We start from the raw sequence: 244,777 nt of genomic DNA, 5'->3' as shown, positions 1-244,777 counted from the left end.
CTAGCAGGGGGCCTGCCCGCACACGAGTGCTGCCGCATCACAGGGCCCCGGCGCCGCGGCGCGCCGCGCTGCCCTCGCTCAGCCAGCGGCTCCATGCGAAAGGCGCCCTCCCCCTCCGCCGGCAGAGCGGGCAGCCCGCTGTGACACGCACATGTGTTCCGGGGGCTGTCTGCGGGGCCGGGCGGGCGGGCGCCCCGCGAGACGGGGGGGAAATTAAAGGAACAAAGAAACGAGGAGGAAAAACGCCGCCGTGACTGAATAAATGACACCGGAGTGAAAGCCGGCCCCGGCCTCAGCCCCCCTGCAAAGGCATGTCCTTCTGCCAGGTGTTTCGCTGAAACACACCAAAATCAATTTCTCCCGAGTACGGCCGCCCTGAGGGTACCCCTCATGCTGCGCCAAACCCGATTCCAAGTGTGTGTGTGTACAAATACAACTTTGTCATCCTCCATCCTGTAAACCAGAAAAATCCTACAGCTGGAAGACTCTCTCCCTATACAGTTTCTCCTGGTGTCGTGAAGTACTAACTTAGGGGGGGTTAGTTGACCTGAAATAAATTTAATATACCTCCAAATCTAGGTATAACTATTTAATTGCTGCTGGGGTCTTTATTTGCAACATCAGCCTCAAGTTCAACGTGGCTTAATAATCACTTGCAAGGCCCTTTAAAAGCAGCATTGTTACTTACTGTGTACTGCTGAAAGGGCGTCTGCTTTAATATTAACTCTGAAAAAAAAAATGGATTTGATACTTGGACCAATTTGCTTACTTTTATGTCACAGTAGATTTATTACATTATAATAGAAAGCAGTTATATTTAAGAAGCCCTTTTACAAATAACCCGTACCTTTCACACCGTGCTAGCACTGATATATTTTGATCTTTAACAGTAGAAAACTGTATCTAATTTCTGGTATTCAATGAGCAAAAGATTGAAATGTTTCACTTGAACAATTTCAGACATATTTAGATTCCCCTGATGCAAATGGCCTTGTCTAGACCAGGCATGCTTTTACCCAAATACAAGTAGTGATACTCTACATAGGTCTAAGGTTGCTGGTAGGGGACTTGCCGCAACAACAAAGCTGCAAAGGCTTTCAGCACGATATAGTTGTGACTTACCTCTTCGAAAAAAAATGAAACAAAACAAAAACCACCAAAACCCAGCTGTACTCAAGAAAACAGCAGGTTTGACTGGCATAAATTAGGCTGTGTTAGGGGCTTCAGAGAGCAAGCTGTTCCAGGCAGGGATCACACCTCTGATGCAGGCAGAATCTGCGTCATGGACCTGCCCTTTGGAAAGGACCCTTTTCAACTGCAGATAATTCATTCAAAGTAGCTTCACTACACTCATGTCCCTACCACTGTAGGCCTCCATGTGTAAGGAAAATCATGAAGAAAGGTACTAAAAAAAAACCAGGGCAGGATTTTAGTGCTTTCTGCGTATTTCGCTCTGGTTCCCTAAAACTGAACACAGACAAAGTAATAACTACAAAAATCACTATTTGTAGAAGTGAGGATCCACAGCTTCACAGGAAAATAACTATTCCTGCTCTCCCTTCTCATCTCTGCTGTAAAAAACCACAACCCTTTAGTTAAACACCAGTTAGGCGTTACGCAGTTTTCATATTAAATGAAATATTTTACTTTCACCTTGTCAATAACAGTGATTGCTGCTGATACATTTAGTGTTCAAATTGTAAACATAGTATTATGGGGCTTCGCTAACTTTACTAGTTCTGCTGCAATTAGAGCATTTATTCATGTGACTGTTCCCTTTTAAAGCATGAGTCAAAGGTGTGTTTAAATACACAAACAATGTTTATTAAACTTGCATTTCATAAGCTAATTTACAAAGAACAGTGAGGGTTTCACATTGTAGCTCTTGGGGTGGGGAGAAGCAAAACTGTGGATCAAATCTGTTCTCATTAACAGTACTGTTGCAAAATTTTAATGTTAAATTCGATGAAATGTTGCCCAATACTCTTTGGTTTCATAAAGTAGAAAGTTCAGTGTGGTACGAAACTAAGGAGCTGCTGCTACCCAGTGCTTAAAGATACACAGGAGCGTTCCCCCTCAGAGGGCATAGAAACAAAACCAATCTTTCAACAACCCTGTCCAGCCAACTTCATAAATTGTCACCTTTACACTCAAGAGCGATACTCTACTTCCTAGATAAAGCTCAAACAATAACCTACACACAGGGAAGGTTTTTTTTCGGCCGGCTCTAGCACCGTCCCGTCCCGTCCCGTCCCGTCCCAGCCCAGCTCAGCTCAGCTCAGCACGCCGCGCAGGCAGCAGCCGCACCGAGCGGAAGATATTTCTAGACTTGAAGAATTTGCCGGCAAAAGCCAATTAGCCGGTCGCCAAGCTCAGCCGTTGATGACCCTTCTTTCCCTCCCTCCTTCCTTCCCGCCCGCCCCGCTTTCCCGGCCTGCAGCCCCCGCGGTGCCCGCTGGGTACTGTAGTTTCGGCGGCGCGGCGGAGCATGTCTTCCCGCTCCTTAAAATCCTCCGGAAGGAAAGTAAGTTTTTCTTTCGCGCTGGAGAAGGGGGCGCTCCGCGGGCCGCTCCGTCCCGCTGTCGCTGCCCGTGGCCAGCCTCCTGCGGCCGGGATGTTCAGCGGCGGCGCGGGAGAGGCGAAGCGGCGGCGGCGGCGGCGGGGCCATGTGCTGCCCGCTGCAAACGCGGTAAAATGGCGGGGCGGCCCGCCGGCTCGCTGCGGGCCCTGCTGTACCCAGACCTCACCTGAAACCCGCGGGGCTCCTGCTCGGCCCCTGGCCATGGAGAGGCGCCAGGAGACCTGGTTGCTAACGGCTTGTTCGTTTGTGTATTTGTTTTATCTGCGTGTCTCCTGCCCAGATTCACTTTTGGGGAGCTTGGTGTGTAGCGTTTTTGAACGTACTGCGCTTTAAAGTATTTCAAAACGCGCACGGCTTTTATTTCTACGTTTGTTTGCGTGGGGTGCTTTTTTTTTTTCTCTGCTAGGTTTGGCTTTAAAGAAGTGGTGAAATATTTGCTTTGAAGTAAATATTAAACTTCTAAGCTCTTTTGTTTCGGACTTTGACTCTCTTGATTCTTTCCCAGCTGGTTGCAAAGTTTGGGGCTTACCAATTTTAACATTAGCCCTCTTTATATTACTTTTTTTAAAAAAAATCTATCCAGTGGATACTCGAAATTAACGAGCAGAGTTAATACTCATTTCACTATGCGGTGTGTATAACTGAAATAGTAACACAGAAAGGACATTTCTCCCCACCTCGTTCATTCTGATTCTCTCCGCGTAGCTTCTGCTGAGGCTTTGATGGTGAAAGACACTGAGCACTTCCAGCTTCCTACATGGAGCCTGGCGTGTCAAAATTTAGTACTTTGAGGAGGGCGATAAAATTTTTTAAGGTCCATTTATTTTTAGCAGTGAAACTTGAATTTTGCCTAGGAAACACACAATCCAGCCGTTTAGAGGATCACACTAGGAGGCAAGATGCTGCCTTGCGGATTCTCAGTTCAGGCCATGAAAGACATCTGTTTTATTCTCAGCTCTGATTTGAGCCTTCAGGGCTGAAGTGCAGACAGTAATTACTTTGCTTTTTTTTTTTGGTTTTATAAAGCTGTCTGATGCACCACACTATATGGCCAGGTGAGAGGCAGGAATTAGTCCTAAATAAAACACATGAGCAAAAGCAGCTTATTTAAACCCAAGCTATAACTAAAAACCATAATTGCCACCTGACTCTGGAGGCCTCTGAACTCCTTAAGCAACTCTTGAGCAACAATATTAAAAGCTGAGGAAATTAAAAGTTCTCTAAGGCTGTGCTGTTTTCCTTCAGGATAAGTGTAATGCTGCCCTAGCCTAAACTTGCAGTTCCATCGTCATATTTTGGCTCTTTTGCCAGTTTAGGTGCCATGGCTGTTTGTTTCTGCACCTCACGTTGCACCAGCAGAGCTGCCTGCACAGTTAATATGGTGAATTCCCTCAGGAAACTGATGCATATAGGAAAAAAACGTGAAGAGACAGGAGTCTCTTTCCTCTCCCCAGCCCTCGTTTGATTCTCTGATCCAACTCGCCCTGTGACCATAAACAGGCTGAGGCAAGAGGTGGGAACGAGCGGTTGAGTGAGAAGGTGAATGGCAAAGCAGCGTTTGCCGCCAGTTGCATGATGGTCTCAGTCGGTCCAGATGATGTGATGGTGCCGTGTCCAGGACAGCTGGGCTGAGCAGCAGTTTGCTCCAGCAAAACCAGCTCTATTCACCCTCTGCCTGCTGCCTTCTGCTGCTTCCCTTGTACTGGCTGTGGTGATGGCTTCATGCCTCAGTGAGTTAGTTTAGCTCACTGAACTAGCAGAAAAGTATTTCCTTTTTGTGTGCATATATATATGTATACATATTTATCTACTTTTCTGCATTGGTTACTGTTGCAGTTTTCCAGCATTATTGGCTGCCTGATTCAAGTGGCTGCGCACGCTTGACACACATGGGTGTCAGAGGGAAGGAGAGAGCGGAGGTGAAGTTGGTGGGACCAACGGGACACTGTGCATCAGCAAAGGGCAGCACGAGCCAGTTGTGAAACACCAGCGGGTGAACCTGCATCTTGGGCGTTTCAGCCTCCGGTTGGTCTCCGAGCTTGAACGGGATCCAGCAGTTGGCAGAGGTTCACCGCGAAGGCCAGGTCAGAGCTCACCTCCTGCGTACCGAGATCTGTGCGCAGTCATAACGTGAAGTGGGCTCTTAAGGAATGGCTCAGCCAGCTGATTGGAGCATTAATTCAGAAAGCAGAAGAGCAGGGTTCAGCCTGAGGGGGTTTGGGTCCATGCGCTATGGCTGCTGGCGAGTTCAGAAGCCAAGTGAAGGATGACAGGTTCCTGGGAGGGAGTACGGCAGCAGCCTAGCTGTTGAAGTTAGGAGGAGGAAGTCCTAGGTTTTGACTTCTTCTCCAAGCAGTTCTTTCAATATTTTATCCCATTACAGGTCTATGAAAAAAAACCACATAAATGGTCCTGACTGCTAGGGCTAGAAACTACTACTGCAGTTGGTGGGAACGCAGCTGAATTGCACAGCCTTCCCAATTTTGTGTTCTCGCTTTGTCCATGTCTTCATTTCTTTTCCTTCTCCTGCCTAGCTTTGAGAGGAAGAATTAACCTTCTCCTTTAGTCCAAAGCCAAATGACAAGAGCTTTTCTCCAGGGACTGGGAGGTGTGGGATTGAACCTTCTCGTTGACGCTGGGCTTGGTTTCTTTGTGTTTGGGGTAAATGCTGTCATTGCTGGGCCATTTTGTAGCCTCAGCTCTAGGAGAGGTAGGAGTTAAGGTGCTCTGGGCAAGAACCATACCTTTTGTATAAAGAAACTTGAATGTCTGCATCAGGTTTCCTGAATCCCAGTGTTGGGATACTAAGGTATCGCAGCTTTTAAATAGGCTGCAGCTAAGGTTAGATGTAACGCGTGCAGTGGTAAGAGGAGATTGCTGCTGCCTGAAAGGCACGTCTTGTCCTTGAGTTCTTCAGCTCAGCTCTGTTGTCCCATCCATTCGCTGTTAGTGTCTCTAGACCTTGGCTGATTGCACTTTAAGCCAGTTCAGCTTACAGAAATCTGTTTTGAGTTGGGATTTTTTTTTGCTCAGGTCAGTTTTATGAAATCCCAGTGAATTGACTATACTCAGGTGAGCACTGGAGCCAGTGGGAAGGAGAAAGTGTGTCTGGGTTCACAACATCCCCTTTCAATGACAACAAGGTGTATGAATGGGTCCAGCATCAATGCCTGTGTAAATTTTCACAGCAGACTGTAAACATGCTTGAACAGCAAATACCTTTTAGTGGAGGGCTGAAGCACTTTGGAGGCTGCACAGTGCAACATTTTAAATATATCTAAGTATTATGATGACACTCCACCCTCAGCTCAGATTTTGTTGAAACTAAGACACTAAAAAGTATCTTTTTAAACTACTTTGTTTTGTGGCACCTTTTCCACACAGGTTTTCGAGATTTGGTGTTATTTGGCTCACCAAAGCAAAACACGCTCCACCCAGGTTAGATGTCACGTGTCCTCAATCAAGGCGCACAGGGAAAGCTAGCAGCATTGGAGCTTAACTCAAAAAAAAAAAAAAAAAAAAAGTGTCTGAAGCAGTGAGCTGCCACCAGTCATGGCCTTTACTGTTGGTGCTATATTGCATAGATCTTATTTTGATTGCACCTTTTTACTGCTTTAGTTAGGGGTGAGGTAATAAGGCAGTGCCTTATTACGAGACTCCACCTAGTTGAGATAAAATATTTGGGCAACTTGCACCACACACTTCTGATACGAAACTGAAACTTGGGAAGAAATTGCTTAAGGAGTTTACGTTTCCTTATATAGTTACCTTCATAAATATTACCAAAGAGCTCAGTTTAACCCCCAAGTCTGTGCACAGGCTCAGTTCAAGGAAGAGTCAATGGCTCCTGTCCCTTCCCTGTTGATAGGGGAGGGGCAGCAACCAAGTTAGTAACCTCGTTTCACTTCTATCTGTATTTGAAATCTCACCGTGCCTTATGGAGGAGTCAAGATGGAGAAAGCCATCAGACACTGTTGGTTTTGCCTCCCTCACGTTATTTTCTCTGCTCCACAGGCCCTGACCTAGTGGAAGAGTTGCCCAGCTTCTTGGTGAGCCCTACCTTTTGTGGAGGATGAAGGTCCCTAGGCTGATGCTCGTCCTTGCTAACTTACTACTGGCAACCTCAGGGATAGGCTCTGGAAATGGACTTCTCTTCACTCTAGCCCTGTGTCCTCTCCTCTTGGATACGTGGAGTGATTAGCTTGTTTCTGCTTTCCTGTTTTTATTTCTTATAAGGACCTAGTAATAGACTCTTGCCTGAAATGTCACCTGTCTTTATTTTAAAGCACCTTTTAAACAAACATATCTTCCTTCTTTACAATAGCAGGAAATGGTTGCTTAAGATAATTACGTATCATGTTTTGGAATCTTTTTGGAGTTCAAGGGTTTTACGTATTGCTTCCAGAAAAACCTGAGTGCATATAATCCTCACAGAAGAAATACCTACCTTGTAAATTACTTTTAGCCCTTTGAGAACAAATTTTTGACTCCTGGTTTACTGACAAAATAAAAGAAATGCTGTCTCTTGGAATTTTCATTTTTAATGTAAGATATTGCTGGGCAGCAGAGGGCCTACCTGGCATCTTTTTATCACAGTGTGAAAAAGAAAGGCTTCAACTGTTAGATTTGAGCCTCCTAAACCGGGATTGCCACCAGAAGTTCTCCTCGAGCTACATCCCTAAATAAAAGTTGCCAGGGTACCACTTGTGAGATACACAAGTGATACTGAGTTTCAAAACAAATGACTCAAAACTCATTTTTTACTCACATTTTGTTATAAAATGGTTAAATTTTATTTGAATATATGATATACAGCTTCTTTACGTGCTCCCATATAAAACTTTATGCTGTATGTTATTATTTTTTTTTCAGCTGACAGTAGTATTAGGATATGTTACTTTTGGGGCAAAAAGGAAGTGATTATTTGACTGAGTCGCCGGCATGGTGAGTTACTTTAACTGGCAACAGTGTCACTGGATCTTCAAGCCTATCCTTGTAGTATTTTTAAGTAGTAGGCTTAACGGAGTGTCAATGTGCATTGTGCACCTTTTTCTTACATGCTGTTGATATGCATAGGACTATGCATGGCCTCATTTTTATGCATAGCAAAAACCTGTAGCCTCATTTTTAGATAAAAAGAGAATGTTTACCATCTGATTAGTAAACAGTTTTTAACTGCAAAAAATACCCAGGATGGGACAGAATTTATTTTGCGTGTTTAGAAACAACACGATCGGCTCCTGCTCTGCCAAGTTTTTGCTCCTCACTCCTCGATTTGGGTGAGAGTTTCTGTCCCCTCTCCCCAGGTGGAATGGCTGGACTATTCTGTTCATTGGCTAGTCGTCCAGTGTCGTCAATGGGGTGGTAATGTTGGGACAGGGGTACTATATTTGAACTGGAGGCTGTTTAACTCCTTTCTCTTTGTGTGTCCGAACTCTTGAGTACTACTTTCCTCAGCCTGGCGTCTCGTAGGATAGAGTAAGTATGTCCTCTGCGTTTGAATCTCTGCACTCAGTTCTGAGGTACTTGTAAGAAAATGCTGTAATGTGTATAGTTCAACTTATTATTGATAAAATTGGCCTTAAAAATTATTATTTAATGATCACTGTCTGGGGACAGCACTGGAAACATGCTTGTTTGATTTAAATTTAGTTTAGGAGATAGCCGCCTGCTACATGATAAATGTTTATTCTTTTATATTGCATTTGTTTGTCCTCGGTAACTGTCTTTATCTAAATTCATCCCTTTGTTGTAGCCAGCCCCTTTGATCTTTTCTTTTTGCTTGAATTGTAATATAAAAGAGGTTTAGCGTAACTTGACATCCCAAGTATGTATATCATAACTGATAATTTTTACCCCAACATGTTTTTTTTTGTTGTAAGTAATCCTGGAGTTTTGTAATTAAAACATCTCTGCAACATATATATTTTATCAAACACCAGTGATAGAAAACTATTGGTCTGCCCTCACCTGAAACTATAATTAAGTTTTAACTCTAGTGTCTTTAGTTCATAGTGAACAATTCAGTGTTAGTATTCTGTTTTATCATTCTATTCATGTTTATCTTGTCTTTATCCTGACCGAATGTTTTGCCTAAAAGTATCACTCTCTGAACAAATAATTCCTTCCTTAATGGATTAAAATACTTTAGCAAATGGCATAGGAATACCTTCTAAAACATGTGTGGGCTCTTCCTGCCTAAAGTTTCTTACAGAGGACTTGGATTTAAAAATCAGGCTCACCACAGGCATCGCGTAGTGCCCTGAGAGCAGAAGCCATTTCCTGTGTAGTCGAGGTCCTCGGGAAGGATGGGTTTCTCCAGGGTCAGAGCTTTCGGAGCAGCTTTATTCAAGTCAAGCTGTAGCCGCCAATGTGTGGGAGAGGTGCACCCCCCTGCCTTATCAGTTGGCTGAAAGTCTGCTTTCTGTCATGTCTTTTTGCTTTTCCCTTACAAACCTGTTGGGTTCTTTTCTTTTAAGATGTGCTTTTTGCTAGTCATCCTCTCTTGTCCTCCTGCAAAGGAGGGGACCGCAGAGGAGTGCTGACTGTTCTGACTTTTTGCTGCCCTTGGAAACGAAGCTGTCACCTGTGTGTCTTCCAGCTGCACTGGGGTTTTTCTCTGAGCTCGCCTTGGGAAGCACGGTACACATTGACAAGCGCAGGTCAATGACCAGCTGCTTAATGGAAGAGGCACAGGGAGCGACCAAGGGTTGCGTGTTACATGCACCAGGATTACAACAGGGAGACTGGTTGTTCCTTTTGACTGAAACTCTTATCTGGGCTGTGTTCCTCCCCCAGATGAAGGTGGGGGGGATTCATGCAGCAAAGGGACACATTACTTCAAATGCTTTAAGCCATTTTGTATAGGTTTAGACTGATTTTTCATAACATATGATTGGCTTTTAAATCATGTTATGATTTAAAGCTTTCAGATTGTTTTATGAAAGTAATGCATGCTGCATTTGGGCTTAGGACCACCTGCCAGTTTGTAGCTGCTCGCTTTTTGCTCTGCTGAATAACTTCTTCAGGAACCATTTGACTTCTGTGAATAAAACTCTCGCTTTAACCAGCGCAGTAGCATTGTTTGTGTATGTAATTTATATATGGCTGGACTAATGGGACTGTAACAGCTAATTCTTTGAATAGCGTAGGAGGCTAGCCTTTGCTTTTCAAGGCACTCCAAATAAAGACATATGTACTTATTTTTTAAATTATGTACTTACTTTATTTCTTTATTTACTATTTTCTGAATTCCAGTGGAATTTTTCAGTGTTCTATTCCCATGCTAGTTGTGTGGTATCATTGTTGGGATGGTGATTCTGAGGTGATGTACATCAATAAACATGTAGAGAATACACATAGAAGTAAATGTATCTTGAAAAGCAAAGGGTAACTTTCAAAGCTGCTCAAAAAAAAAGAGTAATATTGATGTTAATCCAATATGTGTAAGTTATGTGTACATGCACACGTAATGCCATAGGGATGGCAGAACTGAGAAAGTTCATTTAATTTTTGTGACCATTTTGTTTTCAAACTCCTGAAAAAGTGTTGAACAGTTTAAAATTGTAATGAAATTGCAGCCTTTGTTCGTACACCTGCTTTCCGCAGGCCAAGAAAGCATTACTGTGTTTCAGTCAAATTCAGCAGAATGGGAGAGAGGAGTAGATGTCCTGCAGAACCTTGTCAGAGCGAGCTCCTTTGTGAATGACACCTGGTCTTCCCTGTTGTTTGCCTCGTGGTTGTTCTCTCCTAAGGAAAGCCAGAGCTGGGAGTTGATTTCCCTGTCTCATTGCTCTTCCCCTTTCCTTTTCCTGATGTATTTAGAGCTCTTCCAAGTATAACCTCTAAAAAGTCTTGAGTGGTCCCATTCAGCTCCCAAACAGTGTAATACTGTGTTCGTACAATCAGTTCATCAAAACGGCTTTGCCCTTCACAGGCTTGGATTTTTCAGGAATTTCTGTAGGTTGCAAATCACAGCCTGGTCCCTCTTAAGGGTTTTTCCTGTATGGCAGACTTCTGTGTAGTTTGGAGCAGTTGCCAATCTGGCTAAAGGAAAACCAGGATGGATCACCCTGCGGGTTGCTTCTGTGTTCTGGAGTGATTCAGTCTTTGACATCTAGTTTATATGACATCTGATTAAGTCAGTTATCCATTTTCATGTACATATCTCTCATTTATTCTTTTTAACCAACAAATCCCTAATAGAAATATTGTTGCCTGAAACAAAGTGACATTCACCTCTGTTGTGAGTTGCATTGCACCCAGCACTCAAAACCACGGTCTGTAAAACTCTTGCTTTCCTAACCTCACTCACCTAAATCTGGCTGTTTTGTTTGTGTTCTGGTTTTATGCAGACTAATGGCTGATCAAGTGCTTGTGATTGGCAGTGGAGGGAGAGAGCATGCGCTGGCTTGGAAGGTGGCCCAGTCCTCACACGTAAAACATGTGTTTGTTGCTCCAGGAAATGCAGGAACAGCTGACAATGGAAAAATTTCCAATTCAGGTAAAACAAAAAAAAATAACCCAAACTATTTTTAAATTTGATAACAAGTAAGTTGTTCTATTCATCGATCTGAAATCACAGCTGTTAATGTGAAAGGATTTTTATTATTATTTTTTAAGGTTTTGGACATGTGAAATCATATAGATGCAGCTAGGAAGAAAAAAAACAAGTCTGAGTGAAGTCTTGTGCAACTACCACTCATTTTATATGATCTCAGTTGTGACAGCTAATTCTTTGAGTTTGGGAATGGAGGATGCAGCTAAAACTCCATCTGTCTGATGCATGTTCCTCCAGGAATACAACTCAGGATAGCTGCTGTGGTTCCTGCCTTCCAGCAGCCTAACAGGGAAAGAGAGATGGTTTCTCTTGGCATAAGCTGCTGTTCAACAGCTGGTTGGTGAACAGCTGAAAAGTGCCTGCAGCAAACACCAGCACCTAAAGTACTAAATTCACTACTAAATTCTCAGAAGTTCATTGAAGTCCTGTGATCCCTACAACTTTTGGTGAGAATACTTTCTCACCTGAGATGTTCAACTGTAGGAAAACATTCATTTCTTTGTCTTAGTAATCTTAAGAATTAAGGTTATTTTTAAACATTTCTCTCAGTACTGGCTGCCTGTTTTGCGCTTCTAGCTTATTATGTTAAGCTCTGGCTGGCTGTAATTGAAACTATTCATAGTTACAACTTTGGAGAAATTGAGCTTAAGGTATTTCAAATTGAGCATCCAAAATCACGTGCTGTGTTTTAAAAAAAAACCCTGGTTTAAGGTACTTGCCTAGAGGCACACAGTGAACCAGTATAAAACCCGAAGTGATTATTCAGAGATTCCCATCTTGTGTCCGTTGTATAACAGATCCTGAATTAGCCACTTTAAACAACCGGCTTAAGTTTCCAATTTAAAACATGTGATAACATACGGAATTAAAGTTAACATAGTATGCACGTGAACATGAATTATAGACATCAATTTTCTGCATTCATATTCGTATGTGAGTAAAATCTTTTTTTTGTTACCATCTTATGTGGAAACATGAATCCTGGCAGATTCTTGTGCAGCAGGTAATTATCGTATTTAATTCCATTGGAATGCTTAATTACAGGCTATTAAAATAACTTTGTCCTTAATGTATTTGACTAGTCACAGTATGATAAGTAATTTTTTGTTCTATTTGGTCTCCGAGGAGAGGGCCCAAGGAGGAGTCTGACAGGAAAGTCATGTTTCCTTCTCATCCCAGAAAGTCAAACAAAAATCCTTACCCTTGTGTTGAATGGAGTCAGTGCCAGTCCATATGGCCTGCAGAATGTTAATTTCAGTATTTTTCGCAATTGGTGTCTTTTAAAAGCTGCTGCACTTTTCTCTCACCTTGTTATTCCACAAAAAATACTGCACCCTCAAAAGTGGAAAATATTTGAGCATGTGTGTAATAATACTTGAGCCAGGTCCATGAAATCTACCATGTGTACTAAAATATTTTTTCTAGGCTATGTCCTCACGTGTACTTTGGGAGAGAAATCCTGAGCCAACCAGGAGGCAGGAAGAATCTAGAATTTGTGAAGAATTTGACTTCCTTGTTTTTTAAGGAAACAGTTTGTCTTATCTGCTCAGGCATTTTAGTCCTACCACTGGGGTCTAGATTTTAACTCAGAAGAAAATGGAAAAAGCTTTATAGAGGCATGTGAGCCCTATTATGTTGTGTGAGCCTGGGAAGCAATGTGTGTGAAGCTGCTACAGTTGTTTCTGGTTTTTTGGTATGATCAAGATGTGGCTGTGAAGGTTCATCCTCCCCTCATGGTTCATGAGATTTCCTTTAATTAGCGTTGTAACTCTGGTTCTCACATGATTTATGAAACATATAAAGGTGAGCTTAAAATTATAAATAACCTTAAATCCTTCAAACTTTGCCTGCATCTAAGTAAAAAAAAAAAAGTTTTCATGGTTGATTCGAGTCAGTAATCATTTCTGACAATAAAGACGGATTTAGATTGAATGGCTAAGTATGGTTTTATATTCAATTTATATTTAATTAGCAGGACAATTTTGGTGCCAGAAGCATGTAGAATGGTTTGCTGAATCTAGAGATAGACGTATGCATGTCCGTGAATGGACTTTAGCATCCTGACACCTCCTTTGATCCCATTTTAGCTCTCAGTGTAAATTACAGTCTTAACTTTAAGCTCTAGTTTTGAAAACCTTGGTCCAAGGTCCTTCTGCCTGATTCGAGAGGAATGTTTAGCTGTTGTTTTGAGAAATGAAACACAGCTACAAAAATGTCCCCTTTCAGTTTACATCCTGAGCAAAATGATGTTTAGGGGGGAAGTTAAAATTTCATATTAACATTGTGATTTATTCCTTTCCATTTGTTACTAGGACATTTCCGCATAATGTAAATCTTGTGCCATATTCACTGTTTATATCACTAGTAGGTCAGACCTGCGGCAAGACAATTTGAGATGAAAAGCACAGTCAACTTACAGGCTCTTTACTTCCCCTGCTCCCCTTCACATGGATTAATCTGGCAGGGAGTGGGGATCATCCCTCTTCAGTTGCCCACCAGAGCTCCTACTCTGTTCGGTGGGGATCTGCTGTTCTCCAGCTGCTTTCATGACAGCCCCATGAGACTGAAAGACAATATTGACCTTTACATTAATCAGTACTTTAAAGCCAAGTGCGTTACGCTTTTCTATTTGCTCTCTTGTGAGCCAGAAGTCAATTGGCATAAATGGCACACAGAAGTCAAAGGCCTTTGCTTCTCCTTGCTTACAAGTGTTGGTGTATGGCATCCAATTATTATTACCCAGCTGGCTTGAATTGAAACTGAATGTAATTAACTAATTAACTAAGGTTGAGACCCTGCCTACGAAAGGCGGGCCATTTCCTCCTGGCTGTGGAAGATGCAATGGCATCCTTGGAGCTGCAGCCCAGGCTGGTGAGCAACATCTGGTGACCCCGACGTGATACGTCTGAGACCCTGAGGACCGTGACTCCCGAGCTGGAGCCAGGGCCGGAGCGAGAGTCCTTTGGTAAAGAAGGTAAAGCCGCAAGCCCCGATGTGATATTCACGGGAGGGAAGCGTGCTGGAGTTGGAATGAATGGACTGGGTCTCTGCTCACTGTAAAGCCTTTACTTTCCTCTAAAAACAAAAAACTGGTAAAACAAAAAGGGGGAAATATGGCATCCAATTATTATTACCCAGCTGGCTTGAATTGAATTAACTAATTAATTAAGGTTGAGACCCTGCCTACAAAAGGCGGGCCATTTCCTCCTGGCTGTGGAAGATGCAAGGGCATCCTTGGAGCCGCAGCCCAGGCTGGTGAGCAACATTGGTGGAACAAAATAATTGAACTGTTAAATAGGTATCAAGGAAGTAATTTTTGTTAGTGTTCAGTCTTTTTTTTTTTTCCCCCTACTCCACCCAAATAGGGCAAATCTATAACCAAAATGTAGGTCTCATGTAGTTGCTTTTATGCCATCTCTTAGGCAGAAGTGACCGCATCTCTTGTGGAAGCAGGCAGTTTGTTCACACAGGATGGCAGGAGCATAGTGGGCACCGACACAAAATCGTGTCTGTTTGTCCAGCAGAAGCTGTGGTATCACTGCCTCTCCTTTCTCTCTTGTCGCTTCCCCAGAAACTGTCTGGAAGAGACCGTCGGCTCTGGGTGTGCTTGCCAGTATGGTCACTAACAGGAGATCACAGACAAAACTTGAAGCAAAGTATTCCAGCTGCAAGGCGAGTCTGTGCTGTGCCATCCCATGCTCCCTTTGCCAGCTCTGTGCCTCGATGCGTTAGTCACCTCCCCGCAGGGGCAGCCAATCCACGCTGGGCTGCGCTTTACCACGTTTTTGGCTCTCATGGGTTCACGTTCCTGTCCTCTGTAGACCTTGGCTTTATTTATTCTTGATAAAAGCAGTGGAATTGCATTGCCTTTGCGTAAATTTTTTGTCATGAGACTTGACACTATTGTCTTTAGTGCAAGCTTTTTCTTTTGTTTACACAGGTTTTGGCATTCCAAGTATCGTCATATTAAATGTTTGTTTATGGAAAGAGAACGATCCTAAAAATCTAAGACCAAATATCCTTACCCATAGTTACAGCACTTGCCCTTATTAAGTTCAGTCTGATGTCAGAAAATGTTCAGATTTTGCTTTGTTTTAGCAGGGTCACAGTTTAGAGTGGCAATTTTTAGCTGACACTACGGAAAGAAAGAAAAAAATAAAAGAAAACAGTTGCAATTCCATCACTAGCCACTTGTTCCTGTCCTCCACACCATGCTGGCACAAACGTGTAAAGCTTTATGGTGACCTTGCTCAGGGAGGGGACTGGCTGAAAAATTTTTTTTTTTTTTTTGCTTGTGCAATGCTTCTTGTGCTGGCAAAAGGGACGTTCCTGTAGATAGAGCAGTATACTGTATGACAGCGTAGGGGAACTCGAAACTTTTTTTCTCACCTTCAAGAGCCAGGTCAGTTGACGATGCACGTCAGACTACAGCCTTCGCTTGAGGGGTTTGGTGGTGTATTTTGGTCGAAGTCTCATGTGTAAGTCTATACATTAGTGTATGACTGACTCACTCTTCCAGATTGGCAGTGACCTGCAGTTCAAGAATGTGAGGCTGTTGAAAATGCTGCTCCAGTGTTACGTGATAAATAGGCGCTGTGCAACAGTAGTGAACGCAGTCTTACCGCCCCTTTGTGTCTTTGACAGCGGTTTCAATCAGCGATCATGCTGCGCTTGCCCAGTTCTGCAGAGATCAGGAGATCAGGCTGGTCGTGGTTGGTCCAGAGGTTCCTCTTGCTGCTGGTAAGAGAAAGCAAGCTAAAAATCATAGCCTTCGTAATGTAGGAAGAACAGTAAATTTTAGTCCCTGTCTTCTGTCCACCACTCAACAGTATCTGAGTGTCTTCAAATAGATCCTTCGTGGCAGTTTCACTGAAACTCAGGGTTGTGCTGTGATGAAAATGAATTTCTGAAGAGTATTGTGTGAGCAATAAACTGGTTAAAATATCCTTAAAATGTTCCATTTCTTTTTAAGTGCTTGGGATTAGTGAAAGAGATATCAAAGTGTTTCCATACGGAAACCTCAACTAGAGTTTCGGTTTGCCTATGGATTTTTCATTTTTTAAATTAATAATAATTTGAGACTTGGTAAAAAAAAAACAAACAAACATTTATAAACATATTGATAATTTTTCTGATTTAACCTTTTACACAGTCAACAATTGTTATCTTCACAAAAGACTAGTGTTGACTTTTTAGCTAAAAGCTATAATAAAACAAGGGAGAATTGTCATCTCTCACCAAATGCAGCAGACCTTCTTATCCCCAGATATTGCAGGGTTACCTGTGCCCGGTTACAATGAAAAACACATCAAAGGCCCATCTGGTAAAATAGGCCCTGGATAGATATATAGGTCTTAGCGTTCCTGGCATACTTGTTCCAACAAACCAGTGCATCTGTAGACTTGGACTACATGACTGCTATAAATCATCTGGTGATATATAAGATCTTCTTGTGTTGTCATTTTTAGGAATTGTTGATGACTTGACAGCAGCTGGAGTAAGGTGTTTTGGTCCAACAGCAAAGGCAGCTCAGCTGGAGTCCAGTAAGAGCTTTACTAAAGCCTTTTTGGATCGTCATGAGATCGCAACTGCAAGATGGAAATCTTTTACTGATCCTAAAGCAGCATGTAGCTTTATTAACAGGTAAAATTCTTGTCATTTTAGAAATATTTTTTTACAGCAATGCACAGTGTGCTAGGTATCCAATCAACTGATTACTAATGTGTCAATACTTTTGGCTGTGATAGAACATCTGTAAAGGTTTTAAAGAATAATCTAACATGACACTTTCACAATGCAAGAAGTCTGATAATTAAATGGTTCTTATTTACTGCTTTTCAATTAATATAAAGTTCTGTGCTCAGTTTACAGAGAATACGGGACAAGTTTTTATTTTTCTCAAATTGCCTACTGTGGAAACCCAGCTTGCAGTCCCATAGTCATATATTCTGCCTTCCTTGTACCTTTTCTCCACAAATATAAATTCTGCATTGGAGACTTAACTCAGCAAATGATGAGTTAAAAAACTCATCAGAATGCAATCCAAGTGACCCAAAAATAATGCAACAGTAAATTATTAAAAGGAAAGCAACCTTTCAGAACAATAATGAAATTCAGTGGTGGGGAAAAAACAGGAAGCAGAAATCCTTCATAGGCATAGCATAACGAGAGAAACCTGTTTTTTATTTGTGTGTTATTCAATAAGGTAAAATGTTGCTATGAAAACTGGTAAGTATTTTGATCTTTCAGCTGTTGAAATGTTCAAAATGCCTACAAAATATAGAATCATAGAATGGTTAGGGTTGGAAGGGACCTCAAATATGTATATATATATAAATGATATAAATATAATTGCAGTACAGAGTGTTTATTGTTGAATCTCTCTTCTCTGTCTCTGAAGTGCGAGCTTCCCTGCTTTAGTTGTAAAAGCGAGTGGCCTGGCAGCTGGCAAAGGAGTAATTGTGGCTTCAAACAAGGAAGAAGCCTGCAAAGCTGTTACTGAAATCATGCAGGTGAGTAGAAATGTCATGCACTAACTGGAGGAGTTCTCACACAAAATAATAAGTTGTTATAACCATCTCAGAGTCTCAAACATAGTCTTTGTTTCTATGTAATAGGAATTTGGCTAAAAGGCATCAAATCTTTTAATTGTTATTATTTGGACAGCTATGAAGCTCTGTCATATTTATTGCTTGAGGCACGGTACTCTTTCTAGGCATAGCTCCTGTAGGCTAAAATAAAATCCTTCTTAATGAAAACCCACGCTTCCTTCCATATTAATTTCCTTTTTCTTTTTTACTGTTTGAGACTGCTGCAATCAAACAGGTACTACAGTGCTCTAATATTAACACTGTGATTGAGCTGCATCTTGCCAAGCAACATCAGCTTTAGGACTCCAGTCACACTGCACTTACTTAAAATCCAGTGGAATTGTTTCAAGTTAAGTGTATCTTTAGGTAGGATATTCAACAAATACATTAGGACCATCGAAATCTGAAGAGAAGCAAAACAAAGCAATTTCCTCTGAACAGTTAGGAACATAGAGCTGGAAAATAACACACGTACAGGTCAGGTCCTCAGCTGGTGTCAGCAGCACAGCATCTTACAATTCAGTGGAGCTATGCTGATTCATAGGAGACATTATCTGGTACGCTTGTGTTTCAAGAGTCAGAATATAGGGTCTGCAGTCACATTTTGGTGTGTGTGAATGTGTGTGTATGGTTGTTGGACAAATACATGTCTTAACATGCAGTCCAATGTTTTGAACAAAAAAAATGTATGTTAGCGAGTCTTATAGACCCACAAAATTATCTTGTCAGTGTGGAGCGGTTATTCTTAATTGCTTAAATATGCTGTCAATGTTCAAACGTTGCGTTGGAATATGAAATTATTGCCCCCTTCCAATGTATTCTATAGAGCTGCACATGCCTGTAAAGTAAAAGCTCTGATTATAGACTTGATAGTCATTGCTATTACTTTCAGTATCATGAGTGCAAACTTCAGAAGGTAGAGCATGAGGAATTGCTCAGTAAGTCGTAAATATCATTTGCAATTTAAAAATATTCAAGCATAAAATCTGCATTTGTTTAAGAATAAACAGAAAAGTGGAGCAAAGATTTTGCCTTTGCTGACGTACCCAGGATGGAGAATGGATTAATAGTCTCAAAACTGTGCTGTATTTTTCTTGCCGTATTAAAAATATTTTTTTTAATTGCATGCTGAATATTTTAAAATAACTGAAACATAACTAAAGAGATTTTGTTTTTACTGTAGGATAAGACTTTTGGCACAGCTGGGGAAACTGTTGTTGTTGAAGAACTTCTTGAAGGAGAGGAAGTTTCTGTAAGTGTGCATCTCACTGTAACATTTTGATTATACTGGTTCTAAACTATTTAGGAAACACTATGCAAGTACCTACAGCAGGGATATGTAAGATTTTATTACTTGAATTAAAAACAGTTATCTCTTTATAAATAAAACTGTATTGATTAAAGTCAGCGGTGTTAAGAACCAAACTTCCTGCAGTCTGTTAAAATAATTAAAATTAAATAAAAATAAGTCAAGCAGTAATCAACTGTTACCACCTGGAAAAAGAAATTAGACCTTAAAAATTTTGAGTGTCATTGAGTGTGCAGTTCTGTGTTAACGATTTCTCTGACAGCAAAAACAGCATAAGATGTCCCTTCCCTTCCACATTGCTACCTCTTCGCTACTGTTTGCCTTTGATTCACCTATACTAGTTATCCGTTCATGAAGCTACAACCTAAAGACCTTTTTTCAAAGAAACCAACACCACGACCTTGCATGTTTTCTGTGTTCTGGTTAGAGCCTAGTGCCATTTGAATCAGTACAAGTAAGAGGATGGTGAAGTGCAGAGTGAGGCAAGGAGTGGTTGGGAGTAAGGGAGGATGGAGACTTTCTTTAATCAGGTTTGCTGATGAAGGAAATACATTGAACTGCATCATGAGGGAGCAGTAGACTCCTTTGGAGCAAGGGAATGTCAGCTCAAGACAGGCGCAGGCAGGATCCTCTTTAACCAGCGTCATTGCCAGAGATACTGCAATGTGGAAGTGCACCTGAGGACAAATGACCTGGAACTAAAGGCTGTTGAATGTTTTGACAGTGTAGATTTACTCTGCAGATGCAGAGAGAACATTTCCTTCATCTTTAGCTGATTCAACTCCTTTGTTTAAAAAGTTTATCTGATTTAATTAGCAGAGTGTGAAGGAGAAAAGGAGAATTAGAGCCTAGGTTTTGAGGTAGCAAGGGAACTTGACCCTTGGATCACACGAAGTAGAATAGCCAAGTACCAGTTCAGGTTTCTGAGTCCTGGAGCTGGAGCTGACTTATGCTAGATGTTGTGAACATTCATCTCGGAGGTGGTGGTATTTATAAAGTAAGCGATCATCTCCAACTGTTGCCAATCTTTGCATAGTCTGGTTGCCTGCCCAATATGAAGAAATTAGACATGCACTTATAGGTCATCCTTATTCCTTCCTAGTTGGCTTGACCTTTTTAGGAACTAAGGTGTTATACTGATCTTCATTCTCTGGTGGAAAATATGTAATGCTCTTAATTAGTCCTTAGAACAGTAAGACTTAATGTAATATAACACAATAATATAAATACGCAGTTTAAAGTTTTTTTTTCTATGATGACTGACAGCAATGAAGAAAAACATACCGCTTGTCTTGCTTGTCAAAATAATTCACCTTCTGCAAATGACCGTAGTTTTGCATATATTAATATTTTGGCATTTTTGAGTTTTGTAGGGGAATCCTTGCTTGTTTTGTAATTAGCATTGTAAAATGTTTTTATGAGTACTGCTAGCAGTAGTCCAGACAGTGAACATCATCATCCAGTTACAGAAGACGACAGCAGGCTTGTTATTATGAAATACTGAGGATAAAAGCATCTGCTATATAAGTAATTTATAAATAATTCAGAAGTAAATAGTTTTATCAACAAGGAAAAGGAAATCTTGAAAGGAATGTAATGCCTTCCTTCCGGGGCAGGAGGAAGGAAGGGGGAGGGAAGAAGTAGCTTCCATCATAGAGTATTTGAATTTTTTTTTTTAACCTTTTGAGTATTTCTTTTCAGTACCACTACTGATGTTATGTTATAGTTTTATATGTTATATTAAAAGTAATTTCTGTAGGAAGGTCATGTAAACTGAGACACTGTTCCCTAAGGGAAAGGGGAAATGTTTAGAATACTGTAGTTTGTTTTATCAGGGAGAAAGAATTTATACTCTTAAATATTCATTTGCAACACTGGAAATAATGTATACTTGCACTTTTTGCACTTTAATTTTAATGATACGCTTGGGTTTTAATTCCTCTTCTTTTTATATAGTGCTTATGTTTCACTGATGGCGTCACAGTTGCTCCCATGCCTCCAGCCCAGGACCACAAGCGATTAATGGATGGAGATGAAGGCCCTAACACTGGAGGGATGGGAGCTTATTCCCCAGCACCTCAGGTAAATATGTGTTAACAAGGAGATGTTTCACTAAAGCTATACTACAGCTCTAGTGTTGAAAGCATGTGTGAATTCTTAGTTCCACCGTGATGAAAAGGAGAGTGAAGAGAGTGGACTCTTATGGATGGAAGGAGTTGCCTAAAACAAACATAGTCAAGTAAAGTCCATAACTTAAATTTATATCTCTAAAGAGGAGGATATTTCTACTGAATTATTTTTAATTATGAAGGTCAAGTGTTATTTCTGCAACCTTGTATTTTGGTTGGTTTTCCAGTGTTATGAAATACTGATAGAACTAAGTGCTTAAAACTGCATTTTTACCTTGTGCCAAACTAAGCTAATGATGAGCTTATTTCACTTGCTGTACCTCAAGGTAGTTTGGTTTTTGTTTGGCGAGGAGCTATTTGCAAAAGGACTTACTTTGCTTTCTGTACACCTGTGTCATGACCAGAGATTTTTCTTTTTTTAGTTCAAAAAAGTTATAGACTTTGTTACTATAGAAAGCTATAAATTTAGTTTATTGAATAAAATTTGATCATTGATCACTATACTTTCCCACCGTGATTCGTCTTTGGGAGGCCTTGTCTAAATGCTAATATGTCTGTGCAAATGGTTTGTTCCAGTGAAGCCAGTGGGATTGCTTGCAAATGTAAATCTAAGCATGGAAAAGAGTCTGAAGAAATACAGACAGTTGATTTAATGCTGAAGTATGTTGTCTGAGGAGTTAAAAAAAAATTAGCTTTTCGTTGTATGAAACGGAAATGTTTTGCAGTGGGCAAGAGACCATCCAAGTGTTCTGCTTGGCTCTTAAAAACACTAGCCATTGCAGTAGGAAAAGTCATGCACTTCCTTTTTACAAACACTGTCTTCTAATCCTGTTTTATTAGATTTCTAAAGATTTATTGCAGAAAATAAGAGATACTATTCTTCAGAAAACTGTTGATGGCATGAGGAAAGAAGGTGTCCCCTATTTTGGTACGTACAGAAGTTTGGGGGTTTTAAGCATAAGGAGAAAGACAGTTTTTTTTTACTTTGTCCTCTTTATAGGCCTAACTCACACTGTAAGTTAAGGAAGATAACTTGAATTTACTTGGAAACTGGGTTTGGTATCAGTGGCTTGATTCAGAGTCCATTGAAATAAATTGATATAGTTTCATTAACAGTGAATAATCATTAAGTAAGGAAGAACAGAATGGACATAATTTGAAAATAAGATGCAAAATTGTAACTGCAGCTATTTCTGCCTGATATATTTTTAACATTTCTGAAGTGTTAAGATCCTACCTTTAAATGAACACTGTAATATGAATAGATTCAAAACAAATTACCTTTGCAGTGCTCAGATAGCTTTTTATATAATTTTTTATTCCAGGTGTGCTTTATGCTGGATTAATGCTTACCAAAGACGGACCTAAAGTTCTAGAGTTTAACTGCAGATTTGGTGACCCAGAATGTCAGGTGAGTTATCTTGTAGGTAGATACAGTTTGCCATCCTAGGAGGAGAAAAGTCCGTTACCATCTATCGTTATTCTTAACTAACTTTTGGATCAATAATTAGCTAATTGCACTGAGATTTAAAATAGTTAGTTTGTTTATTCAAGACAGGAGGTCTGTTATGAAATTGTTCTATTCCAGAGAAGATTTCAGTGGGTTATACTCAAATATGGACTTTACAAGGGTAAGCTTGAGTGAAACTCAGCTCTTCCCTATCTCTTCTGGAATGGAGCTGGACTTTTTTTTTTTACCATATTAAAGAAGCAAACGCTTTTCTCCCCACTTCCTTTGGACAAGTGGAACAAAACCCTTCATTTCCATTCTTCAGCACAAATAGGGTTCTTTGGTCTCTACCTTTTTCCGTCCATATGTAGTAGTTCTTTTACCCATAGAAATTATCTTCAAGCAAGAGTATTTTTAAGGGTACATAGATAATGCACAGTATGTATATATGTGTGAAAATACGGTATATGAACATACTTATTTAATGTTATTTTTACAATTGCATTAGTATTTTTAAAAGCTCAGTGAAGAAAATGTGACAAGGTACATTATTTTCTTTAATCTGCTAATCCATGTTTTTGTAGGTAATTCTTCCACTTTTGAAAAGTGATTTGTATGAAGTTATGCAAGCAGTTGTCAATAAAAAGTTGTCTAGTTCCATGCCAGTTTGGTTTGAAGACAGTGCAGCTGTGACGGTGGTCATGGCTAGCGAAGGGTATCCGGGAACATATCCTAAGGGTTTGGAAATAACAGGTAAATATAGCAGGAGAAACTGCAGAAGCCTGATTCTTCTCCTGCCCCCTCTCCTTTCTGTCTTTTGCCAGATGAAGGTGAATCAGTGTAACTCAGGTTCATAGAAACTTTAGATCTTGTGGTTATGGGCCAGCAAGAGAAGACTGAATTTTCATACATCAAAGTTTACTGATAATGCATAAAACCCCTAGTATTTTCAAATCTCTGCACTGTATCATTAAGTTCTATAGCATTTCTTTAATATGTGTTACAGTAAAGTAGTTCTGGGCTGATCACTGATTCTTGCGTAATGTTGGTGCTGATACGTTTTGTGATCTCTGTGTCAGTGAAGTATAAAATCCAGCTTGAATTAAATGTTGTATGCAGATGTTTCAGCAAAATACCTCTTTCAGTGTCTCCGAGCCTAAAAGTAGCAGACTTGTCTCTCCTCAAAATGTAGTTTATGAGAAGAGAAGACTCTGGGTGATCTTATAGCAGCCTTCCAGTACTTAAAGGGGGCCTACATGAAAGCTGGAGAGGGACTTTTTACAAGGATATATAGTGATAGGACAAGAGGAAATGGCTTTAAACTGAAAGAGGGAAGATTTAGATTGGATATAAGAAAGAAATTTTTCACTCAGAGGGTGGCGAGGCACTGGAACAGGTTGCCCAGAGAAGTTGTAGATGCCCCATCCCTGGAAGTGTTCAAGGCCAGGCTGGATGAGGCTTTGGGCAACCTGGTGTAGTGGAGGGTTTCCCTGCCCATGGCAGGAGTATTGGAACTAGATGATCTTTGAGGTCCCTTCCAACCCAAACCATTCTATGATTCTATGATTTCCCAGCATGATCATACAGAATTCGATTGTGGTTTCTAGACACAGTCAGTAAGTGCTGAATATCTCTCCATGTGTAATTTAATAGACAATGTTCTAATCAACTGATTTTTTTGTGTTTATTTTATTGAACAACAATCACAGGACTTTCTAAGGCTAAGCAACTAGGATTGGAGGTGTTCCATGCAGGCACGTCCCTAAAGGATGGCAAAGTTGTGACTAGTGGTGGAAGAGTCCTCACAGTAACCGCTATTAAAGAGGATCTAATGACAGCACTGCAAGAAGCCAACAAGGGAGTAGCAGCCATACACTTCAAGGGTGCCATTTATAGAAAAGACATTGGTTATCGGGCTGTAGCTTTCCTGAGACAATCCAGGTAGATATTTGAAATATTTGAAATGGAAATAACTGATGTAAAAGGGATTTAAAGATGCTAGTTTACATTAATAAACTGATGTTGCTATTATGCATAACTAGACAAGTTTTAACAAGCATCCTTGTGAGCAATCTAAGCAAGACCAGCCAAGGAAGGAACAGGCTTTTTGATGACTCTCTCATCCACGTTCTTATTCTCCTAAGTCTGAGTTAAACTACAATGACCAGCACACAGGCATAACTTGTGTTGCTGTCTTTGCTATGTCTGTTTTAGAGAAGGTGAACTTCTTCTTAGGCTCTAAACTGTAGCTTTTGCTCTAGATTTGTGTTGTCCAGAAGTCTAATATTAATACCATTAAATGTATGTATGAACAAAGTTTGAGCTATTTTTTTGGTCTATTTCAGAGTCTATAGAAATGGTTAAAATGGTCTTGAAACGCCTGCCTTGTTGGGTTATGCATATTAATGGAATAGCTGGCTAACAACATGGGTAGAATTTATCCCTCCTTTTTATTATTTTTCCTTTTATTTTCACAAGATTCAGTTTAACAATGTTCAGATGGTATGGGTGAGGGGTTTTTTTAAAGCAATGTGTCCTACTGTCTTTCTAATGTTACTGAGAGATTCTTGCAGGTTTTTGGACTGTTTTTACTTAATATGAAGCATATCTGCCTGCCTTGTCTCCAACCTAACTTTTGATAATAGGTTATTTTGTAGTCTGTGAAGCATATTAATGAGAGTTTCATTTTTGCTGACAGTGTACACCAATTAGTATATTGTAAAATTACGATCAATAAACCTACGAAATGAACAAGGACATTCGAATCTAGTCTTCTTTCTCTCACAACTACTGTGAATCTTCTGAGAAATTTATGTGAAAACGAGTAATTGTATTTGTATTGTAGCAGAAAAAAAGATCAAGTTGTTGTGTGAGGCAAGAGAAGAAGGTACTTTAATGAACAGTTCTCTAAATCACTGAGTTCATGGGCCATGGCCAGCAAGTTTCTTAAATATAGTGCCTGTACGCTGGCAGGATCCCTAGCTTGTGAAGCAGACTCCTGGGAACTGTTTACAGTCAGTGCCTGTTCCACTGTCCTTGAGTCTGCACCAACGTTTCCTCAGACATCCTAAAATTGGAAGAACAGACAGTAAAGGAAGGGTGATGGTTGGCTCTGTAAAGTTGGGGACGTCCTCTTGGCAGCTTTGCAGGATTAAGTCCTATGCATTTCACTTTGTAAAAATATACAGAATATTTATTTAATAAAAAGTGTTTTAGAACAATACTCTCCTTTTAAAGAGTCAAAGTAGATACTATGCTTTTAAAAATAAGGTGAAAATATGTTGAATATTCATCATGTTCAGACTGAAAGGGCCTGACTGGTCACATTATCGCAGGCTAATATTTCCTTGACTCTTATTCACAGGCTGAACAGCTGCTTCATATAATTATTTTCCTCTTGCAAATTTTTGAGCAGTGATGCAATTTGAGTGCAGATATCTTTGCATTTTCCTGGTATCACAGCTCTTTGGCCAGTTATTTTGTTGTACATGCCCTTGTTAATCAATGATGTGTCTCACCCTTAGAATTTAAACTAATACTGAATCACATCAATAAGAGAGCTAAAATAGGTATGAACCAAAGATAGAGATGCACCAGGTAGCCCAGTTTGTGCCACTGACAGTGTAGAAACAACAGTTGCTTAACTGGAGTGAGATATATTTAGTACAACTAGTAATTAAAAGTCATTAAGCTCACTATGTCCAAAATGAAAAGGTCCCTCATTAAATGTGATATGATACTTAATGTCTGCAGTCAGTCATATGGGCAGACAAGTTACATACACCAGTTTGTAGTGAGGGTATTGTGTGCCTGTATATAAAAAAAACAACCCAGATCTTATGGACATTTCTTTCTAGATTGCTAAAACGGACCTTAGGAACTTATTTCTTTTTAAATAAACTTAGAAATATGTACTTTAATAGAAAGTCCACTTAAGTAAAAAAGAAGTGCAGTTGGTTTTGTGCTGGTATCATTCCAGGTGATAAGGAGAGGCAACCTTTAAGCTACAGTTGTAAAGCTCTCTAAGTATCACAGAAGACTATTGATTTATGTGACACTCCTGTTTTGAAAAGCTAACTTGAGCTTGAACCTGCATAGTGCTGAGGTGTTCAGATTTAGCAGTGCGTTTTTGTGTACGTTTTATTTCGAGCATAGGAACTATACTACTGATGCTTCAGCATCCAGACCAGGTATTCAAACCTTGCGAAAGCTGATCCATTATTCTACTTGGTTTACCTTGTTGGATTTTTTTTTTTTTTTGGTTGGTTTTTATCTTGGTATTTGACTGGATAGCATGTGATGCTGTCTTCAAGGTATCTGGAACTATCTGAATACTGCTTATGGCAAATCCTCTGTGGTGCAAATCTGTGAAGTTTTGTTTCTTTGGTGTAGTACGCCCTATCTTCAGGGAATATGTGTGAGGTCAGGTTCCAAACAGCAAAAAGATTGACCTTTGAGCCATTGAGCCTGCCTGAAATGAATATTGCAGTACTTAGAAATCATTTTATATGAGCAAAGTTACTGTACAAGTGGGAAGATAGTTGTACCTGACTGTAGAATAAGATTCTGAATGGTGAATCCTCTCAGTGATGCAATGATGTAAAGAAGTAAGTGTTATTTTAAAATACATGCTTGTGCATTTGGTAATCAATTGCCATAACGTTTTGTTAACAATCTTTCAGAGGCTTGACTTACAAAAACAGTGGGGTAGACATCGCAGCAGGCAATACTTTGGTTCAGAAAATTAAACCCCTCGCTGCAGCCACGTCAAGGTCAGGTAAGACTTGTACCTACTATTCCTGTTCCAGTCTGTTCATGGCAATGAGGCTTTTCATTTGATCTTGATCTTGATAAAAAAGCTCGTGTTTATGTGTTCTGTGTGTTTCTAGATTACACAATAAATATCTGTGGTAAGCAAATGCCTGTGATTTCTTAAAAATATACGTCATAAAATTTACAGGTTTTCTTCTCAAAATGACTAAACTCTATCTCTTGAATGTCACATATGTTAAGAATGAGAGAGAAGCTAGAGAAAACAGTGCAGCAGTCTAAAAGCTTAAATGCAGGTAAAAATCCTACCATTTAGTGCTATTTTTGATTACATGGATTATTATTTCTTGCACAGTGAACTATACAATTTTTGTAGATAAATGTTTAGAAAGGTATACAAGATGTAGAATTCTTCAGAGATACTATGTATTTCTTGAGATAGATGTGGAAGACACATCTTTTGCTTGGTTAAAACAGAATCAATTTGTCCTTTTTTTGTTTTGATCTCAGGCACATCTTGCTCTAGCAAGTCCTTTTAATTAATTTTAAAAATTTAAAATATCAGTCCTGTATATAATAACCCTTTAACTTCAAAGTAACTGAGGACCTTCAGACAACATCAGATCTATATAGAGAGAAAACTATGTATAGACACACACACTAGTACAACTGGTCACTTCTTAGCATTTAGCATTTGTAGTATTTTCTACTTATGTTTGTTTCACTCTTAGTATTTAACCAATTCTAGTTTTAAGGTTACCATACTTACCTCTCATAATTAGTCTTAGGAACAAGGAGTCTTAATGTAACATAAATAGCAGTATTAATAAAAAGAGAAGGAAATGCCTAGTTATCATCTTTTTCCAGAAAGCAGTGGGCTTCAATCTGTTACCACAATTCCTTTTCTGTTTTTCAGAAAAATACTAAGTGCAAGCGGGAAATATATCAGTCACAGCAATTATTGAATGTTCAGTCACAAAGTTTTGGATTTTTAGCCTTGGGTAATAACAAAGAAGTAAGACAAAGCAAACTTAAGAGGATTAGGAGCTCCCGTGCCTCAGTGAACAGGCTCTAAATGTCAGGGAAAAGTTTCCTATTGACAAAGCAAAGTCATGTTGACAGATACCAGAGAGAATTCATGTTGGAGATCCTGGAGAAACCCATTAAAGTAAAAGTTTACTATTTTTTTCCTGTTTTCTGGCTGGCAGGCTGCAATGCAGAACTTGGAGGCTTTGCTGGCCTCTTTGATTTGAAAGAAGCTGGTTACGAAGATCCTATTTTGGTATCTGGAACTGATGGTGTTGGCACAAAACTCAAGGTAATGTGAAAATACATGTAAAAGATGGAAAACAGCACAGAAGTGAAAATGCTTAATCACATCATTAAGGTTTTATCAGAAAGTATCAGTTGTCTTAAAAATACCTATTTGTCTTTCTAAAAAGGGAATGAAAAATTAAATGGCCCTTCTTCAGGCAAAAGAATTAAATATATGTTTAAATTCTGACATGTAATTAGCCATACTTGAAACGATGCTTAAAATAACTCATTTTTAATAATAACTATGTAATCAGGGACTCCATTACATTCAGGTAGAATCTCCACCCTCAAAAAGATTACTTATGGGGAAAACCATTTCTTTATACAGTCGCTATTGTGTTTACTCAAGCTGCAATGAAACCCTTTCCAGTTCAGTCTCCTTCATAAAGTGCCTTTTGTACTTGCCAATTAGGAATGTAGCAATTCCCACCATAAAATGTTAGGAGAGGCTTACAGAAGTGAAGCCGCTCCTCAAGAAGCGTCTAGAGGAACAGTGTGATTTCAACCCCTTTCCATTGCAGACTCTCCGCTTGTGTTTCGGTTTCTCAAAGCTAACCAACGGGTTCTCTCGCTGTGTTTTGCAGATTGCACAAGTTTGTAAGAAACACGACACCATAGGTCAGGACCTGGTTGCCATGTGTGTCAATGACATCTTGGCTCAAGGAGCGGAGCCCCTCTTCTTCCTTGACTATTTTGCCTGTGGCAAACTTGACGTTGAAGTGGCTCAGGGTGTCATTGCAGGAATAACTGAAGCTTGCAAAAAGGCAGGATGTGCTCTTTTGGGTATGAACGCTCTTCTTTGAAGGATATGAAAAATCTCATGCAGCCTCTTTATAATTGACTTTAATGTGGGTTTTTTCCTGCTCTATTGAGAGAATCTTAGAGGAGTGAAAAAAAACCCGAAGCATCACAAGTCTTTGGTTTCATAGAACATAATCTTTACCCACTGGAAGGAGACAGTACTCTGCAAGTGTTGCCATTGGGTCAGGAAGTTGCATATAAATATCTTCTCATTTAACTTCATAACTATAACAGCTACCTGGAAAACTAACAATTCATGTATTTTAATTCTTCATATTTTTCAAGTAAATTTTAAAACATGTCAAATAGGTTTGTTTGGGTTTGTCCTTTATCCTAAAGGAAATACTCAAGTTTTCCTCTAGAAACAAGATTTATATGTGCTACTGTGCTTGCACATGTCCCTGTGTGCATACATATTATCCTTGGAACCTCATAGCTGATTTTAACCACATTTGACAGGAAAGGTGGAGATCTCACAGTCACTGTGTTCCCACAAACTTCATAAAAACTAGAAAGCCAGAGAATGTCCTTGCGAATGCAACAGAAGCTTCAGCTGAAGCAGATAACAGAAGTTAACCACAAGACAGAAATGCAGAAGAAACCAGGTTTCGTTAGTTACTAAACTTAACAGCAAAATTACTTGTCTACTGAAGACTTGCTGAAGATTTATTTAACCAAGATCAGCGTATTTCAAGATGTTAAGACTCAAATTTAAACACTTTCCTTTTCAGGCCTATAATACAAGTACATAATACATTTTACTAACAAATTATGTATATATTCTGTTATACAGTAATCTAGTTATCCATGAAAATAACACAATATTTCACATCTTAAATCTTAAAAAATACAGCTTTAAAACTGTTCAACTCAATAAAAATATTTCTGGGACAGTGAAAAATACGTTCTTTTGCATAAATCTTTAGTTTATAAAAGGAGTGCAAGACAGGGTTAAATTTTAAAGCAATGAAAACCAGAAAGTTCAGTTCCTTACATATTATTTGTTTTTATTCTCTTTTATAAAAACAAACGTGGAGAATTACCATAATTAAAAAAAAAACACTTTAATTTGAAACTAAAAATGACAGTTCAGGTATCTTACTTTAGGTACCACTTTATAATTGGCAATACTATAGCTCGTTCCTTTTTTCGAGTTCTTTAAGAAACTTAATAGCAAAAGTCTTTTCTAAATTGCAGTGTGTCATTTTGAGGTAGTTTACAAGCTTTGAACAAGAGGCTGTTTATATTCCAGTCCAATTTTTTCTGCATGAACTGTGAGTCAGCTTTATATTTGTCTTAAGGTGTTCTCTCAGTTTATCAAACATAATCAAACCATTCATACTTTAGTGTAAGTACATGTTACATGAAACCTTGCTATGAAATCACTTACTGAAATTTCAAGATTTTATTTCCAAATGGAAGATTTTAAAACTACAAATGGCTTTGGATGTTGTAAATGAATTACCAGAGAATAATTTCTCAAAATTGTAAATGGGTTAGTAAGTACCTTTTTGTGCTAATATAAAAATAAATTCAGACTCCAAAATAAACGAGCTATAATTTCTTCCTAAATTTCTGGCATTCTCAGAAAAGAAGGGACAGAGATGATGCAGTAACTCTGAACCTAAAGAGGAAATCCTTTTCTGTAGCCTGGATCATCAAAACAAATTTGTTTGGGCTGCACTGTGCATGCATGCAGCATGTAGGTCTGTCTTTGTATAGTATTATCTCATGAAAGTCTCCTTTGAAGCATGTTCCTAAATTCCTACCTTGCATTTCTGCAATAACTGAATATTCATCTCAACTGCCTTAAGCTCATCACATCGCTTAGTAGCGAGATTGTGAAGGACTTATCTACATGCTTGGTTCTGCACAAATGTCATTAAATACAGATTTAAACAAATGTATCTAAGCAAATGAACTTTGATTTTCAAGTTGGTTGTAGCAATGTAGTGTAGAAACCTGGAAAAACTTCCAGAGAATCTAGTATTGAGCAGTGTCAAGCACTGAGCACAAGAGCAGCTTTCAACATCACTCAGGTAAATTTGGAGCCCCTTCAGGGACACTTTTGGAACACAGAAGAATTTTGTATTGAATGAAATCTAGTGAGTGCAAAAGAAGAACATGTTGGGCAGAGGTCATAATATAATGGCAACTTAGTCATTGTCAGGTTGTTTTCTTGTAGATGTCATGACCAGCAGAGGAGTTCATCCAATGATAGGACAAGGGGAAATGGATATAATCTGGAACATAGGAGGTTCCGCTTAAACACGAGGAAGAACTTCTTCCCAGTAAGGGTAACAGAACACTGGAACAGGCTGCCCAGGGAGGTTGTGGAGTCTCCTTCTCTGGAGATGTTCAAAACCTGCCAGGACGCGTTCTTGTGTGATCTGATCTAGGTGGTCCTGCTCAGGCAGGGGGATTGGACTGGATGATCCTTTGAGGTCCCTTCCAATCCTTAACATTCTGTGATTCAAAGGAGAATAATGAGATGGCTGCAGGGATAGCTGGGGAGAGTTTCTCCCCAGTGTGAGGGAATAGTGTGAAGACGCTGGGTTGGAAAACTTTGTAGGGAGCAGTAAAGGCTCATTTCTTATACCAAACACAGTAATTTCCCCTCTCTAGACTGAGTGAAACAGTGGCAGGCAGAGGCAGGTCTTCGACAGTGAGGACCATCAGCTTATACCTGAAGGGCAGTAGGGGAGCCAGTGTCGGTGTGTATACGGAGAGAGAATGCAGTCTGAGCAGCGCCGGGCACTTCTGTGCAAGCTGGGAAAATTACCTTTTCAGACTGCTCTCTGAATGAGGTCAGCCATGGTTTTCAGACCGAAACAAGAGGATGCTCCAATAATCAGGATATAAGATAATAGCCTAGACAACAGTTCATCTGCGTGGATGAGTGGGAAAAGCCCTCTTTTAGAGATGTTCTCCCAAAACAGTCTATAAACCTGGGATGTTCAGAGTTGGTGTGGTAACGCTGGCCAGGTTGTGGGCCAGAGCGGCAGGCAGGACAGTGCCGTGTACAGAATCTTTGTGAAGGCAAATGAGACTAATAACTATGGCGTTCCTTTGATGTCCTTGTATGAATTTCTTGTATCTCTTGTATCTTGTAGGATTGTCATGGGGAATATTAAACCTGGCAGAAATTTGGGAATATGTAGCACTAAATATGTGCTTTGATTTTAAAATGTGAATGCACAGCCGTTTGATACTGGTTGTCAGAGTGAGGGAGGGGATGTTCTTTCCCAATTTATTATTGCTTGTTCAACTCGAGGGCCTGTGACAAACATGTTTTTAATTATTTTTGATGTTCATTTATCTAATAAGAAAACCTAGTCTGTTAATGCCTTATGAGTTTCAAACTTTGAAAAATTGCATGCCTCCTGGTCCCAAAGGTTTTCCAACACCCCCTTTCTCTTTTTTTCGTTCCCACAGGAGGAGAAACTGCTGAAATGCCAGGCATGTATCCACCTGGAGAGTATGACCTGGCTGGCTTTGCTGTTGGTGCAGTGGAGCGAGGGCAGATGCTGCCCCAGCTGGAGAGAATTGCTGAAGGAGATGTGGTTATTGGAGTGGCTTCTTCTGGGGTTCACAGCAATGGGTACAGCCTTGTAAGGAAGATTGTGGAAAAATCATCATTGGATTTCTCTTCTCCAGTTGGCATCTCTGGTGATCAGACATTAGGTATCATTTACAGTGCAGTTTCTTGCATTATAAATTGAACTTCTGAAGAGGGAAATGTGACACAATTGTTTTGTCTGTGCCTTTGCTTTTGTAACTTTTCTAAGGCGCTAAATCAAAATTCTGTTCTTGAACATGTTATTATCTTTTTTCCTGTGAATCACATGTGCAGGAAAGAAATTAAGGAAGGGGGATACATTTCTATTTGTATGCTAAAAAGGGTAGAACATTGTGTTTTCCTCTGTAGTACAATGCTCATTAGTATCTAGCAAATTAATATTTTGAGATTTCCTCAATTTCATATTGGTTACAATTTCTTTCTGCGCCGTAACTGTTTTTCTGTCATCCTCTTTCATCCACAGGAGATCTCTTGTTAACCCCAACTAAGATCTACAGTAAAACACTGTTGCCTGTCCTTCGCTCAGGCCATGTGAAAGCCTACGCCCACATCACTGGAGGTGGCTTGCTGGAAAACATCCCCAGAGTTGTCCCAGAGTCCTTTGGTGTCGTTTTAGGTAAGATAAAAAGAAAAGCTGTAGAAACATCTGCATATTAGTATGGGTTGATGTGAAAGCCTGTGTACATGGGGCCGTGTCAACTGACTCAGGCCAAATGCAAGGTCCTACATCTGGGTCGTGGCAATCCCAGGCACAAATACAGACTGGGTGGTGAATGGATCGAGAGCAGCCCTGAGGAGAAGGATTTGGGAGTACTGGTGGACGAGAAGCTCAATATGAGCCGGCAATGTCCTCTTGCAGCCCAGAAGGCCAACTGCATCCTGGGCTGCATCAAGAGGAGCGTGGCCAGCAGGTCAAGAGAGGTGATTCTCCCCCTCTACTCTGCCCTCGTGAGACCTCACCTGGAGTACTGTGTCCAGTTCTGGAGCCCCCAACATAAGAAGGACATGGACCAGTTGGAGAGGGTCCAGAGGAGGGCCACGAAGATGATAAGAGGGCTGGAGCACCTTTCCTATGAGGACAGGCTGAAAGAGTTGGGGCTGTTCAGCCTGGAGAAGAGGAGGCTCCGGGGTGACCTTATAGCGGTCTTCCAGTACCTCAAGGGGGCCTACAAGAAAGATGGGGAGAGGCTGTTCAGGAGGGCCAGTTGTGATAGGACAAGGGGTAATGGTTTTAAAATAGAGGGAGGTAGATTCAGATTGGATATTAGGAAAAAATTTTTTACCATGAGAGTTGTAGAACACTGGAACAGGTTGCCCAGAGAGGTGGTGGATGCTCCATCCCTGGAGACGTTCAAGGCCAGGTTGGACGAGGCCCTGAGCAACCTGATCTAGTTGGAGATATCCCTGTTCCTTGCAGGGGGGTTGGACTAGATGACCTTTGAAGGTCCCTTCCAGCCCTAACCATTCTATGATTCTATGATTCTATGACTCGCACTCTTAAGAGCTAGACTTGCCTGTCCAGATATGTTTGCTTTTTTCTTCCTTGCTGCTGATTTTCTCCTTGTGCCTGAAACAGAGCCAGTCAAAACCCTTTGTAGCCTTAAGACTGTTGCCCATTGAATTCACTTCCCTGATGGTGTTTTGGATTGGATATGTTAGGAAACTCTATACTTGCAAAACTAGAACAACTTCAAAAGGAACCCAAAGTGAGCTGTCACCATTTGCAATAACCTGCAAACTTATTGCTAATTAAATGATACTCATGAAGTCTTTGGCATTCAAATATGGTTGCCAGCTCGAGTACATCTCATTGTATTCAGCATACCTTAATTAATCATCACCACAATCTCGTCAGGTATGCTAGAAACAGTATTTCACCTACAGAGAAAGTGTAGTATGGAAAGGTAAATTACTTTAGGTGATGCAATGTTCACTGATTTGTAGAATAAAATAAGGGAACTAATACTGACATTTGCACTCCAGACCTGCATCTGAATCGTTCTTCTACTTGTCAATTGAACAGTGGTCCACAGTGGGCACTAGTATATCTAAATGGGGATAATATCATTTTAAATATAACATGACAAGAAAGAAACTTGCTGTCTTTGGAGTTCCTTTACAGTGGCATGTCCAGAAGCATTTCTTGTGCTGCTGTAAATCATCCTTACCTTGTTGGAATTGGGGGCGGTGTGCGACTTTTGTGACAGTTTTTAAGGCTATCGTTCTGGAACAATAGTTTCTCTAGAAGCAGAGTTGTCACCTTCAAGAAGAGAATTTTCCAAAGACTGCCTCAGAGCCCTTTTTGAATTACTGATTAACAGATTGCAATAGAGAAATATGACACTTCTTTCTACTCCCAAGTCTTGTTGAGTAAGGAAGGAAAAACCACCCTGTTTCTGTGCATGGAAGCTGATTCCACTCAAGCTAATGCTGCTGTGGGACTTTGTCTGTGCTTTCCATCCACATCTTGCCTCTTAATGCTCTAATAATCGTACCATTGGTCCATTGGTAGTGATTTCCACTCTTCATTTGTATTTTCAATTCTCTTCAGATGCTCTTACCTGGAAGATTCCCGAAATCTTTTGCTGGCTCCATAAAGAAGGGAACCTCTCTGAGGAGGAAATGACACGGACATTTAATTGTGGGATCGGTGCTGTCTTGGTGGTTCAGAAGGAGCTGGCTCAGCAGGTCCTCAAGGACATACAGAGACATGAAACAGCCTGGCTGATCGGGAAAGTCATCTCCCTACAAAAAGGTTATTAGATTTTAATTTTCCATTACAAAAAAAAGGGCAGAAGTAAATTCCTTAGCTGATGAGTCTCCATGGAGGTTAGCTGAAAATCTCTTAATTAGCACTTTCATGACTTTTTTGCAAAGGATATTAAAATGACAGTCCTCACGACTTCAGTCTTAGTTCATAGAACATGTGCTTAGTAATGTCAGATGTCACCAGAACTATAAATAAATAAATAATGAGAAGTAAAGCAGTGCCACTAATCTCTTTTCATGTGTATTTTTCTCTTCTCTCTGTTTCTGTCTTTATTTACGTGTTGGTTTTGGTTTTGTTTTTTTTTTTTTGTACGTGTTCAGGCTCTGCCCATGTTCAAGTCCTTAATATGCTTCGAGCCTTGCAAGCAAATAGGTCGCTGTCTGTGCACAGCCATATCCAAGGCAAAATTCAGACAAACAAAGTGAAGGTTGCTGTCCTTATTTCTGGAACAGGTGAGAGTTTATATTCTTTACTACAGTGTAAAACAGACTATTGAAAAAGGAACTTCAGCTCAGATTCAAAATCTCTTGAAGTCCCTGCAACTCTCCATGGAAGCTCTGGTATACTTCTAACATGCTTTCAGTAACAGGCAGAATAGATTTTGCCCTTGGATTAACTTCAGTCACAAACGGAATGATCTTTAACCTCTACTGCAAACTGACTATGAATCGCATCTGTGCTTATTTTATCTACGAATTTCTGCATGTCTCTAGGTACAAGCAACCACTGCATTGCACTATAGGGACAGCAGCATTGTTTCACACACAGATCGGAACTTCTTCTTGCCATATAGGCACTCCTAGAGTTTCCAGTGTTCTCACTCACTAAGAAGTAGACCATCATTCCAGTTCCAGAAATTACAGTTTACAAATTTAATTGCTAGTAAAAGCCCTGTAGCCTCCAGCTGTAAAATTCAGTTCCCAGAAAAATCAATGAAAAATGGATTACTGTTAACATCAATGCTTTTTGGATTGGGTCTCACCCATGTTGCTGCTTATTTAAAACCTATTCTAGCTGTAAACTATGTTTATTCTCCAGGTGCGACTTGATATTCTTGAATTATTTTTTCACTCATAGGCACAAACCTGGAAGCCCTCATAAAGAGCACCAAGCAGCCCACTAGTTTCGCTGAAATAGTTCTTGTTGTTTCTAACAAAGCCGGTGTGGAGGGGTTAAGGAAAGCTGAACGAGCTGGTATTCCTACAAGGGTAAGTATTTCTCATCTTTTTAAAATCAGCCATCATTAGCTCTGACTATAGCAGGAAGGTTCTGTGAGATAATGAGTTTTACTAGAGCAAGAGATGGTTTGATGGGAAGCCTTAGCTTTTATTTTTTGGTCTGCCATGAACTTGTGTCCTTGGGCAAACTACGTAACATGGGAGGCAGAAATGTTTCCTTTTCTGCTTCTTGGAGATGCTGCCAGCAATTCTGATGGTTTGGGGAACAGCTATTATATTAAACCAGCACAAAACTTTCACAGTTACAGTTTAAACTTTGCTGTTTATCTAACTGTAGTGCATTTACGCTAAAGTAACAAGCTGTTTTATCTGAATTTAATTTTAAAATTACATGCTAAACATACACAGTAGTTCATTTGAATGAAATAGAGAGGTCAAACTCAGTGGGACCTTCCACTGACTCCCTGGACATTGCTTCAGGCTCTCCAGGATTCATTCGAAGCAAGTGTGTTTCCCTTAGTGTCACTGGATCCAGCGCTGCATTGCTTTGCCCTTTTTGTGCAGTCATTTGTCTAACAGATGTGAAATGCTGTTGTTCTGACTTAGGAGCATTTTACAGACACTTTTTGCTGATGACTACAGACATAGGGAAGATGAGGGCCCAACACAGGCTTTGTTATTAACTTTAATAGTAGCAGTTAACTGATTGTTAGCGCTGCTGTCTTTTACTTGGGAGTACACAAAGATCACAAGTAGAATATGTCCATGGTATGCAGGAGAAGAAAAAACATATAATAAGGAAAAAAAATATGGTCTGAGAGAGGTGGTGGTCTCAGTGGTTAAGATGGAGAGTCAGTGGTGAAACAGAGGCACTGAGGAGTACATGCCGTGCTGGTTATTCCCTGGTAGCTCCTGGCAGAGTTCAGCCCAGTGTTGAGCTGGGCTCTATTTCTAGCACCCTCTGCCACCTTCTCAGCTGACCCGTTCTGGTTGTTCAAAACCCTGGTGGTAAATCTGGTAGGGATTAACAGGTACTTTTATTTAAAAGACTATGGTTGGTTTAGGTTATGTAGCATTGCCTTCTTCCTGCTTAAATTAGAGGATGTATCCTGGATGGAAAATACATAACTTATGTTAACCTTATTCAGTAGAGACTGTTTTATGAGTTTGTGATTAGCCTGTCTTTCAAGGATTTGTGATAGAATTTTCAGCAAGGTTTAACTGCTTAAAACTGTGAGAGGCCTTAAATTGAATTAAATCATTGTAAGACTTTAGGTTATCTTAATGACCTACATTTGTAGGTTGTTAAATGGTGTCAAAATGCTGTGACCTACAGCTGTGGGCCTAATAGAACAAACTCCTGTTTATTCTGATGATTGCTCTGTACGAACAGGAGTAAAGACTGCATGTTTGTCTGTTAGCTGCATGCGTTTATGAACTGTTCTTCTTGCTGTGGATGCGCACCCAACTCGAGCCACACGTGGAGATTTACTTGGGTTTTTTTTTATTACTCCAAGGTACCATTTTGTTGTGCTCTTAGGGCTTTTAGATTAAATTAACACTATGTCCACATTTCTTTGTCTTTTGGGTTATCACAGGTTATTGACCACAAATTGTATAAAAGTCGCACTGAGTTTGACAGTGCAGTTGACAAGGTCCTCGAAGAATTCTCAGTTGAACTGATCTGTTTGGCTGGATTTATGCGAATACTGTCAGGTCCTTTTGTGAAAAAATGGGAAGGTAAGCACGGCATAGTAGTGTATACATTTAAAAAAAAAAATTTATAGCTTATCCTCAGGAAAAAGAAAATTAAGAAAATATAGAAAAGGGACCATATTAATTCTGGGCTTGCAGGAAACTAGACTCTTCCCATCTTGTAAGGAAAAGGGTGGGAAAGAGAAAGGCAATATTTTTCTCCTTCCCTTTATAATTTCCACAGAGGTTTAAGGAAGCCAGGGGCAAATACAGATATTGTAGTCTTTGATTTATTAGAGAATATTTTAAAATGAGACTGAAGACTTTAGACCTCTGCAATCATGAGGTGCAGGGCAAATTGTTGCCTAAGCAGTAGGTGTTGGTTGGGGAGAGGTGAACATCCAGCCACTTAGAATTCCTTCCCCTAACAGATGGGCTGCTTTGGCTTCGTATCAAACTGCAAAACTGGGCAGCAATATGCAGCCCCTGTTAACAAGACCTTGCCAGTCTTCTGGTCAGAAATCCTAGGAGCTGTCGGAATCCAAGGGTGGCGTGTTTTCACAGGCGGATTCAGCTCTTGTTTGTCCAAAGTGTCTCCATTCTGCTTATCTTTTACGATTTTTCTAGGTCTTTTGTTAGAGGCTGACTCTTCCTACTTCAGCGACTGCTCTCCCTCTCCCATTTGTTACATTCCTCCTCTTATCTCTTTCTGTTTCTTTTAGGGAGTCCTGAATCACGCAGAGGCAGCTGCTCTTCCCACTGTTTGCTCTGCTTTGTGTTCAGTCACAGTTACTTAAACTTAGTTCTTGCTCATACCGGTTACAGGCTGGTCAGCCTATACGTTGCAGCTCTGCCGGTGGCCTCTATTGCTCATGTGATGACTTTTGTGTTACCCTGGGTGTGTCTATGACACAGACCATTTACACCTGAACTACTTTTGAAGCTCTCTTGGAAATCAGTGGAGCAAAACAGGCATTCCTAGGAGGCAATTCCTTTTATGTTACAGCTGACCGCTAAAGTCAGATGAATTGGTTTCGTTTCTCTCCATTCATTACAGAGTGCAGAGGAGGAAGGTGTAAATGTCTGTGCTGTAGACAGCTGTAGTTAGGAGAGAGGAATCCCTCCCTAAGAGAAATGTTTTTTGAGTAGAGTATCTGTGTAGGCGGATGAGAGAGAGTTTCCTCTAATGCAGAAATCTTGTGCAAATAAAGGATGAGTTTAGTTCCCTCTGATTTAGGGACAGAGCGCTTCCAGCGCTGATGATCGCTTTGCACAGTGCAGGATTTGCATTACACATACGACTGGCCCAAGAGCAAAAGAACATACTTTCTGCAGTACAGCACGTTTAACTCATTTTTTAAATATCCAGCTCTGAATTGAGCTTGAAAACAGATACCTACCTGAGCTCTGACCAAGAGTATCCTTCAGTTAGGTGTTAGATGTGAGCTCAAACATTCAGTTCAGCTCGGGGATCTGTGCCAGCTAACAGGAGCCTGCCATAAAACTCTGACCCGGCCATGCCTAGGCAGTGACTACCCTAAACTATCCAGGAGTAATCAATTCTCATTGCTGCTCTCTTAAAAACTGTTACTTTTTCTTTCTCTCCCAGTCAAAAGGACATAGAGTGTGAAATTAGTTGTGAAACTCTTGCTTAATGGCCCTGAAATGCTAATTTTTTATGCTAACATAAAGGACAGATTAAGAAACAAAAACGGGAAACCACTTTCCTTTAGAACAGTTTCTGACAGTACTGTAATGAGAAACTGGGGAGACTCAGGGAGAAGTGCAGTGTTGTTTTCAGCTCACTGTCCTGATACCTGAAAAGGAAACTGAACTTTCCAAGACTTGTTTTAAAGTTTTAGAAAGCAGGTATTCTTTATTGCAGCGCTGGGTGCACGGGGGATTTCTCCTCCTAGCGTGCACACCGGCTTCTGGACAGAAAATTAGTTATACACTACAATCATGCATAATTCATAACATATTTACATATTCTTAAACAATTGGTTAATTTTCTCTCGCTTTTCATGTAAATCACTTCGCATGCTCAGTTTTCCTCCTCCGCCCCTTTCTTTTGGGTCTGGGGTGTAATTAGGGTAGGTGGTCCGTGAGTCGGTGGTCGCGATCTCCCCCTGCCGGAATTACCTTTTCCCCCAAGTCACTGCATGTTCACAGTTTAGAAAAACATGATAACAAAGTTTATGCAGTTTCTGCAGTTTCTGGGATGTTCCCTCCAAGGGCAGACAGTTCTTGATAAAGAGTCTCTGTTTTAATCACTGCTGGCAGCTTCAAGGATGAACGTCTTGTTAGTTTCTTTAGGTATGTGTAAATCACCTACTGCCGACTGAACCCTTCATGAAACTGCTACACAAAACTTTAACCCCTTTATTGTTGGGTAACAATTCCCCCCTTTTCTTTATCCTTGCGAATTCTTTCGCAAATTTCATATTGTTCATGTTTAAGAATTGTGAGTAGTACCCAAACTCTCCTAGTCAACTTGGTTAATTGGTACCAGAACATAAAGTTTACAATTGTTAGTATTGTTACTGCTACTAATACTACAAGCAAAGGATGAATGGAATTACAGGAAGTTCTTAGGCAAACACAGCCATTACCTATATATACAAGTACAGTTTTAGGTTTTTCGTCAGGATGTATCTCAAAGTGACAAACATTCTGTTCAGTGTCAAGACAGATGTCTTGAGCTCTGATGGTATTGCTTTCACAAATGAATCCTTGTTGCCCTTGCACAATGCATGTGCTAATGTCAATTGTTTGCCATTTATTCTCACTCTTTCGTGCCCACACTCTGTGTTCCAAGGGATACAGTGTAGTCCCATTGTGATTTAATCCTAATGCAATGATTGGATATATTGTGTATACCGAAGCATTGTGTATAGTTAACACAAAGGCTGTGACCATATCATTTTTGGGATCATAAGTAAAATTAACTAACTGCCACCAAGATTGGAATCTTTTTTCAAAATTATTTGCCTTATCCCATATCACTTTCCGAATCTCATTGGGTAAAGTGCCTTCTTCACCTTCCTTTATAATCATAGCTGTTGTGGATTGAATCCACGATTGAGCTTGGATGCAGCTGAGAGCTAAAGAGATATTGTTTTGGGCTGCACCAAATGCATCTATAATGGACTGATGGTCTTTTTCATTTATGTTCTCCCACTGAGGTAATGTACGTGATAAAAGCCACTGTTCACTTCCCAGAGCCAAAAGGGAAGATCGTAAAGGATGTTCCAACTTGTTTAGGTCACTAGTTATTGTAACTAATTTATTCATTAGGACCTCAGAGTCTATATTATTTAGAATTCCCATTCCTGTTCCCAGGATACCAGTAACATCCCTCTTCATTCGTTTTTCGGAGAAGATATTTCGTCTATGTAACCACATTTTCCACCCCATGTAAGAGGTTTTCAGAAATGGTGAACAGGCTGGCTGGATACTGGAGATGTTACTTTGCATTGACAATTCAACTCGTCTGAGGGATCGTGACGGGTGACGGGTTAAACAATATCTGCTGTTGTCCTGTATTCTGAATTACGTAAGGTCCAATTTCAAAAAATAGTGCCATGTCACCTTTCTGAGTATTCCAGAGGCAAATTATAAAGACAGGCTGGGTTAATGTAAAATTGCTCCAGCATTCTAGTTTTTCATTTTCGAGGGCACAAAGATTCTTTGTGAGCACAGAATTATTAGTTCCTTCTACAGTAATTTGAGTTGCTTTCTCATGGATGGTTCCATTGGTCATTCGGCAACCTATTTGGATCCCTTCTCCAATTGTTCCCATCAAGAGGGGAGCCTCACTGTCCTTGTCCCAGCCCCACTCATGTTCTGAGTATATTTGCATTCCATGCATAACCACAGTAGCTAAATTTAAGTTCAAAGATGGTCCCATACTTCCTGTGGACTTAAGGTAGGCGTGAGACCATGGCCAACTTGGAGTGGAAGTGTTTACCATTTCAATCATACTTATCAGAATGGTGACAATTAACATCGGGTCAGTCTTATTGTTGTTGGTCCTGTGGCTTCTGCTGTCCATTGTTCCTCAGGTGCTTTCTTCACCCGGGAGTAATGAATCCAAGCAGGTCGTTCTCTGATCTTGATCGCCGTGTAGGTTGTCAGCAATATCTGGAACGGTCCATTCCACTTCTCCTCAAGGGGGTGACCTGAAATAGTTTTAACATAAACCCAATCTCCAGGTTTGAATGTATGCACTGGAGAATCTAATCCCTGTGCCCTGGTGGACATTACTACTTTGTTTACTTCTTCCAATTGTTTTCCTAATGCTATCAGATATTGTTGTAAGCCCATTTCTCCAACTTGACTGAGATCTTGCCCTTGATACCTAGTTTGAAATGGTTTCCCATATAAGATTTCGAAGGGACTCAATTTTTCCTTAGTTCTTGGTTTAGTTCGAAGCCTTAATAAGGCAATTGGAAGGGCCTGATCCCATCTCAAGTTGGTTTCTTGACAAATCTTGCTTAATTGTGTTTTTATTAAGTGATTCATTTTCTCCACCTGCCCGCTTGCTTGGGGTCGATAAGGTGTATGCAATTTCCAGTCAATTTCTAAAAATTTACTAACAGATTGCACTACTTGTGATACAAAATGCGGCCCCCTGTCTGAAGAAATTACTTCAGGGACTCCAAACCGAGGGATGATTTCCCTTAGCAAAACTTTAGTCACTTCTCGAGCTTTGTTAGTTCGACAGGGAAATGCTTCAGGCCATCCGGAATAGGTATCTGTTAATACTAACAGATATCTATACCCGCCTTTTCTAGGCAATTCCGAGAAGTCTATTTGCCAATTCTGACCTGGAACACATCCTTTGTCAATGTTTCCAAACTTTACCCGGTTGTCTGCCTTTGAGTTATTCTTTAAACAGGTTTCACATCTACTAACCACATTTTTTACAGTTTGAAATAAACTTCGTGCTATTATTTGCTTAGAGAGAGAATTGTATAAAGCTTCTGTTCCCCAATGAGTTTTGCCATGTTCAGTTTTTATCAACATCCATAGTATTCTAAAGGGAACTATTATTCGATTGTCCTCTACTGTTGCCCATCCTGATGGATTAACCTTAGCTTTTAAATCTTTGATAAGCTTTTTATCTTTTTCATCATATTCTACCTTTTCAGGTAGTGATAAGGATTTTTCTGGGATCAAACTTAATACCTCACCTTGTTCCGCTGCTTGCCTCGCTTTACGATCAGCCAATTCGTTACCCACCTCCTTGTCAGTGTTACCTTTTTGATGACCTTTACAATGCATGATGGCCACAGCTGCTGGAAGCTGAACTGCTTCTAAAAGTCGCAGTATCATATCGGCATGTTTAATACCTTTTCCTTGTGTGGTTAAAAGTCCTCGTTCTTTCCAGATCGCTCCATGAGCATGTACTACACCAAAGGCATACCTTGAATCTGTCCATATATTTACTCGCAGCCCTTCAGCGAGCTCCAGCGCTCTCACCAAGGCAATTATTTCTGCCCTCTGTGCAGACGTACCTTTTGGGAGAGATCTTGCTTCTATTACCTGCTCAGTTGTTGTTACCGCATACCCGGCCATTCGGACTCCATTCTTCACAAAGCTGCTCCCGTCTGTGTACCAGGTATGATCGGCCTCTTCCAGTGGTTCTTCTTTCAAGTCCGGTCTACTTGCATAGACAGTTTCAATTGTCTCTATGCAGTCATGTACGATGGGGTCAGTTTCCTGTTTATCACTCAGGAAAGACGCAGGGTTAACTATTGTAGATGTAACGATTTCCACATCATCCTGCTCCATCAGGATCGCCTGATATTTTAAGAATCTTGACGGTGATAACCAATGTCCACCTTTCTGTTCTAAGACAGAAATTACTGCGTGGGAAGTATAAACGATCATTTCCTGCCCTAGGGTAAACTTGCGAGCCTCTTGAATGATTACGACGACAGCCGCCACTGCCCGGAGGCATCCTGGCCATCCTTTGCTGACTTCGTCCAATTGTTTGGAAAAATATGCTACTGCTCGCTTGTAGGGTCCCAGCTTTTGGGCTAAAATTCCCAGGGCCACTCCTCGTTTTTCATATGCAAACAGCCAAAAAAGTTTTGTCACGTCTGGTAAGCCCAAAGCAGGGGCTCTCATCAGTTCTAATTTTAATTCTTTGAAGGCTCTTTTGGCCTCATCAGTCCAAATTAATTGTTTCTGATTGTCTTTCAGTAGTTCATATAAAGGTTTAACTAACAGTCCATAATTATGAATCCATAAACGACACCAACCTGTCATTCCCAGAAAAGTTCGAAGTTCCTTTACCGTAGTTGGTTCTGGAGTCTTGCAGATGGCCTCCTTCCTTTCATTTCCGAGCTGTCGTTGTCCTTTGGAAATCAGGTATCCCAAATAGATCACTTCCCTCTGCAGGACTTGGGCTTTCTGTAATGACACTCGATAACCACTTAATCCAAGAAAGTTCAGTAAGTTCACAGTCCATTCTTTACACTCTTCTCTCTTTTCTGTAGCTATCAAAATATCATCCACATATTGTAAAAGAATGCCATTACCTGGAGGCCTTTCCCAAAGTTCCAATTCCCTTGCTAATTGGTTCCCAAAAATTGTAGGGCTGTTTTTAAATCCTTGAGGTAACACTGTCCAAGCGAGTTGAGTTTTACGTCCCGAATCGGGGTTTTCCCATTCAAAAGCAAATAAATTACGGCTTTCAGGGGCCAAGGTGAGGCAAAAGAATGCATCCTTTAAATCCAGAACTGTGAACCATTCATACGTTTCCTTCAGACTGGTTAACAAAGTGTACGGGTTTGCTACTACTGGATACAGATCCTCCACAATTCTGTTTATTGCTCTTAAATCTTGTACTATTCTGTATTTCCCATCTGGTTTCTTTACTGGTAAAATTGGGGTATTATATTCTGACTCACATTCAATCAGTAACCCAAATTTTTGGAATTTTTCAATTGTTTCTTTTATGCCCCTTCGGTCTTCCAACCTTAAAGGATATTGTTTTATTCTAACTGCACCAGAACCAGGTTTTACTTCCACCTTTATCGGTGCAGCATTCTTTGCTTTACCTGGAATCTCAGAAGCCCATACCCCTGGATACACTTGATCTAGGATTTCTTCAATCTCTGAGGTACCTTCAGTTGGTTTTTCAATTTGGATCATAGCCAAACTTAAAACTTCAATTAATCGATCATCTTTTACTTTGAATTCTACCTTACCCTTTTCGAAAATTATTTGTGCTTCCAATTGCTCTAATAGGTCCCGTCCAAGTAAAGGTTTCGGAGATTCTGGTAAATAAAGGAATTGGTGAATCCCTACTTGTTTTCCAATCTGAAATTTAATTGGCTGTAGAAAAAAAGCCTTTTTCTGCTGGCCAGTGGCTCCTATTACAGTTACAAAATCATGATCTACAGGTATTAGTTCTTGATTCAATACAGAATATGAGGCACCCGTATCTATTAAAAATTCCACCTCCTCATTCTGGTTCCCTAGCTTTAATTTAACCAGTGGATCCGCCAGGGTAGATTCCCCAGGTCCCCGTCATTTAGCTTCAGCAACCACCTCAGGCTTTAATTTAGGGCATTCCTTTTTCCAATGCCCTTGTTTTCCACAGTAAGCACACTGATTTGATCGTAACGTTGTTTGGAAACTCCCTCGAGATCCCCGGCGAGGCCCTCCTCTGCCTCTGCCTCTGCCTCTACTTCCAGGGGATCCTTGGGGTCCTGCACTTTGTTGTTGTAATGCCGAGATTGTTGCTGTGGCTAATGCTCTACTTAATTTTCTCCTTTCATTGCTTTCTCTGTTCCTGTACACCCTCCATGCCTCTTCAATTAATTTTTCTAAATTCCGCACTTCAGGCTCTTTTAGTTTTTGGAGTTTTCTTCTAATATCGTCTGATGACTGACCCAAAAATAACGATACCAATTGTTGCTGCCCTATTTCAGATGAGGGGTCTAAAGTAGTATATTTACGCATCGCCAATCGTAATCTGTCTAAGAATTCCGTGGGGGTTTCGGTTTGCCCTTGTTTTACAGCATAAAGTGCTGACCAGTTTACAGCCTTTGGGATCGCGTTTTCTAATCCAAATTTTATCCAATTTTGATATTGCCTTAATGTGCGCTGGTCTGTATTATCATTCGGATCCCAGTGTGGGTCAATCAGGGGAACATACTGATCGACTCCCCCTGCCATCGTTCCGGCTGTAATTTGAGCCTGCACTTGAGTTCGGGCTGTTTTTAGAATTAACTGTTTCTCAGTTTCAGTCATTGCATCTAACAGTATGTCTATATCTTTCCAGTCTGGGTTTTGATTTTTAACTATGAATTCAAATCTTTTGGTAATTCTTAATGGATCATCTCTGTAATTTTTAACCTCTTCCCTCCAGGTGTCCAAATCTCCCATATAAAAAGGGACCTTAATTGTCATCGGTCCTGCCGGCCCCATAGCTTCTCTAAGTGGTGCCTGGAGAATTGGTCCTGTTTTACTACGCGTTCGGGCAGTAATCGGAGTTGATTCCTCCTCTGCTGCAGGAGGTGATGGTGGTGCTGCTGCTGCAGGGGGTGATGTTGGTGGTGTTGATGCAGGGGGGGATGTTGGTGTTGATGCAGGGGGGTGATGTTGGTGGTGATCCCCCCACTGCTCCCCCTCCTGAGTTACTGTTCCCATTGTTCCCATCAGGAAACCCCATGGGTAATGCAGGAGGTGGTGATATATAATCTTCAATCCTTTCCTCACTTTCCCGATCTTTTGCTTTCAAACACCTTTCTCCAATACTACATGCTGAACAACATCGTTTCAGCTTTCCTTGTTCCTTCTTTTTATCTTTCTCTAGTGCCAAAACAAAGGGGTCTTTAGGGACTAAATTTATACCACATTCCTTTTGCCACTCAGGATGATCTCTTAAAGTGAAAAACATATCAGCATATAACACCTCATCCCATTTTTCATTTCTTCTGAGAAACAGCATCAATTGCAATAGAGTATTATAATTCAAAGTTCCATTATTTGGCCATTTTTCCCCTTCTTCCAATTTATATAACGGCCACCACTGGTTACAGTATTTAACTAAAGTTTTCTTATTTACGTTTCCTCCTGGGGGACCCCCAATATCTTTCCAATGTGCTAAGACGCATCCTAACGGACTCTTTTTTAAAATTTCCCCGCTCTGTTGGTTACCCATTATTTGTTGGTTATTATTATCCCAATCCTGTTGTTACCAAACAAACAACTGGAATTAAAATTAAAATAACACGTTCACTCTTATTTTCTATTGCTTCGTCTATCTCCGGCTGTTTCCCCTGCGGGAGGACAGAACCACGGATCAAGACTCCGCACTCGCTTTGTACTAAAAGTACATTTCAGTCACACACACACAGAACAAAAACAAGTCTTACAATTGCAACCACAAAAAAATCCAACCATACAATTAATACAACTCTTAGAATCACACAAACAAACACATAGAATTCAATACAGGATTAATATTTCAGCTTCCAGATGGTTTCCGGTGGGACTGGAACCCACAATTGTAGTCACTTAAGTGTGTTTTTTTTGTTGTTCTTAAGGCGCCTTTGGTGGGACTGGAACCCACAATTGTAACCAAAGTATACCTTTAAGGCACTGGCTGCCCGGTATACGCTGTCCTGCGCAAGTCTCAGCTTACGGCTTACGGAAAGCTACCCCGAGTGGGACTGGAACCCACAACTGTAATTGCTCCCACAACTATAACCAAAGTATACCTTTGAGGCGCTAGCTGCCCGGTATACGCTATCTTGCGTACGGCTTACAGAGAGCTACCTTAATGGACCGGTCCCCAAACCAAAAGAATCAAAAGAATACCTTAATACCTTCTCTAAGATGGAAGATGGTCCTTGTCTGTTCCCGCAGCGATCCGATTGAGGCGAGGAGTCCCTCCGGGGAAATCCCCGGGGGTACCCAAGGGAGTCCTGTTCTCAGCGGGTCCTGCAGCCGAACAGAGAGAGTCCCATCTGGGTCGCCAAATCTGATACCTGAAAAGGAAACTGAACTTTCCAAGACTTGTTTTAAAGTTTTAGAAAGCAGGTATTCTTTATTGCAGCGCTGGGTGCACGGGGGATTTCTCCTCCTAGCGTGCACACCGGCTTCTGGACAGAAAATTAGTTATACACTACAATCATGCATAATTCATAACATATTTACATATTCTTAAACAATTGGTTAATTTTCTCTCGCTTTTCATGTAAATCACTTCGCATGCTCAGTTTTCCTCCTCCGCCCCTTTCTTTTGGGTCTGGGGTGTAATTAGGGTAGGTGGTCCGTGAGTCGGTGGTCGCGATCTCCCCCTGCCGGAATTACCTTTTCCCCCAAGTCACTGCATGTTCACAGTTTAGAAAAACATGATAACAAAGTTTATGCAGTTTCTGCAGTTTCTGGGATGTTCCCTCCAAGGGCAGACAGTTCTTGATAAAGAGTCTCTGTTTTAATCACTGCTGGCAGCTTCAAGGATGAACGTCTTGTTAGTTTCTTTAGGTATGTGTAAATCACCTACTGCCGACTGAACCCTTCATGAAACTGCTACACAAAACTTTAACCCCTTTATTGTTGGGTAACAGTCCCAAACACCTTTTTGCTCAAGCAGCAGGCAGGGAGATGCTGATGCTTACAAAGGGGTGGTTTGAGATACAAACCGCATCTGAGGTACTGCTGAAGATCAGTCAATACATTTGCCTCTTCAAGTTGCACAGGTCAGTATCTGCGTGAATTGCAGTGAGGGTGCAAGTTTCTTGTCGTGCTGCCAGAAATGGCCTTCACTTCACATTACAAAATCATGAGCCTCTATTTCGGTACACTGCTGCCTCTGCCAGCTCAGTCTCGCTGCTTGGCATTTAGGTGGTGTTCCGTGAATCCTGATGGCATACAGTCTTCCTAAACAGGAGCCATGCAGAGACGGCGTGGGCGTAGCATACTGTGATATAAATAGCATCGATGGGCACTTTTTTTAATCCTGTAAGGGTTTGTACTGAATCAGATAAGAGCAAATATGGGGCTGTCAAGCACCTTTTGACTTCACTCTGGTCCAGAATGGGCAGGAGGAGTTGTCACAGACATACTAGGAGCAGACAAGGCAAGTCTGCCAGAAGAAAGAAGGTTTTCTCATGGTTTAACCATTGCATTGCTGTAGCAGCGAGACCCTGAGGTCACGGGCAGCCACTCTCTCCTACTTTACAGCTAGGTAGGAACTCAGGCATATGCTTTCTCTTTTAAGGGAAACGTGAAGTACAGGTTTCCCAGGGTTGTATCCACGGTCGCACTTAGTTGAGCGTTAGAGGTTACATTATCGATTTTAGGATCCCCCAGCCAACTGTGTGGAAACTAGTAGTGGTAGACAGATGCTTTTCAGAAGGGCAGAGAGAAGGGCTCCTATATGAGCAGCTGTTGTCTTTTACTAAGCCAAGACAGGTGTGGAGGAAAAGTCCAGGCTAAAGAATTTTTGCCTTGTCACAGGGGGTCTGTTACCTCATTTGAAACTGCACCAAGTTTCTTCCCGGGGCTGAGTTTGTAAGGAAGAGGATTGTGCTTGTGATCAAAGCAGAGAAGAACAAGATGCTGAGGAAAAGGACAGCTATATCAAAAAATTAATCATTACTAGTCACTGGAGAAATAAGCTGTGCAATTAATTGTAACTGATTGCTGTCTTTGATTTTTCCAAAATGGCAAGATGTTCTGAAATGCTTTGCGCTGGTTATCTGTCAGTATCATCAAAACACAAGCGTATGCAAAAGTCGCAAAAAATCTTTTTCACCGATGTATTTTGTTCCTCTGTTGATTATGGTACTTTGAACACTCTGGTAAGGCTGAATGCCAAAAGACAATGACCTCACTTATTTTCCAGGAAAAATACTGAACATCCACCCGTCTCTACTGCCTTCTTTCAAGGGAGCAAATGCCCACAAATTGGTGTTAGAAGCTGGAGTCCGGGTCACAGGCTGTACTGTACACTTTGTAGCTGTAAGTACTTCCTTCTCCCTCCCTTTAACTCTAGAATTCATCAGTCTTAAGATTTCACCTCAGAGCTTGCTTGGAACACCCTTATACCATCACGTTTGAGTACTTTTTCTCCTTTGTTCATTCATAACATTATTAGACAATATAGTGCTTTAGTCTCTGGAGAAGGAACTGGAAATGAATAGTCTATACAGGTGTTTGAGCTTTACCCAAGTTAAGTTCTTCCCTAAGCATCCCACTGCTGCCTTCCACCAGTTGGAGTGGAGGTACTAGTTCATATAAGGCCTTGGCTAACTCAAAATCTTTATTACTACACAGCACCAACTTCTTAGGTTTTATCCTACGACCTTCCTTATTGTTGCTTTCAATTAAAACAAAAAAGACAACAACACTGGAAATGGCACAAGAAGCTTGGATGCGTTAAGAAGTAATCCAATGTTTGTGGAAACAGAGAAAAACGTAACAATTTATGTTATTCAAAAACTAAGAAAACAAAAGCCAGAGATCTCTCAACTTGGAAGATGCACATTTTTATCAGTTCAGGGAGCATTTTTTCCATCTTGTTCAGTTCTCAGGGTTGACAGTAAGTAGACTCCCCTCTTCTGCTGGATTCTTCATATTATCCTCCCCTTTTCCACTGCTCCTGAAATCTATTCTCATGACTGTTGCTTTCTCTTGGAAAAAGAGACAAAAAAACTATTTTTCCAGATAGAAGAAAAAATTGCATTCCTTTCTCAGTGATATGACTTAGGGTTTCTTCTCTGGGTGGCAGTGTGCTGAGAAACAATAAGTGAACAACAGGCATCTGCCTCATTAACATGCAAACGAAAGATCTGCTGGGTCCTCTAGTCCGGCTCTGTGCCAGCACTTGGCTAATTCACTCTTCGGAACTGAAAACATGAGGAAGAACTTCTTTCACAGTAAGGATAACAGGACACTGGAACAGGCTGCCCAGGGAGGTTGTGGAGTCTCCTTCTCTGGAGATGTTCAAAACCCGCCTGGACATGTTCTTGTGTGATCTGATCTAGGTGGTGCTGCTCTGGCAGGGGGATTGGACTAGATGATCCTTTGAGGTCCCTTCCAATCCCTAACATTCTGTGATTCTGTGAAATGTCATCATTTTGTCCAATTTAGCCTGTCACGTCCCCAGTTAACCTGACTTTTGTTGTTTTCTGTAGCAGAAACATTACTTGCTGGTGTTCTGCCTCCCTCCGCTTTTTCTTTGAACCTTACACTTCCGTTAGCTCCTCACGGGCCAGCATGAGTGTCAGCATCTTTTCTGCGCTCTTCACACTAGCCAAAATTCATATTTCCTGTAATAGTATAATGATAAACAGATCCTCGAGGCAGCTGGATTACATTCATTATTGTGCAGCTGAGCCCCCCTCTCTCTCCTCCTTCAACCGTACAGACTTTCTGGCTGTTGCTTTTACAGGAGGAGGTTGACTCTGGGGCAATCATTTTCCAAGAGGCAGTTCCAGTTAAGATTGGTGACACGGTGGAGACCCTGTCCGAAAGGGTGAAGGAGGCTGAGCACCGAGCCTTCCCAGCTGCCCTGCAGCTTGTCGCCAGCGGGGCCGTACAGGTCGGGGAAGCCGGCAAGATCTGCTGGAAGTAGGAGCAGCACCTTCCATGAAGGTCCTCAGATGGGACAGCTGGGGTGCCTTAATTGGTCAAAACACAGGTTACAGCCTAAAGACACGCACATTGTATTCTCTTCACAAAGTGTTTTCAACATAGAGTTTACCATGTCATGTTCTCACTCAAATGGTTAAAGATTTGAAATAAAATCTGGAGAAAGCCACAAATGGGAATATTAAGGCAGGGGGCTGTTCTCAGTAGCTTCAGCAATGGCTCTGCTACATGCTTCCTAATTATAATCACTTTCTTGGCCAACAGTTTGGTTCTTAATCACTTTTTAACAAAGAAATAAACATTCTATTGGTTACAGAGACATCTGAGCATCTCTGAGATTGACTTAGGCACATCAGTATTACTCTCTAACAGACCGTACAGGCTGTAACAGGGGATTCTCTTGTCATGTGCTGTGAAGTGCTTGTGAGGGAAAGTACTGGAACTAGTTCAATGGAAGAGACGGCTAAAGGCAAAAAACTTTACTCATAAAAATCTCTAGCCAAAACAAGAAACCCTGGCTTCCCAAAACATTAACTATTCCTGCAGATAATGAAATGTGGGGGTTTTTCTCCATATAGTTTCTGTTTTAATGTTGGTAAATCTTGTCCAGCCCAGATTCTGTGGACATATCCCGTAATTTCAAATATTGGACCTGCTATCAATCAGATGCTAAATAGTATTAAATATCTGCTGACCGTTTGCCTTCAAGTATCCCCATGTGAATCCACATACGAATTCCTCTCAGAGATTCAGAGCCAAAAGAGTTGGGTTGCTTTTTTTTTTTTAATAAGCAGAAAGGGAGTTAGGACTAGATAAAAAATGTGTTCTTGGCTTGTGAGACATTCTTCAGAAATTCTGCTGAAGTTAAGTGCCTTTATTCTTGGAACAGTATTTTCCTGTTCCTGGAATAATACTGATGGAAACCCAGTCAACGTTATCATTCTGAAAAAACCAGGTTTTTTGCACAGCTGAACTCTTGTGAAAAAGCACCTGATTTTCTTTTAATGTTTTAGCACAGCTGTGAAAACACTTTGATGTATTTAGTAAAATAATCAGTTTTCCTCCATACAAACCAGAAGCATCTCACTGAGGCTGATTATGTATGTTTTAGAGGTCCCCTTTAACAGAGAAAGCTCATTTGTATTCTGTGCACTGATGTCCTTATGGTACTTCCGTGTTGACGTAATCTCAATTTGGATTTGAAATAAAGTCTAATAAAGTTGAAGAATTAAATATCAAAATCTTTCCTTGGAATTCCTTTACTAGGGGTATAAACTGGAGGAGGAGTGTGTGAAACGGAATCTAACTTGGTCTACAGCACAGCAACTGTAAATCGGTTTGTGAGGTTACAGACATATGCAATCCATGTTAAGTTTGGAATGATTGGCAGAGTGTGGTGACCTTACTGTTTCAGTGGCCAGATGGTCCGTGGTGAAGAAACTTGCTGACAAAATATTTCTGTCATCATTTGTCACTGAGGATAAAGCTCAAGCAAACACAGAGGAAAACGACACGGTCAAATTTAATTTGCTTGTAAAGGGCAAAGAATAAAAGCTAAGTCTTCAGCCCAGCATTTTTCCTTACAAACCTGCCCTCCCATGGAAGGCCCCCCTGCCCCGCAGGCAAACTGCCCACCAAGACTTGAAATCCAGCCTGTCTCAGTGAGAATGTAAAACATGCGGGGAGCGTCCGGCTCTGGCAGGGCTTCAGTCTGCACAAGTTCAGCGCCTTTGCCGTGGCACAGCAAAGCTTTTACAAGTCGAAAGAAATTGTGCTTAAATTAACTTGGCGTGTTAAAAGAAGTAGGATTTCTAGAGGTGAAATTGCTACCTGTACAGTTAATAAATACAACATTATTGACAAAAGCGGTTTGAGCACTGCCACGGAAGCTAATAGCAGAAGACCTGGCAGCCCCAAATCCAACACCCCATTCCGTCACAGACATCTTGAACGTGACACAGGTATTTTGTCGTCTAAGACGGGTGAAAAATGGGATTTAAGCACCCCTCTGTATGTCTACAAATGCATAAAAAGAAATTTCATTATGAACTGAATCTTAGATGGCTTTGCTTCAATTACCAGCCTGTAAAAAAAGAATAAATAAGTTAATGGCCTAGCATCACACCCAGCCTCAGAAGGATGCCAGGAACACAATGAGAGTTGTTTGATACCATGGTGATCGTCTGGAGACCCAGCAGAGCACAATAACCAGCACCCTATTCTCTTGTAAGGTTTTATTTGTTAGGTCTGAAACATTCAGTCATGCATGCTGTGCAATTCAAACAATGTAAAACCTGAGGTTACTACACAGTTACAACAGACCAAGAGCAAACTAAGCAATATGTTTATCATAAATACCATCTATATATACCAAACATTTGTTAATCTTGCCTTGTTACAGTTGTTCCTCCAAGATCATGAAAAATACATGTTCCTTGCTCCAGTCACTGGAGTGCAAGAGACAAATACAGATTTCTGTATATACATGGCAGAGCTTACAAGAGGGAACTGAATTTTTCTACCCTCCCTAATCACTGAAACACCATTAGCTACACATTCTTTTAAAAAAAAGGAAAAATTTATAGACTTTTTGACCAGAGCCGACTCACGCTCTCAAACAGCCTGATACAGCCAAGAGTGTGATATACAGTATGTCCTTGACTAGTGCAGTATAATACCAAAACAAGGACAGACTATTTTCACTGCATCTAATGGCTGTTAGTGATCTCTCCTCTGGAAAATTAAGCTCTGGTCACCTCCTTTTGACTTCATTCCAGTAGCTTCTTAGCTAGCTTTCTTCCTCTGATTTATGTTACTTGCATGCAAGTTATTATTCTGACAGATATAAAATAAGCTTCCCACAGAAAAAGGTTTTATTTAACAGCAGCAACTCTCTGGACTAAGCCAATCATTCAGTCAACAAAGACAACCGAGATTTTCCTGCTACTGCAAGTTAAGCTGAGGATGTCTTGTTCTGTTGATTTCAAGGATGAAGGAAGAAAAATGCCTGAAATTTGGTATTTCTAGTCCCTCTAAATCAAATTTTCATGCCTCAAGATCCAAATGTTTTAATATGAAATTCTGGGAATGTCCATGCGTCACTCCCTTTCAAGGAGCGAGGTGTCTAGATGTATGTTCAGCACGCACTATTACATCATATTGGCAATCTGTGAAGGCAAGTTTTTTGCACTTTGTTTTGCCTTCAAAAAGGTTCCTTGCCTTTTTGGCCTTTTGATCTTCTGCTTGGCAGTTCACTAGTCTCTGGCTCCCACACCAGTGCACAGTTTACACGCCCTCCTCTCCCCTGTATCTTGAGGCGCTCTCGTGGTGGTGGGGCTCACAAGGTCCTTGTAGGCTCCCACCTCCTCCCACAGAACTATGCATTTGTCCCTAATGCTTGTTCCCCCCCAAATGCACACCATGCCATCCTGGGCCTCACTTCCGATCTGCCCTGCTATGTCTAGCCTCTTGCATCCCACAGGAGCTGGTCACCATCTCGGAGCAGCCAAGTTCCTGTTTGTGGTTGCTTTATGAAGCTCTTGGTGCCCTGCAATGTGATGCAGGCAACAAAAATTTGTCCTTCAGAAGAATTAATTCCCCTCTGAAGCACTAGACCATTTTCACTGGTAAGCACCCTCTTTGATTTGTAACACAGTTATCTCCTTTACAGATAGAAAAACAGAACAAAGAAATCCAAAATCTGAAATGATAGCTTGGCTTCCACTGCCGATTTTGCAAAAGGAGCATAACTAAAGCTGCAAGCCAAGGGAAAAGGATCACAGCTCAGAACAGAAACCTGTGACACTGATACGCCGCAGTCAGAGAGAAGCACACCAAGGGCAGGGAGGAGGAGGGAAAGACGAGCAGAGAGCAAGCCACTCATTAACCTGGCTATACCACATCGTTTTCTTGAGGCTCCAGAGCCACAAGAGAGGATGGGCAGTCTCTCTTCTCTTCCTGAAGACATGGACTTTGGCTCTCTTGTTTCCAGTAGGTTTTACCATCAACTCCTAACTGCACTGCTCCACTGGCAACCAGCTGCAGGGCGATGGGAAAAGCCCGGCACTCGGCTTCTTTAACCCTTTCTGACAGCGTCTCCTCGGTGTCGTCTGCCTTCACAGATACCGGCTCCTGGTGGATCACTGCTTTCGGACTAGATTCCTCCTAAAATGGGGATATTTGCAGTCTTTCAGAAGAGGCCGGTGAACAGTCTCAGGAAGGTTATGGACAATGTGGATGGGGCAGAGAAAGTCTCATGAGAGATCTCGGCAAGCACATCTTTAGTTGTGTGCAGGTGGCTGAAAGTACATCTAGAGAGGCTTGCCACCTCCATTAGGGGTACCTACATTACATTAGGGGGTACAACAGGGAGAAAGACATGGGCTAGAAGATTCAGAGGGCAGTTTGTTGAGGGTAGGAGAAAGAAAAAAACCCACCCCATAATATGAAGGAAGAAGACAGGACCTCAAGAAACCACAAATGCAACAAAACCCTCACATCTTCCTGTTTTTACTAGTAACAATCTCAAGATTTCCACACATTCCTGTTACCTCTTCCTGCTTCTGCCTTCAGAAAGAAAAGAAAAAAGCAAATTCCTTTTCATAACTTACGCAATGTTAGGCAAGAGGACGCTTACCAGGACAAAATGCACAGTGCAGCCTGTGACTTTGAATCCACTTTGCAGGTCTTGCTGATGAACATTTCCATCCTTGATTGGTGGGAAAAGCGATGGAGAAGCATTCAAAATTTTTCCTGGGCAACAGTGTGATAGGAGAAAATAATAACAATGACTAACAATAACAATAACAATAATAATTCTTCAAACTCAATTTCCTCTAAAAATAAAAGTGAGATGTGATCACCAGTTCAAAACAACAGCATTGAGCACCACTCAGGAGTTTAAATGGTCTCAGTTGCAGTCAGAATGTAACAAGGTATGTTCAGATTCAGGTTAAAAAGCAAAAAGCGTACATGGTGTTAATGATCTCTAAGGAAACCTGAGGAAGCACTGCTCTCATCTGAGGAAATACTGCTCTTTCAGGACCACAGGTGATGGTGTGCAGGCTTTGGCAGTGGCCAGGCAAGCATGTTTCAGTTAAGGCCAAGGACCTCATGTGCTTTGTGTGTGTGGAGGGACAGAGGAGTCCTAAGTCTCTCCTCTCCCAGGTGACCAGCCCTCATGCTGCAGATGAGAGGCTTGGAAGCGGACTTCACACTGCAGCCTTGTGCAGAGCCACTGCACAGATGGAAGCGATTTTCATAGGAAACAATATTCCCAAAGGAGCCTGTCCAAGTGCAATTCACATTGTGAGTCAGTAACTTCTGAGCAAGGCCTCAGGAGCTGGCACTTGGCACCCTGAGCCAAGAGGAGTGTGCGTTCCCCTTCCGCTGGCCTGGAGCGCATCTGAAGAAAGCTCTGCCCCGTGGCAGAGCCACGCTCGCTCAGGGGTCTGGAACAGCTGTGCTCCCAGCACACCGCAAGAGTAGTGCTACGCTGTGCAGCCCTCAGGGCAGCACAGGAGCACAGGTGAACTGAGAAATCAGTCTCTCTCCCACGTTTTGCTGAGCGACAACTGCAGGGAGTAAGTTCTGCACAACTCGCCAGCACAGCTCCTTGACAAGTGACACAGTTATGCTGCCTGTCCCCTACTGCAGACAGAACCAGGCTCCTGGCTGCTCCACAGGCATTTCTCCTTCCCAGAAGGAAGGCAGACAGACCAATTCCATGACCCTGATTTTGCCCCTCTGTTACTCACTATGCCAGCACAAAGTGTTTCTCTGCCAATGCACAGTCAGAATCCCAGCGCAGTCCCACTGGCTGGAACAACTGAAGGCATAGGGTAGCCCCACTGATTTACATGCCAAACCTCAGTGTCAGCAAGGCTGTGAGAAATTTAACCGAAAGACCAAGAACTATGACTGTGTAATTCTGGTGAGAACAAGCATGTGTATTTTAATTTCTCTTTTACAGTTACAATTTCTTACCTTTCCATTTTCTGAGAAAAGGACTGGACAAAATTCTCATAAATCCTGAAAGACATATTAGTTCAACAGCAAATTCTTCAAGAACTCGGTCAATCGTGTTGTCAAATTCAGAGCGACTCCCATATAACTTATGATCAATCACCTAAAACATTAAACCAGATCAAAAGCCATATCAAGGAAATAACTCTGTGTGAACGACAGCAGCTGCATGGGCAACAAAGAGAAAGCAAAATGGATTCATTTCAGGACATTCAATGATTTAAAAGTTATGAGTTTATACATTATTCAGGATATTTGTGATTTTTCACATTCATAAAAACATTCCTCAGAACGCCCCAATCACTTGTTAGTTAACACAAGGTGTTTCACACAGGACATTTTCTAGGATATGTAGAAAATCCACACAAGAAGCCAACTATGAAAAGAGAAACGTGAGTAATGTGGTGTAGAGGGAAATAAGGGGGAACATATCAGAAGATACTGACCTCTTACTCCAGAATGTCTAGCCAAAGACTAAAGGAAAACAGTAATGACTCATTGACAATGTCACCACCAGTTAGTCTGTAGTTGTTTACTGAAAATCATGACCTTTGAAGAGAGCAAATTGCCCAGACATTCTGTGCAAGGGGAGGAGGCAAGTCCTGTTCTGTTTCTACTCCACCCCTCAGGCCCAGTTCCCAAGGTAAGTGTTGATTCCTGATTCTGTTCAGGAAGACATTCAAATAAGGGGCTAACAAAGCTGTCACGCTCTTGCCTACAAAAATGTCAATTTACTTTGACATAAGTTTTTTTTTTCCCAGAGACAAAAACTGCCTGAAAAAAAGGAACATGAATCCAACTCAGTTGTTGAGCAATCTTGCTGAAAACTTTTTAATGTACGGGGACCCTGTAAGAATATTTCTTCCCACTTGTGTGTAGCTGTACAAATATAACTGCTCAAAATCATTAAATGTTAGAAGGAGGAGTTCCTGGTGGGCTGCATTTGAAATCCCAAATTGTTGAATGTTTTCAGAAGCCTTGTTCTATACTTCGACAAACATGATGACATGATGTTGATCTCTTTCTCTATTTTTTTTTTTTATGAAACAAACCAATGAAAATTTCCATAACACAGTCTACTCTACTGACCACGGGTAAGAGAAGAGACTTGTATGGTGCTACTGAAAGTGACCAAGCACAACAGGAGACAAAGGTCTTTCTCAGAAGGGATGAGCCAAGGAGACAACATGCTTATGTTGGTGCTGGAGCACATCCAAAGAAGAGCAACAAGGCTGGTGAAGGGTCTGGAGCACAAGTCTTATCAGGAGCGGCTGGGGAAACTGGAGTTGTTTAGCCTGGAGAAAAGGAGGCTGAGGGGAGACCTTACCACTCTCTACAACTACCCAAAAGGAGATTAAAGCAGGTGGGTGTTGGTCTCTTCTCTCAGTTAACAAGTGATAGGATAAGAGGAAATGGCCTCAAGTTGCACCACAGGAAGTTTAGATTGGATATGAGGAAAAAAATCTTCCCAGAAAGGGTTGTCAAGCATTGAAACAGGCTGCCCAGGGAAGTGGTTGAGTCATCATCCCTGGAGGCATTTAAAAGACGGGATAAGGTTTAGTGGTGGACTTGGCAGTGCTAGGTTTATGGTCTGACTCAATGATCTTAAAGGTCTTTTCCAACCTAAAGAATTCTATGGTTCTATGTGTTTCACAGAGCCTGAAGTCTTACTGACTTCAGTTAAAGCTTGAAGCTGCATGGGGTACAGTCTCAGACCCAAATCATCACAGCACTTGCAATTTTAAGTCCCTTTCTAACTCTGGACTGTAGCACTCACTGGAGAGATGGGAGAGACACTCCCAGCCTCCAGTGAGCACTCTCCATGCAGCTTTCAGCTCTGCCTCTACTGGTAACTGACAGCTTTGTGCTACATCCACTTACCTATGGAAAAGTTTTAAAGAAAGGTGAAACAAAAATGCTAACCAAGCATTTGATAAAGACCTACAGATTCAGTAGCTGTGAGTTGGCGATAAAAAGGAAAGGAAATGAGTGTCTTTACCCTGGTGGGAATTCCAGCCCGGGCTGCATTTCGTAGTTCTTCCACACCAGACTTGTTGGAGATTACAAGGACAACTTGAGCACAACTGCCTGGCTCTTTTGCGTAACTGATGAGTGCAGCAAGATTTGTACCTCCAATGAAGAGAGAGCAAACATTTAGGAAACAGACATGCATCTATGTCACTGAGAATTTGCTCTCAGTCCTGTTTATCTAACAAAAACCTTTTTCAACAACTGCACAAATAGAAGAGGACTAAGGAATTTGTGCACTAATAAATCTCATTTGTTAAGCAGTACAATACAACTGCTTGACTTTCAGTCAAAATGCAATCTTGGTTTTAGAAGCTTCCATAGACTCTTCTGAAAAAAAGGCAAGGGGGATGCACTTCTATCAGGGCTGAATTCAGCCTCTCTTTGTAAGAACATTTCTCTGTGTGATGATAAATGAAAGCTCACCTGTTCCAGAGATGAGAACAGCTACTTTGACTTTCTTCTTTCTGGGTTGGTGTTGACTCTCGACAACAGCATTATTCAGCAGATGCTGGGGGCTGCTCAGCTGCAGAGCTTCAAGAAGATTCTCGACTTTGATGTGAGAACCTCCTCCAAATATGTGAGGAAAAAGTTGTAAAATACCTTAGATTTTACTTTCCCATCTAAATTTACTTTGTATAGTTTACTAACCGTAAGTTTCAATTAAGAGAAAAACCTATCAGTAGTCAATTTATGCTAGCACTAACTGAACTGCAAAAACAGACATTGCTTGAACCAAACAATTCACGCTAGTTTTGCTGATCTCTCTTGTGTTACTCGCAGAATTGTCTCAAAAGGCCTAGGTATGGCATAGTCTTCTCAAGGATTATCTCCATCTTTTACACCTGTCTTCCTCTTTATCTCACGTTGCAAAATTTCTAAAGACGATGTTGACAGAGCTGAAGTTGCATTTTGGCTGCCCAAACTCTTCCCCAAGCTGTTTGGTTTCCAGAGGGATTCTGGCTCATGTCTTGCTGTACGTCAAGCATTAAACATACCAGAATGAAGACTTACCATCACATATGACTGTACACAGCTGTGGCCTATCCTCAGTCTTTACATAGGATCCATGTGAGTAGGGAAAGGGTCAGAAAGGAGGTGGACTATTTACCGCGATTGTGGTAAAATATAATTAACTAAATAATGCTTGAGTCCTTACAGTCATCAGAGGGATTTACTCAAGTCTCAAGCAGGTACCTAGGTAGGACATTATTCAAGTACTGTCATTCTGAAAAAAAGACATTTACTTCTCACTGTATTTAATAATAAAATTTAGATAGAAGGTATTAAGTAGCTTTCAGCCTAGTGAAATAATAGGAAAAAGATGTGAACTACACAAACTTTGCCATAGGGAGTCTCCTCAAAGCTTGGAGATGCTCGCACTTCACAGAATCACACTCTAAAACAACTTACCCTGTATCAACTTAAAAATTAAATAGTGCATTCTGAAGTGGAAACCCCTCTGAACTGAGACAGAATCAAATAATCAAATAATACCCTGTTTAATTTTTGTGTGTCTTCACTTCCCTGTAGGACACCTGCTAACCTGTGTGGCAAGGGGCAGCAACTTTCCCAATCAGCCAAGCTTCCTCATGTCTCTGTACATCCTTGAGAACATGCTGAGCCAGGTCCTTCTGCACAACCAAGACTGCACCAATCCCACAATTAAATGTCTGAGCCATCTCTTCTTCAGAGAGGTTTCCCTCTTTGTAAAGCCAGCAAAAGATTTCAGGAATCTTCCAACTGAGAGCATCTGAAAATGATTGAAATTTGTATATGGTCAGCACGAATGTTAGCTATCCATCTTTTATTAAATACAATGATAGTGGTATATTACAAGAGCTGATAGAGACTAATTCTTGTTATTTTAAAAATATTGCCCAAGGAGGATGCTGACCCAACTTCCAGTCAATTTTATAGGTGCTGCTTAGCTAGAGGTTGCTAGCCATAATTTGTGCAAGCCAAGTCTTCGCTGGGCTTTCTAATCAGAACATGTAGGAAACGTTAAGAAATTAAGATTTACTCATCCCTTATCAGTCAGAAGGACAAAGCTACAGATGACTCACATCTCTTCTGTAAGGGATAAAGGAGCCCTGGGGCAAATAATCTTTTGGCTTTTTTGGACTACTTAAGCAGATCCTGGTTTTCTGTTTCAAACAACCAATAATTAGTATAAGAGTGTATAATTAGTTGTACTGATGGGCAGACTGGAACAGGGCTGAGTGTTCCACATGTGGATGGGAAGCATGGATGGGCTTTCACAGTGACCCTACTTGCACAGCCATGGCCTTAGATTGTCTGTGGAAAGCTTGATGGTGCAGACTTGCCATCTCAACTTCGCTCTACAAAACTAACAATCCTTTAGGCTTGTTATCTTGTCTGTGGTTCCAAGCACTGGCAAGCAAGCTAGGCACCATCTTAGTAAGCTGGGTTTACTTCTTTCCTTTCTAATTTCATTCTACAGAAATACAGACAGACATACAGACATCTTCCTTCCCCCGCTCCCCATCCTCACAACATTGGTGGACTTGCATTACATGGTTTCCTTTAATATTTTGAACTTTTGAATACTTTGCCCAATTTCAGCTTCAACAGAAAAAGTTCTACCTTACTTGCAGATGTCAAATGCTAATCTGTTGTGGGGAAGCTACCACTTACCATAAAACTGCATGAAATACGTCTGTATATGTGTGTATGGGTGTGTACATGTACTGTGGAGAAAATCCTGCAAATTCATTCTCTCAACAAGCTTCACTGTTTGGACAAAACATTTAGTATGGAGAGGTGTCTTGCAGAACACACAATCTTCTCAAACACCTTTTGTCCTCGAGATGAACTGCTTTCAAACTCTCCTTAAATTTCCCTTCTCCAATGAGAGAGTGGTGCTCATCAGCTGATGCTTACTTGAAATAGGAATGCTTTTGGCAGGCTCTTTGGAAAAGCATTGACTTTGGGCCATTCAGTCTTCAACTACATAGACACATACATTTCTGAGTATCTCCATAACTGAAGCTGAAAAGTCAAGTCCATGCTGTATATAAATTTTGTCAAAGAGAAACAGTCATCTTTGATATTTACCTAGGACAGCACTGACATGTTCTGGCAGGATTCTGGAGATGCCTTCCACCAAGCCCTCCTCAGCAATGAAAGCAAAAGCCTTCACATGCCCTGAGCGAAGGACAGGCAGCAAAGATGGACTGTACATTTTTGCTGGGGTCAGCAATATATCTCCTGCAAATAAAAGTGTCAATTCAATCAATTCGTTTAAAAGGTCATCAGGTGTTTAGTGAGAATGCTTCTCTGAACAGGTTCCCTTCTGATCTTTGTGGCAGACAGCCTTGGGAAGTAGCAAAAAGTGCTGGCCCACTCTTCCAAAACTGTGAAAGCAAGCCCACATACCTGTCCCAAAGACTGAGTAACCCTGACCCATCCTGAAGTAAACAACCCTTGGCAGTACCTAGTTATGAAAATGTCTGAACACAATTCATTTACGGGTTTGCTTTTGAAAAGAAAGACATTGTACCTAGAGTCTTGTCACCACAACTGCCAGGTGCTGGTGAGGAGTAGTGTAAGGAGGACATTAAGAGAATCTTCCTTATGATGCTAAAGCCATGGCCGTGAATCCCGTAAGAAGCCAATCCAATAAGCACATCCTCCTCATCAGCTCTCTGCAGCCCCAGAAGCATCTGCCCTCGCTCCACTGCGCCAACCACAAAGCCAGCCAGGTCATACTCTCCAGAAGAATACATGCCAGTCATCTCAGCCATCTCCCTGCCTAAGGGGGGGGAGAAAGCAGTCAGCACTAGTGGTAAACATTTTTTATTGATAACTTTAACTCTATAGCATCTCCTGAAATAAGCAAAGTATCCAGGATAGCTGCAGAGATGTGCAGCCTAAGCAGCACATTCAGATACATTTTTAAAATCCTTATTGGTTTCTTACCTCACTTTAAGACTTCAACAAAAAAAAGCTTCATGAAGTTACTGAATGAAGAAATTTTTATTTTGTTTTTCCATTTCATGCTACTTATCTGGCACCTCCCTGCTATGACTGAATATCAGAGAGAGAATGAAAGCCTATCAACACTTCAAGAATATGAGGCATCTAGTTTTGCTCTCCTTTATACAAAGATAAATAAGCAAGAATCAGGATCCAGATGCATGAATACTGAAAATCACCCCTCTGTGCTGACTCGTCTTAGAGAGAAGGAAGAGTCCTTTTCTCTATAAGTCCAAATGCTTGACTGTTTTTTCCACCACATACTGCCTCTGCCTACAAAGTCTATTTCACTACTAACCATTTCAACATCAGAACCTTCAAATCTCAAAGGAGAGAAGTGTTCATACCCAGGAAAGCACATCCTGCACTTCTGCAAGCTTCAGCTATTCCTTCTTTGACTGTTTCAGCCACTTCAACATCAAGTTTGCCACACGCAAAATAACTGAGGAAGAAGAGAGGCTCTGCTCCTTGAGCTAGGATATCATTGACACACATGGCAACCAGGTCCTGACCTATGGTGTCATGTCTTTTACATACTTGTGCAATCTGAAAAACATGGTGGGATACAGCAGTGGTGACAAGAAATATGTAAACCTCAGATATTAATCAGTCAACCAAGCAGAGATCTTTTTTTCCCTGAAAAGAATCATAATAGAGCATACATATAGAAGATAACCTGGTGCATCATCTTGTTTAAATCAAGAGGAAACAAGGTCATCTTCTTGCAGAGAAAAGAAAATTTATTTTTTTATAACATTAATTCAAATTCTAGCTTCGTCTACCTAGAAATTGTCATTTTGGGTAGTTTATTTGTTTGCTTTTTGGAATATTATGTCAAATCCAGAATAAGAGGAGTCTAAAAGCAATTAAAAATTTCCAGGATATTCAACCTACAGAACATCCAAGAAATTTCAAAAAATAAGATCAGGTTGCTCAAACATCACTGTGTGTTCTGCTTTACTTCTGCCTACTAATTTCACTGAGCTACACAGCAAAACTGAAACAATTTATTAAATAGTTTTCTTCTTCTTCTCCAAGTCCACAGAGAATGAGATTCCTCACTCTCACCCTCCCCAAGGAGCCTTTTGATCTCACCTATCTCATGTCACAGACAACATTGTGGGCCTGGTCTGTAGGCTCTCTTGAAAGACAGGTCTTTCACAAAGCATTAATATTTCCCCAGGAAGGCTGTGGTTTGTTATTAAAAAAATTATTAGGGTGTTTCCATCCAACAAGAAATGAAATCCAATTCAGACACCACAGCTTCTATAAAGTGGTGACAAGCAGAGATTTCTACACCGTCAGGGATACACCAGAGTGGTCCTGTCTGTGCCAACTGCTGATGTAGATGCACAGCACCAGCTCCCACAGTACATTCATCTCTGTCAGTTACCACTTCAAGGTCTGAAATCAGACAAAGATTGCATATGTGTGGATAAATTTTCAAGGTAATGACCTCTGACTGACACAGCTCTATCAATGTGGTTACACCAGTGCAGAATAGCTCAGTACAGAAAGATGGGCGAGGGAAAAATGCAGATAAATACTATCACTGGCTTCAAAACGGTAACAGATCAGCACCTAAACAAAGTCTGAGTTTGGATTACAAGCCTGATTCATTTCACCGACTGGTGGATTTAGAAGTGCTATGGAAACCAGGCATCCCATGTCCTTTGTTGCATTATAACATTTCCCTCCCACTGATCTAGTAACAATTAATATAGGCATTGGCCAACTTTTTTTGGCCAAGAAAGAGTCTTGGGAACAGCCTGGGTAAACACAGTTGGGAATGTCTCTCTGCCAAGCAGTCGGAACAAAGACTCACAAGGGCCAGCATCAATCACTTTTTCATGCTCGGAGGTGCTCAAGGATGTAAGACTGCAAAAGACCTTCTGAATTACTATGTTTGGTCTCCTGCTGCTGCTGGTAGCCACACCATATCATCACATTACTAAAGGTATAAACACCAGCTTGAAATAAGTTAAGTTGCTCTGCTTGGCCAGTGAAATGCAGCTTCAGACCTCCAACTCCTCTGATGGCTGAAAGCCTTCTTCTGATTCAATATATATTTTCCTGGCTCAACTTATCCTATATGTTCTTGTGTAATTAGCATCCTTTATCTGTTGGCTTCTCTTCCCGTTTCATGTTTATTTCCTCCATCCTTCTTTTCCCCAGTGCCCTGACAAAGGTCATAGTGCTACCTCTCTGCATACAATTTATTAAGCTAAGTCTGACAGTTATCATTTCAGCACCCCTCTGTACTCCTCTAAACTGATCTTTCTCAAAGCCAAGGGAGTCTCTATTTTATAGCAGAAATTCTAGTTCTTAGCTCCTCAAGTGCTCAGCTAAATGCTTTGTTTTATTATCATTTCATCAAGAAATATCCAGAGCCTCCATGTTCTCAATAACATATGCATAGACCTTGCTCAAATTATCAGCTACAAAATTCAAATCACCATTGCAGTGGGCTTGAGAAGTATTTATAATGCTCAGAAGGATGCAGATGGTGTCATTGGCTGTGGCATTTAAAACAGTCTTGGGAGATAACACGAGCTTTGCTACAGTCAAGTTGCAAGTTACCTGCAGTTTAGGTCCAAGGCCTTTAGTTCGAGATACCAAGATAGGATCATCATAACCAGATGCTTTCAAGTCAAAGAAACCAGCAAAGCCTCCTACTTCCAAATGATTGCCTGCCAAGTACAGATATGTTAAAGATCCTTTTTAAGGGAAACTAAAAAACTCTAAACACTCATCAAGACAAATACTGCAAATCATGATTTCTTGGAGAAGAAAGCACTGTGTCCACTGATAGAAACATCCACAGCTTTACAAAGCATGGACTCCAAAGTCATATATTTCATGGTGTAAATGGATCTTTATTATTCTGTATTTGGGACCTATGGATTGTGTATAGCAAGGTTAAACATTTTACCACATTGTAAACAGCTTGCCTTTTTATTTTATGTAGCTACTTTTTTCTAAGGGGAAGAAAACCAACAAGAAATTTTCCACAGTAGATCAATGCTAAGAGTAAAGAACATAGTCTGAAGAGCAAATAACAAGTTCAGTGATTGTTAAACGCAATAATTGTTTGGATGTTGTACTCGTATATACAGCTGGTAGGATCATTTCTGTCTGGTGCCGTACAAAACTATTCCATTAATCCAGGAGTTATTCTGTTCACTAGGCTAACCTTGAAAAAGTTCAATCATCCCCATGTTAAGCCAACTATTTTTTAATTAAGCAGAAGAGGAGTGATGAGAAAGAAATAAGAGTTTGCTTTCTTAGTGGAGATCTCAGCCGAGCTTCTCAAGCTCAATTTCAATGCCAAGAATGCATTGGTTACCTCCTGGGGGAAAAAAAAAAAACGTCTGCTGCATTCAATATGCTGAAGAAATTCAAAGATTCTTTCCAGTCTTACCTGATCTGGTACCACTTACAATTGATGTTTCCAGTTGATGAAACAAAACCTCACTAGTTACAGCTTCCACACATCTCTCTTTGTATATTAGACCCCTGCAGAGAGTAAAGGACATGCTAGCAGCAGTAGTGACATTTTCTGCATAGACCATCATTCACCACACAAATGGGAACAATAGATATAAAACTTTGGACTAGCATCTATTTCTGCTAGTGCCTTTGCTTACATACAGAGACTGTTTGAGAAGCCGTATACCCCGATGGCCAATGTCCTTCCTGTAAGTGGCACCCTTGAAACGTATGGCCGCTACACCCCTGTTGGCTTCTCCCAGTGCTTTCATCAGGTCCTCCTTTACAGCAGTAATGGAGAGGACTCTGCCACCACTTGTCACCACTCTGCCATCCTTCAGCGTTGTGCCAGCATGGAACACCTGCAGCCCTAACTCTTTGGCTTGCAGCAGCCCTACAAAAGCAAAAGGAACTCTCAGAGTATTTTAATTCACATGCTACGTTGGCAAAGCAGTGAAGATTGAAGTCCTTTCTTCAGTCAAGGCAGAACAACAATAAAGCTTCCTACTTCACCTTTCTTCTGAGAAACAGCATTACCAGTGAAGGGTATCCCACTTCCCTGGCCCTAAGACTCCCTTCTGAGACATCCAGTAAGGACACACATCAAACAGGAACAGAAATAAAGGATCCAGGAGGTAAAACAGGACATATAACTACCCTGTGTCAGGGCAAAGCTGTGCTGTATATTGTAATTGTGACTAATTTGTGCAATTATGAAATCGCAATTCATAGCAGTTTACTGCCTGGATTCTCCCCTCTCCCTGATATATAACCATTAATGCTAATGTTACCTCAGCGCTTCCCTAGCTATTCTGCTGTGCCCACTCCACACAATTCCCTACCGTGCCAATGCTCTACAAACATTTGCAGGTGGCTGTGCAATAGCTAAAATTACATATTTCATTATTTTCATTTGTCTCTACGTATTTTCCTGTTAAAGGGAAAAAAAATTGTTCAGGGGTTTTTTAGATTCATATTTTGAAGAGAGGATAAGGGAAGAGGAGGAACTTCTGTCATCGCCTGGAAAGAGCAAAACAAAACACAGTTTTGTCCTTACTATCAGCTAGATAGGTTTTATAAATGAGTAAAAAGGACCTTTATACTTGCTGAAGGTACAGTGTGTTACATTGCCACAGGACTACCCTGACAAGGTCAAATCTGAGCTGCAGCTGGCCTTGCTGTAACAGAAACCTAACTCCTTCCCATCATGTTTTAAGGAATACTCCAGAATAAAATGTTTGTTAAGCCATTAAAATATGGGAATCAATGTGAAAAAGAGGAAAAAAATAATAAAACCCACACAACTCCAGAGGTTGGAGTACAATAATAAAATAATGGATTTAATTTCATTGTTTTGACTGTCCTTTTTTGTGACTAACAAGCAGGGAGGCCATACCATCTCACTCCTAAAAGTATGAATATAAGCTTAAAAAAGTTAAGGTCCTGAATCTGACTAGTGAAAGGCAGCTCACTGGCAGAAAGATTCATTCAGTTATGTGGTTTGGATGTTTAGTTACAGAAAGACAGATTTTCCCAGAATATCACTGGCAAAACAAAATTAATACAGTGAGTGAACTGGAAGAGGAAGGTGGGTGAGAACACGGCAGCAGAAATCTTGACAAGGGAAAAGGCAATATAACATGACCTTCTCCCTGGGTGATGTAGGGTACCTGGAGTTCTGGCAAAAACAAGGTGGCCTTGATACAAGATCAGGTGTCTGGGTTGCTTTACACAAGGCATAGTGTTGGACTGGCAAGGCAGTCGCTGAGGGGGAAGGAAATAGTTCTGCAACAGTTCCCTTTGTTTTTAAACGTTTTTAAAAATCTTAATGAGATATTAAACCACAATAATTTCAACACAGAAAATCAATATTGATCTAAAGCCCACATGCCCACCTGCCCTCAAACCCTTCAAGCCCTATGAGGAAGAGGTCGTTATGAGTATTACACAGCCCTGGCCCTGGCTGGTGGCACAAGGGAAGGAACCAAGCTGATGGTGGAGGCATGCACTGCCTGTATTTTAAAGGCCACAGGTCCTCAAGTCTCACCCTTATCACCTGGTCAGGCATTAGCTAAGATAACGTGACCTCCCAGCAAAGGAGTCAAGCTAGGAAAAAGCAGTCATGTGCTGACAATGTTGCGGTCCATGTCTCCAGCACAGTTTGTGGAAGTACCCCACATGGACGCATCAGAGTTGTCCCAGGAGTACATAATGCCCCATCGTCTTCTTATCTCAGCAACCAGCTACAGGTAAAGTTTTATAGAATGATGTAATTTTAAATATTTAGCCCCTGTGCCACTTTGGCTAGGCATACATTCCAGTTAAAAGATCTTACTGAACAGCTCTCCCTTCCAGAAGGACAAGGAGTGATGGATGAAGGCAGACTCTGATAATCAGAGTGTGAGGGATGGGATGGAGGAAAGCTGTACAGATCTCTGGGAGAAGAGGCAAATGCAAACCTACTGAAGTGCTACACTGAAATTAAACAGTAAACAACCTACTGCAGTTACCTGTTACCTCCATGCCTTTGTCATAGTCTCCTGGGTATCCTGGACTTGCCATGACCACACACACAGCTGTACTATTTTCTGACCAGGCTGGCATGAAGCTGCAGAGTTTGCCATCAATTGTTGCTTGAATCACTTCATAAAAATCATTTTTAAGCAGTGGAAGAATTACCTGCAGAAAATTTTCACAGTGATAGAAATTAATTTTTATTTTGCTGACTTGTCTAAATTCAATTTAGGGAAAATTCAATTAATAGAGCAAAATCTGTACCTGCCAAACCGAAAATACTGTATTTCCCTATACAAGTAGATTTGGAATCTATAGCATCTTTTTGCAACAGTCATAAATTTACAAACATGAGATGTGAGATTATGTAGAAGGAACGTGAATTTAAGCCCCTCTCATTCTGCTTCTACACAGAAGAATAAAATTTGAGGAACAGTTCTTTAGCTTAAATTCTTTAACCAACAATTCACAGAAGCTGACAAGCTAAAATTTTAAGTTACCTCATACATTGCCTAAGACACTGTCATTCAGATCTGCGTGTTCAGGGGAAGGAAGACATGAATTCAAACGTATCACGCACATTTCCCTAAAGGTAACAGTCAGAGGTAAAAGAATAAAGCATATTTAAGTTTCCAATATCTTTCACTCACCTGGCACTGAGGGTCACCAAACTGACATTTAAAGTTTAAAATTTTCACACCATCTTTGGTAAGCATTAAACCTGTTTGCAGCACACCTGAATAGAAAGAACACAGCCAAACAAATGAATGTAAATGTTTATTTTTCAAGAACTCCTTCAAATGCAACGCAGTACTTTGGAATGTGGGACGCATTTCTGCAAACTGTAAGGAATTAGGAACAGGGATTCTGCAAGCAGTTATACACAAGTCATAATAATTTCACGACAACCAACAAAGTGGCTAGCAACAACTTGAGGAACACTGTGTCATGTTTTAGACCAAATACAATGGAAAGCAACCTCTCTGCATCAGAAAGTCGTGTTCCATCTTCTGCTACAGCCCTCTAATTGCAGGTGTTCAGAGATCGGAAGGAACTGACAGGATCAGAAAAACAGTTCCCATAAAACCCCATTCATTACACAGACACTGCAAGTTTCTTGCCATTAAGTGCACTATTGTTATGCTTAAACATAGATTTATAACTCTATATTTCAGGCAAAAATAACAAACCAAAATGCACTACTGCTACTAACAAAGAAGAACAAACAAAAACTTACTGAAGTTGGCATGCTGTGGTTTCTACTCCACACACACATACGCATGATCTAAAGCAGGCTTTTCATCGTACAATCAGAAAACCAGTCCCCAGAGAACAAGAAGTGTGAAAATTTCAACCCACAAAGTGTCAGGTCCTCGAGCATCATCTTGAAAATGCTCAACATCCTCTATGTTCTTACTACAGATTTGGGCATTGTAAAAAAGTTACCAAATAGCAGAGAACACATCAGAGACTGAACCTAACTCCTTACGTGTGTGTGATCTTGACAGTCTTCAGTACCAAGAGGAGCCATTGGCATTAAGTGGCAGCTGTGAGCATCACCTTCCTTTTTCAAAACAACCTTAAGGTAAAGGTCTTGAGAAAACTTACATTGTTGTATATAGGAGTGAACAACACAACTGAACTTCAGAATATATTATACCTTGAACTACAGAGAGTCTGGTTGTAACCATTTAAATTAAAAATATTTAATAAAAATACAGTATGTCTTGTGGAGAAAAGATGAAAGTTCTGCTCTCCAAAGGAAGAGCAGAGCTTTTAAGCCAAACCTGAAAGCCAAACCAGCGAGGCTTAATACTGCATGAAAAAATAACTTTTTTTTTTTTAATATTATTTGCAATTCAAAAGCAATCCCTAACAATGAAACTAATCTTGACATAACTTTACCTTGTTTTTCAGTTGAATGCTTACTTACCTACATACGCTGTTCCTTCTTGTCTCATACTATCAACAACATGTTGAAGGATAGCATCATTGATTTTCTCTAGAAGAACTTCTGGAACCTGATGATTAACATCAAACTGATTGAGACACTGATTACATTTGCTGGACTAGCTCACAGGACCTGGAAGGACTGGGGTAACTAAACACCTCAGCTATGTTTTCTGCTCTCCCACCCCCAACCAGTGTGCTCCTTCCATTTGGGTGCTGCTGCCTTAAGGATGGATACGCTGATGCCCTGTCTTCCATGATTTTTTGTTTGTTTCTTCCTTTAGAAGACCAACTTTACAGAGGCTTGAGGCACTGGCCAACCTGGGCTGTACACAGGAAGATTGGTTTTGTACTTACAGAAAAACACAATAATAATGTACTTGAGCAGTGTATTTAGAACAATGCAGTCAGCTTTAAGAATCAACACCAATAAATTCCAGGTTATGTTCAAGACACAAAGACTCCAGGCATGCAGGGAATTTTATAGGGACATTTCAAGTGACGCTAATAGGAGCAGAGAAACACTAAGTTTAGAAATAATGGAAAAAGTAAACATTGAGTTTAGAAAGAATAAAAAGGTAAACACCAAGTTTAGGAATAACGGAAAAAGTAAACAAGTTTAGAAATACAGGAAAAAGTAAACACCAACTTCCAAAACAATGAAAAAGGTAAAAGAGAGACTATTCATCAGAACACTGGCTCATTAAATCCTAAAGAAGGACTAGGAAAGTTTAAGCCTTGTGTTGCACTGACACAAGCAAAAGCATCAATTCCAGAAGAAATCTGGCCTATGTGATAGAAAAAAGACTGAGCCCTAAAGGAGATATATTAACCACAGATGTGACCAGCCTTATTGCAGGCTGGGGAGGAGAACTGCTCTACCTGAGGAACCGGGCAATAGGCTCCCATCCCTCCAGTGTTTGGACCCTGGTCACCATCCAATAATCGTTTGTGGGCCTGGGCTGGGGGCATTGAGGCAACAGTGACACCATCCGTGAAGCACAAGCACTGTTAAGAGAGGCACACAACAAAGAAACAGTGACAATGTCCTGTCCTCACGGAAGTTAACACTGCTGGTCACAGGCTGAGACTCAGTTCTGCCAGGAAAATTTTAGGAACCAAAGCTAGAAAGCAATAGGATTCACTTATTCCGCTGCAAGCCCACTGACCTGAAGGATTCATTGAACTCTCTTTCTCATTTTTAAAATAATCAAGAGAAATGGTGGCCTTCCTAACAATTCCTTTCTGATGAATTAGATCTTGACCTATCAGGCATGTGGACATACGCTTACCTGAAGGCATGTGAATAGTCTTCATTGACTTGACAGAAGTATTCATGTGTTTCAAGTTAAACATGTGTGTTTGCACACCTGGGGCCTGAATGAATGTGAGGTATTCTCAGTGCAGGACAAACCTTGCACTAAGAACTCTTTCCGTTTTCATGTGGCAGATAACTGGCATGCTTAAGTTTTATCCCGCCACTGAGTAGTAATCCATGGTAAGGAAAGGGCTAAAATAGGCACTAAATACTAGCACAAAATTATTGATGTAACAAGATTTACCAAGACAAACATGTTTTTTCACACAAACATGTTTTAGGTCACCTTAGGAAAAAAGATCATTTTCCACCTAAAAAGATTACCATAATTACAATTTAAAGGCTAATGTAGAAGAAAATTCTACTGACAACATACATTGATTAGTATGACATTGAATTGCTTAGATTGTAAATTTATTTATGTAAGTGCAAATAAAACAAAAAAACTATTTGAAACACTAAACTTGTGTGTTTATGCATAGAGCACAGCAATAATGCCAAAGAATAAAAGTACATAACCACACCATCGATCACATACAGAAAGTTCTTCCCCTTGAAGAAGTTCTTCAATAACAACCACCTCTCCAAACATTCTGTCCTGTACAAAAAAAAATTTCTCCAGTTAGCAAACATGACATCTACTGGCTAAATCCTCTCTTTATTTCCTTTTAACAGGAAAAAACAACGTATACGAAAAGTACCAGCTTGCTTGAATTCTGGTATGTTGAGCAAAGCCAATAGAATCTTATTTGGAGGTATGGAAGAGACATTGAAATGCACCTTATCAGACCCTGGGGGCCCACGAAAAATGAATAAGTTGGAGGGGCAGGGCAATAGGACTCAGTGCTGGAACGAGAGTTCAATCACAAACTCTACAAAGCCCTGCTCACTGCCCACTGTCTAAGGCAAACATGAGGAATTTGAGAATGATACCCAAAGAAATTCCTTAGTCAAATGGGCAAGTTCCTCCTGAAAATACTTGCTTCCTGTGGCTGAAATTACAAACTCACAGGCTACATAACATCAAGAATTGAGTTCCCACTGATTAATTAAAGATTTATCCACCTGCATAATCTCTTGGACAGCTCTGCAGGCTTCCTCTTTGCTGGCTGCAATAGTCACTTCTTTTCTAGCAGCAGGGCCTCTCGCCCGTACAACTCGTGCAGGAAAGTCTGTGCTTTAAAAGAAAGCAAAAGTGAGATTCAGGCATCCCTACTGCATCCAGTGAAATTATCAATTTAAGCTGAATGCCTCCCATATTCTTCCTTTTTTTACGAATGGTTGAAGAATAACGCTTCAGAAAAATATATTCCCTGCTAGCCCATCCTGTCATGGATCCAGGTAAATGGGCTCTTACTGCCCTCAGCACCGGACTGTGAACCAGAAATCCATGAATTCTGTTGATAATTCTGACAGCAACTCAATGTATATTCTTGGAGACGAGTCACTGAACTTTAACACCTTGCAGTTTCTTCCTCTTTTCCCTGAGTTGGATTACTATTTTATTCCTGTTATACGTTTGGAAAGATGAACTTATTGATGATTTATAGCTTCACAAGACCAGATTACAGCATACAATCCTATAAACCACTACAGAAGTTCTCTTTAGGGTTGGAAGGTTAAGGCTGAGTTAGGTCTTGCACATACAGGATATCTTAGAACCTGTGTATTAACATTGTATCCCCAGAATTGCTCCACTTACTCTTGAACACAAACTAAGATGAGAAGAAAAAAAAAAACAAAAACAAAACAGCATAACATGAACACATTTTAACTACACTTCATCCATTCACCTCTCTCCAGCTTGTGGATGGTCAAATGTCCCTTTTGAAGAGCTGATCTAACACACTACTAGCCTGTTTTCTGAAACATCTCATTCCTCCTTTCCATACCACGATTTATATTAGGATAAACCTCAACCCTACGTTTATACAAGCAGTCAAAGCAGGTTCACACAAAGCTCCCTTTCTCCACATTTCAGTGTGCTGACCTGAGTCTAACGCATGCTTGCAGACATACAAGTTGTTGGCCTGTTTCTCTAGCTGGCAGTAATACAGACTAAATGCTGTTACAGAGCAAAGTCAGTTAAAAGGTCATTTTTTTTTTTTTTAAAAAAAAAGTTCCACTAGATCATACCACAAGTAGCACGTGACAGCAAAGACAAGAACGCTGTGAAACCGACACACAGTCACAGACCAGTGTAGCTGAACACAGCAGCCGCTGTGAGACTGGACCGAAATAGCCACAGCAGTAAGTTACTCTCCCAAAGGATCCCCAGTGACTTCAGAGGCATTATGGCTCAAAGCAACTGCAGAGATATGCAGTTACATTTCTCTCTTCATGTAAGAGAGATGCTGTCTGGCCTTGAAGAAATACAGGCATCCTCCTTAAGTTAGGAGTATTTGACCAGTCCCTCCCACATCACTCCACAGAGAGTATTTTGCTGGTATCTGTCTGTGTAGCAAGTATTTTTACCCTTACAGGAAGATTTATTGAAATATTTTTCCTCCGCCACGTTTTTTTTGTCTTTTAAATGGTTAACTAGCATCCTGAAGAAGCTGATCAAATGGAAGAAGAGCTGTGATTTGTGAACAGAAAAATCAACCTGTTTAAGCTCCCTGCACCTCCACCATCTGCCTCTAAGTACAAAACTAATTCATTCAGTAATTATCTGGGAAGAACAACAGTTGAAAATTTACCTAGTTCTAAGTAACCATGCCAAATGCATAGACAATTTGACAGAGTGACACAGTGTCCAGTGTCAACATATTTACCTGATAATAAACCTACAAGCTTCCTGGGGATTGGTGAAGGCTTTCCATCTCGCTGTTGGGATTCCATGTCGATCCAGAAAGGCTTTGGCAAAGCTGGTGTTGGATGCCAGCTGGGCTGCTTTTGCAGATGGTCCAAAACACCTAACTCCTGCTGCTCTCAAGTCATCAACAATCCCTAATGATCGAAAATAGCAAAAGAACCAAGTCATCCCTTTGGAAACATCAAGTCATTTTGACAAAAGGAAAACCATACGACCCTTCCAGCAGTCTGTTACACTTTTCCTTGTCTCAAACAGCTAACTCATCCTTAAAATAAGGTTCTGCATATCAAATGGCCTGTTTCATCATTTAGTTTTAAGAGGTCTTCAGCTCTTTACATTACTGAGCACTGTCACAGTTACCACTCCATAAGTACTTAGGACTGTCTGGTACTTCTGTTCACTATTTAAGACACGGAGATCTCACCGTACCACTTTACAACAAATGCACGTGATGGTCCGAGTACTGTTGCATATGGCAACAATGTTAGGATTATCGCAAGAAAATTCTTTATATAAAGGAAAGCAGAGCAGAAGACACAAGAGTACTTAAAACTATTACTGATTCTGGATGCTGCATGATTTCCTCTGCTGATTTCTAACGTACAAAAAGCAACACCCGGTTATGAAGCTAACTATTTTAAGTGACTACAGTTTGCATTTATGAGATAATCCAAATTTTCTTGCTCTTCAGTTTAATTCTCTCATTGTGTCCTGCGATCCAAAAGAGGTCGTTTTAAAGCAGAATTGAAGGTGTTGATTTTTACTGTCAAGTTAATTTATTTCAGCCTTACCAGCTGCCAAAAGAGCTTCTTGTCCAACTAACACAAGCCCAATGTTGTGATCTTTGCAGAACTGGGTAACAATAGTGTGATTGCTCACTAATACAGCTGAAAAGGAAAAGGAAAAGGAAAAGGAAATATCATTTAGTTACCATTGTAAAGCCTAAATAAGAGACGGGAGTTAAGAATGTCATTGCTCCATCTCCCTAAGAAGTACAATTAAAATAATGAAAGAAAGTAAAACAAACAATATAATAACAATAAAGTCCAGAACAAACAGTGAACATTTCCAATTTGCACTACTGTTTTTAATACACATCTGCTAACTTATTAAATGTATTTTATTTGCTATATGTAATCAGTGTAAGCTTTTAAAAGCTGCTTATCAGAGCAGGATAAAAACTTTACAAAATAAAACCATAAGTTCATAAGGAAACTCAGTTTCAACATCTGAGCAAAGATTTACTCAATGCCAGTGTATGATGTAGCTAAATTTAGCTGAGCAGCCTGAGCAGTCACCAGAGAAGTTTCTAACTAGAAGTTAATAATTTTGAGCCTTCTGTTCCTCTGTTAAGTTTCACTGAAATTGGTCAGTTAATTTAAGCATAGCAATGGGAGAAAAGAGATGAGGTGTAGAAATACACAGTCTCACATAAGCCTCACTATCTTAAAAAGCCAGGCTAAAAATAGATATAATACAATGTTTCACTAGGCAGTTCTAAAATTCAGAAACAAAACATACAGAGAAAAATAAATATGTGCCTTAAATAATCTGTGGCAGCAGTAAAATAAAAGAATAATTGTTATCCCCTAGCAACTCAGTATAAACGTGGTCAGTTTTGTTTCAGTTCCAACACCCTTATTACTGATTGCTTGGCACAATGTTCTATTTTTTCCCCCTTTTTACCTGAATTTGAAATTTTTCCATTGTCAGCTGTTCCTGCATTTCCTGGAGCAACAAACACTTGTTTTACATGTGGGGATTGGGCCAACTTCCAGGCCAGCGCATGCTCTCTCCCTCCACTGCCAATCACAAGCACCCGATCAGCCATTAGCCTGTGCAAACCCAGAATTATAATAAATAGTACTATCTATTTATTCCATAAATCTGTGTAAAAATAAGCAAAAATATACAAATCATATCCCTCACTTATAATCGGTAAGCAATACAAACCCAGTTCATATTAGAAAGGTATCCATAAGACACCTGAACAAAGTGCCTGCACCAGTAGTGTCACTGGATGGGTGTATCATTCACATTTTGGTTTAAATACTGACAACAGTGAAACCACTGAGAATTTTTTCCACTTATTTCAGCACAGTCAAGATTTCCTCTCTTAAGTATCCAAACTGAAATAATCTTGTCCTGACTAGGTCTCATCAAGTCCTTTGCACAACTACACAGGATAGAACAGAAAGTTTCATACAAACGCTCTAGGTAATTTACCAGATAAATATATTCCAAACTGAACACTGTGGTCAATCTAGGAACTTTTACGAGTGCAATCATCCTCAGTAATAAATGGCAAAGACAGTTTTCCGAACAGATTTTATACTTGACAATTGCTAAGAGGGTAGCTTCGTCAGAACAGCATGCTCAATAAAAGAACAACTGTTAATTTCACTAGCACACTGACATTTAGAACAGTGGCTCCATAGCATTTCTAGGTAAATTAGTTTTGATTTATTTCAGAAATATTATCATACTCAATGTAGGTCACATCTGCAAACTTAATTTTTCCCTATGTGCTGAATGTGGACAAATGTCAGAAAGAAAAAACAGCCCAGAACATGACCTTTAAGGAAGATGTTAATGGCATAAACCAGTCCTTACCCAGGAAATAGAAATAAATTAAAGATGCCATAAAACACCAGCTTTGCAAGAAATAAGTCAGCAGTCTTTTCCCTAGGAATCATAACCATTGGTTTGAGTTCATTACATAGCTTCCAAAGGCAAACAGAAGGTATACCAAGGTACAATATTTCAGAAAAGATGTTCGTAGAACTGTGATAAATCGATAATCATGTTTTGAGTTCTTGAGACAGTACTAAGATGTCCTAACCTAATATCAATAAAATAAAATAATAAATAAAATTTAACTATATATATTTTCATAATTATTAAATTGACCAAGTACAACATAAGTACTTCAAGTAGTCTGTCCCTGGGGATTATAGACTGATGTGGATTATCCGAGAGACTAATTTTGAGTTTTAGGTATTTTGCTCTAGGCGTGTAAACACAGAGCTTGTGCTTAACACGCTACCAATTGCCAGACTCATTTCTTTGCAAAAGACTTTTCTAAGTCTTTATCTTGTGTAACTATCCAATATGTCAGACTTTGTCTTTCCTTTTGTCGTTGCTTGACAAATAATTCTGGAGTCACTAGGAAGTTGCTGTAAACTTCAAAGTAAAGGGTTACAGCTGCCCTATCTCTAACAAAGATACCAACATGCTCTCTACAAAGCTTCATTAGGCACTATGGTCCAACTGCTATTAACAAAAAGCAAAGTGTTTTTAACAGCAAAACTATTTTTTCCCTTAAATATAACTTCACAATTCACAGAAGCTTTCTAAGGCAGAATAAATTAAAGTTCCTGACTGGGAAGAGCGTGAAACCAAGCAGTACCTCCTACTCTGTGGAAAAAAATGCACATTTCCATTCCACATCCTAGTGAGGACACTAATGACATTTTTTTGCAAAGCAATTCAAAAGTGTGCTGGAAGAAAAGAAAGCTGGTAAGCCGGCTAGTCCTAGAGGAAAGGCTGTAGAGAGGGACATGTCAGTTCAATCGTCTCCCCTTACCGTGTCAGACCCTGCTGTTTGTCCACACAAAAGGCTGAGGAGTCCTCCAGTCAGATCTGATTCTTCCCTCAGCTCCTGCTTCAGATCCAAATGATTTCTGATCTCCTAAAGCCAGGGATATGGGTGAGAGGGTGAAAGAAGCAGACAGACTTGCATGCTGCCCTGTCCCCTTTTATACTCCTGTCTGACGGGAGGATCCCCAGTAGTGTGCCCTTAATGTCACCCGCCCTTCAAAACAGACCTCCCCACAGACTTCAGCAGCATGGACCCTTCTCTTCCAATTTTTCCCAAATAAACAACAAAAACAACTCCTCCCCACCAATCAGTTCTACAATGTTAATGGCATTCAACCCCAGGAAAAAAAAAAGAAGCTACAATGCGGTATCGAAAAGCTGAGATCATTGCTCAGTTTCCATGTTCAGAGCAATTTTATATCCTCTGACAACTAAAGAATCTCAAAGACAAGTTGTAAAAATAAAACGTAGCTTTCATGGTCTACAACTAAACAGAAAAAATCCCGTTAAAGCCTGCATGCATAACACCCACAGACCTATTCTTTCTAATGGAACATATCCTTAGATGTATATATAAAGGTTGTTTTAATATCTAGCATGCTTGATTTGTGCCCCCCCTTAATTACTACCCTTTTCACCTTTTGAAGAAACTTAATACAAGCAGTGACAGAGATGCAATCCGTAACAAGTGTTATTTTGTTCTCCACTGGTTCCTACGCCATCCTCTTCAACAGCCTAATCCTTTCATGATAGTATCTGAAGTCATTTGGTTAATGTTTGGCAAGCTTGCAATGATACCACTCTTTACTGAAAACAAAATTAATGCATCTCAACATAGCACTGCGCAATATCTGTGTGTCTTAAAGTCAGGCAATAAGAAATAAAAAATTACATTAATAGAAACACAAGCCACTCCTTTCACTCCACTAAAACAAGGAAATACACAAAGGTTGTTTAAAACAACTATGGGATTAACAGATGTGTACTGCTGGACAGATGCTGTACTTGAATCTCCCAGTTTAAGGAGACATGTCTGCTACAATAGTCTTAAGCATCACTTACCAAGTATCTGTAGCGTGCCTGCCTTAGATTGCAAACTCACGGTTCTGCATTTTCTGCCTGTGACTGAACAGCAAATCACCACAAGGAGAGTCCAACTTCTTATCACATGATAAAACTCCTCTTTCTTTTGCAACAGTTTTTACAATTTTTTCTTATAGTCGGGAGGCTGTGACAATTTAAGTGAGAAACAGAACTTGTGCAGCTCTGAAATGTTTCTCTGCTATATGACTGGCCAGAAGAAGACAATTTAAATTTGCATTCATTCCAGTGGGTCAATCTGTATTGCAATTATTTGACCAAATTGTTTTCTTAGGTGATGAAGTGAATATGCAGCAGAGAAAGACAACATACAGAGAAAGTTCCAATATCCAAATCTGACTTTTACAGAAAGTGAATCTGAAAGAAAAAAAAAAAAAACACGTAGAAAACCATCACTTAATGAATAGAAGAGAAAAATCTCTCTGAAACTCAATGTGTTTTAGTGTTGTTTATTCACCAAGATAGCATACTGGCAAAGCTGTATCAGGATGAGCAGTCAGAGTATAATACTGGAAGCTGTAAAATGAAGCAGGTTGCTCTTTGCGGTTGCTGCTTCCTTTCAGACATCAATGCCACCATTTCACTGGCTGGATATGCTCAACCATACCTCATCGAGTTCCATTAATAACAAAAGAGTTTTGTTTTGTTAGGTTTTGGGGTTTTTTTTTTTAATAATAAATGCTGGGAGGAAACAAACTGTTATTTGTCTTCCATCTGCTGGGCCTTTAGTTCACACATCTGGGTCCCCTTTTCCAGTTGAGAACTCTTTCTCGGTTGAGGGCTTCTTTAGCTCAAGTTTCCGTGCCCTGACAGCCAGGCAACGCCACGCACGGAGGCCGCAGGAAAGCCTAGCAGGCACTATCTGTCCTGCAGCAATGGGAGCTCCGGGTGGCAGCGGGTCTGCCACCCGGAGCTCCCGTTTTGGGTGAGCCCAGCGCACGGCAGCTCACCCCGCCGCTGGCGCGGCTGCTCAGGGGCACCGACAGCATTCTGAACACCGTGTTCTGGGCGAGAGCGCTGCGGAGGAGCACGCCTCGCTCGGGGTACGCGCTGCCGGGGAAGCTGCTTCACAAGCCCGTGAGGAGGCAGGGGAACCGCTCACCTACTCAGGTGGAATTCCCTCAGGAGAACCAAGGCTAAAAAGCAGTTAAGGCTTACATGTATAAGTGTGCACATAAAAAAATAGAATAATAAAGGCTGCGCCTCCCATGCACGCTGACCGAGAGCCGTTCGCACCTCCAAACCCAACGCCGCGGACCCCAACCCGCCCCGTCCCGCACCGCACTGCGCATGCGCCAGCCGGCCGCACCCCCTCCCCCCCCCCCCCCGCACGCACACACGCACGCACGCTGGCACCACGCGCCTCCCGGCCGGCGTCGCGCGGCGGCAGGTCTCGGGCTCCCCCCGCCGGTGAGCGGCGCGCGGCATTCCCGCTCGCACACGCGCCGCCTCCTGCCGTGAGAAGACGTCCTTGAGCGAAGGGTAAAAGCGGGCGTCCCTCCTTTTCCTCTTCCTCCCCCGTCGCTGGCGTTCCGGCCTTCGACCCGCGCTTGCCGCGCCCCCTTGGGCGTGAGGCGCGGCGCGGGAGGGGGAAGGGCGGGCGGCGGCGGGGAGCAGGTGAGGCGGGGAGTGCCGGGCAGCGGGGCTCCAGGTGGAAAAGCGCGCGCGTCGCGCTGCAGGGAGCCTCCCCCGCCCCACGGAACAGTCATCGGGGGGGCTAGGCCGGCCGGGATGCCGAGGGCCTGGCGCTTCGCATGCCGGTGATTGCTTTCCTCGGCCCGCTTGTGGCACGTCGCCTCAGGGCGGTCGCCCGTTCCCGGGGCGGGAGCGCGTCCTCCTCGCCACAGCCCGCGCGAGGCGGCGGTTGGCGGCAGCCGTCGGGGCTCTGAGGGCAGCGGGGAGCCGCGGTCGCGACAGGCTGTCCCGTGCGCCAGGACCGGGGCGAGGGGGCGGTGCTCGGCCTTGTCCCTCCCGTTCCCTGCTCCGACCGGGGAGAGCTGAATTCAGACGGCTGGGGAATAAAAATTCCCCCAGCCAGCACCCTTCGGTGCCGTGGGGTGAGTGCTGTACATACCGTTTCGTATACTTTTTTTAAGCACAAATATGTTAAAATCGAGTCTACGGTAGAGTTATGAGAAAGTCTGCTTCTGACCAGTATGTCAAATTTCAAGAGTGTGTCCTTTGATGTTTCCATTCATGTAGTAGTTATGTAGGGTTTTATGGCCATGTGGAACTAAATAGTTATCTTTGCCAGACACCTAGAAGGAGAGAGATCACTAATTTATATCATAAACAAACAAACAAAAAATTAATAAGGTCCATTATAATAAACACAAACTGGTGGCTTAATACCTTACCTGGATCAAAATCAACTGAAAATGTTCAGGATTGATCCAGTCTTTTATCCAGTCCTAAGTACGTTTCCTTTCCTGTCACTTTTATGGTGGGTTAGTGCAGAAGGGCAGTTTGTTATTTGCAGGACATATAGACACAATTTATTCCTTAAACTTAACCTTGATTTAACCTAGTTTTTTGTTTGGAAAGGAAGTCAGCAAAGGCTATGTTGCAGTCTCTGATGAATCTGCAAAAGGAGACTCTAGCACCATGTATGTGGCATTTGTCTTAGGAATTTTGTTAATAAAAAGAAGTTAGCTAATGTGTAAATTGTGTGTACAGTCTGTATATTTTTCTACTCTTCATTTTACTTCAAGACTTACTTATGTTGTCACTTGCTAAAGGTGTTCCCTTTGCTGTTACTCAAAATCTTTCAGGTATTCCTAAAAGAATGAGATACTATCTCCTATTGATCTGTTTTGAGTTCCAGATTTATAACCTTTACCTGGCACAAACAAAGGAGATGATTTGCACTAGGATGTGAGAGGCGTGCTGGGTTACAAGAGTTAATCTAAATGAATCTATAATCTGAATGCTGCTTCAGTTGTTGCTGTGAAATACCAGAAGGGTGCTGTAATGAAATCCTTTGAGAATGCACCAGGTGGTAGATCTTGAGGCATTGATGTATGCAAATTCAAAATTCACTTGATGGCTGAATGTAGCTGTATAGAGGAAAAGGGAGAGATTTGTTTCAGCAGAGTTACCCCTCAACATAAAGCATGTTTCAAGTTTACAGTGCACTGAGTTTGCAGAAAGGCAGTAAAGCTTCGGCCTTTTGGGAGTGCTGCAGTGCAAAACAAACCTGTGCTTCTGTTGCTATGCCAGGAGAAAACTATACTGTGAATTAATTTTCATTTGCATTGTAATATTACAACTTCAATAGTAATTAATAAGAAATGCAGATTTCAGTATTAGTCTGTTAAAGAAAAGAACATTGCATACTGTTCTGAAATTTTGTAGGGATTTCTTTAAATGATACAAGTTAAAGATAAGACTTATTAAATCATGTAAGTTCATTTAAAAACCATGTTTAACACTATTTTTATAAAAAAATATGTTTGTAGGTCATTGCTTATAATGTAGCTGCATCTGAAGAAATACAAAGTGGCTTTGTGTCATGCTGACTAACAACATAGGACATCGTTTAATGGTACGTCAAGCAATGATTCCAAGAAACCTGCAGCCGTTTCCCTACATTTGTGGCAACAGAATGTTGTCGGGTTACAAAACTAAAAGCAACGTCAAGGACTCTTACAAAATTCTTGAACTTGAGGAAGGATGTTCCCTTGATGATGTCAGAAACTCGTACCGAACGCTTGCCAAAAAATACCATCCAGACAGCGGTTCTGCCACAGCTGATTCTGAAGCATTCGTGAAAGTAGAAGAGGCATACAGAGTGGTGCTCAGTGATGTGGCAACCAAAAGGAAATCAAACGAGAATAATGAAGAGGAGGAAGATCAGTTCAAATCAAAAGCACCACAGCATAGACACTACTTGAGTTTTGAAGGTGTCGGTTTTGGAACACCAAGCCAAAGAGAAAAGCAATACATGCAGTTTCGAGTAGACCGTGCTACCGAACAAGTATTGGAGTACCGGAAGCAGAGACTTGAGAGCCAGTATGCTGCGACTGACTTAATGAAAGCCAAAGACGTGAAGGAAAGCAAAAAGGTGAAGATAACTCAGGCAGTTGAACGGTTGGTTGAGGACCTCATCCAGGAATCAATGGCGAAGGGAGACTTTGATAACCTCAGTGGCAAAGGAAAACCTTTGCAGAAGTTTTCAGACTGTCCGCATATCGACCCTATGACTCACAACTTGAACAGGATTCTGATAGACAATGGGTACCAGCCAGAGTGGATTCTGCTGCAGAAAGAAATACGGGAAACCATTGAGCGGTTAAGGAAGAGTATAGTGGTGTCTAGAAGTAATCTCGGAGGGCCAATGACACCGTACAGGCAAAAGCAATGGAATCGTATTTGTGAGCAATTCGTAGAAGATATCAGGAAATTAAACAAAAGAATCGACAACTTCAATTTGGTTGTTCCTATTCTGAGCAGACAAATGGTGCACTTCAGTGCAGATAAAGAACTTGTTCGAGCACAAAAGACTTATGAAACTTTGATGGAAAACAAAGAGGCTTCTAATTCAGACACAAAGGAAAATGAAGAGGAAAATGTTAAACGGTTTGGGTGGAAGTCTTCTCTGTTTAAGTGGTTAAACCTTACTTTGAAATAAGATAAGAAATGAAATAATGATAAGATGAAATAATTCATCGGTTGTCAAGATTTTGAATGCACTTTATTACTGAAACTTGTAGCACTAGAGAAATTTCACATGCACTGAAAATGTAAAATCCAGCTGTCCACTGTTAAACCAGTTAAAAGGATTTGGGTTGTCTGATGTGCATTTGCAGGTCCTTAATTGGTCTGTTTGTGAATATCATTAAGGAACAAATAAATTCAGTTATTTTCTTGCAGCTCATTTTACTTCTGCTTAAATGAGAATCAACACTTCACCTTTGTAGCATAATCACTTTTACAGTCTGTTATCTCTTCATAAGGTAAAACTGAGGCATAACAAAAACATGCTAAGAACAAAGTGGAAGTAAAAGTCTTGTTGTGTCCTGTTAGTTCAACCTTTATTTTTCCTTATTTAAATGCTTACAGCGCATAAATTGTTGACAGGTTTCACACATTTTTTTAAAAAGTACATTCATCTCTTCAAGGTTAAATAAAGTGAGAATGAAGGGAGGGTTCTGAATGTCTGGACTTGGACTGTACATTCTGTAGAAGTCTACTTTTGGATCTGGCTTTTAACACAGAAGGAGGTCTCAGAAAGCATCAGAGCAAATACGGAAGACTTGCCAGAACAGTACCCTTGTCACAGGGCTTTTTGAAGGTGAGAGGAGAAGGGAGTATTAATTCTCAGAATTCATTGATTGCACCATGTAAATATTTTAGAATATTGGCATCAAAGAACTTACAGTGAAATATTACTTTAGTAGTAAAGTTTAAATGGGCAATGGCTTGGAGGATGGGAAAATCTCCATGATGCCAAAGATTTATTTATCTTTAGTAACCTCTCAGCTCCCTACACAATCTGTTTTTCCTGGAGGACTTTGCCTTTGAAAAGGTGTCACTGGATATATTGGTATCTGTGTGGGCCTCCTTCCTCACTTGTGCCCCTGTGACTCAGACTGTCGTCGTCTACCCCTGTGCAGGAGTTGTACTCTGCCCTGTCAGTCTGTGGGAAGGTGTCCCACAGGCTCTGGTATGCCATGGAGTGGGAATTTCCACTATCAGTTTCAGAAATGAAAGCTAGATGATGATCACGACCATCCTTTGGCAGGTGCTCCAGCACCAGCAGAGCCTGGGTTAACATGTTTGCTTTTGGGCAGATAACGCTGCATGTGCTTCTTTTGATCTTTGTGCTCTTGCTCATCTAGATGAGGTCCTAACATGCCGTTGGGATGCTTGCGCTGTGCCCTGCCCTGGTGTTAGCTGAAAGGATTAGGTCGTGGCTATCAGTTCCTTTCTGCTGAGATTCAGTTAGGAGGCAGGCATATATCAGCAGTGCATGTATTGGTTGGGCCAGCCAGAAATTAACGTACCTTTCTGTTGCTCACCAGCCTGGGCTGCGGCACCAAGGACGCTGTTGCATATTCCGCAGCCAGGAGGAAATGGCCTGCCTCTTGTAGGCAGGATCAGTACCTTGAGTTGATTAGTTAATTAGTTCATTATATTCAACTCAATCCAGCTGGCTAATAATGATTGGATGCCATAATTCCTCCTTTTTCGTTTTACAGTTTTCTTTAAGGTGAGCAGAGACCTGGCCCATTCATCCAACTCCAGCACGCTTCCCTCCTGCGAATACCACGTCGGGGCTTGCGGCTTTACCTTCTTCTCCGAAGGGCTCCCGGCTCCAGCTCTTTCAGCTCTGGCAAGGGAGTCGGGGCTTCTCAGGGTCTCGCCAATGTATCACATCAGGCTCACCAGTTGTAGCTCACCAGCCTGGGCTGCGGCACCAAGGACACTGTTGCATCTTCCACAGCCAGGAGGAAATGGCCTGCCTCTTGTAGGCAGGGTCTGTACCTTGAGTTGATTAGTTAATTAGTTCATTATCTTCAACTCAATCCAGCTGGCTAATAATGATTTGATGCCATAATTCCTCCTTTTTGTTTTACAATTTTGTTTTCAAAGGTTTTTTTCACAAAGGCTTTAAGGTAAGCAGAGACCCGGTCCATTCATCCAACTCCAGCACACTTCCCTCCCGCAAATACCACATCAGGGCTTGCAGCTTTACCTTCTTCACCAAAGGACTCTCGCTCGGGCTCCCAGCTCTGGCTGTTTCAGCTCAGGCTCTCTGCTCCAGCGAGGGAGTCAGGGCTTCTCAGGGTCTCAGATGTATCACATCAGGGTCACCAGTTGTTGCTCACCAGCCTGAGCTGTGGCACCAAGAACACTGTTGCATCTTCCACAGCCAGGAGGAAATGGCCTGCCTCTTGTAGGCAGGATCGATACCTTGAGTTAATTAGTTAACTCAGTCCAGCTGGCTAATAATGATCAGATGCCATACCTTTCAGTGGTTCTCCAAGTTTGTGAAGATGGTAAGAAATAATGAGTGTCTTGGAGATACAGGAGTTAAGTCCTGTATAGTGGTGAAGTGGGAACAAAATGTGTGTGTGGTCTTGATCTGCCATGTTAGTAGCCCCAATCTAAATGCTCAGAAAGAAAAACCAGGTTACATGGCAGTTGTCTGTTTCTGGGGACTGGATGAGAGCTCAAATTGCTGTCCTTTCCTCTGTGATACGGATGTGCATTGCGACAGTGGTGTTAGACCAGGTGATAGATACCAGGAGGCTTTGATATCATAAGCTCCTTACTCATTTGAGCAGCTGTGTGTATGAATGTCTGTTTATTTCAGTAACTTACCTGTGCGTTCTTGCTTTTAATGAAAAATGTAAATTAAACATACTTTTATGGAAGTCCTTTGACATAGTAGTCTTAAAAAGATCAGATTTTGCTTCTCATTATGATCTACAGGAGTTGGATCTGAATTGCTGTTTAAACTAATCCAGTGACATTTAAAAAGAGCTAATTGCAAATTGAATTCATTGCACAAGAGTAAATAGAAACCAGTTTGCAGTAAATCCAGCTTTGATGGAATCCACTTTGGCTCACAATGAAGATAAGTATCAGCAGTTTAAATATTTAAATTGCTGTAATGGGTGAGTCAGCATACTGAGCGATTTTTATGTTCCTTTTAAAACTACGTGGTTTTAAACGGAGTGGATGTGATCTGACTCTGAGCGCTTTAAATCAGCCTTACACTGTTGCCATGAAAAATTGCCAGGCACAAAAATCCTCCTCTTCAACATTTATGGCAGTGACGATGAAAAAAATAATTTAAATTTTTATTTTCCCCAGGTGTGTGGAGGAGTATATTTTTGCAGTGCTGGTCTGTTTTTTTGTTGCTCTGAGCTCACAAAATCTTAAAAGCGGTACGTAGTCAGTACTTCTAGAACACGTAATTCCAAGTACTGCATACAAATTAGAAAACCTCAGGAGAGAATGGCCTTCAGAAGTAATTTTTCTATTTGACACTAGACTGTTAATTTGGATTTGATAACTGGTATCTTATTACTGACCTCAGAAGGATGAAGTCATTGCTGATTCCAGATACAAACACATGTTGCTTATTCCCAGAACTCCCTATGTGTTGGTCTAATTACCATATGGCTTGTGGCTTGAAAGGCTTGTCTGGATGACATCTTAATACAAAGACAAATTATTATTTATATTTATTATTAGGCTATATTAATCGAGGTACCAGTTTTTCTCAGGGTGAGGAATCTGTTTCTTGCCCAACAATCTGATGGCTCTTTGAAGTGCTGTTAGCCAGCTACACGATTGTACGTGTCAGTGCTTTCCAGTAAAAGACGTACAGCTGTAGGCTATCAGAAATGGCGTCTTAGGCTGCTCTGTAAACTGAAGAGTTTCTACATACGCTGTGAATGTTGAGGCCTGCTGAATATCTTTCTGTTCCAGAGTAACAATGGCTCTCAGGATGCACGTGGAGTTACAGGGAAGGCCCTGAGCGGAAGGAATAAAAGTCACGAGAAGCCAGAGCAGGACATGCTGTAAGAGAGAAAGACAAATGGTAAATCTTTATTTTTAGTGGGAGAAGCTGCCGCTATGGGGGAGAAGGGAATGTGTGGTGTCTCCTTTGAAGATGTTTTCCTACCGGTTGCATTTCCCTGGCTGTAGCAACCACACAGGTTACTGTCCCACAGCTGAGATCAGCTGTTACGAAAACAAACGTGTGTGTGCATGCATGCGTGGGGGGTAGGAGGGGTGATAGGAAGGGGGTGGAAAAGAGAGAGGAGATTAGGGGGAAAGCAAACAGCGTGTAATGCTTCCAGATGAGCATGAGAAGATGGTGGCACATATGTTACCAGGAATAGAGGTTGGAGAGTAAGCACATGCGAATTACAAAAAAAAAAAAAATTTGCTGTGATCCTTTTCAATGGATCAGCAAGGCAAGAGTTTTGTTACAAACTTTTTCTTTATGATACGGTGCTGAGCATCATGAGTAAGAAGCTACCGTTCCTGTTCGTCCTCTCTGCAGTGGGTAGCCTCTTCTCTGGGCTAGATACAGTGAGAAAGGAGGAACTGCTTCAGAAGAAGACCGTGGCTCAGCTCCAGACCTGCTAGAACTGGCTTGCTGTAGGATAGAAGGCACGATGTACAGAAACCATCTTCTGAGTCCTATAGATTTTATTAGGCTTTCACACGGAAATGGGGAGTGAGCTCTCCAAGGATGTTGTGGTCATAGGAAGAGCCGTGTGGAACACAGTTAGCACGTATAACTGAAGGAAAAAAGGAGGGGAGCTGAGAGTAGAGGGCTTTGAGTACAACTTTTGAATTTGAGTGGCATTTCATGGACCCACAGCCTAACTGTCTTTTAAGGAGAAACTGAATATTCTATTGCCATTCGGCTGGGTCTCTGTAGGCCTTTCTCACAGGGCTCCTTTTCTTACTTAGTGCCCCATATTGCTCTTCTTTGTTCTTGAGCAATCTCCTTGAAATGCCTTCCTCGTTGTTTATCCCGCTTCACTCTTAAATTTCTACTTCTCACTTTTCAGATTGATTCTGTACTTTTCTATCTTACCAGAGTGTGAATTTTCAAGACTAACCTCTTTCTTAACTTCAGTACTTAAATTAAGTCACTTGCAGCGTTTTCCCTTAGTATCTCTAAAACCTTGACTTCGAATCTTTTATAATAGTCGGTATTTTATGAGAAGATGGATCTCTCTTAAGGTACCTCCGGTGCTGGTATGGCTCTTTCCAACACTTTGGCAAGAAATAGGCCAGAAAGCCAGAAAAAAGAGAACCGAAACTGTGCATGGGAAACATGAAGGGAGTTCACTGAGAGTGGAAAATTTTGGGTCGCCTGATCTGTTTCGGGCACGTTCAAAACCACACTGCAAGCAGACATCTGTTCATGTCCATTGTGCAACCAAAACGTGTAGAAACACTCTTGCCTCTCCCCAGCCGTGGCAGGTATGGAGAGATCCCGGGCGAGCAGTGCCGGGCAGGGGTCCTCACCGACTCCCTTGCTGTGTTTGGGAAAGGGGAATGTGATAAGGATGAACGTGAACATCAGCGGGCTGCTGACGGGGGCGGAGTACAGGTGGTGCAGTTACTACTTGGACTGCGTTGAAGCTGGCTGGGAAACGGGGTGAAGTCAGGAAGAATTCGGAGCTGCGAGAGGAACACTCTGGGAGCTGCTTGAAAAACGTGAAGGGTAGCGCACCGCGTCTCACTCGCGGGTCACAGGCGGTTCGGGAAGCGACTGTGGGCGCCTGCGGGGCGGGGGAAGGGGCGAGGCGGGCGCCCCGCCCTTCCCCCGCCCCGCCGGAGGCCGACCTCCCCCCCGGGAAGAAAAGGGGCGGGGCTTGCGCCGGCCGCCCCCGCCGTCCGTCGCTTCGGTTGGTGGCGTGGGCCGCCGCGTCGGCCAATCGTGGCGCCGCGTTCCCACCCAGCCTTCGGTGACGCGCAGCGCTAGCTTCCGATTGGTGGGCGGCCGCGTCGCTCGCGGGTCTCTCTGCCGCCCACCGCCGCTCCCCGCAGGCGGAAGAGTCTCGCCCAGGACGCGGGGTACGTGTGGCCGTTGTTTTCCTGCCGCTCCGCCGGTGCCGGTGTGCCGGGCGGGGACCGCGGCGGCGGGAAGGGAAGGGCGGGGCGTGGGCGGGAGGGGTGGCGCGGGACACGCGTCTGGCGGCGGCCCCTCGCCACTTGCCTGCCCCGGCCAGCGGCCCTCGCGCGCCCCGGTGCGCGGAGTCACCTCCCCTCGCCAGACCGCGGGGGACCCTCCGCCGTCGGGGGGCAGCGGTTCTTCCCTTCGCCTGCGCTCGGAGCGTGGGGCGGCTCCGTCGGTCCCGGCCCGGAGCCCAGGGCTGAGCGGGGGCAGCGCGAAGGCGCTCGGTGTGTCTCGGGTTTGGGGCGGGGGGCGGTGTCCGGCCGCGCTTCCCTGCCCCTGCTCCGCAGCCGCGACCTTTCGCCTTCGCGCGGCCCCCGCCGCAGGAGCTCGCGGGCCTGTCCCCCGGTGCCGGGGTGGCCGCGGGGGCAGCGGGCCCGGCCCTCCCCGCCGCAGGGCCGCGGGCAGGTCGTTCTCAGGCGGCCGTTGTCCGCGTCTGGGAAGGGAGGCGGTGGTACTGGGCAGAAAGTTTGAGGTCCGTAGATGAAATTAAAACCAAAAAAAAAATCACTTTTATTTTTTTTTCCCAAGTAATGCTGGCCTCAGCGTAACAGTTACTGTCAGGACTTTGATTGCAGCTTTAGGATTCTGCCTGCTATTGCCCTGTCATGGCTTAAGCCCGTTAAAGAAGTATTGATGCACGTAATATATTCTTCTGAGCAAAAATAGGCCTGTGGGTAATTGCAGAATTGATTTTTATTTTTCTCTGCCTCTCTCGAGTCTTCAAACTTTAAAAGCGCTCTTAAAGAATACTTCCTGTAGACAGCAGTCACGTTGCTCTAGGGCTGAGCATCACATAGATTCATGTAAGGTGATTACTCCTTTAATAATTTTGGCACAGAGCCTTATTTTTGTATAAGTTCATTTAAAACTTCCTTTCTTTCCTCCTTCTGTCTTTCTGTAATGCTTGCAACGACAATATAGCATAGTGCTATAGTTCATGAGAAACTGAAAGTGAAACTGCATGTAATTTCTGAAATGAGTGGTCTAAAGAACACCTTTTAATAAATTACAGTGGACTTAATAGAAATGTTCATATAAGCTCCTTGTGTGCCAAATATCTTTTCATAGTATACACATACGGGGAAAGTATGTGACTCGCAGCATACTCTGATTGGTTGCTTGTGGAAGATGCTGTCTTCTTCGAGTAAAGTAGAGTTTTCTTCTTGACTTTAAATTTCGTCTCTTCCTTCCGTCTATCTTTTGCTCTCTTGTGGAAATAGGAGGTTCTGTTCTTTGCTAACCTGACAGTATTCCAGGGCCTTTGAACAGCTTAAGGCAGTTTTCTATTTGCAGACTTTTTGTATTTTCTTGCAACTGCTTTTAATATTTTGTTCAAGTGAAATCAATTCAACTGGGGAGAGAGAAACTGATTTTCAGATCAAAGGTTTGAGCTCTGGTCCTTGTGTTTTCATTTCACTTCGTTTTTCTCAATAATATACTAGTTGTTTTAACCTGAGTGCAGTGTCTACCAAGTATTATTTTTACAGCAAATATAACTGTCCTTGTTAGTTCTTCAGTCACCAGTTTGTTCTTGCAAGCGTTCTCATGTTTCTGTTTATTGGATGTGAGTGAGAAATGTTTTCTGAGAACAGTGGGAGAACCTGTCTGCCCTTGGAAAAGGGGAGGAGGCAGATTGTGGGAAGGACATTGAAGGACAGCTAATGCAAGGGGTTTTACCTGTTTCCCTGCTGTGAAGTATGTGGATGTCAAAGTTTAAACCAAGAGAGTGAGTTTTGTACCTTTATTCAGGTAAGAAAGTCCAGCCGAAGGCATCTGTCTTCATCAGAGTTTTCTGTCTGTGTAGTAGGATATAATTGGACTAAAACCTATATATATGTCCATGTTAACCCCTGTGAGGATAAACTTCAGCCTAGCTCTTGTGGTCTTAGTGGGGACTCAGTTTCACCATGGCACTTGTCTTTCGCAGTTGAAATACAGCTTATCATTTCCTTCCTTTTTTTTTGCTAGGGGTGTTGAGAACTACGTACGTATGGAACATTATCATAGAACCGCAGGATGGTTTGGGTCGGAAGGAACCTTCAAAGATCATCTATTCCAACCACCCCTGTCATGGGCAGGGATGCCTTCCTCTAAATTGGGTTGCTCAAAGCCTCATCCAGCCTAACCTTGAACACTTTCAATGATGGGGCACCCAGAACTTCTCTGGGCTACCTGTTCCAGTGTCTCACCACCTTCATTGTAAAAAATTTCTTCCTTATGTCCAATTTAAACCTACCCTCTTTCAGTTTAAAACTGTTGCCCCTTGTCCAGTCACTACAGGCCCTGGTAAATGTCATGGTTTTGACTGGGACAGAGTTAGTTTTTCTTTTTGGCAGCTAGATGAGCTCTGTGTTTCGGATTTAGTCTGAGATTTGTTATGAGAAGAATGTTGATAGCACACTGGTGTTTATAGTTGGTGCTGAGGCATCAAGAACCTTTCAGCTTCCCGTGTTTTTGCCAGTGTGCAGGAGCACAACAGGCTGGGGGGAGCATGGCTGGGACAAAGGGCCCACAGCTCCTCTTATGATTTGAACTTAGATTTAAGATTGAGGGCCAAATTGGCCAATGGAGTATTCCATGTCATGCATGGTATATAGATGAGGTTTGACCAGGAAGTGGGGAACTCTTGCTCTTCTGGAAACTCTTTGGAGGATTCTCTCAGACTTTCAGAGTTCTGTGTGTCTCTTGCTCTCTTTTTGGGCCTCTCACTCATCTGGGATTATGGTGTTGGGACTTCTCTGTTTCGGGATCGCTTGCTGGGATGAGACAGGCATTGATCACCAGGTGGTGAGCAATTACACTGTGTGTCATTTGTTTGTATATATTGTTTTTATATATATTCATATATTATCATAACTATTACTATTTCATTTATTACTATTATTATTAAATTGTTCTTATCTCAGCCCATGAGTCTCCTTCCTTTTTCCCCTTTAATTCTCTTCCCCATTCCCCGGGGGTGGAGGAGGAGGAGTGAGCAGCCATGTGGTGTTTAGTTGCCAGCTGGGCCAAACCGCAACAGTAAAAAGTCTCTCTTCATTCTTCCTACAGGCCTCCTTTATATACAGAAAAGCTGCAATAAGGTCTCCTTGGGACCTTCTGTTCTTCAGGCCAAACAACCCCAACTTTCTCAGCCTTTCTTCATAGGAGAGGTGTTCCAGCCTTCCCAAATGGGAGGCTCCTGTTTTTGTGGCCCTCCTCTGGACCCACTCCAACAGGTCCATGTCTTTCTTGTGCTGAGGACCCCAAAGCTGTATGCAATACTCCAGGTGGATCTCACAAGAGCGGAGGAGAGCAGGAGAACCACCTCCCTCGACCTGCTTCTTATTTTGCAGCCCAGGATACAATTGTCTTTCTGGACTGCAAGTGTGCATTGCCAGCTCATGTATTTTTTTTTTTTTTCCACTGGGCTGCTCTCATTCCATTTGTCCATAAGCCTGTATTGATATTGAGGATTTTCCCAATCTAGGACACCCAGTCTAGGTGCAGGACCTTGTATGTGACCTTGTTGAACTTCATGAGGTTTGCATGGGCCCACTCCTCAAGCTTGTCAAAGCCTCTCTGGATGGCATCCCTTCCCTCTAGCATATTAAAACCAGTATTGTGTAATAGCTAAGTGTTTATTTTAAACAACTTGACAGAGTGGTCAAGCTGTTGGATTTGGGATGGCTCTGTACTGTCTGTTGTTCCAATAAGTCTGATTGGCACTATGCTTACCTTCTAAGTGAGAGCATGGGAAAGTCCGTTGGTTGGATTTTAGAGTGGATGAATCATTCTGGCATCCTTGCAGTCTGCTTCCTGCCTTCCTGCTGTCCTTTTTATGGAAACCCCACAGCCTTTTTTTGTCGTGCTCTCTACACGTGGGCACCCTCAGTGGGGTGTGTGTTTGATCAGGGATGGAATTGTCCTCTCTCGAAGAGAAAAGCATCCACACGCTGGTCGCAGAACGTTGATACATGCAGTAATGCTGGAAGAAATGGTGCATCACTGCTTTTTAGTCGTGTGAAGTCTGTATACATATGGAGCTGTGTCAGCTGAAACGTCAGAAACGTTTCATTATTTTTACTGTTAAGTGAGCCTCTCATGAAATACATCTATGAAAGACTCCCTTGCAGAATTCTGAATGGCATCAGTTAGCGTTTAGATCATATTAGAAAAAGGGCAGGGGCATTAGCGCCTCTGTTTCCTTTTACAGCCGATCGTGTTCGTGCATTCCTGCTCTAGTGCTGCTCTCCTTGGGAAATCAAAGCTGGTTTCAAGCATTAGGCTTGTGTAGAAATAATTCTAGACGACTTGTCTGTGTTCTGTTGCAAATTTTCTGCACCTTGTTTCTCCATGTTTGTCAGCTTACTCCAGTGAAAAAGGAGTTGTGTTGTCAGTTACTGGTCTTTACTGTAAGAAGGGCCACCAGCAGATAGTGTTTGTCTCACCTATTCACGTTAGATAGGGTGCTTCTCTCCCGAGAGCAAAGACAGGGTTAAATCAAAATGCAGGTTTGTGAGCCGGTATCAACCACCAAAAATAAAATTTTCATAAAATAATGTGCTTTGGCAGAAGATTGCCTTGTATCTTAGAAAGTGTTTAAAAAAAAATATCAATTTATTCTAGTTTCCTTAACTTCACTTGTTTGTCACTAATGCAGTTGTGAAAACTCCGTTTGATATCCAATGCAATTAAGTATTGAAAGAGATTTTGTCTCAGATTTTTGAAGAGAGCAAAATGCTTCTGGTTTGTCAATTTTTAAGAAACACTTAATAAATAAGACATGGTTTTGTGCAATGTATGGTATCCATAACATTTATCATTACTGACTTTTCGAAGTTGAAAGGTTTTTACTAGAATAAACGCTAGTCGGTTTTTGGATTGGAAGTTGGCTTAATTGTGTTAGCTGGCAATACAAACTGTATATCCCCTTTAAATCATAGAAGGGGATGATCTTTTTTCATTTTGTTTCAGCCTTCTGAACTAGAGCAATTTTGTAGAAGTAAGACAATTCCTTTCATTAAGTCATCCAAGAATTTAACAGGCTCTTTCTTAAGTATGACGGAAGAGTTGAGGTTGGAAGGCACCTCTGGAGGGCATCTGGTCCAACCCCCCTGCTCAAGCAGGGCTACACAGAGCCAGTTGCCCAGCACTCTGTCCAGACAGCTTTTGAGTATCTCCAAGGAAGGAGACTGCACAACCTCTCTGGGCAGTGCTCGGTCACCTTCACAGTGAAAAAGTGTTTCCTGATGTTCAGAGGGAACATCCTGTGTTTCAGTCTGTGCCCATCGCCTCTGGTCCTGCCTCTGGGCACCACTGAAAAGAGCCTGGCTCTGTCCTCTTCGCTCCCTCCCTTCGGGTATTTGTATACATTGATGAGATCCCCCTGAGCCTTTTCTCCTCCAGGCTGAACAGTCCCAGCTCTCCCATCTGTTCATCTTGGGAGAGATGCTCCAGTCCCTTCACCATCTTTGTGACCCTTTATTGGACTCTCTGCAGCGTGTCCATGTCTCTCTTGTGCAGAGGAGCCCAGAACTGGACACAGTGCTCCAGATGTGGCCTCACCAGTGCTGAATAGAGGGGAAGGATCACCTTCCCCAACCTGTTGGCAACACTCCTAATGCAGCCCAGGGTACCCACCACCTTCTTTGCTAGAAGGGCACATTGCTGGCTCATGCTCAACTTGGTGTACACCAGGACCTCCAGGTCCTTTTCTGCCAAGCTGCTTTTCAGCTAGGTGACCTCCAGCACATACTGGTGTGTGAGGTTGTCCCACCCCAGATCTAAGACTTCGCACTTCCCTTTGTTGAACTGCAAGAGGTTCCTCTCAGCCTGTTTCACCAGCCTCTTGAGGTCTCTCTGGGTGGCATCCATACAGAGGGTGAAAATTAATTTCTGTTGCTGTTGACACATCTGAAATGGTTTTATCCTGTGGCTTTTTTTGACCTGCTTTCTGAATTGCAGTAGAACCTTACATTGTGTTTGAAGAAGGTGATTTTATTTAAATATGTTAATACTATTTTTTATGGGAAAAAAAATCCAAAGGAAGATACAGCTCTGAAGAATTGCAGCTTCAGTCATTCTGAAAATGACTGAAAGTGTTTGTACAGGCAAAGTAAAAACTTGGGTGGATTTGACATAACCACTGTTGTGTTGAGTGGGGAGAAGAAATATCGCGGCATGTTTGTCTGTGTACTCTTCCCTGCAGCCAGCTGCACAGCGGGGTGAGAGTCATGTAGTCTGTAGTGACACGGAAATGGGAACCGTGAGCTGTGTTCCAGTGTGGGTGGGTGAGTGAGCAGCTGGGAGGGGAAGGGAGGGATTACTGCAGGATGAGGAAGAGACACATTCCGGGTTTGAAGGGGAACAAATAAAGTACAGATGGAGCCATTTTAGGAGTGGAAAAGAAGGAAGGGCTGTAGGAGCAGTCATAAATCTGTAAGGGCAATTTTGTGTGAAAGTTGTAGAAAGAATAGAGGTTTGAAAATTTCTGGGTAAAAGTGTAATCTAGGAAAATAACTGTATGGTAGAGCCCAGATGTTATACAAAAGTAAAATAAATTTGGAATTGAGTGATTCCTTCTAATGCCTTAAGGTAGCAGCATAACTATGGATGGATTTCTGGAAGTAGATTCAGGACAAACTTTTTTATTGTGTTCATAGGAAGTGGTCTGCGTTTGTAGTGTAGGCAAACTATTTGTTTATTTTTATTTCACTTCTTAGTGTAAACTTCTAATTACCGTTATTAACTAGAAAAATGTTCTACATCAGTCTGTCCTGTAACATAATCGTAAAGGACATTTGTCTGTTCTTAGCCTTTAACAAGTATCTGGAAGTTATTTATGGCAAGTTGGGAAAAGGCAGAAGTTGACAATACGAAAACAAAATAGAAAGGCATTAAGAGTGGCTGTGAGTCACTGCTAAATAGAAAACCGGTGAATATTCCGATTTCTGACACTCAAACTATGTAGGCTAATCATCTTACAGTGTGAGGATAGATGTAGTGTAGTGCAGAATCTTCTACAGCCACTGTCTCACCAAATTGTTTGAGAACTGTTGTTTCAAAAATTACTTTGTAGCACTGATTGACTTTGCTTTCCTCCTCCTGGCTTTAAAGCTCTGTGTGATCCTCTGTGAAGGGGGACATTCTTTACCCTTGGTATTAGTCGATTCACTGAGTTGATCCCTTTTTCCCTATGTTAGAAAGGCACTATATTATCTGTCTCATTTGGAGACTGGAAATACGGGTCTGCATATGAAGCCCTGTTGTATGTATGTTACTTTTTTTAACTGCTGATGCCAGGGAAAGCATGTAAATTGAACATGAAGCTTAGATTGAAGTATTTGCTTTATTGCTCCTGGTTTTTGCTAGCTTTTGCGTTTTGTACATTTGAACAGACAGTATATTCTATTTAATTTCTTTTCTGTTTCAGATACAATGTTTTATATATAATGCGTAAACTTTTGTGTTTTGTGATTATTTTGTAATTCTGCTTGTAAGGTAGGTTGGATTGTTTTTAAATACAGCTATATATAGAACCCATAGGATATATGGAATACTTAATTCTGTAAAAAAACATTGTAAAAATCGCTCATGAGAGTTGTCAAACGTCTCAAGATTTCACTGCTTTGTATTGAACGTATCTTTGGCTGTGTTTCAGGTACTTAGGACACAGTTGTTAATGGAAAAATTCATGTATAAGTACGAAATAAGAAGGACAATCTAATCTTTGAGGAAATGGCAGGATTCCTAGACAATTTCCGGTGGCCAGAATGTGAGTGTATTGACTGGAGTGAAAGAAGAAATGCCATCGCTTCAATAGTTGCGGGTGTATTGGTAAGTTTTGAGAGGATGTGAATCATAACTGTGTTGACAAATTTGGAAGTACGATAAACAGTTACATTTTGTTTCAAATTTTGTGAAGTTTCACTCTTAACTGCACCTCAATCAAGTATATATCTTTAAAATTTGAAGTCTAATTGTTAGATGTTTTTTTTATGAGTCACTTAACTTTGCATTTTGTCTGATAATGATGTACTCTCTCTGCTGTCTTTTCTTAAAAAAGATTGAAATTCCTAGTAGATCTTTTGCATAATTAGATATGTTAGAACACCTGTGTTATCCATAGTTTGTATCTTGTATGTTTAGAGTCTGGATTCCTGTTCTTAAAGCTGTACAGGGAATGTCACCATACACTGCTACTTAATTTGAATAGAAAATGCGACCGATTCCCAAATGCTCCTCTGAAAACATCAATGTTAAATTTTATGCAGAACTTGTATATACAGCAGATTTAGAGTCTGACTTCAAGCTAATAACTTTCTAGAATAGTTTATACCTCTTCAATGACAATTAAACCAATGGCATGCATGAACCTTTGCCATGTTTTGTCTGCCCGTCTCTGTACCCTTCTCACCTCGTAATACTCATCTATTTTATTTCTAGTTTTTCACAGGTTGGTGGATAATGATAGATGCTGCAGTAGTTTACCCTAAGCCGGAACAAATGAACCACGCGTTCCATACCTGTGGGGTGTTTTCAACGCTAGCTTTTTTCATGTAAGTGTTTATAAAGAGAGTTCTTACAAAATAAACATGAGCTGTTAAATGCAGTTTTTATCACAGAATCACTGAATCATAGAATAGCTAGGGTTGGAAGGGACCTCAAAGATCACCTAGTTCCAACTCCCCTGCCATGGGCAGGGAAACCCTCCACTACACCAGGTTACCCCAAGCCTCATCCAACCTGGCCTTGAACACTTCCAGGGATGGGGCATCTACAACTTCTGTGGGCAACCTGTTCCAGTGCCTCACCACCCTCTGAGTGAAAAATTTCTTCTTTATATCCAATCTAAATCTGCCCTCTTTCAGTTTAAATCCATTGCCCCTTGTCCTATCACTACATGCCCTTGTCAAAAGTCCCTCTTCAGCTTTCCTGTAGGCCCCCTTTAAGTGCTGGAAGGCTGCAATAAGATCACCCTGGAGCCTTCTCCAGGTTGAACAGCCCCAACTCTCTCAGCCTGCTTTCATAGCAGAGGTGCTTCAGTCCTCGGATCATCTTCGTGGCCCTCCTCTGGACCTGCTTCAGCAGCTCCATGTCCTTCTTGTGTTGGGGACTCCAGAGCTGAACGCAGTATTCCAGGTGGGGTCTCGTGAGAGCAGAGTAGAGGGGCAGAATCACCTCCCTTGACCTGCTGGCCACACTTCTTTTGATGCAGCCCAGGAGACAATATGTTGTATGATAAAATATGACAATAATAAAGATGACAATATGTTACTAGACAATATGTTGTATGATAAAACTTCGAATCGTTTGGTTATAAATTGCTTATGAGTAATCGTCGTACCTTTTTGCACAGCAATGTGAAGGCCTTTCTTCTTTTACCTGTGGCCTTTGTTTCTGATCGTGTTCTGTTTATTCATGGTTCTGTCTGTTCCCCCCATCTGTGTGGGGTGAATTGCTTTTGGGTGAATTGGGCTGAATGTAACAAAGCAGACCTTCCTTTTTGCAGGTGGCTTTCTGTAATAAGCCTTTAGAGTCTTAGGTCAAAATTAACGTCATGCTCCCAGTTGCTTACCTCAATATGAAACATTTGACTGTGTTTTCCTCTGTTTTTAAATAATTTTTACAGCTGTCTCTGACCCAAAACTTCCTCAAATGGGAGAGGTAGTAATATTACAGCTATAGTTATAAAGATATAAATGTGGCAAACGTGAAGGAGAAGTAATAGCTTTTCTTGAATTGTACAAGATTGACAAGAGAAAAGGATGCATTTGGATATGCAAGGCCTTCTTAACACTTGATATCTGAAAGTGTCTGTTTTTTTATCCTCAGCAGTGTAACTTATTTTAGGAAAATGTGTTTTCCCTCCTTACAGAGTGTCTCTCACTTGAATACTTAGGGTATTCATTGTGAAGGAGAGAATCTTGTATCATAATCATGAGAGCACTGTGTTACTGGCTGTTATTATTCCTATGAGGTGGCTTTAGATATTTTTAAATGTAAATAGCCAGAAAGTGACGAGGAATATTTCAATCACTAAAAAGCGGAAATTCTTTCATTTTACAGGTCTGTTAATGTAAAAAATTAAGTAAAACTTAGGAACAAGCGTTTGCTTGAAATCCAGTTGGAATCCTTCCGTTAAGGGGCATGTAATAATATGTGACTGTACAGAATGCCGAGTAATTTTCCCAGAATTTGTCGCATCTTAAAAAAAGCTAGCTTTTTATTTACGACTTTAAATTGATTTTCTAATTATCTGAAGTGTATACGCTTTTTTTGTTCCTAGGATAAATGCTGTATCAAATGCGCAGGTGAGAGGAGACAGCTACAGTGACGGATGTTTAGGAAGAACAGGTAAATTAACTCTCAAAATTATGCTGAGTTGAAAGACTGATTATTTAGGTGGTGTTTTTTTTTTTTCTAAGTGGCGGTTAAGCAAATAGTAAAAGTTAAGAGTAGGAGAGAACTTCTGTGAAGTTAATTTCTTTACAAAACTAACACTTGGAGATAAGTACTGTCTTTGTTAAAAAGGTAAACTTAGAAAGATTTGGCTTCTGTATATCTCGAATACCTAAACCTTCCTCTGCATATCCTATATAGCTGCTGGGACCAATACATTTCTGCCTTGTGGTAGGCCATGGAGCAGACATTCCTTAAGAATGTCTTATTATAGAATGTATCACAAACTCTCTGTTTCCTGTGTATTCCACCTACTGTGTGGTGTCTGTGGACCTGCTGTCCTCTCTCTGCTTTCTTTCATAATTCCCTTACTATTTCCTGTGCGGGTCACAGCATCTGTTTTCATGTGATTTGCGGAATGCCTCACTGGAAATCTAGTAGGATTTACTGGTTTTTGAACTAGCATACAATGCCTTTTTGTATGTTGTTCATGAATCAACTCGAGAGAATCTTTGCATAGAGATATTTTTCCTTTCCGATGAGTGAGCAGGTTGATTATTTCCAATGGCATCATCTTCCTTTTTCAGCAGGTAATGTCTAGCTGTGGTAGATGTTGCCCATCTGAACATGTCTTTCTGAAGCATACACAGGAAGTGTTTGTTTTACATACCCTGTGGATGCAATCTTTATCTCAGAAACACTGTAGCTTTGGCAAAGTACCTCATCATCAGTTCACTCCAAGTTGTGTTAAATGATGTTATAGGCATTCCCTACAGGTGAGGGAAAATTTCTGGTAGTTGTATCTGCTCATTAAACTATGGGGAATCCAGCCACTATGTGTTTTAATAGAGAAGGCAAATTTTTGTTTATCTGGTCCTTGATACAGGGTTTAACCTTTTCCCTTTGTGGCTTCAGCAGGATAACATAAACAGAGTAGTAGCTTGGATCATCTGTCACTATGGATAATAGTCTACGTGGTTCTCAGAGGTTATAATATTTCCTGCAGGTGCTCGTGTCTGGCTCTTCATTGGCTTTATGTTGATGTTTGGTTCACTTATTGCTTCAATGTGGATTCTTTTTGGAGCATATGTTACACAGAGTAAGTTTATTTCTTTTCACATACAGAAAAGTACTTTTGCTGTCAGCCAAAAGGCAGAAAATCCACAAGAATGGAAGTGTGGGGTCTGTTCTTGTCAGAGCCATACCATCTGGTTTTGTAGTCAGAGAATGATACTATGAATAGTGTCTTAAATACACTTTCCAATACAAAAGAACCTAATATTTCTTTTGTTTATTTACTTTGCAGACACTAACGTTTACCCTGGATTAGCAGTGTTTTTCCAAAACGCGTTGATATTTTTCAGGTAAGTTATCTGAGGAAATTTCTCCCTCCAGAGGGTTATCTGACTTACCTGCTTGTATGCACATTGATACTCATGGAAAATAAGTTCTGAAAGCTGGAGGCTGACTCCAGGCGTGGACCTTCCCCCATGTGGAGTTTGCTGCTCTCAATGCAGGACCCTCCATATTTCAATTTATTACCAACCTGACCTTTACTTGAGGAGGGTGGCATGTAAGCCGAAGGGACCTCTTGGGTCACTGAATAAACTGACACTGTACAGAGAACTGATGTAATGTTATTCAATGCATAAGCTGATCAAACTGTTTCTTAAAAATTTTTTTTTTTTTTTTAACTCTGCTACTTTTTCCTACTCCCTTTGCCCCAGCATTTAGAAACAATATTTTATTTGCCCCTTCTCAGCCCATGAGAGGCTCTTCGTTCCCCTCATGCTCCTGTTAGTCCAGCTCTTTCTGGTCTCACTGAATTTACAGCTCTAGAATGTGGATGACCAAGGATATAGACAGTATTCTGGGTAAGATACTGTCAGTATCATCTTGATGATGATGCTTTCATCTCTGTACTACAGATACCTTGGTATATACCCTGACAGCACTAAGTGGGAGATCCTATTGCCCTTTTCTTCACTATTTCATACCAAAGGCTTGGTTATCTGATAATTGATACACCTAGATTAATTTCTACTGGATGAGCTTTAAGTTATTAAGAGTGATAATTTCTTTTTCTAAGAGCATGATGGTACATTTTGTAATATTACACTTAAGAGAAATAAATTAATATTATTAAGTATGTTATGACACTTTGAAACTATCTGTATCTGTAATAACTCCTTTTATATGTATAATGCATTCTAAAATCCATGAATTTTATTAATTAATAAAAGACAATGAAAGCATTATTAAAAGACAATGAAAGCATTAAAAGGCAATTGCAGCCTTCCAGTACTTAAAGGGGGCCTACAGGAAAGCTGGAGAGGGACTTTTTACAAGGGCATGTAGTGATAGGACAAGGGGAAATGGCTTTAAACTGAAAAAGGGGAGATTTAGATTGGATATAAAGAAGAAATTTTTCACTCAGAGGGTGGTGAGGCACTGGAACAGGTTGCCCACAGAAGTTGTGGATGCCTCGTCCCTGGAAGTGTTCAAGGCCAGGTTGGATGAGGCTTTGGGCAACCAGGTGTAGTGGAGGGTTTCCCTGCCCATGGCAGGGGGGTTGGAACTAGGTGATCTTTGAGGTCCCTTCCAACTCTAACTATTCTATGATTCTATGATTCATTAAATAGTGTAAGTTCCAAGATCAGTCACTGAAAAAGTTCACATAAGCTCCTCTTGTGCAGGTTCTTACCTACTTAAGTTACTGTGCTAACGGTTTTGCTTCTAGTGCCGTATCAAATGCTTTGCAGCAAGCTAGATTGGCTGGCTCCACTGTGCTTCCTTGTTTGGAAGATCAGTTATGTTCTTGCATAAAATAGCCGTTCCCAAATCTCTTCTGTAGTCTTGCACATGACTGAAATGGGATACTGGTGAAGGCAGACTTTTGAGAATAGTTTCACCATGCCTGAAATCTTTAGTCTTATTTCAGTGTTTTGATGAACTTATTTCTGAAGCTGCTTTTTAGTATCTGAAAGTGACTTTCCTTACTTTCTATTGTACTCTATATGTAGATATATTTTAGGTTAATTTGGTTTTTTAGTCTTCTAAAATTTGTTTCCTAGGTATGAACTATGAGACAAATTACAACCTTTTTATTAAAAAAAAAAAAAGTCTTTGGTTTTTATCCCACTGTGCACTTCAGGCAGTAAGGTTTGATAAGTCCATCTGTTGCTGTAGGCTCCTTTCCTTAGACCAGACCTGGGTCAATCAGCGATGCCCTTTGCAATGTCCATATCCAAAACTTTTGTTTCGGTTCTTTTGCATCACTGTTGTTCCATAGTGTCTGTATTCCCTGCACCACGTGTCTGCTTCAGCCCTGGCTGTTATTCCAGCAGTGTTTTTTACTTAGTTTAACATGCTGTATGAGTAGTTCTCTCGTTAATTGCCCCAGTGTCTAGCTTGTTTTACTTATCGTAGCTTGTTCTCAGTGCCAGTATTTTTCATTTCCCTCCCTCTTCATTCTCTTGTGATTTAGTATGACTGTGCCCTTCTTTATCACCCGCTTGTTGGCTTTAAGAAAAAAGTAAAGTATAAGGAACAATAAGGAAATAATGCTTGATTTTGTTCCCTCAACTTTTTTTTTTTTTTTTTAATTCATGACAATATGTAATTGCATCCAACCTTATAAAAGGAATTTTGGAACTCAAATTGCAATTCGCATCTCACTTATCCACCACAGGATCAATATTCTTTCTAATTTGCTCATAAGAATTTAATTGCTTAGATTCTATCCTAGCATGATGTGTTCTGTTCAGCTGATTGCCAGATGCCAGGATGAGACTTGCTGTGCTGTAACTCTGTGAATTGGTTTCTACAATCTCTAGAATTCTTAAATACCAGAATTTTTTTCCCTTTAGAAGGGCAGCTACTTTTACCATGAGACTGGCTTTTTTATTTTTATTTGAGCTGTTGCTTCAGCTGGATCTCAAAGGTTTAGCCATGCATAGTAAATGAAATATAAGTACAAAAACCAGATACTGAGGAATAAAAGTTAAGGTTACTGGAGTTGATTTGCAGTGTAGATGATAGTGTAAGATTTAAGAATACTGATAAAATTACCTTTTCCACCTTATGTATGGTCTGATTCTATTTTTTTTTTTTTTTTTTTTCCCCTTTAGTACTCTGATCTACAAGTTTGGAAGAACGGAAGAGTTATGGGGATGAGAGATCACGTATAGCATTGTCTATTCCATAGTTGCTATGTCGTGCTATGTATGTAGATATACTTACATTTGTTTGTTCTCATTTTGCTTTCTAAATTGTATGAACTGAGACAAATTACAGCTTCTGTAATAAGCTCCCTCTTTTCACAGGACAGATTTGTGAATATGTACATATGACTGTATATATCTTAAAAATGGAATGTCAGACTCTCTCTCTGAAATCTTCAGGCTTATTTCTTCAAATACACGGGTTTCCATCAACTCCTAAGACTTGATCTTCCAAACCTTCACGTGTGTCAAAGACTTCAGTGGAACATAACAAGCAGGATAAAGCCCATACCCTGTAACAGGGGTTGTTACTTTTACACGTAGGTGAGCTAGAGCCAATTTTGCAAGGGCTGACAGCAAGGGCTGCCTGTGTAACCCGGGGAGTAGCCAGGGCATGGAAGTGACCCAGCTAAGCCTGTGTTTAAGGAGGGTGAATTCTATTGTATGCTGAGATAAGAGCTGATTTTAAGAATTTTATATAACTGTTCAGAAAAATATAAAAAGTAGCTATTTTTTTGTAAAAGGTTATACATTTTTAAACAAGGCCCTATATTAAGCAGGTTCTGCATGGCAAATGAAACCATTCTTGGCTTCTGATTGCTATAGCACAAATGACACTTGGTAGCACCACAATCCTTAGAATTGATTTCATGCAGTTCAGTGTAATAGATGCCAATTAGTACTTAATGTATTTACTGACGCTAGAATAAAAAAAAAAACAGACTGATGCTAGTCATAGTTAAGGAATATAAAGAATAAACGAGAGTCAGATGAACATCTTTAAAATTATGCTAGCATAATTTTCTTCTGGGGAAGCTTTTTGCTGATAAATGAACAGTTATCCTGCTACCTGTTACCTCTTCTATTTCAAAGGCGAGCATTTCAAGCGGGGATATAGTAGATGTATTTATTGCTCACAATTTTACCTTGAAATAATTGCCAGTTTTAGGACTGCCACTTGCCCCAGTTAAAACTAATTTCCCTCCTAAACTTCATGGGCGCTTTATGGGAATGCTTTCATTATAGAAATCCAGTTTCTTCTAGCTGGAGTGTACAGAAAGGGAGAACAATTATGTTTTATAGCTTTGGACTGACCTCGTATATTCATCTTGCTGTTGGTGACCTCCTTATCTTATGAGTTCTATGTGGTTCTTAAAGCATTTGCATCTACCTTGTGTCTAAAGGCTTTTGTAACTTTCTATGTATGAAGATCGCTGACCACAAGGTATTAAACTGCAGAATGTAACTTCTGTGCATGGTTACTGTATCCTGTTAGTCATCTAATTGCTCCCTTGTGGGAATCTCTCCAGTGGACAGAATATGAAGCAAATACTGCAGCTGAAATTGTGCTACTGGCTGGACTAACTTCATCCCGGTTTCACCACCCGGCAGTGAGTTGCGATATATTCACTGATGTTAATCATAGCTTTGTACATAAGCTGCCTGGCTGTAATTTCAGAAAACTGCAATAAACTTTATCTTATGTTCTCAGAATAGTGAACTTCACAAGGTAATTGTACAGTAGTACTCTACTTAATAGCTCGAGCAGTGATGACCATTAAGCAAGTCTTACACCAGCTAAAAGGTAAAGCCAAGGTTTTTGTTTTCAGGTCTGTCAGTTTCTTGCTGAGGAGCTTGGGGAGTTTGTTGGCTTTTTCACTGAGTGAGAAACAAGTGTAACCTGTAACTAATTCTATTTAGAGTGTCTTGCACCTGATGCTTGAACAGCACAAGCTAAGTGTTTGACTCCGGAAGGACTCTTACAGCATGCTTTAATGCAAGTTCCTGGTTAAAAACCAGTTTTCTTAAGAGCAGGGAAAGAGCTTCTTTCTGAGGATACCTGCGTCTTCTGCCATAAGTTTGCTTTCTTCCAAGTATGTTTTGACGAACCCTTCTGGTTTCAGACAACTGGAATGGCCATGCTCTCTGCAGAGCTGCTAAGAGGAGAAAAGAGACAGCCTTGAGCATGTGTCTTTGCCGGTGTCCTAAACTGAAAGCCGGTGTAGCGTAAGAATGATGGAGGCTTCATTCAGGATATCCCAAGATCCACTCTTACACCACAGGTAGTTCCAGCGTAGGCCAAGGTGGACAGGGATGGCTCATTTTAGGTAATGCCTTGGCCTGCTACTGTTGGCAGTTGTGAAGATAACCCTTGGGTTACTCCTAACAAAAGGTTTTTAACTTTGGCCTATTTGTTTAACTGTGAAAGCATTTGGTAACAACTACCTCTAACAGAAGTCTAGTGTCAGGCTTATTCAGGAAGTTGTATGCTGTGTTGCTCAATATTCACAGGAGATGTTTTAACTGCCTTCTTATGTCCTCTGTTACGCATTTAGGTTGTTCCTTTTGTGAGGCTGTGGTTCCTCATTTGTTTACAGCACAGTATATAAAAGAACATGGATGAACTTAAGCAGGTATTATGCAGCTTGTGGCTGACTTGAAAATTCTTACCAGACGTGAAGTACAACTGAGTCTTCAGATAACTATGTTGTCTTGGCCTGTTGCCTAATCACAAGTGATCAGATTAGTTCTACAAGGAAACAAACTCATGAAACTTCTGCAAAAAACATTACTGATTTTTTCATGCAAGTCTGGTGTATTTTTGGAAGGGTTGGAACAGCATTATCTCAGATAACCCACAGCTCTGACAGCGACCAGGTTCATTAACAGACCTAAGTAACTTGAACAAGTCACTTGCAAATAAACAAGCATATTTCTTTCTTTTTTTTTTTAAGCGACTTGTATCAAACCCAGGAAAAAAGTCAAACAAATAAAACCAATCTTTTTAGTACAGAAGTGGTTCACTTGTTCTTCGTGCTTTATTAGACATCTTCCAGACCCCACAGGATTGTGATGTGAGGCTTAACTTGTAGTATTTAAGGGTCTCAAACCACAACCCTCAGTCAGCCTTTCATTTGCAGGACTAATGTGATAGTTGAGACGAGATTTTACTGTCTGATACATGTTATATAAATTCTAAGCAAAATTATTTCAAAGTTTGTTTTGTGAAGAATGACTGTCTTGCTGCAGCAGCAGCAGATTAATGCTTCTCATGAACGTGGTAGGAGGCTTTTCTTGCAGCAGTTCCTTGCACAGGTTCATGCTGAGGAGAGTAAAGTATTATAAAATTTCTTTTTAGACTGCCATTTTCATCTGGAGAGAAGAGGCTGCCACAGAAGACCACATGTACTGAAAGTGGTTCAGGAAAGCTACTGGGGTAGATATAATCACCTTGAGTGCTAACACAGACTTCACAAATAAGGCAACAAAACAGAAGCCACTATAAAAGTAATTCACGGTGCAATTATTCACTCACTGAAAAATTCCAGGTTATACTACCTCGTACCATAAAGTGCCGTTATTTCACAAAGCTTTATTTCAATTGGAGTGGGAAACACGATGATGTTTATATACCCATTTTATAACGTTCTGCCTCTCTCAAGGCAATTTAGTGTTCATTTCCCTTTCATGGTCCACCTGTTAAGTCTCTTTGGCAGAACACAGTTGCTGTTGTGGCACAGCAAAAGCCATTTAAACAGAGGCTCAGGGTCCATGCTGTTCTCAGGAAGCAACATCTCACTCGGGGTTTGTCAGTGGCTGCATTTTGTCCAGAGCTCGTTGTCTGTCCTGCCAGTAGCCACATGGCTGCTCGTGGGCAGGAGCCTCTGCAAAGACTTGGGACGGGCACTCAGCCTAGGGCACCACCGCTTAGGTTACTTCACTGTCACTGGAGGTGCTGTGTGAATAAGCTGGACCATCCAAACCGCTGCCACAGGCCTGGCTTCCTCCTCCACCAAATAAAACAGATAAGGAATCGTCGGGATCATCCATGGCGTAATTGTCCAACACCTCTAAAACAGGCATGCTAGGGTCCCTCAAATACTGGAAAAAGCCAGAAACAACAGTTTAGATACTTAACCGCAGAACAGATGTATTAGAAATCACAGAGACGGAGCAGGTACCACCACCTATAGGCATGTCACTTCAGACCAGAATTCACAGTGAGCTGCTAAATGCGTATTCTACTCTGGATTTCCTTGAAACTATGTTAAACAAGGAGAAAGTTAAAAATACCTTATTTCGGGGGGGGGGGGGGGGGGGGGGGGGGGGCAGAAATCAATCATGTAAACATCCATTTAAATGAGTTAAAGCAGCCTGCATATCCTATTTGTTGTTTTTGTTTCGTTGGGTTTTTTATAAATTTTGGCTAATACTCTTTTCAAGTCAGTTCAAGCAAATTCCTAGTAGTTAAGAACAAAACACAAAAACCAGAAGAAAACACTTTATTACACTGCTGGGGATGTACTGTCCAACTGCAGGAATCTAGCAACGGGCAGCTTGTCTGAAGCACTGATGGAGCAAACGAGATCTAAGATCCTAGTTTGTTCAGTGTCAGGCAAGTCGTATCTGCATCTATTATTGTTACCAGAAAACTCTAATGGCATTTTTCTCTTGTAGTTACTTTTTGCTTTGACTTTCCTTCTGCTCCCCTTTCTTCCAAAATTAAGTCATCAGCTTTACAATAAATGCATAATCAAAGAAAGGAGCATTAGGAAAAAATGTAGGCCAGAGAAAACGCTTTCTGTTCCTCCTGCCACCCCCATATACGCTCCTTATGACTAAGCCCATCTTGTGTCTCACAGGGAATCGGAGCCATCTACCACTTCAAGTACTGAACAAACAAACAAAAAAATCTGCCATTGAACACTTCTTCCCTAATTAAAAGAAAAAATAAAATAAATGTCTGGAACACAGACGCCTTCACATCGTTAAAAGACTGACTTGTATTTTTACTCAAAAGCTTGTTCTGTACTGTAGGAGGTGTCATAATCTGGCTGAGACAGGACCACAGTTCAAGTCACGTCTGTTGTAGGACAAAATTAACTTTAGTTTCAATTAAGGCATCGTTTTCTCTGTAATCATAGCAAGGCTAATGAGCAACAGGATTATTTTTTCAGGTGTATTAAAAACAAATGTTTCATATGGGAGCCTCAAATACATCAACTTTAGCAAATTCAAGACATCAATGAACCTCAGTTTGGCTTTGCTATATGAAGGCATTTCTGCAGTAGAACTGCTCCCTGTAACTCAAACACCGAACGCTGAAATCTCCTTTTACAGAAGGAAGCATGGGATTTTTCTGAAAAATCTTTTGAGTACACATGAAACTGCCTTAAAATAATCAGTATTCTGTACTCATGGAAAGTGTTTTAAGAGGATAAGCCTCAGGCTGCTTGATCCCTTTTAAAAACACACATTTTAAAAATCCTGCATACTTCCTCATTTTTCTTCATTTCTTATCAGTGTTTCGCCTAAAACCAGGCTCACCATTGTTCAAGATACCTACTTTTGCTGCATATTTTCCAGATTAATACAATTGCTCCAGAACACATGATGACAGACTATTCTTGGAAGTCCTTTGCAGGAAACACTGCCCTATTTTAGTACATTGCACATGGATTTTTTTCCCTACATGAGAAATACTTTGCTTGATATGTGATACAGCTGTCTCCATGGAGCCCCCATGAAATGGCAGCTGAGGCAGCATGAAGAGAGAAAAGATGTGCTCAGGACTCTGCAGAGAGTCTGGGTTCATTCAGCCATACTTCTATACATTGCACATGGATTTTTTTCCCTACATGAGAAATACTTTGCTTGATATGTGATACAGCTGTCTCCATGGAGCCCCCATGAAATGGCAGCTGAGGCAGCATGAAGAGAGAAAAGATGTGCTCAGGACTCTGCAGAGAGTCTGGGTTCATTCAGCCATACTTCTATAAAAACCTGGAAAAACAGCTCCACAAGTACAGAACTACCATAGCACAACGGACTACTCTGACATGCAGGTATGTACAAAGAAACACGCCTCAAAGAGCTGCAAATAAATACAAGCTTTTCAAAATCTGGAATGCATCCTAAACAAGAATTTTTAAACCAAGAACTTTGCTTACAAGACTACTTCCTGTTTAAATACTAAAAAGAGGAAGATGACAGGACTGAAACAATAGCATTTAGTACAGAAATGTGTGAGCTACAAGGAGGAAAAAATCCCAGGATGACTTTTTCATCTGAGTATTGCTACAACTACAGGAAAAAAGAGAAAGAAGCCCAAGAACTTTCCCCTAGGTAGTCCTTAGTCTTCAAGTCAGTCGTTGCTCTTAAAATGAGCAGTGTTCTATTTTCCATATTAGATTTCTAATTGGAGACCTAGGTCCCAAGTACATGTTCTGCAGCACACAAAAGCTTTTTGCTTCAAGTGAGCAACTGTTTCAGGCCTGATGACTTAGATGAGCAAAGAAAGGGGTGGACAAGGGGTAGTCAAGGAACAGAGAATCTTACTCCGGTTTAGTAACAGGATTATAGCAGCATTTGTATCTTAGCGCGGAGAAAAATAAGTCAGTTGAGTAAAAGAGGAATAGAGTGGGAGATCATATATGAGAAAAGTACCAGTTTACACTAAGTCAACAATTATTTATATCTATTTCTGTTACTCAACAACTAGCTTCATCCATATTTACTCCAAGATCATCACTGTCTTTTACAAGGGGAGGGGGAGATGGGGGAGAAAAATAAAATGTCTACACATACCTCTTCAAAGTGTGATGGGATTTCTAAAGGTGGCCGAGACCAAAATTTAATTGTTCTGCGGTGTCTCCACAAAAGAAACAAACCAACCGCTACCAGATTTACAAAAAGTAACACCAACACAAATATTAGTATGATATATCCAGCTCTAGTTGCTTCTGAAAAAGAAAAAAAAAAACCACACACACATATAGATATGGTAGGTTCATATTTATATATCACCAAATGCAAAACAATATACAGCAAGCTGAAATTTACTATACTTAGTAATTGAAGTGTAATTGTCAAGGCTAAGATCACAACTCTACTGTAGATGCACTCTGAACACCTGCATTCAGAAGTAGCTTGTTTTGTGATTCCACATGGAAGCCACCAGCTCCCACAAGCCTCTTCCTCTCAATCGCACAGCCTAAGTCAAGCTTCTACTTGACATGCTAGCAGAGCAAATGCAGAGCTGGAGGCATCACTGCTGGCGGGCAGAGGGCGGGGGGGGGAACACCATCTGTCCTGCCACCCTCGAGTTGTCAGCAAGGGCCATTAACTCCAGCAGCTTCTCTTTCAGAAGATTTTCAGCAAAGGGAGCATCAGAGACTCCAACACCACAGCTCAGGGGCTTACGATCCAGCGCTTGGTCAATACTACCCTGGAGGTCACCTCCTGAGGGGCTTCAGAAACTGCATAAGCAGGTTTCACCTACATGTTTTCCAGCACATTCAAAGCACGCTAAACAGCACCGTGCCTGTGCGTTGGCAGTCACGCAGAGAGATTCAAGAGAGGGACAAACTCCGTTATCTTATACATGCCTGCTCCTCCCCTCACCCTCTCTCTTATCTTGTACAAAAACACGGAGCTCGAGACCAGGTCAAAGAGGAGAGCAACGTTCCTGTCCTGCAGAAGGCATTGATGAAGGAGAGGATTTGAAAGAGCAACACTGTCGTCTTCATCAATGCCTTCCTCTATAGAATAAGTATTTGTACTTTCTTTGCATATTTCTAGAAAGTAATACCTATAGCAGTACTTATGAAGGAAAAGGACAAGGGGAAGAGTTTAACACAGACCCTCAATGGCGGACTGAAAAATTTCTTATTATTTTGCCATTAATGACAATTACAAACTACTATGAGTCATGTTCTCTTAGCACTCCTGACAAACACGGGTACGTGAGGGACCAGTTACACGATCTAAAGCTCATGTTTTACATTCATCCCACTAGACACAAAAAATAACACAATTCGATTTATACCACTGATTATAGTTCTGTAACACTCTGGGACACTTTGCAGTCCACGTAACTGGAGATCTGAACGTATCATCAATTCTACTTGAATTTCAAAACAATAAAGTGTCAATTCCTTTAGATTTCTGATTTTGAATAGTGTATTGCTCGTCTTCATCTCCTGTTTAAAAGACACAAAAAAAAAAGCGTATTGTAAAAACTAGACCTGTCTTCAGCACAAATTCCCTCTCCATGTTTAAGTTACTCATTCAAAAAGCACAGATTTTATTTTTCATAACTCAGCTTTCCCAAACCAGAGAAGCAGTGAAATGTATTTTAATTTCCTACTTGAAAAGTCATTGTTTTTAAATGAACTTAAGCCTGACCATTTAAAACCATCTATAAAGGCACAAACAGTAGAGGCATGACAACGTATATGAGGTCTCATTTTATCCACGATACACTGCTGGATGCTTTGACGGAACTTCTGTAACAGCTCAGGCAGTGAGCGCAATATAGGAAAGGGGAGGGAAAAACAAGCCACGAGAAGTGCCTCCACCATCAGAGGAGGCTGATGGAAGCGTAGTTCAGTGAAGAGCTTCCACTATCTCAGCTCCTTCTACTGAAGAGGAAAACAGCTGATGGGCAGTGCAAAACCTCCCCAGTTTCCACACAGCCATCAAAGTCTTTTGGGAATTTTTAGGCTGTAAGGGGCGAGGATAAGGGCCTCAGTGAAGCCTCCAGAAGCACACAAGAGTGACTTCTTGTTTGAATCTCAAACATGATGGTATTTTATGTGTGTCAGAAAAATACACATTGGTGCAAGAGAGGAAGGAAGCAGAGGCATTTCAGATTTGGCAAGGTCTTTGAAAGAAAATGGTTTTTTTAATTATTTTTTTCTGCTTCTGTTTTTCCAACATTTGACTTGAGAATGACGTTCTTTTCAATCTTCTTCCTCTTATTTTTTTTTTAATGTAACTTAATAATCTCCCCCCTGCAACACTAGCCTGTCAAGAACACAATTACCAGGGCCTGAGACAGCAGCATAAGTGCACGACGAGACCGACACCTCTAAGCCCCAATATGAAAAGGGGACAGCTCATCCCAGCTGTGTCCAGTGTGTTTCTAATAACTCTGCCTTTCTCTGCCCTAAGAACAGGAGACATCAGGCCAAAGTGGCCTGTTACTGAAGCTGCCAGCACAAACAAGCCCAGCACAGGAAAGGAGGAAGAGTAATTCAGTTTTCCAAATTGCCTAAGCAAACTTTGGAATCTAAACGTTGTTTTAAAGTCACCTTTGACACTTTGTGGATTCTTTCCCTTGATCTACAATGTGATTTAACCTTTGTTTCATATGGAGGAAAAAAAGATGGTTTTGAAAGTTTTGTAATACATGCAATACTTGTGCCAAGACCAAATCGAGTTTTTTTTCAAGATACCAAATGCTGACCTTTACTGCTAGAGAAAAAAAAAATACATTGGTTTTCTTCCTCTATTTCTGCTGTTTTGCCAAGAGACACTGACTCACATCTCGGTCACAAAGGCATTATGAACAAAGTAAATCGGAGAGAATTCTTACTTTTTTAGTAGTACTCGTTGTGTTCTCCCAGTAGGACACATGATACTGAAGAAAATCGCCTGCTTCAGATCCAAAAGGGGATGTGACACTAATGAGAAGCGAGTCAGAGCTTTCAATCACGCTATTCACTTTAGGAGGCCCTATAGTAGCTGAAAAATAAACACAGAAAGAGCAGTGAACTTCTGGGACACAGAACAGCTCATTATACTGTCTTCAGCTTTACATGCTAAATATTGATAGCTTTTTCTCAAGAAAAGAAATACAATATTTTCTCATCTACTTAATGCATTTAAGATATCTACTTTATTACACATCTAAGGAAAAAGACTTGAAAGAATAAGTGAAACCAGGTAATTAAAAAAATAGTTTTCTGTTAATTTTCTCTGGAAATTCAGTAAATATTCACTAGAATGTATCTGAATTTATCTGCAGTTAATGACAATACAATTTTGTTGTTTGTTTGTTTTTTCCTTGAAATAGCCTGCCACATACTCCATGTTCTCTAAAAAACACTCTGAGTCAATAGATTGGAAGAGGAATAATTAGTTTTCCCCTCCTTGCTTTGGTATCTCCATCAGTCCTATAGGGTAAAGACAATGACTTCCTTTGGTGAACTACTCTGAGGTCTAAGTCACGAAAAATATTATATAAAAGTATTGTCAGTCCTAATGCAACAGACTTGTATGATCATGGGTCATATATGGTCACTAGTCATTTATCCTTTATATCTTGACTTTTTTCACCAGTTGAGCTTATCAGCATTTGTAAAGCACCCCAGGATGCCAAAAAATCCACTCATGCAAATACTCTAGTAGTTAACAGCTGCTTGCATACTGAAGAGGGGTAACAACAGTGAAAATCAATCCTTGCATGTAATCATTGCTTATTGCACGTCAAAAAATCCAGCAGAACCTGCTCTGTCCACCGTTACCTTAGACAAAATTGGGCCCCATGACCTTTATATCAGTAGAAAAATTTCAGTTTCTTTCTACTTCCTGTTGCTGTACAACTTGCTTGTATCTTGCTGTGTGTCCTCACAAATTCCTGAAGTTCCCCTTTCAAGTGGAACTGACTCAAACATTAAAGGAAGAGAACAGCCTGACTGAGCAGAGCATGGTCTTGGCATCTAGGAACTGATCTCGAGGTCAGTCACACAAGAATGAGCCCATAACGTTCCTCTTGCTCTCCCAAGAAACAGACACACAAACATCTCTCCCACACCAAGCCTCTCTTTTGTCTTGTATTCCCATTAGCCCAGCGCTTTCCTGACCCCCAAAGGATCTCACTCCCAAACTGCATGACAAGCTACCGATACATCAGTTGTAATCTTCAACTCAGGCTTCGGGTAGTTCCTCATCCCCACACTCTTTACTACTAGAGAAAATCCAAGGTTTAGAATTGAAGTCATCAGGGAAAGCATCATACTCTTTGCAGCATGGACCACCACTGCACCTCACAAGGTATGGGAGAACTTGAACTAAAGAGTGCATACATCCAGTCCTCTGCTTCTTTATAATTTCAGAGGTATTTTTAAACTCAACATTTACTTTCTTCTAATCCTGAAACCAATCACAGCAAGGTAAAGAGCAGATCTTATAAAAAACAACAATATATTCGTTCGCACATTTAACGGGATTTAAGGGGTGCCTTGACCCTTCTACACTGTAGTCAGAACAGTTTATATTTATTAGAAAAGGGATCTGTTCAATAGAAACAGGTAGTTTGTACTCAGACCACCACGAATCAAGGGGGTGTATGCGTGCATGAGGCAGTGCTAATTGCGGAAACAAGAAAATGGAAAACTCTCTAACATGATATACATACGTTGTAGTTCTTATAAGGCTTAACCACATAAGGAAACTCCTCTGTTTCTCTTTTGATACCTGTTGAAAGTGCGCATTGCTTACCAAACTTCAGAGGAACTCAGTAGTATCAAATTCCTAGTGACACACGAAGGCGTTGTAGTTTTTGTTAACTAAACACCCACAATTCTCTCACTTGGCTTTTGTATACAATAGAGTCAAAAAAAGCTTAGAACAGACAACAAACATTTTTTCAAAGAAGTTTCCTTTGAGAGAGAAAGAGACTGAAATCATAAACAGCACTTACTGTTTCTCTCTGCCACAAATGGATCTGTTTCCACCCAGTCAGAAGTCACTTGCCCCAGCTCAGCCCTCACACGCAAAACAACAGTCCAGCGCCGCTCCTTAAGCGACCAGGGCAAACTGCATTCAGTCTGGGTGATATGGGTGCAGTTCATCTGATCCCACTCGTTAAAAGCCCCTCTGCAATGCAAAACAAAGGACAAATAAAGCATCAGCAGAACAGCACAACTATCTAAAATACAAAAATTGTCTGGGCGGGAGGGATTGTAACAACAGAACATGTTACAAAACTACCACTTTCACGAGGGTTTAATTCCATAGCCCCTTCAGCACCCGCATCTCCTCATATCTGGGGGAAAATTTAAATTAGTGAGGGAGAATTCAGTAAGGCTAAAATTATACAGTAAACTACACAACATTTTTGGGTGCTCTTCAGGTCTTCAATCTTTGCTCAGTTTAGTGGAAATAACACAAGCTAAGAGACTGTCAGTCTTCAGAAGCTGCTTTCAGATATATATAAAAGCACCTGTAACAGACAACTCATTCTTTCATTTGTTTATTAATTTTTAGCTTTTTAAAAAAAAAAAAAACACACAATTGTGTTACTGGGTAAGAACAAAATCAGTTTGGTTGGTTTTAGATCTATTTACTTACGTTTTAAAATGGACTGTATATAACACCAAGCCTCTATCCACTTTAACAGGGGACCACCTCAGTGAACTACGAAAGTTATAGGAATAAACCATCACATCCTTCGGCGCCAGTAAACGGGGAGAAGATTCTAAAGTGAGAGGAGGAATAAAAATAACTATTAAAGCATTCAAGTATACAGTAGCTAATCTCTGGTCTCCAAATTCCATCACCACATACTACATTTTCACTGCTTTGCAGGCAAAATCTTTCCTCCTCCTCATTCCATTTCTAGATGCACTAGTAACAGTACATTTAAGTCTCTGCTATCCACAAAGCTCTGAATTGCAACTTACTGCTTTTATTTATTCCACACAGAACATAGCACTGAAAGTACTGAGTCCAGCACAAAACAATAAACCCCACCCGACTCTCCCACGAAGCTTTAAATTAAGGTCCACTGCCACTTGTCATTACAAAAGCTCATCTATTTCAATTGTCTGCATCTCACGTTTTACTGTGTTAACGACTCAGAACACATTCTTCCTGACCATCTGCTTCCTGCTAACTTGTCTGAAAACACAGAGGACACTACACTGAAACTTTCCAGGAAACAGGTAAAAAAAAAAACAAAACAAAAACCGTCTCGTACTTAACATTCACAAACACACAGTGCACCGTTCCACTCGCAAGTCTGAAGTTTTGTAAATTTTGAAACCGATTTCACAATGTAGTAAAGGACAGAGGCATGCCTTCTGCTAGTAGGAATGACCACCCAAATTCGGTCATGTTATAAACTCCTGGGGTGAACGGAGACTGCAAGCACTCTGGAGCAGCTTGTCAGGAGGTGAGGAACACAGAAGCTGAGAGACAAGAGTTATGTCTCTAGTACAGGAGAAGAACGACTCCCTTGCTGGCCCAAGCAGGGCGGAGGAGGAAGATGTCTATTGGGACTGGAGCACCAGAAAGAGGAGTAGAAAAAACAAGTGGAGGGAGGAAGGAAGGAAGGGAGGGTGGGCGAGCAGCCAAGCAAAAGGCAGAGAACCAAGGGCAGAGGAAATGGGGGCAGATGAAGTAAAGAAAGCCAAATGAGAAGTTAAGCAGGGGAGCAGCTGGAGGGAGACGTTAGCTGGCAAACAGGGCAAAACAGCAGGCTGGAGAACCAAAAACCACTGAAACACATGGAGATCAACGGCAAGGAATTGGGATAGCCAAAAGAAAGAGACTAACATTACAGCAAGTAGGCTGAGGTGAGGAAGATGGGAAAATGCAGTTTTCAAATGCCTTTAAAACCAGAAAAACCTCACATTTTTAAGCAGAGCACTGCAGTCCCAGTCCTTGGGAGGCCTCCAGTCCAAGGCCCTGCCCTGGGATCAGACCAGGCTGCTCAGGGCTTTCTCCAGGCAAGTCTCGAAACCTCCAAGGATGGAGCCTGCACATCCTTGCTGTGTGCAGCTTCACTGCCTGCCTATCCAAAGAGGGAGAAGAAAGGTTTTCCTTCTACACTTGATTTGTATTTGTCCACGTAGTGATCCCCTTACACCATTAAACATACTGGGTCAACAGGTCCTACACTCAAAGACAACTGTCGTATGATATCCCACACAGAAACAGTTCTACTTTTTGTTCTCAAGTCAGTAAGTCTCCTAAGATACAGTTAGTTTTTTACATAGGTGAGATCAGAAGATCAAGCACTTAAGCTAAATTCTGGCCTCAGCCTTCTTTGGGAATATGGGGATAATGTTAAAAAGTTTTTTCTTTTTGATTGCTACATCTGATTTTGTCACACAGCACTAGACAGCACACTGCTGCTGACAGTGCCGTGTTTTGGAAGAGACGTCATGCCAGGTGCTTAACATTCTCCATGTACAGGAAAGAGACGACACGAGTCTTCATAAAGTTGCGTTAAACCCTAAGTCCAAAATACTAAAGAACTAGTTAAGCTCTCAAAGTTTTTAATTAGGAATGTTACCAGTTTTGCAGCCTCAACTTCTGAGTAGTGGTCTTAAGTAAACACACATTGCCTTAGGCTTCAGATGGATCATTCAGCATTGCAAACCTATTTGAGATTACTTACAGTGACAAACACCACCTAAACTATTAATCTCTCACATACTTTAAAGGCCACTAAGTAACCTCTTCTTCATTCAAGAAAAGTTTTCACTTTCCAGTCATGCAGATTCTTTTTTTCACTCTCACTGCTGGTCTGGCATGTGGCAAGGTATCTCACACCATCAGCAATCTGTGCACTCAGACATCCGATACAAACTAATTTTACAAAATTCAAGAAAGCCATCAGAACGAAACACAGGCACTAACTTTTTTTTCCCCTTTTCTCTCCCTCTAAGAAAAAAAAAAGAAAAGAAAAAGGAAAAAGCAATGAACCAGCTGCCCTCGTCCTTCATCTTCTCCTCAATCAGGACTGCAGACTTATTATTTTGCGTTACATTAGCATTCAGAAACAGATCATTTCCCCTACCAGCTTCAAAAACACTGAAAAAACTATCAAATCTATGGCTCTGTAGTTGAACATCAAGGTGTTGTGTGCCACAAGGCACTCACTACTGCACTGAGGAGCTGCTTCTACAGCATGCCAAGGGAATGCAATTGTATTTTGGTTAGATACTGCAACTTGACAAGGAAGTTACTTAAATTTCTTTAATCACACAATGAACTCCTTAACCATCATTAGTTTGTATGTTCCAAAGTAACAAAATGCCCACTCCAGAAAAAAGCACACACATATGCAAGTATCCTAGAAAAACCCCAAACTACCTCAGCCAGGGAAAGGCAGAAGCATTCCACTTTTTCTTTCCACCTGGAAGGTGGTCTCGCTGAACCAGCTCTTTTAAAGCATCTGCTAAACAACGCTCAGATTGTTTTTTCCTGATGCAGAGACTTCCTGACTCTTCAAGCCGCAAGTCAAGAGCTTTCACATAGCAGAGTGTGAAGCCACAACTTACAGTGAGTGAAAGCAGCTTGGCTTGGCCTAGCCATGTTTCACAGCATCCGTTCCCACTCCTGAATGATTTCTGATCTCTTCTCCTGCATCAGCCTGAGAACACATCATTTTGCTAAACTGGTAAAAAACAAGCCTAGGGTTTTTTTTTTTGGATGGACTTTTTCTGTTCTAGTGTATCAAACTGGCTTCTCATACTGTCAGACAGGCACCAAAACCTGCAAAAGGCAAACAGCAGAACCGTGGGGGGGACAGGTGATGACAGCTAGCTGTTCTTTTTGCTCAGATTTTAACGTGTAGCATTTCCATTCGCAACAGAGGAAACAGCGCGCCATGTCTATGAGAGCGCAGAGGGGAGGAGGCTCTGCACACAAGCCAAATGCCAGCACAGCTCCCTGGGGAATCCCGCTGCTGACGATGGGAAGGAACTGGGCAACACTGATTGCGGCAGGCGTCCCCAGCTCACCTCGACCCACCCGTGCGCATTCGGGCTCCCGAGTCTGGCCACGGCCTGTGAGCCTGGAATGACAGCTGCCCCCAGACAGCCGGGGAGCCCCGTGGGACTCACCAGGCACGGGCTGGTCAGCCAGGCCTTGGCAAACACAACCAAACGCGACAGCGGACACGCTGAACTCATGAGGTCACCCTCGTGCCCGAATAAGGACCACGCTGCACGCACACCTCATTCAAGACATGTCACTGCAGCTCTTCCAAGGGTGCTGGGACACATTCTGAAGCCAGGATTATACTCATGAGCTACAGCTGAGACCCGACCTGAAGAGCAAACCCCTCCCTCCTCCATGATGGCAACACATTTACACCGAAGTCTAAAACCGCCAATTCACGAAATTGAACAGAGGTGGCTCGAGTGCAGCTGGTGAACAGGTGCCACATCACAAACCACTGACACATCGACGACTTGTGCCGTACCAAGTCCCCTCAGGGCTGAACCCGCGCTGGTTTTAGCCGCTCTCTCACAGACGCGGCCGGTCTGGGGCCACGCTGCCCGCAGCCAGCGCCGCACAGCCCGCCCCGGGCCTATGGCAGCCCAGGCGACGGCAGATTTTCCAGGAGCGGCAACCCCCGTGGTCGGCAGGAGAAACCCGGACTCGCCCTCCTCCAGAGGGCCAGGCACAGGCGGGGTAAGGAAGAGGCGAAATCCCCAACAGCTCCGCTCTCCGCCTAGGAGGCACCGCCCCGCTGGCCCCCGCCAGCCCCCTCCGAGGCCGCCCCGGCCCGGGCCCCCGGCTCCACAGCCTTCCACCGCCTCCCGGGCCGGAAGGCCACCGGGGAGGAGGCGCGCAGAGAGGCGCCGGCCGAGCGGCAGCCTCCAGCCCCGCGCCGCCGGCCGCGACCGCAGCGAGCCCCGCGCCCCGCCGCACCCACCTGCGCCCGAGGCCAGGGCCAAGCCGAGGAAGAGGAGGAGGAGGAGGAGGGAGACGAGCGGTGCCCGACACGGCATGGCCCGGCCGGCAGCGCCCCGCCGGCCGGCCCCGGAGGCTGCTCGCCGGTCCCTGAGGAGCGGGGCCAGCGGCGGCGCAGGCCTGCCCGGGGCCGCCTCACACCCGCAGCCCGGCCCCCGCTGCAGCCGCTGGCGGGTGAAGGACCGACCGCTGCCTCCCTGCCCCGCTCCGCCTCCACCCCGCCTACGGAGAGGCGGGGCCGACCGTCGGCCGCGCCTGAGACGGTGCCTCCGCCTGAGGCGGTGCCGCCTCCTGCCGCGGCCCTCCGCGGCGAGGCGCGGCGCGGCGGGAGGCCCTGCAGTCACCGCGGGAGGCTGAAGTGCGAGAAAGCCTTGCCAAGAAGCGGTGAAAGTTCCCCCGCTTTCCCTGGCTGCACCTGGCGGAACGCGGAGCCGTGGTTAAGCCTGACCGCGTACCTTTAACTGAGGCTATTGGTCACACGGTATTGCGATTTAAAAAATCGGGAGGTGAGGCTGGGGGGCAGCGTTGCTCCCAGATGTTTTAGCAGAACAGTTGTTTTTCAGTAGTTCACTGGGCAGGGATGCGTTGTTTTAAAAGCTTTGATGCTACTGTGGTTTAAAAACACCGTAAAGCAGAGGAGTATTTCATGTGTCTCCTGAACAAAGTCAAAATACTCTCTCTCAAACATTTCGGAGAGAAACTGGCGTTTCATTAGCACGAGATTGGGAAGTCAGCAGAGCTATGACCGGCAGGACTGCCAGCAGAGGAAACCATGCAGAGTTAGGGTAATCAAAACAGCTTTAATATCAAAGGTGATATTTGGCCACCTGAAGGCTCCCCGAGCAAAGTTTACACCACTGCCATCAGATTTCCAACAAAAGGAAAGCAGGCAAGTACACCAAGAGTATATTGCATAGTATAGAGCACTAGGTAAGGGCTGGGCAGCTTTGATTTCTGAGTAAGCTGGGATGAATCACTTGATTTCACTGTCGTTCAGCTCTTCCTCAATGAAAAGAGAGCTTCCTCCCTTCCCAGCCCCATATGGCCTGCTCTTACCACTTGCAAGGTTTCAAGGCAGAGATCATCTTTTTGCAGGGAGGTACAGTAATAAAACAGGCTGGAATCTCAGTCAAAGCCTTATAACACTGACATAAATTATAATAGCTAGAAAGGAGTATAAACGAAGGAAAGGGGAAAAAAAGCAAATGCTGAAAAGCAGACTTGTTTGTTGGTTGACTGTGAAAATAAGATGGGCTGGAAGGGGGTGGTAGAGATTAAAATCAGTCAGTTATAGATTGAGCCTGTTTTCTCTGCACTAACATGTCTGACCTGGTTTTGAACTCTTCTGGGAAGAGTGACTCAACTCTCAGGCGAGCAGCGCTGTTCTGCTGAAACCCATCACTCCACAAGCATCACCTTGGGATTTCCCCAGTGCCAGGCCTGGGCTGAGACACAGATCCTTTAATAACGATGTCTGAAGCCAGTGGAGGAATTCTGGTCATGCACTGTTAGCATGACTTGCAGAGCATTTCTGGTAGCCAAGCAGGTAGCTGGGAAAGCCATTGGCAATTTCTAACTATGAAACTTAAATAGCAAAATGGCATGTCCAGAGGGCAAGTTAATTTTGGTGGCATCTCTAATTCATGCATTAATGAGATTTTGATTCACAGAGGAAATTTAGGTATATTAAAGAGCAACTCAAAATACGAATTGTGAAGCGGGGTTTCCCTCTAGCCTTGCACTGAAATCGAATTACAGTATTTACTGTAATTATTAGAGAAATCCCATAACCGATCATGTGTCTTTTCCCTTTGCCAAACCAGATAGGAAACTTCTACAAGCTTTTGGTTTTGCTGCAGCTGATCTCTCTGTTACCTGGAGCTTCCTATTAAGTCAAAGCCCAAGAAATTCATCTCTACAGTCTAGCAGGCTGTTAGGAGGGAAGTCAAAATGACTGGTTATGCCTTCATGAAAAAAGGTTAATGAAATACATGGTTTTAACCATCAGTGGATGACTTCTTAAAACTGGTGTCTTAACGAGAGCTGAAGACAGAGACGAGAACTGAGAATAAATAGTGACGTAGTGAAGACGGAGAGACGAGAGAACTGGAATCAATGCAACACCCTATCAATCAACTCCAAAAGAAAAAGATACTAATGAACCAAAGAAATCTGTAGAACCTGCAGGAGTTCAGAGATAATTATGTTGCTTTCTTTTTTTTTGAGCTTAGGGAGCAAAAAGCACAGTTAATGTCGAATCAGAAAGTAAGGGATAAATTATTTTTCCTTGCTGGTCCCTTTCACTAAAAGCTATTAACATGAGGAAATAGCAAGTGAAGGTAGAAGGAAATACATTTCAGAGGAGAAATGGCTCCATCTATCACTGCAAGTCACAGGCTCTTAAAATCACTGAGAAGTCTCACGTATAGAAAAAGAGAAAATTCATTATGGCACATAACTTCAATAGATTGACAGAGTAAGTAGTTTTGGGTGTATTTCACCAGTGCCAACTATTTACTACTCTAAAATCCCAGCCTTGCTAGTTATTATGCGGGGATGCTTGGGTTCACCCTTGTAAAACTGAAAACAACTCACCCATAAGAAGATAGCTAATCAACATCAAGGCAATCATTTTCCTGCAGCCAAATAGCTGGCACAGAATCTTGAAAAAAATTTGAATCCACAAAAGATAAGGAATTTCTCCAAAAATAACACATAGATAAAGGTGTAAGACTCAGGGGCACCTCATACATCAGGCAGTGCTTAGTAGGTGAACAATTTGGGGACCACAGTGGTCTACTAGGGAAATCAACCACCTTCCTTGTTTTCCTCCATTACCCCTCTTCTAGGCATCTCATGTAAAGAACCCTGGCTAACTCAGTGAAGAAACCAAAAAAAGGAAGAAGATAAAAAAAGGATAATCTCTTCTCCCTCCTAGTTTGTAAATGACTAATAATTTTTAACAGGCACTGGAATTCATCTATGGTATTTACTCTGCTGATGTTCCGACTACTATGAGCTTACAAACACCTGCCAGATATGTCATTAATGTGCAAGAAACAATACAAATGTACTGAGAACAAGAAACAAAAGTAAATACACACAAGAAAGCTCACTCCTATTCAAACTATACTTCAGCAAGCCTTAAGCAAATTAAGGATCAATTTTGACAAAAGCTAGCTCTTCAAACTCTTACCTCTTTACTTCCAGCTCATAGTGTTTGCTGCTATGATTTTTAATCTTCTTCCTGGAAAAGAAATACAATTGAATTGTTTGATATTGGCCTAACATGCGGGGGAAAAAAAATCTTATAGGAAAACTGTACTGGTCTGTTCACGCACAACGCCGCCTCCTGCAAAATTTGCTGTGGTAGCTCTATGAACTGTGAGAGAAAGCTGGAAACATCTGGACCCTCATCTGCAGACTGGGTCCTTTTGGAGGTAGATGGAAGGGTGTTTAAGCATGTAAAGGGGCAACTCCAATTCAGCAAGACATCTTGGTTCTCGTAAAAGTTCCACTCCCACTGGGACCTTCAATAACTAAAATTTTCTGGTCCTCAGCACCTGACAGACTAAGCCTTCTGTAGCCCACTTCTGTTCACAAGGGATTTGTAATGGGAAACATGATTGCATAACAAATGGATGAAGACGTCAAGCTCTTCATCTTCCCGTGCTCTTATTCCCAACCTGCAAAGGCAGAGGTGCTACTGTCAAACAGTTCAAAAGTTAAAAACAAATCACAAGATTAAAAAAATGCTCTTGATATCTTGATATTGGAGATAAAAATTATGTTGCATTCTTGCATTCAGACATTCCATATATACCATCCTCTGTCTTTGAATGCATGAACAAGTGTTTTATCTACTCACAAATGCATGGAAAGAGGTGATTTGGGTTTGTGCTAGAGAGCTGATAAACATCTGTTTATTCTCTTTCTGTTGTCCCTTGACACAGCCACCTAAGTCTTGGACCTCCGTGCGACAGGTCTCTTCCCTGACTGTCCTTCTTTAGCAGCCGTTATCTGTTCTGCTCTCCCAGCTGCATTTATGCTCCTCCAGCTGCTGCAGGATACATTTCTGACACTTCCTCCAGAAGAAGGTGAGGGAGAGCAAAGAAGAAAAGAATCCAAAACCAGGAAAGAGGAGCCAGGAAAGCAACTGGGAGAAAAAGCGTGTGCATGCTGCTGCACAGCCATCTGGCATCACGGCGGCTGGGCTGCAGCAGTGTCTGCGCTCAGAAGGAAATGCTGAGTAGAACAGACTTCACCCTGCAAGGAGACATGACCACCCACAGTGACCAGCAGTGCCTGACCCTGCTCCAGCCTCAGGGAGCGTCAGAAGTGCTTGAGTTTGCATGTGACCCTGCAAACTTGGTATTCCGGTGCCTGTGGCAGCGGGGACCTGATGAGGCCCGTGACAAGGTAGGCACAGGTTTTCCGAGCCAGCACCTTGAGGAGTCTGGCTTCTCACCAGCTCTTTGCTAAGCCATATAGTCATCTTCATCTCTCAGAAATTTGCAATTTGGGCAGTAAGATAGAGGTGCACTGGTTTGGGAATTCATTAGCTCAGTACCACGGCGAAGAAAAGCTCTGCTGCTGACTGAAGGGGATTCCCACAGTGTTACACAACCAGAAAATACCCCAGTCATGCGAAGAGAGGTTTTAAAGATCAGCCCTCTTCTCAGGGAAAAAACGTTATTTCTGTGAGCTCTTCTGAAAGAAGAGCTTTATAAAGTGAAAAAGTTCAGGAAGTTATGTCACACCACTAAAGAGATTTGCCTTGTGCTTTAACTACTTTTTTGAGTTTTAATTGGAAAGTTGGTGCGGTCATGCTTTGCATTTCGATCTTGTAGCACAGGGAACTGTTGTTTTTAATTGAAGGACATACCAGTTAGCAGTTAATATCCAGGCAAAAGGCAGGAAATATTTTTATTTGCTTAGTATTTAATACAAATGTATTACAGCAGGAGCTTCGCCCCACTAAGCTCTCTGCAGGTTGTCTTCCGCCACTCTCATGCACAGCAGCAAGCTATACTAATGTGAGGCTTCAGTTATACTGTTTGTGCCTCTCAAAATGAGAAGAGATGAAGAGATCAGGAAGAAAAAAAAAGAAACGCCTCCTTCTCTTGGTCTTGTTTGTGTATTCTGAATTAGAGCATTATGTAGGATTTTTTACTAGTGAATTGAGCAACTAGAATAGGCTTTCCTAGAGGCCAATGGATTTGAGCCCATTGTCATGCATGCATTTCAGCATGCTGTGGTGCTTAAATTTTAAAAAAAGAAAGTTTTAGTGATTCATTTACAGTAACTGTCTGATGAAATAAAGTCTCCCAGCAACAGAGAGGAAGTATAATCAGAGAATCGCTTAGGTTGGAAAAGACCTTTAAGATCATGAAGTCTCCCTAAGCACCACTTCTACATGTCTTTTAAATGCCTCTGGGGATGATGACTTAACTGCTGCCCTGGGCAGCCTGTTCCAATGCTTGACAGCCCTTTCTGGGAATAAATTTTTCCCCATCTAAACCTCCTCTGTGCAACTTGAGGCTGTTTCCTCTTGTCATATCACTTGTTAATTGAGAGAAGAGACTGACAGCCGCCTCGCTACAATCTCCTTTCAGGTAGTTGGAGAGAGCAGTAATGTCTCCCCTCAGCCTCCTTTTCTCCAAGCTAAACAACCCTCACAAGACTTGTGCTCCAGACCCTTCACCAGCTTCGTTGCCCTTCTCTGGACACGCTCCAGCACCTCAGTGTCTCTTGCAGTGAAGGGCCCAAAACTGAACACAGTACTTCAGGTGTGGCCTCACCAGTGCCTAGTACAGGGGGACGATCACTGCGCTACTCCTGCTGGCCACACTGTTTCTGATACATGCCAGGATGCTGTTGGCCTTCTTGGCCACGCTGCTGGCTCATATTCAGCCAGCTGTTGACCAGTGCCTCCAGGTCCTTTTCCATCAGACAGCTTTCCAGCCACTCTTCCCCAAGCCTGTAGGGTTGCATGGGGCTGTTCTGACCCAAGTGCAGGACCCGGCACTTGGCCTTGTTGAACCTTATACAGTCAGCCTCAGCCATGGATCCAGTCTGTCCAGATCACTCTGTAGAGCCTTCCTTCCCTCAAGCAGATCAACACTCCTGCTCAACTTGATGTCATCTGCAAACTTACTGCATGCCTACTTAGAGCAGTTTACATAAGGGGCAGACACAGAGATGTGCTTATGTGGATAGATATGGGGTGTTTATCTGCTGTAGATAAACTTGTTTTCCAGATCATTATTTTTAAGACAAGGCATGTCTTGATGTCTGAAATAGATTATTAATTTAAGATGCCTGGGCATGCTTTTGATAGTTGTAAATAGTGGTATTAACAAAAAGATCACAGTGACAGAAAACAACCAAGTTCCTCAATACTGATGTTTGGATGCAGAATTGTTTGGAAGACGCAATTTTTGATGTGGGAATTTTCAAGGAGACAGGGTAGGAGGTTAAAACAGATTAATTCCGTAAGTCATTCTGCTTTGAAGAGCACACTCTAAGGCACATTACCTGATGAAATGTTATTTCTGGTAATGGAAGGCTTGCAGCACTGGGAGATGACTTACAAAAGCATCTCTAGAAAACACGAGTGTCTCAAAACAGTTGCATGCAAATAACTCATCTTCCTCTTTTGAGTTCTTGTGTAACACACACATTTATACTGCGGGCAAACACAGGCAGTGACCACATTAAAATGCCTGGGAGAGAATCCCTGGCTTCCTACCTGAACAAAAGCCAAGCTGACCGTACAGTCAATAGCACTGTAAAGAGGAGGCTGCATCCCCTCTCTGGCTTGTGGCACTGGTCTAGTTCACTGGCCTGGCTGATTTGACACTACTCTTCCCAGGGTTAGTTGAACTGATGCATTCCAGCACCATGTAGTTACTAGCTCCAACCCAAGGGAGTTGGGAGATGAAGACTTGAGGCTGGAGTAGAAGAGAAGCAAGACTCATCCAGTCTGGCAGCTTGAAAATCAGCTCTTCTGTAAGGTCAAATCTCGACCTGCAGGACTGCCTTACCCTTAGCAACATCCTCCTTTGATGCCTGAACTGGACCATAACACTTACTGAAAAGCATAAGTGAAGATCTGTGACACGACCTTCTGAATCTCACCTATTGCTGGAATTTCAAGTGGATGTTGCCAACATCACTCAGGCTCTTGATGGAAAAAATCCTAATCAGACTTTCAGGCCCTGTCTTGGTTCCCTCAAAAGTTTTCAAAAGCAGCTTTCCACTGGGACATCCTCCTCTGGACATAGATTAGGATGGTTAAATCACCTTGTCTTGAGGCTATATCAAGCATGCCTAAAGTAAGAGAAGGCTTTAAAGTAGAGCTTTGAATTTTGTAAGACTTCAGAAGAAAACATATGGGTTCACTCAAATCAGATGACTAAATTCTGGCACCACTTTAGGTTCCGTTTGAAATTTGATGTCAGATATTTAGCTCTAAAAAAAAAAAAAAAAAAAGGGAAGAAGAAAAAAAGATGACTAACAAGATTTGCCTTCAGGGCTTGAATCTCTCCCACTCATCTAATGGAAATAACTGCTACCAAAAAGTCAGATATAAATAAACAAAGATAGAGACAAGCTGCTCAAAGTGTTTCCTCTCGTAGCATGACTAAGGCCATGCAGCTGCTGGCTGCTATTGCATTGCTTCTCTTTCCTATATATTTTGACCGTTTTTAGCCTTGCATTAAGTAACAGGAAACTATTTCTTTTGTTAGGTTTGTTGGTCTTTTTCCTACTTGTTTACTGAGCTCTGGTGAAACTAGCTCTGGCACAAGACAAAGGGTGAAACTGCGGTCCAGGGAGCTGTGGAGGCAGCAGCTAGGTTGGCTTAGGGTGCCGTGAAATGACAGCCCGTGGTTAAATCCTGTTAAGAAACTGGAAGAGTACAGATAGGCCTTGCAAAAACCACCTTGTAGTTGAATAGAGCTAAACAGAATAGGGAATGAAAAGTCACAGAAGTTGTCAAAGGACTTCTGTTTACTTCATGTAGAAAATTTAAGAGTTTTTGCAGATTTCAAATTGCAACCTAAAGAGAAGAGAAACAAGCATTGCAGATACAGACATAATTGAACCTCAGTCTGTGAATGTTAGCTATTTTCCTTTCTAGGCTTTTCTAAGAGACCCTTGCTTTCTGTTAAGCAAATCTTTTCTGGAGGAAGAGGAGGAGGATTACATGATTATACTTGTCTAAGCCTTCCAGCATCCAAGTGATGAGGTGCAAGCTAAGATTCTGGTGAAGAACTTGGCCTGGCAAATTGACAGAAGATCTGGAAGCAAAGACAGAGACCCAGTTTTTCACATGGAGAGCCTTATGAGATCTCGATACCAAAACTATGTGGGCCTTATGGGTGCCCGCAGAGACCGCTCCTGTCCTGACTTCTGTCACCTCATTTGGTGACAAAAGACCTGGGGAGAATTCACATCTCAGCTTTTCCAAATCAGAACGGCTGAACACAGGCAGACCAGTTTGCAATTTTTACTGACTTTTGAGGCAAAGATCTTGGTCTTTAGTTGTGCACAGCTGTGAAACGTGCTTTAAAACGAACAAACGTTTTCTGAATGTCCAGTTTGGCTCAGTCTCTGGTTGCTAAATAGATCTAAAAGTTGAGCACTGCTGTACTACTTCGCATGGCTAAGGGGACCACAGTCCACTTTGCCATCTGTGTAACATGGCGATATTATGCACCATTCCCTGAATATGATGTCCTGTGGTACAGGGTAGAAATATCTGGCAGGCTTTAACAGCAGGAACACTGGTTGCAGTGTGTCTTCTAAAGCACAGAGAGCTCAAGCACTCAGTCTCGCAAGGTGTATTCCCAAGAAGACAAGGCAGCTATGCAACTGACAAACCGAGGAGTAACGATGGGGGAGAGCGAAACAGAGCCCGAGACTTTCAAGATGACATTGAGTTTGTCATTTTCTGAGGCGAGGAATCTCTGTGAGCCAGCCATCCCATTTAGCTGTTCCCCTTTTTCCTGAACCGAGCACTTAGCGTTCAGTTCTCCCAAAGACTCTGTGCATTCATGGAAAGACAAAGAGAGGTATGTGACTCTAAATTAGGAAAGGTTTGGGACCACTATGAAGCCAATATAGTTCTGATACAAGACTTAGATGTGATGTCAAAACGTGCAGCCTGCAGACTGAGAGATATGAATTAATCCCTTTACTGAAAGGGATTACAGGTGCTAGAATAACTGTACTAAGTTTTAAAATATATAGATAAAAGCACTTAGGTTCCTGAGACCTAAAATAAGCCTCAAACCACTACTCTTTCAGGAAGTAACCAGGAAATGCAACTGTTACACCTCTTTCTCCAAAGGTGAATAGGAAATGAATCTGTCACTCTCAGACTGGGCAATATTACTTACGAGAATCTCCTCCAACAGGAGATGGAGCAAGTTTCCTGAAAAAGAATTAGGCAAAATGGGTTTGGAAGTGGTACTGCTTCAAGTTACTTATAGATATCATAACCAAATGCCATCTACTTGTCCAACGTTATAGTCTGCCAAGTGTGATTAGACTTTTAGTGCAACATCCTTGGAGGATGGTAGCTTCGGGGAACTCTAAAGCCGGGAAAACTATATATATTGATTTGTGTCTTTTAGGTTATTCTCAGAAGTTTTTTAGAGTCAAGGGGTGTGGTGCAAATACAGCTGAACTAATTTGATCATTAATGAAAACTCTGCTTATATCTCAGGGGCTTCTGTATAAGAAAGTTTTCACAAAAGAGCAGATACACAGTATGGGCAGAAAGTGGTAGAGGTAGTAGAGGTAGGATTCCAGATTTTAGTAGTTCTCTGGGAAAAGCCTTGGTTGAACAAAACACTTAATTCCAATTGCTAGGTATTATTTTCTGCAGATAGTAAGTCGTCAGAACTTAAAAACAGAATTTTGAGGTCAAGAAAATCTCTGAAGGACAACTGATACGGCAGTTGATCTAGCAGGGAAGCTGAAGACAGAGAGAACCCAATTTGCTGCCAAAGATGCATCTGGACCTCTAGTGTCTGATATAAACTTTGTAGAGTTTCTCTGCAATGTAAACAGATTTATCCTATGACTAGAGAAAGGACACTGCTTTATGTATAGGCATTTTGTTTATGGTCTCTGACATAGGGACAAGGGATATTACTCGAGGCATTTGCCTGTGTTCATACACAAGCAGACAGGAAATCACAGCTGCAGATACAACACAAAAGGACCCTGAGCTCTAGTGAGCCTCTCCTGTAGTCACTGTAGGCAGAGGGTGACAGAGCAAAGGTGAGAGAACTATCAGAGATCTCATGCTGCTTCTAGGGTAGGTGAGCTCTGGTTTTCTGATGAAGAATACTCTGGGGCTACACTAGAGAATGAAGAAAGTCTCTTTGCTGTTCTCTGGACACAGCACCACAGAAACCTTAGTCTTGACTGTTAGTTGCTGCCATCATCGCTCGCATGCTCAGCCTTTAGTTGAAAAGCCAGGCTGGTAATACTAACACGTTCTTTGTCAAAGCAGTAAAGGAGATGGCAGTGGCTCTGCAGGAGAGGACCCCCTTCCACTACAAGAAACGTGGCTACAGGCAGCCAAAGTTTCAGAGCAGTAATCAGAAACTTGCGTGGAATAATCAGTATGAAGAGAAAGTGGGGGATGAGGGAAAACTGGTCATACCAGAGATGTGAATAAGCTTTTAGGAGGTCAACAAGGGCCTTACGAAAAAATAAGGCAGTTTGCTAGGAAGGTGTGAAAGGAAATTTGCTATGACTCAGTCAAGAAATTCAGAAGAACTGAGATGGGGAGCATGCTCCTCCTTTTGTAAACATATAGGGCATGTATGGACAGGAATGACTGATGCAGCCAGGGTGAAGAATAGTCTAGCCAGTACAGCATGTACATATAGGCTGCTCAGCGTGACTGCAAATCTAAGTGTGCATTTGAAGGATAATTTAGATTGTATCCCATTTATACATTTACAAACTAGATACTAGGTTAAAAATACAAGTTAAAAAGACAAAAGGAGCAGGGCTCCAGTCCTGCAGAGTGGGTTGCACTGAAAAAACACAGACATTTTCTGGGGCTTCATTTGCAGGAATAGGGCCTGTAAACTCAAAGGAGGAAATTAGCTCCTAAACACTTTCAGTGCAAAACATGCTCAAGAGGAAGGCAGAGGCACCAGTGTATATATGCATGTATGTACGTCACGCACATTTATTGAGAAGTGATGATTTGAGAAAAATCTTTCTGAGCCTCTCAGGGAAGATTTAAAAGTTTTGAGGTATCGTCATTCCCATAGGGGAAAAACGCAAAACTGCTAACATCTTTTAAGATTTTTTCAGCCTGCCAACTATGAACTTTCTTTAGTGTGTTTTACTTCAGCACAAAAAGATAAAGATCATAGTAAGCACACAGTTTCTTATCATGTGCGGGAAGGAAAAGACATGCTATCACACAGAGCTACGAAATCCCCCCCTTTATTTTTTCCCCCTTCTGGCCTTTCAAAAAATCTCTCGAGTTGCCTAAGAACACAGGGCAGGGGACACACAGGTTTGACAGTGGGGATGACTGGAGGGTAGCACCTCAGATGCTATCAGGGCACCAACAAAACAAGTTCATCTAGCACAAATTTTTCTGGCAAGTTTATGCACATATTTTACATGCAGTGTAAGAGACCTTTTGGCTCAAAATGCCAACAGGCACCTTTCTTGGGATACCAAGCAGGGTCTCATGGCTAGACCCTTTCCAGGATTGCCTATATGACAATCATCTCCCTCAAATGTCTAAACATCTGGGAGCTCAGAATATGTTTGGTTTGTGTATTATGAAATTAATTATCTTCTCAGTGTAAGGTTACGTGGAAGAAGAGTGTCTGCTCCTTTAAGGGTGTCTGGTCCAGGAGCTATTCCAGCAAGTTTATCTGATCAGAGACCTTTTCTATTAAGAAACTAAGAGAAAAAGGAAAAACAGAAGAAAAGTAACTGATAAAAAAAACTTCGCCACTCACACTAATAGATGGACTCTCCAGAAACTACAGGCACCACTCCCAGGACTGGGAAGTCCCAACCTGGAATTTGCAACTGATGATGATTGTGAATGAACCAGGGGGATCCCAGACACCCGGCTGGGAGGTGTTCTGGGATCAACAGAGCTGTATAAACCCATGAGAGGATGCGCAGAGGGAAGAGGAAGCAGGAAGGAGAGAAGAGGGGGCAGACAGAAAAAGGCACAAAAGGAGCTGATTGCATGTGAAACAGGGCCAGTCTGTACACTTGTCTGGCTGAGCCCTGTGCCTAATCCCTGCACTTGTCCTATATTCTTGATTCTTCTTATAAAATCTTTTCTTAACTATTTATTTCTCTGTGCAATCTCATTTTCTATCCTGTGTGTATGTGTGCAGCAAGGACTAAGTGCCAGCTAGTCCTGGTGTGCACGGGGTGTACATGCGTATTTGCTAGCAAACTGGACTAGGCTGGACTAGCCAGGGAGCAGGGGACCATGAAGCAGGTAAGAGGGCCTGGGACCAGTGCAGGGCTACACCAACAAGGTAGAGGGGCTGTGCTGGTACTTGGGGGAATCAGTGAACATGTGTGCTTTCGCTAGTAAGTTATCTCTACCAGCTAAAGAGGAGGAAGAGGACTTGGCTGTCTGTGCTTTATGTGAGTCCTCTATGTAGGTGGACCTTGTTCATGGCAGTCCATGTAACCAGCTATGTCAGTGTCCTCTGTGTGTGTCCCTGGGACACATGGTCACCTTTGCTACTGGTTGAACCTGCAAACAGGAGAGTGGCAGCCACATCCTTCAGCCTCGACAGAGACCCCAGGTCCCTGGGCTGGGCTCCAGCAGCTGGGCAGGAGGGAGTCCTGGGACAGACCAACTGGAGAAGGGTAAAAAAAGACAGAAGTTGGCAAAGCTAACAGTGAACTACACACGTGAAACCTATTACAGTATTAACGAATACAGAAATGTGCTTTCCTTTGTCATACACCTTGTGGCACACTGCAAATAGTTTCACAAACAATATTAGAAAGCTTTTTAGGAAAGGGACCTCTTTCTGAAGTTTTACTGTGTTAACTAGAACTTGCTACTCTGGGTTTCCTGTGGAAATGCTAATCAGATCCTCCCACCGCCCCAACTCCAAGGAAATGACTTGGCACTGAAACAAAAGAGCTGAGAAGCGTTTATAAGTATCAGCTAATACGGATATACATATATATCAGTCTAACCTAGTTTAAATGTGCAAGACTCAGGGGTTCTGTGCTACAGGGAACAGATTTTGGACACTTATTTCAAGAAGAGTTAATATCGGAGTCCTCAGTGGATATCCTCAAAGAAACAATGCTGGAGGATCCAATAACGAGTCAAAAGCCCTATATGAGTCAGTATACAAACTGGCAACACATGCCTAAGCAGCCACATGATGCTCAAATCATTGACAAACAGCTGTGGCCTTCTCTCCATTTGGTAGTATAGATCAAATAATAACCTTTTTGTTGTTGATACTTATGCACAGAGACAATTGCCATACATAAAATATAAATTTATTTCAGAAGTCATTAGCTACAAAGAAGTGTTTTTAAACAAAATTACACATTTATATGCTGACCTTGAATCTCATTTGAAAATAGGAGACAATTTTTTTTTCTGATATACTTTAAATCAAAAGCTTTGCATTACTACAGAGCCAGTCGGTTACAAATATATATATATGGATTATGGGCAAGGATCTAAGGGTAAGTCATTGTTGCAGAAAATTACTGGCCAAATAGTCTGGATATTTTAATTTGAAATCAGTCTCTTTTTAAGTGACTGTTTAATGAATCTAAAAAAGAAAAAAAGCAAGCATTTTTACAAGGCTGTTTGAACATTGCCCCTGTCTGAATATTGTCCCATCTTAATTCTTGGGTGAGGATTTTTAATTTGCTGTTGTAAGACCAGCAGAGGGAGCTCAAAACATTAGGTACCAACCCTGCTTCTAGAAAGGTATGCCAGGGAAAAAAAAAACTCTCCCTTTTCAGGTGGTCGGATAACAATACCTGGCAGGTTTAGCAGAAAAAAAAAAAAAAAAAGACACTCAGTGAAGGAAAGGGAATACAGTTACTGGAAGCTAAGTAAAGCTGCCACTGACACCATTTTCTTTTTGAATATGCTTTGCCTTTGCTGTTTTAGGACAAAGGCATCTGCAAGGCGACAGAAATGGATCTGGTACTAATTATGAGGTTATTTCTGGGATGCCCGAAACTGCACAAAAAAAGGAAAACTAGTTGAAAGGATATGATTTTTCAAGTTTGGTGTCTCTATGACAAAACGTTGGTACACGGTTAAGGAGATGTTTCTTCGATTCTATGCCATTCTCTGTCAGATTAACTAGATCATGCATTGCTTTTATGGTGGTAACTGCCACTAATTGCAGTAATTTTGCAATTAGTAACATATGCTTAGGTGGTCATTTTGGCACCACCAATTCAACATCACTGAGAAAATTCCCACCATCTGTACCTAGCTATATTAAAAATATGATTTCCTGGTATTAGTTTTTTTCCTGTGCAAAGAAAACAAGACCACAGCTGCTGTTCAGTGATTTCAAGATCTTTTGGATTCTGTTGTGAAATCAGGATACTTTGACAATACAAGTTTTTCTAGTGTAAAGTTTGTCAAAATATTTTCCAAGAAGCTAAATAAAATCATTTGTCCTGATTGCCCACAGTGTGTGTGGTTTTTTTTTTTTTTAATGGGTTATTAGAGTACAGTGACAGTTTTAAGGGTTGGGTTTTTTTTTTTTGGCTTCAGTAGGAAAGAAGATACCTAGGAAATATCATCTGTGATGAAAACAATAATTTTCTTGTTTCTACTCTAATGTAATTGGAAAGCATACCTCACTGAGATATGTGTGAAATTTACTTGCCAGCTAGCTGTACTATCAGACATGCAGGCAATGTCAAGAGGAAGAAGCTCTACAAAGGCCAACTATGTTTACTATTGGTTTGCTCTACATTTATTATATACTGCACACGTATCTCCAGTTCTATAATCTAAATTCCTAGAGTAAATAAAGGGTTGATGGTCTAGGAAAACTTGCATCTTGCTAGAAAACTTGCAAACTATCTTGCTTATGTGTCTAGAAATTTACTGAAGAGAAAATACTCAGTTTGTGAGTATGTCACTTAAGCAAGTCTTCAAAAGTTCAAGTTATCTGTCACAGACAGCAACGGCAAATAAGCCAGTTGTTAAAAAATGGCACTTCTTCTGATGCCTTGGGATTCTTTAAGCATATTGCTGCACTTCTTTCAGTTGGGTGCTACGGATAGGGACATTTGGGGGAGGGATAGGTGGACAGTTCAGAAATGCAACTCAAGTGTCATTGTCATCAGAGAAAAAAAAAGAATATTCCATCAACTGGCAAGAACAGTATCTTTTACCTTAAAAATTTACCAAACAATCTCTCTTTTAGTGCCACAAGGCTATCAGAAATTTTCCTGGCCTACCTGCAACCCTAGCAAACTGTGACTATCAGGAGGGCTATGCCAAGTGTGGTACTCCTCTAGCTTAAGTTTAACTGCTAGCCCTAAGACTCATTATTTTGTGTGACCATTTATCGGCTATCTCATGGTTTGAAGTTTGCTGCAATTATACTATTGATGGGGCCTTCACAGAACATCTTGCGGAAAAGAAAAAAAAAAAAAACAACCAAGAAGTGGATTAGTTCACTACTTAAATGTCCAAGAAGAGAGAATCCCAGAAAGGTTGAGGTTGAAAGGCACCAGACATTATCTGGTTCAACCCACTGTTCAAGCAGGGCCACCAAGAGCTGGTTGCACAGGACTGTGTTAGACGGCTCCTGAATTATCTCCAAGGATGGAGACTCCATCGTCTCCCTGGGCAACTTGTGCCAGTGCTTGGTCACCCTGGAAAAAGTGGGTGGAAAAAGTGTTTCCTAATGTTCAGACGAAGCCTCCTGTGTTTCAGTTCATGCCTGTTGCTTCTGGTCTTGTCACTGGGCACCACTGGGAAGAGACTGGCTCCATACTCTTTGCACCCTCCCTTCAGGTATTCACACAACATTAATAAGATCCCCCCTCAGCCTTCTCTAGGCTGAACAGTCCTGGGTCTTTCAGCTTTTCCTGATGAGAGAGATGCTCCAGTCCCTTCGTCATCTTGGTGGCTCTTTGCTGGACTCTCTCCATTATGTCCATGTCTCTCTTGTACTGGGGAGCTCAGAACTGGACACTACTCCAGGTGTGGCCTCACCAGTGCTGAGTAGAGGCAGATCATTAAAGTCACCAATCCCTAAGAAAGGCATATATGCTCCAAGACTTACCTACGTTTCTTCATTTACATCAAATTCTCCATTACCAGGTACTACTGTACCTATGAATTCCATCTTAACTGAACGTTTTCACTGCCACATATTCAAAAAAAAATATTTGAACTGATAGGAAGAATACAACACACCCATCTACTGCAACTACTCCTCTGCAGATTTCCTCTGCTTCCCCCTACCCAAAAGACACTGAATTTCTAGTAAAGTGAAAATTAATCCTACTGTCATATATCTTCAGATTTTTTCTTTGAAATAAAGTCCCAATGTCAAACATCAGTACACACACTTACGAATATGCGAAGTACCTCAAGACAAAATACCGTCAAGTGGTAATGGCACTACACAATTACCATTCAGTAAAGCATCCCTACAAAAACGATCCACTATCTCAAAGATTTACCACCAAAGGGGTTCTCTACTGACTGTATTTTTATCTGCACATTCTTACCCAGGTTTCAACATCAAGCATAATATTCTGAAATTATATATATATAAAAACAATCCTAATAACAGAATGCATTCCAAAAGCAGAAGTCATGGGAAACTCGCAGCATGTGTGACTCAACATGTAAAATCCTTACCAGATGCTGGTTTCCTTTCAATTAACAATACCATAACAGGAAACTTCCGCTTCATCGTCCCTACCCACACCAAGTCTTAGAGCTGATTATATTGCATATATTCCACAGTATCAACATTGGTTAAGTGTTTCTAGTTTCAAAAACATTGGGCTTGATTAACTTGCTCGTGATTTTCACTATCAATACTGACAAATCCAACTCTACATTGTCCAGCTGAAAGTATTCAATTATTAACAGGGCTGTATCTGATCCCACTGAATAATTTCAGTAAAGAGAGTCAATCACAGTTGCTCCTCAGACTACTTCTATACCAAATAATTAAAATTAGCTTTCTATTGGTACAAATATTTTGAAAAAGGAAAAAGAAAAACACTTCAAGGGTCTTCCTCTTTAGAAAAGACTTTGAAAAAATGAAAAAAAGACATTTAAACAAGAGTTCCTTTATGCACTGTAATAAACTTAGGTGGTGAACTGTAGAAGTTCTGCGAAATTATTTTTCTAGTATTTCTGGATACATCTGAAGCATATTAGAATGAGATTGCCTCAGGTATTTAGGAACCTAATTTTCCATTTAATTATCAGATATTGTATAAATAGAATGAGTATTTCCATCTTACAGTTCTGGTTTTGCTTCTTCTGGCAACATTGAAAAGAACTCATGCAAGATTTTCTGTAACCCATCTTAGAATCATTATAAGCAAACTTTATAAGAGTACAGGTGTATGTATATGTATACACATACAAGCGTACATATGTATTAATTACCACACATTTGGTTCTACATTCTGAAGGAAAATGTGGATTGCTTGCAAATTATGAATATCTACCTATTTCAGAAACATTCACTGTGGACTTCTTTAAATTCTGACAGTGAAATCCTTCATGTTAAATAGCGTTCTTCCAGAGTACTGAAACCCCAGGAGGCAAACAAAATCTTGTGTCACAGGAAACAGTTATCAAAATAATAGCCCACATATGCTGCTGAAATACCAGATGAAATGTTTTCCCTAGATGAGCAGGGAAAAACAAAACAAACCAAAACATACCACACCTTACTTCAGTAAAACGTTAAGAATAGCTTAATTTTTGAAAATCTCCAAAATGAAAGTATGTCCCCAAACGCTACTGTAGAATTAGGTCACAAGAAAAACAGACTGAAATTGAAGCTGTCCAGGAGAAAAAAACATCCAGGGAGGGCAGCTCAGTATAAATAACTAAGAGGAACAGTTTTGTAAACAAGCTACATCCCTTTCGTGGTTTAGCCCCAGGCGGCAACTAAGCACCACGCAGTCCCTGGCTGCCTCACTCCTCTCCCTCTCCTGTTTCGTGGAAAGGAGAAAAAACATAACAAAAGGTGTGAGGGTAGAGATAAGAACAGGGAGGGATCACCCACTGACCACAGCCCCAGGCAAAACAGACTCAGCTTGGGGACAAATCAATTTAATTAGTTACCAATTACATTCAGAGAGGATAATGAGAAACAAACCCAGATCTTAAAAACACCTTCCCCTCACTCCTCCCTGCTTCTCTGCTCTACCTCTTCCCCAGCAGCACAGGGGGGGACAGGGAATGGGGACTGCAGTCAGTTCATCACATGCTGTTTCTGCCATTCCTTCCTCCTCAGGGAGAGGACTTCTCACACTATTCCCCTGCTCCAGCGTGGGGTCCCTTCTCATGGGAAGTTCTCCATGAACTCCGACATGAGTCCTTCCTATGGAATCCAGTCCTTACCCATCAGACTGTTCCAGCATAGCCTTTTTTTCCCATAGAGTCAACAGCTTCTTAAGGCATAGCCACCCACCCCCATGGAGTCCTCCACAGACTGCAGATGCCATCTCTGCTCCACTGTCAGTCTCCAGCAGTGTTGGGGGTCTTTCCCAGAGACAGTCCTGTACAACAAACCTCCTTCAGGCACAGGCACCTCTGCTCCAGCATGGGGTTCTCCAGGGGCTGCGAGTCAATCTCTGCTCCACTGTTAATCTCCACAGGCAGCAGAGGGGCCGCCTGCCATCTCACCACGGGCTGCAGGGGAATCTCAACTCCAGCACACCTCCTCCTGCTCCATCTTCACTGACCTTGGTCTCTGTGTAGTTGTTTCTCTCAGATCTCAGTCCTCTCTCCACTGCAGCCACACCAGGCCCGACAAACCCTGGTGGTCTCAGCGGAAATTAACTCCACTCAGTGGGTGTCCCAGGAGAGGGGCACTTCGGGGTGTCCCAAGCCACGCTGCTGTGGCCACCACCCGCACGGGAGGCCAGGAGCCAGGCTGCCCTGTCTTCCCTCTCTCTTCACTGCAGGTCTCACCTGGCATATCCTTATAATTTGTACAAAGAAAAGTCTGTTGGCAAAATGAGACTAAGATAAAAAAGCTTTGAATGACAAGTATCCTCCCCATTCTGTTAAAAGGCATTTTCTAAATTCAACTTGAGTCCCTCTAATTACAGAAATAAGTTTCTTCCTTGTTAAGACATTTCTAAATACAATTCAATTACAAGCAAATATTTCACACTCTTGGTTATCCAGCCATGGGAGAAAAATAATAATCAAGAATTTGCCTCTTAACATGCCTTGTCGATAAAGTAACAATATTATTTAGTTTCTTCTGGCAATGTACATGTGTCTCAGATGTTTCTTGTTTTTTATCTTAAATGCAGTGCAAAACAATTTGACTCACCCTCCCTCTACAAAGAGCTTCCACTTCTTTATAGTAAAGTGAAGTGAACCTCCCCCTTCCTGCCTTTCCCCTCCCCATACTTGCCCAGACGACTGAGTGCTGTGGGAGGAGAGCACCCTGATGCAGGCACACAGATACATGAACAGGCAAGTGGGCATTGGGAGCATCCTGCAGCCATGGCCAGAAGGAATTCTACAAGGAGGCTCAGAGGAGCTGCCTCACTGAGGCTAACGTTGGTCTCTTTTTATCTTTTTGCTCTGGACCTGCTGAGCGAAAAAGTGCTGCCCCTGAGCGGGCTGAAGAGCATATCAGAAAAAGTTCTTAAAATTGTATCTGGCATCAAGTTCCTTCTGCCTGTGTAAACATCGTAAGATTCAATACTGTAATTTAAGGTTTCTGTCACAGTACATGCTGGCGTTCAAATCAAACCTTAAGACAGTGAGAAACTCTTCTTGTGCCTTTTGCTGATGTTATCAGGTTCAAGGATATAAAGTGTACGGATCTGCTCCACTTTACACAAATGGCATTCTTTTTTATCACATGACAAAAAGTCAAAATGGTGTAAGGTGCGAGGAGTCCATTGTGTTTTAACTCCAGTCAGCTTGCAGCAGAGAGGATATGTAACTTTCCACTAACAAAGTGCAGATTTGGAAACCTGAAGGCAAAGATCCCAAAGTCACACTGTCTTGTTTAGGCCACGACTTTCATATAAAAAAGTTAAGTGTTTATTATGCTGCTGATCCCACACATGAATTCTATTTTCTTAAATGTTATACTATTTCCTTTTCTGGCATTTCTTCTGACACTTTGCTCCCTGAAGTATCATCATCGTTAGAATAATTTCCTGAATCTCGACTGCTCTGTTTAGAATGTTTGTAGTCTTTGAAACCAACTTCTTCTATGACGATAGTCTCAATTATAGAACAATTTTCTATTGGTTCTTCTGTAGTTAACAGATAAGGACAGCTAAAACGCTGTCCTCCAAAACCCTGCAAAAAGAGAAGCAGAAAAAAAAAAAAGAGAGATGAACATTCATACATAATACCTAAATAATGATTCTGCGTAACATCACAGCTGTACAAATCTGGTTTATCGTGTTCAGTAGCATCATGATGTTTTCTACCTATAATATGCCATTTGTTTCCCTAAGTTCACAAACTCCAAGTTAGGATGAAGTTTAGTTGCATTCATATAATTGAACACTAATGAATGACTAACACTAATCTTAACTCTTTTACTATGCTCATAGTTCTCAACCATCTATACAATTGCAATGTTTCATTGGTTATAGCCTTATGAGGCCACACAAGAACTAAAGGAAAATCCTAATTTAGAACACTTTCAAAGATCATATGGTAGCATGGGCATGACAGGTGTGCGTTTCCAAAGTCTACGAATCATTATCAGTTATAAAGCAAAGTTTGAAAGAAGAAAGAGAAAGTGAGCTGCTGCAGCAGGACACCAAGCCTCATACAGCTCTCAACAGTGCATTGCTGTCTATCCTATACACTTCAAATCTGATCTCTGAAGTGGTCATTTATATCAAATCCATCACAAAAGGTTCTAAATATGTGTGATAGTTTGAGGTGTTGGGGGGTGTTCTGGTGGCAGGGGAGGGGATTTGCTCCCTGTGCCACCAGATCTGAGTCCCATCCCCCCCCCGGGGGAGGTTGAGCCAAGGCGGCGCCTCTGCGAATTGCCCTATTTAAGTTGGGACAAAGGGGCGGGAAAGGGCTTTTTTGCTCAGGAGCGAGGAGAGAGCAGGAGGGCGTTGCCCTCGCTCCCGGCTCCCGGCCGAGCGGCCGCCCGGGCCCGGGCCGGCGCCATGTGCTCAAGATGGCGCCGGGGAGCCGCATGGGGGACTCGGTAAGCGCCCCGCTCCCGGGGTGCCCGCCGGGCCGAGCTCCCCCAGAGAGGATTAATATCTAAGAGAAGACAACCACAACGACCGGGTCAGCAAAGACGGAGCAGGAGGAGGTGTACTGCAGCTGAGGCTTCCCTTGCAATCGGTGTGAGATGGCAGGCGGCCCCCCTGCAGCCAGGGTGTACTCGGCGGAGCAGCGACCCACTCGTGGCCTGTGGAGAAACCCACGTCGGGAAGGAGATGCCTGAGCCCAGGAGAGGTCGTGGAGCAGGGGATGCGCGACCAGGTACTGTTGATAATGGGGCATGGAATGCACGACGAGGTCGTGGAGGCATCTGGAGACCGTGGGACGACCCACGCCGACGCGAGTGGCAGCAGCTCCCTAAGAGGCCGAGACTGGTAAAGCCCGAACTGGTGCGATCCATGGGGAGGATTGCAATCCTGCGGGCAGGACTTACTTTGGAAAAGTTTGGGGACTTTTTCTTTGTGAGTAGGGGATCCACCGAAGCAAGGGAAAAATGGTGTAAAGACTCCTCCTCCTTTAAGAAAGGAGCGGCAGTGAACAACATGGATGAACTGACCTGTACTCCCCCATTCCCTGTCTCCCTGCGCCACTGGGGGGAAGGCAGAGCCAGGAACGAAAGGAAAATAGGGGGTGGGGAGGTGTTGTTTTAAGATAGGGCCTTGTTTTCTCTTTCTCCTCTCAAGTAACCGGTTTCGTTCCCTTTTGTCTTTTGTTTAGTAACTGTTAATAAATTGTTTTGTTTTTATGAAGAAAGCCTGAGTCATGTTTTGCCCGAGACCATGCTTGGTGGGTGCTCCCGCTCGGTTCTTGTCTCGACCCTCAGTCCAAAAACCACGACAATATGTATTGTGTTAACTATGTTACCGGTAGTCTACTGAACAAACCAGCTAAAATGCTGCCTTACAAATAAATTAAATTCAGATTAGCCTTTGTAAACTATGAGACTGGTTTAAATTACACCTTTATTCAGAAAGCTTTGTATACTACACATCCTAAGAGCTTCAGTGAGAAGGTGACACATGTTAGGAAGGCCATAGACTGCTCAAAATCAGTGTTCTGAGAGACACAGAAGAAAGCACAGTGAAAAGCATTCCTTGCTACATTTCAAAACATACCTACACTTACGTGTTGCTCTGTTCACTCCAGAACAGGATCCCTACTAAGTACTACCTGTGCCAAGCTGAGCTGGAAAATGGACATCTGCCCTTTTGACACCATCCAGGCGTCTCCAGGTCAGGAGATGGTAGAAGCATTTGCTGCCTGCTACACCAAATTTTCCTCTAAAGACTGGGCTTGCGTTTTCGCCTCCTCCAAGTTTTAAAGGATGGCAAAAGAAGGATAGAGCATGCTCTTTCAGATAACGCAATGGGAAAACGTTTCTGGTGACACATAGCAGGCCAAAAGTACATTATCACATTGGGTAGACACGTGTGCTCTCTGGAATGAAGAGCTGTTAGCAATGCTTTTGCGCAGATAAAAGAAAAAGCAAAAGCTAAAACATTTGCTAATCGCAGAATTCTAGAAATTGATACTACCCGTTTTTCCCATAGTAATTCCTGCACTTCATTAAAACCTGTACAATTAACCTCAGCATATCCAGAAGACTACAGGATAACAGATAAACACTTTTTCATAATATTTTCTGATCGTTTTTCTAAAAATACATCTGCTTAATGAATGAGAAAAAAAAAATCTTACCTCTATGTTCAAAGGAGTCTGGCATGATGGAAAGAAAACGTATTTGATTTTATTGTAGGCTTGATACAGGGCAAAAATGAGTGGCAGAGCCACAAGCAAGACAGCAACCAGGGCAGCTACAAATATTGCCAAAATGATCACAGGTACAATTTTATCTAAAAAAGTAAATAAAAACCATTCAGTCTAGATATTCATAAACTGCAAAGATTAAAAAACAGATTATCTCCAAATCTGCTACAGTATTTATGATAAAATTTCATATTTCCATGGTATTATACCCCAGCTATGATGATCACTATAAAAGTGATGCCATTCCAATATCTTAAATAATTTTATTAAAAACATAGCACAAAATTTTTATCTGATATAAGAACATAGGCATTTGCAGATAGGATCAGAACCAAGATCCAGATATTCCCAGTTATATTCCAGTCACATGTCTCTATTTGACAGCAGGACAAAGAGGCCCCACGCAGACAGCTACCACGAAGCACTTGATGCATGTAAATCTATTGCACTATGCTTGTGCACAGGGTCTAACCTCAAGGAACATAACATGTAACTGATAGAGCTCTCTTTAAAAAGGCAGTGGTACAGGAGTAAGAATGGGCAATTACTACAACGAAGTTGGCTCATGGTTATTTAGTTAGGAAATTATTACAATGCCTAGACTTGCAGGGTCTTCAGGAGCCCAAAAGCATCCAAATGGTTTCTTGGACAGGAGAAGAACTCCAGTTGCAAGCTTCAGATGACTACAATGCAGCCAATAAAGTGAAGAAGGATCTTCCAGTGAGCATCTATTCCTTTCAGATATTTAAGTAGATATCAATCCCAATGATATCCCAGTTATTTTCTACGCTGGTAGTCTAGACACTAGCTCAGCGCAAGATTTTACTTTGTCAGTATAGAAAGAAGAGATGAATTTTACTTCAATGCTCAATCATGGTGTCATCAACTTGATGCCAAGATGAGTGGTGTAGCTGATTCACTAGATGGAATGGACATGATCCAGAAGGACCCTGACAGGCTTGAGAAGGGGGCCCATGTGAACCTCATGGAGTTCAATAAGGCCAAATGCAAAGTCCTACACCTGGGTTGGGGCAATCTTCAGTATCAACACAGACTAGGGGATAAAGGGATTGAGAGCAGTCCTGCCAAGAAGGACTTAGGAATACTGGTAGACAAAAAATTGGACATGAGCCAGCAATGTGTGCTTGCAGCCCAGAAAGCAAATCATCTCCTGGCCTGCATAAAAAGAAGTGGCATGGCCAGCATGTGGAGGGAGGTGATTCTGCCCCTCTACTCCACTCTCATGAGACCCCATCTGGAGTACTGCATCCAGTTCTGGGCACTCCAGCACAAGACAGACATGGACCTGTTACAGCAGGTCCAGAGGAGGGCCACAAAAAGGGTCAGAGGGTTGGAACACCTCTCCTACAAAGAAAGGCTGAGAGATTTGGGGTTGTTCAGCCTGGAGAAGAGAAAGTTCTGGGGAGATTTTATTGTGGCCTTTCAATATTTAAGAGGCTTATAAGAAAGACAGAGACACTTTTTACCAAAGCCTGTAGTGACAGGATAAGAGGCAATGATTTTAAACTGAAAAAGCATAGGTTTAGATTGGACATAAGGAAGAAATTCTTTATGATGAGGGTGGTGAGACACTGGAACAGGTAGCCCAGAGAAGTTGTGGATGACCCATCATTGGAAGTGTTCAAGGTCAGACTGGATGAGGCTTTGAGCAACCTGACCTAATGGAAGATGTCCCTGCCCATGGCAGGAGGATTGGACTAGATGATCTTTGAAGGTCCCTTCCAACCCAAACTATTCTGTAAGTCTATGGTCTTGCATTCCTGTATTAAATCCAGGAACCGTGGAAAACCTTCTAACAGGCTAGGCTCAGTTCCAGGACTTACGGTTGGGACCTTACGGCAGAGGAGTTTACACGATGGAATCCAGCTTTTGATAGTAAAATATTGTAGTCAAAGAAACCTTTGATCAGTATAGTCATAAGCTATTCAGTGCTTAAGTTCAAGAGTCTTGCAAGCTTCCTTCTCCCCTCCTCTCTTCTCCTTTGTGACATATTCTCTGGCACGATCTCTTAAACAAACTGAAGGGAGTTTGAACGTAATAAAAATAATACATACTAGGAAACACTTTGAAAATAATCAAGATGAGACAAGCAGGTCTTTTTATCTCTATTTCCAGTTAGTAGTAATGATCAGAGAATGAAAGGTTTCCACAGTGGAGCATAAGAACATACAGGAAGTACAGGGAAGCAATCTGTATGACTGTGTTTCTCAATACGGAGTCTTGAATGTACTGCTTGGGCTTACACAGGCTTATTATAATAGGATATGGAGAAGACTAATAACTAACTGGTAAAACAGATTAAAGAATTCCTCTTATGAATTCTTCTCCTCCAGTACCTAAAGGGGGCCTACAGGAAAGCTGGAGAGGGACTTTTTACAAGGGTGTGTAGTGATAGCACAAGGGGCAATGGATTTAAACTGAAAGAGGGAAGATTTAGGTTAGATATAAGAAAGAAATTTTTCACTCTGAGAGTGGTGAGGCAGTGGAACAGGTTGCCTAGAGAAGTTGTGGATGCCCCATCCCTGGAAGTGTTCAAGGCCAGGTTGGATGAGGCTTTGGGCAACCTGGTGTAGTGGAGGGTTTCCCTGCCCATGGCAGGGGGGTTGGAACTAGATGATCTTTGAGGTCCCTTCCAACCCTAACCATTCTATGATTCTATGAAGCTAAAAAAATAAGATTTGTTTCTTTCTAGGCTTGATAAAGACAAAGCAGCGAGGACTACAATATAAACGAATCCCAAGAGCTTAAGAAGTAATATTAGTAATGTTACTTTTCTGCATTTTCTTACCTTTATCTCAGTTTGGATATTTAGTAATTTTTCTAGTGTTACAGCCTATTAATAGAAGATTAATTGACCAAACTAAATTCAACAGATAACTTGCTCTTATGTTCTGAGTGTAATCCATTTACAAATGTATTCTCCTTTTGCATAAAGGTGGACTTTCAGCTATAACGAGTCTGATGATTTGTCTCCTCACACTTTAGCATAGGATTTCTTAAAATTTAATCCATTCACAGAAGAATTAAGACAATATCAAGAATAAAATATTCTTGAAAATAAAGCATTTAGTGACTCCTTGCACCCTACTGGAAATATCTTTAAAGTGCTGGAAATTAAAGCTTGCCTATAAACAAGTCATTGTACAGAACAAAGTTTAATTCACAATCATTACAGTTCTTAACCTGACATAATTTCTAAACTGAGTTGTACCACGGAATAACCAGAATGTAATTTTGACCAGGTCAGAACCAAAGCAGTTTATTAACTTAGCTGTAGGAGAGAACACAGAGCAGCAACGTGAGACTGCTGATATGGATCACTCTGCCCAACCAGGTGCTAACTCTGTGAGGCCATTAAGTCATGCTGCAAATATTTTTTAACTGGCAAGACCTGCAAAGGCTTATGAAGGGTTAACAATTTTACTTCCAGAGCAGTTAACAATTGACAATTGTTATGGTTAACAATTCCCAAGCTCTTCCTACCTCCAGGTGTTTTGATGCATTCCTCTTTGCTGAAATGACTGCTTTTGCGGTAAGCCTGTGAGAATGCTTGTACTTTTACACAGTACAAAGTTGAGGGTGTTAGATCAGAGACTGTCCCTATTGTCTGCTTTATCTCTTTCATTTTTATTTCCTCCTGAAAAAGAAAAATTGGAAGAATAAGATGCACACAAATAGTACAAGAGTCACTCAAACAGGTTAGAATTTTGGCCTCTGCCGAAGAAGTAATTCTGTAAGAAGTTAGACACCATTCTGCACTTGAATTCAATAAAAGAAAAGAAACCACACAGCTTTCTCCTAAGCAAACATATTCAGGAAACACTTATAGGCAAGAACCAACTGCTTTCACCATATTGGCGTTTTGCAGTTCAAAGCTGTGTGCAAAATGAAACGTCTTTCCGTTGCAGTTTGTTCTCTCCTTCCACACATTTACTGATTACTGTAAAATATTTTACTATAAGAAGAATTTCAAGAATATGGAAAGATATATGAAAACGTGAGCCAAAAGCATGCAAGACTGCATTGTTCTATGATCTATATTGGTATGAAACTGCAAATGCAGAAATAAGAAGAATTTGAGGGGCTGGAAGCTACATTAATTAAGGCAGTGCACAGAGCCATACTGTAAGACGGCATCATAAGATCTGTACAACCTCTATTCAAAAGTGAGCCATTTAGCAGCTCATAAAAAACTCAGTGCAATTCTGCAAATCATTACATATAGCTACATCAATGGAAAAAGATTAAAAACTCTATTACTTTGTGATAAAAGTAGTCTTGACCAGATTTTAAAAATATTTTTTCACAAAAAAACACAACCTCAAATTGACTGCATGATTGATACACCACTCTTCTGAATATAAGCTTGTTGAGAATTCAAACTCAGTATTTAAAGTTGTAACAAATTTTATATACTGCTGTAAGTATTCAACCAGTTCATACCTCATTATTCGATGAATTCTTCCAATACAGAATGCGGTAAGACAAGTCATAATAGGTTCTCATGACTTCAGCCTCAGATCCTCCCGGAGGAGAAATCTGGATATGGAGCAAAAAATCACTGATGTCCACTTTTACACCAGGAGGGCCAATTTCATCTTGAGACATTAAAAAAAAAAAAAAGTTAAGACTGAAAGGATACAAATAAAAATATTGCATATAATACTGTAATTTAAATCTATTATAATTTTAAAGACGCATATACTTAAAAGTCTAACTTGACTAATAGCTTTATCCAGAATCTTGAGTTCTGAGAAATATTTCAATTATTTTCTTTTCCACATTCGCATGTTGCTTCTGCAAGTTTCAGTGATTTGAAATACACAGACGGTGGGATTAACTCTGTGCAAGTCAAAGTGAAACTAGTGAACACTTCTTAATCTCATCGGGATATGGGCCCTCTTTTTCCACATATATACAGTTACAGTATAGTTGAAAAGTGAGAAGCATTACCGTTTTTGTTTCCTTTTGTTTAATTATTTACCTAGGTCACTGTTATCTTATTAAAGAATTATCTAATTACCAAGAGTTTGGACAAAGGAAAGCTGACATATAGAATAGTTATTAATTCCATCTTCAGTATGGAAGACAATAGAATATTACCCCACATATCAGATAAACACTAAGAAATGTTTATGATTTATAGTTTTTTTGAAGTCAAATATTTTACTAAGGTTACATTTCTCACAAAATCAAAGAAATGCAAAGATAAAAATTACTATAATTTCACTCTGGAGAGTGTTACATATTTTTGACTTAGATGTCACCACCATTTAAGATGGCATTAACAGAGGCAGTGGATTCCAAAATTATTTGACTTTGGCATCGTTCTTCTGGGATACCAAGAAGTGCTCCCTGTCAATGGCAAAAGTCAGACTAGGGATATCTCCAGTACAAGCGCACGCAGTGATTAACGCAGTATACAGTGATATTATAAATACCATGTAGTACTTCGTAGTTTAATTTTGTAAAGCAAATGATATGATTCTAAACACAGTGAAATACTGGTTGTGCTGAATAGAGAAGACCATAGAAAAACTCCAGTTTAACTTGATGAAGCCAGAATTCCCAGCATAGTTTCTGTAGGGGAACTATGTATTCAGTTTCATTAATCTAGTGAGTTTCTTTTTGCAAATAATAGCATTAGATACAAGTTTGTTGAGAAAATAAATTTTAAGAAAAACACATTTGCTTACTTGTTACCAGAGGATCTACTTTTATGTCATCAGACAAACATGATTTATTATATTCATTCATGGCCTGCACACGGAGATAATAAAATCCAGTAGTAGTCATGACAGATGAGAAATCGCATTGTGTATCAGTGATATTTTCACATCCAGGTACATTGAGCCACTTGGTTGAGTAATCATCATGAAGCTTCTTTAGATACCCACTGCAAAAGATTATAGTTTTTTTATGTGAAGTCCTTGAACTCTAAAAAATGAAAAGCATGTTCACTTCAGCTACGTAGAGGGTTTTTTTATTTTTGGAAGAATGGTCCTCTAAGAAATTTCTCATATTTAGAATACTGTTTTTTTCATTTATAACTGAAACAATGAGGTTAACTGGATGAGGAAATAAAAATCAGTGCTTTAATCAAGCCTCAACAAAAAAATTTATACATTGGTTTCAGAAATTTTTAAAATCCAAATTAAGATTTTTTTCATATAGTTCTATTAAGTTGATTATTTTTCTGTCATGTCAAAGGAATTCCAGAAGAATGCTAAAGGTAGCTCTCCTCTTCATTTAGATGCTGGCCACAATATTTGTGCAACACTAGATATTAAGACACAGGTTTATAGACATGATGGTTTTTTTTCCCCATGTTGGGATCTGACCAGAAGTAATCAAATATGTTGACAACTGAAACCTTGAACACCTGCATTTTTGCTCACCTCTAGTCATCTAATTTCTTCATATTCAAAAAGATACAAAGCTATGCAAACTTCACATCTTTTAAAAATGTTACTTAACATATATTTATTAGTCCATTCCATCAGGTATTTAAACTCTTAAAAGAAGCCCAGCATCCTGAAATTCTAGGATATGATGTTATATGCAGTCCTTTTAAGAGCCACAGTGTCCAGATGAGGTACCCAATGCTTCAATGAATACATTAGCCCACTTTTGATAAGTATTTCACCTTAACTTCTAATAACTATTTGCAAAATACAATGGATGGCATTTAGAATGAAATAACCTGTTTAAATAGAGATATGGAAATTTTTTAACTCACATGAGATACTGTACATTGTAGCTCACATGTTGTTTATACTGATTATTCCAATGCAGATGAAATTTCATATTCAAAGCAAGAACACTCACATTTGTTGCACAGAGCAGGTCATTCACTGCTCAAAATGAAAAGGAAACCCACAGTTACTGAAAAGCTTTATATTATGCGCAGCAATTTTTCACTGAATGGGCATTTCTTATGTACATGGTCATAGAACACTCACATTCAATAATTAAAAAAATAATAATTGTAGTCTGTTTTCATTATAAAGATGGCAAATCAAAGTCTGTGATACATACAGCATATTAAGCTTTTAAAAAAATCAGTTAAAAATTAGTTCAGAAAAAAATAAGTACAGAAATGTTGAGATAAGTAGAAATCAACTGGTTCAGCAATAACTCGATGAGAAAAACGTAAAATATACATGTGTAAACAAAGTAATTTTGATGCACCATTGGTTCAATCTAATGTTTGACTTTCTACATTCCTACACTTATTTTTTTCCTGAAATAAACATTTAAAAGTACTTAAACTGACATCTGAACAGCACACAAAAGAATTTAAATTTAGACATGCAAAACAAGCACCTGGTGGCAAACTGCCACTAAACCATTCTTCAGAATCTGTAATAATAAAGTCACCAAGGCTTGCATAAAACCAATTTTTTTTTAAGCTTAGCTCAACTTCATATGCATTAATTTATCGCCAAATATACAAAAGGCTTTTGTTTTGCCTACATACACATCCCTTTCCTCCTGATTCAAAGCCATAAATTCAAATATATCTATTTTTCCAAAAATATAAGTAGTTTTTGCAGTCCAAATTAATGGACAGAATTTGCCTCAGAGCAACAACCTTTTTGTACTATTAAAACTCTAATATTGATAGGTGAACATATTTTATATCGATTTACTATAGAAAATGTACATAACTGTCAAGATTGCTGTTATCCCAAAATGAGTAGGAACTTGGCAATTCTGCACATTTCTATTGCTTTAGAACAATTAACTTTCCAACAGTTTAAACTTGAATAAGCATTTTAAGATAAAACGATTTTACTCTATACCTTTACGGGTAGTTTTTACACAATGAATGGGACTGAAAAAGCCTTCTTGGAAGTCCAAAGGAATAGTTGCTTGAACTTTCAAACAATAGGTGGTGTCTGGTGCAAGATCATCAATTACATCAATAGGAAAAATACTTTGACTTCTGAGCTGTAAGAAACAATTGCAAACAGCATATGAAGATAACTGTTCTTCCGGATGAGCTGATTTTTTAAAGTATCCTTTTTCTTCCCCAGGTTTCAGCCCATTTATATAATATGCCATCAAAAATGCGAAAACAGAGAATGAAGGACAATACATGAGCTGAATAAACGCTAAAGGGAAGTTTCCAACTTAGCCACATGACTGAGAGGAAGGACCGTGTTGTGCTCCTTTAACAGGCGAAAGTGGGGAGGGATTGCAGCCCTGATCTGCATGATGCATAGCTCAGCACACAAACATTCAGGCACATACTGAGAAGACAAATAGTACACTTGCATCCCTCAATTCACTGAATGAACGCTCCTCTCTTCCCCTCCTGCTAACCCCCTGGTTTACCAGACTTTTCAGTGACTGACCTTTGTATATAACTTATACTTCAACTTTTTTCCCCTTTGATGTATAATGATTATAACTACGTCTTCCAAAAGAGCACAGATATCTCTTCAATTCCTACCCTAATCTAGCTGGCACCCATTCCCAAAAGGATAAAAAATAGAAAGACTGTTTCTGCTTTGGTCTTTACAGAATAGCTATATCTGCTGTGCGAGATGCACATTATGGCTTGGAAATTAGTTCACACTTACAAGACCTCAAAAGAATCCCTAAAAAAACCCAACCTACAGTATAAAACCAAAGAATTTACTAATGACATAGGACAGTGTACCGACAGCTGTAGTCAAGCTATATGGTCTCAGCAAGATCTAGATAGCCTCTTACCTCTCCCCTCCCCTATATCTATGTCTTACTGTAAATGCTTCTTCCTACTGCCTTGAACTCCTTCCCTTCCCTGTTCCTGCTAGCTGAGGGTGGCTCATGCTCCAACACATCTGACATGGTTTCACCTTCTTCCTCATGCACTGGAAAGTGGCTCCAGCATTCAGCAGAAATACAAAACTCTTATCACAAACTACTGAATACAATTCTCTATTAAAAACAAAGCCCAAAAAGCTAAGAACCCCCCCCTTACAACTTTTAAACTGCAGAGCAAAAGCTATTAAGTTACACAATTAAATAATTCCATTTTAGAGCATTAAGCAACTAAATTACATCACTGACAGTTATGTTAAGGTTAAAAAGTAAAAAAAAAAAGTGATCATACCTCTGCATTTGACGAATTCTCCCAGATAACTAGATTATATTTAAAAAGTATATGATCTATCCACATTTTTTGGTCCTGATTTGCTTCTGGAGGAGAAACCTTAATTTTTATGACTCCATTTGTAGACTGCAGCTCTATTTCTGGGGGACCAATCTGAGCTGCAAATATTAAAAGAAAAAAAAAAAAGTCAAGCATGATTATGTAAAGAAAAGCCACCAGAAAAGTAATTTACATTAATAAAACCACAGTAATCGCCTATAGTATCTTACTTTTAATTCTTCTGAAGAAATAAAAAGATCATAGTAACAGGCAGTATCTAGTAGAAATCTAACCTAACAACCACCCACCATTATCTGGTTCTAAAAGCAGTAGAGTTAAAATGCAATATTACTAGCGAATGTTTTCCAGAATCTGCAGGGAAAAATCAGTACAAGTTATTCTAAAACATGCAAGGCAAGAAACCTAGCTCAAACAAATTAATCCAACATTGAGGGAAGGCTTCAGTACTGTACTATACTCTAACTACTGAAAAGTCACAAGGTCAGAAAACTTCCAGAAAAGCCCACTGTGAAAAAGAATTTTTCTGAAATGTGGAAAAATGCAGTGTGACAGAAAATTCTGCCAGAAAAATCATCACTTAGAATACTTCCCTCTTTCCAGAAAAGAGAGAATCACAATATTCCATGACCTGCAAATACTTTGGTACTATGTTAAGGCTGAGAAAACCACTAGCTCATGTTGTTATGAGCAATGGAAGCCACATATATTTTTTCCACAATAACGTGCTGAAGGACATTAGTTAAAACCATTACAGCATATATGAAACTCATACCTATAAAATATGGAATCATTTCAAAAATGCTAGACCATGGAGACACTTCTTCCCTTCTTTCAGCCCTTACACGCACATGGTATTTATCATAGTATTCGGTTATTGCGGAGGAAAAGTCACATTCCGTGCGAGTAACGTTCTGACACCCAGACAACTCCTTCCATTCAGTTTCTTTTGTCTCAAGATTTTTAAACCTGGAAGAAAGAAACCCCCCCAAAATAAAACCAATACACACTTGAAGTCTTGAGATTTCTTTTTCTTCTTAATGCTAATAAATGTCACACCATTTAATATTGTTTTATCACCAGCACCAGTGTAACCAGTGTTATCTACTTAGCTGCCCTGGAAATCATAAAATCATTTAATTAATTAAATTTAATCTATTAATTTATTAGTTTAGCCTTATTACTAAAGTTTAACTATCCATCTGCAAAGTCTGATACCAGTTTGCTTTATTCATCATGTAAACACAGAGTGTCAGAATGCTGCATCAAAGAACTGTGTCAGAACACAGAATTATATCCTTAGTACATGATCCTAGTCTGGCAATGATTTTATAATTAATTGGAATAAATTTAAAAGTCTTGATGGCAAGAAGTGCTTAAAAGAGCAAAAAAGCAGCAAAAAACCCCAATTCTAATATTAGAATTGAAATGCAGATTAGGGGAAAATAAAAACACAAAGGAGAAAACTGGAGTTCAGGAATAAGTGTGTGAATAATCAGCTTTACAGAAGCTATTTTTCTTGTGAGTTAATCTCTATATGAAATGTGTCTGTTTTTAAGGTATGGATATCTATTAAAAATGTCCTGACCAAAAAAAAAAAAAAGCTGACTTGAAGTAGTAATTGCTTATCCTCAACTCCTATCTTATCTTTCAGACTAGTACTACATTTTTAAAATAAAACTATTTTCAAAGCAGTTGTTTCTCGTCTACACATTGAAGAAGGCAAGCTATTTTTTTTAATGCAAAATCATACACTATGAAATCCTAAAAATCAAGAACTTAAGATTTTATCTTAGAAGTGGTTTTTAATATTTATTTGTCAGGAAAGTGCCACAAAATACCAAATGTACACGTATATGCATGCCTAAGTATTGGTATATGAAACAGTTGAAGAAAACCAAGCAAGCATTTAAGAACAAAAATTAAATTGTTTCATAAACACTGACAAATTATTCAAAAGCTACACTGAAAATTCTCTCAAATTCTGTGTGCGTGTGGTCACAATGTAGTTTAATAAAAAAAAAAAGCAGAGAATAAAAAAATCTAAATACTACATTTCTCAATGTATCGGTTAATCTCTTCAAAGAACCACTATACTATTAAGCATTACTACCAAGTGCATTCTACATTATATAACATGTCCCTATCAGTGAACAATCTAATTTTACATATGAATTAGACAAAAAAAAAGACAATACTAGGATTCCACTTCATTTCAAGATTTCCTGGCCTCTAATTCTGGATTTCAATAAGTCTCTAGAATTTTTACACGGCAGTATCAAGAAGCATAGTAATTAATTAATATGCTCTTCTACATAAGCATGCAACAGAAATTTCTGGCTCAAAAATTAAGTTACTACTTACCAACAGTATTCTGCTGAAAACGTCACATTGGTATCATTCCCAGTGTAGTTCCACCTTAGAGTGAAATTTGTATTTACAACATTGACCTGAATATCCTGTGGACTCTTCAGAGTAGTCTGGCCTACAAGAACGTGACATACAAGTGTATAAAGATGGGGATAAATAATTTGTACATAACTTAAGAATAACTTACTTTTGATAAAAAAAGAAGTAGAGAGTTATAGTGAAATGAAATAACAGTAAACTAAGAGTCAAGATAACGCCACGCTACTCAAACGGCACTTCAATATGTAGCTCAGGACCTGTGCATGAGGTAGCTCCTTCGCCTATTTGACTACGTGGCTCTTCCCTCTGTGCTTAAAGTCTTTGTCCCCACACCCCTTAAAAAAAAGTATATACAGTTGTAACATGCAAGGCCTGTGTTCACTGTGATGGGTTGATTATAAGCAGCCTGAATGCATTTAAACCAGTGGGTTTTTTGTTAAATCCAACAACTACATCTCAGCTGCAAAGTGATAGGGATTGACCTAATGCTGTCATTTCACAGTTGTGCAATGGACTGAGCATGGCAGACTTGTTTTATGTCCCATGTTACTGCCATAAATTCAATGTATAGCACCCAAATCCCTCTCAGGGAAGCTTCACCACATAGCACGATCATGCATCCTACTCATGGTAATCCTGTATTTTCTTTTACACAAAGAACAGTGCATAAAATGACTTACGGAGGGCAAGGGCTAAGTCTCAGTGCTCATATAAGAATGCCCATAACATCAAGGGAAGGACCAGACCACGAGAAGAGAAGGCTTAACAGGCAGATTCTCAACAGGAGGGAAGCATGCAATCTAGAATTATTTGCAGGATAACTCTCTCCCCCCTTTATTTTCCACCTTTCAAAAATAATTATTAAAAAAAACCCCAACTGCCTCATAACTATCTTATATCCCACTTCCTAAAGACAACTTCTTTACCGTTGAGATATGCAGAATCCTAGGTGTCCCACTGGTATACAATTCAGGTATCAGGGGACAGATGAGAGTAATAATGCTGTGGGAGAAGGAATTATTCTGATACTTATGAGAATTGAAATTTATCTGGCTGTTTCAAAGGTCTATTTTGGTTTGAACTATTTCACACCAGTCTATGGCACTGCTTCAAAGCAGTGAGGCTACAAAGTTAAAATCAGGGCTCAAAGTTTAGTCTGAAAGTTTTCTAGAAACTAAACCATACCGTGACTTACAGAGCCAAGGGGAACAGTGTGAAGGTACAAGGACTACGCATGACTGAGGAAACCTCAGGCAGAAGTCACTAAAATTACACTAAACCACCAACTAATGAACCATATCCAGATTTACAGAGCTCACACTCATCTAAGTCCTTCTGCCTGGTATCCTGTACTGGCTAGGTATCTTTGACAACCCAGGCTATGTACAATTTCAGCAGCATATACCTCTGTCCTCTGACTAATGCACTTTCAACTTCAAACATACCAGGGGAAAAGAAAAAAAAAAAAACCCACCTCAACAAAATAATAAACTAAAATCACCACACACCTCTCTGACTCGCTATTTTAATCAGTTGCATGTTACACTATTAATCACTTCCCAATGGCTACAACTTCTAAAAATGCATGTTAGTGACCAGTCTGAAATTGCTTTTTGATGTCAGTCTAATATTTGACTATATTAGAAAAAAAACAGAAAAAAAAAATCCTATTTCACACGGGCAATCAAAGTCTGTTTGCACATCTAACAGGTTATCCTGAATTTGATTTTAGAGTTGCTCTTCATTGCAAAAACTATTTCATATTTTACATGACCAAGTTCTCTTTACAAAAAAGAAGTGTACATGGAAAAGCAATCTCTAAACTGGAGTCTGCAAAATCCTTTTGGAGAAGAGAGTTAAAGTGGTATCCACAGACTACAGACTTTTGGAAATAACTCATGAAAGCACAAAACTTGAAAGGAAAATAATTCAATAAAACCTCATGAATCCCACTACAGAATTTATTTCCGCAATGCATGAATTTGTTACTCTTTTAAGCTGCCAGACCAAGACAAGCTCAGACAATGCCAAACAACATTTGATCATCAGAAAATAAGAAAGCAAAGGAAATAACTAATTCTTTCAGATATTTATCCAACAGATGGCTACAGTTCAGCCAAGAAGCTTATGATAACAAAGACAGCTATTTCAGATTTTGGCAAATAATAGCAATTTTGAGTATTTATATCCCTTCACAAAGAAAATACTCACTTCATGGGAAAACATTATTTTCTCTTTATTTGAGAATGTTTGCACTAAATTTAAGAATCAAAAAGCTAGGAACAAAAAGTTCCACTAGTTTTTAATAATAATAAAAAAAAGCACAACCCTGCTATTACCATAAAAGTATAAGCTTGTCAGAGCCATCTCACAAAAAAAAAAAAGAATAACTTGCTTGAAGAATGCCACCACCTATGGCAATTGATAGATCACATGTTATAGTCTTGCTTAGTAAAATTGCTTTATGACTGAACGGAAGATTTTTATTAAGTGTTGTGATGCAGCATAACACCTTCAATTTCAGTTCTAAAGAAACATCAACAGATTGACATCTTTCACATCTAAGTGCAGTGTAGTGCTTTTCCCTGTAAACACATGTAGTGGTATTTCTCAGCCAAAAAGATCTTAATAAACAGCATGACAGAATCTGTTTCAAACCATCTTTCTGGAATGTAATTCAACTGCTGATGTTTGAATAACCTCCTAAAGCAGACAGAAAGCAAGATACGGTTTCCTCAGTTCTCTAGCAGCGCACGTACCAAGTTTAAAAACCTGCCAAGGTAGTAGTAAACAGAAGTCTTTACTACAGGAGATTCCTAAGCTGGATTCTTTACCCTGAACAACATAGAACCTTGGAGTAAACCATAAGAAGGTAGGATTAGGTAGCACAGTATTAGCCAAGAACCACATTGCACCTACAGAGCTCCAACACCAATAAAAAACGCTACTGTATGTTAAGACTATTATTTTTGTTTGCCTTGGATACAAAAATCAAATATTCACTGCACTTCTAGAGTATCTTTCCCACATTTTCAAATCCTTATCTTATACATAGCATGAAGCTTTACAATAATTATTAGACCTTTTCTATTTGAGGTCAGATAGGAAAAAGGAAGTCTGGAAGCAGAAACAAAATCGTTTCAAGATTCATGTTCTAACCAGATATATTCTCTCCTCAAGTGACAAAAACCATGCTGATGTAAGACAACCAAATAATGTTTTAAGCTAGGTGAGCTTTTTCTAAAGCTGGCAAATACCACAGCAAATAATCATATCCTCCCACTGGATACAAACAACATTGCAAAAATATAGCTCTGGATTCTGATGTTTGGAAGAAGATACAGTATTCCAGTCCTGGAGTGAGGGAACACACAGTGAACTAGAAGGGATTTATTCCAGAACAGCCTTGGTTAAAGGCCGAAAAGATGACTGTCGCAAGTCTCAGATTCAATTGTCACTTTCTCGGAGAACTTCCTCATGCAAGTCTGAGAACAAGGTTGAACTCCATCTTGACATTTACCCTTTTTTAATCCTCCTTACAAACTGCTGGAACTAGGCATTAAGAGCTGTTTTCAGTGGCACGTGATAGCCTTTACAGAACTTTAATAAACAGAAACATGCTATTCAGAGACATCAATTGTAAAATTAACTTAAAATCCACTACAGGGTTAAAAGTAACTTGTACCAATTACTAAGGAAAGACCTTATAGTTTTCTGGGAATTTTCAGAAAGTTCTTCAGTGTTATGTTCAACGACAATGTACAAGTGTGAGCACTTGTGCTCAGCAACAGTCAAAAAGGGAAAAAAGTTAGAAATTTATATGAAATTAAGGGAGTAAAATAGAAAGTGACATCCTGCTCAATGTATAAATGAGTTGGCCGGGAAGTCCTCTCTCCCTCTCTTTCAGGATTTCTATCCTCTTGGATTGCTAGCTGGGAACAGGCTGAGCACTGGTCAGCAGATGGTGAGCAACTGCACTGTGCATCACTCGTTTGTATATTCTATTATTATACTATTATATTTTATTTTATTTCAATTATTAAATTGTTCTTATCTCAAAAAGGACTGTCGTGGTTTAACCCCAGCTGGCAACTAAGCACCACCCAGCTGCTTGCTCACTCTTCCTCACTGAGATGGGAGAGAGAATCGGAAAAGTGAGAAAACTCGTGGGTTGAGATAAAGACCACTTAATAGGTAAAGAAAAAGCTGCAAGCAAAGCAAAACAAGGAATTAAGTCACCACTTCCCATGGGCAGGTAGGTGTTCAGCCATCTCCAGGAAAGCAGGGCTCTGTCACGCGTAACAGGCACTTGGGAAGACAAACGCCATCACTTTGAATGTCCCCTCCTTCCTCCTTCTTCCCCTGGCTTTACGAGCTGAGTATGACATCATATGGTGTGGAATATCCCTTTGGTCAGTTGGGGTCAGCTGTGTCCCCTCCCAACTCCTTGTGCATCCCCAGCCCACTCACTGGTGGGGTGAGCCGAGAGGCAGAAAAAGCCTTGACTCTGTGTGAGCACTGCCCAACAATAACTAAAACATCCCTGTGTTATCAACACTGTTTTCAGCACAGATCCAAAACATAGTCCTGTACTAGATACTGTGAAGAAAATTATCTCTATCTCAGCCAAAACCAGCACAGCTATATAAACTCATTATAGGCTTATCTTCAACACCGTGTGCAGCTCTAGAGTGCCTGTTCTCAAAGCAAATAGCAGCACAAAAAAAGGCAGAGAAGGGTGACAAGGACAATCCAAAGTATAGAGCAGCTTCTGTCCTGGGAGGAATCAAACTATGACTCTTCAGCCTGAAAAGGAAAAAGGATATGACGGATTTACAGACACCTAGTGAGTGGCACGGGGAATGCAAGCAGCAAAAGATTGTCTGCTGTCTCTTTAACACAAAGCCACAAGCTTCAAAAGAAGCATCACTCTGCTCTCAGCAAACAAAGAAAACCACTACTTGATTGAACGATTAGTCAATCTGTGGAATTCCTTCCATGTGAATGCTCAACTCTTACCTGGCTTATGAACTCAGTCAAATACAAAGTCTCGACGCTATGTATTGCTCTAACACTACGTACTTGCTTTTTTATTCTGTCCTACTCCACTGTCAATTGCTGCTGTAGATGAACACTGGACTAGGCAGCTTTTTGGCTTCATCCAGTATAAAACATAACTGAAAAAAACACAACCCCACCCAAAAAAACACAACACACTGTAGATCTCTCTTGAGCCTGGTTAGGTACTTTCCTCCTTACCGTGGTCGGAAACACAGACTATTGCTTCAGAGGATCTCCCACTCTTGAGAGACAACCCTGATAATTCCAACTATCTTCACCAGGAAATCACATTTCTTATCCAAATTCAAGTAACTATTTATTGAAGGTTCCAGGTCATAATTTATGCTCTTTCATCTGTTCACTCCATCTCCTGTTGCAAGTAACTCCATCTCCTGTTCCTTTCCCAACACAAGAAGGACATGGAGCTGCTAGAGCAGGTCCAGAGGAGGGTCATGAAGATGATCCGAGGGCTGGAGCACCTCTGCTACGAAGACAAGCTGAGAGAGTTGAGGTTGTTCAGCCTGGAGAAGAAAAGGCTCCAGGGTGATCTTATAGCAGCCTTCCAGTACTTAAAGGAGGCCTACAGGAAAGCTGGAGAGGAACTTTTTACAAGGGCATGTAGTGACAGGACAAGGGGCAATGGATTTAAACTGAAAGAGGGGAGATTTAGATTGGATATAAGGAAGAAATTTTTCACCCTGAGGGTGGTGAGGCACTGAAACAGGTTGCCCAGAGAAGTTGTAGATGCCCCATCCCTGGATGAGGCTTTGGGCAACCTAGTGTAGTGGAGGGTTTCCCTGTCCATGGCAGGGGGTTGAAACTAGATGATCTTTGAGGTCCCTTCCAACCCTAACCATTCTATGATTCTAAAAAGAGAGATATAATCAGAGAACCAACTACAATTTTATACTCTGAAGAACGTTTCTGGTTGAAATTGATCACCAATTCACATTTTAACACTTACTAATCACCCATTCATATAATGGTAGCACAGAATCTGAGCTGGAAGAAACCTTGCAAGATCACTCATATTTCACATTGGAGAAAGCAGGTGGCTAATTCTACGTACATTATCAAGATGTTTGTATAGAGAAGTCCTATAGTTTCCTCTACTGCATCATCTATTTTTACAGGCCTCTAATCTCCTGAAATATTTCGCTATCCTTACCGTTAGAGATTAAGGAAATCGTTCTGTAAATCAAAAGCAAAGAACTCCCAAATCAGATTTCCTAGTACATTCTATTGGAGCTCTGGATCTTTGCAGAACAGATCCAAAACTCCTTACAGCAAGGATGCTTGCTTAGTTGTCATTCACAGTCCATGGACAACAAACAGTTTACAGACTGCAAAACCCAGAGTCTAATCTGTGTCTCCTCTAAGCATGTTTAGCACGTGTACTTTTTGTCTATGGACATTATAGCACACTATTCTTTACATCAGACTTATGTATTTGAAAAGTAGGTTAAACATGACTAAAGATGAAGATAAAACTGAATGGCGGCAACAATTCTTTTAGTTTTCCCTTTACGTCTAATTTTTCTAGCTTTCTGAATGACTTTCATTGTTCTCTTTTCCATTCTCTCCAAATGGCTGAACTTGCTTGAAACAATATACTTCGGAAAATCACAATACTCAGCTGACATTAATAAATCATAGAATCATAGAATGGTTAGGGCTGGAAGGGACCTTCAAAGGTCATCTAGTCCAACCCCCCTGCAAGGAACAGGGATATCTCCAACTAGATCAGGTTGCTCAGGGCCTCGTCCAACCTGGCCTTGAACGTCTCCAGGGATGGAGCATCCACCACCTCTCTGGGCAACCTGTTCCAGTGTTCTACAACTCTCATGGTAAAAAATTTTTTCCTAATATCCAATCTGAATCTACCTCCCTCTATTTTAAAACCATTACCCCTTGTCCTATCACAACAGGCCCTCCTGAACAGCCTCTCCCCATCTTTCTTGTAGGCCCCATTGAGGTACTGGAAGACCGCTATAAGGTCACCCCGGAGCCTCCTCTTCTCCAGGCTGAACAGCCCCAACTCTTTCAGCCTGTCCTCATAGGAAAGGTGCTCCAGCCCTCTTATCATCTTCGTGGCCCTCCTCTGGACCCTCTCCAACTGGTCCATGTCCTTCTTATGTTAGGGGCTCCAGAACTGGACGCAATACTCCAGGTGAGGTCTCACGAGGGCAGAGTAGAGGGGGAGAATCACCTCCCTCGACCTGCTGGCCACGCTCCTCTTGATGCAGCCCAGGATGCGGTTGGCCTTCTGGGCCGCAAGAGCACATTGCCGGCTCATATTGAGCTTCTTGTCCACCAGCACTCCCAAGTCCTTCTCCTCAGGGCTGCTCTCGATCCATTCACCACCCAGTCTGTATTTGTGCCTGGGATTGCCATGACCCAGATGTAGGACCTTGCATTTGGCCTGGTTGAACTTCATGAGGTTGACACGGGCCCACCTCTCCAGCCTGTCGAGGTCCCTCTGGATGGCATCCCTCCCTTCCAGCGTGTCGACGGCACCACACAGCTTGGTGTCATCGGCGAACTTGCTGAGGGTGCACTCCATGCCACTGTCCACGTCACCGACAAAGATGTTGAAGAGGGCCGGGCCCAACACGGACCCCTGAGGGACGCCATTTGTGACCGGTCTCCACTTGGACATCGAGCCGTTGACCACTACTCTCTGAGTGCGGCCATGGAGCCAATTCCTTATCCACCGAGTGGTCCATCCATCAAACCCATGCCTCTCTAGTTTAGAGAGAAGAATGTCGTGCGGGACAGTGTCAAAAGCTTTGCACAAGTCCAGGTAGATGATATTCGTTGGTCGACCCTTGTCCACCGATGCTGTCACCCCATCATAAAAGGCCACCAAGTTGGTCAGGCACGATCTGCCTTTGGTGAAGCCATGTTGGCTGCCACCCGCCACCTCCGTGCTCTCCATGTGCCTTAGCATGGTTCCCAGGAGAATCTGCTCCATGACCTTGCCAGGCACAGAGGTGAGGCTGACAGGCCTGTAGTTGCCCAGGTCCTCCTTGTTCCGCTTTTTAAATACGGGGGTTATGTTCCCTCTCTTCCAGTTATCGGGGACCTCGCCAGACCGCCACGACTTCTCAAATACAATGGCCAGTGGCTTGGCAACTTCATCCGCCAGTTCCTTCAGGACCTGTGGATGGATCTCATCAGGTCCCAAATGGAAGCCTAGCTTCCAAATGGAAGCCTAGCTTACAAAACACACAACTGAACCTTTTCATGCTAATTAGCACCGCTATGTCTCAATACTTTCAGCGTCTTCTACAGCATAGCACTTAAACTTCCGCACATAAATTACAAGGCACTGTAACACTACAACTTTTTTTTTTCTTTCCCCAGAACTCATATTTAGACCATCATTTGTCATCCTCTACTCGCCTAAGTACAAAGCCCTGCCCACAATTTGTTTCAACACCACTGTACTTTTTTCTGGAGTATTTCTCCAGTTTGTCAGGATATTTCTCGATTCTACTCCCGCTTTTCAAAACAACTGTGAGCTTCTCTCATTCAGTTATATGCAGATTTAATAAGCTTATGCTGCTCTGTCACACAGATCATTAGCAGGTTCCCATTTGATACATCCTTCCCTCTTGACAGTGAACTGTACATTCACTGAGGTGGAAAAATCATACTGGAGCAGTTTAACATAGATTATTTTACCTTGTATGCTTAAGAGATTAATACACAATACAGATTCAAAAGCGATACTAAGCCAAAATACATGCAGCCGGAGCTCCACTATCCATATAGCCTATCATTTTAGAATAGCAGAAATTCAGGTTGATTTAACATGACATTTGTTCTTAATAATAGAGACACACATAGGTGATCCACTCATCCTTTCACATAATACTCCCTATTTCCAGTAAATGTTTTGTGTTTGCTTCCCTAAATTAATTTCTTAAATCTCAATGAACGGCAATCCAGAAATGAGACAGTAAACTCAGTAACATTTGATTACCAGAGAAATTTTGTGATTTAGCTAGAAACCAGATATTCTGAGTAGCATCTAAAAATGCTGATTTCTTCCTGGTTTATTTCACCAATGACTGAAAGCCAGACATTTAAAATTAATTCATGTTTCTTCCCTTAAAGCATGATACTTCGGTGCTGAGGACAACAGTGTAAGAGATTTGATTGTCATGGAAAGAAGAGATTAAAGACAAGAGAAGCTTTTAGCACAATTGCTTATTAAAATTTGAGAGGGGAAGGAAGAGAAACTATAATAAATACAAAACTGTTCTAATAGATAAATATCACTACTTAATTCATAGTATTTAAATGATACTTTCAACAAATGACAGTTGAAAACAATAATTATTCTGTAACATTATGGAATAACAACAACCATTCAGCAACAGAAGAAAGTAGTCTTCGCAAGACAGAAATATACTCCCTCAGAAGGCAGCAAAGGGGAAATCCTGCTAAGAGTACATAATGGCTCACTGTTTATCACCTTAAGTATGTGGTAGAATCAATGGAAACTTCAGCTCAACCTTTTAGCATAGGAAGGAAAGGAGGCCTGTTATATGTGATAAAAAATATAAAAAAACACCACAACCAAACACACGCCAAAACCAACCCAACTGTTACTGGTTCTTTGGGCAGAAAAGTGCTCTAGAGGACCAGGAAGAGCTTTTACTGCAAGAGCAGTAAAAGACTTTTAGTAAAAGAAGTTGTGGATGTCCCTTCCCTGGAGGCGTTCCAGGCCAGGTTGGATGAGGCTTTGGGCAACCTGGTGTAGTGGAGGATTTCCCTGCCCATGGCAGGGGGGTTGGAACTAGATGATCTCTGAGGTCCTTTTCAACCCTAACCGTTCTATGGTCCTAAGACAGGAGCAGCAGAGAGGAACTGCTGGTTTTGATAAGGCAGAATGTGAGAAGTTACTGTAGCAGAGCAATGACTTCTAACTCTAGAAGGAGTATATGGCATGTTAGTCATTTGCTATAATATGTGTGGCTTAATCAAAGTAGCTGCATGTATCACAGTGCTTCCAGTTTGGGACTGAAATACGCAATTCACCTACAAACCAAATGACTGAAAGAAAACAAAGAAAGAGAAGAGGTCCCAGAACTGCTTCTTTGCCTGAATCCTACCATGAAGTGTGGATTCCTGAAAACAGTCTCTCTCTAGTCTTCTTTTGGGTATGTCAAACTAGAACAATACAATGTCTTATACAGAATTTAGGAGTTTAGGTGGCATCAGAAGCAGCGTGCACACACTAGCCCATGGCTATAATTTTCCCATTGTCCAAACTAGCTTAGCCCATATACTCTCTGTTTCATGTCACAATGTCCTACATACAGGAAGGCAATTTATAGGGGCTGCACAATATTTTCCTCTTGAAAAATGTTTTGTGCAATTGTTGTTACTTGCTGCTTAAGGATGTAAGAGATGGCATGTGTTACTATCCTGTGAGACGAAATCCTCATCCTGCAATTCTACTTCTCTTATTTCCTTGTTTGTACTTCAGGCTCCGTCATGGCAGGGGGGTTGGAACTAGATGATCTTTAAGGTCCCTTCTAAGCCCAACCATTCTACGATTCTATACCTTTCAAGCAAATCAATACGATTCAAAAACCTGTTTGCCCTACACTTAAGCTACAGCCGCTACAATTCACAGACGGCAAGCGAGCCTGAAGCAGACAGGATGAAGACAGCCACTTCACTATAGAACAAAACCCAAGGCATTCGACAGAGACCGAGCCCTGCGTGCCCACGCAGACACCCCTATCCAGGCCTAAGGCCTAGATGCGTTTGCATCCCCGCAGCGGCGCCTACGCAGCGGACTCCGGGCCCACGCCCACGCTCACCGCGCCCGAGGCCGGGGCAGCGGGCGGGCAGCCGCTGCAGGGCCGGGGCAGGCGTGCCCGCAGCCGTACGTCTCGGCGGGAGGCTGCCGGGGACCCCCGTGCCGTGCCTGCCCCCCACAGCAGGGCAGCCGCAGCACAAGCCGCCGCCCGCTCCCCGCGCTCCCCCTCGGGAACGGGCACTGGGTGCCGCTCCGTGCCCTGCGCTGCCCGCTTCACCGGGACCCACCTGCGCAGCGTAGGGGCAGCAGGACCAGGAGGCAGGACCACAACGCCGCCGCAGCCGCGCGTCCCACGCCGACCACCACCACCACCGCCGCTCCGTCGTCCATCCGTCCCTCGGCACAACCAGCGCCCGAACCGTTCACCGGAAACCCCGGGCGCTGCGCAGGCGCAGGCAGCCTCCGCGACGCGCTACCGGCAGCGGGGACGGGGCTACCGCGGGCTGCCGGGCCGGGCGGGCGAAGCACAAAACGCCAGCGGTCAGCATGCAGAGGGCTGGCGGCCTGCCTGTCCTCCGGGAGACTGGTGCTCCCTCAGACCTGTGTTCCCCGGTGGCGGCAGGAGGAGGTGTCACTTAGAGGGAGGAAGGGGAGGTTGGATGCTGCGCAGCCGCAGAAAGCCCCGATAACTCTGCGCGCTCCCGGGTTTCGCAGAAGCAGCAGCGGGAGGAGTGGGGAGGCCGAGCTCCGGGTCGCGGGCAGAAGCGGCAGGCTGTGCTGAGCTGCCTGCGCTTCCCGGCGGGTGCGAGGAATCTCCCCGAGGGTCACTGGTATCAGGTGGAGGCGTGACTCTCCGGTCTTATCTGCGCGCAGCAGCCGCTGCGTTGCTGGATGTGGCCCAAGTAACGCAAACTAGGGACGTGGTGCTGGCAGGGTGGGTGCTGGGTGTGAATTGTTCTTGCCGGCCCTACGGGGCTGCCGCCCTCCAGGGCAGGGGGTAGTGGTTGTGCCAGTCTCACAGGCGGTAGTGGTTGTGCAACTCTCGCAGGCTATCTTCGCAGCACTCACGTCTCCTTTCTTTGCTGGCTGGTCATTAGTTCAACCTATAAATGTCATCAGAGCCCATTCACACAGCTCACACGAAAAAATGCCCCATTCGGTTTAATCATAAATAAAATTAAAAATCGGGAAAACACGAGGTGCGTTGAGTCATGAAGAGGGAACGTAATTCCTCTTATTCCATAGTTAGAGCACTTGTCAGGGGAGGGGGCAGTCTGTTTTCTGGTACGATCTGCCCTGGTTCTTGAATGTTTGAATGAATGCTACTGTGAATACTGAATCCAGCACCCATGCTTCAGTCCTTGAAGTGCAGCTTGGACCCAGCTCACTTACTGCAGGTAGAAGTTCTGGTTTTATGACTAAAGAACTCATCTTCCCTTTTTCTGTTTCATATTTTTCATGAGATTGCCCAGCTGCAATGGTTGGGAGGGTAGAAGTCAGGGTTTACCTTTCACTTCCTACCCCCTCAAAGCAGCAAACTCCTAAGTGGTCATAACAATGTTTTCAGATATGAGGATTTGAAACTTCGGTAGGCAAAGGTCTATGCCCTCTACATCCTAGGTGTTATAAACATTGCATTTTTTTTGTTGCTTGAGGAGATTACAATCCTTCTAGCCATACTTCTGGATAAAAATGTTCCTAGCTGCTGTTGGTACCTCTTCTGCTTCGAGGTGCTACACATACTCTAAGCATGTCTACTAAGCCTAGGCTCTTCCGGGACACTGATGGAGATATGCATAACTGGAGCTTTAATTCTTTTGGCCTGTAGGTTTTAAGAAATGTTTGAGGATTGCTAAAGGGCAAGATACAAAAATCGACAAAATCAACTTTGTTTCAGGTCATAAGTGCAGGGATTCTTCTCAAGTCCATGAGGCAGTCAAATCATTAATACCATCTAAGATGGCAAAATTTTATCCGGACAGAATATTTCTGTGGTTTGCATCATCTTCTTTTATGTGATAACCTTTCAATGATTTCCCTTTCTGAGGTGGTCATCAACAGGTAATCACAGTGTCAGTTTTGCTTGTTAAAAGCCAGCACCATTAGTATTTAACTGTGCTTATGAAATGCAGATGCTATTGCTTCTTGAAAATAAATGCATGTATATGCAGCATTAGCCAACTCAGGGATGTAAAAGCTTCAAACCTGTCCTATCAAAAAGACTGATGGTTGAGAAGAGGCTGATACCATTACAGTCAAGGCTGTGGAGAGGAGGTTGTGGACAACCATGTCCTTTGAAATACATGATGTCTAATGTTATCTAGTATGCTACAGGTGCCTAGCACAGTTTCTTTAAAGAAAAAATAGTTTGTGAAGTGCTCATAGAATCATAGAATCGTTTAGGTTGGAAGAGGCCTTGAAGATCCTTGAGTCCAACCGTAGACCTAGTGCTGCCAAGTCCACCACTAAACCATGTCCCTAACCACCCCATCTACACGTCTTTTAAATACTCCAGGGATGGTAGCTCAACCACTTCCCTGGGCATCCGGTTCCAATGCTTGACAACCCTTTCAGTGAATAATTTTTTCCTAATATCCAGTCCAAATCTATTCCAATTGTTTAAACAATCAATGTAATTTTAGTTTCTGGTTTCTACTATTAATTTATTTGGATCAATAAATATGCAATGCAATAAATACATAATGCAGAAGTGTATTTATTGTGTAACAGAACTGAGTGAATAATAGGCTATTAAGTACCACTCCGGTGTGGGCCATCGTATCTGTCACGATGATCATGTGATGTTGGCAATAGACAATCAGTGAGGAGAAAGCATTTTGTGATGAAAGTAACAAAATAGGACATAATCTGTGAATATTGTCAGCTTCACCGCAACTTCCTGTGTGATTTTGTGTGAACTGACTACTCTTTAAGACAAAGCTGTTATTTATCCTTTTTCTGAAGCTGTAAAAAAAATAAGTCAGTGTATTAGTATTGCTGCAGTACCTTTGAAATCTCAACAAGAGGATTTAAAAGCAACGTTCAGCACAGCTATTGTCCTGTCAGTGCTCTTTGATAAACAGAGTGAAAAGACAACCTTTTATTAGCTCGTAAATATTTGGAATGCAATTTTCAGGAGACAAGCCTTTCCAGTGGCAGCCACATTCCTGTTAGTCTGCTGTGAACAATTCTTTGGTAATTTTCTAATACCGATCTTGGCTGGCCACCTGGCCATGCTCCTAACAACAACTCGGACTCTCCAGGTTGGCAGTCTCCTTGAGGAGGAACCCAAATGACATTGTTATGTCCACAGGATTAATGGCTGACACCAAACAGACCTTCACTTTGTGCATCACCGATGCTGTGTGTCTCCAGCTGAGGAAGACACCTACAGTCTGATGGGGTCAAACAAAGCTGATACCAGACAGCTCTTTCCTGTCATAAGATGGACATTATTGCATATAAGCAGCAGACTTGTCCCACAAGGGTTGCTCCACCCTTACCCAGGAGTTCTGTATTCGCTATACATGTACAGGCCACGTGTGCAACATATGCACACAAGGCTCACTGTTTTCTGGAAGCGTCGTATGTTCTGACGCACATGCACTTACAGGAACACCTACGCAGACACCTATAAGAAGCCTGTTGCTGCAGAAATCTGAGCAATGCCTGGAGGAAGGGTGAGTAGGAGCAGGCCACTGCTATCAGAGGGGTTCTTATGGCCTCTCTCAGCTTCCCATGCACCCACACACTCTTGAAACCAAAGTAGGGAGCCCAAGGCTATGGACCATGGCAGCAGGACTTGCTAGATGATGAGAGGAAGGCTTTGGACAAGTGAAAATTTTGGTGACTGAGCGTATGTGACTGCCAGCTCTTGACTAATGCAGTCATAAAGTGCTAAAAGCTTAGTACATTTTTTTCCTGTCTTAGTGGGAGGAAAACTGTACCCTTTAAAGTTAGGAGTTGGCTGCAGGAATTACGCAAAATATATTCTTGCAAGATATAGGGTATTGTGATAATAAAATGATGAGTTTGGTTAAAAACATCTGTAAGGCAGAGCTGATCATGATAAAGTTTGATCAGCTATGAAAGCCGTGTCAGGGAAAATATAAAATCCATTCTGCACTTCAAGAGTGAGCTGTTACTGAAATAAGAGATGCATTATGGTTGAGCCTGTAGAAGATAAATGCATGGATATAACGTGATGCTTAGGGTGATATATTGTTGCAGGGCATTTCTGACCCTGAGTCAGATTTATTCTATGATAATCTGTTATCTTGTGCTCAGAGAGTTTATAGGGAAACATTTTTGTAGCAAGTTATTTATGTAAACCACACTTCACTGTAACCATTTTGCGGTCTAGATCATGAACTACAACTAGCTTGCTAGTTTATTGCTGATAGAAAGATGTAGTAACCTAATAAATGTAGGTTTGAATGCAACTTCCTCACAGATACTATAAAAGAAAGAAACAGAAACTGATGTTGATACAATCTCTTAGAAGAGAACCTCTATCTCCAGTACACAGGCAACCAAACAGAAGGGAAGACAATGTGTGCTCCTGTGGTCATCAATGTCAATGTTAAAATATGCGTGTGATGGAGGAAATCAAGCCATTCAGGCTCCACTGAGTTTATTTCAGTTGGCTGATAGACAAAGGAGAAATAATTTGCTTCTTCTCATGTCAACTCTGGAACAGGATAAAAGAAGCAGACAACACTGTTTCATCTTGTTTGAAAAGCATAGAAACATAGGTTCAGGAAGGAAGGACCTTAGGGAGTCCAGTGGTTCACAGTACAGCCCCAAGGCAGGATCAGTTGTATCTACTCCCTTCCTAATGGACATTTGTTTTTAGTTTAGGTTGGTTTTTTTGTGTGGTTTTTTTGTTTGTTTGTTTGTTTGTTTTTGGTTGTTTTTTATTTGTTTGTTTGTTTTTTGTGTGTGTGTTTGTAGGTTTATTTGTTGGTTTGGTTTGGTTTTGGTGTTGGTTTTTAAATATGCCACTTCTCAGCCACTCTCTCCTATACTTTTTCTGTTTTCATCATTAGAAAACTTTTCCCCATGTCTGTCTTATTGCAGTCATTGAATCATAGAATCACAAAATAGTTTGGGTTGGAAGGGACCTCAAAGATCATCTAGTTCCAACCCCCCTGCCATGGACAGGGAAACCCTCCGCTGCACCAGGTTGCCCAAAGCCTCGTCCAGCCTGGCCTTGAACACTTCCAGGGATGAGACATCTACAACTTCTCTGGGCAACCTGTTCCAGTGCCTCACCACTCTCAGAGTGAAAAATTTCTTCCTTATCCCTAATCTAAATCTACTCTCTTTCAGTTTAAAGCCATTGCCCCTTTTCCTATTCTTACATGCCCTTGTAAAAAGTCCCTCTCCAGCTTTCCTGTAGGCTCCCTTTAAGTACTGGAAGGCTGCAATAAGATCACCCTGGAGCCTTCTCTTCTCCAGGCTGAAGCAGTTTCAGTCTTGGAACTGCTTTCATGTTTGTCATGGCTATATAGCATAGATTATTCATTTCCTGTTTTCAGAAGCCTTTCACATTTTTTAAGACTGTCGTTATGTGGCCATCAGACTTCTTTTTAGCAGACCACATAATACCATCTTCCTTCACAAAGCATACTTTTTCTCCTGACTTTTCCCAGCACTGGATATAGCTCTCCGCATGGCCTTGCTAGTGTTAAATAGCTGGAAGGATTATTTTATGTGTTTTGTGGACTATAGTGCAGTTAGTGTATTCTGTATGGCATTTGCCTCTTTCACCACAATGAGACATTGACTCATTTATAGTTTATGACCTACTATAAGCCCCACATTCATCTCTTTTTGCCTAAAAGTTTCCCTTAGCTTGTCTGTGACAGTATCTTGTAAGATATTACGAAAAAATACTAAAGTTAGAATACAACCTTCTACTTCTGCCTTGTGCACAAAGTTTATTGATGTTCACTGAAAGGAATTAGATCAAATTTTTCTCAATATATTGATATTCTGCAGCTCAGTGATAGTTTTTCTACATAGTTTCAGAAGCTAAAAACATTACAAGTGAAGTATGTATTAAAGAACCTTACCTGGTTCTTTCCCAGCACTGTGTTTGGATATTTGGGCTCTATTTCTATGTTTCTTGAATGAAGTGTGGTTGAACTGCAGTGCTCACATGAAAGTAGATGTCCCTCCTTACTTCCAAATTATTACCCAACAATAAAGGGGTTGAAGTTTTTGTGTAAGAATTTCATGAAGAGTTTAGTAGGTGATTTACTCATACCTGAAGAGTATAACAAGATGACCATCCTTGAAGCTGTCAGAAATTATTAAAAGGGAGCATGGCATGAACTGTAGCAAGGCTCGAGTTGAGGAATTGTCCACAAATAAACTCTTTTGTCAATCAAAACAGGTACGTATCTACATATGTGATGCAAGTTCTTCCTTCATGTGTTACAAGCAATTTGCTTTTGAGACTTTGATCTCATTGGGACCGGGGTATTTCACATCGGGGAAAGCCATATAATACCAGTTAAAGTCTTCTGAAATATTTCAGTATCTCTTCTCATTCTAATTTGCACTTCAATCTGACCAACTGCCCTGTGGCTTTATTTGTTGCAAAGATCCAATGACCGGGTGTTACACCCCTGATTTCTGATACTGGTTTCTGAATCTTTGCAGGTTTGTACCATAGTGGGAATTTCTTCCTGACTTTTGCAGGAATTGTCCAAGACACAGTTATCATTTGAGATGAGAACTGATCAGCTAATTCAAGCCTTCCAGGTAGTGCTTCTCCTCTACCTTGTAATCCCCACCTCCTTTTCTTCTGTAGCATCTTAAGGGGTAAAGAATTCCTCCATATGGTCCGGGTGTCCTATTAAACGCTTCAGCCACCAGCAGAGGAGCAAGTGAGTCCTCTAGGATAACGAGGACGATGCTTGACACCAGTCTTAATCTTTTTATTACTTGCTTTAGCAAACTACCCTTTCTCTTTATGAAAAATGTGCGCAAGGTCTTGCTTCCAGGGGAGGCTTTCAGAGTTGTGAGAGTGGCTCTTGCTGCATGAGAGTCAGAAGGCCTCAGTGCCTGCTTCTGCAGAGTCTCCAGTGCAAAGACAAGAGCTGAAGTCCATTGTTTCTCACAGCTGCTCTCACACTGTTGCTGAGATGACATATTCTTTGCCTGTGTTTTATTCTCATGCTAGTGAAGTTCTGGAAAGACCCTTAGGTTCAGTTCTTGCCCTTTTCTTTTGACTCTGCGCCCTAAGATCTACAAGGACAAAGTTGGTTTTGGGACAGATATGATTCTATATATCAGAAATATTTTTTGCCATGAGACAGCTGAATATTTTCAGCACATGACAAAACTCAGGTAAATAAAACATAAGCATCTGGTCAAAACAATGCATGAAGTTTTGAAGGACAGAGATGTTGTAATTTGCATCAACCAGGCTGGAAGAATGTGGAAAGCCTGCTGTCAACCTGTCTTTTTACAGCCCATGGAGACCTACCTAGTATCTTCAAAATGCCTAACAGTAATACATCTACAAATTTCATCTTCACAGATAATATTTCATAATAATCAGCAAGTTGTGCTTGGTTAGGGTGAGTTTCAGAGCCTGGTTGTACCATTACATCAGCATGTCTGAAAATCTAACCCATGTTTAAAGCTTCAGTTCCGATTTACATCATCTTTGTAACTACATTACTCACATGGACTGGAAAAGAAAGTCCTTGCTCTGAGGACCTTGCAATCTAGTTGTATAAAGTGTAATGTAAACAACAGGAGCTGAGAGAAGGGAGTAGAAATGAGAGAATATTTAAGTGACGTGATGTTAGAGTTGAATTGCTATAAGGTTTCCTTGGAGCCTTTTCTTCTTCAGGCTGAACGACCCCAGCTAACTCAGCCTGTCTTCATAGGAAAGGTGTTCCAGCACTCAGATCATCCTCGTGGCCCTCCTCTGGACCAGCTCTAACAGCTCCATGTCCTTATGTTGGAGGCCCCAGAGCTGAATGCAGGTGAGGTCTCAGGAGAGCAGAGTAGAGGGACAGAATCACCTCCCTCAACTTGCTGGCCATCATTCTTTGGATACAGCCCAGGATATGATTGGCTTTCTGGGATGCAAGCGCACATTGCCGGCTCATGTTGAGCTTCTCCTCAACCAGCACCCCCAAGTCCTTTTCCTCAGGGCTGCTCTCAATCCATTCTCCGCCCAGCCTGTACTTGTGCTTGGGATTGCCCCGACCCACGTGCAGGACCTTGCACTTGTCCTTGTTGAACATCATTAGATTATTACAGGCTCATCTCTCCAGCCTGTCAAGGTCCCTCTGGATGGCATCCCTTCCCTCCAGTGTGTCCACAACACCACACAGCTTGGTGTCGTCAGCAAACTTGCTGAGGGTGCACTTGATCCCACTGTTCATGTCACCAACAAAGATTCTAGACAGTGCTGGTCTCAATACTGACCCCTGATGAACGCCACTCACCACTGGCCTCCACTTGGACATCGAGCCATTGACTGCAACACTTTGAGTGTGACCATCCAGTGGATTCCTTATCCATCTAGTGGTCCATTCATCAAATCCATGTCTCTCCAATTTAGAGACAAGGATGTCATGCCAGACAGTCCAAGTAGATGGTTATTTCCCAACCTGCCTCAGAAAAAAATGGGTAACAATATCACAATTTCTTATGCTGTGTTTCTGGTTAATAATCTATTTAAAAGCTTTTTCTATAGCTTGTCATACGTGTAAAGTATCTGGAAGCCTTTCTGGCTATGCTGTTCAGCAGGACTCTTTCTGGCCAGGCAGCCAGCAGATGCAAATTTGTGCTCTGCAGCCAGCCAGCCTTCCCTGATGCCTCCAGGATCTGCTGGGGAGGGAAGATACTAAAGTTACCAATATGGAGAGACAAAAGAAAAATTTGGAGCTGGTGGGCAACCACAACCCTAGTCCCTTGGTTGACTGTGGTCTCTGGTGTTCCCTTCCTCACTGAAATGCTTGCTCCACTCCCTTGGCCAGAACTTGCTAAACTCCTGTTCCTTCTCTTATTATCTTACCGTATTGCCCTCTTCTGTAATCTGTTTTGTTCAACATGAGCCTAGACTGCTCTCTCTCAGTTTTTCCTACTTCTCTATTCCTTAGTCATCCTGCTCTGCTTTGCATTTCATGTCTAAAATATTTTTCCAGTAATTCCCAGGTCTTCAAAGTAGTCTATTTTACTCGTCACTTCGCCGAAACCCCTGGCATGCTGTGCCAGGGTTAGCAGCATACTTCCATACTTTGCAGTTTAAATCATAACACAGTTACAAGTTTGCCTAATTTATTGATTCATTTTCATCGTATTCTCCACAAGCTTAGCTCAAAATCAACTCTTCTCTAAATTGTTGCTTCTCTGAAGAGGCATTAGGTGCCATGTACAGCCTGGGGTCCTTGTCGGGCCATGCAACCCCTTTGGGTACAGCCAGAGGCTGCACCTTGTCTCCAGGCCTTTTGGCTCATTTTACACATCTCAGTGAAGCTGTGGCTTTTGTGGCTGAAGAAGAAGGCTCTCAGCTACAAATGCTTCCTGTGAAGACTCAGCTTGGAACAGGAAGACTTCTGAAGCAAACCAAACTGCAAGACAGTCTGAAGAAAAAAGTCCAGACTGCTTTTAGAAGCTCTTAGGAAAGGCTGACCTTTCAAAGTAAAAGCTTTAATGCCTCTCAAGTGGCCTCGTGATACCTGACCCTAGCCATACCTGCCTTCAGTGCCAGTCACAACCAGATTCCCAACTTCCCTGTAGAGAGGAAAGAAGGAATACAAGACATCCAAGAGGTATTTATATGGACTAACCTTGCCTAAAAGGAAAAAGTAGCCTAGTTTCTTTTTTTTTTGTAGTCATCAAGGAAAGAGATGCTCTTACAGAGAAGGATGCTGGGCAGTTACCTTCTGAAGGAGCTACTGTCTTGGGAGAGCCCAAGGGATTTGCCTTGGACTCCCAAGGGGCTAGAATTAGAGTTTCTGAATACATAATTCCATGTCACTTAGTCCTTTTATCTAACTGTAACTGATTTACTGGGTCTTAGCCTATTAAATAACAGAACACTGGGAAAATCAAAAAATCCCCAGGAACAGCTGCTTAATGTGTGAGTAAAAGCTGTAGAAGTTAATGGCTTAGTTGGGTTTTAGTCAGGTTAATATGAAATGAGGTGAAAAAAATATGTCAGAGGTGAGAAGTCAGAAGTGAAAAATGAGTCGGGCTTTCCCTTTTCATAGTGACGTGAATTCTTCCTATCCCTGTTGCACTGCTCTGTATTTGTGCTTTGCATCATGTGCCTGAAATTTTACATGAAGTTCCTTCTATGTGTGGAAGAAGAACCTCATTTGTCTGTGGCAAACTCCTTCAGCATGCCTGGAGGTGAACACGCTCCACGTTCACCGCAAGTCAGGTCTCAACGAGCACCACGTGTAGGAGCTCTGAAGTACAGCTTATTGAGCTCTCTTTAGTCACAAACCCTCTCTTGAGGTCAGAAGAGTGGAATTTAGCGAAGAAAATAGGAGTCATCGTGCTTGGTTCAGCAAGCTACATCTGTCTTCTAACAGTCACCAAACATACAGCTTCCCCTGTCCTCCTCACGATGCGTTGGACAGCCTGGCTGTGCTGTACACTTTAGCTACAGACCTCTCCTGCTTGCTCTGTTGTTAGGCACGCGATGTCCGTCTGCTTGCTCAGGGGGCTTCTGTCTCTCCCATCACCGCAGTATCTGCATGTCATAATCTTCGGTTAAGAGCTGAGGGAATTACAAGGACGATGCAGCTAAGCGATTTAACCTGAAGTGAGAAGTCAGCAGTGAAGCATCGATCACAGTCCTCCTCACAAGGTCAAATTGTTTAACAGTGCTTCTGAATTCCTTTATAAGCAGGGGTACGAATGATGCTTTGCTACGCTGCACAGATGCGCGTGCTGGATGCTTATGTGATGAAGGGAGAGTGGACAAGCAAGCAGACATCAGTGTTAGAGGATGCTCTGACTACAAGGGGAGCTCTACATGAAATAGGACTTCTGACACCAGATAATCGAATTGGGATTGGACAGAATGTCTCTCTGCCCTTTCAGGCTGATCTTTATTAAATATATTCTGCATTGGAGCCTTCATTTCTATTCTGTGTGGCATATAATCTCCTAACTTTGTTTACCAAGTTATCTGCACTGGAATAAGATTAGCAATGGTGTAGTCTAACAGCTCTGTCAGCCTGATGGCCACAGGCAACTGGAGCATGGCATGACTGAGGGCTAAACCTTTGCTAGGATCATCCAGGTCTCCGGTCCTTCTCGAAACTTTGGCGGGGAATTTATTCCTATTTCATGCTCGTCGTGGTGCAGCTGGGATGTTAATATACTTTTCATTCTGGAATTCACTATGCAAAGGCTTTTTGATGATGATATAGACAGTAGGTTAAAGGTGGGCTCACGTGAACTTAAACCAGCTGTTTCCTTAAAGACACCATGTTCCGTGTCAAAGAAAAGTTAAACAAACAAAGTGGTCAGGACAAATCCTTTCTTTCCCCACGTGTCTGGTTGTGTTGAAAGAGGAAGCAGTATTCTGGGAACAGAGTCTTTCCCTTTTCTCTCATGTGATAGTACAACAATTTGTTTTGGCAAAGACATAAGAAACGCTTCCTCTTTTTACATGAGGGAAGCCAACCTCTCAGCATTTTGAAGACCATGTTCTTGCATGCATTCTTCCTGCTTTAATCTAAAGAGACTGTATCTCTGAATAGCCAAGATTATTTTTCTTCTCTCCGCCAATGTGGCTTACCAACGAACCTGTAATGAAGTAGCACAACACGTGGGACTACCTTATCTGTGCCCTTATCGTAACCTTTGAACCAGCTGATTGATTTCAGCTGCATTTGATAGACAGTAACTTCCTGCTCTTTCATGAAAATCAGCTTCCAAATAGATGAAGGCAGTTCTACTAAAAGAGTGAGGAAAAGGCAAGGAAATGTCAACTCGCTTCTGTCAGCAGCTGCCCAGCCAACTAGCACAGGCATTGGTCATACGAGCTAGGCTATGGGTTTTTTGCCTTTCTGAAAGCCAAAGAGGGAGGAAAAAAAAAAAAAAGAACCTACAGAAGAGGCTGCTACTGTGGAAGGGGGGATAGGGAACACACAGGGAGCTGAATTTTTCCAGTGGAGAGGTGTACCAGATAGCGGGCATGAGGCTTCATTAGGATCAGCACTCACAGAGCAGCTTTGGTGAGAGGTGAAGAAAAGCAGCAGTGAAACAAAATGCCTTTAAAAAACCCCCAAATTAAAATGCTTCCCCATTTTTTCACATTAAAACAAAATATGATGAAAATTGAAAAGTTCAGAAAAATTGTGTGCAGATTACACATAGCTGGGTGGTTCAAAGAATCAACGCCTGTTCTCCGTATCTTTTCTTCCTGCAAGTTTTCAAGAAGTGAATATTGACACGGTAACTAACAAACCTCAAAACCGTAGCCAAAAATTTTGCAATTCCCACAATCGAGTTACGATTTACACACAACTGCACTCGTGGCAAGTTACTTTTGCTGACAGAATTTAATTTTTCACTCTCGTTTTGATGTAATGATACACACACACAAAAAATCTGTCACTCACAAAATTAGCGCACAGTGCAAGGGTCACACTTTACGCCTCAACGTTGGTGTGGACGTAACCTTCATATGCATGACCAGGGCTATGCAGGTGAGATGGTATTATGTAGCATGGGAGTCACATCAATCTGGATTTACTTTTTTTGAATTAAGAATTTGTATCAGTAGATAAATAAAATGAACCTGCCTTTTAACTCCCACTTCAGCTGCCAAGTTTTCCACTGACTTCAGTGGATTCTGGATTAGGTAGGCAAAATTTAATTAGACATAGAAACTGCGGGGCCAAGGCTCAGGGGACTGAGCAATACCTGAACACAGAGGACTATCTGGCAGTGCACCGGCATGTTCCCATTATCCTTGGTGATGAAGTATGAGTAACATTTTGCAATGCAAAACACACAGAATATTTGTGTTTGGTTTATTCATTCCAAGTTCATACTATCATAATAACTTTACAATTTTGCATCAGGTAAAAAAATACTCAGTAGAAAGATTATGTCACCGGGGATATTCTCACACAACTTCTCATTAAAAAAAAGTCATATCAGGTCTTTATAAAATATGATTTTGTTTTACAAATCTTATACAACATGCCATTTTGATTAGCTTTTGCAATAAATAGTTCATCAAAGTTAAATTAACTGGTATTTTATATATACAATATTTGCTTTTTAAATTAATGTCATAATACAGTCCCAGGTATTGCTGTAAGTTAACAGTGAGCTGCTACCAACAGTGGCAAAAATTACGTATCGTTTAATTCCTCATTTATAGTCCAAGTCTCTTGTACTTTAAAAAAATTGTACGATTCTGTCAAAAGTACACAACTTCATAGAATAATTTTCACTGTCTTAAGAATGCAGCAATAAGAAGATAAACTCAGCAGCCCATTTGCTTTTTTTTTTTGGTTTGAATGAAGCATAAGGAGTGCATTTAGGCCTTTTCTGAAGCTGGTACTATTCTGGAATCAGAATCTTCTTGTTCAGAGTCCTGAAGGTGCTCTGTTGTCTTGCTAGCCTCATCTCCTGTCTCATCGCTTTGATTTTTGGATTCTTCTGAAATGACAGTTACCTTGTCATAAAAAAGATCCTCTTCATGTGGAAGCGAAGAAAAAAACTGCGAACTACTGGGAGGCTTGCTCAAAAACTGTGAAGGAAAGAGGAAATGAGAATTAGGCTGCACCAGCCATACCATCCTGTTTGCTTAGAAATATGTTTTTGTATCGTTTTCCACACATCAATTGGCTTTCTCAATCCTTAGAAGTCCCAGAGAGGCAACAATGTAATAACCTCTGTGCTCACTTTAACATCCTGTGCAAGGCTTGGAAGCAAGCTGGAAATGCCTTTATTTGCAGGAAGATACCCCAGGGATTAGTGACTTCTTTGGAATATAAACTTTCTTAAAAAAATAAAATAACTTAGCTTTTGTTTGGAAACAAAACCTAAAAACAGCAACTTGACTGTAGGCGAAGGAATTCTCAGAGAGGTTTGTCAAATAGCTCCAAAAGATGTGAATTGCTCCTGCCACCTCAGAGAGCTGCTCTGCCTGCTTAGACATCAAATAGTGATGCTTTAAATGTCAACATAAACTATAACCACTTAGTCAAGTAAAGGAAAAGGAGGGAGATTTGTGAGGCTATGCAGTTTGGTGAGAAAGAAGACCTAATTTTAGTACCGAAATATCACAACTTCCTCCCACCCCCTGTTCTGTTGATAAGATGGAACCAGCCTCAAAAATCAACATGGACTTTATGGGATGTCATGAGACTGCATTTTGAATGTCAACACAAGAGCAGCACACCTACTTAACACAGCAATAACATGTCAACCACTCATTCTGGCAGCTGAAGTGACAGCTCATTTTACTGGTAGTGTCTGGATGAGTACGACTGCATTTTCTTCTTGTGACCTGACTCCTGCCTATTACTTTAGTGCATTTTACATGGGAAACAAGCTGCTTTATCAGGAGTCCTGTTCACTGTAATTACAAAAGTAAAGACAAACATTATTACTATTAGATCTTTTTCTAGCATGGTGTGATTTGAAATGTTCTGTCAGTAAACTGCTCTCTCAAACGTTCATGTAGTGAAATCACTGCCTTTGATAAATGTCATTTTAGGTAAGCACGATGGACCTTTGGTTACTGTGATTAACTACTATAAGACACTAGCACACAACGAAAATTCTCCCCTTCTTGTGAGAAACCTGTGAGCAAAATGAAATTTGACCATATCCTGTACTGATCAGAGCAACACGACCTTCCCAACAGCTAAGCTCCAGCTTCAGCACACTCCTGTGTGCCGAGCATGTGCTCAACTTCAAGCACAAGACGATTGCCAAGTCAGCTGCAAAGCCTTTGTCTGCTGAACTCCAAATGAGCCAAAAGGGAAGATCCTGAGAAACTGCAGGAAACTCAGAAGAGTATAGGTTGCCAACTTCAGCGTACATAACGCTCTGTGTAGCCTTGTTTCTTGAAGAAGATTCTAATACAGCCTTTTTAAGTTGCTATATGGGTAACAGGGTTGGTGGTGTTCCCCAACAGTAATGGCTAAGATTCATAGCTCTCATTTCATCTTCAATTTTCAGATTTCACTATATTCTTTACCTAAGACTCACTATTGCATTTAACTTTGTTTCTGGAGAACAAATGTGCAATTTTAAGTCTAAAATGAGATAGTGGAGACAGACAGTCAGTTGTTCACTACCTAAAAAGAGGAACTGAAGACTAACACCTGTTATTCTCCCACTTTAAAAAGAAAGAAAACATCCTGTTTCTAAGCCATATGAAGCTTCATATTACAAATTAGGCAGTTGCTTTAGGATTAAAAGCCTATGCCCAGTTTTTAAGTTGTTCAGCTTTTAAATATTTTTGACCATTCTGTGCAGAACAATTCAGAATGACAGTATTTTATAGTTTTTTATACATCGGTTTACTTCAAAAGGAAGTCCAATTTCACTGCTTCTTACTTATGTCTACGCAGTGCCACAGAACATGATGAAAAAACTGAGGTAACGTTCATGCAAAATTTATGAACTCGTAATGCCAGAAATTAAATATCAAATAAACTAACTTCTACTACCTTTCTCACACTGAAAAGTACCTTCCTTTGTCAGCTTTTTCCATGTGAAGCTCACAACTTCACCATTTATGCTTATTTGAATGGCTTTTTACGTTTGGCAGAAGAGTGAGTGTTACCATACACAATAACTATATAAAAAGAGATAACCAGCATCATTCCTTGTAGTCTAAAACCCCCTCAGAACAGTCTGCACTTCACAGATGGCCAGCCATCAGGCCCAAATGAAGTAAGGCAAAATAAAAGAAGCTCTAAAGGTTTTGGCACAGAGAGCCTTTGAAAGGTGGGCGGTTCTGCTGAAAAGGCTGATTTTAATTGTGTTAGGTAGAAAACAAACCTCTTTCAAGTGTTGTGGGAAAATATACGACGGGCAGAAAACATGTTTGGTGAGTCGATATAGAGACAAAAAGGAAAAGAAACAAACAGGAACGGATATTACAACGACCAACATCGATCCTATAAGGACAGTCACAATTAACCACACAGGAGTTACACCTGCAAGAGATAAGGAAAAAAATATTAAAACCGCGATTATTAATTTCTGAATATATAATTTTCAAATTATCGCTTTCTCTACAGAATTAAAAAACCCCAAACTATTACAAAATTGTGACTGCAAATATAAGTCTATGTTTCCAGATGCAAAATACCTCTTAGCTCTTCAATTTTTAGTCTAAACAGGGGGAGGAATTTCTCAATAAAGTAAGCTTACAAGCCACCATATTTAGACATTTACAGTTACACATACTGGTGATTCTACATGCAATACCAGGCAAATGATTAAAAGAAAAAAGACCAACAGAACCATCCACAAGGTGATATAATGTAAAAAGCTATTGTACACTCTTTGGTGTTTAGCGAGCGTGGGAGTTGACACATAACACTACCAGAGTATGGGCTTCCACCTTTGAAGAGATCTGCAAAAATAGTAGCAAAGTAAAGTCAGCAGAGAACAAAAGTCTGTAAAATTCTAAACTACTGAGCCTTTAAAACAATTATGTCGTGCACAGGTATTTCACAACAGGCAATGGGAATGAAGCTGTATCCATACATCACTGTATAAATGTTTTAAACCAACCTACATTCGTTAAGTGTTGCTCTGGCCATGAAACAACAAGCAACACCACCATCAAAATCGACCTGCAATTCAACTGCAGTGCAGGTAGATAATATACACGTGGGAAAAATATAGGAGGAAACATTTTATGAGGAAAAACATATGAGAAACAGATTAGCCCAGTAGCTTCCCCAGGCTTCCCCCAAATGGCTTCCTCATCAACTTGTGTCTCTGATTTTCCACAAGTTTTCCGAGGGTGTAAGTTACTTGAAATACATGTTATGCCTGTGAAAAAGACAGTATTGGACTCTATCCCTTCTTTTAACTAGGGACATAAAGCTCCATGCTAAGACGACAGCGTCAGACGACATGGTGGTTATTGCTGGACTCCACAGGCAGCAGCTAGGGTGGCATGGCTGGAAAGTAAAGTGCTTTTGGTACTCAACTGCCTTCAAAATTTAAAGGAAAGCATTGAGACAAAATAATTGTGTGTGTTATTGATTAATAACTGCTGTGTGTCACAGAGAAAGAGCATGATGGCAGACACTGGCAACATAGTCACAGATGACGCAGACTGCAACACAGGGTCCAATCCCTTTCTCAGGTACAGATAATATGGAACAAAGGCTTTCATAAGATAATGAATACGGCTAATGGTAAAAGAAATTCCAGCACAGAGTGTGATCAGTGAACAGCCTATGCTCCATTTAACTCTGATTTTCAGGCCTCCGCAGGAAAGTAAAACATCATGCCACCGGTGCTATATCGCTTGCAGTTTGTTTTCAACTCCTTTGCTTCCAAAGGTGCACACGTATTAATCACCAAACAACACTGAAGTAACAAATGCATCCATTTTTGGAAGGTCCATATGTTACACTGATTTTAATTTTGAATGGCTTTGCACATTTCCTAGTTCCCTACAGCATGTGCCCTGTTGGGATGCACCAGGTATTACCGTTGTGGGTTGTCTGCTCACAAAGCTCTCCGCTCAGTTCCCCCGTTTTGTTCCACTCGGGGATAACTGCTTGCACTTCAATACAATATATTGTCCATGGCTCCAGCTGAGATAATATTTCAGAGTTATGTTTAGTGTCTATGTGAATTACCTAGTAACAGAGAAGAATACAGAAAATTTGAAAAGCACAAGTCCGGTAAATGGACTAGCTAAGTAATTAAAATTACATTTAGTAGGACAAATCTTAGCAGCTATAGCTGCAACGTGAATAAGGCTTTCAAAGGCAGAATGAAATCCCCTGCCTCTCTCACATAACTGATAACTCTACATTGATTTCACCTGTGGTTAGAGAGTGAGACCTCTCCCTCCACTGACTTTCTGGCTGCTTCTAGCAGCATTAATGAAGTTTTAGGCTAAAGAGGCCTACAAAGACATAGAATCATAGAATCACAGAATGGTTAGAGCTGGAAGGGACCTTCAAAGGTCATCTAGTCCAACCCCCCTGCAAGGAACAGGGACATCTCCAACTAGATCAGGTTGCTCAGGGCCTCGTCCAACCTGGCCTTGAATGTCTCCAGGGATGGAGCATCCACCACCTCTCTGGGCAACCTGTTCCAGTGTTCTACAACTCTCATGGTAAAAAATTTTTTCCCTAATATCCAATCTGAATCTACCTCCCTCTATTTTAAAACCATTACCCCTTGTCCTATCACAACAGGCCCTCCTGAACAGCCTCTCCCCATCTTTCTTGTAGGCCCCATGATAAATGAGATCTGCTTGCAGAGAGAAATGATCACCTAACCAAATGGGATCAACTAAGGGTGCTGTCACAGACAAACATAATTTAATTTGAGATGGAGTGAGCAGGATGGATGAACTAGATAAAAGAAAGAAAAAGAGAGAGAAATTAAAGGGCTTGTGGAAGATATTAAGTGACTGACAGCAGATGCAACTTGCTCTCTAAAGGCGTGATTGGTTAGGTCCTTCTAACTATGCGGTCCCTACAGAGTATATGAATCCCTAAAACATGTCCTATTATGAAGTAACAGATTCTTTCTCGAGTGAGAAGACTCCATAAGTAGGCTTCAACATTTTGAGCAAGCATTCACTTCAAAAAACAACCTATGAAGTTACATTGTCTATGCCTTTTGCTTTGATTCCTATAAAAATTTATAGAATCATAGAATTGTTTAGGTTGGAAAAGACCTTTGAGATCATTGAGTCAAACTATAAACGTAACACTGCCAAGTCCACCACTAAACCATGTCCCTAAGTGCCACACCTACACTTCTTTTAAATACCTTCAGGGATGATGACTCAACCACTTCCCTGCGCAGCCCGTTCCAACACTAGACAACCCTTTCCAGGAAGGCTTTTTTCCTCATATCCAATCTAAACCTCCTGTGGTGCAACTGGAGGCCGTTTCTTCTTGTTGTATCACTTGTTAGTTGGGAGAAGAGACCAACACCCACCTCGTTACAACGTCCTTTCAGGTGGTTGTAGAGAGTGATGTCTCCCCCCTCAGTCTCCTTTTCTCCAGGCTAAACAACTCCAGTCCCCTAGCTGCTCCTCATCAGACTTGTGCTCCAGACCCTTCACCAGCTTCACTGCCCTTCTCTGGACACACTGCAGCACCTCAGTGTCTCTCTTGCAGTGAGGGGCTCAAAACTGAACACAGTATTCGAGACGCGGCCTCACCAGTGCTGAGTACAGGAGGACAATCACCACCCTACTCCTGCTGGCCACACTATTTCTGATATGAATACCTTCATTTCTTGTAGTCTGGAAATCGAAAACCAGTCTGTTTTTTGGGAAACAATGACCTCTCATTTTCTGGAATTGAACACCAAAGAATTTTGCAGGGTAATAAAAACAAATCAGAATTCTATGTAGTGGAGTTCTATTATATGAAAATTGTACTGATGTACAAAGCACTAATTATACTGTGACTGGTATCTTCTGGTAAAGGGCTTTCTTTTTTCCCGTAATAGAACTCATGACCCTATAATTAATATATTACTGATGACCTTTCTCCTACATTTTGCATGGAGATGAGTAACAGATTTGTCTGTGGAAGAGGCTGTCCACAAGAGGAAGAAAGCAAATTACAACTCGTAGAAATTGAAGAGGTGAAGGTGACCACAGTTAATCCAAGGCCTCAGTCATGGTGGTATTCAAAGCCCAGAGTCCCACAAGGAGCACAAATACTTGAATGACATGAGATTTGAATCTAAATCAGCTTATCGCCATGATCACAGACACCGCTGATGTTACAGCTTCTGAGTTTCCCCTTGCTTGTATGTGTGAAAATACAGAGATTTGGTGGGGCAGACTGCATCACAAATAAATCATCACTAAGCTGAAGGAATAAACTCTCATAATGTAGCAGCTATTTCTAATTAAGGAAAGAGTAAATTATATCCATGCCACTGTTCAACTACACAGCTATCTGCCATTTGCTCTGAATACCAGTTATAGTGACTGGACTTTATTACACTGTAATTAGTAGAGACACGTTTTTACTTCAGTACTGTTAGCTTTCAGAACTTCATCAGTACAGTGTTTTACCAAGAAGAGCATATCTCAAAGTCAAGGGGTCACAGCATGCAGGAAGCAGAAGTTACCTCTGTATCGCTGCCTTTCTTCCAGTACAGTATTCTGTAATTCCACGAGCCATAATGTTGCTTTAGAGGCCACTTGTCATGTTCATGTTCAGCAAAAGGCCCTATGAAATCCACATGCAGGGACCCAGACTCAGACTTCACTTTCACATCAGGTGGCCCAATGACCGCTGTATATTGGAACGGCAGAAAAGAAGAAAGAATGGAATTCAGTTTCACATTGTTTTCAATGTGACATTTTTACACAACCTATGACAATTCATGCTTTAAATAATTTTATCTATTAGAAGAAAGTTATTTTTTCCATGGGTCAGGTATAAATAAATCCTTTCCTTATAGAACTGGTCTTGAAAGGGATTTTATTTTGCAGCTAAATAACAGATATTTTTGCAGACTACATTTTCCCCACACTAAATTAACTCAGTTCTCTTTTGCCAGCTGTGGTGACTCCTGGGAGAGGAAGGACCATTTCTACAGGTTATTACTCACTTCTCTTTCTGGGCCAAGCTGTTGCAACATCTGTATTTTCTGAGGAGATCCTCTAGTGAAGTGTTTTAATGTTTCTTTCATTGTGATCACTTTGAAAAACTGAAACATTTGAATCATTTCTGTGTGTCTTAAAGATTTTGCTCCTTAGACTGAATATTATATTCTCGTCTTTTCAAAGTGGCTTGTCCTTACTATGTTTTTGTGCCACTACCTAAATTACTTCATGAGTAACTTAGTTATCAACTACATTGCGTCTCCAATGAGCTCTCCATTAATATCTCCTGTAATTCCAACAAACAACTCTGCCTTGGCTGCCTCCACTAAAGTTCTGCCTGGCTACAGCCAAACTATCAAGTGTTTAAGAAAGCAAGAGCTCAATATATAGATAATTTTGCATTCCTCTAGAAATATCTTTCTTTAATTTAAAATAATAAAAAAAATGTACTTGCTGGACCATGCATTCATGTAACACCCATGAAGATGTTACTGAACTTGTGAAAAATAACATGAAGAGGGTTTGGTTACTCTAGTTTTCTTAGGCTATTCGTACAACACAGAGTGGAATTTCTTACAAAAGCACTAGCAGAAATAGTAACACCTAAAGGAATATCAGATATTTTTATCATGATGCCCTGCTCAAATCAGCTATGACAACATTAGTAATCCTCATGTCCTCAGAGATTTGGCTACTTGGCCAGTACTCCCAGGTCTTTCTCTGTAGATTTACATCCAGATTTTCTCAGTTCAAGAATAAGCTGCCTGTCCAAAGCTAAGCCTGCTCTGAAGGCCATACATCCTTTCAAATATGTGTTTGAACATGTTTGTTAACAACTTTGTTAATGATTTACATGCTTGCTCTTTGCTCTGAAATCCAGTCGTACTTTTAGTATTATACTTTCTTTTGGCTGTAATTTATGCTTGCAATGTTTTGTTTGGGTTTTTTTTTTTCTGTGCTATGTTTCAGTGCTTCTGTTCTAGGCAGGTTAAATTATATCAACACCATGCTTTTGGAGAGAGATAACCACTAATTTTGAAAAACAAGGCTGTAAACTGTAAAAGTACACTCTGAAATCCAAGGAAAAAAACAATGAAATTCAAGCAGATAAAGGCAGAACAAGAAAGAAAATTATTTTTAAAACTTTTTTTTCAAAGATAGATGTGTAACAGAAGCTTTCTGCATGATTTTAACAGCTGTAAGGAGAATAAAGCCTTGAGTAACATTAACTACACCATCTAAGATAATTTCCTGTTTGCTTATGAGTGGTGTAAGAATGTACAAAATAAAGGACACTCACAGGTAAAAACCACTCCCTCATTCCCAAGCTCAGGTGACAGCAACACCTGTTGCGTGCTCTAATGCAAGGCAATGTCTAAATAATCTCTCGCAAAAGACTGTAAAGCTTCACTAAGAGAATGGCAATATTGTGCAATGAAGATTTATTGACTAAAAATTAATCTTTCACTGTGAATTTTTTTTTAACTAAAAAAAAAGCTTTTTGCCTGACATAGCAATGAAGAAGAAAGTAATTGAACTTATTTATACAAGAAGTTTGAATCCTTGAAGAAAAGCTCTCACTGGCTGAAAAATATAAACAAAGCCTTATTTTAAGGGAAAAATATAAATTTTTTAAAACCTCCTCAAAAGATGTTTCAAGTACCAATACTAACATCTACTGTAACAGCAAACCTACTATGCTTTCTGACAGCAACTTCTGTCTTCAAAAAGATGGAAGTCTTACAACTAAGATTTTATAGTTCAGTGTAATTAAATTTTAAAATTATCTGCATGCTAAAGCTTTTCTTATAGAGCCAAACTGTAAAGGTGCATTAATAGCAGACAATATTGTTTGTGGAAGATTAGAAAAAGGCTTACTGTCATCCATTGGCTTAAATCTGACGGTCGCCCACTCTGAATGGTTATTTTCTGCCTCCGCTCTGACCTGTAAAACGTAGTCCCCATACACAGACAGAGAAGAGACATCACACTCCGTGAGTCTCAAGTTTGTCCTCACATTTTCGTATGTGTCTCCAGGGAAATTAATGCTGAATGGAAGAGGAAAAAAAAAAAAAGTGTATGATGGGTAAATTATAACTGATTAAATGTCTTTCCTCTCAATTTACAGGAAAAGTGGCACATCTTTATTATACAATCAATTATGACTCACGAACAAGAAAATTAAATCCAGTGTATGAGAAACATCATTACTAGTGTGTACACACACATTAAAGCATTTTATATGCATCTATGAATCTGTGATAAAGTTAGAGATTTAAATGCTGACTCAGCAAAAAGATGCCCTTCTCTTGACAGTGATTACAAAACTTGATTCAACAGACAGTAGTTATCAGAACGCCTGCAAATATTAAGACAATATCACTACACATGGCTCTGGTGTCTAACTTGGACTGTGTTCAGAACTGCCTTTAAAATACACACATAAGGAAAAGTCAGAGAAAATAGAGCCTGAGAACAGACTGGGAAACATATAGTCAATGATATTCTTCCTGTTTTGCACTAAAAACCCACCTAGGAATGTAGTGATCAACAGGTCATTGCTACCAGAACCCAAAAAAATCTTCTTTTGACTAAGATGGCCAGTACCCTCAAGTTTGAGGATTTCTCTTCCGCAGGCACCTGCCCGTGGGTGCCATCACCCCCGCTTGAAATCCTACCCTGTCTTGGCCAAAGAATCCAACCTTCAGCTGGAACTGAAGACCTCTGGCCCACCACGTGATTTCCTTGCCAAGCACGGAGGCTGGGCAGGGAAAGCGGCCGCCTTTCCCTCGGTACAGCCACACAGACCGCTCTTCCAGACAGCAAAGACCAACGTGGAAGGACACAGTAGCAAAACCAAAACAATGCTAAATCAACCCACCAAAAACAATAGAAAGAGGCCACAGAAAACGTGTCCTAAGTTTAAGGCACTGAACGGACGAGCCACCTGCCTGCAGCTCATCAGGCGTTTCCACTAACGGCTGCGTTGGTGGCAGAGCACAAAATGATGCTGAAGTGAAAGACCAGATAAGGTCCTAACGCTCCGCAGGACAAAGCCTCTTGAATTGCAGGTAACAGCAACATGATAGAGAAAAAAACACACACATAGCTAATAACAGTCAATGTTAAAATGTGTTTCTGGTTCCAAAAAAAGTAGGTACCAAGCAGTCTTGGGTGTGAATGGCCCAGGAAATGCCTCCGCGTTTATTTAGCTCAGGAGATAAGCCTCTCACAAGCTGAAAAAAAGGGTCAGCTACTGATCTATCAAAAGGAAACAAGTCACAAACACACACAGCTGTAAAACGTGAATTAAAGAAAGCACAACTCCCCCAGACTCACCTCTTAGATCGGACAGTGTAACTTATATTCCCTTCATGAAACTTAGGTGCATCCCATCGTAAAATGCTACGAAGATTAACTGAAATAATTCTTGCGTTTTGGGGTTTTGGCACTATTCCAGATACTGTAGGAGCAACCAGAAACAAGCGTTTTAGTATGTATTACTCCAGCAGCTGCTCAGTTATCCAAAACTTCAATACAGCCTTCTTTCTCTTCATTGCCTCAGACACCTTTTTTTTTTTTCAAAAAAAACCCAAACAGGCTTTAATAGAATTAATTTAAATCCTGATGCCTATTGTTTCTTCTGAGCTTATGCAACAAAAACATATTAGCCAGCATCAATGATTTCCAGTAAGTACAGTCTTTATGATATCATCATTTATTAACACATGACTGACTCATCGAGACTTAGGGCCCATGAGGATACGTGCATGAACTCTCACTGAGATTGTCAAAATCAAATTTTTCTATGTAGTGCTCCAGTATCATTATGGAAACAACATGAGTGTGGACTGATTTGCTGGATTTTTTTCTGAAGAGGAATATGAACAGTCTTTCTACATATACCTGGGTATAAGAATGAACTAATTAAAAAAACCTTCACCATGAGCATGTTTATATCATCACTGCATGGCTTAGCCTCGCCATTTAAAATGCTTTACTCACTCTGTTATTAAACCACCCTTTTGAAAAACAGAGATAAACAAGAAATACCTTTGAAGGCAAGAGAGCTATTAAATATACCAACAGGTAAATGCATTGTTAATTGGCACTCTTCACATGAGACGAACACAAGATCCTTTTGCTTTATTGAAACTGAATAAAGGAAACCCTGAAGTAGTATTGATGTAATAGTCCATTACTATTACGATTTAATTATTTCAAAATAATTCATAGACTCATAGAATGGTTTGGGTTGGAAGAGACCTTAAAGATCATCCAGTTCCAACCCCCCTGCCATGGGCAGGGACACCTTCCTCTAGATCAGGTTGCTCAAAGCCTCATCCAACCTGGCCTTGAACACTTCCAGGGATGGGGCATCTACAACTTCTCTGGGCAACCTGTTCTAGTGTTTCATCACCCTCACTGTAAAAAATGTCTTCCTTATTTCTAATTGAAATCTCCCCTCTTTCAGTTTAAAGCTGCTGCCCCCTGTCCTATCACTACACGCCAAATGCTGGTATTGAAACTAAAATAGAAAATGTTTTGCTCCATTTTTGCAACACATCTGATCAATGCAAACAAACCCTCTCAGATCAGATTAGTGCTTAAATGCCACAGGAATAAAACCTAATGACTTATGTTCTAAGAAACAAAACTAAATAAACTGTTTTATATGTCTGTAATTGATGTGGTGCATAAATACATGACTGTGTCAGTTACCCACCTGTAGCAGACAAGAATTTTAAATCTAAATCCTGCTTAAATAAGAACTATTTCACAGGCTCAATTCTTACATCGTTACCCTCACACCCAACAGATCAACTCGAACGTGCTTCATATCAGAAAAGCAGAAGTTGCTTGCTCTCCTGCACCCAGGACCTGGCAGATACCATCCCTGTGCATACCTGCCCCCACTGACACCCACCTCAGGCACTCACCTTCAGAGATCTCTGCCCGTGCACACGCTCTGCCCCTTTGCAGGGTTGTGCCCAGAGCATTGAAAGCACCTCTGGCCTCCCACTCCCACACGTTCTCCTAGCTGCAAAATCCCAGGTATGCAGTATGCCAAGGAAGACGGGCACAGGTAGCAGACTGCAAAGACACAGCCGAAAAAAAAATCTGGCCGCTACAAGGCATCTGATTTCTCCCGCACAACGTGGTTCTCGCTACAAAGGTCTCTCTAGAGCGCTGCCCGCACTTTAAGGAAGCTCCCTCCAAAAGTTTGAGGAAGGCTTGTAAATTCCCAACAAAGAGCACGACGCCTTTGAAGGCTCGCTTCCCTGACAGTGTCTTCTACTTGAAAAATCTCCAGGTAAAGTTTTTCATTCTGCACTGTAGTCCCAAGGAGCTGAGAAAAACGACTTCTGCAATTTCAGTCTTTGTAAATGGTTTGTACACAGCTCCCACCGCCGGCTTAGACACAGCCAGTTTTGGGAACCGCGGGGCCCAGGCAGCTTCAGGGGCCGTGGGGCTGCTCCGAGCGCTCTCGCCGTGCCCGGAGCAGCACGAGTTGTGCCAGAGAGGGCCAGTTCGTGCCGGGCTTTCCGGCCACGGCTACGCCCGCGCTCCCACGCTGCTCACGGTTACCGTGCCGGGAAGAGCGCGGTCTGGCTCCCACACGCGCATTTCATCACCGGGATTTGCACAAGTGTCCAAAACCGAAAAGGAAAGTTCCGGTTTCTCAGCACAGATACAGGATTCGGGGAAAACACAAGGCGAGGGGGCAGCAGGAGCGGGACCCCCGCCGACGGAGCATCCCGCCGGCACCCCCAGCCCCTCCGGCCAAGGCGCCCTGCGGAGGGCGGGCGGCCGCCGCCCTCTCGCCGCTCGCCGCGCGGCACCGCGGAGCACACCCGGCGGCGCCCGGGCTGTCGGGTCAGCGCAGCCGCGGAGAACGAAGCCGGCCGCCTCTAGCGAGCCGCGCTCCCGCTGCCCTCCCGAGCGCCCCGGCCCCGCCGCGGGATCGGGAGGACGAGCCCTCGCCCGGGGCCGGCCAGGCCCCTCCGCCACCCCCTGCCAGGGCCGGGGCGGACTCACCGCAGAGCAGGAGGCAGCTGCAGAGGGCGCAGAGGAGGGCGGCGGCCATGGCGTCTCCCGGCGCGGTCCTCCCTCAGCAGCCGGGGTGCCGGCGCCGCCGCGCCATGGCACCGGGCCGGGCGCTGCCCTCGCAGGCGGGGAACTAGGGCCTCCCCCAAACTCTTCCGCCTTCCCGGGGCGGGGCGGGCCGCTCCGAGCTGCGGGGCTCCACCCGGTGCCGCCCCCGAGCCCTCGGGGAACATCCCTACTCGCGCCGCTGCCGGCTCACCCTAGCCTTCCCAAAGCCTCCCGCGTTCAGCACGGCTCTGCTCTTCTTTCCAGAGAGAGCCCAGCCACCACCTGAACCTTCCCCACAGGCCTAGGAAGCTGTTCATCGGTGATGTGTTTTAAAATACGTTAATGATGCCTGGCAGCTGGGAAGGCAGGAGATGAGGAGTCAGCATGAAGTGGATAAATAGACATCAGATGACTCAAGTGATCTTGAGTGCCATTCCCACCTGCCTTGTGGCCTCGTTTAACAGCAGGAGGCGTGATTCCCACCGCAAGCACTACGAATGTTACCTGAGGAAAAGTTTATTTTCTGACTTGAGCATCTGGCCTGCACCACAGACGCCAATGTCGCTACTTCTACCAGAACCTTCAGCGTCCCTCATCAAAACCAGTATAAACTCTGGAGGGGAAAAAAGGAGGTACAGCCAGAAACTGCTTGAGGGCAGAAAAGCAGTACCTAAGCAGATCACCGCAAGGCGAAAAAAGTTTTTTTTTTCAGCTATGTGATACCTAAAAGCCTTCGTATAAGTAGTAAATTCTCAGCAAGCTAACTCATAGATTCATAGATTTCATAGATTTCTAGGTTGGAAAAGACCTTAGAGATCATCGAGTCCAACCATCCCTAATCCCCATTAAACCATATCCTCAAGTAGATCATCCACCCTATTCTTAAACACATCCAGGGATGGGGACTCAACCACCTCCCTAGGCAGCCTATTCCAGTGGCTGACAACCCTTTCAGAGAAGAAATACTTTCTAACGTCCAACCTGAATCTCCCCTGACTAAGCTTATGCCCATTTCCTCTTGTTCTATCACCCATCACTAATGTAAAGAGCCCTTCCCCACCTCCCCACCATCTTTTCTCAAGTATTTATAGGCCGTAATCAGGTCTCTTCTCAGCCTCCTCTTCTCCAGGCTAAACAGCCCCAACTCCCTCAGCCGCTCCTCATAAGTTTTATTTTCCAGCCCCTTGACCAGTTTAGTCGCCCTTCTTTGGACTCGTTCCAGGAGCTCAATATCTCTCTTAAAGCGAGGGGCCCAAAACTGGACACAATATTCCAGGTGCGGCCTCACCAGTGCCGAGTACAGGGGCAGGATCACTTCCCTGCTCCTGCTGGTCACACTATTCTTGATACACGCCAGTATCCCATTGGCCTTTTTGGCCACCTGGGCACACTGCTGGCTCATATCAAGCCGGTAGTCAACCAAGACCCCCAGGTCCTCCTCCGCCAGGCAGCTCTCCAGCCACTCTTCCCCGAGCCTATAGCGATGCTTGGGGTTTTTATACCCCAAGTGAAGGACTCTGCACTTGGCCTTATTAAAGCTCATGCCATTGGCCTCAGCCCAACGATCCAGTCTGTTCAAATCCCTCTGAAGGGCCTCCCTACCCTCGAGCAGATCGACACAGCCTCCCAGCTTGGTGTCGTCCGCAAATTTACTGAGGGTACATTCAATCCCCTCATCCAGGTCATTGATAAAGATGTTAAACAAAACTGGACCCAGCACTGAGCCCTGGGGAACCCCACTGGTGACCAGCCTCCAGCCGGATTTAGCCCCATTTACCACCACTCTTTGGGCCCGGCCATCCAGCCAGTTTTTAACCCAAAGGAGGGTGTGCCTATCCAGGCCAGCAGTTATCAGTTTCTCAACCAGAACACTATGAGAAACTGTATCAAAGGCTTTACTGAGGTCTAGGAAAACTACATCCACAGCCCTTCCCTCCTCAACCAGGCGGGTCACCCTGTCATAGAAGGTGATCAGGTTTGATTGGCAAGAGCTGCCTTTCATAAACCCATGTTGACTGGGCCTGATCACCCGGTTAACCTGTATGTGCTCATTAATAGCACTCAAGATAACCTGTTCCATGACTTTGCCCGTCACCGAGGTCAAACTGACAGGCCTGTAGTTCCCCGGATCCTCCTTCCGCCCTTTTTTGTAAATGGGGGTAACGTCCGCCAGCCTCCAGTCCAGCGGAACTTCCCCAGTGAGCCAAGACTGCCCAAAGATAATGGACAGGGGTTTGGCAAAGACATCCGCCAGCTCTCTCAGGACTCTCGGGTGGATAGTGGCTTTTCAAAGGCATGAGTAAAAATTCAGACAGGGATATGAAAAGTTATCTTTTTATGAAGCATAAATGTTAAAGTATAACTGTACATTGCAGTCATGTTTGAATGTCATAAAAAAAAGATTATTAAAAAGTGTAGTATTCAATAATTGTGCAAAATTATATTAATAAAAATTACAAAAAAGTATATTTAATGCCTCAATTCACAGCAAGAACTCTGGTAAGATGAGTATTCTTATCTTCACCCCATTGTTTCACTTGATCAGCTTTCTCTGCACAAACTGTAAAATCTGTAAAAATCAGTTCACTGACTTGAATACAGCAATCCATCCTGCAAAACAGGTTTCAGAGTAATCCATCAACAAAGCTAAAGAACGACAGCAGAGTCCTTTCAAAGTAAAAAAGTGGTCTGGCTGAGAGACCGGCCACTCACAACTCTCTGTAGGACAAACTAATTTCTCACTTGAGTTACAGAAAATACTTACTTTGCAACAGCTAAAAGGTATAATTCACTATGAAACTGCAAAATGAAATCACTACTCCTTCTGCTGCATCTGAACAGTAATTTTTGTTTCTCTGTGGGTAATTCAACCTGAACCATACCTGGAGAGATCAGAGAAATATTTGTTCAAAATGAGTGTTGCATATTTTCAGTGTTCGGGCATATATACTCACAGAATGTTAAACAAAGAAAAAAACAAGATATGTTGAGTGCAGAAAGAAAGTTGAACAACATCAATTCGCATGTTCTAAAATAACAGTGGTTCTCACTTGTTCATCTTCTTATGTATTCAGTTTTTTGGTCCGTATCTGAATCTGATGAGTCACTTTCATCAGAAGAACCAGAGGAATTTTGCCATTCATGAGAGCCGTTATGACAGTGTGGTTTCTGCACACTTTCTGTGTCATCCAGGAGTTTTGATTCAACAGCACGAGTACACTGCCAGTCAACTACATCTTCTTGAGAAGAAAGCAGACCTGCAGAACTATCCATGTCCTCTTCAGAGGTTCCCAACTGCACAGTTTTTAAGTTAATGGTAAAGCAAGCACTGTTCCTTCGCCTAGGAAAATAGTTACAATTCACCTCAGAGAAAGGATTAAGTAAGTCACTACTGGTGTCGTTGTAGTCTTCTACTATGTCCATCTCACGCTCTTCAAAATCTTCTGGGTCAGCGTCCGGATTTTCACTTGCCTGGCTGCTACTGTCGTCACATATGCTATTTGTAGGGCACTGCACGAATACATTTGGCATGTCAGAGGAATGAGGTACTCTGCTTATGATCTCACGCCTTGCATAGTCGTGATTACTTATGGCATCGCTGTCACTGTCATAGCTGTCATCTTCATCACTGACACCACCAGTGGATTCATTTGCCTTTTTTTTAACCTCTTTATAAATGATCTCTACAGAGGCGATTTTTTCTGATTCAAATGTCCAAGGTGAATAGTCTAACGTCTTGATTAAAACCTAAGAGAGCAAAGTGAATTAAAAAACATCAGCCAAATTTGCACATACGCAGAAAAACATGAAAAAAAATACCCCTAATCGTAAGATTGTCAAACGAATGGTTCTTTCTGTGCCACGCTTTTGGCTTTTTCTGCAGAGTTCAGAACATCTAGGAGAGTTCCCTCTTCTCCATTCCTGTAAATACGACAGCCTTCATTACAAATCAACACACACAGCACTGAACAGCGTCAAAGAAATGACATTAGTGCCAAGCACTGTCAGGTATGAAATGTTTTCATTCTGATTTCTGAGCTGTCTTTCTAAGACTAAAAGCTCAGTTTAGAAACACATCTTAAACCTGAGGTGAGTCTTGCAACTCTGTATTAGCTCTTACAGTTACCACGCAAAAGAGAAGCCTTACATGGATGATCAACTTCCATGTCTCTTAGAAATGTACCATTCAAAGCGACAAACTATGTAACATCCTAAGTCCCATTTTCTCAGTTTTACTCTGCGGTTCTGAGGATTATTGAACATTCAAAGCATTGAGGGAAAACGCTGACAACTAAAAATAATTAACCTTAGACACTACTTGGCAAAGTCATGTCTAGCAATCTTAGGGATATGAAGGTAATGACACAGCAAAGGACAGAAACACAAAGAAAAAAGTCTTAGGAAAAGTTGATACCAATCTGCTTCAGATATGTTTGTAGAAAATGGAAAATATTTATGCTGAAATCCTCCATAAAATTAAATGTTAAAGAAGTCAGACTGTTAAAAAAAGAGCAAGCAAGAAAGCAAAGATGGATAGAAACAAGTCCCAGGAATCCTGCTATTTTTGATTGAAATTTAGTGGCAGTTCAGTCTCTGTTCAGTTTCCTCTCTATTAAAATAAAAGACTAGCTGACTGAGGACTGGCTTCCTCAAGCATTAAAACATGACACTTGATCACAGAAAAATAGTGAAAAAATTTAAGTTATATATTACCATTACCTTCCTTCCTTCCTTAAGTACTTTTCCTTAATCATGGACTTTTTTGCCAATCACTATATGTGACTAATTTGTGTATGTGCCCATACTCCCCCCTCCCTGAGTAAGTTTTCTTCCCGAGCTATATTGTTTCTTTTATTTTCCTTTGACTTTTTTTTTTTCTTCCCTCCGTTCAACTCCAATATTTGGGTAGATTATGACAATCTGGTCCCAGAGTGAGTTTCTAAGATGCTACGCCAGCTCTAGATTCTGGCAGAGATAACTTGCATATAAATATCCTTTTTTTTTTTTCCCTCCCCTAAGTTTCCCACTATCAAGCATCTTCTCCACTGATATCTGTTTATAACAGAATACAGTAATAAGTCATTACTGAGACTGGAGAAGGAAGACACGCACCAGGCTACCCAGAGAAGCGATCCTGAACTTGCAAGTAACAGTTCTAGAACTAACAACTAAGATACTTTTCTGGCAGGGACACATCCACACACAACTGCATCCCAATCTATGGTATGAGATACATGTGGAACTGGAAGTTGGGGGCCTGCAAGGTACATCCGATTTCAGTAAAGAGGATTTTTGCTTTGACTGAGAAGCTACTGTTGATGTCGCAAAACAGACTGGGGAAACCTGAGAAACGTGCTTTAAAGACTGCTTCCTCAAAGCAGTGTCTTGTCTCTACTACTAAGGTCTTTGATGGTCTGTCCTCTGTCTCCTTGTTGAGGTGCATTGAGAGTAAGTTCTTATTTGTTGTGTGTCAGATCATTTCCAACAACCATCCAGATCTTGCTCTTACCAGGCTGAACTTTTACTTCCAGCACTTTTTACATGCTGTTCTTGAGTCCTTTTGTGGACAATAACCATGAAGTATAGCTTTAGGAAAAAAAAGTCTTAGAGCACTAACAGTGACTCTTCTCCAAATGTGCCTAAATAACTGGCCCATCTTTTGGGCATAATGACACCAAAACTCCCAACTCCAGGCTGTTTTTATGCATCACTACAGGAACAATACACCCATATCCAACTGGGTCATAAAGCTACCTTTTATCTTTTCAGCTTACTTTCTTATGGTAATGCGATAAAGAAAAGACCTTGAAAGGAAGTTTAAAATATTTGCTTTCAGTCATACAATCTCTCAAAATGCCTTTACACACCAGCAACCAGGGACCTGGCTAAATTATCTCCAAATCTTCAGGGAACGCTCTGATTTTTGGTGTAATAAGTGGAAAAAATATTACAGGACTAATTGGTTTTGCTCTTAGAGAGGAGTACAATGCTGCAGGGTGAAACAACAGAGGCAAACTGTGCCAGACACTGCTTTGCTAAGGAGCAACGGATACACATTGCTCCTGAATGTTTTCGGAGCATCCTCCTTCTTGGTGAACAGGTCTTCTCCCTATGCACTTCACCTAAGAACTGGAGTAGGTTTTTTGTTCTGGAGTATTGCCCTGACTCAGATAGTAGAAGACATTTGAATGCTGCATCAAGGATTTAGATATAAGGTAATTTTCAAAGGGCAATAGGTTAATTGTCTCACGCCAAGTGCTCTGCTGTAGGACCTAGCCCCCTTCTGTGTACCATAAAGAGTTCATCTAAAATTACTTTGGGAGGGGGGGTCTCCTCTTCACTACTGCCTATCCCCTCTGACTTCATCAAATCCTAGAACAGCTCAGGCAGGAAGGGACCTCGAAAGACCATTTCGTCCAGCCTTTCATGGGAGAGGGAGCCTAGATGAGATGATCCAGCACGTTGTCTAACCACATATTGAAAACCTCCAGTGATGGGGACTCTACCACATCCTTGGGGAGGTTGATCCAGCGATTGATTGTTCTCATTGTAAAAAAATTCTTTCTTATATCAAGACGAAACCTCTCATGGTGCAAATTGTACCCCTTGCCCCTTGTCTTGAGAACCTCTAACTTGTTTGCAGCTGCTCTTTAAGTACTGGAATACTGTAATGAGGTACTCCCTGAGCCTTCTCTTCTCAAGGGAGAAAAGACCTAACTACTTCAGTCTTTCCTCACAGGACAGGTTCTCCAGCCCTTTGATCATCTTCGGAGCCCTGCTCTGGACCCTCTCCACTCTGTCTGTACCTTTCTTGCACTGTGGGGACCAGAACCGGACACAGTACTCCAGGTGTGGCCTGACAAGCACTGAGTAGGGTGGGATGATCACACCTCTATCTCTGTTAGTAACTTAAAACGTTATATGTACTTCTGTTAACTTCGACCTGTGATGGTTTGATGTGGGGGGATTTCTGGTGGCAGGAGAGGGGATTTGCTCCCTGTGGCTTCCCTGGTTTTGGAACCCGGTCAGACCCAGTTCTGGCCATCAGATAGGACTCCCATCCCACTTGGGGTTGAGCCAATCGGGCGCCTCTGCGAATTGCCCTATTCAAGTTGGGACAAAGGAACCGGAAAGGTGTGCTTTGCCCAAGAGCGAGGAGATGGGAGGAGGGCTCTGCCCCCTCTCCCCAGCTCCCGGCTGGGTGGCTGCCCGCGCCGGGCCTGCGCCACCCGCTGAGGATGGTGGCAGTGAAGCCGCTTGGGGAACTCGGGGAGCACCCTGCTCCCAGGGTGCCCACTGGGCCAAGTTCACCCAGAGAGGACTGAGATCTGAGAGAAACGGCCACACGGCCACCAGGTCAGTGAAGATGGAGCGGGAGGAAGTATGCCAGAGCTGAGTTTTCCCTGCAACCGGTGGCAAGACAGCAGGTGGCCCCCCTGCAGCCAGGACAGACTCGGTGGAGCAGAGACCCACTCGCAGCCCATGGAGAAGCCCACGTCGGAGAAGAGATGCCTGAGCCTGAGGATGGTCATGAAGCACGGGACTCACGACAAGGTAGAGAGGCATCTAGAGTCCGTGGAACGACCCACGCTGGAGTGAGTGGCAACAACTCCCTAAGAATCCAAGACTGTGGTAAAGCCCGCACTGGAGCAATCCAATCGGGAAGGATTGCATCCCGTGGGTAGGACTCACACTGGAGAAGTTTGTGGATTTTCCTCGTGAGTAAGGGATCCACTGGAGCAAGGGAAAATGGTGTAAGGACTCCTCTTCCTTTAAGAAAGGAGTGGCAGTAACAACATGGGATGAACTGACCTGCACTCCTCCATTCCCTGTCCCCCTGCACCGCTGGGGGAGGAGGTGGAGCTGGGAAGAAAAGGAAAGGGGTGTGTGGGGGGGGTGTTGTTTTTAAGATCTGGCCTTGTGTCATGGTTTTAGGCTGATCCAGCAACTAAAACTCACACAGTCTCTCCTTCTCCAGTAAAGTACAGAGGAGAGAAAAAAAAAACCAAAGGGACTGAGGGTTGAGGCAAGAACAGAGGGAGCACCCACCAACCATGGTCCTGGGCAAAACAGGCAGAGCTTTTCTCAAAGCAAAACAGTTTATTAATGATTACTTAGAAGGACAAAGGGAAACAAAAACCGATTACTTGAGAGGACAGAAAGAAACAAAACCAGATCTTAAAACCGACACCTTCCCCCCCCCCCCTTCCTTTTCCTCCCGACTCTACCTCCTAAAAATTGTCCTGACTTAAATAGGGCAATTCGCAGAGGCGCCCTATTGGCTCAACCCCGAGGGGGATGGCAGTCTGATCTGGTGGCCAGAACTAAGCCTAACCCGGTTCCAAAACTGGGGAGGTCACAGGGACCAAAACCCCTCTCCTGCCACCAGAACCACCCCCCCCCCACATCAAACCATGACACCTTGTTTTCTTTTTATCCTCTCGATTAACTGGTTTTCTTTGTCTCTATCTTTTCAAAGTAACTGTTAATAAAATGAATTGTTTTATTCCCAAACCGAGTCTGTTTTGCCCAGGACCATGGTTGGTGGGTGCTCCCTCTGTTCTTGTCTCGACCCTCAGTCCTTTTATTATATTTTTTTCTCCTCTCCACTTTACTGGAGAAGGAGTGAAAGAGCAGCTGTGTGGAGTTTAGTTGCCGGATCGGCCTAAACCATGACACTACCTAATCCACAAGATTAGAAATTTCACATCGTAAACCTCCTCCTCCCAACCAGAAAGGTTAAACATGAGAATTATTACATACCAAGGCACAGGGAAGTGGTTTTTTTTTAAGAATATAACATCCTGCATGAACACACTTCAGGGCACCAGCTAGTATCAGTGAAAAACATACAGCGCCTGTGATTGCAAATGTATGATAATCTGCAAGTGAAAAAAAAAAACGAATAAACATACATGAAGATTCCAATGACTACATTTCATACTTCACATTCAGAACAGCTATTTAGAATCACAGAACAATTTTGGTTATAAGGGACCTCTGGAGGTCATCGAGTTCGAAGTCAAAACAAGACCAAATCTCAAATTAGATTCAGAAATTAAAAAACGAATTACATCATCTTCGATAACTGTTTATGCAGTTAGTGGAGATCTGTACAGCTCACAGGATTAACAACAGATTTGTAGCCCCAAAGTGGACGGGTTTTTGTATTTCACTTATAAACCCCCACAATGTTTATCACTCAGAAGGTACTTTCTCTTATTACTTTTAGGATTAACTTGTACATCCTCCTACGTACAAAGAAAACACTTGCAAATAATTAAGTCAGACAGTCCATTCCTGCACCACAGCACAGTTACCTTGTCGAGTTACAGAGTCTGCAGCTACACATTTCCAGGCTGATGGGATGGAATGTTTATTTATAGATGCAGTGACCGAAACAGACACACAGTAATTTCTATTTGGATACAATTCTTCAATGACAGTACTAAAAACTTCTTCAGTGGTTTTCTCATGCGGCCTCTGTCATGAAAGACAACATTTAAAGTTAACTATTTGCCTAAAAAGAGATCCCCAGCCACAAACCATCACGGCTATTTCAGAGAAATGCAGTAACATCGAAAACTGCAAAAAACAACACAGTAACCCAATGGTTTACCTGGACAACTGCTTCTAGCTGATGTCAAGATGGCTACCTTACACCTATTTGTGAAATATCGTATTAGCAAAGATTAATTGCCTTCTGTCTCCAACTGTTGGTCGCTACATGTCCCCCTGAAGTAGCCTCGCGTAGATTCTAGAGATTTGAAACTGCAAATAGTATTCTGATTCAGAGATCAGGGAAAAAATATCCACGGCAGGCAAGCTGTGGTCCTTCTTTTGTGCCTCATGGCAGAATGCATTAGACAGATTACATTTCCAACAGGTACCTGTCTGAGCTGCTGTTCAAAACATTCAGTACGAGTAGTCCATGCTTAAGCTAGGCAACTTATTGTAGTGCTTCACCAGCCTTGATATTAATGTCTCTCTTGATGTTTAACCTAAAGTCTGCACAACTGCCAGTTTCCCAATGTTTTCCAAACCAATGTTTTCAATCACAGTCACAGTAAATGGTTTATTCCCTCCTTTTCTGTAGTAAATGTTTACATACTCAGAGACTCTGGCCTCTAACTGTGCTTTGCTTGCTTACACTGTGTGGTTCCCTGTTATTCCAGCATTTCCTCACAGGTCACATATCAGGATCCCTTACAGTCCTCACTGTTCCCTTTTGGATCCTACTCAACTGGTTCATGCCTTTCCTGAACTCCAGACTGGTACAGGGCAGGTGGGCTTTACAAATACTAAGTAAATAAAAATACACATTATTTTTTTCTTCTCTCTCAGCAACATGTGAGTCATGTTTAGCTTGTAACATGACAGAACACTCTCGTCCTTTCAAGCAAAACTGTCGCCTGTGTAGCTGTCACCACTCTACTTATTGTACAGACAATTTCTTAACAGTTATGCCTTGCTTCAGTCCTTATTATCTTCTATTATTTTAAGATTATTTCTCCATTTTTGTGAGGACCATTTTAAGTTCTAGTTGTGCCTATCTACCTCTATCTCAGCATATAAAAAAAATTACATAAATTAAATAGTATCAGACCCAGAATACGTTGTTTCAGAAACTAAATGGACAGTTTTCCAGCTTGACAGAAAACTACTGAACTGCTTTATGAACATATTTTCTTAGCATGTATCTGCTAGTCATTTCTGCTAAACTGTCTTTCCCTTGTCTTCCCAGAGAATAAACACTTGAGCCAGTGCCCTGTGCTTTATTTCAAGTAAGGATAGAGGACAACTAGTATTCCCCTTCTAGGCCTGCTACTCTACAGTAAAAGGAAGCTAAGGTTATGTTGGCCATTCTCTTTGTTTTCTTCTAAGTATCTTCTATTCACATATTTGCTTCTGTAAATCTGATAACCATCAGAGCCATTTTAGGCTTTCTGTATTTCTCCCCTAAAGCACAAATGAACCAAAAAGTTCTTTACCTTATGCTCTCCGTCGCGTGTTTTCAGTGTTATATCATAATCCAGCTCACCATATATATCAATTAAAGACAGTAGCTTTCCATTTTTTCTGACATGAGAGGTTGGCAGCTTTATGGTGACATTTATGCAGTTTAGACAGGAACTGATATTAACTTCTGGTGGTCCCAGGAATGCTATTAAAAAAGAAAGAGAAAAAAAATTATGGGAAAAAAATACACACTATGTATTCAGGACCAACTATTTTTCAGTGATGGATATATAGCTGGCTAATCAGATTTCAGAGTATGTCACTGTTGCAAACTCACAAGGTCTTGCAACATTTAAGTTCCACAGTCAAATTATCTTTTCCCACATGACTAGATTCCAAAAACAGAAAGCAGTGGAGGGGAGCAAAAAAGCAGAAAGGTGACAGAGGCTTTGCTTCAGCTCCACAAAGATGTGAGCTTTCTATATATTTGAGAGGAAAGCTGATGTTAATGTATAGGAAAATTGACCGCTTTCTTGCTCAACATCATCTTCTAGTCACTCTCTGAATCTTTGTAGAAATTCAGTGGTTGCAAGGAAGACTATAGGTCTAAACTTGACAGCTGAGCTCCCTGACAGCAGGACAGAGGACCTAGTGAAACATAGTTACACCTCTGCGAGACTTCCATTGCGGTCAAAATAACCTCTCGAGTTCATGTCCTCAGAGCAGGTATGTGTTTGAAGAGACACGCATACTAATTGTCTCTTCTCTCCGAAACTACACATCCATCAAGATCAGAGGAACTTCCATAGTGAATCAAGCCTAAGATCTTCTTTCTCCCAACACAGGAAAGTAGGAATGTTGGAAAATGATGCGAGAACAAACTATCTCCATAATCCTCCGTTTCTATGTAGTACATACAATGTGGGGGCAAAACCCATGAAAATTTAGTGAGTCTGCATATCACTTTTGTCTTTTCCAGAAGCATGAAAGTTTTGATCAAGGTGGAGACTAGCCTCTGCAAAATTCAGAAAAGCGATATACATTTGCTAACTACTGCTCCTGAAATAGTGTAGAAAGCAAAAAAAAAAAGTTTAATACTTAGAACAAACGTGAGCTTTCATCTACTCTTAAACAGGAAAGCATGTCCTAGTCAAATGGTTGCACACTTACTCCTTTCTCAACTTTTGTTTTAAGTTGCGAATAAACATTAGCTTAAATCTGGTTACAGTTAAATGTGATGGTTCTTCTGGCTCTTTGTTATAAAGCTTTTCTGTCTTCACTCAAATCCATCTGCCAAAAGGAGTGAGATTCCACCGTAGGTATTTGAAGATAGGTATCAACTACACCCAATAGGGAAATACCACAGAATTCTGATTCTTTCCTATTAAGGCTCTGTGAAACAAAAAAAAGGACTACAGAGTTCATCTAAGTCCTGTGCCCTGGAAAACATGACAGCACTCAATCGCTTGTGGTTTGAACTAGAGAACTACTTGCAAAACATCCAGTTTCATTTTGCAAGATGCCAGTGATGGACAACGAGTCAGAGCACCCGAGTTTGTTCGAGTGGTCAATTCAAAACATGCCTCTTGTTCCTAGCTAAAACTATCTAGCTTCAGCTTCCAGTCAGGGCACGCTGTTATGCTTTGTTTGCAAGACTGAAGAAGCCTGCCTTCGTATTAACTAGTGGTCAGTGCACCTTCTCTTTACCTGCTGAAAGACTGAAGGCCTCCACCTCAGAGCGATGTTCTCGAATCCTTCAGTTATGCTTGTGGCTATTCTCTCCATCCCCTTCAGTTTTTCCATCATTTTTGAGACTGCAAGTGGACACAGCAGTGGCTACCTCTGTGCTGAATTTGGGGTAATGCGACCTATTTCTCCTCCATAGTCCTCCAACTGGAGGCTACACTCACTATCTTTGGTGAAGCTTAAGGAAGCTTTTTCAGAGCGAGTGAACTGGATTAGTCTAAAGTTACAAAACCCAGATATTGTCAGTAACTTTAGTTTCAGCACATCACTTTAATTATTAAACTTTCTAAACAGGTGTTCCTCAATCTCTATCTCTGTTACTTCAAAACTGAATACTAAGCAAAACTAAGGGTGAAGGCACCTCTGGCATTAGAAGATGTCACAGCTAGTAAGCCCCTTCTTTCAGCAAGGAAAGGGAAAAGAGCAGTTTGATGAACCAACAAGTAAATCTCTTCCCCTATACCTAGTGCAGACATGGTATTTCTTTAACTCTTCACATTGTTTTTATGTTCTCAAGCAGTCAATGTTGTGGGTTTTTTTACGTTGTGTATCTTAAGCACTTAGAGATCTTTACTTTTTGCTTGTCAATGCTTGCCACTTCCTCTCTATTTTTTTTTTTCAAAACCAGAGCCTCATCCATTTATCAGAACTACTGTAACCACAAATTCTAGAAAGCTACCTATATATTCATGTCTTGTAACTGATATGTTGATAGATTACACACAAATTCATTTTCTCTTAGATAAAGGAATAAGCTACCGATCAAGTTAGTTTAGAGTGTCCTACTGCAAAGCTAGCAGAACATCATTTATACATCAGCTAGGAATAAAAACTACTAAAAGGAACAAATGCAGACAGAGAACTTACTGTCAGTAAATGGACAAAAATGAAGTGCATTAGAAGTGAATACTTCAGTTCCTATGAAGCTCTGAACCAATAGAGAATACTGAGTCTGAATCTCTTTAAAATCATCTGTCAGATTACAGGACAGTTGTGTAATATTCAAACATTGTTCAGCAGTCTTCCAGTTCCTGTAAATCAAAACAAGTTATAAAAAAAGATTGATCTATCTGGATTCTCGGATAGAAGAAAGCATTGGCAGGGGGAGCATTTCTAGGTGGAAAACCAGACAAACAAACAATAAAACTCCAGCCTTAGTACCTTCAGTTGATAAACACTAAAAGTAAAATTAGTTCCTTATAAAGTAAGACTTGCCTGCGGTCAGTGTACAGCACATGATAGTATGTTGGAACAGTTGGATCACTTTTTGTCTGCCAGGACAAAATGTGCTGAAAATTGTAAGATTCCATTTGTAGGTTGTGAGATGGCCCTCCCAGAAATCTTTCTAGAAATGGAAAAAAAACAAAAAGAAAATCAAACCAAACAGCCCACCTATATGAATGGCAAACAAATGTGAGGTTGCAACAATTCTGATCAATAAACCCAATTAGAGGAGCCCAATGTTTGCCCCAAAATAAAGCAACCATAGACTGGAAAGGAGTTCAGTACAACAGAAACAACAATGCAAAGGACTGTCCTCCTGTATTATATTTCTATTAAGTTCTTTCTTCAAAAAGCATAAAGTTGTAAAACAATGCTTGGTGAGAATACACAAGTTCTTTGAACTGTTAGGAAAAGCATTTGAAAGACAATAAAAACTCTTACCAGGAAAGCTCCAAGAAGCTGTAGTCAGAACGCTGATGTACACTGGAAAATGAAACTATGTATTAATGCATTTGTATGTCTACAATATCTGATTATTAGCTTACTATATTATTAGAGACAGTGCTCAGTATTCCCTCAGTGGCACCGTTTCTTTCTTTCACGTCGTCTTCCTCCTACTTTCCTCTGCCCTTCTTTCCTTCCCCAGAGTATGGGATGCCCTCTTCCAACCTCTGTCAATAATTCAAAGCTCCTAGGAGACAGTTCTTTGGTAACTACACTGTGGTTCAGGCTTATGCTGATCCCTGCCAGACGAGATTCAAGACTCAGCATGGATAAAAGTACTTAAGATGTTCTTATCAAATATTGCGTTAGTGGATTCTGACTATATTTCAGGTAGCTAGCTCACTCTGTCCATTAAATACCACTTTAAGTCATGACAAGAATCTTAAAACTGGTCTGGGAAGGGATACTATTACTGCTGGAAGAACATTATTGAATTATCTTCACAGATGTCCTTCTTTGCTAAATGTGGAGAGCCCTCACAGCTGTAGTTTAACAACTTTGATATACTACTCACTGTCTTCAGTCAGCTAACTCCTGCAACACTCTATTTCAGGCTCTGTTTCATAACTCCCTCTCTATTTTGTGTCCTGTTTCTGTAACATTTCCCTGTGGGTGTTTAACTCTACAGCATTCTAGTCTCTGACTGCAAAAGAAAAGAAGAGAAAAAACCACCAACAGATGCTGCAATACTTGTTTTCCTGTCACAGCATGTTGTTAAGGCCACATTCCGTCTGTCAGTCAGGTCTACTGTACGAGCCATCTCTTGAACCCAGCCTCCTTGTAGTTCCTGACATTCTAGAGGCTCCCACATCTTGTATAACCTGTGTAAGAGACTGTTCGCTCATCAGATTCTCTCTGCATCCAGAATTCTTTTCCGTGATGAACCCAGTCTTGCATCATTCATATCATTTCAGCATGGTGCTTCAAGACACTCTTGAAATTATTGGTTTGACCCTTCTAATTTTTTTCTCAAGAGCCTTTATCTCCCTTCCGCTTTCTGAGGGCAACAAATATAAACTTCCTGTCTTCGTTTTAAAGGCATTTTGTGGCCTATCCTCTTACTGATGAGATGCCAACTCCCATACTCAGTTGGCCAAAGAAGTTATTAGTTTAATTTCAAACATGCATGCTTATTCTCATGCTTTAGATGAACTCTCTGGAAATAGCTGCAAAATTACTTCATTAGTCTCCCTAAAACTCTTCTCCATGAACTCTTTTGTCCGGACACCTAAACTCTCTACCTAAAAATATGACAATTCCCAAAACAATTCTGGCCCGATACCTCTGTTGAACTATGGTGATTAATACTGTCTTAACACGTTCTTTTATTCTCCTCATCCTCACTTAGAATCGTAACTGCTATAGCATGAGGAATGTCTTCAACTTTACATTTGTCCAGCAACTAACACAGCAGCACTCTGGTCCACAACTGATGTTCTCAAGTGACGCACTATGACAAATAATATAACAGAACTACTTGATGAGTCAACAAGGTGTGCCACACTAAGAATGACCATGAAAAGAGAAAATAAATTTGGGACATACCTTATAAAAAATTAAACCAAACAGATCTGCAAATAATCATAGAACAGTTTGGGTTGGAAGGGATCTTAAAGATCATCTAGTTCCAAGCCCTCTGCCATGGGCAGGGACACCTGCCACTGGTCCAGGTTGCTCAAGGCCTCATCCAACCTGGCCTTGAACACTCCTCAGGATAGGGCATCAACTTCTCTGGGCAACCTCTTCCAGTGGCTCACTACCCTCAAAGGGAAGAATTTCTTCCTTAGATCTAATCCAAATACAGCGTTTTTCAGTTTAAAGCCATTGGCCCTTGTCCTATCACTACATGCCCTTGTAGAAAGTCCCTCTCCACCTTTCTTGTAGGCCCCTTTTAGGTAGTAGAAGGCTGCTAAAAGGAGTCCCCGGAGCCTTCTCTTCTCCAGGCTGAACAACCACAACTCTCTCAGCCTGTCTTCACAGGAGAGGTGCTCCAGCCTGAGCTCAGATCATCTTCATGGCCCTCCTCTGGACTCACTCCAACAGCTCCACGTCCTTCTTATGTTGGGAGCCACAGAGCTGAACGCAGTACTCCCGGTCTCACAAGAGCAAAGTAGACAGAGGGGCAGAATCGTCTTCCTTGATCCACTGGCCACGCTTCTATGGATGCAGCCCAGGATACCATTGGCTTTCTGGGCTGCAAGTGCACATTGCTGGGTCATGTTGAGCCTCTCTTCAACCAACAACCCCAACTCCTTCTCCTCAGGGCTGTTGTCAATCCATCCTCTGCCCAGCCTGTACTTGTGCTTGGGATAGGACAGGACTATCAGAGTGGCTGAGGTTGGACGAGACCTCTGGAGGTCATCTGGTCTAACCCCCAACTGTGTGAAACATGATACTAGAATACACACTCCTGGTAAATTAGAGGTGATTCAGAATAGTGGTGGGTCAGTGGGAACTGTCCTGTCCCAGACACACTGGGATAACTTCCTAATGCATTAAAGCAGTTATTTTATACTCCTTGTATACTTTTGCAGAGAGTACTGGAAGAGGAAAGGAAAAATTTCCTACTCAATTAATTAAATAAAGAGATATCTGCACAGAATCTTTAGGGCTACAGAGAAGTGTCTTACAAAAATTGCTCCTTAATTAGCAGGAGGCACACGCAGAAGCACACACGAATACACCGTGGCATCTAAGTTTGCTGAAATCGTTTGGGATGGATACTTTGCCAAATCTCTCTTATAAATCTGGCTTTTCGGACACCTGTCTCACAAATATTAAACCATGCTCCCAGCATCCCTTCTGAAATTAGATGCAAAGAGATTAAGAAGCTCACTTGAGTTGCACATGCAGCAAATTTTTATTTCCATAAGACAGAAAATTCATCTCTCTCAAGTTTCATTTTGCCTTTCAAACCACAGACATCCTCTCTCTTGTATGTCTTCCTTTTACACTTGTTCTTCTAGGTTATTACTGAATAACAAACATCCTCTTACAGAAGTGCAGTTAAAAGTAGAACAACTGATTTCTTGTCATACGGTAATAGATCATATATCTGGAAAAAACATCCAGTGGGTATGCATAACAAAGCAATACTTTAACGCTTATTGTTCTGTACTTGAACATAAGCTCAGGTTTGTAATTATTTGTGGCAGGAACACTCCCTTCTTCCAACAAACACACAGCCTTTGGCACATTAAGGACATTCCCACTATAGAATAAGTACTGTCAATGCTCAGACTCTAGTAATGACATGCTTCCATGGAGCAGGCCCTTCGAATTAGGAGATGCAAATGTTTTTGGCGATTTTCCTTTATGCCAGCCACCTCACACGTGTCAGCTGTCTTGCTGATGTATTTTCTGTTGACAAATCTTTATCTATTCTGTCTGCATTTGTGATTTTTAAATGCCTCTCCCCTATCGAAATTAAATTCTGTTCATCTAGAGTTCAAACTGCCTCTAAACTTTGTTCCAACAAACATGTTTAGCAAAGATAGTTGGAGAATTGCAAAATTTTGTAGGTTACATTCTTATGTAAGAGACATAGACAAGAAAAAAAAAACACCTTAGATCAAATAACTGAGAAAATTAAAACTGGAGAAATACAGATGGTCTGTAAATTGAACGGGGAATCTTCTTTACCATCTTATCCTTTTTACAGAATTAAATGATCAAAACAGTTTCTCTCTACAACTACAGCTCAGTCAACAAACTATGTTTGTTGTGCCTGCTAATCCAGAAACTAGAGTCCTGAAAGAATAAGAAATGGAAAACAAAACATCCCACTAAGACTTCCCTGGAGATTTAGAGCGGCAGAATGCAGTATGTTGTTTCAAAGTATTTCTTTCTTATGAAAAAATCATGGTTTATGTATGGAATAGGGTATGTAGAATACAATACACTACTGTATTCTGTGATTCACACTTGATTCTGTGAATTATTCCAGGGAAAGCTCTATAATAAGATGATGGTATCTTACTTCAGTAACTCAGGAGGTGTTAGTGAAAAATTAGCAGTAATACTCCTCTTACAACACAAAGGTACAGGCAACTTACCAAGCTGATAAAAATGCATTGGTCCATGCATCAGTGTTGCCATAGTGATTAAGAAATGTAACCTACTGGTTGTAAAATAAACGTTTTGCTTCTGTACCTGCAAATACATTAAAAACAATCACATTCAGCAAATCATCTTAGTAAACTGCTTGCAAGTTAAACGAGGTCTATGTACAAAGAGTTATTTTAACCTCTTCAATGTTCGGGGGAAGGTAGTGGTACTGAAACAGTTACTGCTATGAGGTGGGGGGGAGGAGAGTGGGGCAAGGATATTCAGAGTAGACAGGCAATTTGGTGACAATAGCACTTTCCTTTTTACACACCAAAGGGCTCTCACCATTTCAAATAAATAAAGAAAGCACTATGATTAATTGTACTAGTTTTGCAGGAAGATAGCATCTTTAAATTCTATGCCACTCACTCCAACTTATTAAATACAACAAAAATAAACATTGCTTGGCTTTATTTGAAATATTACAAGAACTCATCACTGTTGTAAAAAACATTTCCAGAAAGAGGGTAGATCAAGAGAGAGGTTAGGAAAAAACCCCGTAAAAACTTATTCATCACAAAGAAATTATGAAGTTTATGTTATGATTTTTAATACATAAAATCTATTAAAATATTCCTTCTCCTCAATGTGATTATTTTACTCTATTATCTTCATTGAATTAATATTTGCAGGATCTGGTTTTGAATTTCAGGCAAAGTACTAAGGCACAACTGTGGATCTAGAAATGGCTGGGCAAGGCTGTAATGATTTCCAAAGAATCTTCTGCAGGTTTAATACAAATAAATTGTTTTTTAATTTAAAATTATTTTACAATACAATTTAAATTATTTTCTCTGCAAAACACACAGCTTAAAATTTAAAATCATGACAAAGCATACTATGGCCAACACCATACGTTAAAACAGATGAATTAAAAGAAACCCTTATCTGAGACATCAATCTTCCTCCGCTCAAAGTCTTAGCATGACTATAGGAAGTCACTGGATAAATGCTGACAACCCGTATCTGTAAAACTGATAATCATAATTCCACAGATAAAAATGACGTTCTTCTCATTTCAGTTTGGTTCGCTTTATTAATTCATTCAAGCATGAGGAATATTTTTAGGAGACATAAAATACCAGTCTTCCTCTTTTCAATCAAGATTAAAAATTATGGATAAGAATATAAGATTTACTAGTTATAAAATCTCGTAAGTTTATCACTGATATCGGCAAACCGGAAAGCGATTAAGTCAACATATCTGTAAAATCCATTGGGTTTTGAAACTACTGGTCGTGACAGAAGATGAAATAATTTGATTTCTCATTCAGATCAAGCTTACAGATTACACAATAGAAAAAAATTAGCTTTCTAATTCAATAAGGTTACCGGCTTTGTCCAGAAGTCACACAGAAACCTAAAGCCAAACAATGTTACTTTCCCAGTCACTTTAAAGAACCGTTACACCTGCAGGATCTGATTTTTCAGGCTGTTCAACATTTTCTCTTAAGAGGAAAACTTTGAGGATCCTGAATTCACTTAGTAAAATACATCCTTTATGTCTTCATCCTTGCAATTAATCACAAGCCATGTTCAAAGCACTCCATACATAGTATTACAAAATAGATGTATTTGCCTACCTTTGATCCTTGCTGTACATGCTGGCACGAATAACAACTATCCCACTCTTGGAATCTGAAGCGACTCATGTATGGCTCTGTATTCTGAACACCACATGTATCTTACATGACACATATTCAAGGCCAAGTTATGTGTTTGGCACCTTAGAACACGTAAGAAAAATGTGACAATACAGGTTTATCTCTGAGTTTGCACAGTTGTCTAAAGCTGGATGTCCTCTGCAGATCTATCAATGCTGGGGAAATTCCAGGGGAGAACCATTTCTGTCAAAACTCTGATTAGCTTTTGTTACTCTTCCTCTTCAGAGCCTCAGCAATTCCTGGAGAGAAGCCACAGAAATACTAGTGAGATCAGTCCCCACTCTCTTCATCAGCCTGGGCTCACAACTCCTCTGGGAGCTGCCTGAAGCCCCCAGCACTTTCAAAACTCAGCTTCACACTTCCACGAGATCTTCAGTGGCAGCTCAATTTTTAACAGGAGCTCAGGCTGGGTTGTTTTGTATTTGCTTCCAATCGGGAAAAAAAAGCAAGTTTTGAAAGTCACTGATTTGTACTTCAGAAGCTCCACATCAGTACAGCCAAAAAAAACCCTATTCTTTGAAACAAACAGATGGCATATTTATTTATAGAAAACTACTTATCTGAATATCGAGAGAGAGACAGACACAACAGGAGATGTTTTGGGCAGAGAAGTCAGCAGAGGAATGTTCTAAACCCACACAGGTAATACAACATACGGATCGACTTTACCCCTGAAACCGTGTGAACTAGGGAATGGCACTGCAGGTCGTAATGTTATGCCCACGCTCTATTGCTGGCTTTGTTGGGGGACTTCGTGTAAGTCACTTCTAAGGACACCGAAATAATGAATCTTTAATAATCCAAGTCCATTCACCAGAACTCCATTTTCCATAAGCTGCCAGCAGTGCTCCCGGTGAGCCAGACATGCCCCTGGAGGAACCAGTGAGGGACACGCAGCATTGAAACACACCACCAGACTCCTCGGCTGCCCTGTGCCGCTCCACGACAGCGGGGAGGACAACGAACAAGCCCTTGGCGACACGCAGCTCTGTCAGAGCCCACCGTTGTGCATTTTTCCTTACACATTCCTGGCCTTGAGCACGGCTACCTGCATCAACATCTGCCCCGATGCCCCTCACAGACCATCGCGAGGGTCAGTTGCGCCTTCAGCGACCCCGCCGAAGAAGCGAGCTCAGTAACTCGCTGGTTTTACGCGCGACTCCGCTGGTGTTAACGCCGAGACGTGCTGAGGGGACACGGATTTCGGCCAACAGCGGCCTCCACAACGCGCCCAGCGAAGCGCTAGAGGAAACCAGCGACCTTTCCAGGAAATCTCGGCAGCCCACCGCAGCTCGGGAAGCCTGGCCTGCCGCCCACCGACGCCTCTCCGCGCCGAGGGCGAGCGGGGAGCACACCGCGGCGCCCCGCCGAGCGCGGCCGGGGGCTGCCCCCAGCCCTCGCTCCGACTACTCTCAGGGAACATCTCCAACGGCCACACCACAGACAGGCGCCCTCGCCCCCCACCCCGCGGGCGGCGACCCACTAAGGGAACGCGAAAGGGAGACGCCGCCGCCGCCGCCTTCCCAGCCGTACCTCGCAGCAGGCGGCACTCCTGCAGGCTCCGCTCGGCGCCGCGCCGGCTCCCCTCAGGCCGAGGAAGAACTGCCGGGCGCCGGCTGCGAACGGGAAATGGCGTAGGGGGCGCTGCGGCGCGGCGCGGGGGGAGGGGAGGGACGTCAGCGTCGGCGGCGGAGCGGCGTGCGGTAGCGCCGTCGGGCACCGACCGTAAGGTACCGGTGCATCTGGAGCGGAGGCTGCACCTCGCCCGTGGCCGAGGGCTCCCGTGGAGAAGCACAGCTTCCCTCCCCGCACTCGTGGAAAGCGGCTTCTGCCCTTGTTTCGCTTTTACCTTACCCGCCCCGCCCCGCGCTCCCCCGCCCCGCCTTCCCCCCCCTTCCGCTCCCCTGCCACGTCTTTGATGCTTATCGTGAAGGAAGTCTCGGCCGAAAGCTGCGAAAGCATTTGCTGGTTGGTCTTCCTCGTTTGTGGTGCCCTTGGCCTTAGTGTTGAGGGAGCGAGGTGCTGCTGATAGGCGTTTCATACATACTTGACTTAACGGGCACCCAAATGGATGAGGTGTCCTCTGCCCAAGTATTTTCGGATAGTGGAAACAGCAGTAAGGTGGTATTAAAGGCAGCCTGTGTCACGTCGTGTGGGGTCTTCATGAAAAGATCTTGGTACCTACCTGAGGCGAGCGAGGGGTAAGAAACCAGGTCTGGTTAGTGGCCGTGTCCCGCTGCGCCTGCAGCCTCGCTGAATACACCTCCTTGTCCGTCGGCCTCTTGCTTCTTCGCTGATGGAGACACATGTGATTTTGGGAGTTGTCTGGTGATTGGACATGATGTTATGCTGCATCTCCCTGCATCTCCTTAAGCCATACAAGGCAAAGCAAACCTGAGATTTCCAATCACCATCTTTTAGGCTTCTACAAAATTTCTGGTTAAATATGTATATTGCTTCAACCTATTAATAGCTCAAAAGTAGTGAAGGCAATTTTTCTCCATTTTACTTCATGAAGAAATAGCCTTGGATTTGAGATGCAAACTGAAAAAGGCCCAGTTCTGACTAGAAGCTCCAAATAGGCTAAATTCACCATATGTCTTTGCATGAGTTTGTCTCATGAATGAGTATTGTATGTGGCACCATTATTTGTGTTCCTCAATTCCTGTTCCAAACTAACTTTTTTCAGGGCAGAATGTTTGCTTGGAAGCAACATTTGGAATGAAAATCAGAAGGACGATCGAAATTTTAATGATATTCTGCCTTGGTCAGTTCTGCCACAATAGTTCTGTGCCTTTCGGCATGCCTACATCTGCTTTATACCTCTGACAGTACCTTCCCATGGCTCACTTAGCTTCTGCCTATTCAAACATCCTAAACCCTAATTTTTATTTTGTTGTTTTTTTCACTTGCTCCACCACACGTTTTCTTTTTTCTTAAGGCTGTTTTACCTGTGAGCCTTTCTATTTTTTGCTAACTGCCTTTTCAGCATTATCATTCATGAAACCTCTTCTAATTTCCTCTCATCTTTGCAGAAGTTCCCACAAACTCTGTTGTTCTTTCCTGCCTATCAGACAAATTCTCTGGCTTTTGTGGTCTCTCAACACTTTGTGCTGAAGACACTGAAATTTAGCTGTGCTTTTTTTCTCTTTACATTTCTCTCTTCCTTTTTCTGATCACTCCTTGCCCCTTTACTTCTTTAAACTATAAATACAGCAAAAACTGAAATCTTCATCTTTCTTGCCAGCCTTCCTCATTGTCTCCAGTGATCATGCTGTCACCTGGTCATCTTCTGTCTGGCCTAGGTACAGGAAGGATGAAGCAACCCTCAAGTCACCATCTCCATTGTATGGGGGAGAAAGAGTGGTGAGGGGGGGAAAAAAGCTTAAGTGAGCAACAGCAGGAGGGAAAAGAGTTCAGCAGCTTTGGCTCATGCAGGAGTCAGCTACTTTGCCTTTGACTCTTCAGATGCAGGGACTCCTTCACCTGCTTGCCTACCTACCTGCCTTGTGATGAGGAGGCCAGCAAAAAGGAGACCATGTTATGAGAGGTATTTGCCAATATTTGTAAGGGTAAAGGGAGAATAATTTTGCTCAGAGGAGTAAAGACACCAGCCTTCAACGTGAGCGATTTGCAAAAAAGCCAGAAAAACCTTGAGAAACATTCGCAAGGAAGCCTTTCGGAAAAGGTGTAGCAGAAGATCCAGTGGATTCGCTTCTTTTTCTATCGGTCCCTGGCTAGTGGCTACAAGGAACCATGTACGTCCATTCAGTGACTTCTGAGTAAGCTTGTTTGTAGACCTCTTATAATAAAATTGCAGTTTGCCATATCAGTTGTGTGCTGGTATCTGTGCTATCCTTTACCCATACTCAAAGCCCTCAAAGCCAACTTCACAAACTCTGGTATCACTGACTATTTTAACTTTAGGATATGTCTTTTTTTGTCTTTGCATTTCCATGGCTGCTGGCTTTTTTTTTTTTTTTTTTTTTTTTTTTTTGCTTAGACTACCAGAGAGTACCCAGAGCTGAATTGTTCCCTTGGCTGGTAGCATATCCTTGAGATGCAAGGTTGCTGAACTACCTGAAGAGCACTTGATCCTTTTTGTAAGTTAAAAACCCTCTCACTTACTTGCGGTATCTGTTAGTGTTCTGCTTTCTTCCTCCATGCAGAATGTTTGTCTTTCTAACTAGCCTCAGAGTCTTTCTTATATTGTTTCCCGTTCCTGGAATTACGCCTTTCCTGCATTTGTTTGTTTTTAAATAAGGAAACTCCTGACTTATTTGGACTGATTTTTCATAATATCATACTTGTTGTTTCTATGTAATTAGAGTTTTCTTTCCATGGGCTTCAGAGCCCTTTGCAAGGGATGGGAAAATATTATTTCATAGGTTGGACAACTGAGGCAGATAGGTAAGAAGGTCTGTTTTCAAAGGTGCTTGACCCTTCCAACCCCTGGTGATTTTAGGGCATCAACAGGTTGTTGACAGTTCTTGTAACTAGGATTAAAGTCAGAATGACTTGTCCAAAGTTATCCTGTATGTTGGTGATGGAACAGAGCTAGAACTCAGTTTTCACAAATTTTTGGTCAAGTCACCACGACATAGCTGTTACCAATATAAACATAAATTGCCTCCTATAATGATCTGCCTGTGACTTAGAGGTAAATGTATCCTTGGGTGCTGAAATATTACTTCCACTCCTAGCTGTTCCTGATTGTGGAGCACTCGGCAAAGTGCTCTCAGGTGCTGACTCAACGCAGACAGGATGGAGGGTAGGACTACAAGCAAGGAATAGTAAAGATTTGGCTAGTGCAAAGTACAAAGCATCTCAATTTTGGCAGCTTGGCTTGCCTTTCCCATGAAAGAAAAATTGTGCTGAAGCCACAGGGATGCTCAGCTATACCAGGAATAAGATTCCGTAATGAAAACTCCAGTAGTATGTTTGTTTGTTTGTTTTTAATGTAAAGAATAGCTCCATCTGTTGCGCTTCATGTGAAGAATTGCCTGTAGAATTTGGAAGTGAAATGGGGAACCTGGCCTTGGGCTTTGCCATAGTAAACACTGACATTATTCTTCAAAGAAAACTGGGAAGAAATTGCACAAACTAAATACACTGTTACCAGAGACAATTCTTTTAGTTCTGTTAATAGGTGTGTGTGCGTTTATGTGCACATGTGTGTTTATACAGAAATATCTGCTTGTGTGGGTGTAACTGGTTGATCAGTTGCTCTCTGAGAGATCATCTGATGCATTACTTGCAAAAGGTCAACACTGGATGAAGAGCAGCTTGCTGCATGTGAAACATGCTCTGTAGACCTGATACTGAGGAGGAAGGAAGGCATTTTGAGGAAGTAACTGAGATGCTAAATTTCCTATTCAATGAAGGCATCTGCCCTTTATTTCTCTGTTTCTCTTGTTGCAATAGAAGGTTACATAAAATAATCTGGAGAGTTCACTGTTACACTGAATCTCATTTAATTTGCAGTAAAATTATTCCTCGGGATTAAATGTGCCACTGCTAACCCATGAAATACATGATTGTTAAAAGGGTAGGAAATTTTAAAACTAGATTCAAAAGTCATATAAGAAAGGCAAAGTTTACAAAAGGTTAACATAGAAAAGTCACTGTCATCCACTTGTTCTGTTCTGGGCAGAGGGAGGTGGTTGCTCTTTCATGAGGGCAATGGCAGAAACATTTCCTTCCATATTTTAATACTTTATGTCTGAATTTGGAGCCGGAATCTTAAGATGCAGCACCTGAGTTAAAAGTTAGATTTTAACACTGGTAACGTAAGCACCCTCTCTTTTCAGGTGTCGCTTGGCTATTCAGTTTTTGAACGCAGGGCTGTCTGGAAGGAAAGTCCCATCAGTCTAAACTGACACAAGGTCAGACTGTCGCTGACTGCCCAGGCCAAATCTTACGGAGATTGTTCGGAGGTCCAAAGTATTCTAAACATACATATTGCAATGAGCCAGCCTGAGACATGAGGAAAAGATCATCCCATTCCTCTCTGGAGCTACTGTGGTAGCAAGGAATTGCCAGCTTTGGGCAGGTCTCTGGGTGCAACTGCTGCTGTAGAACTGGAGGAGTAAGCACAGCAGCTAAGCACACATGGCAGTCCCCGTGCTCTGCTGCACGGAATGGTAGTTCCCAACCTTTTTGGAATAACAGACCATTGTCACACTTCCTCTCCTGTGGCTGCTCAGCCTAATTGTGCTCAATAGTTTGTGCTGTTAAAGATGATCGTGTGTGTATGCTGTATCTATTCCAGGACAGGCAGTAGCAGGAAAATAATTCAAATGTTCATTTCAAAATAGCTCAACAAGCTGGTATTTATCCTGAAGTTATGCACTGGTACATCTGTATTTTTCCCTGATATGAAGGAAATTCATAGTGTGTGTGTAGGTTTTGTTTGGCTTGACATAATTTCTGCTGATAGCTGCTTCTGCTTGCACACCCTGAAGCATCCTTTTTTCTGCCACTCTTACACCATGATGACCTTTTTGACTGTATTGTGGGTATTTCAGATTGCAAAATAATTGCTATAGTAGTTGGCTGCCTTTAGGTTTGTTGGTAAAACTGGCCCAGTGCAAAGAAAGAGAGAATAAAGACGTAGAAAGACAGGGCTGAGGTGCTCTTGTTTCCCTTGGGAATTCATCGGGCACTCATTTCATCTCACAAGTCCAATTGAGATATCCTCAACTTTCCCATGTCCTGCGTTATTTCATCTCTTCTCCTTACATCCTATTACTTTCCCATCGCTGATATCTCTAGTAAGGGCCTATCATCTCCCCAGGCAGGGTTTCAGTGAGTATGTAAGTGCTGGGAATTAATTAAAACTGTTATGAAGTGATGTGAGTCTGTCTTCCAATTGCTGTGCTTACTGTCAACATTAGTACTGGTGCACCTGATTTAGTTATGGTATTAGGGACAACATTGTTGTACAGTTTCCAGATGTAGGCATCTTTATATGGCTTTCCCTGATTATTTACTTCTGACACATCTATTTCTATTAAATCTTGTTTCTGTTTTTGCTGTCTTTATTTTGTTCTGAGCTCAACCGTGTGGACTGTTCTGAAAATTCCGTGGATCCAAAACTAGGAGAGACTGCCCCTTCCCCCTATTTTTTTTTTTTTTTTTTGATTTGTGAGGGCCTTATAATTTTTTTTTTGTATGTTCATGTTTTGCAATCTAGGATCAGAAAGAAATAAAAAATGTGCAAGATTTTGAGAAGTAATTTTTAAGTCTTTCCAGACTAAAGAAATTGGAATGTGATCTTTTTTGGCCTGAAGGTGATGCTGTTTCTCTAGGAAAAAGTCTTGGAAAAGACATTGAAGAGAAGTACTTTGGAAGTCTTGTAGAAAGTACTTGCATTAAAATTAATATACACCTATTTATGCTCTTGGACCTTGTGTTAATAAGATCTCATCAAAACTTTGAAAGACTGAGACCTCTCTTAGCAGAACTCAAATGTACTCAAATTAAACCTTCCAGCATGTCATGGACCTGCACGCTAAAAATAGGAGCCATTAATTTTTTTTTTTAATTATTCATGCATATCTTTAATCTGTCTTCTTGTGTTGGTCATATGCTTTGACATACTTTCGGATTTGTTTGTGAGAGAGAGGTGTGGTTTCTGTGCAAGTCCCCACAAAAGATGCTTATGCTTATTTGTTTCAAAAGATTTCACTGCGCAAAGCCAAGAGACAGAGTAGATTTCTGGTATTACTTCAGTACCTTGTGAAGGTGTAATTTCAGTCAGTTTTTGCCATCTTTGTGTTTTGTAATATACAGGCAAATTACTGAATTTTAGCCCAACATCCTTATCTTTTTGTAGGCTTAGCAAACTGGTGAGATCCTTCTTTTTACTAAGAAATCTTTAGTTTCTTGAAAGATTGCTTAGAATCCAATTGCAGTGTTAGGTGTCTCTAGGATGTGGCCTGTCACCTTGAGGTGTCATCTGTGTCAATTCTGTGTCTCACCTTGCGGGCTAATTAATCCTGATGGAGGAGAGAACTTGCCTAATCCTCAACTTGGGTGGGTGGGGAAAGGTGTCACCTACTGCCTTTGGTGGCAGGGCCTGAGATGGCATACATTTCTGGTGGGGTGCCAAGCACAATCCTTGGTTATTTTTGGAGTATGAGGGAATGTAGGACTCTAGGATAGTTTAGATAGTGGGTGCAGGATGTTTTTCTTCCACATAGGTATATGTTGGGTCTGCACTGTTCAGCATGTTCAGAAATCACCTGGAGAAAAGAGCAGGCAGGCAAAGTTTACTGCTGGTGTGAAATTATGCAGTGTAGAAATATTTTGCAATACTTACTCAGCTTTTACTGGGCTACTGGATAGATTAAAGTGGCAGATGAAATTAAATGTTAAGGCATGACTAGATACTTAACTCATTTTTACATTATTCCTGAGGTCTGTGCTGCTGGCTGCTGCATGAGATGGGACAGGGGTATAACTGAATTTTAGGTATAATGAAGTCTGACTGAGCTTATGTCCTTGTGGCTCCAGAATCAGGAGGACAGACTCAGACTGCAGCACATCCAAGACAGGTGCGCTTAGGGATAACAGGATTTTGTGAACATGGGCCGTTTCAGTGCCTGTGAACTCCCAGAGGCTCCTTGTGGAGTTTCAGGTACCGTGAAGGCTCCAAAGTCTACCTGAACCTAATAGGCAAAATGGGTCCAGGAATATGGCTGAGTTCCTACATACGACTGTCACGTAGAAGAGATGAAATCCACAGATGTGCCAAGACACGTGAAACTCGATGTTACAAAGACCTGGTGGCATTTCAACTGCACAGGGAAATATTCTGTTTCGTGTTTGCAGAAAATGAATTGTCCGTCAAACCTTTTCCTTGCCTAAACCTCTTCACCTGGGTTGTGGAGGTCCTTGCTGTACAGGTTCTCCTTCTTCTGCCTTACATGCCTCGCACTGCATCCTGCTTGCATTGTATTGTGAGTCATGTAGGTAATGAGCTCGCTCTGGGTAAAGACAGCTGTCAGGCCATGTGCACATGAAAAATGACTCCTACTGATTTCTGATCTTTGACTGGGATTTTGAGGCACTTCTGTAACAGCAATGGCAAATATTACCTTTGAACACTGTTTATTCTAGACAACCTGCTAACTTTTCTCTGAAAACTGCTGCCTTAAGTAATCTTGGTCATTTTCTCAGGGGATATGAAGGTGCTAGACTTAATCCTTGCTTACCATGATCTGCAAAATTTAATTTGGTCTCTACATGGTTTATTATGTAGAGAACCACAACTGGAAACATGATGTTGTACATCCCTCGTTGGACTAGGGAGATGTGGAAGAGGAATGATGACTCCCTGTTGTCTAGTAAATACTTTTCACCCTGAAATCTGTCCCACACTCTTTGTCTAGAAGAAGAGAACTAAAGATGGGAAGCGTTTTCTCAGTTTTATAGTGGCTTTTATGTGCTCTCTAAAATATGGTTTGTGTTTGAAAATGGAGGTCTGAATAAACCTTTCATTTCTGGTTGGATAATCACTATTGGCAGCTTAGCGCTTGTTAAGTGATCTTAACAAAAGTTTGGTTAAAGTTCTGTGCAACTTTATATGACAGATGAGAAAACAGTGCTAGACAGTACTTGCCCATGGCCCCGCTCTTTGGCTTACGCACACGGCACAATGTTCTTATGAAAAAGGGAGCACTTTAAAATATAACTCATACCTGCTTTGAAACTGGCTGAAAATCTAGTTAGAGATTAAAAAGAAAGTTTTAAGCAAGTACAATGAAGTATAATTCATTCAATATTTCACAGCTCTAGGATAGTTATAGGGGTTGCTGTGCGTGAGGATTGTTAAAGAAGTTCTTTGTCCTAGATTTCCTGCAGCAGAGTCTCAGACATCAGATTCCAGGTAAAAAATAGATAATTTAATTGAGTGGTACAGCAATAGGAGCGGCTTAAGCTGTGTGCCTCTGGAGAGGGACCCTGAACCAAAAAATCTCTGCACATTTATACTCTTACAGTCTATCCACCCGTTCTTCAAGCACTTTTCACACACCTCGCACACACCTCTTGGTCCGATGGTAATTTTGGTTTGGAGTCTTCTTTGTTCCTTATTGGATTCTTTCTCTGCCTCCAGGCAGGGTGTTAGTTGTTGAGAGTTGTCTTATCTGGACAACTTGCAGCTTCTGTTGACAGTGGTAGCCTCCTTATCTTCCAGCTTGCATTGGTCTCAGGACCTTCCTTCATGTAGCTACCCAACAGTTCAAGAGAAGTTTAACTTTCTGAGGTGAAAGTTTGCAGCTTGTGGCCTAAGGCTTCAACAAACTTAGCTACTAATGCCAAGCAAGGCTTTTAATCCTACCTATTCTTAATAGTGCCAAGCAAGACTATTTAGGCAAAAGAATACAGTTAAAAGGATTCAGTTAACTAAACTTAACCTGCAACAAGAACCATGCATATATATTCTTCCCAGATGGGTGGGTGGGAAACAGTACTTATCCTTGCCTTACGATGACACCATGGAAGTACATAATTATGCTTCTAGATGGGACATTTATTTTGGTTGGGGAAATGTGGCTGCTTTCCAGTGTAAAATTAACCTTTCAGGAAGTACTGTACCTCCTTTCCTAAAGATGGTGGTCTCTGAAGTCTAAACCTTGGAAAAAATTCCAAGTTGCCACTTTTTCCTATGTGTGATGGCAAAGTTATTTTTTCACCTATTACTGCATATTTTTACAACTTACTCTGTGCCTTGTATAGAATAAATCCAAATCTATTTTTACTCCTACTAGTAGTACTAATTGTGTCAAGACAGTTTTTGTACAAACAAGTTAATATGTGAAATCTTGTCCTTGTAACTGCATCTCTGTGCTTTGGACATGGCTGTTTGCAAGCCAGACACACAGATCAATACTTCAGAGCTCTTCTTTTTTAATGATTGAAACTTTAATTAAAATCATGTTAGTGTTTTGTTACTTGATTGAATACAGTGTGCCCTTTTCTTTCCTATTAGTTAAACACTTTCTGCTGCATGTGAGGTAATTATAATGCAAACAGAGAAGTCTTAAGTAAAAAAAACCCCAAACAAAACAAAATCAGGACATTTACTGAATATTTTCTTACATTTAAAATGTCTACTATAATGAGTACTTCCAGTAACTAAACACAATACTGTACCATCACCTAACAGCACTGAGTGCAGTGAAAACAACCACGGGAACCTTCATGCAAAGCCCCAGTGAAACATCTGTTTCTAGGCATGGACTAAGCCATGGAAGAAATTGTATAAATATAAAATACACGTGAAAAACTCCTAGTTTAATACTTGTTGATTGGAAGATAGATTACAGAGAATTAATTTGCCTGGCTAATATTACTAATGACTTGTCCTGTTTATTAAAATAATTCTGCTAGCCTTTCATGCCTTGGTATATCCCGTAACTGAGTTGGGATCTGATTTGGTACTGCACTAACAGTGAACTTGGTAGCTGGCCCATAGTTTTCACTGCCTGTAGTGCAATGACTAAAACAATATAGGCATGACTTGTTAAGCTGAACTCATGTCACCTCAGTGAAGTTAATTAACCTAGCAGGGTTTGCAGTAGGGTGGTACAGAATCTGGTCTCTGGTGATTTATATTCATTAAAAACCAGCACTGAGCTAGATGACTATCAAATGCTTTCTAGGGCTGCTAAACACTCAGAAATGGTTTGATTTTTTTTTTCAGAATACTCGATTTTGGAAGAACTTTTATCAACCTGCCATTGATTAGCACCTGGTATGGGTAGAGAGCTGCAAAAAGTGCACAATCCTGGAGCATATGATAATATGTTATTCCCAGTGTGGGACCATTAGTTTCATAGTTTTCTCAGATAAATATAAACATAGAAACATGTAATAAGTGTTACTCAAAGCAGAGCATGCATCAGCTGGGATTTCACTGTCTGCGAGTTTTCAATTCAGTGGTGTCCCCAAGGGTTAATCAACATTGATGGCAATTATTCTTAGTCCACACACCGAATAAAATGAACACTTATGCTTCTCCTGGTTTGCTTTATCTCTTTGCTAAGATGTAACATAGAAATATCAAAATAATAAAACACATCTTGTTGGAGCTGCAGCGGGCTGACAGAGTAGTTAGACCTATGTTGTATCAGGTGGTGTTCAGTAAGAGTCTCCATTGCCTTAGTCCTTTGGGAGAAGGACGATATGTAGCAGTGCAAAAGAATGAAAAATCCCAACAACATGATTTGAGGGACATGTGAAGACTGTACCTCAGGGGGTTTTATTTCTGTTTCCCCTTTTGTAGCTTCAGCTTCTGGAAAGCTGGCGGCTTAGATCCCTGGGAAGTTTTTCTCAGTATTTGACAGGCACTGTATCTAATGTGAAATGCACACAAACCACAGCGCGGTTGCTAAATAGAGGTGATGAAACTCTGGTGTTTCTGTAGCCCTGCAAGCATTTGCATCCTTGGTCTTGCACAAATTATCTCAGTGAAATAAATGAGATTATTAAATCTTTGCATGAGTGCATGTGAGTAAAGGGTCTTATAATGGTAGAGAAAGAGTGTAAAATCTTCCATTGCCCAGCAGTAGGATTTTCAGCCTACAAAAGCTGTCAGGAAGGAGCTGGGCATTTTGTTTGCAAATGACCAGCCTACGCGTTAGTCTGGCACAAAGATTTCTACTGTTCTCCTCGGTTTTTGACTACTCCTTTTAAGTTTTGAATCAGGTAAGATTTTTTGCCTCAAAGGAGTGTTTGAGCAGATGGGAAAAGAGCAAGTGAAGGGTGTTAGAAATTACTCAGCTAGTGAAGGGCTGCAGGCTCCATGTGCAAAATGTGCTGTGGTGGACCTGGGAAATAGGCTTCACAGATGTGGGCAGAGATTTTTCTTTCTGTGGGTATCTTGTTCTTGAGAGCGTTATCTCCTGCGGTCTCAAACATTGAGCCTCACTATTTTAATGTTTTCCCTCCCTCAATGCTTTCCTTCTTGTAAGTAATCACTTAATGACATGTCAGAGCCTAGAAAAATCATTGTTAATATTATAATAACATAATTTGCAGCTCAGCTGGCAGTAACCAACTGCAGACTATGTTTCTACATGGGATGATAATTTTTAGCTTGACATGAAGATGCATATCTATTAGGGCTGTAATGGGCAGCCTAGAAAAGAACAGAGTTAAAAAAGGAGTTTGGGTAGAAATGTGGAAGGAGCGTGGAAGGGGAGACCCTGGAGAGTCCCAGGGAAGTGAGGGATGTAGTTAATGGGACAACCCAGCAAACCTGGCAGTTTCTCCCTCTTGCAGATCCCGTGCAGCCTCAGTTTACTGAACACCAGTGAACCTAAAACCCTGAGCAGTCAAATTTAAATCATATTCTGGGATGTATCTGAATGTGTTGATGCTTTTAGAGAACTGAAGGGTTTCTTAAATGACAGAGCTGAAGGGGACAGCTGGAGAGGGAGGATTTCCCCTCCAGCCCTGCCTGCTCCAGACACTTTTGCAGGAGGGCAGTGGATCTGATGTTTTTTTGCTGCAGCTTGTTAGTCCTTTGTTTCACAAAAGTTTGAGGTCTTTGCCAGCACTTTTAAGACCTGTAACCTCCCGTGCTTGTGGAGAGCAGCAAAGCTACCATCTTAGCAAGACTCAGTGTGTATCCTTTCCCCTCGTATGTTTTTTTTTGCTAGTGTGAGCACTTCCTTGAGTATGGTAGGTAGCATTTTGCACCAGCAAGAACACAGACCTCCCTGGCCACTGAGAACTCTGTGATTGCAATAATCTGGAGAGTTACCTAGGAATTTGGTTTTCATTTATTTGTTTGGCAGATGACAGGATAGACTGCTTACAGCCATTGTGTGAAAAATGACATTGTTTAGTCTGATTAATATTCTTTATTTTGGGGAAATAATGCGTAGTTTTGCCAGAAGATGGCAATTGGAAACACTTATTGTAAAACTCTGTTCATTTCATTTTACAGTTTGGAACACCTTATAATAAAGGGATTGGGTTTATAGTGGGGATGTGTTGTTAATTATTATTAGACCTCTGCTTTTGATTAATGCTGCTAATTAGTTTCTGTCCTTGACTTTTTCCAATTAAGGAGTAGATGCCTTGGTGCTAAACACCTGGGCATATTATCTAATTAGATGAAAGAAACATGTACTCTCTTTGTAGGTAATTATTTTAACTTTTGGTAGTTGCTTTGTACTAAACAGAGGTAGTTCTGTTTCTTTGGATGACGGCACAGGAAACTTCAGGATACCAAAAAAATATTGCTAGTGAGCTGTGTGGTGGGTGTGAGCCATTTCCTGCTGGTAATTTTATTGATGTACACATGTGACAAATTATCACTCTTCTTCTTCTGGCAGACATAGGGCTCAGGAAGAAGGAAACAAATCAAATTAAAACACGAGGAGGAAATGTAAGACTGTGCAGCCCAGCTCCTTAAATCAGCTTAGGCAAAAAACTTGGAGTTGCTTTCAGAAGAAGTAGCCACCTGAACACATTTAAGGGTCTGATAGAGATGTACGTATTTGAAAACTCTCTACTTTCTTCTCCTTGAGAGCTGGAAGAAGCAGCTCCTTGTGCAATGGGCTCCCAAGACATCTCAGGGGAAGGAAAAGGATCAGCTTCAGGAAAGCAGCCTGCTGTCCCTCAGCTGCACCTCTCCCTGGCCGCCTTCCTGAAGGAGCTGCCCAAATCCACCTGAACATGACAGTAACATCTGCCTGGGAGACCTGACGAAAGTGAATGCTGTGTTGTGTGGATCTGGCTGTCACAAGCCCCTGTGTGGGTCTGTGCTCCCTCACTCTCCTGTGGGATGGATTATTTGCAGTTCCTGTCACTCTGTTACTGCCAGGATTTGAGGTGCTGTCCTTAATCTCCAAATTCTCCCTGTGGAAGGTTATAGTTCTGGCTGTCCTGGGGTGAAGGCAACCTCTTTACTGGTGGGCTCTACTGAGAACAGAAACCAGCTAGCAAACTCCATCTATTGATCTCTAGTTTTGAATCCTAGAAGCTTTTCAAAACAGAAGACTTTTGAATCAGAGGTTTATCTCTCTTATTAACTTTCTAAGATGCATTTTGAAGATCCTAGCTGAGACTGAACCTGTGCAATGCAGGTAGTGTATAAAGCAGGTGCATCCCACAGACTGCATCTCCAAGTAAGCATCCCACCCCGCTTTGTATGAGCAAATAAGGCAAAGTTTCAGACTCAAAGAGCTTATTATCTAAATTGAAAAAATAGGGACCACTATATCTGGAGTATGGTTTATCTATATTCTGGTCTTAAACAAAACAAAAAAAAAAAAAAGAAAAGGAAAAAAATTGTAACTGAGTTTTGTGTGCGTTGGTGAGGACAGGGAGGGGACTCACAGATGTCAGTAAGGGACAGATGGGATCTGTAGAGAGAACCGTAGCACAAGGAGACAGGAAGAAATTGAGAAGACTCTGAAGAGTATTAATGCTGGCATGTGATGTTTCAGTGACTGAAGGGCCGACTGGTGTACAGGAGAGAAGGCAGAGGATTTCAGTGCTATTGTGGTGAGATTTTTTGCTGTGTGATTTCTAAAGCAGCAGAAACAGGGTAGGCAATGATGTTAAGACAAGAGAAGCACCCAAAGCAGCATCTTGCCACTCAGAGCCATGATGTCCTTCACTTCTTTGTCTCAAGAGTAAGCTGCTGCTTAAACTATCAGGCTTACAAGGCTGAGGAATTAAATTGTTGTGGGTTTTTTTTTTCATTAACCTAGGTTAAAAGTGAATAAAATTATGTGTGTGTATATATATCCACACATATACATATATATATCTCCTATCCCTGTAGATACAGGAACCAAAAGAATGCCCAGGAAACTTTACCAAGTGCTCTTAGACATGTATTCCTTTGCCAGAACATTACCTACAGACCTGCATCACAGGGACAATAGTTGGTCACTCTTTGTACTGGCATTATTTTTTGTGGTGGTGAGTTGTGGTCACCATTGTTCATTCTTTTTTTTTGCAGTGTCATCGCCCAATGAGGCCAACATTACAGGTCCCAGTGGAAGTTAGTGAGAGTCAGATATGAGTCAGATACCTGTTAATCTCAACCATATTTGAAAATCTCCCATTCTTTTCATCCCTTCTTTTCTGAAATATGGGATGGAGGGCTAAGTAAGCATCGCTGATGACGCTTTGTTGTTTCCTTATGAGGTAAATGGTACCTACTGCTTCACAAAGACAATAACAGTAACTCTACAGCCAGCAACTTACCAAGAAAATAGCATCCAACCACAGTGCCGAGACAAATAGAACTAACTGCAGAGTAGCAGATGTGCTCCTGTGCAGCTTGCCACAGACACCTACTCAGAAAATGTGTCTCCTGTGTGTAGACAAGCCACAGCTCCCTGGCAGTTCCCAAGCTACAGGACAGTTGTCTAGAGGACGGAAAAAAACCCTAGTATTTCTTAATTCTAAATAGAAAAACAAGCGAGTATCCTGTTGGGCTTTTTTGGATTGGTGTCTTGGGACAAATAGGTGTATATCAAATCTCTGCTTGACTGAAGGTACATAGGAAGCTAGCAGGACCTGCTGGTGCATTTAGACCTTTAGCAAGACAACTCTTAATCATGATCTTTCTTTATACAATCCGTTGAGCTATTGGCAACATCTGTAAAGTTGCAACATGCAGAGAGCTGCAGGGGACTACTATGCAATTAAATATTGATTTGCATATAGTATATATTCAAAAGCAACAGTTTTTGAACAAGTTGGAATTATAAAGCAGTCATATTATGTTAAATACAGTTTATTTAATTGAGAGAAATTGAAAGATTGCAGAAACATATTTTCCTAGCTTATTTGGCAATATAAATTTGAATGGCCAAAGTGGCAATTTCTTTAGAGCACTTTGAATTCCTTGTGTGGAAGCCACTATAAAAGTGCAAAGTATTATCATGCTAATAATGCATTGTAGTGGAATGTCATGATTCTGCATATAAAATCAGAAAACTATCATTTTCCTTGTTTGCATAAACAACTCACTTTACACTTCTAAATAATGGATGGAAATCCAGAGAGGATTAAAATAAATGAAGGAACAGATAATTTTCAAAGGCTAAAGCTTTACAGCTCCTGGAGTTACAAAAGGATGGACTAACCACATTTCTTAAACTTTATTTTAGAGAAACTTTAGCATCTATTTGCTTTGAAAATAAATTTTACCCTAATCTATATTTATACTTGCAAACATGGTGCTGGATACTGCAAAGCAGTCAGTTCTGATAATCCCTTTGTAAAGTTGTCCAAATTATTCTTGTGTTACAGTTGATGAAAACCTGAAGTTGTAAAAGGGTTCCCAGAAGTTTCAGAAACAGCTAAGGTGCTTATTTGGTATGTGTTGAATTTTGTGTAGTAATGATAAGCTCAGTGTTCTGTCCTTGGACTGGGAGATCTTGGCTCTGTTCCTTTCTCTTAACTTGCTTGCTGATCTGTACTTGAATGTACCTCAATTTCTTCTTTGTGACATTAAAATGATGATAGTGACTTTCAAAAAGAAGTTTCTTATCTTTAACGCTGTTCGATCCCATTTATGGTTTGTAAGTAATTTTTACAGCTATTCTATCAGGTGAGGTCTGCCGTAAAATTTGGTAGAAATAAATTAACACCACTAGAACTTCTTTGGAATAAAAATATTTCTCAGTGTCTGTGTGAGAGTTATCCTGTCTCATAAATATGTATTTGTAATCGAGGCATTCTTTTTATAATCTATTTCTTTTTAATCCTCTCCACATCTATAATATAAGTGGTTCACATAAGTGTGGCCTCTTGTGTTGCTCAAAACAAAGAAACTTTATATCATATTATTTAGTAGTTTTTTGATCATTGAAAATGTTAGTACATATTGTGAAAGACTAGTTTCAAAACAATGCACAGCACATTTTTTGAGAAAATGGATGCGATATTGTCTTTTTACTTGTCATACTTTACGGGATTCAACAGAAAAAGCTCTTTTTTGGGGAGAAAATATTAGTTTCACTTAGTTGTGTTTTGTTTTCATGGCTTTTTCTGTTATGAGATTATATTTCTTTCTTTGAGGAAAATATACTTTAATTCAGAAGATAAGGGAAGAAATAATTTTCATAGTATTATTTCTTGTTGTGCTGTGCAAATCATGCCCAGAGTCCATGTTTTCTTCAAAAAGATCACTGGCTTTAACTTTATTGTGTTTTTCATTGATAAATCTAATAGTTCTGTGTTAGCTTTAATCCACTGAATTTATCAGAGGGATTTGATGCAATTGATCTCAAACGCTTAATGATAAATCCCCCATATTTGGGATTTAACAGTGGGTCCTCCAGCAGTTGTTCTTTCCCAGAGCATTAATTTCAAGCTTTTGGCTTGATGAGTTTAGTTTAACAGTGGCATGTAATAGGGACAGTGTTCAAGACAATCTGTGCATATGATGCTTTCAATCAAATAGGTTTGATATAGTATATACATTTAATACTCAGATTTATCTTTTCTGAGGGTATTTTTCTCCTTGGTTTTCCTTTTTAGCAACTCTTTCCAGTGGGATATACCTAAATTGCTGGTGCAAACCATGGCTAAAAGCCTCAAGTCCTCTTACAGTAATCCCTATATAGCCTTTGCTAAATTCTGCCTCCAGTTTGCCTGTGGTGAGGTCCAGATTTCTGATGTTAGCCTTCCTTGGATCAAGGTAGAAGATGCCAAATAGACACACTCATGTAATTTTTTCAAGTGAAATGACAGCTTATTAAAGTGCTTATGAGACAGTTAGAGTTATGGTGTCATGTGGAAATGAAATATTGTTTTCCTTCTCTGTTGTACAAATAATTTGATTGAAGCAGGTTTTTTTTTCCTCTCAAAGATCACCACATTTTGACTTTCAGGCTTTTTGTTCACTAAATACATTTCTCTGTGGCACTGAAAATAAACAGGTAACATTGGATTTTATTCCCAGCCAGCTCTGAGGTGGAATGAAAGGCTTTCATGTGTGAGTGTGATATAGGTGACTCATGAAAAATTCCAGTAGCTTTAATTCAAACCAGATTTTCAGTGAGTTATCTCTAGGACCATGGAAGAACGTAGCAATCATTAAATGAAATGGCACATTTTTGTTCTCAAACAGGCAGAAACACAGAGGAACACCCAGGAAATGAGGCACCAAGAGTAGCTTCAAAAGAGGCAGTAACCCGATTGTGCAGGGAGCACCTGTGGGGAGCAGGAAAAACCCAAAGTTGTCGTTGGCTGTGCTCACAGTCCTTGTGTGTGATGATGAAGCAGGGCTACGTTGGTGAATTAGAGAGAAGTGATGATCACACAGGTGGAAAAATTGATGTTGATCTCCCAGGCTGACTCAACGAGTGTGATGTGATCTGCCTCAGTTAGTGTCCAACCTAGGGGTTAGGGAAAGCAGCAGAACTACCTGCTGTCCTCTTGTGTATTTGGTTAGTTAGTGCTGACAGCCTCAGCTGCCATTAGGGACTGTGAGAAAGTCCATGAATACACACAAGAGGCAAGATCCTGGGGTTCTTTTTCTAGGCTGTCTAAAATGAGTACCTTGATAATCCATTCAAGCCCAGGGACCACTGGCTAGTGGCAAGGACTTAGGGAAAATTTTGAAAACAGTTGAAGGACCTACTAAGCCAGAGAGAGACTTACTGAGTCATTCTATTTTAAACTTGCTGTCTGACAAAAATGGCAGCTAAATGAAAGTATTGGTCACTATTTCAATAATTTGGTGTTCCGATAAACTGTGACTGAGCTTTGTCTGCCCTCCTACCCTGTGAAGCCCTTTGTGAGTTTGTAGGTTTACATATTGTGTGGTAATGATGCTAAAGGGAGAAGGCAACTTCAGTTAGCCCAGTTCTTGCTGAATTGTGGAGTGAGTAGAGAAAACACTGCTGCGTCGTTACTGGGTAGGAACAGTAATGAAGCACTGGGATTTGCGGTGGGTTTAAAATTTGCATAGTGCTTTGAAGATGTCTTTTATACATGCCTAGAATATACAGGTTTCTAATCATGCTGTTTCCTGGGATTCTGAAAAGTCCTCCCAAACTTTGCAGGTTTGCTGTTGTGCAAGGTCTCTTTTGATGGAGATTCCCAGCAATTAGATTTCATGTCTTGAATCCATCATACAAGCAGTGTACAAGTAGTCCTTGGAGGCTTCTCTTTGCTACCAGGCACGGGACTGCTGCTGTTGCTGCACATCTTCTTTAGTCGTTTGCAGCGCATTGTTCTATTTGGATTGTATCTCCTCCAATACTTCTCCTGATCAGGAATTCTTCAGCTGCAGATAGACTTTCACCTTTGTCCAGTCAACTAAAAACAACCAACTACTCGATCAATGACTGACAATGACATAAAAAGTATATTCTGTTAAGTTGTTTGGGTTTCCAGCCATGGAAGTGTTAGCTCACTGCACTCTCATTATCATACACAACAGAATTAAATGTAGATTTCCAAGGAAGGGTAAGCAGAAGTTTGTGCACAAATCCCCATGAACAATGCTGTGGGATTTGTGCAGCCCTCTGAAACTGCCCCCCTTAGTGTATGTGAGAGCATTAACTCCTCGTGGATGAATGTGTTATTGACTCTGAGTAAACAGCTCTTTCTAAAGACTCTACAAAGTGTTATTGGCCAATAATACACAGTAAATAGACAAAGAATTACACTGTGACAGTTAGAACAAAAGAGAGAAAGAGAGGGGTACAGATAATGAATCATTAATGATCAGGAGTTGTGCGTTGGTTTTTAAGAGTTGCCTGAGGGAGGTAAGCGGGAGGGCTAAAACTCTTCCATGTGGTATGGACATCAGGCTGACTGTGGGGAACACTAAAAGACAGTTTCTTTTTCATCTAAATGTGGCGCTCTCCTGATATTGCCAAACCCCGAGTGGTCTGTCCAAAGGCTCTAGCCATAGTTCTATGCTATGAGCTTATCTGAAATGCAAGGCAAATAATAGAGGTCTGAGGAAACGAAAGGGTCTCAGAAATAAGATGGTCTCCTTTCATGATGTTTTCTTCATCATTTTGGCTGACTGCAACCTACTAGAATGTGTTTGGCCTACAAGTACTGGGCTCGACTTGCTTAGATTAGGAAGAAGACTATCTTCACATTTCCCTGCTCATCATGTAAAAGAGCTCTGCTCAGCTGCATTTAACAGAGAAGAGGAGGGAATATTCTTCATCTTTTAAATGATATGAAAAATTAGAAGCTAATTAACTTTTACTCAGCATATTAGAAATGCCCTGATTTGCCTTAACAGAAAATCCCAGACATTTGAATGCAGTTGACACTTTCTTAAATGCGAAGATTAGCTCAAAACCTATCAGTCTGATTTCTGTAGGAAAAAACAACATCTTCAGCTAACTGCCTACCCATTTATGACTATGCAAGTGACTATAACTGAGCTATCCATAAGGAAGAGAGAGTCTGAAATTACTGTATTCGTATGTCATGGAGATTAATCCAATAATCACAGAAACTAGTGTACCTACTCTTGGTTTTGTTTTGGCTGTGTGGATGTGAGCTTTTCGTATTGCTAAGCAGAGTTTATAGGAAAAGATGTACTCTGACAATTAGTGTGCTGGGAACAATGTTTTCCTGCTGCTTTTAAACGTTCCATGTCAAAGGGAATGTGACCCCTCAAACGTAACCAGACATGGCGTAAAGAAATAGCTTCCACCGAGACAAACATATGGCACTGGCAGGACAGCAACACATGGTAGGGTAGAGATGGAGAATTGTACTTGCTTTCTGGATTATCTATAAGTTAAATTACAGATAGCCCTGTGCTGCACAGTCAGTGATTCACTGGCTGAATATACAGAACAATCCAAGTCTAACCTGCCGTGGTTTTATGACAGTTTTTAAAAACTTCTTAAAAATGGGGGAGGGAATAAGAGGAAAAGTGGGATCCTCAGCCTCCATATGTGTTAGAGTGTACAGAGCTAGATAGACACGTATGTGTGCAGAAACACATATAAAAGAACAAATTGTCTTATTTGTGAACCACTGCTAGTCTCTTGTCTTTAACCTACAGTTGCTCTTGGGCTGTAGTTCCCAATAGCAGATTCATCAAAACCCTGCGTAACTCCCAACAGGCCCCATACATAGATTTCTTTATTTACAATATCACTCAGTGCATAGCTGTAAAATTTTAAATCTACTCAGTTTGAGTTGTGTGCAGAAAAGGAGTGTGCACTAAAAAGACTTTTAAAGGCAAGAATACACAGCATTCCTTGCCTAGGAATTCAGATGTGTAAAGGATGTTTTTGAGACTCTCCTCAAAATGATATATTCTTTTTAAACTGAGAAAAAGGTTAAGGATAAGAGTAAGAAAGTGAATATGTGACTTTGAAAGCCAGCAGATGCACAGTTTGAAATGGAGCCACCATCTCAGCCATGTCTGATAACCAGCAACATTTACTGGTACGAACTGGGCACATGGGGACTCACTAATGGTTCTTGAGCCCAGTGGGAAGAGCTGCTGAGGAAAAACCATGTATGGGCTGGAAAACGAAGAGAAAATTGTTGATTGGTCAAGCGAGAAGGCTTCCTCCATCATTGCCAACGCAATCCCTTTGTGCTCCTTCCCTTTACCCCTCCCCATCTGCCTTCGAGTGCTTCTGAATTAACTTTGCGACTCTTAACTTCTGATAAAACTGAGAAAATAGATGGCAAAAGGCACCGCAGGTGACCTCTTTTGAGCAGCCGGGGAGGGGGCATTTTCCTGGCAGGCTTTCAGATCCGGCACTGCAGCGTGCCACTTCTCCTCCCTGTCCTGAAAGGGAGACGTCCTTGGCCTTTTGGGTTGCTGCTTCTCCTCCGGCGCGCCGGCCCTGGGCTGCGGTGTCAGCAGCGTGATACGGAGGAGCAGCGGGGAGAGCAAAGAACAAGTGACATCTTTGACTTGCCGGCCACCCCTGAGCTGCTGTGCTGAGTCCAGGGCTTTTCCTGGCTTCGGCGCATCCTCACTGGCGGGGCTGCTGCCCTGTGCCGCTCCGGCGAGGCCTCTGCCTAAGTTGTCTTGTTGGTTAATTAAGGCTGGCTGCCTAGGAAGGCCCATCTGTTCCCAGGTAAATTGTGTTGCTATTTCTTGCCTTTGGCAGGCGTACAAAAAGCTCCCATCAGTTCTTCCAAAGGATGGACGGGTAGTCTCCTGTGCCAGAGTTTGCGTTCCTTCTCTGCTTTCCTGGAGGCACAACAGCCAACACGGAGTCACACTGAGGCTGCCATGTGTCGGTATAAAAGACAGGGTAACACTCTCCCCTACGGCTGCACGCCGATCGCTTGCAGAACATCCGCTCCTCTTGCTCCGCTTCTGGCAGCTCTCGTGTCCTTTGCTTTCTCTGATGTCTCCTCCGGCTGCAGCTATACGGGGCACCTCCTTATTATAACCCTGGTCTCTCATCTGCTATAGGTCTCATTTAGCACTCCAGAGAGGAACATGGGAAGGGAAACGTTTCCCTGGTGTGCAAGTGTGATAGTGAGCTCATCACATCACACATATTCACACACGGGTCACTGTTGCCACAAGAACTGCAGGTTTATTTTCACAGTATCTGCCCTGGACTGTAATGAGCTGCTCTTTCCTCCATTTCAAGGGCCAGGAGCTGAGGCACTATAAGGGCAGATAAACAACTTGCCCCAAATCTGTGGTGTGTGGTTCCAGTCTTCCCAAAACCCAGAAAACACCTGGGTTCCCAGCCACTGTCTGCTGTTGCTCTCCTCGCATGATGAGGACATTGGAACAGATCATAAGTGTCTCGGACAACTGAGCACTTGTCAGCTGCACTTTAAGAGAGCTTTGGCAAGGTCACAGCATGTCCATGTTTCCCCTCTAAGCCCCTGTCTCCCTTCCCAGCTGTGACTGCTGTTAGCAGCACTTACTAGTGAAGATGAGGGACTTTATGGGGGAACAGCTTGGGGACTTGGTGGTGCTAAATAATGACTTCAATGCAACAAGTTCTTATTTAAAAGTTGGTTTTATGATACATACCCGGATAGTTGGGCTTGTTCCAGCAGTAATTAAACCAAAATAATAAGGGGGAGCTAAGAAGACCAATCTAAGCCATACAGAAATCAGATAGGAATGTGGGAACCAACCGCTCTTCTCTCCTCCAGTGCAAGGTGGGAGTGCTGGGATGAGGACAGCAGCAGCACGGTTACCCTGTGCTAGGGGAACATGGCCACCTCAGGAGACGGGGAGGTAAAATAAAGGAAGTTTTAACATTTTGAAAGCAGTGAGCTTTACTTCATCCCCTGTTTGACAGTCTTGCCTGGGACTTGTCCACCTACCACTGGCAACACAGCTCCTGGTCAGAATGCTTAAGAAGATGTTGGAATGGGAGAGCTTTCAGTTGGTTTTCATTTTTTGAAATTGATTTTCACTCTGTGTAAAAGGATAATATGTGAGAGCACTACTGTGGGTCTCCAGATTGAGCTGGAGATGAGAAGTTCCCCACAGAAACCAAATACATCAAAGAAGCACACAGAGGACAATTTAACTAACACTCCAAAGTAGGGAGTGCTGTAAACAGAGGAAAATGGAACACCAATATTGCGTGGAAGGAAAAATACACAGTATTGCACTTGTACAACTAATAGAAAGAAAGCGTCTCAGTTCTAAAATTTTAAGTAGCATCGAGAAAGGACTAACCCTGTATGGGTAATGCTTCCCAAAACTTCTGGGACTGTGCTCTGAACAGGGCAGGTCTCGTTGAATCTGCACTTAGAAACATCAGCTCAAGTTAAGTGTCAGAATAACTGTGCCTCTGGGCAGAGCTCTTCCCACAAAGCGAACACAAAGCTGCATTTCCGTAGTTGCGATGAGCAGAGTGCATCTGGTGGAACAAGCTCCAGCCAGCCTGGGCTTGCTCTGTGTGTTTGGGTGCGAGGCGTTACAGGTCCTGAGGCTTCTGACTTCCTCTGGCTGGGCTTCCTGTGGCATCAGCTGCGTTGGATTTTAAAGCATGACTTATAGACCATAAACCATTTGTTTCTCAAAACATCTAGCAGCTTTCTAGATGGCCTGTGGATGCACTTGTGGTTTTATTTGCCTGGGTCTTCTGCTTGCTGTCCAGAGGAGAGGCCGTTGCTTTGACCTGCCTTGTGCAACGCCTCGTACAGTGTGGTGCTGGTCTGTGCCTGTGCTTGGAGGAGCTGCTTAGGTCCTGATAAAAGCTCTGCCATGGGAAGCCCCTTAGGCAAAGCATAAATCTGCCCAAAGTAGGCTCTTGCCACAGTGGGAGAGGGCAGGGATTGAAGCGTGGAGGTTACTGCCCTGGCCTCAGGGTTGTCCTTGCTTTGGAAGGGTGTGAACAGGAACCAGTCCCATCTGTCAGGGCAGCCATGAAGCCCCTGCTTTAAGCCTGGCCTCACTGATGCTCTCATAGCCTCGTTCCTCTGTCCTGCCACCTACCTCAGGAGTGGGTGGGGGCACAGCAGGCAGGAGGAATCTGATTCTGTCTTTCCCCAAAATACCCTTCTGCATCCACCTACACTTGAAGCTGCTCCTGAAGGAGAGGGTAAGAACTGGCTTCTTGTGTTCCCAGACAGCTAGATGCTCCCCTTCTCTCTGTGAAAACAATAGCAACAATAGTCCTGCTAGGAGAGATCTGAGCTGGCACATTTTATGTTGCAGCGAGGACTGGCTAACTATTTGCACCCCAAGGATGAGGAAGGTCATTGGGCTGGCCTGCAGTAACTTGATAAGCCATCAGAAGGTGGCCACAACTCACCGTCACCGTATTTCGTATAGGAAGATGCAGATATTGCTTCTCCCGGGCAATGTGGTTCTGGTCAATGGCGTCGTAACACAATTCATGGAAGTAACACGAGGTAGAGAGCTTATGCTAGCAGGGAAAGATGACACCTACTGAGAAGAACAGATCAACAAGTAAATGCAGTTGTGTAATACAAAATTGCATAAGCCTCAAGCCCTGATCTACTGTCCCCCTGAGGTGCTGGGCTGCACAGATTCTCACTGCAGGTTCAGTGGCATCAGCTTGGTGGCCTTGCTGTGTGACAGACTAGGTGGTTTACGCTCAGAAAGGAAGGTTTAAGTTGTATGTTGCGGAGGCGGTCTGGGACGTAGCTGGAAGCATCATGTACTCTTTGTAAGACATGTTTTGCTTTTGCAAGCTACGTCCATGGTCTCGACATTCTCACCTTCCTCCTGGAGAGCCAGTCATGAGCTTAGGTTTTGCAGTTTCCCAGTTCTTTCTCTGCCACGAAAGAAAAAACACTTTAATTGAAACATCCCCTGTCTGATACACAGCATGTCAAAGAGTAATGAGCAAAACAGGTATTAAACTGAGACAGGGGGCTAATAAAGCAAAACATTACTAGTCTAGTTAGGCAAAGATTTGAGTCTGAAATGCATTTGCTCAAAAAATAGCGCAATTGGATTTTTTTATTGTGGTGTGTGGGGTTTGTTTTTTTTTAAAGAAGAGAGGCTCGGGGGAAGCACAGCTTTAGGGCTAATGTAGCTGACCATTTTCTGTGACTGGTTTCCTTCTCCCTGAGAATAGGTTGGAAATGAAAGACAACAGTTCTGTCGGAGGTGTTCAGATCACACTGGCAACAATCAGCACATGTTTTGAATGAATAAAATAAGGACATTCTTGCCAAGTAGTTTCACAAATGCTCAAATATAGTCAAACAAAGACTTAATCTGGGCTCAAAGACACGTATCTCAGCAGATGTGTGTAAACTAAATCAAATCCCCTGGGAACAGTACTTAGGAGTTATTCTTAGGCGTTGGAAGGACAAGGATGGTCCATCTGTGAATTTATTATGTGAGATGAGAAGCATCATATGAAAGTCATTGCTGGTCTGGAGGACAGCATGGTTGATTTTTCAGGAAGTTTAGAGGTCATTCCTAAAATCTCTGTTTAATTAAAATAGAATCCCTGAGAATTGGAGTAGAATATAACATGTGAAGACTCTCAGTTACTGAGGTGTGGCTGGTTAGTAGGAAGGCAGGTAATTTTGCTACTGGATTCAGTGGGGCCAGGATTTTGCAGAGTGATTGGAGTGATATAGGTGTTTTTATGAATTCTTTTAACATTTCCTCACTTGTCAGAATAAATATCTTGAACTGGTAAGAGCATAAACGTTTTAAGAATTTATAATTTAAAATAGTATGCAAGGATCCTGGAGCAGAGATACCAGTTCTGTGGCAGCTCATTACAGTTACACACCATTAAGAAAGCCAAACTGAAACAGCGAGTTCTTAAAGAGCATAATACAGCCCTTCAGCTTAAACCTTTAGAAGAACATACCTCCACGAGGCCTTGGCTCCTCTCTCCCCACAGATGAACTTACTGGAATAGAGAAGCAGATACCAAAGCTGAGAGGCCTTTATACCTTCCTGGTAGCTCCAATATAAATGATGCAGTGGATTGCAGCTGGGTCAGCACGGCCCCAATAAAATATACTGTCCTTCAAAGAGGAATGCCTCAATCCACAAAAGGTCTTACAGGCCAAATTCAACATTTTAATTTTAGTCTGGGTGCTCAGCCATCAGCAGGTGCAAATCTGAAGACATTGGAACCACTCCCATGGAAATTTATCTTGTACTGCAAACAATCCTTCCCTTCAGCCTGCATGCAAACAAGCTTTGTTCTCCAAAAAAAATCTCTGCGATGGTATCCAGTTGTGGATAGTGTGGCAGCTTGTTTTTGGAAAAGAGAGACTAAAAGATGTTGAATTTCAGTCTTGCTGTGGAAACTGCAGCTTTGAACAGGTTTTTGTGTTAGCCAGTGGGAACAATTCTTGTGCTCTGCAATGGTCTGAGCACTGAAAACTGCAGACCTCTCAGATTTGATGGGTGATTTTTTTCTTTTTCCATGCAATGTGTCATATATGAAAACAAAATAAGAAAATACCTGGAACAGCAGGCTGTAGTGGTTAAAAATTCTTTTAGACTTGAAGATTTTTAAAAACACCTGAAAAAGAAATAGTTTGAAATAATACTTCCTTCTGTATCTGCAAACCATGGGTACCTGAGAGAATGAAGGAACTCTGAAAAGCTTTACGTATGTCAGAGGAACTCTGCAGAGCATGTAAATGTGAGTCATAACATAATTTTAATACGATTGCAAAGAGAAAGTGAAAATGGTTTTGTTGCTGTAATGTCAAGGTGTTGCCTTTAGAGGCTAAATCTGGGCTAAGAGTCCAGGTAGAGATCTGGTCCAAGAAATCATAGAATCATAGAATGGTTAGGGTTGGAAGGGACCTCAAAGATCATCTAGTTCCAACCCCCTTGCCATGGGCAGGGAAATCCTCCACTACACCAGGTTGCCCAAAGCCTCATCCAACCTGGCCTTGAACACCTCCAGGGATGGGGCATCCACAACTTCTCTGGGCAACCTGTTCCAGTACCTCATCACCTTCAATGTAAAGAATTTCTTTCTTATATCTAACCTAAATCTGCCCTTTTTCAGTTTAAATCCATTGCCCCTTGTCCTATCACTACACACCCTTGTAAAAAGTCCCTCTCCAGCTTTCCTGTAGGCCCCCTTTAGGTATTGGAAAGCTGCTATAAGATCACCCCGGAGCCTTCTCTTCTCCAGGCTGAACAGCCCCAACTCTCTCAGCCTGTCTTCATAGCAGAGGTGCTCCAGCCCTCGGATCATCTTCGTGGCCCTCCTTTGCACTCGTTCCAGTAGCTCCATGTCCTTCTTGTGTTGGGGACTCCAGAGCTGAACACAGTATTCCAGGTGAGGTCTCATGAGAACTGAGTAGAGGGGCAGAATCACTTCCCTCAACCTGCTGGCCATGCTTCTTTTGATACAGCCCAGGATACGGTTGGCTTTCTGGGCTGCCAGCGCACATTGCCGGCTCATGTTGAGCTTCTCAACCACCAGCACTCCCAAGTCCTTTTCCTCAGGGCTGCTCTCAATCCATTCTCCGCCCAGCCTGTACTTGGGATTGGGATTGCCCCGACCCACGTGCAGGACCTTGCACTTGGCCTTGTTGAACTTCATGAGGTTCTCACAGGCCCATCTCTCCAGCCTGTCAAGGTCCCTCTGGATGGCATCCCTTCCCTACAGCGTGTCCACAAC

At 41.6% G+C, this 244,777-nt stretch overlaps 8 protein-coding genes across 12 annotated transcripts; 3 read left to right on the top strand and 5 right to left on the bottom strand.

Annotated features, from left to right (window-relative positions):
• Nucleotides 1–2,483: 2,483 nt before the first annotated feature.
• Nucleotides 2,484–53,526, top strand: GART (phosphoribosylglycinamide formyltransferase, phosphoribosylglycinamide synthetase, phosphoribosylaminoimidazole synthetase). 2 transcript variants are annotated; one of them, XM_086617827.1, is made up of 22 exons: nt 2,484–2,524; nt 10,936–11,084; nt 15,786–15,881; nt 16,610–16,784; nt 17,542–17,653; nt 18,915–18,983; nt 20,997–21,122; nt 22,010–22,097; nt 22,495–22,580; nt 23,204–23,372; nt 24,329–24,560; nt 27,302–27,396; nt 28,598–28,707; nt 29,291–29,489; nt 32,943–33,191; nt 33,551–33,703; nt 35,639–35,842; nt 36,178–36,309; nt 36,935–37,065; nt 38,634–38,775; nt 50,603–50,718; nt 52,151–53,526. In XM_086617827.1, exons 2-22 carry the CDS (start codon nt 10,940–10,942, stop codon nt 52,331–52,333), a joined length of 3,012 nt encoding a protein of 1,003 aa, XP_086473953.1. In that variant the 5' UTR covers nt 2,484–2,524; nt 10,936–10,939; the 3' UTR covers nt 52,334–53,526. The 2 variants fall into 2 exon arrangements, with proteins under 2 accessions (XP_086473953.1, XP_086473961.1); XM_086617835.1 differs by lacking the exon at nt 2,484–2,524 and adding an exon at nt 2,862–2,881.
• A 2,715-nt stretch (nt 53,527–56,241) lies between these two features.
• Nucleotides 56,242–80,106, bottom strand: LOC104375614 (trifunctional purine biosynthetic protein adenosine-3-like). The gene is made up of 22 exons (XM_009982003.2): nt 80,074–80,106; nt 78,174–78,322; nt 77,279–77,374; nt 76,447–76,621; nt 74,738–74,849; nt 74,211–74,270; nt 73,237–73,362; nt 72,338–72,425; nt 71,055–71,140; nt 70,401–70,569; nt 68,053–68,284; nt 67,823–67,917; nt 66,982–67,091; nt 64,749–64,947; nt 63,926–64,177; nt 63,481–63,633; nt 61,949–62,155; nt 60,829–60,972; nt 60,374–60,504; nt 58,336–58,477; nt 56,987–57,102; nt 56,242–56,514 (listed from the first exon to the last, which is right to left on the bottom strand). The coding sequence occupies exons 2-22, from the start codon at nt 78,316–78,318 to the stop codon at nt 56,242–56,244; spliced, it is 3,111 nt and encodes a 1,036-aa protein (XP_009980305.2). The 5' UTR covers nt 78,319–78,322; nt 80,074–80,106.
• A 2,529-nt stretch (nt 80,107–82,635) lies between these two features.
• Nucleotides 82,636–85,818, top strand: DNAJC28 (DnaJ heat shock protein family (Hsp40) member C28). Its single transcript, XM_086631811.1, has 2 exons — nt 82,636–82,670; nt 84,647–85,818. The coding sequence occupies exon 2, from the start codon at nt 84,700–84,702 to the stop codon at nt 85,816–85,818; it is 1,119 nt and encodes a 372-aa protein (XP_086487937.1). The 5' UTR covers nt 82,636–82,670; nt 84,647–84,699.
• A 5,856-nt stretch (nt 85,819–91,674) lies between these two features.
• On the top strand, nt 91,675–108,621 carry TMEM50B (transmembrane protein 50B). 2 transcript variants are annotated; one of them, XM_086617803.1, is made up of 7 exons: nt 91,675–91,742; nt 99,488–99,663; nt 100,273–100,385; nt 102,116–102,183; nt 103,235–103,327; nt 103,535–103,592; nt 106,359–108,621. In XM_086617803.1, the coding sequence occupies exons 2-7, from the start codon at nt 99,565–99,567 to the stop codon at nt 106,402–106,404; spliced, it is 477 nt and encodes a 158-aa protein (XP_086473929.1). In that variant the 5' UTR covers nt 91,675–91,742; nt 99,488–99,564; the 3' UTR covers nt 106,405–108,621. The 2 variants fall into 2 exon arrangements, with proteins under 2 accessions (XP_086473929.1, XP_086473937.1); XM_086617811.1 differs by lacking the exon at nt 103,235–103,327.
• Nucleotides 108,622–109,168: 547 nt separating this feature from the next.
• Nucleotides 109,169–123,001, bottom strand: IFNGR2 (interferon gamma receptor 2). 2 transcript variants are annotated; one of them, XM_086617786.1, is made up of 7 exons: nt 122,911–123,001; nt 118,590–118,716; nt 117,940–118,115; nt 115,831–115,979; nt 114,280–114,433; nt 113,040–113,194; nt 109,169–110,333 (listed from the first exon to the last, which is right to left on the bottom strand). In XM_086617786.1, the coding sequence occupies exons 1-7, from the start codon at nt 122,984–122,986 to the stop codon at nt 110,160–110,162; spliced, it is 1,011 nt and encodes a 336-aa protein (XP_086473912.1). In that variant the 5' UTR covers nt 122,987–123,001; the 3' UTR covers nt 109,169–110,159. The 2 variants fall into 2 exon arrangements, with proteins under 2 accessions (XP_086473912.1, XP_086473920.1); XM_086617794.1 differs by lacking the exon at nt 122,911–123,001 and adding an exon at nt 119,873–120,033.
• Nucleotides 123,002–141,176: 18,175 nt separating this feature from the next.
• Nucleotides 141,177–156,318, bottom strand: IFNAR1 (interferon alpha and beta receptor subunit 1). The gene is made up of 9 exons (XM_086617776.1): nt 156,141–156,318; nt 155,309–155,466; nt 154,011–154,158; nt 152,945–153,059; nt 151,902–152,101; nt 150,649–150,803; nt 149,689–149,842; nt 146,116–146,270; nt 141,177–143,517 (listed from the first exon to the last, which is right to left on the bottom strand). The coding sequence occupies exons 1-9, from the start codon at nt 156,157–156,159 to the stop codon at nt 143,299–143,301; spliced, it is 1,323 nt and encodes a 440-aa protein (XP_086473902.1). The 5' UTR covers nt 156,160–156,318; the 3' UTR covers nt 141,177–143,298.
• A 25,307-nt stretch (nt 156,319–181,625) lies between these two features.
• Nucleotides 181,626–195,513, bottom strand: IL10RB (interleukin 10 receptor subunit beta). The gene is made up of 7 exons (XM_086617766.1): nt 195,457–195,513; nt 192,757–192,880; nt 191,296–191,465; nt 188,937–189,103; nt 186,313–186,463; nt 184,638–184,795; nt 181,626–182,370 (listed from the first exon to the last, which is right to left on the bottom strand). The coding sequence occupies exons 1-7, from the start codon at nt 195,503–195,505 to the stop codon at nt 182,158–182,160; spliced, it is 1,032 nt and encodes a 343-aa protein (XP_086473892.1). The 5' UTR covers nt 195,506–195,513; the 3' UTR covers nt 181,626–182,157.
• A 2,362-nt stretch (nt 195,514–197,875) lies between these two features.
• IFNAR2 (interferon alpha and beta receptor subunit 2) lies at nt 197,876–217,297 on the bottom strand. 2 transcript variants are annotated; one of them, XM_086617757.1, is made up of 10 exons: nt 217,251–217,297; nt 215,637–215,956; nt 214,002–214,098; nt 209,884–209,925; nt 209,434–209,563; nt 209,086–209,249; nt 206,505–206,677; nt 204,834–204,996; nt 204,277–204,395; nt 197,876–199,260 (listed from the first exon to the last, which is right to left on the bottom strand). In XM_086617757.1, exons 2-10 carry the CDS (start codon nt 215,703–215,705, stop codon nt 198,568–198,570), a joined length of 1,650 nt encoding a protein of 549 aa, XP_086473883.1. In that variant the 5' UTR covers nt 215,706–215,956; nt 217,251–217,297; the 3' UTR covers nt 197,876–198,567. The 2 variants fall into 2 exon arrangements, with proteins under 2 accessions (XP_086473883.1, XP_086473877.1); XM_086617751.1 differs by lacking the exon at nt 217,251–217,297 and having other exon boundaries at nt 215,637–216,952.
• Between the last annotated feature and the right edge of the window lie 27,480 nt (nt 217,298–244,777).

Source organism: Tauraco erythrolophus, chromosome 1 (genome assembly GCF_009769465.1).
Source record: "Tauraco erythrolophus isolate bTauEry1 chromosome 1, bTauEry1.pri, whole genome shotgun sequence".
Lineage (NCBI taxonomy): Eukaryota > Metazoa > Chordata > Aves > Musophagiformes > Musophagidae > Tauraco > Tauraco erythrolophus.
This window is presented reverse-complemented; position numbering and strand designations above follow the sequence as displayed.

Bases quoted from the DNA above. Each gene is read 5' to 3' on its own strand.
- GART (XM_086617827.1), top strand. From the start codon at position 10,940: ATGGCTGATCAAGTGCTTGTGATTGGCAGTGGAGGGAGAGAGCATGCG. The intron at 11,085-15,785 runs GTAAAACAAAAA...TGTCTTTGACAG, and splicing joins TGGAAAAATTTCCAATTCAG to CGGTTTCAATCAGCGATCAT. The intron at 35,843-36,177 runs GTTATTAGATTT...GTACGTGTTCAG, and splicing joins AGTCATCTCCCTACAAAAAG to GCTCTGCCCATGTTCAAGTC.
- LOC104375614 (XM_009982003.2), bottom strand. From the start codon at position 78,318: ATGGCTGATCGGGTGCTTGTGATTGGCAGTGGAGGGAGAGAGCATGCG. The intron at 74,271-74,737 runs GTGGATAAATCT...TTTTTTGTACAG, and splicing joins CTGTCCAAGAGATTATGCAG to GACAGAATGTTTGGAGAGGT. The intron at 56,515-56,986 runs GTAAGCGTCCTC...TCCCCATTTTAG, and splicing joins GCACTGTGCATTTTGTCCTG to GAGGAATCTAGTCCGAAAGC.
- DNAJC28 (XM_086631811.1), top strand. From the start codon at position 84,700: ATGCTGACTAACAACATAGGACATCGTTTAATGGTACGTCAAGCAATG.
- TMEM50B (XM_086617803.1), top strand. From the start codon at position 99,565: ATGGCAGGATTCCTAGACAATTTCCGGTGGCCAGAATGTGAGTGTATT. The intron at 102,184-103,234 runs GTAAATTAACTC...TATTTCCTGCAG, and splicing joins CGGATGTTTAGGAAGAACAG to GTGCTCGTGTCTGGCTCTTC. The intron at 103,328-103,534 runs GTAAGTTTATTT...TTTACTTTGCAG, and splicing joins TGGAGCATATGTTACACAGA to ACACTAACGTTTACCCTGGA.
- IFNGR2 (XM_086617786.1), bottom strand. From the start codon at position 122,986: ATGCCGTGTCGGGCACCGCTCGTCTCCCTCCTCCTCCTCCTCCTCTTC. The intron at 118,116-118,589 runs GTAAGTAAATAG...TTTGCATTGCAG, and splicing joins TATACAGTCCATTTTAAAAC to AGGGGCTTTTAACGAGTGGG. The intron at 114,434-115,830 runs GTAAGAATTCTC...TCTTTTAAACAG, and splicing joins CAACGAGTACTACTAAAAAA to GAGATGAAGACGAGCAATAC.
- IFNAR1 (XM_086617776.1), bottom strand. The intron at 146,271-149,688 runs GTAGGAAGAGCT...TTACTTTTTTAG, and splicing joins ATGCATCAAAACACCTGGAG to ATAAAATTGTACCTGTGATC. The intron at 143,518-146,115 runs GTAAGATTTTTT...CTCTTTTTGCAG, and splicing joins AGACTCCTTTGAACATAGAG to GGTTTTGGAGGACAGCGTTT.
- IL10RB (XM_086617766.1), bottom strand. From the start codon at position 195,505: ATGGCCGCCGCCCTCCTCTGCGCCCTCTGCAGCTGCCTCCTGCTCTGC. The intron at 189,104-191,295 runs GTAAGCCTTTTT...TCCAATATACAG, and splicing joins ATTTAAGCCAATGGATGACA to CGGTCATTGGGCCACCTGAT. The intron at 182,371-184,637 runs GTTTGTTTTCTA...TTTCCTTCACAG, and splicing joins TCCCACAACACTTGAAAGAG to TTTTTGAGCAAGCCTCCCAG.
- IFNAR2 (XM_086617757.1), bottom strand. From the start codon at position 215,705: ATGAGTCGCTTCAGATTCCAAGAGTGGGATAGTTGTTATTCGTGCCAG. The intron at 214,099-215,636 runs GTAGGCAAATAC...ATGTATTTGCAG, and splicing joins ATGTACAGCAAGGATCAAAG to GTACAGAAGCAAAACGTTTA. The intron at 209,250-209,433 runs GCAAGTCTTACT...TTTGATTTACAG, and splicing joins GTGCTGTACACTGACCGCAG to GAACTGGAAGACTGCTGAAC.